The sequence below is a fragment of the Stegodyphus dumicola genome, chromosome 12, assembly GCF_044657685.1.
Source record: "Stegodyphus dumicola isolate Sdum_Otavi_A_Nest chromosome 12, ASM4465768v1".
Taxonomy (NCBI): Eukaryota; Metazoa; Arthropoda; class Arachnida; order Araneae; family Eresidae; genus Stegodyphus; species Stegodyphus dumicola.
Genome location: NC_140779.1, coordinates 16358043 through 16646400, shown reverse-complemented (window position 1 = coordinate 16646400; position 288358 = coordinate 16358043). Strand labels below are relative to the sequence as shown.

General features: G+C 35.0%; 1 protein-coding gene across 4 annotated transcripts; it reads left to right on the top strand.

Annotated features, from left to right (window-relative positions):
• The first annotated feature begins 111515 nt into the window (after positions 1-111515).
• Positions 111516-288104, top strand: LOC118200977 (uncharacterized). Of its 4 annotated transcripts, none has more exons than XM_085827497.1 (11): positions 111516-111671; positions 139436-139534; positions 141126-141328; positions 163151-163404; positions 166279-166518; positions 174011-174187; positions 186735-186956; positions 190864-191064; positions 198345-198701; positions 204668-204847; positions 206747-207159. In XM_085827497.1, exons 1-11 carry the CDS (start codon positions 111654-111656, stop codon positions 206950-206952), a joined length of 2157 nt encoding a protein of 718 aa, XP_085683623.1. In that variant the 5' UTR covers positions 111516-111653; the 3' UTR covers positions 206953-207159. The 4 variants fall into 4 exon arrangements, with proteins under 4 accessions (XP_085683623.1, XP_085683624.1, XP_085683622.1 ...); XM_085827496.1 differs by lacking the exon at positions 111516-111671 and adding an exon at positions 123621-124100 and having other exon boundaries at positions 206750-207159; XM_085827495.1 differs by lacking the exon at positions 111516-111671 and adding an exon at positions 123624-124100.
• The last annotated feature ends 254 nt before the right edge of the window (positions 288105-288358 follow it).

Here is a 288358-nt window from a genome sequence, read left to right as displayed (position 1 = left end):
ATGTAAGTACAGAGAATCTCATGACGGCGAACTCTAAAAGTGTTTCCTACAACATAAATAAACAGGCTTTTATACATTTGCCTCTCTAATGCAACCAATCTATATAAGTGGCTTAAAAATCGCTTGAAGAGGCCGTTAGTGGTCGCATTAGAAAAGTCTCATTATATTTGCATTTTTGTGGCATTTAATAATTTCAGTTACATGTCTGCCTTATAAATTATAATATTGATTTTTCAAGGTCGTGTAACAACTTTCAATATAAATTAGAATAGTAATAATCTCTTACATTCCATTCGGATTATTGTATTCGTATGAAAGCCTTGAATCAATTGTTGATCATTATTTTGTACGTATGCTATTGCAAAAATTTAAAAATTCTTAATTATGATATTTTCCAATTTTCGGGCTTTAAATGCCCAAGTTACTTAATTTTATGCCAAGATTTAAACTTTGTGCATTTACAAAGAAGATCTTAATTCTGGAACTTTTTAACATCTGAAGCTGGTTAAAGCTCGTTGAAATGTGTTGCAGTCGCAGTTCGTATGCAAACCCATTCTCGCACTGATGCGTAATTTATAGCAATTTCCGTAAGTACCCAAATTTTAGATTTATATCATTTTTTTTTAAATTGTGAAAATAAACAAAAAGAAAGGAGAACATTTTTCTTTCTTACATTATAATTATTTTCAGTTCATCTTTTATGATAAATAGTCTATTTTTCAATTTTCCTCAACTGTCAAATCTTCTTGTATTTCTAAATATCTTTAAATTATTTACAGTCCCTGCAATTTTAGAGTTTTTATGTTAAACTCTAAAATAGTTATTAGAAGAATTATTAGAAGCATTTGATGTAATTAATGACGCACGTCGCCCATAGATTCGCAAATTTTGAATTTTCAATATTGTTGCAAGCACTTGAGCAGAAAATTCGTCTTTTCTAGCAAATTGCAAATTTTAAAATTCAAAAAATTCAACTCCATCAATCCAAATTTCAGTCTCAATTAAAGGCACTGAAGTTATTTAACATTTAAGATATCTCGGTGATTTAGAACTCCCCGGAATTGGTACTCAAGAAATGATTTCAAAAATGCTCTTCTACATCTATTAATAATTGTTCTATCCCTTGAATAGCTAGTATCTACTGCATTTTCTCCTCATTTCTTCTTTGGTGGTTATTTGAATCATGGCAAAGCACGGGAACTGTATGTCTAAGAGAAGGGATGCCTTCGTGGAGGACTTAACGAAGTATGAGAAAGGAAAACTTGATTGTATTTACCTTACACATGAAGAAATAACTAAATTGTCTTGCAACCAGCTTGTTTGCTGGGATTTGAGCCCCTGTCGAACTATCAGTGTTAAGCGACCGCCAGAGTCGTAGCTAGGGTTTTCAGCGCCCAGGGACAACTGAAGATATCGCGCCCCTTACTGCTTGCCAAGGATGGAAAACATTTAATTCTACAATGTCGTAATATCAGTTTGGCGCCCCGTGGATTCTGCGCCCGGGGAGAGATGCCCCTCCTTGCCCCCTTCTAGCTACGGCCCTGGCGACCGCTGGAGCGCTAATGAGCTGCATTATGTATTCTGCTTAAGAATATAGAACACAATTTACTGTCAATTTTATTATATCATCAGTGTTTGGTAACTTTCCCTATGAAAATAATATTGTTAGAAATATGAGTGAAAAGACATGTAAATATTTTGAATTTGGATTCAATTTAATCCCCTTCATGTAACATATAATGCTGTAATTTACGTAATAGCATTTAAAATTTTTGAATATATTAACACAAAAGGATACGGCAATGCTGTTACGGCATTAGACAAAATATGTCTCGTTTACGTATATATATATACGTATATATTCTTTGCAGAAGGAAGAAAGTTATAGCCAATGCAGAAAATTTCTAAATTCAATTTCGCCAGATAAATTTTACATAAAATGAAAAAACAATTTTCAGTACACATAAATAATTAATTGAATGAATGTAAATTTTTACTGCAGAATACATAAACTTATTTTCAGCTCAATGTAAAACTGTTCCCACGCAAAATTTATATTATAAGAAAAAGTTAAATGTCTGTTATGTCGAATATTTCTTCACTTAGATTGCAGAGACATTCGATATTTTATTTAAGCAGGAGACTTGAAAAATGAGCAACCCCCTCTCCGGGAATCGAACCGCGGATCTCTAGAATATGCGCCCAGCGTGCAGACCACTACACGACGAAAGCACGTCAAGAAGGCTCAAGTCTAAAATTTATGCATATTTAGTATTAATTCTATATTTTGCATATTAACATTTAAAAAAATATCTGACTCAATTACTCCTGGACGGTTCTGTATAAGCCTATGGTTTGTTTGATCAAGTGCGACTCATTTGTAAAGTATTGAATGGTGTACTCGCTTGCAAAACCTTGTGAATTTTGTGTTTCTTGAAAAATCGGCAATACTAAGTATGATTACTAAATATTACATTCTTTTTAAGGGAACAGTATAGTATAATAAGAAGAACATTTTCTCCTGGGATATACTTTTATATATGATATGTTACTGCAGCGCAGTTATGCTAAATTCCTATAAATCAGTTCTAATTAAGACACCATAACACGCCGAATAAATACTAATTCAGAAGTCAAACAACAAAAATCAGCATTATATTTACAAAATTTTTCACAGGACTAGTTTCGATGGTTTTACCGAACCACCATCCTCAGCTGCAAAACCGCAATATTTCTTACCATTTGCGGTTTTGCAGCTGAGGATGGTGGTTCGGTAAATCCATCGAAACTAGTCCTGTGAAAAATTTTGTAAATATAACGCTGATTTTTGTTGTTTGACTTCCGAATCAGTTCTAATTATTGTAAGCTGATTTACTAAGACTTGGAATGATGTTCAAGGCCGGCGCTAGACGTTTTGCCGCACGGTGCCTGCTTTACAACTTCAATTCTGCTGCCCAGCTCTTTCCAAAGTTCTAAAAATTTTGCGTTCTCTCAATTCTGCTGCCCGGTGCGGCCGCACCGATTGCATATGCTCTGGCACCGGCTCTTATGATACTAGGAATGATTGGGAAACGATAATACTTATTATCTGAATTGTCATTTCCTCATAAACATGATGCTTATTAAAAATTACAGATGTTTTAATTAATAACAACCTTAAACACTGGTTGTTAGTAGCTTTAATTTTGACTCCATACACTTCAACAATTAAAAAAGCCAAAAGATAGGAAGTTTCCTTGTCAGCTCTTTTTGAGTCCTATTCTAATACTGCTAAAATTCTGCATGATATTTGTTTTAGAACTGCTAAGAAACTGCTAACAAAATTTTAAATACGAAAGTTATGCTGCAATTTTAAGTCTGAAAAGTAATTAATTCAGACTTGAGAGCTCTTGAAACATAGAACTTGAGCTCAAAACAATAAGAATAGAATTTTTCATTCATTTTTTTAATTATACGATTGTTGCTTCATTGATAACAATGTTATAAATAGTTCATTTAAAATTACACTACAATTGCTGAATTAGAATCCATATTTCTTACTAATTATTTAAACATGAAAAATGAGAACTATAATGTTTATATGTACTTTTTAATCTACAAAGTCATAATAAAGTTTTCTCATAAATAGGAAATTGACTGTTTTCAACAGTTTTCACCTCTTCGTCAAGAAACATTTCTTTTACGGTCCTAATTAAAAATTGCAGAACAGCAGAACATAATCTATCTCACGAAATTTGCTAAAACAAATTCTTTCGCATTAATTTTGAATTTTAGTTAACTCTAATTTATTCAATATTTCGAGTTCTGGATAATCAAATTAGCGGTATCATTCTAAAGCTGCAAAATGTAATTAAGAAGCTCAGCTTCGTTTTTAATGATTCATTTTACCACGCCACTGGGGAAAAAAAAAATATCTGAGTTTTCAGATTTTCAATTACGTTCAAAGGGCGTTTTTTTAATGTTTTGTGTGTTACGTTTATTTATTAAATATCATGTTCTTTGCACTTAAACCATAAAATTCAATTCAATAGCAATGCCGCAGCATATCTTTAGAATTTCCGATACACAATTCCGCGCGCTGGAGACAAAAAGGTTTTTCCCACCGGTAGAGTGTTGCCATTGCTCCCTTTTAAATCGCTGAGTTTCTTACTCAAAAATTCGTTAAAGTTTTGCAAAATATAAAATCGATAATAAATTAAATTCCAAAATTCAAATTTGGTCTTCCACATGCCCATATTCGTAGGAGGATTACGTCATTCAAAATTCGATGGCTCTATGTACCGTTGTTTTATCACAATGCGAGAAATATACATACATTTATGCAGATTTTTCATTATTTAAAGGAAAATCTGAAAGCTTTCATATTTCATATTGCGCCCAAAGGGATTTTTTTTAACGTTATGTGTGGTACCTTTATTTACTAAATATAATGTTCTTCGCACTTCACCATAAAATTCAATTCCACAGCAATATCACAAAATATTTAAAAATCGCAAAATTTAAGAATTTCCAATACACAGTTTCGGGCGCTGGAGATACATTTCTTTTTTTCGTACAGTTTCCCGTTGCACACTTTTAAATCGATGAGTTTGTTAATTAAAAAATTCGTTAAAGTTTTGCAAAATTGGGAATAGCTAATAAAACAAATTCCAAATTCGGAATTTCAAGTGCTCATGTTTGGTTGGAGTACTACGTTATTCAAAATTGGATGGCTCTAGGTACTATTGTTTTTTGAAAATGCGAGAAACATTCATGCATTCATGCAGAATCTTCATTATTTAGTTTCTTTAAATATAATGCATGGCAATAATATTTTTAGCAACAGTTTGAAAAGTGAATCAACGCAGAAAGTGAAACCACGCAAAATGTCGTTTTGAGACTATGTACCGTTGTTTTATCACAATGCGAGAAATATGCATATATTTATGCAGATTTTTCATTATTTAATTTCTTCGAATATAATGCAGGACTCTAACATTTGGTGGCAACAGTTTGAAAAGTGATTCGCCGTTTATAGTGATTCAACGCAAAATCGCAAAACGAAAAGAATAGTCCTCCAGGATCAAAGTCTCTTTGGAAACACCTAATGATAAACCGTTAAAGTGGGAAAAAAAAAAAAAAAAAAAAAAAAAAATGACACTATAAAATATCTGTCGTTTTATAAATTAACTGATGATAAACAATTAGTGTTTAGAAAATTATAATTCATATTACGGATAGATTAAATAATAACGGAATGCATAATATAATATTATTGCTAGATTCGTTAAACCGTAATAAAAAATAACAGACTATACTATGCCAATAGTTCTGTTTAGCAGATTTCGTGTGCCGTCTTTACTAACAATTCGTCATTTATCAACACTTTAATGTGAAAAAGCTGTTAGCTTCCAGTTAAGGATGGAAGAAATTTAGTTTAAAGACCGGCAATCATTATTTAACAGAGGAGAAACATTTGCTCCCCGTGAATTCTTTCCTTCCGGGTGAGGTGGGTCGGTTTCTTTAAGGAAACGGGTGAAGCAAATCACGGGGGAGAACATACGATTTTACCGCAGGCAAGTTGGAAAAACCTGCTATCGAAATGATGTTGCTCAGCTGCAGCCAGCTCAACGTCTTACCCTTAAAACCTCCCTCAAGAGAGCCCGCTATAACCCTGCCCGTTTGGCAGGTTTCCCCATCTCCAATCGGCGACATTATTTGGCGAGATTTTACAGTTCCTTTTTTTCCGTTCCTTGTTTTCAGAGTGACATTTTTTCCGTTCCTTATTTTCCGGGGACATTCTTTCCGTTTCCCTTTTTTCCGGGTGACATTTTTTCCGCACACCCTTTTTCCAGTCATTTCATCACACAGTTGGATATGCCGTCCGCCAATGTAACAGCAAATTAAAAATATTCAGAACTACCTTTCAAATTTGCAGAATCAGATTTATTATTATTAATGTTAATTTTTTTTTTTTTTTTTTTTTTTTTTAAGTTTTGCGAAATATTTATTTCTTGCGCTGTGTTTTACATTACGGATAAGAAAGTTTTCAGTGTGCGAATACAAGGGTGAATTTTTTTTTATATTAAATTTAAGTATTTCACTGAATTACTTGCTATTAATATAACTGAAAGTGACCTCCTAAATGTTATGGATATAGATTGTATCAAGAACTTCGCGCATATAGTGAATGAAACACACCCGATTTTGTACTGCTATATTTAGTTGTCAAAATCTATTTACAAACAATTTGCTGTAAGCACAGCATTAAAAAGTCTGACGTGTTGATCATATGACTTCCTTGCTGCATTTCATTGAAACTTATTTCCTCGAATCTCATTAGAGAGAGATTTCTTATTCAATTAATTCAGTTCTCACTTCGCGACAACACAAAAATACATAAAAACTCAAAATATCTTTATTAAAAATTGAAAAATATAGAGAAACTTAAAACACCAAATATAATTAAAACAATTTTTACAATTAAAAATTATTGTTTCTACGCAAAAACAAGCAGTTAAGCCAGTGAGCAAGAAGGCAGATTTTTCGGTGCACAAAACTGAGTTTACTTTGGATCCCACACGGCAAAAACACACTAAAGGTGCAGAAACTGACTTAATTCACTATTTTGCTAAGTTTCAAATGTAAACAAATATGGCAGCTATAGTAAAAAAAAAATTAGGCTTAGCCGCACTTAAAAAAACTTTTAAATTGCTACTAATTCTATAACTTTTGCATGCAGATTAACTAAAGGCATAAGAACTTAAACCGGAAGATAAGAACAACATAATTCATTCATTTTTAAAGCAAAACACGCAAAATTTACCAACATATAAAAATAATTAAAAAAAAAACTGAGCTCACACAGCCGAGTAACAAAGCGGGTATATCTGCATATTTATTTACTTTTGGTGCAACCAAAAAGGTAGGTGCACGTACGTTCGGTCCAGACGTCACAAAAAAAAAAAAAAAAAAAAAAAAAAAAAATCTGGCCTGAATCCTTTTTGTAACCCGTTTTGGGAAAAAGAGTCCTTTATTCTGTTCTCACCTACAGATGTCAGGCAAAAACATCGTTAATTGTATCCGATAGTAGTCAATATGGGTATTTGCATTGAAAATGGATACCCGAAAATTTTCACGATTGCAACACTTCTTACAAAAATGCAACTTACTTCGTTCGATTTACCTACAACTTACTTCGTACGTAGTTTCGATTGCAACTTAATTCGTTACAAAGAAGTAAAAAACAGAGATAAGGAATTTAAGAAAGGTAAATTAAATACTGCTGGCGATTGAGACAATAGTTAGTTCATTTGCTTCTTCTTTGTAAACGCAAACGTGAAATTTATTTGAAAGTAAATTGTTAACAAATTTTCGAAGAGAGCATTTTAAAAACTCTTGCCAAATTCATCGGAAAAATGGCATGTGAAAGAAAGGATAAGCATGAAAAAAAACAAAATAAAAAGTATGCATGGAAAAGAGGTAGCGCCATCTTCTCTTCTCTACGTATAATAAAAGAAAGAGTCTGTCTGTGTGTGTGTGTGTCTTTCGTTCGCATTGCGCGTAAGCTAATAGAACCACGGCTACGAAATTTGGCACATAGGTGCATCTAGACAAGAAACCAGTGCACCTCGAAGCGATTTTTTTCGAAATTCGAATTCGAATTTTTTTATTTTATGTTTTGTGACGAAATCGCGTCATTTTGAAACATAATGGGCTATAGGAAAGCGAGATTTTACTCTACACACTCCATTTTCACATCGTCATGAAACGTAGGCACTTAGCTGTTTTACGAACTTAAAATAAATTTCGTGTTTCAATAAATCCATTAAATACCAATTTATTTAACAAAGTGAGCTTAACACCTTTTCAACGGGATTTTTCTAAAAAGTTTATGTTTAAAAATGTACAGTTTAATTTTCTTTGATTTTTGGACACGTTAAACTTTCATCCTTGCGACTGCTTTTACAAAAAGAATTTTGGAAAAAATGATAATATTTTGTATTCAAATTTTTTTTTTAAATGAAGCTTCGGAGTACACTCTCTCACATCTTTAAAATTGTGATTTTGGCATCAATTTTCTTTCTTATTGTTGTGTGATAGATTTTGATGAAATCGCATTATTTTGAATAGTTTCATTCTTTTAGAAATATGGGTTTCAACAATTTTTCATAGTATTTTCTATGTCAGTGTTTTTAAGAGATTGGCATATTTCATTGTCATTTTTTTATATATACGTATAATACATTTTTATTGATGTTTTTTATAAAGTTGTTCTGCAGAGTCAAATTGTGCGCGGAATTTTTTTTTTTTTTTTTTTTTTTTTTTGAGTTTCTTTCATGTTATTTTTTGCTTATTTCACTGTTTGTAAGATATTGTCTATTATAAAACTAATTCACGAAATTCGATAGATTGCCAGTTGCGACAATAATAAGGAAGAAATCCCTTCCCTTAGGTAGATAGCTCTCGAGTGCTTTGCATTGATTTTAAATGATAATACTGCAGTTCTGCAACTAACTAGGGATTCTCGCAGTGTTTAAATTGCGCCGGAGCCCACCGGAGGCCGGCTTCGGGGCAAGATAAATTACAAATTTTAGCCGGAGCCCTAAATCAGATGAGCTCCGGTACTTCTTTTTTATAAAACTGAACCACAATTTAAAGCGAGAAACATCTAGATAGCTTAACAATAAGCAGACTTTGCAATACTTTATTTCCCTAGAAATACGAACTCATGAGAACATGAGGCGTTCACGTAAAGTCCCCTCACTCACTAAATTTGGGGGGAGTTTGTTTAGGAATGCGTTAATTTCCCGCGATGCCATCGTATCTATTGTATTGTTATCCATGACTACAGATAGTTATCCTCCCAGGAAGGAAAATGTGTGTTCTTAAATGAGCGTTAAGTGACAGCGAGTACAATAAGAGTGAAATATTGAGATCAACTGCTCAAGCACGTCCTATACATCCTCTTTTCCCACAGTATCCACTAATTGGGGGGGAAGGAAGCGTAACCAGCAACATTACATTCAACCTTAGGAGTTAGATTCCGAACTCATTTTACCCCTGACACACATCTGCTTGATGGCTATAATTATATCAGCAGAGTGTGGCGGTCAAAGAGGACATTCTCTCTCACCAAGATTCCCCTCATTTTTTGTTTCCACCCACTTCCCAACTAGCACAAGAACGTTCAGAGCAAGTGCTTCACAAACGTGTCGGGAACGTTCAAGCAGAACGTTCAAAATGCCGTCTACATGTTACAGTTCTAAGACGGGCAATAACACGTCAAATACTTGTGTTTGTAACACTTTCATGCAACGTGTCATTAACGTTCTAGTACAACGTTTTTGGCACGTTTTACCTGAACGTTCTGAACCACGTCTATGTCTTGCAGTTCAATAACGGACAGATGTACGTCAAAAGTGGTACTACTATCACTTTTTTATAACGTTCTATGAATGTTCTTCTATCGTTCTAACAGAACGTTCCTTTAACGTTCAGGCAGAACGTGGTGAATCACGTCAGTATGTTACAGTTCAATAACGGGTAGTAGAACGTCAAAAAATGGTGTTACTAACAATTTTATAAAACGTCCCTTGAACATTATATGAAAGCTCCGTTACCTTCTAACAGAACGTTCCTTCAACGTTCTAGCAGAACGTTTCTTTAACGTTCTAGCAGAACGTTTCTTTAACGTTCAGGCAAAACGTTCTGAATTACGTCTGTAAGATGTAGTTCATTAATGGACAATAGAACGTCAAAATGTGGTACTAGTAATAATTTTATATAACGTTCCTAGAACGTTCTTTGAAAGTTTCTATAACGTGCTAGCAGAACGTTCTCTTAACGTTTGGGCAGGCGTTCTGAATGTCGTCTATAGATTAAAGGTTTATGACGAGCAATACCACGTCAAATAGTTGTACTGTTAACACTTCTGTATAACATGCAAAGAACGTTCCGAATCACGTTTAACTAGAACGTTTTGAGTTACGTCTAACTAGAACGTTCTGAATCCGGTTTATATGTACAGACTCTGAAGGACAACAGTACATGAAATATTTGTGTTTTTAATATTTGCGTCTAATGCGAAACTTAGTTTCCAAATAGTGAATTCATATAATAATTTACATTTCTTTAACGGAAGAGAACACTGCAATTTTCTGGAAAAGACATTATCTGTTTGAAGAGTTGAGCCTGAAATGTTACATTTACAAATATATGTTATGCTTTATATGTGCATCAAAATTAAAATTCCATTTTTTTTTCTATTCTCTTAGTTCATTACATACATGCCATTTATTAATGAAACTTTACACTTTTTCTCTACATTTACATGCAATTCCTCCAATGCAATATTATCTAGACCTTATATTCCCATAGATGTTTTACACACCACTCTTATTAACTACATATAAAAACAAGATTTGTTACAATTCTAATGATAGAAATGTATTTTAAGTTTAATAAATTAACCAAGAAATTAAGTTATTGTTCTCACTGGAAGGAAAAGGAATCAGACTGCAAATCGCGATTTTTAATATATGGCCAGAATCATTGCAATTTTCAAAATTCTGAAACCTTATTCATGTGATCATATACACCAAACTATTTTAATGGGAGACTGTATTATATTCTGGACGAAATAATTATTTCTTATTAAATATAATCCTCGGTATTTTTTTGCAGTAAATTAAAAACAAATTGTTTTCTTTCAACACTAATAAGCTCTGATATGCCAGTTTAATAACTGTACTTAAACTTTATATGAGACTACTGCTGTCTAGAGTTTTTGTCATTGCAGTAGACTAAAAGCATCAGGATGATGGGAATTTAAAGTGCATGCTTGGATATTTTCTTGTCATTAAAATAAATTTAAAAGTTTGCATTTAAATATATGCAAATTTTAAAAATAATAAATATTTTTTCCTGTGTTCTGTTTACAAGCAATTTAACTGTACTAAACAGTTCTCTGTTAAAATTACTTCTGTCCATGTAATTTTTTTATAAAGTTAGAAGGCGTATTTTGAAAGTTAATAAACAAATAAAATGACATATATCTTTCACAAATTCATTATTTTGCCATAAATTTGATTTATAAAATTAGTTCAGTGGATGGTCCAGTCAATGGATAAGGTTCTTAACAAGCAATTTTCAGTTAAAATATAATTATTGTCATAATTTAAAATTTGAAGCATTTATTGCAAAAGGTTTTAATTTAATTTAGCTACTAGGAATGCATTAAATTCATAAAATCTATAAAATGATAGTTTTACATTATTTCATAAAATTTTAAAGCAAAATTAAAAGTATTAAAGGAAATGTAATGAAATTAATTTCCATATTGCATATTCATGTAATAAATTTCTCTTCTAGAATCAAACATTCAAATTCAATGAACTAATTATTTCATATTCAGTAATACAATGTATAAGATACAATATTTGCTTAAGCTAAGTATCCTCTACCAATCCAAGTCTTCATGAAAGTTAGGAAACAAAGTGAACAATTAATAACTTTAATTACAGTATTTTCGTACAAGCTAATACACAAATTTTTTATTCCATTGTTTACAAACTTCCTTCTGTTGTACATTTTCCTTTTTGTTTATGATATTTTACTCTAAATGAAACACTTTTCAACCAGTCTTTTATAATATTTTCAATAATATTGCAAGGTACCTCTCTGGTGGCCCGATTTTCTTTGAAAGCACCTAAAAGAATAAAAAAAATATATATTTTTTAAACTAAATAATCAAGAAATAATAAATTTTCTCAAACTTTAATAAAAGCGATGCTGTTTCATCCTATGTGGTCGGTTTAATGTAAAATTATGTTATCTCGAAATAGTACTATTGAATAATGCTTCAATTTGAGATTTCGCCGTTAGAGTTGATTTTAAAAAAATCAAAATTTTAGATAAATTTCAATTTTTTAAAAATTAGATAATTGCAAATTGAACTGTTATTTAGAAAACGGGAACTAAAAATGTAATGGAATTAAGAAAAAGGATTTTTTAACAGATATTTTTTGTTAAAGATTTTGAGGTTTGCAATACAAATACCTCATTTCTTGACATTCTCAGATAGCATTATAAACAATAAAAAAATGAAATTTGTTTCCTTGCCAGAAAAGAAACGAAAATGATTATTTAAATCATGAAATGCTGGTCTAGTTAAAATATTTGAAAAGAATGAAATGGTCATAAAATTATGAAATATTACAAACAAAAAATGTTGAATTGTGTTTCTTTCAAGTAGCTATTTCCCCATTTAGTTTCTCTAGTAAACAAGGGTAACATGTGCTGCAAAAGATTTTCGATTCTGGAGATTCGTTTTTCCTATTTTCCTTTTATTTCGGCACCGCACTTAAAGGTTCATATGAGTTACAGTCATGGAGTAGAAAAAATTATTTCATTGAAGGGATGGCAACATATATGTTACGAACGAAAATAAAGAGCATGGAAACTGTCACCTTGAAATGCTTATATTAATATAACAGAATACAAGGCAACTATGATAAAAAATTTAACTACATGTGCATATATGCATGAAAAGATAAATGTTTTACATATATATATATATATATATATATATATACTCTTTTAAAATAATTCTACTTTAATTAAACTTAGATAATATAATCAATTAATCAATATTGTTTAGGAAATAAATTATTATATATATATGTGTGTGTATGTATGTACACACTATGTATGTATTTTAATACGAATGTTAAGGAAATTAAATAGAACTTTAACTCACAAGCAAAAATATCTTACAATGACTCCTTAAATATTTTTTAATTTATTATACATATAATAAGTATAAATATAAAATTGAGAAATTTGATTTGAAATGTTATTTGCTATTTACATTTTGCATATATGAACATTTCAGTAATCAGAATAACTTTTTATCCTAGTGTTTCATTCAAATTAAAATTAAATTTAATATGAGAGATTTACAATTAATTTAAAATCAAATTACAATGTAAATTCAATTTAATATTAGAGATTAGTGCATTGATTAGTTAGAATTGTGTCATTATATGTTGTTAAATGTGCTTTATTTGTATTAAATTTGCGCAGGTATCTAATTAAACGTGAAATAATCTTAACAAAAAGTGAAGTAGTATTTTTAGTCATGAAAATTTGTCAACGTAAATGGAGAAATGTGTAAGTGAGAAAAACGTTTAATATGCAATTATATTCATTCCTACAAATATGTATTTAGGAATTTTGGCACCCTTGTTTTAAATTGAATAAAGCATTTTACTATAGACTTTTCTTTTTTTAGAGCAATAGACTTCAGGAAAGCCGAGTAGCGAAATTTTGGGGCAACAATTACATCTATTAATATAACAGTAGTGCTAAAGCTATTTCATGATTCATTTAATGAGTGCTTATGATTTTAAACCTGTGATGGAGAACAACTACAAGAAGCGCAACATAATACTTACTCATTAGATTCTACTAAAATAGATCTGATAAATTTTAACCACAAAAAACTTTTAATAAGCAATGCCATATATATTAATATATATATCTATATATATATAAATTGAAATAGAAATTGAAAAGCTAACAAGTAATTTGACGTAAGACGTATTTGTTCTTAAAAATTTTTTGGGACAAAATGCTGCAAAAATATGAAATAATAGGAAGAAATATTCTAGTGAGCTTGCTAAAAAGTTACCAGGAGCTGTGGCTCCATAAAATAGTTCAACGCAGTATTTTTTAAAATATTAACATGGAAGTAATTTAAAAAAAATATTAACATGGAAAGGTGAAAAAACAGCCTACACGCGAAATAAAACTGTTAGAATCAATGTTGGAAAACGTGTGAATGCACTAAAAACTAATCTTATCGATGTGATATGTGAAAAGTTAACACATATAAAAAAAACAGATCGACGGATATATATAAATCTATACATATGTATATAATTAATAAATATAAAGTAAAAAATCAATATGGGTTAATCCTAGAAATGACTGACGGTTTTTCAAAGTTTAAAAGTGAAATAGCAAACAAATTATAACACTTACTAAAATTAATTTTGTAGAAGATTATTGGTCAAGAATTGTTTTTAGCACCAAACGTCGCCAACAAATTGCGCTTCAATTTCATATATCGTCAGTTATGTCAAAATGCTCTCGAAATGGTCGCCGTTTAAAGCAATCATTTTCGAGATTGAAATAGAAAATTAACACGCTCTGTAATGTCACTATTTGAATTTAGTTAAATTCACTTTAAGAAAAATATACAATCCTTGAAAAAAGTCATTGAAATTTTTTTGAATATGATTAGAATATGGTTAGAATATGATTTTTATGTATTTCGAAATCGCGATTTAGTCTCAAAGATCATTTAAGTGAAATATTGGAAGTGAGGGTACTTTTTGATTTTAAAATTTTAATTTCCAAATGTACTTTTAAGCAATCGCTTTTGAACTTTCCTCTTCCTTGCATATATATATACATACAGAGAGACATGTGAATTCAAACAAATGGAGTTAATATAAACCTAAAATGATGAACTCTGTAACAATAAGTCACAAATCAAAAGAATGAATCAAAAACATGGAAAACAAAATTGGAGCAAAATTAAATCAATACATAAATAAAACAAAGTTCGCATGAAATTTAAAGAATTAAAAAATATCTTCGGTCTTTGTCAAAGAGCAGCCGAAAGAAAATAGAATTAGAAACAGAGAAATCAAATTATATCTGGATGAATTGTACAAGTAATCAAAGAGTCCTTTGAATTAAAAGCCCAAAACCTTAATTCAAAATTAAAATTTTTCAAAAAATTTAAAACTGTTTAAAAATTATTTAATGATTATTTAAGGATACTCGAATATAACGAAGTGTACAAGTGATATCTGCCTAAGGGAGGGAATGAATTCGTGGAGGAATTTCTAAGGAAAACTGGCTCGTATTCATGCTACTCATGGGAAAACCACGAAAACCAAATACGCAACAAAACCGTTCGTCTGGAATAGAAGCCGAGACGAACTCCCAGTCTTCGCTAGTGTTATACATCTAGCAACCGATGAGGCAAATTAAAATAATGATAAAAATTGCAAGTATCTGAAATCAGTATTTATCACGATATCACTTGCTCCGACGTGACTCAAAATCGAATACATAAATGACAAAATAGACTGGACTCGCCTTTTGAAGTATTTTTTAACGCGTCTTCTTTAGAAGATTTTGAAGAATAAGTGAAAGCATATTTATTAATTTTAAAGTAAAAAGTTTTTAAAAATTAATAACTTGGAAAATAGGAATGACATAATGTACACGAAAAAAAAAAAAAAAAGACACATGCGGAATTCAAAACCGCAGAGAAGGCAAAGCTGGCCAAATTTTGAAAATATGGACTTAGTAAACTTATGAAATTCAAAAAAAGATTCATTAATTTAGATCGTGAAAAAATAGCTAATAAGCAAAGTTAATGCTGAGGAATTAAACATAGCGCTAAGTGTCTCTGAAATGAACATTCTTGAAAAATAAAAGTAAATGACTAAATAGCTAGTTAATTTTTGACGTGATTCAAAATTAGTTACCCAATATATAAAAATATGAAAAAGTCAACACTTTTTTGAAAAGAGCAAATTTTGTTAATTTGAAAGTTAGAAACTTTTATATAAAATGTACTATAAAAGTACTACTAAAGTACAAACTTTTTATAAAAAGAACTTGACAAAGTACAGTGACATAAAGCACAAGCCACCAAGAAAAAGAAAAATGTAGAATTCAAAAATCTTATAATAGACAAACGTTCATAATGTGAAATTGTTAAAATGCAAAATTTCAAAATAAAATTTAATTTTGATAAAGGAAAAAATAATCAGCAAGCAAAATTATTATAATGGAACTAAACATATAATTTCGATTTAATTATAAAAAAAAAAAATAAAAACTGAAATAAATGATTAAAAACATCTTCTACTACTGTAATTAATATAACTAAGTAAAGAATCTTAAGAAAGTGTAGTAAAATTTAATTTACTACCGCATGAGGGAAAATTAAAAGGGATTTCTTTTTATTTAGCTATAATTTAATTTAGTAGGAGGTAATTCTGTTTTGTTTCTTTTTGTATTTAATTTATCATCCGAAGAATTAACATTCTCATATCAGAATGTTAATGGCCTCTTTCGCTTCTGTTTTGGTGTTTCAAAGTCTGAACCTGAATCTAAAATTCAATGTCTTTAAAGCCAGTTTTGGACTTAAATTCAACTGTAGCATAATTAGCTACAAAAATGCATACATTTTTCATTAGATACAGTCTCATCTTTCAACTCAACAGCATATTTATTGTTTAGAATCGTTAATCACTTTAACATTTCTTATAGAAAACTCAAATCTTATTATTAAAAATTATATTTTTATTCAGATTTGTAAATAAAATATATAGATAGGCGTTTTTTAATTAAATCTAAACACAGTGTTAACATTCTGGAGCCTGATTCATGACTTCACTCAATGGAATTGAATTTGACATTTATATGGATCCACAGGCTAAAATCTCTCGTTCAGTCTTCCTTTGAGCATCCATTATTTTATATATGGATAAGTTTTTAAAGAGGTTATATTAAAATTCACAAACTAGCAAAGTATATTAATATTAGAGTCTTACTATGAACCGTAATTAAGAATGTAGATATGATTTATTTCGGAGCGAAACTATTAAAACATAAGCTGATATAATATGAGCACAATTAATTAGAGAGAATAAGGATAAATAATATTTGTTTAGAAAAATTAAAGTAAGCTTAATACATTTTCCTACGCATCAAAACATGTTTTTAAAATTTCAATGTTTCAATTCAGAAAACAAATTATTTCAATTTTATGCTCTCGAAAAACTTCCTACCAATTAAATTAATATGGGAAAACAGACGTAAAAATCATTTGTAGAATACTTACAATATTCTCCCACGACAACAATATAAAAATTCTCTCAGGATGTATCTGGTTCTCTGTGTTCCAGAATTGCTCTTTTCATTTGACTTCTTTCTTTATACGAAGGCCAGTTACATGTCCCTTTTTATCAGCTGACACTCATTTGCTTAGACGACAGCCACTTCATCGGTCATTAGCAAATGTACAACGCTAAATGCCATTTTCTGTGAATGTAATGAAATAAATCCGTAAGTGTTCTGAGACTAAATTGAAGCAATCTTACTTTATATGTAGTTAATTATCAACATTAAAAAGCTTGTCTTATACGAACTCAAACTTCCTGACATTCTGGGAAAATTCCTCCCTGACTTTTTGAATATATTTTGTATTTTCCATGGCAGTCTAAAATTTTCTAGGTGAGGGAAACTCTGTTAGTACACCTGATTAAAAACATAATGGATAACAAACATAATAATCCCTATATGCCAGTAGCATATATATACAGTTAGCAGATTCCACTGATGTAGATTCTAAATTTATTGATAGTTCTGAAATTATAATGACACCTAAATTTAGAGAACTGAAAGGATGACTAAAATTCTTTTTGTTTATTAAATCTGTAAAAAAACAATTTCTTTTTCCGATGAATTTTCTAACAGATATTTGATTATTATAACTGATTTGTCTATAAATAAACAACAATTATCACCAGTGTCAGCAGATATCTTAAATTCTGAGAGTTGAAACGATATATTTTGCTAATTTCACTTATTGTTTCCTTTTCTTCGTCAAAACGTGTTTGTTAAGCATATCTGCGTGCAAGCTGCTGCAAAGGTTTTGAAAGAGCACAAAGCATATTTTTCAGTTCCCCCAAAAAGTTCAAATGTTTTCAACAAAAAGTGTCAAGAGGCCCGAATATTTGAACATCATTTATTAAATGAATCAAAGATAGAACATTATACATTATTAAATAAATTATTAAATAAATTATTAAATAAATATTTTCCCATGTAATCGAATACTGTGTTTAACAAAAGCTCTTAAATCATTTTCTGCAAATGCATCATTAGAGAAAGCAATATCTGAAGGCTTTATTAAAATAAAAATTTCCACATGTAGTAAAAGAAAGTTGTTGTACATAGCAGATGGTAAAATTGAATTCATAACAACAGGCCTAGTGTGTAAAAGAAATAAATGAAACTTTGTTGCCTTCCAACTCTGTATTTCTTAAAGCATTCTAGGTTTACGACTAAATTCGCTTGGTACGTAATGTCTTAGACCAATGTGAGATGAAGATATTTCATTTACATCGTTCCAGTGCAGTTCCAGTGATTTATTGAAAGTTAAAATTTTTACTTATTTATTTGTTTATTTATTTATTGCCGCTTTAGCTGGAGAACTTAAACTGCTCTAAAAGAGTTATCAAAAAGTTAAAAAAACTAGCCAAAATTTCAGTTTTTAACTCTAAATAATAAAAAATGTCTATTTTATTGCTTGTGTAAATATAAGATATCTAATTCTCTTAGTGTTTTAATTTTTCTTTACAATTTAATGAAAACAGTACGTGCATAAAATACCAGTACTACATTTGAATAGTATAAAAATTGTATTTCTAAAGCCATAAACACAATCGTATATGCATGCAGATTATAGTTTCCAGCCTTGGAAAATCTTAAAAGACGGGAGATTTTCTTTAAAGACGGGTTTGCTCTAGAAAAATGAAAGGTTTTTCACTCTGCGAGGTTATACCATTTCAAAGAAATTCCAAACTCGCTTTGATTCAGTTTATGATGCATGATGGTTCAGGTTACTATAGTACTTGTAATTCAATTTTGATGTAAGATGCATTAGCATTTTATTAGATAGTCTAAAATTTATGCTCTTTACTAATTTCATTTTTTTTTTATTTCCTCGCTTTTTTATGCTGAAGAAATCTTCAGTAGTGAAGCAAAGCTTTTATTTTTCAAAGTATTTTTAAATATACGATGCATGTGAAATTAATAATTAACATACATAATAACACTAGATAAAATTAGTAATATGCCAGGTACTAAAGTAAACAAAATTAAACACGAAAATTAACTAATTAAACATTGCCTAAATCTTCACATAAAAATCTACTGATGTCTACAGCAGATTAAAACAACTCAGATTAAACGAAATCCGATAAGAAAAATTTATTAAGGTCAATAAAATTAATAAAAAATACAGTTTTGTGAAATAAAGTTTAACAAGAAAAATTATTATGAAAATCATTACAGGTGGACGAATACAATTCGCCTAATTAAAAATTTCATTATTTTGATAAATTTCGTTTTTTTTTTTTTTTTTTTTTTTTTTTTTTTGCTGGGAAAAATTTTCTTTAGTAAAGATTTAAATTTCGAGACTTTAAAATCTCGAGATTCGGTAATTTACCTTGAGATGTGATGAAAAACTGAGACTGAGTTGAAAACTTGAGTTGGGAGCTATGATAAGTTTGAGATCAACATGATTATAGCATTTGGAAGATTTTAGATATATACAAAACAATTTTAGCAAACTTTCATTATTAAAAATACGATTAAAAATGTGAAAATATGCATACTTACACTTTTAGTAGAGCGGATAAAACAAAGACATCAATACTTCCCTTCGATCTGGAATAATTTTAGCGGTGTTCTTGATGACCTCAAATCCCGGTCTTTCGAATCCTTCTTCTTTAAGAATGACTGAGGTCAGAGTCAGCCGGACGTCAGTAATTTCAGGATTTGATTGGTTACATACGTTTTTTGGACCGCAGGGCATACTTTGAGGGAGAGTACTTTGAGGGAAAAAAAGTGATTTCGTCCTTGAGAGAAATAGTTCTGTGGGACAACATATGGAGAAGCGGAAAGAGCTCCAGCATAAAGTCTACTGTGTGCAGATCCATAAGTCAAGTCAGATGATAAAAAAGTAAACGTACAAAAAACATTTTGTTTTGATTAATCCATCGACCAAAAATTAAAAATGTTTTACTAGGCACTTTACAATTTACAACACATTCACTGCAGAGACGTTTTGGCTTTTATAGTGTTTTTATACGGTAATAGTTTAATAGTTAATCAAAAACGGAGGCGTTAATTTTACAATTTTTCATTAAGTCGAGAATTTAGCTAGCAGCTTTCCTTGCAAGTGATGTAAGTTCCACACATTGCAAAAGTTACTTTAATTTCAAAATTTAATCAGATAATTATGGCAGAAAACCAACATATTTTCGTATTCTCGTCGACATCAACAAATGTTTTTATAATTTTAGAAAAATTATCATAGAAAAATCAACGTACCATAGTACGACTATGATGAAATATTTTATATCTGATAGTAAACAAAAGTTGGTTAAAAAGTATATTCGAATATTTTGAAATTTGTCCAATATATCTGGAAATTAAGCTGATCTTCATGATTGGAAGGTAGTAGGAAATTTAAATCCATTAACACAGAAATATTAGAGTGCCCTTTTCCGAATTTAATTTAATTTATTTATTTATTGGCCATGTTCGTGTGTGTTTTTGAATTCTGCATCTGAATGCTTAACCAGAAAGCATCCTTTTTCTTAGCTTTCTTTTTAAATGCATTGTGAAATATTAAAAAGCATACATCTTTATTTATTACATCATAATGATATTTAAAGTAACACTAGTATTTCAAATAATCCATAAATGCACATACGTATTTGATTTATATATATTAAACTATTCTTAAGAGACATTTATGAATATCATACTTAAACATATAAAAAAGATACACTTCATGAACATACACTGTCCATGTGACACGTTTTAATGTGCTCTACTACGTAAACTTTTATACTTTGTTGTTGTTGTCGTGTCCATATTACATGGAACAATGGTTGCCAGAGCTTATTCCGAAGAGAGGTTGGACTTCTATTTTCCACCCCAAATTTTGAGAGAGAGCATCCCGGGGATATCCCACTCCTCTCCCCTTCCACAAATCCCCACGAAATGACTTTCGGGTCGCCGCATATTTAGAGTGCCGCCATGCCGCACCAACACTATACATTTACAAACGTTCATGTCTTCTCCGAGATTCGAACCCGGGACCTTCGGTATCGTAGTAGGCTTCCCTAACCACTTTACCGTCTATGAGGACACTTTTATACTGTCTTCACATGTAATGGAAACTGTTAATACCGGTAATTGACGTGCGATTATACGGATAAAAGGTGTAACAGATAGGCATAATTCAGAACGTTCTTGTAAAACGTTACTGACACTACCGTGAATAACGCCTGCTTTACATTTCGGAACATGATCCTGTTATTTGTGTCATTGGTTACTATTTTTGAGTCGATTATATAAGTAACAGAATAGCAGGATCAGTTACGATATCGTAGCATCATTAGGTCAAATCGATCCAAGAAACATGAAACACGTGACGAAAAGAAGTCTTATATACTTTCTCTTTTAGGGTGACTTATTAGTATGAGGTGGCTCAGTCGAAAAATCCTGGTAGTGACGAATTGTTGTCTACCATCTTTTATTTCCGGCGCCCCTTGTAAAGCTTTTTAGAACTCACGAAACAAGAAATCCGCAGTACTCTCACCAGGACGCCTATTCTATGATCACTGGATCTGTCTACAACTTGAGCGAACAATATTGACTCAAAAGAACCGGTATGGACAGCTATCACAACTTATCGGAGAAAGCCATTCTGTGGTCCTCAGTTGGAGGGCGGGTGGGTCCATTTAACTTTACTGGAAGGGGACAAGGCTTCAAGGAGCTTTAGACCAATCGCAGTACAGACGAGTGACGAAATTTATAGCGCGCGCTGGCTGAAGTTCTAAGAATATTCTCCCATTATTTCACTAACTCACACGCTGCATTTGTAGTTCGAAAAAAAAATTGCACAAAACAGTATTATGACCAACACGCAGTAGAATATGCTGCTGTGTTATGTGAAAGAAAATCTCGTTTTTTAATGGGAAAGTTAACGCAGGAATTTAGAGGTAAGAAATAAAGAGTGATATGGGATACCATGAAAGCAATGGTAAATAGATAAGAGTAAATGAATTAAGCTTACTTCAAATCCTTTTAGAAATAAACAATTTTAATTATTTAAATTTATAATATGATTAATTTGCATTACAATCTAATAGCAAACTAAGTTTTTTTTTTTCCATGTTTACATTAAAACTGTTTTCCCGTAATTTATTTTACAGTTACTATTCGAAAAATATTTCTTTAAATAAGAAATTAGAAAGAAAATATTTCTTTCTTAATATTTCTTCCCTTTTTTTATTTTCTTTTTCTATGAAAATTATTTCTTTCAGGAAAAGAAATAAAATTCATTCGCTATTACAGTATGGCCGATTGCTGCTGCATTCAATTATCACACACGCATCAAAATGCTTTATTTTAAATAATTTATTCTATAATTAACATGAAAGAAAATATTTTTTCAATATAAAATATATAACCAAAATTAAACTAATCTATCCTGTATGTGTGATTAATTCGTTTTGCAATTTTTGTCACACAATTACTAATACCTTTTTTTCAATATTACATTGCTGTTATTTTAATTTTGTATATAAGAACTGCTCAGTTTAAATATTCTTCCTTCTCAAAAGATTTTGTTCTTTGAAAATAATTAAAAGATAGTAATATTTTCACAATGGAAGTACTAAAGTAAAAATAATCAGTGTAGGTCTCCTGCAGTTCAAGTCCTTATCAAACCAGCGTTTCGACACATTTTAAATAGAAAACTAATAATAATCAATATCTCTTTTACAATATAAAAATGAGAATGCTATGAACAGTATTTTAATTTATTATTATTTTTTTTTTAAGTTTGCAAAGGAACAATGATTTTTTAATACCATAATAGGTTACAAAAGTACTATTCCATGAACAAACCCTCAGTCTTATAGCATTGTTACTTTATAGCATAATACAATAATAATACAGTATAATTCTGCTAACAAGCCCACCAGCCGCCGAGCGGTAGAGTCGCTGAACGCAGGTAGTTTGGTCCGAGATTCGAATACCGCGAACGAGCTGGACGGCGTTTTCGTGGCTTTCCCCATGTGTAACGTGTATACGAGCCAGTTTCCCTTAGAAAGTCCTCACTTAGAAACCAGTTTTAAAACGTATTAAAATTACACACACACAAAAAAAAAAAAAAAAAAAAAATCTGAAAGCTTTCAGATTTTATATTACTCCCAAAGGGCCATTTTTTTAACGTTTTGCGTGTTACCTTTATTTATTAAATATCATGCTTTTCGCACTTAAACCATAAAATTCAATTCAACAGCAATATCATATAATTTTAAAAAAACATATTTTTAGAATTTCCGATACATAGTCTCTCGCGCTAGAGATGAAAGTGTTTTTTGCCATTGCTCGCTTTGAAATCGTGGGGTTTCTTAATCAAAAACTCATAAATGCTTTACAAAATATGATATATGAAATGGATAGTAATACAAATTCCCAGTTCCAAATTTGGGCCTCCAGATGCCTATATTAGGATGGAGGATTACGTTATTCAGAATTTCATGGCTCTAGGTACCGTTGTTTTATCACAGTGCGAGAAACATTCATACATTCTGCAGATTCCTCATTATTTAATTTCTTTAAATATAATAGAGTGCGATAATACTTGGTGGCAACGATTTGAAAAGTGAAACGCCATTTATCGTGAAATGCCACAAAATGGCAAAACGAAATTAATAGCCCCTCTGGGCTAAAACTTATTTTTAAAAGTATCACACTAGTAGTAGTACAACTACTGAAAAAAATATTATAAATCTATTTTATAGTTTTATAATTATAATTATAATTATTTTTTTTTATTTTTGTTTTAGTATGAATTTCGCGTAATAATGAACGACATTTTTTGTGTTCACAGTATTATTCGTAAGGTATTCAACTGTTACATTTTAAAGTAAACGTAATTCTTGCTGTACATAAATCGAGTAGAAGCTTATCGGATGTCTATATTTGTATTAAATGAAGAAGGTTTATGTGCTTGATAAACTTATTATCTTCTACTTTTTTAAAGCAATTTATATCTATAATTAATACATATATTTATATCTATAATTAATATAATTTATATCTATAATTTATATCTAATTATTACAATTTATATCTATAATTTCAGGAATAGTATAACCTTTCTTTCAGTAGAAATAGCGTTCTTGTTTTCTGAATGTGGCTCCAAATACTCTCTCAGTTCATCCCAAATTAAAATAACTATAAATTTTGGCAATCTGAAATACGCAATGAAAACATCTTTTGGCAGAGCAAAAGCATCAACATATTTTCTATAAATTCGCCATCGATTCAGATTCGCCTCTATAACCAGAAATAATCTGCAGCTCGTCAATTTGCGCCTAATGTATTTTATACACGCTCCTCTATTATCAGAAGCATTGTACACCTCCTCAACTTGCACCTATAGTACTAGATTTGCACTCCTCTAAAACCAGAAGCATACTGCAGCTCCTCAACTTGCGCCTATTGTAAAATGTAGAGGCTCCTCTACAATCAGAAGTATTATGCAGCTCCTCAACTTGCACATTTTGAATTAGATTGACGCTCCTCTATAACTACAAATATTTTGCAGCTCCTCAAATTCCATTTATTGAATTAGATAGACGCTCATCTATAACTACAAATACTTTGCAGCTGCTCAACTTGCATTTATTGTATTAGATAGGTCCTCCTTTATAACCAGAAATATTCTGCAGCTCCTCAAAGTACGCCTATTTTAATATATAGACGCTCCTCTATAATCAGAAACATTTTGCAGCTCCTCAACTTGCACCTATTGTATAAAATTTGCGCTCCTCTATAACCACAAGCATTGTACAGCTCCTCAATTTGCACCTATTGTATTAGATAGGCGCTCCTCTATAACCAGAAATAATCTGCAGCTCGTGAATTTGCGCCTAATGTATTTTATACACGCTCCTCTATTATCAGAAGCATTGTACAGCTCCTCAACTTGCACCTATAGTACTAGATATGCACACCTCTAAAACCAGAAGCATACTGCAGCTCCTCAACTTGCGCCTATTGTATAATGTAGAGGCTCCTCTACAATCAGAAGTATTATGCAGCTCCTCAACTTGCACATTTTGAATTAGATAGACGCTCCTCTATAACTACAAATACTTTGCAGCTGCTCAACTTGCATTTATTGTATTAGATAGGTGCTCCTCTATAACCAGGAATATTTTGCAGCTCCTCAAAGTGCGGCTATTTTATTATATAGACGCTCCTCTATAATCAGAAACATTTTGCAGCTCCTCAACTTGAAAGTATTGTATAAAATTGGAGCTCCTCTATAAACCAGAAGCATTGTACAGCTCCTCAACTTGCACCTATTGTATTAGATAGGCGCTCCTCTATAACCATAAATATACTGCAGCTCCTCAATTTGCACCTATTGTATTGTATACACGCTCCTCTATTACCAGAAGCATTGTACAGCTCCTCAACTTGAACCTATTGTATTAGTTAGACGCTCTTCTATAACCAGATATTCTGCAGCTCCTCAACTTGCGCCTATTGTATTATGTAGACGCTCCTCTATAATCAGAATTATTATGCAGCTCCTCAACTTGCACCAATTGAATTAGATTGACGCTCCTCTATAACTACAAATTTTTTGCAGCTGCTCAAAGTGCATTTATTGTAATAGATAGGCGCTCCTCTATAACCAGAAATATTCTGCAGCTCTTGAACTTGTGCCTATTGTATAATATAGACGCTCCTCTATAATCAGAAGCATTGTGCAGCTCCTCAACTTGCACCTATTGTATTATATAGACGCTCCTCTATAACCAGATATTCTGCAGCTCCTCAAATTTCACCTATTGTATTATGTAGAGTCTCCTCTACAATCAGAAGTATTATGCAGCTCCTCAACTTGCTACTGTTGAATTAGATAGACGCTCCTCTATAACTACAAATATTTTGCAGCTGCTCAACTTGCATTTATTTTATTATATAGACGCTCCTCTATAATCAGAAACATTTTGTAGCTCCTCAACTTGCACCTATTGCATTAGATAACCGTTCCTTTTTAACCAGAAATATTCTCCACCTCAACTTGCGCCTATTGTATTATGTAGATGCTTCTCCATAATCAGAAGTATTATGCAGTTCTTCAACTTGCACCTATTGAATTAGATAGACGCTCATCTATAACTACAAATACTTTGCAGCTGCACAACTTGCATTTATTTTATTAGATAGGTCCTCCTTTATAACCAGAAATATTCTGCAGCTCCTCAAAGTACGCCTATTTTAATATATAGACGCTCCTGTATAATCAGAAACATTTTGCAGCTCCTCAACTTGCACCTATTGTATTAGATAGGCGCTCCTCTATAACCAGAAATAATCTGCAGCTCGTCAATTTGCGCCTAATGTATTTTATACACGCTCCTCTATTATCAGAAGCATTGTACAACTCCTCAACTTGCACCTACAGTACTAGATATGCACTCCGCTAAAACCAGAAGCATACTGCAGCTCCTCAACTTGCGCCTATTGTAAAATGTAGAGGCTCCTCTACAATCAGAAGTATTATGCAGCTCCTCAACTTGCACATTTTGAATTAGATAGACGCTCCTCTATAACTACAAAAACTTTGCAGCTGCTGAACTTGCATTTATTATATTAGATAGGTGCTCCTCTATAACCAGAAATATTTTGCAGCTCCTCAAAGTGCGGCTATTTTATTATATAGAGGCTCCTCTATAATCAGAAACATTTTGCAGCTCCTCAACTTGCAAGTATTGTATAAAATTGGAGCTCCTCTATAAACCAGAAGCATTGTACAGCTCCTCAACTTGCACCTATTGTATTAGATAGGCGCTCCTCTATAACCATAAATATACTGCAGCTCCTCAATTTGCACCTATTGTATTGTATACACGCTCCTCTATTACCAGAAGCATTGTACAGCTCCTCAACTTGAACCTATTGTATTAGTTAGACGCTCTTCTATAACCAGATATTCTGCAGCTCCTCAACTTGCGCCTATTGTATTATGTAGACGCTCCTCTATAATCAGAATTATTATGCAGCTCCTCAACTTGCACCTATTGAATTAGATTGACGCTCCTCTATAACTACAAATATTTTGCAGCTGCTCAAATTCCATTTATTGTATTAGATAGGCGCTCCTCTATAACCAGAAGCATTGTGCAGCTCCTCGACTTGCAACTATTGTATCAGATAGACGATCCTCTATAACCAGAAGTATTCTGCAGCTCCTCAAATTGTACCTATTGTATTAGATATGCACTCCCCTAAAACGAGAAGCATTCTGCAGCTCCTCAACTTGCACCTATTGTATTATGTGGAGGCTCCTGTACAATCAGAAGTATTATGCAGCTCCGCAACTTGCACCTTTTGAATTAGATAGACGCTCCTCTATAACTACAAATTTTTTGCAGCTGCTCAAAGTGCATTTATTGTATTAGATAGGCGCTCCTCTATAACCAGAAATATTCTGCAGCTCTTGAACTTGTGCCTTGTATTATATAGACGCTCCTCTATAATCAGAAGCATTGTGCAGCTCCTCAACTTGCACCTATTGTATTAGATAGACGCTCCTCTATAACCGTATATTCTGCAGCTCCTCAAATTACACCTATTGTATTATGCAGAGTCTCCTCTACAATCACAAGTATTTTGCAGCTGCTCAACTTGCATTTATTTTATTATATAGACGCTCCTCTATAATCAGAAACATTTTGTAGCTCCTCAACCTGCACCTATTGCATTAGATTACCGTTCCTTTTTAACCAGAAATATTCTCCACCTCCTCAACTTGCGCCTATTGTATTATGTAGACGCTTCTCCATAATCAGAAGTATTATGCAGTTCCTCATCTTGCACCTACTGAATTAGATAGACGCTCAACTATAACTACAAATACTTTGCAGCTGCTCAACTTGCAGTTATTGTATTAGATAGGTCCTCCTTTATAACCAGAAATATTCTGCAGCTCCTCAAAGTACGCCTATTTTAATATATAGACGCTCCTCTATAATCAGAAACATTTTGCAGCTCCTCAATTTGCACCTATTGTATTAGATAGGCGCTCCTCTATAACCAGAAATAATCTGCAGCTCGTCAATTTGCGCCTAATATATTTTATACAGGCTCCTCTATTATCAGAAGCATTGTACAGCTCCTCAACTTGCACCTATAGTACTAGATATGCACTCCTCTAAAACCAGAAGCATACTGCAGCTCCTCAACTTGCGCCTATTGTAAAATGTAGAGGCTCCTCTACAATCAGAAGTATCATGCAGCTCCGCAACTTGCACATTTTGAATTAGATAGACGCTCCTCTATAACTACAAATATTTTGCAGCTGCTCAAATTGCATTTATTGTATTAGATAGGTGCTCCTCTAAAACCAGAAACATTCTACAGCTCCTCAACCTGCACCTGTGGTATTAGAGAGACGCTCCTCTACAATCAGAAGTATTATGCAGCTCCTCAACTTGCACCTATTGATTTAGGTAGACGCTCCTCTATAACTACAAATACTCTGCAGCTCCTCAACTTGCATTTATTGTATTAGATAGGTGCTCCTCTATAACCTGAAATATTTCTCAGCTCCTCAAAGTGTGGCTATTTTATTATATAGACGCTCCTCTATAATCAAAAACATTTTGCAGCACCTCAACTTGCAAGTTTTGTATAAAATTGGAGCTCCTCTATAAACCAGAAGCAATGTACAGCTCCTCAACTTGCACCTATTGTATTAGATTGGCGCTTCTCTATAACCAGAAATATTCTGCAGCTCCTCAATTTGCGCCTATTGTATTGAATACACGCTCCTCTATTACCAGAAGCATTGCACAGCTCCTCAACTTGCACCTATTGTATTAGATAGACGCTCTTCTATAACCAGATATTCTGCAGCTCCTCAAATTGCGCCTATTGTATTATGTAGACGCTCCTCTATAATTAGAATTATTATGCAGCTCCTCAACTTGCACCTATTGAATTAGATTGACGCTCCTCTATAAGTACAAAATTTTGCAGCTGCTCAAATTGCATTTATTGTATTAGATAGGCGCTCCTCTATAACCAGAAATATTCTGCAGCTCCTCAACTTGTGCCTATTGTATTATATAGACGCACCTCTATAATCAGAAGCATTGTGCAGCTCCTCAACTTGCACCTATTGTATTAGATAGACGCTCCTCTATAACGAGATATTCTGCAGCTCCTCAAATCACACCTATTGTATTATGTAGAGGCTCCTATACAATCAGAAGTATTATGCAGCTCCTCAACTTGCTACTGTTGAATTAGATAGACGCTTCTCTATAACTACAAATATTTTGCAGCTGCCCAACTTTCATTTATTTTATTATATAGACGCTCCTCTATAATCAGAAACATTTTGTAGCTCCTCAACTTGCACCTATTGCATTAGATAACCGTTCCTTTTTAACCAGAAATATTCTCCACCTCAACTTGCGCCTATTGTATTATGTAGACGCTTCTCCATAATCAGAAGTATTATGCAGTTCCTCAACTTGCACCTATTGAATTAGATAGACGCTCATCTATAACTACAAATACTTTGCAGCTGCTCAACTTGCATTTATTGTATTAGATAGGTCCTCCTTTATAACCAGAAATATTCTGCAGCTCCTCAAAGTACGCCTATTTTAATATATAGACGCTCCTCTATAATCAGAAACATTTTGCAGCTCCTCAACTTGCACCTATTGTATAAAATTGGCAATTCTCTATAACCACAAGCATTGTACAGCTCCTCAATTTGCACCTATTGTATTAGATTGGCGCTTCTCTATAACCAGAAATATTCTGCAGCTCCTCAATTTGCGCCTATTGTATTGAATACACGCTCCTCTATTACCAGAAGCATTGCACAGCTCCTCAACTTGCACCTATTGTATTAGATAGACGCTCTTCTATAACCAGATATTCTGCAGCTCCTCAAATTGCGCCTATTGTATTATGTAGACGCTCCTCTATAATTAGAATTATTATGCAGCTCCTCAACTTGCACCTATTGAATTAGATTGACGCTCCTCTATAAGTACAAAATTTTGCAGCTGCTCAAATTGCATTTATTGTATTAGATAGGCGCTCCTCTATAACCAGAAATATTCTGCAGCTCCTCAACTTGTGCCTATTGTATTATATAGACGCACCTCTATAATCAGAAGCATTGTGCAGCTCCTCAACTTGCACCTATTGTATTAGATAGACGCTCCTCTATAACGAGATATTCTGCAGCTCCTCAAATCACACCTATTGTATTATGTAGAGGCTCCTATACAATCAGAAGTATTATGCAGCTCCTCAACTTGCTACTGTTGAATTAGATAGACGCTTCTCTATAACTACAAATATTTTGCAGCTGCCCAACTTTCATTTATTTTATTATATAGACGCTCCTCTATAATCAGAAACATTTTGTAGCTCCTCAACTTGCACCTATTGCATTAGATAACCGTTCCTTTTTAACCAGAAATATTCTCCACCTCAACTTGCGCCTATTGTATTATGTAGACGCTTCTCCATAATCAGAAGTATTATGCAGTTCCTCAACTTGCACCTATTGAATTAGATAGACGCTCATCTATAACTACAAATACTTTGCAGCTGCTCAACTTGCATTTATTGTATTAGATAGGTCCTCCTTTATAACCAGAAATATTCTGCAGCTCCTCAAAGTACGCCTATTTTAATATATAGACGCTCCTCTATAATCAGAAACATTTTGCAGCTCCTCAACTTGCACCTATTGTATAAAATTGGCGCTCCGCTATAACCACAAGCATTGTACAGCTCCTCAATTTGCACGTATTGTATTAGACAGGCGCTCCTCTATAACCAGAAATAATCTGCAGCTCGTCAATTTGCGCCTAATGTATTTTATACACGCTCCTCTATTATCAGAAGCATTGTACAGCTCCTCAACTTGCACCTATAGTACTAGATATGCACTCCTCTAAAACCAGAAGCATACTGCAGCTCCTCAACTTGCGCCTATTGTATAATGTAGAGGTTCCTCTACAATCAGAAGTATTATGCAGCTCCTCAACTTGCACCAATTGAATTAGATTGACGCTCCTCTATAACTACAAATATTTTGCAGCTGCTCAAATTGCATTTATTGTATTAGATAGGCGCTCTTCTATAACCAGAAATATTCTGCAGCTCCTCAACTTGTGCCTATTGTATTATATAGACGCTCCTCTATAATCAGAAGCATTGTGCAGCTCCTCGACTTGCAACTATTGTATCAGATAGGCGATCCTCTATAACCAGAAGTATTCTGCAGCTCCTCAAATTGTACCTATTGTATTAGATATGCACTCCTCTAAAACGAGAAGCATTCTGCAGCTCCTCATCTTGCACCTATTGTATTATGTGGAGGCTCCTCTACAATCAGAAGTGTTATGCAGCTCCTCAACTTGCACCTTTTGAATTAGATAGACGCTCCTCTATAACTACAAATTTTTTGCAGCTGCTCAAAGTGCATTTATTGTAATAGATAGGCGCTCCTCTATAACCAGAAATTTTCTGCAGCTCTTGAACTTGTGCCTATTGTATTATATAGACGCTCCTCTATAATCAGAAGCATTGTGCAGCTCCTCAACTTGCACCTATTGTATTAGATAGACGCTCCTCTATAACCAGATATTCTGCAGCTCCTCAAATTACACCTATTGTATTATGTAGAGTCTCCTCTACAATCAGAAGTATTATGCAGCTCCTCAACTTGCTACTGTTGAATTAGATAGACGCTCCTCTATAACTACAAATATTTTGCAGCTGCTCAACTTGCATTTATTTTATTATATAGACGCTCCTCTATAATCAGAAACATTTTGTAGCTCCTCAACTTGCACCTATTGCATTAGATAACCGTTCCTTTTTAACCAGAAATATTCTCCACCTCAACTTGCGCCTATTGTATTATGTAGACGCTTCTCTATGATCAGAAGTATTATGCAGCTCCTCAACTTGCACCTATTGATTTAGGTAGACGCTCCTCTATAACTACAAATACTCTGCAGCTCCTCAACTTGCATTTATTGTATTAGATAGGTGCTCCTCTATAACCTGAAATATTTCGCAGCTCCTCAAAGTGTGGCTATTTTATTATATAGACGCTCCTCTATAATCAGAAACATTTTGCAGCACCTCAACTTGCAAGTTTTGTATGAAATTGGAGCTCCTCTATAATCCAGAAGCAATGTACAGCTCCTCAACTTGCACCTATTGTATTAGATAGACGCTCTTCTATAACCAGATATTCTGCAGCTCCTCAAATTGCGCCTATTGTATTATGTAGACGCTCCTCTATAATTAGAATTATTATGCAGCTCCTCAACTTGCACCTATTGAATTAGATTGACGCTCCTCTATAAGTACAAAATTTTGCAGCTGCTCAAATTGCATTTATTGTATTAGATAGGCGCTCCTCTATAACCAGAAATATTCTGCAGCTCCTCAACTTGTGCCTATTGTATTATATAGACGCACCTGTATAATCAGAAGCATTGTGCAGCTCCTCAACTTGCACCTATTGTATTAGATAGACGCTCCTCTATAACCAGATATTCTGCAGCTCCTCAAATTACACCTATTGTATTATTTAGAGGCTCCTATACAATCAGAAGTATTATGCAGCTCCTCAACTTGCTACTGTTGAATTAGATAGACGCTCCTCTATAACTACAAATACTTTGCAGCTGCTCAACTTGAATTTATTGTATTAGATAGGTCCTCCTCTATAGCCAGAAATATTCTGCAGCTCCTCAACGTACGCCTATTTTAATATATAGACGCTCATCTATAATCAGAAACATTTTGCAGCTCCTCAACTTGCACCTATTGTATAAAATTGGCGCTCCTCTATAACCAGAAGCATTGTACAGCTCCTCAATTTGCACCTATTGGATTAGATAGGCGCTCCTCTATAACCAGAAATAATCTGCAGCTCGTCAATTTGCGCCAATTGTATATTATACACGCTCCTGTATTATCAGAAGCATTGTACAGCTCCTCAACTTGCACCTATTGTATTAGATATGCACTCCTCTAAAACCAGAAGCATTCTGCAGCTCCTCAACTTGCGCCTATTGTATAATGTAGACGCTCCTCTACAAGCAGAAATATTATGCAGCTCCTCAACTTGCACCTTTTGAATTAGATAGACGCTCCTCTATAACTACAAATACTTTGCAGCTGCTCAACTTGCATTTATTGTATTAGATAGGTGCTCCTCTATAACCAGAAATATTTTGCAGCTCCTCAAAGTGCGGCTATTTTATTATATAGACAGGTGCTCCTCTATAACAAGAAGTATACTGCAGCTCCCCAACGTGCGCCTATTTTATTATATAGACGCTCCTCTATACTCAGAAACATTTTGTAGCTCCTCAACTTGCACCTATTGTATTAGATAACCGTTCCTCTTTAACCAGAAATATTCTCCACCTCCTCAACTTGCGCCTGTTGTATTATGTAGACGCTCCTCCATAATCAGAAGCATTATGCAGCTCCTCAAATTGCACCTATTGAATTAGATAGACGCTCATCTGTAACTACAAATACTTTGCAGCTGCTCAACTTGCATTTATTGTATTAGATAGGTCCTCCTGTATAACCAGAAATATTCTGCAGTTCCTCAACGTACGCCTATTTTAATATATAGACGCTCCTGTATAATCAGAAACATTTTGCAGCTCCTCAACTTGCACCTATTGTATAAAATTGGCGCTCCCCTATAACCAGAAGCATTGTACAGCTCCTCAATTTGCACGTATTGTATTAGATAGGCGCTCCTATATAACCAGAAATAATCTGCAGCTCGTCAATTTGCCCCTATTGTATTTTATACACGCTCATCTATTACCAGAAGCATTGTGAAACTCCTCAACTTGCACGTATTGTATTAGATATGCACTCCTCTAAAACCAGAATCTTCCTGCAGCTCCTCAACTTGCGCCTATTGTATTATGTAGAGGCTCCTCCATAATCAGAAGTATAATGCAGCTCCTCAACTTGCACCTTTTGAATTAGATAGACGCTCCTCTATAACTACAAATACTTTGCAGCTGTTCAACTTGCATTTATTGTATCAGATAGGTGCTCCTCTATAACCAGAAATATTTTGAAGCTCCTCAGAGTGCGGCTATTTTATTATATAGACGCTCCTCTATAACCATAAACATTTTGTTGCTCCTCAACTTGCAAGTATTGTATAAAATTGGAGCTCCTCTATAAACCAGAAGCATTGTACAGCTCCTCAACTTGCACCTATTGTATTAGATAGGCGCTCCTCTATAACCAGATATTCTGCAGCTCCTCAACTTGCGCCTATTGTATTATGTAGACGCTCCTTTATAATCAGAATTATTATGCAGCTCCTCAACTTGCACCTATTTATTTTATTATATAGACGCTCCTCTATAATCAGAAACATTTTGTAGCTCCTCAACTTGCACCTATTGCATTAGATAACCGTTCCTTTTTAACCAGAAATATTCTCCACCTCAACTTGCGCCTATTGTATTATGTAGACGCTTCTCCATAATCAGAAGTATTATGCAGTTCTTCAACTTGCACCTATTGAATTAGATAGACGCTCATCTATAACTACAAATACTTTGCAGCTGCACAACTTGCATTTATTTTATTAGATAGGTCCTCCTTTATAACCAGAAATATTCTGCAGCTCCTCAAAGTACGCCTATTTTAATATATAGACGCTCCTGTATAATCAGAAACATTTTGCAGCTCCTCAACTTGCACCTATTGTATTAGATAGGCGCTCCTCTATAACCAGAAATAATCTGCAGCTCGTCAATTTGCGCCTAATGTATTTTATACACGCTCCTCTATTATCAGAAGCATTGTACAACTCCTCAACTTGCACCTACAGTACTAGATATGCACTCCGCTAAAACCAGAAGCATACTGCAGCTCCTCAACTTGCGCCTATTGTAAAATGTAGAGGCTCCTCTACAATCAGAAGTATTATGCAGCTCCTCAACTTGCACATTTTGAATTAGATAGACGCTCCTCTATAACTACAAAAACTTTGCAGCTGCTGAACTTGCATTTATTATATTAGATAGGTGCTCCTCTATAACCAGAAATATTTTGCAGCTCCTCAAAGTGCGGCTATTTTATTATATAGAGGCTCCTCTATAATCAGAAACATTTTGCAGCTCCTCAACTTGCAAGTATTGTATAAAATTGGAGCTCCTCTATAAACCAGAAGCATTGTACAGCTCCTCAACTTGCACCTATTGTATTAGATAGGCGCTTCTCTATAACCATAAATATACTGCAGCTCCTCAATTTGCACCTATTGTATTGTATACACGCTCCTCTATTACCAGAAGCATTGTACAGCTCCTCAACTTGAACCTATTGTATTAGTTAGACGCTCTTCTATAACCAGATATTCTGCAGCTCCTCAACTTGCGCCTATTGTATTATGTAGACGCTCCTCTATAACTACAAATACTTTGCAGCTGCTCAACTTGCATTTATTGTATTAGATAGGTGCTCCTCTATAACCAGAAATATTTTGCAGCTCCTCAAAGTGCGGCTATTTTATTATATAGACAGGTGCTCCTCTATAACAAGAAGTATACTGCAGCTCCCCAACGTGCGCCTATTTTATTATATAGACGCTCCTCTATACTCAGAAACATTTTGTAGCTCCTCAACTTGCACCTATTGTATTAGATAACCGTTCCTCTTTAACCAGAAATATTCTCCACCTCCTCAACTTGCGCCTGTTGTATTATGTAGACGCTCCTCCATAATCAGAAGCATTATGCAGCTCCTCAAATTGCACCTATTGAATTAGATAGACGCTCATCGGTAACTACAAATACTTTGCAGCTGCTCAACTTGCATTTATTGTATTAGATAGGTCCTCCTGTATAACCAGAAATATTCTGCAGCTCCTCAACGTACGCCTATTTTAATATATAGACGCTCCTCTATAATCAGAAACATTTTGCAGCTCCTCAACTTGCACCTATTGTATAAAATTGGCGCTCCCCTATAACCAGAAGCATTGTACAGCTCCTCAATTTGCACGTATTGTATTAGATAGGCGCTCCTATATAACCAGAAATAATCTGCAGCTCGTCAATTTGCCCCTATTGTATTTTATACACGCTCATCTATTACCAGAAGCATTGTGAAACTCCTCAACTTGCACGTATTGTATTATGTAGAGGCTCCTCCATAATCAGAAGTATAATGCAGCTCCTCAACTTGCACCTTTTGAATTAGATAGACGCTCCTCTATAACTACAAATACTTTGCAGCTGTTCAACTTGCATTTATTGTATCAGATAGGTGCTCCTCTATAACCAGAAATATTTTGAAGCTCCTCAGAGTGCGGCTATTTTATTATATAGACGCTCCTCTATAACCATAAACATTTTGTTGCTCCTCAACTTGCAAGTATTGTATAAAATTGGAGCTCCTCTATAAACCAGAAGCATTGTACAGCTCCTCAACTTGCACCTATTGTATTAGATAGGCGCTCTTCTATAACCAGATATTCTGCAGCTCCTCAACTTGCGCCTATTGTATTATGTAGACGCTCCTTTATAATCAGAATTATTATGCAGCTCCTCAACTTGCACCTATTCATTTTATTATATAGACGCTCCTCTATAATCAGAAACATTTTGTAGCTCCTCAACTTGCATCTATTGCATTAGATAACCGTTCCTTTTTAACCAGAAATATTCTCCACCTCAACTTGCGCCTATTGTATTATGTAGAGGCTTCTCTACAATCAGAAGTATTATGCAGCTCCTCAACTTGCACCTTTTGAATTAGATAGACGCCCCTCTATAACTACAAATAATTTGCAGCTGCTCAACTTGCATTTATTGTATTAGATAGGCGATCCTCTATAACCACAAGTATTCTGCTGCACCTCAAATTGCACCTATTGTATTAGATATGCACTCCTCTAAAACCAGAAGCATTCTGCAGCTCCTCAACTTGCGCCTATTGTATTATGTAGATGCTCCTCTACAATCAGAAGTATTATGCAGCTCCTCAACTTGCACCTTTTGAATTAGATAGACGCTCCTCTATAACTACAAATACTTTGTAGCTCCTCAACTTGCACCTATTGTATTAGATAACCGTTCCTCTTTAACCAGAAATATTCTGCACTTCCTCAACTTGCGCCTAATGTATTATGTAGACGCTCCTCCATAATCAGAAGTATTATGCAGCTCCTCAACTTGCACCTATTGTATTAGATAAGCGCTCCTCTATAACCAGAATTATTCAGCAGCTCCTCAATTTGCGCCTATTGTATTGAATACACGCTCCTCTATTACCAGAAGCATTGTACAGCTCCTCAACTTGCACCTATTGTATTAGATAGACGCTCTTCTATAACCAGATATTCTGCAGCTCCTCAAATTGCGCCTATTGTATTATGTAGACGCTCCTCTATAATTAGAATTATTATGCAGCTCCTCAACTTGCACCTATTGAATTAGATTGACGCTCCTCTATAAGTACAAAATTTTGCAGCTGCTCAAATTGCATTTATTGTATTAGATAGGCGCTCCTCTATAACCAGAAATATTCTGCAGCTCCTCAACTTGTGCCTATTGTATTATATAGACGCACCTCTATAATCAGAAGCATTGTGCAGCTCCTCAACTTGCACCTATTGTATTAGATAGACGCTCCCCTATAACGAGATATTCTGCAGCTCCTCAAATTACACCTATTGTATTATGTAGAGGCTCCTATACAATCAGAAGTATTATGCAGCTCCTCAACTTGCTACTGTTGAATTAGATAGACGCTTCTCTATAACTACAAATATTTTGCAGCTGCCCAACTTGCATTTATTTTATTATATAGACGCTCCTCTATAATCAGAAACATTTTGTAGCTCCTCAACTTGCACCTATTGCATTAGATAACCGTTCCTTTTTAACCAGAAATATTCTCCACCTCAACTTGCGCCTATTGTATTATGTAGACGCTTCTCCATAATCAGAAGTATTATGCAGTTCCTCAACTTGCACCTATTGAATTAGATAGACGCTCATCTATAACTACAAATACTTTGCAGCTGCTCAACTTGCATTTATTGTATTAGATAGGTCCTCCTTTATAACCAGAAATATTCTGCAGCTCCTCAAAGTACGCCTATTTTAATATATAGACGCTCCTCTATAATCAGAAACATTTTGCAGCTCCTCAACTTGCACCTATTGTATTTAAATTGGCGCTCCTCTATAACCACAAGCATTGTACAGCTCCTCAATTTGCACCTATTGTATTAGATAGGCGCTCCTCTATAACCAGAAATAATCTGCAGCTCGTCAATTTGCGCCTAATGTATTTTATACACGCTCCTCTATTATCAGAAGCATTGTACAGCTCCTCAACTTGCACCTATAGTACTAGATATGCACTCCTCTAAAACCAGAAGCATACTGCAGCTCCTCAACTTGCGCCTATTGTATAATGTAGAGGCTCCTCTACAATCAGAAGTATTATGCAGCTCCTCAACTTGCACCAATTGAATTAGATTGACGCTCCTCTATAACTACAAATATTTTGCAGCTGCTCAAATTGCATTTATTGTATTAGATAGGCGCTCTTCTATAACCAGAAATATTCTGCAGCTCCTCAACTTGTGCCTATTGTATTATATAGACGCTCCTCTATAATCAGAAGCATTGTGCAGCTCCTCGACTTGCAACTATTGTATCAGATAGGCGATCCTCTATAACCAGAAGTATTCTGCAGCTCCTCAAATTGTACCTATTGTATTAGATATGCACTCCTCTAAAACGAAAAGCATTCTGCAGCTCCTCAACTTGCACCTATTGTATTATGTGGAGGCTCCTCTACAATCAGAAGTATTATGCAGCTCCTCAACTTGCACCTTTTGAATTAGATAGACGCTCCTCTATAACTACAAATTTTTTGCAGCTGCTCAAAGTGCATTTATTGTAATAGATAGGCGCTCCTCTATAACCAGAAATATTCTGCAGCTCTTGAACTTGTGCCTATTGTATAATATAGACGCTCCTCTATAATCAGAAGCATTGTGCAGCTCCTCAACTTGCACCTATTGTATTAGATAGACGCTCCTCTATAACCAGATATTCTGCAGCTCCTCAAATTACACCTATTGTATTATGTAGAGTCTCCTCTACAATCAGAAGTATTATGCAGCTCCTCAACTTGCTACTGTTGAATTAGATAGACGCTCCTCTATAACTACAAATATTTTGCAGCTGCTCAACTTGCATTTATTTTATTATATAGACGCTCCTCTATAATCAGAAACATTTTGTAGCTCCTCAACTTGCACCTATTGCATTAGGTAACCGTTCCTTTTTAACCAGAAATATTCTCCACCTCAACTTGCGCCTATTGTATTATGTAGACGCTTCTCTATAATCAGAAGTATTATGCAGCTCCTCAACTTGCACCTATTGATTTAGGTAGACGCTCCTCTATAACTACAAATACTCTGCAGCTCCTCAACTTGCATTTATTGTATTAGATAGGTGCTCCTCTATAACCTGAAATATTTCGCAGCTCCTCAAAGTGTGGCTATTTTATTATATAGACGCTCCTCTATAATCAGAAACATTTTGCAGCACCTCAACTTGCAAGTTTTGTATGAAATTGGAGCTCCTCTATAAACCAGAAGCAATGTACAGCTCCTCAACTTGCACCTATTGTATTAGATAGACGCTCTTCTATAACCAGATATTCTGCAGCTCCTCAAATTGCGCCTATTGTATTATGTAGACGCTCCTCTATAATTAGAATTATTATGCAGCTCCTCAACTTGCACCTATTGAATTAGATTGACGCTCCTCTATAAGTACAAAATTTTGCAGCTGCTCAAATTGCATTTATTGTATTAGATAGGCGCTCCTCTATAACCAGAAATATTCTGCAGCTCCTCAACTTGTGCCTATTTTATTATATAGACGCACCTGTATAATCAGAAGCATTGTGCAGCTCCTCAACTTGCACCTATTGTATTGGATAGACGCTCCTCTATAACCAGATATTCTGCAGCTCCTAAATTTCACCTATTGTATTATTTAGAGGCTCCTATACAATCAGAAGTATTATGCAGCTCCTCAACTTGCACCTTTTGAATTAGATAGACGCTCCTCTATAACTACAAATACTTTGCAGCTGCTCAACTTGCATTTATTGTATTAGATAGGAGCTCCTCTATAACCAGAAATATTCTGCAGCTCTTCAAAATGCGGCTATTTTATTATATAGACGCTCCTCTATAATCAGAAACATTTTGTAGCTCCTCAACTTGCACCTATTGTATTAGATAAGCGCTCCTCTATAACCAGAATTATTCAGCATCTCCTCAATTTGCGCCTATTGTATTGAATACACGCTCCTCTATTACCAGAAGCATTGTACAGCTCTACAACTTGCACCTATTGTATTAGATAGACGCTCTTCTATAACCAGATATTCTGCAGCTCCTCAAATTGCACCTATTGTATTAGATATGCACTCCTCTAAAACCAGAAGCACTCTGCAGCTCCTCAACTTGCGCCTATTGTATTATGTAGAGGCTCCTCTACAATCAGAAGTATTATGCAGCTCCTCAACTTGCACCTTTTGAATTAGATAGACGCTCCTCTATAACTACAAATACTTTGCAGCTGCTCAACTTGCATTTATTGTATTAGATAGGTGCTCCTCTATAACCAGAAATATTCTGCAGCTCCTCAACTTGCGCCTATTGTATTATGTAGAGGCTCATCTACAATCAGAAGTATTATGCAGCTCCTCAACTTGCATTTATTGTATTAGATAGGTGCTCCTCTATAACCAGAAATATTCTGCAGCTCCTCAAAGTGCGGCTATTTTATTATATAGACGCTCCTCTATAATCAGAAACATTTTGCAGCTCCTCAACTTGCAAGTATTGTATAAAATTGGAGCTCCTCTATAAACCAGAAGCATTGTACAGCTCCTCAACTTGCACCTATTGTATTAGATAAGCGCTCCTCTATAACCAGAAATATTCTGCAGCTCCTCAACTTGCGCCTATTGTATTATGTAGAGGCTCCTCTACAATCAGAAGTATTATGCAGCTCCTCAACTTGCACCTTTTGAATTAGATAACCGTTCCTCTTTAACCAGAAATATTCTGCACCTCCTCAACTTGCGCCTATTGTATTATGTAGACGCTCCTATACAATCAGAAGTATTATGCAGCTCCTCAACTTGCACCTGTTGAATTAGATAGAAGCTCCTCTATAACTACAAATACTCTGCAGCTGCTCAACATGCATTTATTGTATTAGATAGGTGCTCCTCTATAACCAGAAATATTTTGCAGCTCCTTAAATTGCGGCTATTTTATTATATAGACGCTCCTCTATAATCAGAAACATTTTGCAGCTTCTAAACTTGCACCTATTGTATAAAATTGGCGCTCCTCTATAACCAGAAGCATTGTACAGCTCCTCAATTTGCACCTATTGTATTAGATAGGCGCTCCTCTATAACCAGAAATAAACTGCAGCTCGTCAATTTGCGCCTATTGTATTGTAAACACGCTCCTCTATTACTAGAAGCATTGTACAGCTCCTGAACTTGCACCTATTGTAATCGATGGACGCTCCTCTATAACCAGATATTCTGCAGCTACTCAATTTGCACCTATTGTATTATGTAGACGTTCCTCTATAATCAGAATTATTATGCAGCTCCTCAACATGCACCTATTGAATTAGATAGACGCTCCTCTATAACGACAAATATTTTGCAGCTGCTCAAATTGCATTTATTGTATTAGATAGGTGCTCCTCTAAAACCAGAAACATTCTACAGCTCCTCAACTTGCACCTGTGGTATTAGACAGACACACTTCTATAATCAGAAGCATTGTCCAGCTTCTCAACTTGGACCTATTGTTTTAGAGAGGCGCTTGTCTATAACAAGAATATTCTGCAGCTCCGCAACTTGCGCCTATTGCATTATATAGACGCTCCTCTACAATCAGAAGTATTATGCAGCTCCTCAACTTGCACCTATTGATTTAGATAGACGCTCCTCAATAACTACAAATATTTTGTGCTGCTAAACTTGCATCTGTTGTATTAGATAGGCGCTCCTCTATAACCAGAAATATTCTGCAGCTCCTCAACGTGCGCCTATGGTATTATATAGACGCTCCTCTATAATCAGAAACATTTTGCAGCTTCTAAACTTCACCTATTGTATAAAATTGGCGCTCCTCTATAACCAGAAGCATTGTACAGCTCCTCAATTTGCACCTATTGTTTTAGTTAGGCGCTCCTCTATAACCAGAAATAAACTGCAGCTCGACAATTTGCGCCTATTGTATTGTAAACACGCTCCTCTATTACCAGAAGCATTGTACAGCTCCTGAACTTGCACCTATTGTATTAGATGGACGCTCTTCTATAACCAGAAATATTCTCCACCTCCTCAACTTGCGCCTATTGTATTATGTAGACGCCCCTCCATAATTAGAAGTATTATGCAGCTCCTCAACTTGCACATATTGAATTAGATAGACGCTCCTCTATAACTACAAATACTTTGCAGCTGCTCAACTTGCATTTATTGTATTAGATAGGTGCTCCTCTATAACCAGAAATATTTTGCATCTCCTCAAAGTGCGGCTATTTTATTATATAGACGCTCCTCTATAATCAGAAACATTTTGCAGCTCCTCAACATGCAAGTATTGTATAAAATTGGAGCTCCTCTATAAACCAGAAGCATTGTACAGCTCCTCAACTTGCACCTATTGTATTAGATAAGCGCTCCTCTATAACCAGAAATATTCTGTAGCTCCTCAACTTGCGCCTATTGTATTATGTAGAGGCTCCTCTACAATCAGAAGTATTATGCAGCTCCTCAACTTGCATTTATTGTATTAGATAGGTGCTCCTCTACAATCAGAAGTATTATGCAGCTCCTCAACTTGCACCTATTGTATTAGATAAGCGCTCCTCTATAACCAGAATTATTCAGCATCTCCTCAATTTGCGCCTATTGTATTGAATACACGCTCCTCTATTACCAGAAGCATTGTACAGCTCTACAACTTGCACCTATTGTATTAGATAGACGCTCTTCTATAACCAGATATTCTGCAGCTCCTCAAATTGCGCCTATTGTATTATGTAGACTCTCCTTTATAATCAGAATTATTATGCAGCTCCTCAACTTGCACCTATTTATTTTATTATATAGACGCTCCTCTATAATCAGAAACATTTTGTAGCTCCTCAACTTGCATCTATTGCATTAGATAACCGTTCCTTTTTAACCAGAAATATTCTCCACCTCAACTTGCGCCTATTGTATTATGTAGAGGCTTCTCTACAATCAGAAGTATTATGCAGCTCCTCAACTTGCACCTTTTGAATTAGATAGACGCCCCTCTATAACTACAAATATTTTGCAGCTGCTCAAATTGCATTTATTGTATTAGATAGGTGCTCCTCTGAAACCAGAAACATTCTACAGCTCCTCAACTTGCACCTGTGGTATTAGACAGACACACTTCTATAATCAGAAGCATTGTCCAGCTTCTCAACTTGGACCTATTGTTTTAGAGAGGCGCTTGTCTATAACAAGAATATTCTGCAGCTCCGCAACTTGCGCCTATTGCATTATATAGACGCTCCTCTACAATCAGAAGTATTATGCAGCTCCTCAACTTGCACCTATTGATTTAGATAGACGCTCCTCAATAACTACAAATATTTTGTGCTGCTAAACTTGCATCTGTTGTATTAGATAGGCGCTCCTCTATAACCAGAAATATTCTGCAGCTCCTCAACGTGCGCCTATGGTATTATATAGACGCTCCTCTATAATCAGAAACATTTTGCAGCTTCTAAACTTCACCTATTGTATAAAATTGGCGCTCCTCTATAACCAGAAGCATTGTACAGCTCCTCAATTTGCACCTATTGTTTTAGTTAGGCGCTCCTCTATAACCAGAAATAAACTGCAGCTCGACAATTTGCGCCTATTGTATTGTAAACACGCTCCTCTATTACCAGAAGCATTGTACAGCTCCTGAACTTGCACCTATTGTATTAGATGGACGCTCTTCTATAACCAGAAATATTCTCCACCTCCTCAACTTGCGCCTATTGTATTATGTAGACGCCCCTCCATAATTAGAAGTATTATGCAGCTCCTCAACTTGCACATATTGAATTAGATAGACGCTCCTCTATAACTACAAATACTTTGCAGCTGCTCAACTTGCATTTATTGTATTAGATAGGTGCTCCTCTATAACCAGAAATATTTTGCATCTCCTCAAAGTGCGGCTATTTTATTATATAGACGCTCCTCTATAATCAGAAACATTTTGCAGCTCCTCAACATGCAAGTATTGTATAAAATTGGAGCTCCTCTATAAACCAGAAGCATTGTACAGCTCCTCAACTTGCACCTATTGTATTAGATAAGCGCTCCTCTATAACCAGAAATATTCTGTAGCTCCTCAACTTGCGCCTATTGTATTATGTAGAGGCTCCTCTACAATCAGAAGTATTATGCAGCTCCTCAACTTGCATTTATTGTATTAGATAGGTGCTCCTCTACAATCAGAAGTATTATGCAGCTCCTCAACTTGCACCTATTGTATTAGATAAGCGCTCCTCTATAACCAGAATTATTCAGCATCTCCTCAATTTGCGCCTATTGTATTGAATACACGCTCCTCTATTACCAGAAGCATTGTACAGCTCTACAACTTGCACCTATTGTATTAGATAGACGCTCTTCTATAACCAGATATTCTGCAGCTCCTCAAATTGCGCCTATTGTATTATGTAGACTCTCCTTTATAATCAGAATTATTATGCAGCTCCTCAACTTGCACCTATTTATTTTATTATATAGACGCTCCTCTATAATCAGAAACATTTTGTAGCTCCTCAACTTGCATCTATTGCATTAGATAACCGTTCCTTTTTAACCAGAAATATTCTCCACCTCAACTTGCGCCTATTGTATTATGTAGAGGCTTCTCTACAATCAGAAGTATTATGCAGCTCCTCAACTTGCACCTTTTGAATTAGATAGACGCCCCTCTATAACTACAAATAATTTGCAGCTGCTCAACTTGCATTTATTGTATTAGATAGGCGATCCTCTATAACCAGAAGTATTCTGCAGCTCCTCAAATTGCACCTATTGTATTAGATATGCACTCCTCTAAAACCAGAAGCACTCTGCAGCTCCTCAACTTGCGCCTATTGTATTATGTAGAGGCTCCTCTACAATCAGAAGTATTATGCAGCTCCTCAACTTGCACCTTTTGAATTAGATAGACGCTCCTCTATAACTACAAATACTTTGCAGCTGCTCAACTTGCATTTATTGTATTAGATAGGTGCTCCTCTATAACCAGAAATATTTTGCATCTCCTCAAAGTGCGGCTATTTTATTATATAGACGCTCCTCTATAATCAGAAACATTTTGCAGCTCCTCAACATGCAAGTATTGTATAAAATTGGAGCTCCTCTATAAACCAGAAGCATTGTACAGCTCCTCAACTTGCACCTATTGTATTAGATAAGCGCTCCTCTATAACCAGAATTATTCTGCAGCTCCTCAACTTGCGCCTATTGTATTATGTAGAGGCTCATCTACAATCAGAAGTATTATGCAGCTCCTCAACTTGCATTTATTGTATTAGATAGGTGCTCCTCTATAACCAGAAATATTCTGCAGCTCCTCAAAGTGCGGCTATTTTATTATATAGACGCTCCTCTATAATCAGAAACATTTTGCAGCTCCTCAACTTGCAAGTATTGTATAAAATTGGAGCTCCTCTATAAACCAGAAGCATTGTACAGCTCCTCAACTTGCACCTATTGTATTAGATAAGCGCTCCTCTATAACCAGAAATATTCTGCAGCTCCTCAACTTGCGCCTATTGTATTATGTAGAGGCTCCTCTACAATCAGAAGTATTATGCAGCTCCTCAACTTGCACCTTTTGAATTAGATAACCGTTCCTCTTTAACCAGAAATATTCTGCACCTCCTCAACTTGCGCCTATTGTATTATGTAGACGCTCCTATACAATCAGAAGTATTATGCAGCTCCTCAACTTGCACCTGTTGAATTAGATAGAAGCTCCTCTATAACTACAAATACTCTGCAGCTGCTCAACATGCATTTATTGTATTAGATAGGTGCTCCTCTATAACCAGAAATATTTTGCAGCTCCTTAAATTGCGGCTATTTTATTATATAGACGCTCCTCTATAATCAGAAACATTTTGCAGCTTCTAAACTTGCACCTATTGTATAAAATTGGCGCTCCTCTATAACCAGAAGCATTGTACAGCTCCTCAATTTGCACCTATTGTATTAGATAGGCGCTCCTCTATAACCAGAAATAAACTGCAGCTCGTCAATTTGCGCCTATTGTATTGTAAACACGCTCCTCTATTACTAGAAGCATTGTACAGCTCCTGAACTTGCACCTATTGTAATCGATGGACGCTCCTCTATAACCAGATATTCTGCAGCTACTCAATTTGCACCTATTGTATTATGTAGACGTTCCTCTATAATCAGAATTATTATGCAGCTCCTCAACATGCACCTATTGAATTAGATAGACGCTCCTCTATAACTAGAAATATTTTGCAGCTGCTCAAATTGCATTTATTGTATTAGATAGGTGCTCCTCTAAAACCAGAAACATTCTACAGCTCCTCAACTTGCACCTGTGGTATTAGACAGACACACTTCTATAATCAGAAGCATTGTCCAGCTTCTCAACTTGGACCTATTGTTTTAGAGAGGCGCTTGTCTATAACAAGAATATTCTGCAGCTCCGCAACTTGCGCCTATTGCATTATATAGACGCTCCTCTACAATCAGAAGTATTATGCAGCTCCTCAACTTGCACCTATTGATTTAGATAGACGCTCCTCAATAACTACAAATATTTTGTGCTGCTAAACTTGCATCTGTTGTATTAGATAGGCGCTCCTCTATAACCAGAAATATTCTGCAGCTCCTCAACGTGCGCCTATGGTATTATATAGACGCTCCTCTATAATCAGAAACATTTTGCAGCTTCTAAACTTCACCTATTGTATAAAATTGGCGCTCCTCTATAACCAGAAGCATTGTACAGCTCCTCAATTTGCACCTATTGTTTTAGTTAGGCGCTCCTCTATAACCAGAAATAAACTGCAGCTCGACAATTTGCGCCTATTGTATTGTAAACACGCTCCTCTATTACCAGAAGCATTGTACAGCTCCTGAACTTGCACCTATTGTATTAGATGGACGCTCTTCTATAACCAGAAATATTCTCCACCTCCTCAACTTGCGCCTATTGTATTATGTAGACGCCCCTCCATAATTAGAAGTATTATGCAGCTCCTCAACTTGCACATATTGAATTAGATAGACGCTCCTCTATAACTACAAATACTTTGCAGCTGCTCAACTTGCATTTATTGTATTAGATAGGTGCTCCTCTATAACCAGAAATATTTTGCATCTCCTCAAAGTGCGGCTATTTTATTATATAGACGCTCCTCTATAATCAGAAACATTTTGCAGCTCCTCAACATGCAAGTATTGTATAAAATTGGAGCTCCTCTATAAACCAGAAGCATTGTACAGCTCCTCAACTTGCACCTATTGTATTAGATAAGCGCTCCTCTATAACCAGAAATATTCTGTAGCTCCTCAACTTGCGCCTATTGTATTATGTAGAGGCTCCTCTACAATCAGAAGTATTATGCAGCTCCTCAACTTGCATTTATTGTATTAGATAGGTGCTCCTCTATAACCAGAAATATTCTGCAGCTCCTCAAAGTGCGGCTATTTTATTATATAGACGCTCCTCTATAATCAGAAACATAATGTAGCTCCTCAACTTGCACCTATTGTATTAGATAACCGTTCCTCTTTAACCAGAAATATTCTGCACTTCCTCAACTTGCGCCTAATGTATTATGTAGACGCTCCTCCATAATCAGAAGTATTATGCAGCTCCTCAACTTGCACCAATTGTATTAGATAAGCGCTCCTCTATAACTACAAATACTTTGCAGCTGCTCAACTTGCATTTATTGTATTAGATAGGTGCTCCTCTATAACCAGAAATATTTTGCATCTCCTCAAAGTGCGGCTATTTTATTATATAGACGCTCCTCTATAATCAGAAACATTTTGCAGCTCCTCAACATGCAAGTATTGTATAAAATTGGAGCTCCTCTATAAACCAGAAGCATTGTACAGCTCCTCAACTTGCACCTATTGTATTAGATAAGCGCTCCTCTATAACCAGAAATATTCTGTAGCTCCTCAACTTGCGCCTATTGTATTATGTAGAGGCTCCTCTACAATCAGAAGTATTATGCAGCTCCTCAACTTGCACCTATTGTATTAGATAAGCGCTCCTCTATAACCAGAATTATTCAGCATCTCCTCAATTTGCGCCTATTGTATTGAATACACGCTCCTCTATTACCAGAAGCATTGTACAGCTCTACAACTTGCACCTATTGTATTAGATAGACGCTCTTCTATAACCAGATATTCTGCAGCTCCTCAAATTGCGCCTATTGTATTATGTAGACTCTCCTTTATAATCAGAATTATTATGCAGCTCCTCAACTTGCACCTATTTATTTTATTATATAGACGCTCCTCTATAATCAGAAACATTTTGTAGCTCCTCAACTTGCATCTATTGCATTAGATAACCGTTCCTTTTTAACCAGAAATATTCTCCACCTCAACTTGCGCCTATTGTATTATGTAGAGGCTTCTCTACAATCAGAAGTATTATGCAGCTCCTCAACTTGCACCTTTTGAATTAGATAGACGCCCCTCTATAACTACAAATAATTTGCAGCTGCTCAACTTGCATTTATTGTATTAGATAGGCGATCCTCTATAACCAGAAGTATTCTGCAGCTCCTCAAATTGCACCTATTGTATTAGATATGCACTCCTCTAAAACCAGAAGCACTCTGCAGCTCCTCAACTTGCGCCTATTGTATTATGTAGAGGCTCCTCTACAATCAGAAGTATTATGCAGCTCCTCAACTTGCACCTTTTGAATTAGATAGACGCTCCTCTATAACTACAAATACTTTGCAGCTGCTCAACTTGCATTTATTGTATTAGATAGGTGCTCCTCTATAACCAGAAATATTTTGCATCTCCTCAAAGTGCGGCTATTTTATTATATAGACGCTCCTCTATAATCAGAAACATTTTGCAGCTCCTCAACATGCAAGTATTGTATAAAATTGGAGCTCCTCTATAAACCAGAAGCATTGTACAGCTCCTCAACTTGCACCTATTGTATTAGATAAGCGCTCCTCTATAACCAGAATTATTCTGCAGCTCCTCAACTTGCGCCTATTGTATTATGTAGAGGCTCATCTACAATCAGAAGTATTATGCAGCTCCTCAACTTGCATTTATTGTATTAGATAGGTGCTCCTCTATAACCAGAAATATTCTGCAGCTCCTCAAAGTGCGGCTATTTTATTATATAGACGCTCCTCTATAATCAGAAACATTTTGCAGCTCCTCAACTTGCAAGTATTGTATAAAATTGGAGCTCCTCTATAAACCAGAAGCATTGTACAGCTCCTCAACTTGCACCTATTGTATTAGATAAGCGCTCCTCTATAACCAGAAATATTCTGCAGCTCCTCAACTTGCGCCTATTGTATTATGTAGAGGCTCCTCTACAATCAGAAGTATTATGCAGCTCCTCAACTTGCACCTTTTGAATTAGATAACCGTTCCTCTTTAACCAGAAATATTCTGCACCTCCTCAACTTGCGCCTATTGTATTATGTAGACGCTCCTATACAATCAGAAGTATTATGCAGCTCCTCAACTTGCACCTGTTGAATTAGATAGAAGCTCCTCTATAACTACAAATACTCTGCAGCTGCTCAACATGCATTTATTGTATTAGATAGGTGCTCCTCTATAACCAGAAATATTTTGCAGCTCCTTAAATTGCGGCTATTTTATTATATAGACGCTCCTCTATAATCAGAAACATTTTGCAGCTTCTAAACTTGCACCTATTGTATAAAATTGGCGCTCCTCTATAACCAGAAGCATTGTACAGCTCCTCAATTTGCACCTATTGTATTAGATAGGCGCTCCTCTATAACCAGAAATAAACTGCAGCTCGTCAATTTGCGCCTATTGTATTGTAAACACGCTCCTCTATTACTAGAAGCATTGTACAGCTCCTGAACTTGCACCTATTGTAATCGATGGACGCTCCTCTATAACCAGATATTCTGCAGCTACTCAATTTGCACCTATTGTATTATGTAGACGTTCCTCTATAATCAGAATTATTATGCAGCTCCTCAACATGCACCTATTGAATTAGATAGACGCTCCTCTATAACTACAAATATTTTGCAGCTGCTCAAATTGCATTTATTGTATTAGATAGGTGCTCCTCTAAAACCAGAAACATTCTACAGCTCCTCAACTTGCACCTGTGGTATTAGACAGACACACTTCTATAATCAGAAGCATTGTCCAGCTTCTCAACTTGGACCTATTGTTTTAGAGAGGCGCTTGTCTATAACAAGAATATTCTGCAGCTCCGCAACTTGCGCCTATTGCATTATATAGACGCTCCTCTACAATCAGAAGTATTATGCAGCTCCTCAACTTGCACCTATTGATTTAGATAGACGCTCCTCTATAACCAGAAATAAACTGCAGCTCGTCAATTTGCGCCTATTGTATTGTAAACACGCTCCTCTATTACTAGAAGCATTGTACAGCTCCTGAACTTGCACCTATTGTATTAGATGGACGCTCTTCTATAACCAGAAATATTCTCCACCTCCTCAACTTGCGCCTATTGTATTATGTAGACGCCCCTCCATAATTAGAAGTATTATGCAGCTCCTCAACTTGCACATATTGAATTAGATAGACGCTCCTCTATAACTACAAATACTTTGCAGCTGCTCAACTTGCATTTATTGTATTAGATAGGTGCTCCTCTATAACCAGAAATATTTTGCATCTCCTCAAAGTGCGGCTATTTTATTATATAGACGCTCCTCTATAATCAGAAACATTTTGCAGCTCCTCAACATGCAAGTATTGTATAAAATTGGAGCTCCTCTATAAACCAGAAGCATTGTACAGCTCCTCAACTTGCACCTATTGTATTAGATAAGCGCTCCTCTATAACCAGAAATATTCTGTAGCTCCTCAACTTGCGCCTATTGTATTATGTAGAGGCTCCTCTACAATCAGAAGTATTATGCAGCTCCTCAACTTGCATTTATTGTATTAGATAGGTGCTCCTCTATAACCAGAAATATTCTGCAGCTCCTCAAAGTGCGGCTATTTTATTATATAGACGCTCCTCTATAATCAGAAACATAATGTAGCTCCTCAACTTGCACCTATTGTATTAGATAACCGTTCCTCTTTAACCAGAAATATTCTGCACTTCCTCAACTTGCGCCTAATGTATTATGTAGACGCTCCTCCATAATCAGAAGTATTATGCAGCTCCTCAACTTGCACCAATTGTATTACATAAGCGCTCCTCTATAACTACAAATACTTTGCAGCTGCTCAACTTGCATTTATTGTATTAGATAGGTGCTCCTCTATAACCAGAAATATTTTGCATCTCCTCAAAGTGCGGCTATTTTATTATATAGACGCTCCTCTATAATCAGAAACATTTTGCAGCTCCTCAACATGCAAGTATTGTATAAAATTGGAGCTCCTCTATAAACCAGAAGCATTGTACAGCTCCTCAACTTGCACCTATTGTATTAGATAAGCGCTCCTCTATAACCAGAAATATTCTGTAGCTCCTCAACTTGCGCCTATTGTATTATGTAGAGGCTCCTCTACAATCAGAAGTAATATGCAGCTCCTCAACTTGCATTTATTGTATTAGATAGGTGCTCCTCTATAACCAGAAATATTCTGCAGCTCCTCAAAGTGCGGCTATTTTATTATATAGACGCTCCTCTATAATCAGAAACATAATGTAGCTCCTCAACTTGCACCTATTGTATTAGATAACCGTTCCTCTTTAACCAGAAATATTCTGCACTTCCTCAACTTGCGCCTAATGTATTATGTAGACGCTCCTCCATAATCAGAAGTATTATGCAGCTCCTCAACTTGCACCAATTGTATTAGATAAGCGCTCCTCTATAATCAGAAATATTCAGCAGCTCCTCAATTTGCGCCTATTGTATTGTATACACGCTCCTCTATTACCAGAAGCATTGTACAGCTCCTCAACTTGCACCTATTGTATTAGATGGACGCTCTTCTATAACCAGATATTCTGCAGCTCCTCAACTTGCGCCTATTGTATTATGTAGACGCTCTTCTATAATCAGAATTATTATGCAGCTCCTCAACTTGCACCTATTGAATTAGATAGACGCTCCTCTATAACTACAAATACTTTGCAGCTGCTCAACTTGCATTTATTGTATTAGATAGGTGCTCCTCTATAACCAGAGATATTTTGCATCTCCTCAAAGTGCGGCTATTTTATTATATAGACGCTCCTCTATAATCAGAAACATTTTGCAGCTCCTCAACTTGCAAGTATTGTATAAAATTGGAGCTCCTCTATAAACCAGAAGCATTGTACAGCTCCTCAACTTGCACCTATTGTATTAGATAAGCGCTCCTCTTTAACCAGAAATATTCTGCAGCTCCTCAACTTGCGCCTATTGTATTATGTAGAGGCTCCTCTACAATCAGAAGTATTATGCAGCTCCTCAACTTGCACATTTTGAATTAGATAACCGTTCCTCTTTAACCAGAAATATTCTGCAACTCCTCAACTTGCGCCTATTGTATTATGTAGAGGCTCCTCTACAATCAGAAGTATTATGCAGCTCCTCAACTTGCACCTTTTGAATTAGATAGACGCTCCTCTATAACTACAAATACTTTGCAGCTGCTCAACTTGCATTTATTGTATAAGATAGGTGCTCCTCTATAACAAGAAGTATTCTGCAGCTCCTCAACGTGCGCCTATTTTATTATATAGACGCTCTTCTATAATCAGAAACATTTTGTAGCTCCTCAACTTGCACCTATTGTATTAGATAACCGTTCCTCTTTTACCAGAAATATTCTGCACCTCCTCAACTTGCGCCTATTGTATTATGTAGACGCTCCTATACAATCAGAAGTATTATGCAGCTCCTCAACTTGCACCTGTTGAATTAGATAGAAGCTCCTCTATAACTACAAATACTCTGCAGCTGCTCAACATGCATTTATTGTATTAGATAGGTGCTCCTCTATAACCAGAAATATTTCGCAGCTCCTTAAAGTGCGGCTATTTTATTATATAGACGCTCCTCTATAATCAGAAACATTTTGCAGCTTCTAAACTTGCACCTATTGTATAAAATTGGCGCTCCTCTATAACCAGAAGCATTGTACAGCTCCTCAATTTGCACCTATTGTATTAGATAGGCGCTCCTCTATAACCAGAAATAAACTGCAGCTCGTCAATTTGCGCCTATTGTATTGTAAACACGCTCCTCTATTACTAGAAGCATTGTACAGCTCCTGAACTTGCACCTATTGTATTAGATGGTCGCTCCTCTATAACCAGATATTCTGCAGCTACTCAATTTGCACCTATTGTATTATGTAGACGTTCCTCTATAATCAGAATTATTATGCAGCTCCTCAACATGCACCTATTGAATTAGATAGACGCTCCTCTATAACTACAAATATTTTGCAGCTGCTCAAATTGCATTTATTGTATTAGATAGGTGCTCCTCTAAAACCAGAAACATTCTACAGCTCCTCAACTTGCACCTGTGGTATTAGACAGACACACTTCTATAATCAGAAGCATTGTCCAGCTTCTCAACTTGGACCTATTGTTTTAGAGAGGCGCTTGTCTATAACAAGAATATTCTGCAGCTCCGCAACTTGCGCCTATTGCATTATATAGACGCTCCTCTACAATCAGAAGTATTATGCAGCTCCTCAACTTGCACCTATTGATTTAGATAGACGCTCCTCTATAACTACAAATATTTTGCAGCTGCTCAACTTGCATCTGTTGTATTAGATAGGCGCTCCTCTATAACCAGAAATATTCTGCAGCTCCTCAACGTGCGCCTATGGTATTATATAGACGCTCCTCTATAACCAGATATTCTGCAGCTCCTCAAATTGCACCTATTGTATTATGTAGAGGCTCCTCTACAATCAGAAGTATTATGCAGCTCCTCAACTTGCACTTTTTGAATAAGGTAGACGCTCCTCTATAACTACAAATACTCTGCAGCTGCTCAAAATGCATTTATTGTATTAGATAGGTGCTCCTCTATAAGCAGAAATATTTTGCAGCTCCTTAAAGTGCGGCTATTTTATTCTATAGACGCTCCTCTATAATCAGAAACATTTTGCAGCTTCTAAACTTGCACCTATTGTATAAAATTGGCGCTCCTCTATAACCAGAAGCATTGTACAGCTCCTCAATTTGCACCTATTGTTTTAGTTAGGCGCTCCTCTATAACCAGAAATAAACTGCAGCTCGACAATTTGCGCCTATTGTATTGTAAACACGCTCCTCTATTACCAGAAGCATTGTACAGCTCCTGAACTTGCACCTATTGTATTAGATGGACGCTCCTCTATAACCAGAAATATTCTCCACCTCCTCAACTTGCGCCTATTGTATTATGTAGACGCCCCTCCATAATTAGAAGTATTATGCAGCTCCTCAACTTGCACATATTGAATTAGATAGACGCTCATCTATAAGTACAAAATTTTGCAGCTGCTCAAATTGCATTTATTGTATTAGATAGGCGCTCCTCTATAACCAGAAATATTCTGCAGCTCCTCAACTTGTGCCTATTGTATTATATAGACGCACCTCTATAATCAGAAGCATTGTGCAGCTCCTCAACTTGCACCTATTGTATTAGATAGACGCTCCTCTATAACGAGATATTCTGCAGCTCCTCAAATTACACCTAATGTATTATGTAGAGGCTCCTATACAATCAGAAGTATTATGCAGCTCCTCAACTTGCTACTGTTGAATTACATAGACGCTTCTCTATAACTACAAATATTTTGCAGCTGCCCAACTTGCATTTATTTTATTATATAGACGCTCCTCTATAATCAGAAACATTTTGTAGCTCCTCAACTTGCACCTATTGCATTAGATAACCGTTCCTTTTTAACCAGAAATATTCTCCACCTCAACTTGCGCCTATTGTATTATGTAGACGCTTCTCCATAATCAGAAGTATTATGCAGTTCCTCAACTTGCACCTATTGAATTAGATAGACGCTCATCTATAACTACAAATACTTTGCAGCTGCTCAACTTGCATTTATTGTATTAGATAGGTCCTCCTTTATAACCAGAAATATTCTGCAGCTCCTCAAAGTACGCCTATTTTAATATATAGACGCTCCTCTATAATCAGAAACATTTTGCAGCTCCTCAACTTGCACCTATTGTATAAAATTGGCGCTCCTCTATAACCACAAGCATTGTACAGCTCCTCAATTTGCACCTATTGTATTAGATAGGCGCTCATCTATAACCAGAAATAATCTGCAGCTCGTCAATTTGCGCCTAATGTATTTTATACACGCTCCTCTATTATCAGAAGCATTGTACAGCTCCTCAACTTGCACCTATAGTACTAGATATGCACTCCTCTAAAACCAGAAGCATACTGCAGCTCCTCAACTTGCGCCTATTGTATAATGTAGAGGCTCCTCTTCAATCAGAAGTATTATGCAGCTCCTCAACTTGCACCAATTGAATTAGATTGACGCTCCTCTATAACTACAAATATTTTGCAGCTGCTCAAATTGCATTTATTGTATTAGATAGGCGCTCTTCTATAACCAGAAATATTCTGCAGCTCCTCAACTTGTGCCTATTGTATTATATAGACGCTCCTCTATAATCAGAAGCATTGTGCAGCTCCTCGACTTGCAACTATTGTATCAGATAGGCGATCCTCTATAACCAGAAGTATTCTGCAGCTCCTCAAATTGTACCTATTGTATTAGATATGCACTCCTCTAAAACGAGAAGCATTCTGCAGCTCCTCAACTTGCACCTATTGTATTATGTGGAGGCTCCTCTACAATCAGAAGTATTATGCAGCTCCTCAACTTGCACCTTTTGAATTAGATAGACGCTCCTCTATAACTACAAATTTTTTGCAGCTGCTCAAAGTGCATTTATTGTAATAGATAGGCGCTCCTCTAGAACCAGAAATATTCTGCAGCTCTTGAACTTGTGCCTATTGTATAATATAGACGCTCCTCTATAATCAGAAGCATTGTGCAGCTCCTCAACTTGCACCTATTGTATTAGATAGACGCTCCTCTATAACCAGATATTCTGCAGCTCCTCAAATTACACCTATTGTATTATGTAGAGTCTCCTCTACAATCAGAAGTATTATGCAGCTCCTCAACTTGCTACTGTTGAATTAGATAGACGCTCCTCTATAACTACAAATATTTTGCAGCTGCTCAACTTGCATTTATTTTATTATATAGACGCTCCTCTATAATCAGAAACATTTTGTAGCTCCTCAACTTGCACCTATTGCATTAGATAACCGTTCCTTTTTAACCAGAAATATTCTCCACCTCAACTTGCGCCTATTGTATTATGTAGACGCTTCTCTATAATCAGAAGTATTATGCAGCTCCTCAACTTGCACCTATTTATTTAGGTAGACGCTCCTCTATAACTACAAATACTGTGCAGCTCCTCAACTTGCATTTATTGTATTAGATAGGTGCTCCTCTATAACCTGAAATATTTCGCAGCTCCTCAAAGTGTGGCTATTTTATTATATAGACGCTCCTCTATAATCAGAAACATTTTGCAGCTTCTAAACTTCACCTATTGTATAAAATTGGCGCTCCTCTATAACCAGAAGCATTGTACAGCTCCTCAATTTGCACCTATTGTTTTAGTTAGGCGCTCCTCTATAACCAGAAATAAACTGCAGCTCGACAATTTGCGCCTATTGTATTGTAAACACGCTCCTCTATTACCAGAAGCATTGTACAGCTCCTGAACTTGCACCTATTGTATTAGATGGACGCTCTTCTATAACCAGAAATATTCTCCACCTCCTCAACTTGCGCCTATTGTATTATGTAGACGCCCCTCCATAATTAGAAGTATTATGCAGCTCCTCAACTTGCACATATTGAATTAGATAGACGCTCCTCTATAACTACAAATACTTTGCAGCTGCTCAACTTGCATTTATTGTATTAGATAGGTGCTCCTCGATAACCAGAAATATTTTGCATCTCCTCAAAGTGCGGCTATTTTATTATATAGACGCTCCTCTATAATCAGAAACATTTTGCAGCTCCTCAACATGCAAGTATTGTATAAAATTGGAGCTCCTCTATAAACCAGAAGCATTGTACAGCTCCTCAACTTGCACCTATTGTATTAGATAAGCGCTCCTCTATAACCAGAAATATTCTGCAGCTCCTCAACTTGCGCCTATTGTATTATGTAGAGGCTCCTCTACAATCAGAAGTATTATGCAGCTCCTCAACTTGCATTTATTGTATTAGATAGGTGCTCCTCTATAACCAGAAATATTCTGCAGCTCCTCAAAGTGCGGCTATTTTATTATATAGACGCTCCTCTATAATCAGAAACATTTTGTAGCTCCTCAACTTGCACCTATTGTATTAGATAACCGTTCCTCTTTAACCAGAAATATTCTGCACTTCCTCAACTTGCGCCTAATGTATTATGTAGACGCTCCTCCATAATCAGAAGTATTATGCAGCTCCTCAACTTGCACCAATTGTATTAGATAAGCGCTCCTCTATAATCAGAATTATTCAGCAGCTCCTCAATTTGCGCCTATTGTATTGTATACACGCTCCTCTATTACCAGAAGCATTGTACAGCTCCTCAACTTGCACCTATTGTATTAGATGGACGCTCTTCTATAACCAGATATTCTGCAGCTCCTCAACTTGCGCCTATTGTATTATGTAGACGCTCTTCTATAATCAGAATAATTATGCAGCTCCTCAACTTGCACCTATTGAATTAGATAGACGCTCCTCTATAACTACAAATACTTTGCAGCTGCTCAACTTGCATTTATTCTATTAGATAGGTGCTCCTCTATAACCAGAGATATTTTGCATCTCCTCAAAGTGCGGCTATTTTATTATATAGACGCTCCTCTATAATCAGAAACATTTTGCAGCTCCTCAACTTGCAAGTATTGTATAAAATTGGAACTCCTCTATAAACCAGAAGCATTGTACAGCTCCTCAACTTGCACCTATTGTATTAGATAAGCGCTCCTCTTTAACCAGAAATATTCTGCAGCTCCTCAACTTGCGCCTATTGTATTATGTAGAGGCTCCTCTACAATCAGAAGTATTATGCAGCTCCTCAACTTGCACATTTTGAATTAGATAACCGTTCCTCTTTAACCAGAAATATTCTGCAACTCCTCAACTTGCGCCTATTGTATTATGTAGAGGCTCCTCTACAATCAGAAGTATTATGCAGCTCCTCAACTTGCACCTTTTGAATTAGATAGACGCTCCTCTATAACTACAAATACTTTGCAGCTGCTCAACTTGCATTTATTGTATAAGATAGGTGCTCCTCTATAACAAGAAGTATTCTGCAGCTCCTCAACGTGCGCCTATTTTATTATATAGACGCTCTTCTATAATCAGAAACATTTTGTAGCTCCTCAACTTGCACCTATTGTATTAGATAACCGTTCCTCTTTTACCAGAAATATTCTGCACCTCCTCAACTTGCGCCTATTGTATTATGTAGACGCTCCTATACAATCAGAAGTATTATGCAGCTCCTCAACTTGCACCTGTTGAATTAGATAGAAGCTCCTCTATAACTACAAATACTCTGCAGCTGCTCAACATGCATTTATTGTATTAGATAGGTGCTCCTCTATAACCAGAAATATTTCGCAGCTCCTTAAAGTGCGGCTATTTTATTATATAGACGCTCCTCTATAATCAGAAACATTTTGCAGCTTCTAAACTTGCACCTATTGTATAAAATTGGCGCTCCTCTATAACCAGAAGCATTGTACAGCTCCTCAATTTGCACCTATTGTATTAGATAGGCGCTCCTCTATAACCAGAAATAAACTGCAGCTCGTCAATTTGCGCCTATTGTATTGTAAACACGCTCCTCTATTACTAGAAGCATTGTACAGCTCCTGAACTTGCACCTATTGTATTAGATGGACGCTCCTCTATAACCAGATATTCTGCAGCTACTCAATTTGCACCTATTGTATTATGTAGACGTTCCTCTATAATCAGAGTTATTATGCAGCTCCTCAACATGCACCTATTGAATTAGATAGACGCTCCTCTATAACTACAAATATTTTGCAGCTGCTCAAATTGCATTTATTGTATTAGATAGGTGCTCCTCTAAAACCAGAAACATTCTACAGCTCCTCAACTTGCACCTGTGGTATTAGACAGACACACTTCTATAATCAGAAGCATTGTCCAGCTTCTCAACTTGGACCTATTGTTTTAGAGAGGCGCTTGTCTATAACAAGAATATTCTGCAGCTCCGCAACTTGCGCCTATTGCATTATATAGACGCTCCTCTACAATCAGAAGTATTATGCAGCTCCTCAACTTGCACCTATTGATTTAGATAGACGCTCCTCTATAACTACAAATATTTTGCAGCTGCTCAACTTGCATCTGTTGTATTAGATAGGCGCTCCTCTATAACCAGAAATATTCTGCAGCTCCTCAACGTGCGCCTATGGTATTATATAGACGCTCCTCTATAACCAGATATTCTGCAGCTCCTCAAATTGCACCTATTGTATTATGTAGAGGCTCCTCTACAATCAGAAGTATTATGCAGCTCCTCAACTTGCACTTTTTGAATAAGGTAGACGCTCCTCTATAACTACAAATACTCTGCAGCTGCTCAACATGCATTTATTGTATTAGATAGGTGCTCATCTATAAGCAGAAATATTTTGCAGCTCCTTAAAGTGCGGCTATTTTATTCTATAGACGCTCCTCTATAATCAGAAACATTTTGCAGCTTCTAAACTTGCACCTATTGTATAAAATTGGCGCTCCTCTATAACCAGAAATAAACTGCAGCTCGACAATTTGCGCCTATTGTATTGTAAACACGCTCCTCTATTACCAGAAGCATTGTACAGCTCCTGAACTTGCACCTATTGTATTAGATGGACGCTCCTCTATAACCAGAAATATTCTCCACCTCCTCAACTTGCGCCTATTGTATTATGTAGACGCCCCTCCATAATTAGAAGTATTATGCAGCTCCTCAACTTGCACATATTGAATTAGATAGACGCTCATCTATAAGTACAAAATTTTGCAGCTGCTCAAATTGCATTTATTGTATTAGATAGGCGCTCCTCTATAACCAGAAATATTCTGCAGCTCCTCAACTTGTGCCTATTGTATTAGATAGACGCTCCTCTATAACGAGATATTCTGCAGCTCCTCAAATTACACCTATTGTATTATGTAGAGGCTCCTATACAATCAGAAGTATTATGCAGCTCCTCAACTTGCTACTGTTGAATTAGATAGACGCTTCTCTATAACTACAAATATTTTGCAGCTGCCCAACTTGCATTTATTTTATTATATAGACGCTCCTCTATAATCAGAAACATTTTGTAGCTCCTCAACTTGCACCTATTGCATTAGATAACCGTTCCTTTTTAACCAGAAATATTCTCCACCTCAACTTGCGCCTATTGTATTATGTAGACGCTTCTCCATAATCAGAAGTATTATGCAGTTCCTCAACTTGCACCTATTGAATTAGATAGACGCTCATCTATAACTACAAATACTTTGCAGCTGCTCAACTTGCATTTATTGTATTAGATAGGTCCTCCTTTATAACCAGAAATATTCTGCAGCTCCTCAAAGTACGCCTATTTTAATATTTGGACGCTCCTCTATAATCAGAAACATTTTGCAGCTCCTCAACTTGCACCTATTGTATAAAATTGGCGCTCCTCTATAACCACAAGCATTGTACAGCTCCTCAATTTGCACCTATTGTATTAGATAGGCGCTCATCTATAACCAGAAATAATCTGCAGCTCGTCAATTTGCGCCTAATGTATTTTATACACGCTCCTCTATAATCAGAAGCATTGTACAGCTCCTCAACTTGCACCTATAGTACTAGATATGCACTCCTCTAAAACCAGAAGCATACTGCAGCTCCTCAACTTGCGCCTATTGTATAATGTAGAGGCTCCTCTTCAATCAGAAGTATTATGCAGCTCCTCAACTTGCACCAATTGAATTAGATTGACGCTCCTCTATAACTACAAATATTTTGCAGCTGCTCAAATTGCATTTATTGTATTAGATAGGCGCTCTTCTATAACCAGAAATATTCTGCAGCTCCTCAACTTGTGCCTATTGTATTATATAGACGCTCCTCTATAATCAGAAGCATTGTGCAGCTCCTCGACTTGCAACTATTGTATCAGAAAGGCGATCCTCTATAACCAGAAGTATTCTGCAGCTCCTCAAATTGTACCTATTGTATTAGATATGCACTCCTCTAAAACGAGAAGCATTCTGCAGCTCCTCAACTTGCACCTATTGTATTATGTGGAGGCTCCTCTACAATCAGAAGTATTATGCAGCTCCTCAACTTGCACCTTTTGAATTAGATAGACGCTCCTCTATAACTACAAATTTTTTGCAGCTGCTCAAAGTGCATTTATTGTAATAGATAGGCGCTCCTCTATAACCAGAAATATTCTGCAGCTCTTGAACTTGTGCCTATTGTATAATATAGACGCTCCTCTATAATCAGAAGCATTGTGCAGCTCCTCAACTTGCACCTATTGTATTAGATAGACGCTCCTCTATAACCAGATATTCTGCAGCTCCTCAAATTACACCTATTGTATTATGTAGAGTCTCCTCTACAATCAGAAGTATTATGCAGCTCCTCAACTTGCTACTGTTGAATTGGATAGACGCTCCTCTATAACTACAAATATTTTGCAGCTGCTCAACTTGCATTTATTTTATTATATAGACACTCCTCTATAATCAGAAACATTTTGTAGCTCCTCAACTTGCACCTATTGCATTAGATAACCGTTCCTTTTTAACCAGAAATATTCTCCACCTCAACTTGCGCCTATTGTATTATGTAGACGCTTCTCTATAATCAGAAGTATTATGCAGCTCCTCAACTTGCACCTATTTATTTAGGTAGACGCTCCTCTATAACTACAAATACTCTGCAGCTCCTCAACTTGCATTTATTGTATTAGATAGGTGCTCCTCTATAACCTGAAATATTTCGCAGCTCCTCAAAGTGTGGCTATTTTATTATATAGACGCTCCTCTATAATCAGAAACATTTTGCAGCACCTCAACTTGCAAGTTTTGTATGAAATTGGAGCTCCTCTATAATCCAGAAGCAATGTACAGCTCCTCAACTTGCACCTATTGTATTAGATAGACGCTCTTCTATAACCAGATATTCTGCAGCTCCTCAAATTGCGCCTATTGTATTATGTAGACGCTCCTTTATAATTAGAATTATTATGCAGCTCCTCAACTTGCACCTATTGAATTAGATTGACGCTCCTCTATAAGTACAAAATTTTGCAGCTGCTCAAATTGCATTTATTGTATTAGATAGGCGATCCTCTATAACCAGAAATATTCTGCAGCTCCTCAACTTGTGCCTATTTTATTATATAGACGCACCTGTATAATCAGAAGCATTGTGCAGCTCCTCAACTTGCACCTATTGTATTGGATAGACGCTCCTCTATAACCAGATATTCTGCAGCTCCTCAAATTACACCTATTGTATTATTTAGAGGCTCCTATACAATCAGAAGTATTATGCAGCTCCTCAACTTGCTACTGTTGAATTAGATAGACGCTCCTCTATAACTACAAATACTTTGCAGCTGCTCAACTTGCATTTATTGTATTAGATAGGTGCTCCTCTATAACAAGAAGTATTCTGCAGCTCCACAACGTGCGCCTATTTTATTATATAGACGCTCCTCTATAATCAGAAACATTTTGTAGCTCCTCAACTTGCACATATTGTATTAGATAACCGTTCCTCTTTAACCAGAAATACTCTCCACCTCCTCAACTTGCGCCTATTGTATTATGTAGACGCTCCTCCATAATCAGAAGTATAATGCAGATCCTCAACTTGCTACTGTTGAATTAGATAGACGCTCCTCTATAACTACAAATACTTTGCAGCTGCTCAACTTGCATTTATTGTATTAGATAGGTCCTCCTCTATAGCCAGAAATATTCTGTAGCTCCTCAACGTACGCCTATTTTAATATATAGACGCTCATCTATAATCAGAAACATTTTGCAGCTCCTCAACTTGCACCTATTGTATAAAATTGGCGCTCCTCTATAACCAGAAGCATTGTACAGCTCCTCAATTTGCACCTATTGGATTAGATAGGCGCTCGTCTATAACCAGAAATAATCTGCAGCTCGTCAATTTGCGCCAATTGTATATTATACACGCTCCTGTATTATCAGAAGCATTGTACAGCTCCTCAACTTGCACCTATTGTATTAGATATGCACTCCTCTAAAACCAGAAGCATTCTGCAGCTCCTCAACTTGCGCCTATTGTATTATGTAGACGCTCCTCTACAAGCAGAAATATTATGCAGCTCCTCAACTTGCACCTTTTGAATTAGATAGACGCTCCTCTATAGCTACAAATACTTTGCAGCTGCTCAACTTGCATTTATTGTATTAGATAGGTGCTCCTCTATAACCAGAAATATTTTGCAGCTCCTCAAAGTGCGGCTATTTTATTATATAGACAGGTGCTCCTTTATAACAAGAAGTATTCTGCAGCTCCCCAACGTGCGCCTAATTTATTATATAGACGCTCCTCTATACTCAGAAACATTTTGTAGCTCCTCAACTTGCACCTATTGTATTAGATAACCGTTCCTCTTTAACCAGAAGTATTCTCCACCTCCTCAACTTGCGCCTGTTGTATTATGTAGACACTCCTCCATAATCAGAAGCATTATGCAGCTCCTCAAATTGCACCTATTGAATTAGATAGACGCTCATCTGTAACTACAAATACTTTGCAGCTGCTCAACTTGCATTTATTGTATTAGATAGGTCCTCCTGTATAACCAGAAATATTCTGCAACTCCTCAACGTACGCCTATTTTAATATATAGACGCTCCTCTATAATCAGAAACATTTTGCAGCTCCTCAACTTGCACCTATTGTATAAAATTGGCGCTCCCCTATAACCAGAAGCATTGTACAGCTCCTCAATTTGCACGTATTGTATTAGATAGGCGCTCCTATATAACCAGAAATAATCTGCAGCTCGTCAATTTGCCCCTATTGTATTTTATACACGCTCATCTATTACCAGAAGCATTGTGAAACTCCTCAACTTGCACGTATTGTATTAGATATGCACTCCTCTAAAACCAGAATCTTCCTGCAGCTCCTCAACTTGCGCCTATTGTATTATGTAGAGGCTCCTCCATAATCAGAAGTATAATGCAGCTCCTCAACTTGCACCTTTTGAATTAGATAGACGCTCCTCTATAACTACAAATACTTTGCAGCTGTTCAACTTGCATTTATTGTATCAGATAGGTGCTCCTCTATAACCAGAAATATTTTGAAGCTCCTCAGAGTGCGGCTATTTTATTATATAGACGCTCCTCTATAACCATAAACATTTTGTTGCTCCTCAACTTCCAAGTATTGTATAAAATTGGAGCTCCTCTATAAACCAGAAGCATTGTACAGCTCCTCAACTTGCACCTATTGTATTAGATAGGCGCTCCTCTATAACCAGATATTCTGCAGGTCCTCAACTTGCGCCTATTGTATTATGTAGACGCTCCTTTATAATCAGAATTATTATGCAGCTCCTCAACTTGCACCTATTTATTTTATTATATAGACGCTCCTCTATAATCAGAAACATTTTGTAGCTCCTCAACTTGCATCTATTGCATTAGATAACCGTTCCTTTTTAACCAGAAATATTCTCCACCTCAACTTGCGCCTATTGTATTATGTAGATGTTCCTCTACAATCAGAAGTATTATGCAGCTCCTCAACTTGCACCTTTTGAATTAGATAGACGCTCCTCTATAACTACAAATACTTTGCAGCTGCTCAACTTGCATTTATTGTATTAGATAGGTGCTCCTCTATAACCAGAAATATTCTGCAGCTCTTCAAAATGCGGCTATTTTATTATATAGACGCTCCTCTATAATCAGAAACATTTTGTAGTTCCTCAACTTGCACCTATTGTATTAGATAAGCGCTCCTCTATAACCAGAATTATTCAGCAGCTCCTCAATTTGCGCCTATTGTATTCTATACACGCTCCTCTATTACCAGAAGCATTGTACAGCTCCTCAACTTGCACCTATTGTATTAGATGGACGCTCTTCTATAACCAGATATTCTGCAGCTCCTCAACTTGCGCCTATTGTATTATGTAGACGCTCTTCTATAATCAGAATTATTATGCAGCTCCTCAACTTGCACCTATTGAATTAGATAGACGCTCCTCTATAACTACAAATACTTTGCAGCTGCTCAACTTGCATTTATTGTATTAGATAGGTGCTCCTCTATAACCAGAGATATTTTGCATCTCCTCAAAGTGCGACTATTTTATTATATAGACGCTCCTCTATAATCAGAAACATTTTGCAGCTCCTCAACTTGCAAGTATTGTTAAAAATTGGAGCTCCTCTATAAACCAGAAGCATTGTACAGCTCCTCAACTTGCACCTATTGTATTAGATAAGCGCTCCTCTATAACCAGAAATATTCTGCAGCTCCTCAACTTGCGCCTATTGTATTATGTAGAGGCTCCTCTACAATCAGAAGTATTATGCAGCTCCTCAACTTGCACCTTTTGAATTAGATAACCGTTCCTCTTTAACCAGAAATATTCTGCAGCTCCTCAACTTGCGCCTATTGTATTATGTAGAGGCTCCTCTACAATCAGAAGTATTATGCAGCTCCTCAACTTGCAACTTTTGAATTAGATAGACGCTCCTCTATAACTACAAATACTTTGCAGCTGTTCAACTTGCATTTATTGTATCAGATAGGTGCTCCTCTATAACCAGAAATATTTTGATGCTCCTCAGAGTGCGGCTATTTTATTATATAGACGCTCCTCTATAACCATAAACATTTTGTTGCTCCTCAACTTGCAAGTATTGTATAAAATTGGAGCTCCTCTATAAACCAGAAGCATTGTACAGCTCCTCAACTTGCACCTATTGTATTAGATAGGCGCTCCTCTATAACCAGTTATTCTGCAGCTCCTCAACTTGCGCCTATTGTATTATGTAGAGTCTCCTTTATAATCAGAATTATTATGCAGCTCCTCAACTTGCACCTATTTATTTTATTATATAGACGCTCCTCTATAATCAGAAACATTTTGTAGCTCCTCAACTTGCATCTATTGCATTAGATAACCGTTCCTTTTTAACCAGAAATATTCTCCACCTCAACTTGCGCCTATTGTATTATGTAGAGGCTTCTCTACAATCAGAAGTATTATGCAGCTCCTCAACTTGCACCTATTGATTTAGATAGACGCTCCTCTATAACTACAAATATTTTGCAGCTGCTCAACTTGCATCTGTTGTATTAGATAGGCGCTCCACTATAACCAGAAATATTCTGCAGCTCCTCAACGTGCGCCTATGGTATTATATAGACGCTCCTCTATAACCAGATATTCTGCAGCTCCTCAAATTGCACCTATTGTATTATGTAGAGGCTCCTCTACAATCAGAAACATTTTGCAGCTCCTCAATATGCAAGTATTGTATAAAATTGGAGCTCCTCTATAAACCAGAAGCATTGTACAGCTCCTCAACTTGCACCTATTGTATTAGATAAGCGCTCCTCTATAACCAGAAATATTCTGCAGCTCCTCAACTTGCGCCTATTGTATTATGTAGAGGCTCATCTACAATCAGAAGTATTATGCAGCTCCTCAACTTGCATTTATTGTATTAGATAGGTGCTCCTCTATAACCAGAAATATTCTGCAGCTCCTCAAAGTGCGGCTATTTTATTATATAGACGCTCCTCTATAATCAGAAACATTTTGCAGCTCCTCAACTTGCAAGTATTGTATAAAATTGGAGCTCCTCTATAAACCAGAAGCATTCTACAGCTCCTCAACTTGCACCTATTGTATTAGATAAGCGCTCCTCTATAACCAGAAATATTCTGCAGCTCCTCAACTTGCGCCTATTGTATTATGTAGAGGTTCCTCTACAATCAGAAGTATTATGCAGCTCCTCAACTTGCACCTTTTGAATTACATAACCGTTCCTCTTTAACCAGAAATATTCTGCACCTCCTCAACTTGCGCCTATTGTATTATGTAGACGCTCCTATACAATCAGAAGTATTATGCAGCTCCTCAACTTGCACCTGTTGAATTAGATAGAAGCTCCTCTATAACTACAAATACTCTGCAGCTGCTCAACATGCATTTATTGTATTAGATAGGTGCTCCTCTATAACCAGAAATATTTTGCAGCTCCTTAAAGTGCGGCTATTTTATTATATAGACGCTCCTCTATAATCAGAAACATTTTGCAGCTTCTAAACTTGCACCTATTGTATAAAATGGGCGCTCCTCTATAACCAGAAGCATTGTACAGCTCCTCAATTTGCACCTATTGTATTAGATAGGCGCTCCTCTATAACCAGAAATAAACTGCAGCTCGTCAATTTGCGCCTATTGTATTGTAAACACGCTCCTCTATTACTAGAAGCATTGTGCAGCTCCTGAACTTGCACCTATTGTATTAGATGGACGCTCATCTATAACCAGATATTCTGCAGCTACTCAATTTGCACCTATTGTATTATGTAGACGTTCCTCTATAATCAGAATTATTATGCTGCTCCTCAACATGCACCTATTGAATTAGATAGACGCTCCTCTATAACTACAAATATTTTGCAGCTGCTCAAATTGCATTTATTGTATTAGATAGGTGCTCCTCTAAAACCAGAAACATTCTACAGCTCCTCAACTTGCACCTGTGGTATTAGACAGACACACTTCTATAATCAGAAGCATTGTCCAGCTTCTCAACTTGGACCTATTGGTTTAGAGAGGCGCTTGTCTATAACAAGAATATTCTGCAGCTCCGCAACTTGCGCCTATTGCATTATATAGACGCTCCTCTACAATCAGAAGTATTATGCAGCTCCTCAACTTGCACCTATTGATTTAGATAGACGCTCCTCTATAACTACAAATATTTTGCAGCTGCTCAACTTGCATCTGTTGTATTAGATAGGCGCTCCACTATAACCAGAAATATTCTGCAGCTCCTCAACGTGCGCCTATGGTATTATATAGACGCTCCTCTATAACCAGATATTCTGCAGCTCCTCAAATTGCACCTATTGTATTATGTAGAGGCTCCTCTACAATCAGAAGTATTATGCAGCCCCTCAACTTGCACTTTTTGAATAAGGTAGACGCTCCTCTATAACTACAAATACTCTGCAGCTCCTCAACATGCATTTATTGTATTAGATAGGTGCTCCTCTATAAGCAGAAATATTTTGCAGCTCCTTAAAGTGCGGCTATTTTATTCTATAGACGCTCCTCTATAATCAGAAACATTTTGCAGCTTCTAAACTTGCACCTATTGTATAAAATTGGCGCTCCTCTATAACCAGAAGCATTGTACAGCTCCTCAATTTGCACCTATTGTTTTAGTTAGGCGCTCCTCTATAACCAGAAATAAACTGCAGCTCGACAATTTGCGCCTGTTGTATTGTAAACACGCTCCTCTATTACCAGAAGCATTGTACAGCTCCTGAACTTGCACCTATTGTATTAGATGGACGCTCCTCTATAACCAGAAATATTCTCCACCTCCTCAACTTGCGCCTATTGTATTATGTAGACGCCCCTCCATAATTAGAAGTATTATGCAGCTCCTCAACTTGCACATATTGAATTAGATAGACGCTCCTCTATAACTACAAATACTTTGCAGCTGCTCAACTTGCATTTATTGTATTAGATAGGTGCTCCTCTATAACCAGAAATATTTTGCATCTCCTCAAATTGCGGCTATTTTATTATATAGACGCTCCTCTATAATCAGAAACATTTTGCAGCTCCTCAACATGCAAGTATTGTATAAAATTGGAGCTCCTCTATAAACCAGAAGCATTGTACAGCTCCTCAACTTGCACCTATTGTATTAGATAGGCGCTCCTCTATAACCAGATATTCTGCAGCTCCTCAACTTGCGCCTATTGTATTATGTAGACTCTCCTTTATAATCAGAATTATTATGCAGCTCCTCAACTTGCACCTATTTATTTTATTATATAGACGCTCCTCTATAATCAGAAACATTTTGTAGCTCCTCAACTTGCATCTATTGCATTAGATAACAGTTCCTTTTTAACCAGAAATATTCTCCACCTCAACTTGCGCCTATTGTATTATGTAGAGGCTTCTCTACAATCAGAAGTATTATGCAGCTCCTCAACTTGCACCTTTTGAATTAGATAGACGCCCCTCTATAACTACAAATAATTTGCAGCTGCTCAACTTGCATTTATTGTATTAGATAGGCGATCCTCTATAACCAGAAATATTTTGCATCTCCTCAAAGTGCGGCTATTTTATTATATAGACGCTCCTCTATAATCAGAAACATTTTGCAGATCCTCAACATGCAAGTATTGTATAAAATTGGAGCTCCTCTATAAACCAGAAGCATTGTACAGCTCCTCAACTTGCACCTATTGTATTAGATAAGCGCTCCTCTATAACCAGAAATATTCTGCAGCTCCTCAACTTGCGCCTATTGTATTATGTAGAGGCTCATCTACAATCAGACGTATTATGCAGCTCCTCAACTTGCACCTTTTGAATTAGATAGACGCTCCTCTATAACTACAAATACTTTGCAGCTGCTCAACTTGCATTTATTGTATTAGATAGGTGCTCCTCTATAACCAGAAATATTTTGCATCTCCTCAAAGTGCGGCTATTTTATTATATAGACGCTCCTCTATAATCAGAAACATTTTGCAGCTCCTCAACATGCAAGTATTGTATAAAATTGGAGCTCCTCTATAAACCAGAAGCATTGTACAGCTCCTCAACTTGCACCTATTGTATTAGATAAGCGCTCCTCTATAACCAGAAATATTCTGCAGCTCCTCAACTTGCGCCTATTGTATTATGTAGAGGCTCATCTACAATCAGAAGTATTATGCAGCTCCTCAACTTGCATTTATTGTATTAGATAGGTGCTCCTCTATAACCAGAAATATTCTGCAGCTCCTCAAAGTGCGGCTATTTTATTATATAGACGCTCCTCTATAATCAGAAACATTTTGCAGCTCCTCAACTTGCAAGTATTGTATAAAATTGGAGCTCCTCTATAAACCAGAAGCATTGTACAGCTCCTCAACTTGCACCTATTGTATTAGATAAGCGCTCCTCTATAACCAGAAATATTCTGCAGCTCCTCAACTTGCGCCTATTGTATTATGTAGAGGCTCCTCTACAATCAGAAGTATTATGCAGCTCCTCAACTTGCACCTTTTGAATTAGATAACCGTTCCTCTTTAACCAGAAATATTCTGCACCTCCTCAACTTGCGCCTATTGTATTATGTAGACGCTCCTATACAATCAGAAGTATTATGCAGCTCCTCAACTTGCACCTGTTGAATTAGATAGAAGCTCCTCTATAACTACAAATACTCTGCAGCTGCTCAACATGCATTTATTGTATTAGATAGGTGCTCCTCTATAACCAGAAATATTTTGCAGCTCCTTAAATTGCGGCTATTTTATTATATAGACGCTCCTCTATAATCAGAAACATTTTGCAGCTTCTAAACTTGCACCTATTGTATAAAATTGGCGCTCCTCTATAACCAGAAGCATTGTACAGCTCCTCAATTTGCACCTATTGTATTAGATAGGCGCTCCTCTATAACCAGAAATAAACTGCAGCTCGTCAATTTGCGCCTATTGTATTGTAAACACGCTCCTCTATTACTAGAAGCATTGTACAGCTCCTGAACTTGCACCTATTGTATTAGATGGACGCTCCTCTATAACCAGATATTCTGCAGCTACTCAATTTGCACCTATTGTATTATGTAGACGTTCCTCTATAATCAGAATTATTATGCAGCTCCTCAACATGCACCTATTGAATTAGATAGACGCTCCTCTATAACTACAAATATTTTGCAGCTGCTCAAATTGCATTTATTGTATTAGATAGGTGCTCCTCTAAAACCAGAAACATTCTACAGCTCCTCAACTTGCACCTGTGGTATTAGACAGACACACTTCTATAATCAGAAGCATTGTCCAGCTTCTCAACTTGGACCTATTGTTTTAGAGAGGCGCTTGTCTATAACAAGAATATTCTGCAGGTCCGCAACTTGCGCCTATTGCATTATATAGACGCTCCTCTACAATCAGAAGTATTATCCAGCTCCTCAACTTACACCTATTGATTTAGATAGACGCTCCTCTATAACTACAAATATTTTGTGCTGCTCAACTTGCATCTGTTGTATTAGATAGGCGCTCCTCTATAACCAGAAATATTCTGCAGCTCCTCAACGTGCGCCTATGGTATTATATAGACGCTCCTCTATAATCAGAAACATTTTGCAGCTTCTAAACTTCACCTATTGTATAAAATTGGCGCTCCTCTATAACCAGAAGCATTGTACAGCTCCTCAATTTGCACCTATTGTTTTAGTTAGGCGCTCCTCTATAACCAGAAATAAACTGCAGCTCGACAATTTGCGCCTATTGTATTGTAAACACGCTCCTCTATTACCAGAAGCATTGTACAGCTCCTGAACTTGCACCTATTGTATTAGATGGACGCTCCTCTATAACCAGAAATATTCTCCACCTCCTCAACTTGCGCCTATTGTATTATGTAGACGCCCCTCCATAATTAGAAGTATTATGCAGCTCCTCAACTTGCACATATTGAATTAGATAGACGCTCCTCTATAACTACAAATACTTTGCAGCTGCTCAACTTGCATTTATTGTATTAGATAGGTGCTCCTCTATAACCAGAAATATTTTGCATCTTCTCAAAGTGCGGCTATTTTATTATATAGAAGCTCCTCTATAATCAGAAACATTTTGCAGCTCCTCAACATGCAAGTATTGTATAAAATTGGAGCTCCTCTATAAACCAGAAGCATTGTACAGCTCCTCAACTTGCACCTATTGTATTAGATAAGCGCTCCTCTATAACCAGAAATATTCTGCAGCTCCTCAACGTGCGCCTATTGTATTATGTAGAGGCTCCTCTACAATCAGAAGTATTATGCAGCTCCTCAACTTGCATTTATTGTATTAGATAGGTGCTCCTCTATAACCAGAAATATTCTGCAGCTCCTCAAAGTGCGGCTATTTTATTATATAGACGCTCCTCTATAATCAGAAACATTTTGTAGCTCCTCAACTTGCACCTATTGTATTAGATAACCGTTCCTCTTTAACCAGAAATATTCTGCACTTCCTCAACTTGCGCCTAATGTATTATGTAGACGCTCCTCCATAATCAGAAGTATTATGCAGCTCCTCAACTTGCACCTATTGTATTAGATAAGCGCTCCTCTATAATCAGAATTATTCAGCAGCTCCTCAATTTGCGCCTATTGTATTGTATACACGCTCCTCTATTACCAGAAGCATTGTACAGCTCCTCAACTTGCACCTATTGTATTAGATGGACGCTCTTCTATAACCAGATATTCTGCAGCTCCTCAACTTGCGCCTATTGTATTATGTAGACGCTCTTCTATAATCAGAATTATTATGCAGCTCCTCAACTTGCACCTATTGAATTAGATAGACGCTCCTCTATAACTACAAATACTTTGCAGCTGCTCAACTTGCATTTATTGTATTAGATAGGTGCTCCTCTATAACCAGAGATATTTTGCATCTCCTCAAAGTGCGGCTATTTTATTATATAGACGCTCCTCTATAATCAGAAACATTTTGCAGCTCCTCAACTTGCAAGTATTGTATAAAATTGGAGCTCCTCTATAAACCAGAAGCATTGTACAGCTCCTCAACTTGCACCTATTGTATTAGATAAGCGCTCCTCTTTAACCAGAAATATTCTGCAGCTCCTCAACTTGCGCCTATTGTATTATGTAGAGGCTCCTCTACAATCAGAAGTATTATGCAGCTCCTCAACTTGCACATTTTGAATTAGATAACCGTTCCTCTTTAACCAGAAATATTCTGCAACTCCTCAACTTGCGCCTATTGTATTATGTAGAGGCTCCTCTACAATCAGAAGTATTATGCAGCTCCTCAACTTGCACCTTTTGAATTAGATAGACGCTCCTCTATAACTACAAATACTTTGCAGCTGCTCAACTTGCATTTATTGTATAAGATAGGTGCTCCTCTATAACAAGAAGTATTCTGCAGCTCCTCAACGTGCGCCTATTTTATTATATAGACGCTCTTCTATAATCAGAAACATTTTGTAGCTCCTCAACTTGCACCTATTGTATTAGATAACCGTTCCTCTTTTACCAGAAATATTCTGCACCTGCTCAACTTGCGCCTATTGTATTATGTAGACGCTCCTATACAATCAGAAGTATTATGCAGCTCCTCAACTTGCACCTGTTGAATTAGATAGAAGCTCCTCTATAACTACAAATACTCTGCAGCTGCTCAACATGCATTTATTGTATTAGATAGGTGCTCCTCTATAACCAGAAATATTTCGCAGCTCCTTAAAGTGCGGCTATTTTATTATATAGACGCTCCTCTATAATCAGAAACATTTTGCAGCTTCTAAACTTGCACCTATTGTATAAAATTGGCGCTCCTCTATAACCAGAAGCATTGTACAGCTCCTCAATTTGCACCTATTGTATTAGATAGGCGCTCCTCTATAACCAGAAATAAACTGCAGCTCGTCAATTTGCGCCTATTGTATTGTAAACACGCTCCTCTATTACTAGAAGCATTGTACAGCTCCTGAACTTGCACCTATTGTATTAGATGGACGCTCCTCTATAACCAGATATTCTGCAGCTACTCAATTTGCACCTATTGTATTATGTAGACGTTCCTCTATAATCAGAATTATTATGCAGCTCCTCAACATGCACCTATTGAATTAGATAGACGCTCCTCTATAACTACAAATATTTTGCAGCTGCTCAAATTGCATTTATTGTATTAGATAGTTGCTCCTCTAAAACCAGAAACATTCTACAGCTCCTCAACTTGCACCTGTGGTATTAGACAGACACACTTCTATAATCAGAAGCATTGTCCAGCTTCTCAACTTGGACCTATTGTTTTAGAGAGGCGCTTGTCTATAACAAGAATATTCTGCAGCTCCGCAACTTGCGCCTATTGCATTATATAGACGCTCCTCTACAATCAGAAGTATTATGCAGCTCCTCAACTTGCACCTATTGATTTAGATAGACGCTCCTCTATAACTACAAATATTTTGCAGCTGCTCAACTTGCATCTGTTGTATTAGATAGGCGCTCCTCTATAACCAGAAATATTCTGCAGCTCCTCAACGTGCGCCTATGGTATTATATAGACGCTCCTCTATAACCAGATATTCTGCAGCTCCTCAAATTCCACCTATTGTATTATGTAGAGGCTCCTCTACAATCAGAAGTATTATGCAGCTCCTCAACTTGCACTTTTTGAATAAGGTAGACGCTCCTCTATAACTACAAATACTCTGCAGCTGCTCAACATGCATTTATTGTATTAGATAGGTGCTCCTCTATAAGGAGAAATATTTTGCAGCTCCTTAAAGTGCGGCTATTTTATTCTATAGACGCTCCTCTATAATCAGAAACATTTTGCAGCTTCTAAACTTGCACCTATTGTATAAAATTGGCGCTCCTCTATAACCAGAAGCATTGTACAGCTCCTCAATTTGCACCTATTGTTTTAGTTAGGCGCTCCTCTATAACCAGAAATAAACTGCAGCTCGACAATTTGCGCCTATTGTATTGTAAACACGCTCCTCTATTACCAGAAGCATTGTACAGCTCCTGAACTTGCACCTATTGTATTAGATGGACGCTCCTCTATAACCAGAAATATTCTCCACCTCCTCAACTTGCGCCTATTGTATTATGTAGACGCCCCTCCATAATTAGAAGTATTATGCAGCTCCTCAACTTGCACATATTGAATTAGATAGACGCTCATCTATAACTACAAATATTTTGCAGCTGCTCAAATTGCATTTATTGTATTAGATAGGTGCTCCTCTAAAACCAGAAACATTCTGGAGCTCCTCAACCTGCACCTGTGGTATTAGACAGACACTCTTGTATAATCAGAAGCATTGTCCAGCTCCTCAACTTGGACCTATTGTTTTAGAGAGGCGCTTATCTATAACCAGAATTATTCTGCAACTCATCAACTTACGCCTATTGCATTATATAGACGCTGTTCTATAATCAGAAGCATTGTGCAGCTCCTCAACTTGCACCTATGGTATTAGATATGCACTCCTCTAAAACTAGAAATATTGTGCAGCTTCTCAACCTGCACCTGTTGTATTAGACAGACACTCGTCTATAACCAGAAATATTCTGCAGCTATTTAACTTGCGCCTATTGTATTATATAGACGCTCCTCAATAATCAGAAACTTTGTGCAGCTCCTCAACTTCCACCTATTGTATTAGATAGACGCTCCTCTATAACCAGATATTTTGCACCTCCTCAAATTGCACCTATTGTATTAGATATGCACTCCTCTAAAACCAGAAACATTGTGCAACTCCTCAACCTGCACCTGTCGTATTAGACAGACTCTATAACCAGAAACGTTGTGCAGGTCCTCAACTTCCAACTATTGTATCAGATAGGCGCTCCTCTATAACTACAAATATTTTGCAGCTGCTCAAATTGCATTTATTGTATTAGATAGGCGCTCCTATATAACCAGAAATATTCTGCAGCTCCTCAACTGTGCCTATTGTATTATATAGACGCTCCTCTATAATCAGAAGTATTATGCAGCTCCTCAACTTGCTACTGTTGAATTAGATAGCCGCTCCTCTATAACTACAAATACTTTGCAGCTGCTCAACTTGCATTTACTGTATTAGATAGGTGCTCCTCTATAACAAGAAGTATTCTGCAGCTCCTCAACGTGCGCCTATTTTATTATATAGACGCTCCTCTATAATCAGAAACATTTTGTAGCTCCTCAACTTGCACCTATTGTACTAGATAACCGTTCTTCTTTAACCAGAAATATTCTCCACCTCCTCAACTTGCGCCTATTGTATTATGTAGACGCTCCTCCATAATCAGAAGTATTATGCAGCTCCTCAACTTGCACCTATTGAATTAGATAGACGCTCATCTATAACTACAAATACTTTGCAGCTGCTCAACTTGCATTTATTGCATTAGATAGGTCCTCATCTATAACCAGAAATATTCTGCAGCTCCTCAACGTACGCCTATTTTAATATATAGACGCTCCATTATTATCAGAAACATTTTGCAGCTCCTCAACTTGCACCTATTTTATAAAATTGGCGCTCCTCTATAACCAGAAGCATTGTACAGCTCCTCAATTTGCACCTACTGTAATAGATAGGCGCTCCTCTATAACCAGAAATAATCTGCAGCTCGTCAATTTGCGCCTATTGTATTTTATACACGCTCCTCTATTACCAGAAGCATTGTACAGCTCCTCAACTTGCACCTATTGTATTAGATATGCACTCATCTAAAACCAGAAGCATTCTGCAGCTCCTCCACTTGCGCCTATTGTATTATGTAGAGGCTTCTCTACAATCAGAAGTATTATGCAGCTCCTCAACTTGCACCTTTTGAATTAGATTGACGCTCCTCTATAACTACAAATAATTTGCAGCTGCTCAACTTGCATTTATTGTATTAGATAGGCGATCCTCTATAACCAGAAGTATTCTGCAGCTCCTCAAATTGCACCTATTGTGTTAGATATATACTCCTCTAAAACCAGAAGCATTCTGCAGCTCCTCAACTTGCGCCTATTGTATTATGTAGAGGCTCCTCTACAATCAGAAGTATTATACAGCTCCTCAACTTGCACCTTTTGAATTAGATAGACGCTCCTCTATAACTACAAATACTTTGCAGCTGCTCAACTTGCATTTATTGTATTAGATAGGCGCTCCTCTATAACCAGAAATAATCTGCAGCTCGTCAATTTGCGCCTATTGTATTGTATACACGCTCCTCTATTACCAGAAGCATTGTACAGCTGCTCAAATTGCATTTATTGTATTAGATAGGCGCTCCTCTATAACCAGAAATATTCTGCAGCTCCTCAAAGTGCGGCTATTTTATTATATAGACGCTCCTCTATAATCAGAAACATTTTGTAGCTCCTCAACTATACCTATTGTATTAGATAACCGTTCCTCTTTAACCAGAAATATTCTCCACCTCCTCAACTTGCGCCTATTGTATTATGTAGACGCCCCTCCATAATCAGAAGTATTATGCAGCTCCTCAACTTGCTACTGTTGAATTAGTTAGACGCTCCTCTATAACTACAAATACTTTGCAGCTGCTCAACTTGCATTAATTGTATTAGATAGGTGCTCCTCTATAACCAGAAATATTTTGCATCTCCTCAAAGTGCGGCTATTTTATTATATAGACGCTCCTCTATAATCAGAAACATTTTGCAGCTCCTCAACTTGCAAGTATTGTATAAAATTGGAGCTCCTCTATAAACCAGAAGCATTGTACAGCTCCTCAACTTGCACCTATTGTATTAGATAAGCGCTCCTCTATAAACAGAATTATTCTGCAGCTCCTCAATTTGCGCCTATTGTATTGTATACACGCTCCTCTATTACCAGAAGCATTGTACAGCTGCTCAAATTGCATTTATTGTATTAGATAGGCGCTCCTCTATAACCAGAAATATTCTGCAGCTCCTCAACTTGTGCCTATTGTATTATATAGATGCTCCTCTATAATCAGAAGCATTGTGCAGCTCCTCAACGTGCACCTATATTACACCTATTGTATTATGGAGAGGCTCCTCTACAATCAGAAATATTATGCAGCTCCTCAACTTGCTACTGTTGAATTAGTTAGACGCTCCTCTATAACTACAAATACTTTGCAGCTGCTCAACTTGCATTTATTGTATTAGATAGGTGCTCCTCTATAACGCGTATTTCCAAACCCTACCCCTCTTTTCGAATTTTTGACGTCATGAACAAATCGACTAGTTTCGCCTGAATGGTAATTCTTGAGCATGAGCTGAAGGGCGAGAAGTAACATAAACAGAACTTCTAAAACTGTTTACAAGTCTTGCACTTGTAAACAGTTTTAGACAAATATATTGTCTAAAAGTGTATTCGTTTATGTAATTGCATAATTTTACTGTTTCTGTAATAAGAAAACTTCATTCAGATAAAATTTATTTTAATATTATTATTATTGTTATCTGGTTATAGGATTATACGAAATGCTGAATACTCTAGGTACTGTCGTAATCTTCGCATAACCTTTCACATTGGATTTTGCCTTATCATTTTAAAATATATTGTATTATAAAGATTAAATCAAAGCAAATTACTTTGTTAGAGATGTGAATGTTCTAACTGCATTTTCTTTTTATCACTTATTATTTATTTCCTCTTTGAAAACACATTAATACTTGACAAATAATTATCTCCGCTGAAAATTTTTTGATTGTTTAAAAACTATATTTGTCAATAATGTAATAAAAACTCACTAATCTAGTGCTTCATAGATGAATATGACAACGAATTTAAAATGTTTTAAAAACAGTTCTTTAATCTTAATTTTGTAGTAGATGCAACTAATGTCACAGAGAAAAAATATTTCAATAAAAAAGTTCTCCATGTTAATTCAATAGCAAAATTATTTCTATTTCAGTGAGATATCCACTTTCAATGCTTATATAACAGAAAAATGTAACATAAGCATGTTAGAAGTTTTAAATAGAAGCTAAAGGTTTACTGTGCAATTTTATGTAAGAAACATAATAATTTACTTTCATTCCTTTTAAATCGGCATATTATTTTCCAATCAACTAAAATTTTTGGCAAGTTAGAGACTTAACACACAGTATTCCGTCACTTAAGATATCAATTAATTGTTCTTTTTCATTTAGAGATACATTGGAATTGAAAATACCAAAGGCAAAATGAGTCACAGATCCAACCTAATTCCGTTATTTGGAAATTTTTCAAAAAAATTTCTGTCAATTTTATCATTTATAAAATTGACAGAATTTTGACATTAATTGACATGAATTTTGAATTAATTGACAGAATGTTCAAATTTAATTTGAACAGTATGTCGTTTTAAACAAGAAATCTGTATTATTTTCTTTAGTAAATTGTGAAAAAGCATGTTGCATGTTTCTGTTTTTTTTTTTTTTTTTTTTTTTTTTTGATTCAATTCTCCTTGCCAAAGTATTGGTTTAGTTTTAAAAGCTTACATTAGTACAAACTGTGACACAGTGTGTCTAGGTAAGATTGTTTCAAAATGTCTGATAATAATTTCAAATATTTTCTCTCCAGTTGCTTTTCCTTCCCAAATATTACAACATAAAAAATATTCTACTGCGTCGTTTTCAAAAACATATCTCACATAAACGATAAATTGAAATATTTTAGTACTGTCGGTAGTTTCATCAAGTTTTATAGTAAAGACTGGATTTTGTATTCTATAGTGTCTGATATGACAAAAATTTGGTGAGAAACAGTATCTTTTTTTAATGCTATTGTTTTTAAATCACTATTATATTTTTTTGCATGCATAAATGATGTCATTTTAATTGCTGAAGGAAGAATGAGCGATTCTCCAATTGTATGAGGTTTTAAATTTTTTGGAATTAAATATGAAACTTTTAAGGATGCCTGTAAATCCTTCTCAGGAATTGTTGTATATTTTTCAAAAACACATTTTAATTTTAAATGCTCTCAGCTCATTCTTTAAAAAAATTCTTCAGATTTATTTACTTAATCTTTATGTTTAGTTTCTGAGGTACTTTTCAGTTTCACTGGCGCAAATCTCGCCAAGCAGACTTTGTTGACGACAACATACAATATACAAATAAAAAATGTTAACAGACGTTAGTTCTAAGAATTTTTTATTTTGAAGGCACAAACATTTTAATATCTTTTAAAATTTTGTAAAAAGCCAATAAATAGAGATAATAAATTTGTTAAAAGACATTAAGAATTTACTATGTTTTCATGGTTCAACATCCTGATTCGCCGGTTCGTATCACGTAACACCACGCGATCTCCTCTCGCGTAAACTACGCTACAAAAATCTAATTCTCTCAGTAATTATCTACATTAATTTCAAGTTAAATCTTAATTTGGAACATAAGTTTAAATGCAAGAATTATTTCAATTTGTACAAATAGCTTACTCAGAAATTATGTAAAACCGCAGTGCTTTACTTCGCTACTGCATTCTCATTAGAATTGATGAATTTAACCCTTGATTTTGCCTTCGGGAGGGTGGAGTGATTGCAGTCTAATTGTCTTAATTACCACGAATGGTCTTGGGGCATAAATTTTAATTATCTTGTAAAAATTCTATGTAGTTGTATTCCAGTATTGAAAGAAACAATCTGATAAGAAATGGCTGCGACTTGTTTCGAAAATGAGGTTGTTTTCGAAAAAAAATTACAACTTACTCTTGTATAATATTTGTATAATATTACTCTTGTATAATACTTGTATAATACATCTTGTATAATACTTACTCTTGTATAATATTACTCTTGTATAATACTTACAAGGAATGAGTTAGGTTATTTAACTAAAGTGCAGTCAATTTTATTTCTTATTTACATGAATAATGTATTACACAATGCTGTGTAGGCTAGTGACCTAGCGATGATGACTCAAAATGCATTCAGGCATACACTCTTTATAAGAATATAACCATGCACTGGAGTCCTAGCTTCAGCAGGTACATTTTGTTATGCTATACAATCTCTGTGAGTCCTAAATTCTAAAAACTTTTCCACTCCTAAATTCCAAAAATTTTGCTACTCGATATTTCTGTAAATTCCAAAATTTTGCACACCTGCCATAACTGCCCTAGCTGTGACGTCAGTTATCCAATGTTCCAACAAAATCAAATATTGTAACGTTATTTTAGACCAGACTTTCTTAAACTGTAGATCGCAACCCCCATCTACAGCTGGGGGTCGGAAAAAATTTTAGTAGTTTTGGTATTTCTTAAACTTAATATAATAATTTTACAATTACCCAATATTTTTACACAATGTATCTGAAAATAGATAAAGATATAACAATACAGACAAAGAGAAAAACAAAAATGTTTCAACGCATTCTGTTTATAATATAAATGTTCACTTTACTTGCTTTGCACATGACGCTGTCATTTTGTCTGTTAATTAATTAAAATTTTAACATTGTTCTGTGTCTTAAAATGAGAAATTAAAGATATGACCTAAAACTGCAATACTATTTTACAATACAAGTGAAAAAATTGACAGTTTCACTCGCGCGTGTGTCAGATTTTCACAATGCTTATGGGGTCCCACAAAATTTTCATAAATATTTTGGGGTCGTGAAAAAAATCTATGATAAAAAAGGGTCACGACTATGATAAAAAAGGGTCACGACTATGATAAAAAAGGGTCACGACTGAAAAAAAGTTTAAGAAGCACTGTTTTAGAACAATCAGTTTCCTGACACCAAACCATTTTTTTAGTTTCTAAGCCGAATTATGTTCCTGTGGGATTTTTTCTATATTTTTACTGTTTCAGCTGAATGGAAAAACACGCTAAAATGTTTCAAATGACTATTAGGGGAAGAAAATCGAATATCCCACATTATTATTATCTCTATTTATCTCCTGTTTTGATTCTGAGTTATGTAGTAGTATAAAAGAACAAGAAAGGTGAGGAATAAAACCAACTTTAACATAATATCGTCAAGAGGAGGTATGTTGAATTTAATTACATTTCCCCTTCTAAAACAAAATCCTTGCTTCTCTGTATCCAGAATCAGCTGATGAACCATTTCAATATATTTTTTATCTTAATAGTTCACCAAAAAATTCTAGTCCTCCTCAAAGCGAAGGAAAATCATTGAAAATATCTTCTGATTTAAAAATATTTTTCTAATCTAAAAAAAAAAAAAGAAAAAGAAAGAAGAAAGAAAACATGCCCTCCTGCAGTCGAAAATCTTTGAAAGTTCAAAATAATTTTAACACAAAACTTTACTAGAACCTCTTATCAAACAGCAGTAGCAAAGGAAAATGGGGGGGAGGGAAGTAAAATCATTAAAAATATCTTCCAATTTAAAAAGATTTTACAGTCAAAAGTCTTTAATCCGGACTCGTCGGGACTTCGGTGATTCCGGATTATAGATCATCAGTTTAAATCTGGTAAGATGGCATGCAGAAATTATAAAATTAAAAATATGAAACCGTTATTTATAAAATAATGAGCAATTATGATCTAAAGGGTATCAAAATTTACAAAAAAGCTTAATATTTATTTGTTTACTTTATTAAACATTTCTTTCAACGCGCGCATGCGTAAAGCATACATTATGCATAGCCGAAATTAGAAAATTGCAACCAGAAAACTATTTGATTTGTATTCGTGATATTTATAATGACAAGGAATTTGATTTAAATCATATCAAAGACGAAGTACATCGAGATGAAATACTACATTTAATAAGGAATTATAAGCCGAATAAAATAAAAACATCTGCCCTGAAGATAACGATAGTTTTAACAGATAAACTTCCAGTTCATTGCGCGCCGCCACGTCCCCCCCCCCGCGCAGAGCAGCGTGAAATTGATAAACAGATATCGGAACGGTTAGATAAACAAAGGATATGCCTTTATCCATTTTTTGGAGCAATTCCACTTTTTTTTGTTGGACATCGAAACATACTTACGTTTTCGTAGATCCTTTGGGAGCTCCAGCATCGGAAATTCTATTTGACATAATCGAAAGTTCAAGCTTACTTTTATAAAATTGCTCTTACAGTCTGCAAAAAATAATAAGCCGGATCCAATTCGAAGATTAAGGAACAACGCAATCATCAACATTAACTGAAATAGACAATTAGATAATTTTAGCTTATACCGTCCGTTATACATTAAACGTGCAGCGTAAACGTATTCTGCGCTTGTGCGCACGCAAATGCGCAGTCGTAAAGGTCTTACGCGCACGCTTAAACGCCTATGCGCATGCGCAGAAAGTTTTTAGCTTTGGGGTCCGGATTATAGATCATTCCGGATTATGGGTATCCGAATTAACGACTTTTGACTGTACTAGTCTAAACAGGATTTTATCAAGTTAATTTGAATTTCAATTTTTATTCTTTCTGAAAAATTGGTTCTAAATTTCTTTCTTTATATATTTACTGATCAATTTTTAGCAGCATAATGCACAAAAATTTTTGGAAAGATTCTAAATTTTCCTTTTAAAAAATTATTTGTATATACATAGTCCAAACACATCTGTATATAGTGGAATACGTTTAACGCGAAATATCGGTTAACACGAAATAATGCAACGGTCCCGACAAACTACAGTCAAAAGTCGTTAATCCGGACTCGTCGGGACTTCGGCGATTTTGGATTATAGATCAACAGTTTAAATCTCGTAAGATGGCATGCAAAAATTCTAAAATTAAAAATATGGAACCATAATTTATGAAATAAAGAACAATTACGATCTAAAGGGTATCAAAATTTACAAAAAAAAGCTTAATATTTATTTGTTTACTTTATTAAACATTTCTTTCAATGTAAGTTGTTTAAGTTGCTTCGTTTCATTTGATAATACTTTCTCTTTAATTCTATAAACAGACATAATTTCTTGTTCAGTTACAAAGTTCCAAGTCCTATAATTGCTGTGCCGAGAATACCGACTAATTTGTCAATCAAAATTTTTTTGTTTTCACTAACCTCTCTGTCACCTTCATGTCTTTATCCATTTTTTGCAGCAATTCCACTTTTTGTTTGATGGACATCAAAACATACTTTCGTTTTGTACGATCCTTTGGGAGCTCCAGAATCGGAAATTCTATTTGATATAATCGAAAGTTCAAGTTTACTTTTATAAAATTGCTCTTACAGTCTGTAAAAAATAATAAGCCAGATCCAATTCGAAGATTAAGGAACAACGCAATCATCACCATTAACTGAAATAGATAATTAGATAGTTTTAGCTTATACCGTCCGTTATACGTAAAACGCGCACGCGAAAATGTATTCTGCGCTTGCGCAGTCATAAAAGATCTTACGCGCATGTGTCAATGCGGCGCATGCGCAGAAAGTTTTTAGCTTTGAGGTTCGGATTATAGATCATTCCGGATTATGGGTGTCCGAATTAACGACTTTTGACTGTACTATGTAATTTCATGCATTTTGTTTCTCTTAACACGAAACAAAAATCGCTTAACACGAAAAGATATCCTTTCTGGAAATGAACAAAATACAGAAAACACTGGCATCACTGGCGAGATTTAAGCGGGATGTGAAATGAAAGAGAGGTGGTTTCACATGTTTCGTAGAAAAGAGGCTAATTTGACTTTGAAATACCCTCGGAATAGCCTGTGACACGAGCCAGTTTTGTTTATCTACGGACTTTCGCCTTCCACGTCTACAAACGCCACACAAACATCTCATCTCTCATCAGTTAGCTTTGGAATTCAGTGATGAGTGTATGGCAGTGTGAGTAAAAATTAGTGAGTGTGGCTCATATGTTGCACTGCATAGAATTCAGCGACTCCAAGGTTGAATGAAAATTATTTTCATTACACACGATTCTCAAAAGTATCAGATTTTTTGGCTCCGAAAGAAATGGAGAAGTAGGATATTGAAACTGAGCTGACACTTAATGAAATGTTTGAGAATGTTTCTGTATTAATGAACTGTCTTACTGTACTATCGAAGAATTCGTTGCAGTAGTTTATGATAATGTGTGTACAGCCCCAATTTTGGAAGACAAAGTTATTTTGGAGTTTGTTCAAAGCTAAAAAGATATCACTGATGCAGAGACGAAAATAAAATGAATGCAGTTCCTGTTCCCATGTCATCCGAAATGAGGAATATCATAAAAAGTATGGACAGTTATTTAGACGCACATTTCCAATGGTAAAATGAATAACAAAATGTTTGACATTGAACAATTTGATGCTAAAAAAGACAATGCAAAGAAAAATATCAGATTATTTTCCCAACACTCTATAAATGCTTTGTTTTTCAAAAACTTAAAAATTTTGTATTAAATTCCATTAAGTTCTTGTGGATGTTTCTGTTTCATTGGTTTTTATTAAATACATGCATATATACATATCTATCTATATATGTAAATAAAATGTACTCTAATAAGCTTAATTTTGTTAAATATATATGCTTTTTTTTCTTTTAAATATTCTTTAACACGAAAAAATATTTCAGTCCCCTCAGTTTTGTGTTAAATGATTTTCACTGTATATCTGTTGCACATAAATCCCTTTCTTACATAAAATATAAATGTACTAGCGGGCAAGCCCGCCAGCTGAGCGGGCTGAAGCCCACTTATCATTGTTCGTTTTTAAAAGATATCCTATGTTAAATTTGGCCGGTATTGAAAAGTTGAACCGTACTACCATTTTTTAGCGGCATTCCGCGGGCTTCCCCCGCTTTTTTCACCTATGCATCCAGAAGTTACCGCATACACTATACATATGCGGAAAATCACGAAAACACCCATGCTTCCAGCCCTTTCGCGGGTATTCGAAATTTGGACCGAAATACCAGTGTTCAGCGCTTTTGGGCGGGAGCCCGCCCAAAACAGTGTTCACGTGTGCATGCAAAAGATACTGCGTACACCGTACACATGCGTAAAATCACGAAAACACCCCTCCAGCCAGCCCGCTGCCGATTCGAAATTTGGACCGAAATACAATTTTTCAGCGATTTTGCGCGTGCTGTGCCCGCTTTATTCACGTATGCATGCTGAAGATGGTGCATAAACGATACACATGCGTAAAATCACGAAAACAAACATGGAGCCTGCCTGTTCGCCGGTATTCGAAAGTTGGACCGAATTACCAGTGTTATGTGGCTTTGCGCGGGCTCTGCCCGCTTTATTCACATATACACCCAGAAGATACTCCATACACTATACACATGCGTAAAATAACGAAAACACCCATGGAGCCAGCCAGTTCGTCGGGATTCGAAATTACCGCATTACCAGTATTCTGTGCCCGCTTTTATTCACGTATGCATCCATGAGATACTTTATAAACGATACACATGCGAACAATCACGAAAAAAAACCCATGCAGCCAGCCCGCTCGCCGAGATTCGAAAGTTTGAGCGAACTACCAGTGTTCAGCGGTTTTACCCGGTATCCGCGCGCTGTATTCACGTATGCATCCAAATTTTATATACAGTATCCCGGAATTCGAAAGTAGGACCGAAATACCAGTGTTCAGCGATTTTGTGGAGCGGGCTGCGCCCGCTTTATACACATAAGCATGGAGAGGATACTGCATAAACGATACACATGAGTTAAAGCAAGAAAACACCCGGGGAGCCAGCTCGTTCGCCGACACCGAAAGTTGGATCGAACTACCAGCGTTAAGAGGTTTTTAGCAGGCTGCGCCCACTTTTATCACATATGCATCCAGAAATCACTTTATACACTATACACATGCGGAAAATCAGGAAAACACCCATGCAGCCAGCCCGCTCGCAGAGATTCGAATGTTTGACCGAACTACCAGTGTTCAGCGGTTTTACCCGGTATCCGCGCGCTGTATTCACGTATGCGACCAAATTTTATGTACAGTACCCCGGAATTCGAAAGTTGGACCGAACTACCAGTGTTCTGTAGTTTTGCGCGGGCTGCTCCCGCTTTATTCAAGTATGCATGCAGAAGATACCGCATACACGTTACACATGCGAAAAATCCCGAAAACACACATTGAGCCAACACGGTCGCTTGGATTCGAAAGTTGGACCGAACTACCAGTAATCAGAGGTTTTGAGCGAATTTCGGCCGCTTTATTCACTTATGCATCCAGAAGATGCTGCGTACACGAGGCACATGCGTAAAATCACGCAAACACCTATGGACCCAGCCCGTTCGCCGGGATTCGAAATTAGGCCCGAACTACCAGAGTTCAGCTTTATTCATTTATGCATCCAGAAGACACTGCATACACAACAGATATGCGTAAAATCACAAAAAACATGAGTGTAGCCTGCCTGCTCACCGGGATTCGAAAGTTACCGTATACCATCTCAAAGGAGCAAAGAAAAATCTTTAATCTAAAAAAAAAAAAAAGTGTGAATTTAATTTTTATTGGTGCGAACTTATTTAAAATATCATTTGCATTAAAAGATAATATCTAAATTAAGTGCACGTATCTAATAACATAAAAAAATATATTATTCCAAAAAATCAAATTTATTATTAAAAAAATAACAACATATTTTTAAAAAATAGCTTTTTCAGATTTTTTAATTAATATCCCAGCTGATTAAAGTTGTACAACTTCAAGAACGTCATCATTTAAATTTAATGTAATATAATAACTTTTATTCAATATCAATAAAAGAATTAACGTGACAATCATCCTAACCTGAAATTAAAAAAAAATTGTGAAAAGCAGCTGTTTATTTAAAATGCCTACATTAACGAAATATTTTTAAAATACAGTTAGGTAACATGCAATCGCGTGCTTTATTCAACTTTAGAATATAACCTTGATTTGTATCTGCGGCGATTCAAGAAACTGTTGCAATCGGAAAAATGAGCCCGAAAATTAGCGTTTTCACAGTTTTTAATTAATATCTCAGCTGATTAACGTCCTACGAAGATGAGAATGGTATCATTGGATTCGTAGAATTTTTTGGAATCCGCAGACACCTGCCTCGAATTCCAACTCAGCGCCGTTCCATAGATATTTAAGAAAAAAGAAATTGACACGTGACCTTTCGCCAGCACAAATCTCGAGCGGAAGCAATTGTCATTCCCCCGGCGCTTTCGTAAAAGCAATTTTATCTCAGCTAATTCCGAGACGGTTGCCACTCCGAAAAATGAAATAACGTTTTCGCAGTTTTTAATTAATAACTCCGCCGATTATTGTCGTACGAAGATAGGACCGGTATCGATGGATTCGTTGATTTTTTCGAATACGGGGATATGCGTTTCGAATCGCAACTCCGAGCCGTTCCGCAGATATTCGAGAAAAACGAATTTGGCACTCGGCCAAATCCTTAAATAGGGGAAACCCGTGAAAGAAAGTGCTAAACGTAGGGAAATGTAGAGAGAAAATCAGTTTTTAATTAATATCTCGGCTAATTAAAGTCGCACGAAGATGCCGATGGTCAATCCGGCGAGCCACGGGCATTCTGAATCCAACGGTACCTTCCGCTAAGCTCTACACCCAGCCGTTCCCGAGGAGATGATGTTACAAACACACAAACAGACAGAGGCACACAGATTTTAATAGTATAGACTAGCGGGCAAGCCCGCCAGCTGAGCGGGCTGAAGCCCGCTTATTATTGTTCGTTTTTAAAAGATATCCTATGTTAAATTTGGCCGGTATTGAAAAGTTGAACCGAACTACCATTTTTAGCGGCATTCCGCGGGCTTCCCCCGCTTTTTTCACCTATGCATCCAGAAGTTACCGCATACACTATACATATGCGGAAAATCACGAAAACACCCATGCTTCCAGCCCTTTCGCGGGTATTCGAAATTTGGACCGAAATACCAGTGTTCAGCGCTTTTGGGCGGGAGCCCGCCCAAAACAGTGTTCACGTGTGCATGCAAAAGATACTGCGTACACCGTACACATGCGTAAAATCACGAAAACACCCCTCCAGCCAGCCCGCTGCCGATTCGAAAGTTGGACCGAAATACAATTTTTCAGCGATTTTGCGCGTGCTGTGCCCGCTTTATTCACGTATGCATACTGAAGATGGTGCATAAACGATACACATGCGTAAAATCACGAAAACAAACATGGAGCCTGCCTGTTCGCCGGTATTCGAAAGTTGGACCGAATTACCAGTGTTATGTGGCTTTGCGCGGGCTCTGCCCGCTTTATTCACATATACACCCAGAAGATACTCCATACACTATACACATGCGTAAAATCACGAAAACACCCATGGAGCCAGCCAGTTCGTCGGGATTCGAAATTACCGCATTACCAGTATTCTGTGCCCGCTTTTATTCACGTATGCATCCATGAGATACTTTATAAACGATACACATGCGAACAATCACGAAAACACCCATGCAGCCAGCCCGCTCGCCGAGATTCGAAAGTTTGAGCGAACTACCAGTGTTCAGCGGTTTTACCCGGTATCCGCGCGCTGTATTCACGTATGCATCCAAATTTTATATACAGTATCCCGGAATTCGAAAGTAGGACCGAAATACCAGTGTTCAGCGATTTTGTGGAGCGGGCTGCGCCCGCTTTATACACATAAGCATGGAGAGGATACTGCATAAACGATACACATGAGTTAAAGCAAGAAAACACCCGGGGAGCCAGCTCGTTCGCCGACACCGAAAGTTGGATCGAACTACGAGCGTTAAGAGGTTTTGAGCAGGCTGCGCCCACTTTTATCACATATGCATCCAGAAATCACTTTATACACTACACACATGCGGAAAATCAGGAAAACACCCATGCAGCCAGCCCGCTCGCAGAGATTCGAATGTTTGACCGAACTACCAGTGTTCAGCGGTTTTACCCGGTATCCGCGCGCTGTATTCACGTATGCGACCAAATTTTATGTACAGTACCCCGGAATTCGAAAGTTGGACCGAACTACCAGTGTTCTGTAGTTTTGCGCGGGCTGCTCCCGCTTTATTCAAGTATGCATGCAGAAGATACCGCATACACGTTACACATGCGAAAAATCCCGAAAACACACATTGAGCCAACACGGTCGCTTGGATTCGAAAGTTGGACCGAACTACCAGTAATCAGAGGTTTTGAGCGAATTTCGGCCGCTTTATTTACTTATGCATCCAGAAGATGCTGCGTACACGAGGCACATGCGTAAAATCACGCAAACACCTATGGACCCAGCCCGTTCGCCGGGATTCGAAATTAGGACCGAACAACCAGAGTTCAGCTTTATTCATTTATGCATCCAGAAGACACTGCATACACAACAGATATGCGTAAAATCACAAAAAACATGAGTGTAGCCTGCCTGCTCACCGGGATTCGAAAGTTACCGTATACCATCTCAAAGGAGCAAAGAAAAATCTTTAATCTAAAAAAAAAAAAAAAAGTGTGAATTTAATTTTTATTGGTGCGAACTTATTTAAAATATCATTTGCATTAAAAGATAATATCTAAATTAAGTGCACGTATCTAATAACATAAAAAAATATATTATTCCAAAAAATCAAATTTATTATTAAAAAAATAACAACATATTTTTAAAAAATAGCTTTTTCAGATTTTTTAATTAATATCCCAGCTGATTAAAGTTGTACAACTTCAAGAACGTCATCATTTAAATTTAATGTAATATAATAACTTTTATTCAATATCAATAAAAGAATTAACGTGACAATCATCCTAACCTGAAATTAAAAAAAAATTGTGAAAAGCAGCTGTTTATTTAAAATGCCTACATTAACGAAATATTTTTAAAATACAGTTAGGTAACATGCAATCGCGTGCTTTATTCAACTTTAGAATATAACCTTGATTTGTATCTGCGGCGATTCAAGAAACTGTTGCAATCGGAAAAATGAGCCCGAAAATTAGCGTTTTCACAGTTTTTAATTAATATCTCAGCTGATTAACGTCCTACGAAGATGAGAATGGTATCATTGGATTCGTAGAATTTTTTGGAATCCGCAGACACCTGCCTCGAATTCCAACTCAGCGCCGTTCCATAGATATTTAAGAAAAAAGAAATTGACACGTGACCTTTCGCCAGCACAAATCTCGAGCGGAAGCAATTGTCATTCCCCCGGCGCTTTCGTAAAAGCAATTTTATCTCAGCTAATTCCGAGACGGTTGCCACTCCGAAAAATGAAATAACGTTTTCGCAGTTTTTAATTAATAACTCCGCCGATTATTGTCGTACGAAGATAGGACCGGTATCGATGGATTCGTTGATTTTTTCGAATACGGGGATATGCGTTTCGAATCGCAACTCCGAGCCGTTCCGCAGATATTCGAGAAAAACGAATTTGGCACTCGGCCAAATCCTTAAATAGGGGAAACCCGTGAAAGAAAGTGCTAAACGTAGGGAAATGTAGAGAGAAAATCAGTTTTTAATTAATATCTCGGCTAATTAAAGTCGCACGAAGATGCCGATGGTCAATCCGGCGAGCCACGGGCATTCTGAATCCAACGGTACCTTCCGCTAAGCTCTACACCCAGCCGTTCCCGAGGAGATGATGTTACAAACACACAAACAGACAGAGGCACACAGATTTTAATAGTATAGACTAGCGGGCAAGCCCGCCAGCTGAGCGGGCTGAAGCCCGCTTATTATTGTTCGTTTTTAAAAGATATCCTATGTTAAATTTGGCCGGTATTGAAAAGTTGAACCGAACTACCATTTTTAGCGGCATTCCGCGGGCTTCCCCCGCTTTTTTCACCTATGCATCCAGAAGTTACCGCATACACTATACATATGCGGAAAATCACGAAAACACCCATGCTTCCAGCCCTTTCGCGGGTATTCGAAATTTGGACCGAAATACCAGTGTTCAGCGCTTTTGGGCGGGAGCCCGCCCAAAACAGTGTTCACGTGTGCATGCAAAAGATACTGCGTACACCGTACACATGCGTAAAATCACGAAAACACCCCTCCAGCCAGCCCGCTGCCGATTCGAAAGTTGGACCGAAATACAATTTTTCAGCGATTTTGCGCGTGCTGTGCCCGCTTTATTCACGTATGCATACTGAAGATGGTGCATAAACGATACACATGCGTAAAATCACGAAAACAAACATGGAGCCTGCCTGTTCGCCGGTATTCGAAAGTTGGACCGAATTACCAGTGTTATGTGGCTTTGCGCGGGCTCTGCCCGCTTTATTCACATATACACCCAGAAGATACTCCATACACTATACACATGCGTAAAATCACGAAAACACCCATGGAGCCAGCCAGTTCGTCGGGATTCGAAATTACCGCATTACCAGTATTCTGTGCCCGCTTTTATTCACGTATGCATCCATGAGATACTTTATAAACGATACACATGCGAACAATCACGAAAACACCCATGCAGCCAGCCCGCTCGCCGAGATTCGAAAGTTTGAGCGAACTACCAGTGTTCAGCGGTTTTACCCGGTATCCGCGCGCTGTATTCACGTATGCATCCAAATTTTATATACAGTATCCCGGAATTCGAAAGTAGGACCGAAATACCAGTGTTCAGCGATTTTGTGGAGCGGGCTGCGCCCGCTTTATACACATAAGCATGGAGAGGATACTGCATAAACGATACACATGAGTTAAAGCAAGAAAACACCCGGGGAGCCAGCTCGTTCGCCGACACCGAAAGTTGGATCGAACTACGAGCGTTAAGAGGTTTTGAGCAGGCTGCGCCCACTTTTATCACATATGCATCCAGAAATCACTTTATACACTACACACATGCGGAAAATCAGGAAAACACCCATGCAGCCAGCCCGCTCGCAGAGATTCGAATGTTTGACCGAACTACCAGTGTTCAGCGGTTTTACCCGGTATCCGCGCGCTGTATTCACGTATGCGACCAAATTTTATGTACAGTACCCCGGAATTCGAAAGTTGGACCGAACTACCAGTGTTCTGTAGTTTTGCGCGGGCTGCTCCCGCTTTATTCAAGTATGCATGCAGAAGATACCGCATACACGTTACACATGCGAAAAATCCCGAAAACACACATTGAGCCAACACGGTCGCTTGGATTCGAAAGTTGGACCGAACTACCAGTAATCAGAGGTTTTGAGCGAATTTCGGCCGCTTTATTTACTTATGCATCCAGAAGATGCTGCGTACACGAGGCACATGCGTAAAATCACGCAAACACCTATGGACCCAGCCCGTTCGCCGGGATTCGAAATTAGGACCGAACAACCAGAGTTCAGCTTTATTCATTTATGCATCCAGAAGACACTGCATACACAACAGATATGCGTAAAATCACAAAAAACATGAGTGTAGCCTGCCTGCTCACCGGGATTCGAAAGTTACCGTATACCATCTCAAAGGAGCAAAGAAAAATCTTTAATCTAAAAAAAAAAAAAAAAGTGTGAATTTAATTTTTATTGGTGCGAACTTATTTAAAATATCATTTGCATTAAAAGATAATATCTAAATTAAGTGCACGTATCTAATAACATAAAAAAATATATTATTCCAAAAAATCAAATTTATTATTAAAAAAATAACAACATATTTTTAAAAAATAGCTTTTTCAGATTTTTTAATTAATATCCCAGCTGATTAAAGTTGTACAACTTCAAGAACGTCATCATTTAAATTTAATGTAATATAATAACTTTTATTCAATATCAATAAAAGAATTAACGTGACAATCATCCTAACCTGAAATTAAAAAAAATTGTGAAAAGCAGCTGTTTATTTAAAATGCCTACATTAACGAAATATTTTTAAAATACAGTTAGGTAACATGCAATCGCGTGCTTTATTCAACTTTAGAATATAACCTTGATTTGTATCTGCGGCGATTCAAGAAACTGTTGCGATCGGAAAAACTAGCCCGAAAATTAGCGTTTTCACAGTTTTTAATTAATATCTCAGCTGATTAACGTCCTACGAAGATGAGAATGGTATCATTGGATTCGTAGAATTTTTTGGAATCCGCAGACACCTGCCTCGAATTCCAACTCAGCGCCGTTCCATAGATATTTAAGAAAAAAGAAATTGATTCGTGACCTTTTGCCAGCACAAATCTCGAGCGGAAGCAATTGTCATTCCCCCGACGCTTTCGTAAAAGCAATTTTATCTCAGCTAATTCCGAGACGGTTGCCACTCCGAAAAATGAAATAACGTTTTCGCAGTTTTTAATTAATAACTCCGCCGATTATTGTCGTACGAAGATGGGACCGGTATCGATGGATTCGTTGATTTTTTTCGAATACGGGGATATGCGTTTCGAATCGCAACTCGGAGCCGTTCCGCAGATATTCGAGAAAAACGAATTTGGCACTCGGCCAAATCCCTAAAGTAGGGGAAACCCGTGAAAGAAAGTGCAAAACGTAGGGAAATGTAGGGAGAAAATCAGTTTTTAATTAATATCTCGGCTAATTAAAGTCGCACGAAGATGCCCATGGTCAATCCGGCGAGCCACGGGCATTCTGAATCAAACGGTACCTTCCGCTAAGCTCTACACCCAGCCGTTCCCGAGGAGATGATGTTACAAACACACAAACAGACAGAGGCACACAGATTTTAATAGTATAGACTAGCGGGCAAGCCCGCCAGCTGAGCGGGCTGAAGCCCGCTTATCATTGTTCGTTTTTAAAAGATATCCTATGTTAAATTTGGCCGGTTTTGAAAAGTTGAACCGAACTACCATTTTTAGCGGCATTCCGCGGGCTTCCCCCGCTTTTTTCACCTATGCATCCAGAAGTTACCGCATACGCTATACATATGCGGAAAATCACGAAAACACCCATGCTTCCAGCCCTTTCGCGGATATTCGAAATTTGGATTGAAATACCAGTGTTCAGCGCTTTTGGGCGGGAGCCCGCCCAAAACAGTGTTCACGTGTGCATGCAAAAGATACTGCGTACACCGTACACATGCGTAAAATCACGAAAACACCCCTCCAGCCAGCCCGCTGCCGATTCGAAAGTTGGACCGAAATACAATTTTTCAGCGATTTTGCGCGTGCTGTGCCCGCTTTATTCACGTATGCATGCTGAAGATGGTGCATAAACGATACACATGCGTAAAATCACGAAAACAAACATGGAGCCTGCCTGTTCGCCGGTATTCGAAAGTTGGACCGAATTACCAGAACAGCATTAGCAGTATTCTGTGCCCGCTTTATTCACGTATGCATCCATGAGATACTTTATAAACGATACACATGCGAACAATCACGAAAACACCCATGCAGCCAGCCCGCTCGCCGAGATTCGAAAGTTTGAGCGAACTACCAGCGTTCAGCGGTTTTACCGGGTATCCGCGCGCTGTATTCACGTATGCATCCAAATTTTATATACAGTACCCCGGAATTCGAAAGTAGGACCGAAATACCAGTGTTCAGCGATTTTGTGGACCGGGCTGCGCCCGCTTTATACACATAAGCATGGAGAGGATACTGCATAAACGATACACATGAGTTAAAGCAAGAAAACACCCGGGGAGCCAGCTCGTTCGCCGACACCGAAAGTTGGATCGAACTACCAGCGTTAAGAGGTTTTGAGCAGGCTGCGCCCACTTTTATCACATATGCATCCAGAAATCACTTTATACACTATACACATGCGGAAAATCAGGAAAACACCCATGCAGCCAGCCCGCTCGCAGAGATTCGAATGTTTGACCGAACTACCAGTGTTCAGCGGTTTTACCCGGTATCCGCGCGCTGTATTCACGTATGCGACCAAATTTTATGTACAGTACCCCGGAATTCGAAAGTTGGACCGAACTACCAGTGTTCTGTAGTTTTGCGCGGGCTGCTCCCGCTTTATTCAAGTATGCATGCAGAAGATACCGCATACACGTTACACATGCGAAAAATCCCGAAAACACACATTGAGCCAACACGGTCGCTTGGATTCGAAAGTTGGACCGAACTACCAGTAATCAGAGGTTTTCAGCGAATTTCGGCCGCTTTATTCACTTATGCATCCAGAAGATGCTGCGTACACGAGGCACATGCGTAAAATCACGCAAACACCCATGGACCCAGCCCGTTCGCCGGGATTCGAAATTAGGACCGAACTACCAGAGTTCAGCTTTATTCATTTATGCATCCAGAAGACACTGCATACACAACAGATATGCGTAAAATCACAAAAAACATGAGTGTAGCCTGCCTGCTCACCGGGATTCGAAAGTTACCGTATACCATCTCAAAGGAGGAAAGAAAAATCTTTAATCTAAAAAAAAAAAAAAAAAAGTATGAATTTAATTTTTATTGGTGCGAACTTATTTAAAATATCATTTGCATTAAAAGATAATATCTAAATTAAGTGCACGTATCTAATAACATAAAAAAATATATTATTCCAAAAAATCAAATTTATTATTAAAAAAATAACAACATATTTTTAAAAAATAGCTTTTTCAGATTTTTTAATTAATATCCCAGCTGATTAAAGTTGTACAACTTCAAGAACGTCATCATTTAAATTTAATGTAATATAATAACTTTTATTCAATATCAATAAAAGAATTAACGTGACAATCATCCTAACCTGAAATTTAAAAAAAATTGTGAAAAGCAGCTGTTTATTTAAAATGCCTACATTAACGAAATATTTTTAAAATACAGTTAGGTAACATGCAATCGCGTGCTTTATTCAACTTTAGAATATAACCTTGATTTGTATCTGCGGCGAATCAAGAAACTGTTGCAATCGGAAAAATGAGCCCGAAAATTAGCGTTTTCACAGTTTTTAATTAATATCTCAGCTGATTAACGTCCTACGAAGATGTGAATGGTATCATTGGATTCGTAGAATTTTTTGGAATCCGCAGACACCTGCCTCGAATTCCAACTCAGCGCCGTTCCATAGATATTTAAGAAAAAAGAAATTGACACGTGACCTTTCGCCAGCACAAATCTCGAGCGGAAGCAATTGTAATCCCCCCGGAGCTTTCGAAAAAGCAATTTTATCTCAGCTAATTCCGAGACGGTTGCCACTCCGAAAAATGAAATAACGTTTTCGCAGTTTTTAATTAATAACTCCGCCGATTATTGTCGTACGAAGATGGGACCGGTATCGATGGATTCGTTGATTTTTTTCGAATACGGGGATATGGGTTTCGAATCGCAACTCGGAGCCGTTCCGCAGATATTCGAGAAAAACGAATTTGGCACTCGGCCAAATCCCTAAAATAGGGGAAACCCGTGAAAGAAAGTGCAAAACGTAGGGAAACGTAGGGGAAAAAGCAGTTTTTAATTAATATCTCGGCTAATTAAAGTCGCACGAAGATGCCGATGGTTAATCTGGCGAGCCACGGGCATTCTGAATCCAACGGTACCTTCCGCTAAGCTCTACACCCAGCCGTTCTTGAGAAGATGATGTTACAAACACACAAACAGACAGAGGCACACAGATTTTAATAGTATAGACTAGCGGGCAAGCCCGCCAGCTGAGCGGGCTGAAGCCCGCTTATCATTGTTCGTTTTTAAAAGATATCCTATGTTAAATTTGGCCGGTTTTGAAAAGTTGAACCGAACTACCATTTTTAGCGGCATTCCGCGGGCTTCCCCCGCTTTTTTCACCTATGCATCCAGAAGTTACCGCATACGCTATACATATGCGGAAAATCACGAAAACACCCATGCTTCCAGCCCTTTCGCGGATATTCGAAATTTGGATTGAAATACCAGTGTTCAGCGCTTTTGGGCGGGAGCCCGCCCAAAACAGTGTTCACGTGTGCATGCAAAAGATACTGCGTACACCGTACACATGCGTAAAATCACGAAAACACCCCTCCAGCCAGCCCGCTGCCGATTCGAAAGTTGGACCGAAATACAATTTTTCAGCGATTTTGCGCGTGCTGTGCCCGCTTTATTCACGTATGCATGCTGAAGATGGTGCATAAACGATACACATGCGTAAAATCACGAAAACAAACATGGAGCCTGCCTGTTCGCCGGTATTCGAAAGTTGGACCGAATTACCAGAACAGCATTAGCAGTATTCTGTGCCCGCTTTATTCACGTATGCATCCATGAGATACTTTATAAACGATACACATGCGAACAATCACGAAAACACCCATGCAGCCAGCCCGCTCGCCGAGATTCGAAAGTTTGAGCGAACTACCAGCGTTCAGCGGTTTTACCGGGTATCCGCGCGCTGTATTCACGTATGCATCCAAATTTTATATACAGTACCCCGGAATTCGAAAGTAGGACCGAAATACCAGTGTTCAGCGATTTTGTGGACCGGGCTGCGCCCGCTTTATACACATAAGCATGGAGAGGATACTGCATAAACGATACACATGAGTTAAAGCAAGAAAACACCCGGGGAGCCAGCTCGTTCGCCGACACCGAAAGTTGGATCGAACTACCAGCGTTAAGAGGTTTTGAGCAGGCTGCGCCCACTTTTATCACATATGCATCCAGAAATCACTTTATACACTATACACATGCGGAAAATCAGGAAAACACCCATGCAGCCAGCCCGCTCGCAGAGATTCGAATGTTTGACCGAACTACCAGTGTTCAGCGGTTTTACCCGGTATCCGCGCGCTGTATTCACGTATGCGACCAAATTTTATGTACAGTACCCCGGAATTCGAAAGTTGGACCGAACTACCAGTGTTCTGTAGTTTTGCGCGGGCTGCTCCCGCTTTATTCAAGTATGCATGCAGAAGATACCGCATACACGTTACACATGCGAAAAATCCCGAAAACACACATTGAGCCAACACGGTCGCTTGGATTCGAAAGTTGGACCGAACTACCAGTAATCAGAGGTTTTCAGCGAATTTCGGCCGCTTTATTCACTTATGCATCCAGAAGATGCTGCGTACACGAGGCACATGCGTAAAATCACGCAAACACCCATGGACCCAGCCCGTTCGCCGGGATTCGAAATTAGGACCGAACTACCAGAGTTCAGCTTTATTCATTTATGCAACCAGAAGACACTGCATACACAACAGATATGCGTAAAATCACAAAAAACATGAGTGTAGCCTGCCTGCTCACCGGGATTCGAAAGTTACCGTATACCATCTCAAAGGAGGAAAGAAAAATCTTTAATCTAAAAAAAAAAAAAAAAAAGTATGAATTTAATTTTTATTGGTGCGAACTTATTTAAAATATCATTTGCATTAAAAGATAATATCTAAATTAAGTGCACGTATCTAATAACATAAAAAAATATATTATTCCAAAAAATCAAATTTATTATTAAAAAAATAACAACATATTTTTAAAAAATAGCTTTTTCAGATTTTTTAATTAATATCCCAGCTGATTAAAGTTGTACAACTTCAAGAACGTCATCATTTAAATTTAATGTAATATAATAACTTTTATTCAATATCAATAAAAGAATTAACGTGACAATCATCCTAACCTGAAATTTAAAAAAAATTGTGAAAAGCAGCTGTTTATTTAAAATGCCTACATTAACGAAATATTTTTAAAATACAGTTAGGTAACATGCAATCGCGTGCTTTATTCAACTTTAGAATATAACCTTGATTTGTATCTGCGGCGAATCAAGAAACTGTTGCAATCGGAAAAATGAGCCCGAAAATTAGCGTTTTCACAGTTTTTAATTAATATCTCAGCTGATTAACGTCCTACGAAGATGTGAATGGTATCATTGGATTCGTAGAATTTTTTGGAATCCGCAGACACCTGCCTCGAATTCCAACTCAGCGCCGTTCCATAGATATTTAAGAAAAAAGAAATTGACACGTGACCTTTCGCCAGCACAAATCTCGAGCGGAAGCAATTGTAATCCCCCCGGAGCTTTCGAAAAAGCAATTTTATCTCAGCTAATTCCGAGACGGTTGCCACTCCGAAAAATGAAATAACGTTTTCGCAGTTTTTAATTAATAACTCCGCCGATTATTGTCGTACGAAGATGGGACCGGTATCGATGGATTCGTTGATTTTTTTCGAATACGGGGATATGGGTTTCGAATCGCAACTCGGAGCCGTTCCGCAGATATTCGAGAAAAACGAATTTGGCACTCGGCCAAATCCCTAAAATAGGGGAAACCCGTGAAAGAAAGTGCAAAACGTAGGGAAACGTAGGGGAAAAAGCAGTTTTTAATTAATATCTCGGCTAATTAAAGTCGCACGAAGATGCCGATGGTTAATCTGGCGAGCCACGGGCATTCTGAATCCAACGGTACCTTCCGCTAAGCTCTACACCCAGCCGTTCTTGAGAAGATGATGTTACAAACACACAAACAGACAGAGGCACACAGATTTTAATAGTATAGATGTATAGAATAACTAAATAAATTGTAAAGGAAGTTTAATTAGCAACACTATGAAATCTTAAAAAATTACATAGTATGAAATTTATAATGGCAAACATTAAAAATAGATGAAAGTAAATAAAATTTAAATTAAAGAATGTACTTTATAAAATTAATAATAAGTGGTTAAAAATATCTTTTTTAATTACTTAAAACATGGAAGTTATTTGGCAGAGATTATTGGATATAAAATTACTACTTCAAATTTTCAGATTACTATTGTTCATATTTAAAGTCTCAACTTGCAATCTTAATCCACATAACAACCATTGTAAAAATCACCCATTATCATATTCCAAAGATCAGCAGCATACATTTTTTTCAAAATCGTGCATAATATTAAATATTGGCTTTTGATAGTCAAGTTGATACAAATAAGATGAACTGTTTTTATGATTTTAGACTAGTAGTTTATTCTTCCATTCACTTATTACAATATTTCATTTTTTATATGCTCGGCTATCCAAAATTTCAAGAGCTTTCCGGATATTTTTTTTTGTCGAGTTTTTACTATACATACATTTCAGCATTTACATTGTCAAAATTGCACATACACATACTTGAAGTGAATTTACTTTTACAGCTAAACACAGGAACTGGAAAACAAAAAAGTACTTATTCGGAGATTGTATTTCTTTTTCGTTCATGAAAATCAAAGTTCATTACACAAACATGCATTCACACTGCACAAGCATGTATTGAAATTCTTAATACATTTAGTAAATAAATCAGAAAATAATTTAATGTATAACAAATGAATAGTAAGTAGCTAAGCTTTTAGTTAGTAGTTAGCTTTTAGAAGTAGTTAACCCTTTGCGACACGCATATTTAAAATATATTTTAATCTTTAAAAAAATGCCTTAGAATAAGTCAGATGGACTTACTTAAGTGTCTTTAAGGCTTCAAAAAAATTCTGCGCTTTTATTTTTTACGGGGGAAGGTGGGATACCGTTTGTCCCACCATGCAACTAGCACATGTCTTATAGCATATTGGTGTATAGCAGGAAAAAAAAATCATATGTGGAATGAATAAACAAAATAAAGCATGCATTCTAAAACATTCATAATAAACACACTAAAATGCATTTTGTACATATTGCATATATGCATGACTTGTAAAATTTTGCATATGCACATTTTGCATATATATATATTTAATATTTTTAAATTTTAGGAACAAAAGAAAATATTTTCTTGAATATTATTTTAAGATTAAAATTTGATACACATACATATGATACTAAATAAAATATTGAAATTGGAACTTGATTCACAAACATTTATATATGATTAAAACTGAAAAAAAGTCATATTTCATGAAACTTTGAAAAACATGTTTCATTCTTTTGTAAGCATAGAAGCACTTCACATGTTTCACACATCCAAAATGTTCGTCGTTCTTCTTTCAATGTGCTGCAATATGCACATCTTCTCCTGCTCGTTCTTTGGCGTGTGACTTATATTTTTTAGTCTCTTTTCTGGTTGTACGAACACGTTTTTAGTTTTTATTTGAACTGGGGATTTTAGTTTTCTTTTCTGCTTTTTCTTGCTTGACTTTCTATCACTGAGAGAAGAAAATCTTTCATTGTGTTTACATCATGATCGGGTTCACGAACAAATGTAAAAAAAAAAAAAAATCATGTGCCACCATTTCTTGCTTTTGCGGTCTATTTCATGTAGTCCTTTCAGTTGATCAATCAGTCAACATATCCCATGTTCTTATTGTATGAAATAGTGCTGTTTGGGCATAGTACTTTTTTTGTCTTTCCATCTCGTTCTTTTCTATTAATTTCTTTCATTTCAGTTGCCTTTTCCAAGCAAGACAGGATAGAAACAGATCTTTTATCCTTCCATTTTATGCAATAAATTGAATCATCGCTAACTGAAAAGTCTATATATTCTCTTGACATAAATTTGTGAGTAGATACTTCCGATTCATATTAACAGTGCCACATGCATAGATGGGTCTGTGTCTTTAAAAAGCGAAACAAATTATAGTTACTTCCCTTTCTTCTTCAGCAATAAATTCAACCTCAGTTATTCTCTCCTGGATTTCAATTTCATCTGAATCAGAACTGACATCTGAAGCATTTGAGTCGCAATCGGATGGCAATTCAGCAAAAAGATCCAAAGCTTACTGAGTTGTTAATTTTTTTCTAGACATTTTAGCACATCAGAGCATACAACGGATGTAAAAACGAGCGCAATCACGAAAAAAATAGATGCAAAAAAGAAAAGAAAAAAAATCGTGAGTGCTGCCATCTATTGAACGGAAATTCTAGTGTGTGGTGGGACAAATTTTAACCCACTTATTTCAACTGCAAAATTAATGTTATAAAATATTGAATCCAATTAAGATTTTAGAAAATAAAATACCTTTGAATATTAAAAATAATCATACATATCCATACCAAAAGTTTTAAAATATTGAAAAATGCGAGATACATGGATATCACTCTTGTGATCCTATTTTGAATATTTTTTGCTTATAAACTGAAGCCCTGATATAGTAGTGACATCTACTGATAAAAATAATAACTAAAATAGATTTTTTTTAAAAGATTAGAAAATTTCTAACGGAAATTGCTAACTGAGAAATTAAATATTAATTAGGTGGGACATATATTGACCCACCATGCCGCAAAGGGTTAAGCTTTTATAAAACAGAGCATAATAACACAGTTACAAAGATATTTAATGTTATAAAGTTAAGTAATTTAGTAAATTTCAGTTGTTCAACAAAGCAATGAATTATGAAGTTCTTTGTATATCTTTATAAATGAACTTTATTGCTGTTTTAAGCAATTAAACAACTGTTCAAGTTATTTTAATAATTTTGAAATATATACACTAAAAGAAACAATAAAATGTATTAATCTATTTGTCAAACTTGGTTTTGGCACGAAACTCTGCAGAATGCTTCGTAGTTTTTAAGCACATAGAGGCACTGCAATTCTTATTCCTTGATCTGAAGTTTTCTGCGATTTTTTTTTTATTTAAATTCATGTATAGGCACACATAAAATTTTTGTATAGTGGCTTCAGATGTGGATAAGTTTTTCGAACACTTTCGTTTATTTTACTGGCGTCGCTGAATTTTGCGATGAAATGCAGCACATTTATTGCCGAGTATAACCTTCCAGATTTTTCATACTGTTAATGTATACATCAGCAGTGAATTATTCTCCTCTTTCCTCAAATACACTACGGCGTTAAAGAATAACCATTCACTAAAGATTTTGCGTAAATTCCCACTCATAATAATTTAAATTGCGAAAATCTCACAATTAGCACCTAAACACGCTATTCAGCAGCACAATTCTTTCGAAAGCGCGCCGTAGTAGTCAAACGTGGGGTAGGCGTCTTGCCAGGTGAAACTAGTCGATATTTCCGTGACGTCAAAAATTTGAAAAGTGGGGTAGGGTTTGGAAATACGCCCTCTATAACAAGACGTATTCTGCAGCTCCTCAACGTGCGCCTATTTTATTATATAGACGCTCATCTATAACTACAAATACTTTGCAGCTGCTCAACTTATTGTATTAGATAGGCTATCCTCTATAACCAGAAGTATTCTGCAGCTCCTCAAATTGCACCTATTGTATTCGATATGCACTCCTCTAAAACCAGAAGCATTCTGCAGCTCCTCAACTTACGCCTATTGTATTATGTAGAGGCTCCTCTACAATCAGAAGTATTATGCAGCTCCTCAACTTGCACCTTTTGAATTAGATAGACGCTCCTCTATAACTACAAATACTTTGCAGCTGCTCAACTTGCATTTATTGTATTAGATAGGTCCTCCTCTATAACCAGAAACATTTTGCAGCTTCTCAAAGTGCGGCTATTTTATTATATAGACGCTCCTCTATAATCAGAAACATTTTGCAGCTCCTCAACTTGCAAGTATTGTATAAAATTGGAGCTCCTCTATAAACCAGAAGCATTGTACAGCTCCTCAACTTGCACCTATTGTATTAGATAAGCGCTCCTCTATAACCAGAAATATTCTGCACCTCCTCAATTTGCAGCTATTGTATTGTATACACGCTCCTCTATTACCAGAACCATTGTACAGCTCCTCAACTTGCACCTATTGTATTAGATAGACGCTCTTATATAACCAGATATTCTGCAGCTCCTCAACTTGCGCCTATTGTATTATGTAGACGCTCGTCTATAATCAGAATTATTATGCAGCTCCTCAACTTGCACGTATTGAATTAAATTGACGCTCCTCTATAACTGCAAATATTTTGCAGCTGCTCAAATTGCATTTATTGTATTAGATAGTCGCTCCTATATAACCAGAAATATTCTGCAGCTCCTCAACTTGTGCCTATTGTATTATATAGACTCTCCTCTATAATCAGAAGCATTGTGCAGCTCCTCAACTTGCACCTATTGTATTAGATAGACGCTCCTCTATAACCAGATAAACTGCAGCTCCTCAAATTACACCTACTGTATTATGTAGAGGCTACTCTACAATCAGAAGTATTATGCAGCTCCTCAACTTGCAACTGTTGAATTAGATAGACGCTCCTCAATAACTACAAATACTTTGCAGCTGCTCAACTTGCATTTATTGTATTAGATATGTGCTCCACTATAACAAGAAGTATTCTGCAGCTCCTCAACGCGCGCCTATTTTATTATATAGACGCTCCTCTATAATCAGAAACATTTTGTAGCTCCTCAACTTGCACCTATTGTATTAGATAACCGTTCCTCTTTAACCAGAAATATTCTGCACCTCCTCAACTTGCGCCTAGTGTATTATGTAGACGCTCCTCCATAATCAGAAGTATTATGCAGCTCCTCAACTTGCACTTATTGAATTAGAGAGACGCTCATCTATAACTACAAATACTTTGCAGCTGTTCAAGTTGCATTTATTGTATTAGATAGGTCCTCCTCTATAACCAGAAATATTTTGCAGCTTCTCAAAGTGCGGCTATTTTATTATATAGACGCTCCTCTATAATCAGAAACATTTTGCAGCTCCTCAACTTGCAAGTATTGTATAAAATTGGAGCTCCTCTATAAACCAGAAGCATTGGACAGCTCCTCAACTTGCACCTATTGTATTAGATAAGCGCTCCTCTATAACCAGAAATATTCTGCACCTCCTCAATTTGCACCTATTGTATTGTATACACGCTCCTCTATTACCAGAAGCATTGTACAGCTCCTCAACTTGCACCTATTGTATTAGATAGACGCTCTTACATAACCAGATATTCTGCAGCTCCTCAACTTGCGCCTATTGTATTATGTAGACGCTCCTCTATAATCAGAAACATTTTGCAGCTCCTCAACTTGCAAGTATTGTATAAAAATGGAGCTCCTCTATAACCAGAAACGTTGTGCAGCTCCTCAACTTGCAACTATTGTATCAGATATGCGCTCCTCTATAACCAGAAATATTCTGCAGCTCCTCAACTTGCGCCTATTGTATTATGTAGACGCTCCTCTATAATCAGAAACATTTTGTAGCTCCTCAACTTGCACCTATTGAATTAGATAGACGCTCCTCTATAACTACAAATATTTTGCAGCTGCTCAAATTGCATTTATTGTATTAGATAGGTGCTCCTCTAAAACCAGAAACATTCTGCAGCTCCTCAACCTGCAAGTATTGTATAAAATTGGAGCTCTTCTATCAACCAGAAACATTGTACAGCTCCTCAACTTGCACCTATTGTATTAGCTAAGCGCTCCTCTATAACCAGAATTATTCTGCAGCTCCTCAATTTGCGCCTATTGTATTATGTAGACGCTCCTCTATATTCAGAAACATTGTGCTGCTCCTCAACTTGAAACTATTGTATTAGATAAAGGCTCCTCCATAACCAGAAAAATTCTGCAGCTCCTCAACGTGCGCCTATTTTATTATATAGACGCTCATCTAGAACCGGAAATATTCTGCAGCTCCTCAACTTGGGCCTATTGTATTATATAGACCCTCCTCTATTACCAGAAGCATTGTACATCTCCTCAACTTGCAGCTATTGTATTATATAGACGCTTCTCTATAATCAGAAGCTTTGTGCAGCTCAACTTCCACCTATCGTATTAGATAGACGCTCCTCTATAACCATAGATAATACAATATGTTGCCTCTGCTTATAGAGGAGCGTCTATATAATGCAATAGGTGCAAGTTCAGGAGCTGCAGAATATTTCTGGTTATAGAGGAGCGCCTATCTAATACAATAAATGCAAGTTGAGCAGCTGCAAAATATCTCTAGTTATAGAGGAGCGTCAATCTAATTTAATAGGTGGAAGTTGAGGAACTGCAGATTAATCATGCAGGTCTATCTAATACAATAGGTTCAAGTTGAGGAGCTGCACAATTGTTCTGGTTATAGAGGAGCGTCTATATAATGCAATAGGCGAAACTTGAGGAAATGCAGTATATTTCTTAGTACAGAGGAGCGTCTATCTAATTCAATATGTGCAAGTTGAGGAGCTGCACAATGCTTCTGGTTATACAGGAGCATTTATATAATACGATAGGCGCCAGTTTAGAAGCTGCAGTATATTCCTGGTTATAGAAGTGCGCCTATCTATTGCAACAGTTGCAAGTTGATTAGCTGCACAATGTTTCTGGTTATAGAGATGCGTCTGTCCAATACAACAGGTGCAAGAATAGGAGCTGCACAATGATTGTGGTTATAAAGAAGCGCCTATCTAATACAATATGTGCAAGTTGAGGAGCTGCACGATGCTTCTTGTTATAGAGCAGCGTCTACATAATACAACAGGCGCAAGTTGAGGAGCTGCAGAAAATTTCTGCTTATAGATGAGCGTGTATCTAATACAATAGGTGCAAGTTAATGAGCTGCACAATGATTCTGTTTACAGAGGAGAGTCTGTAGAATACAATAGGTGCAAGTTGAGTAGCTGCACAATGCTTATGGTTATAGATGAGCGTCTATCTTATAAAAGAGGTGCAATTTGAGGAGCTGCACAATGCTTCTGGTTATAGAGGAGCGTCTATATAATGAAATGGGGGCAAATTGAAGAGCTGCATTATATTTCTAGTTATAGAGGAGCGCCTATCTAATGCAATAGGTGCAAGTTGAGAAACGGCACAATGTTTCCGGTTATAGACGAGCGTCTGTCTAATACAACAGGTGCAAGTCCAGGAGCTGCACAATGATTCTGGTTATAAAGGAGCGCCTATCTAATACAATAGGTGCAAGTTGAGGAGCTGCACGTTGCTTCTGGTTATAGAGGAGCGTCTATATAATACATTAGGCGCAAGTTGAGGAGCTGTAGAATATTTCTGGTTATAGAGGAGCGGCTATCTAATACAATGGATGCAAGTTAAGCAGCTGCAAAATATTTCTAGTTATAGAGAATCATCTATCTAATTCAATAGGTGCAATTTGAGGAACTGCGAAATACTTCTGGTTATACAGGAATGTATATCTAATACAATAGGTACAAGTTGAGGAGCTGCACAATGTTTCTGGTTACAGATGAGAGTCTATATAATACGATAGGTGAAAGTTGAGCTGTACAATGCTTCTGGTTATAGAGGGGCGTCTATATAATACAATAGGCGCAAGTTGAGGAGCTGCATCATATTTCTTGTTACAGAGGAGCGTCTTATTCAACACGTGCAAGTTGAGGAACTGCACAATGCTTTTGGTTATACAAGAGCATCTATATAATACGATAGGCGCAAGTTGAGAAGCTGCATTTCTAGTTATAGAGGAGCACCTATCTAATGCAATAGGTGCAATTTGAGGATCTGCACAATGTTTCTGGTTATAGACGAGAATCTGTCTAATACAACAGGTGCAATTCGAGGAGCTGCACAATGATTCTGGTTATAAAGGAGTGCCTATCTAATAGAATAGGTGCAAGTTGAGTAGCTGCACGTTGCTTCTGGTTATAGAGGAGCGCCTATCTATTACAACAGGTGTACTTTAAAGAGCTGCACAATGTTTCTGGTTACAGAGTTGAGCAGCTGCAAAATATTTCTAGTTATAGAGGAGCGTCTATCTAATTCAATAGGTGCAAGTTGAGGAATTGCAGAATATTTCTGGTTATAGATGAGCGTGTATCTAATACAATAGGTGCATGTTGAGGAGCTGCACAATGCTTCTGGTTACAGAGGAGTGTCTCTAGAATACAATAAGTGCAATTTGAGGAGCTGCACAATGCTACTGGTTATACAGGAGCGTCTATATTATACGATAGGCGCAAGTTGAGGAGCTGCATTATATTTCCTGTTACAGAGGAGCGTCTATCTAATTCAATATGTGCAAGTTGAGGAGATGCACAATGCTTCTGGTTATACAGGGGCATCTATATAATACGCTAGGTGCAAGTTGAGGAGCTGCAGTATATTTCTGATTATAGAAGAGCGCCTATCTAATGCCATAGTTGCAAGTTGAGGAGCTGCACAATGTTTGTGATTATATAGATGCGTCTGTCTAATACAACAGGTGGAAGACGAGGAGCTGCACAATGATTCTGGTTATAAATAAGCGCCTATCTAATACAATATGTGCAAGTTGAGGAGCTGCACGATGCTTCTGGTGTAGGATTAGCGTCTATATAATACAACAGGCGCAAGTTGAGGAGCTGCAGAATATTTCTGGTTATAGAGGAGCGCCTATTTTATACAATAAATGCAAGTTACGCAGCTGCAAAATATTTCTTGTTATAGAGGAGCGTCTATCTAATTCAATAGGTGCAGGTTGAGGAATTAAGAATATTTCTGGTTATAGCTGAGCTTGTATCTAGTACAATAGGTGCAAGTTGAGGAGCTGCACAATGCTTCTGGTTACAGAGGAGAGTCTCTAGAATACAATAGGTGCAAGTTGAGGAGCTCCACAATGCTTCTGGTTATACAGGAGCGTCTATATAATACAATAGGCGCAAGTTGAGGAGCTGCAGTATATTTCTGGTTATAGAGGAGCGCCTATCTAATACAATATTTGCACTTTGAGGAGCTGCATAATGTTTCTGGTTATAGAGGAGCGTCTGTCTAATACAACAGGTGCAAGTCGAGGAGCTGCACAATGATTTTGGTTATAAAGGAACGCCTATCTAATACAATAGGTGCACGTTGAGGAGCTGCACAATGCTTCTGGTTATAGAGGAGCGTCTATCTAATACAATAGGTGCAAGTTGAGAAGATTCACAATGCTTCTGGTTATAGAGCAGCGTCTATATAATGCAATAGGCGCAAGTTGAGGAGCTGCATTATATTTCTGGTTATAGAGGAGCTCCTATCTAATACAACATGTGCAAGTTGCATTGTATTTTTTATTAACATAAAACGAATTTAATTTACTCATTAATAGCATTAACCTTTTCTTCAGAGTTCACCTACAGTCTTATATTTAGTAACAGGCGTGTGGTTGCCTTTTTATTCACACAAACTTGCGAAATCTAGCTCTATTGATGTTATGTGCAATCGCTTGTTATTTTCTGCATGTAATTTGTTTCCACGTTTTTTTTTTTGCTACGTACGTTGAGAAAAGTACTTAAATACTTTGTTATGAAGGGAATTAAAATGTCTATTAAAATTGAATACGTTGTTCTGAATGGAATTAAAATGTCTGACACAGATGTGTGAGAAATTTCCAGATACTTTACAGGTACGTACAACTAACAATTCAGCTATTACTGCAATTATTGCTTTAAATATAGACTTTTAACGTCGAAGCTATTGAGATGTAGATAAGTTTTGTCCACCAGTAAGCCAGAATTTATAGTAATACTCGAAGGGATGTTTTTTGTCCAGTCCTACTCCATCTTATCCTTTAAACCCTCGGCCCACCAGCGGCCGAGCGGTAAAGTCGCTGAACACTGGTAGTTCGATCCGAGTGTCGAATCCCGCGAACGGGCTGTCTGCATGAGTGTTTTCGTGGTTTTCCCCATGCGTAACGTGTATTCCTCAGAAATTCCAGTATTGCAGTTTCTTTGAGAAAGTCCTCCACGAAAGGCATCCCTCCCCTTAGGCAGATAGCCCTAGTGTGCTTTGCCATAATTAAATACACCACACCCCACCTTTAAATCCTCGTACCCTTATATTCTCACATCTTCGCAGACACACACATCTACGTTTACGTATTCGTATATTTGCATGATTCATTGTCGGTATAATTAGTACCTTTTGTTAAATAGTTTTCGTAAAAATAGGCATAATTAACGATTTCTTTCAATTTTGCTCATGAGTGTATGTAGGATGTATCAGTACAGGCGTGACAAACTTTCAGGAGAGTTGCGGTACACCTAGACGATCGGAAATCACATAGCAATTGCATGGTCGCAAAAGCTTTCCTGGCGCGGTAGTGATGACACAAAACGCAAAAAAGGAAGGACGCAAACAGTGAGACAAAACATGTACGGCTTAGTACGACGGAAACCTACAAATAAAAACAAAATCAAACAACGATCGTCATTAAAGAAGGTGTTCGAAGGTAAGATCCCAGATCGTGATGCAGGACTCACTTCTCTGGCTCATGGAAGATCTGCATCACGAATGGAAGATCGCATGGAAAATACGAAGTAAAGGAAATATTGTAATCACGAAAAATTCCGGCTATTATATTTCAACGAAAATATCCATTTTCACAGCTATCGAATGCAATTTAACGATGTTTTGACGTGATATCTGTACGTGAGGACATTGTTTGGAGGACACTGACAAAGGATTGTCTTTCTCAAAATGCATTGATAAAATAGATTCAGAAGAGATTTTTTTCGTCACGTCTGTACGTAAGTACATATGTATCTCGCATTCGACTCCGAAAGACATTATGTACCTCGCATTATTCGCGGGTATGTATCTCGCATTCGACTCCAAAAATGAGTACCCTCAGAACGTAGGAATTTTGTATATAAGACTGCTATAACATGTAGATGTGCACTTCCTTTTTTGGTTGCAATCTGCCGCATCTAAAGTACATATGTTATCGTGAAAGACCGAAATTGGAGAATGTCGACTTTGACCGGAGAATGTCAACATTCACCAAATACGTCGGTGAAAGATCGAATATTTCTTTACATTCTTTTACATTCAGACCCTCACCGGTGTATGTCGACAAACACAGATATGCTCTGGTGTAGGTCGAAAAGAGAGGAGCATATGTGCACGCTGCCATTCCAAAAGGAAGTGTTCCACAAATAAATGCAGTTGTAAAAGCAAGGGCCTCTTGTGCAAATCAAAGTGTCATAATAGTTTAAGTTGTTGCAATAAATAAGATTTGAATCACATAACTTGGAGAATGTCGAGTTATAACTTGGTAAGTTTATAACTTCTATTATTTTCCTTTCTCATTTTGAATGTACTGTGTGTTTTAAGTTCTTATTCTGAGTCTCAAGTGCGTTTTTTCGCGAATGAATTACGGAGAAGGAAATATAATATTGTTAAATGTTCAACATTCACCATTAATACATGGTGAATGTCGACATTCACCGGTGTAAGTCAAATAAGAGTATTTGGAAAATATTTCGGACATACACCAAGTGACTATGTGAATGTTGACATTCACCGGTGAAAATCGACATTCTCCAGATTTCGGTGTTTCACCGTAACATATATATATATATACCTACTCTATTACTCGGCTCGGTGAGCTCAGTTTTTTTATTATTATTATTCTTACATGTTGGTAAATGTGCATTTTTGCTTTAAAAATCATTGAATTATGTTGCTAGTATGTTCCGCTTACGGATTTTATGCCTTTAGTTAATCTGTATGCAATAATTGTAGAATTATCAACAATTTAAGTGTTGTTTAAGTGCGGCTAAGACTAATTTTTTCCCATAGTAGCCAAATTGGTTAATATTTGAAACTGAGGAGAATAGTGAATGAAGTCAGATTCTGCACCTTCAGTGTCTTTCTGCCGAGGGGGACGAAAAGAAAATTTTCAGTTTTGCGCACCGAAAAATCTGCCTTCTTGCCTGCTGGCGGAACTGTTTGCTTTTGCGTAGAAGCTCTAATTTTTTAATTGTAAAAATATTTCTTTAATTGTAAAAAAAATGTTTTAATGGTGTTTTTTCTATATTTTTCAATTTTTAATGAAGGTATTTTGAGGTGTTATGTATTTTTGTTTTGCCGCGAAGTGAGAACTGAATTAATTGAATATGTTTCTGAATATATTTAATTTAATCTTACTTAAATAAAAGTTGTTAATTATACGCTTGCCATTTTGCATGTTTTATATTTTCTAAGCAATAAAATGAGATTTAATTTCAATTTTAATTTTATATTTTAATTTTATTTTATTTTTGTTTTCTGCGGGTTGTTTTCGTTTGTGTAAAACAAAACTTGAATGCCGATATGAACAATAAAAACATTTTCCGTGTGGATTTCGCGCTACAAAACGGAACTGTGGTACTTAAAAATCTAAGAATTTGTAACATGTAACAAGAGGAATTGGGAATGTTTTTATCGTCATATATTTATTCTTCATGTGATGAGAAGCTGTTGCACCTCAACGTCGTTGATTAGTTTTTTTTTTTTTTTTTCAATGATAATATACATACATTTTTTAAATGTGGCAACCAAAAGTCGTCATTCAAAATTATTATGGTATTCTCAAATATATTTTCATCACTCTAAGGGCACATGTAGTTTGCTATTTTTTCTTTGTTTTGTGTGTTTAATTAGCATTTTTTCTTGGTGTTTTTGTATGTAGTAAGACTACTAAGCCATCGGCTCGCTCGACCTTCTCAAGCGCGTGTCATTACTGAAAAACTTTAGTGAGGTAAACATGTACGGGGGCGCCTACATGTACTACAGAGTCTACATGCACAGGGGCGCGTACCCTTGAACTAATAAGGCATACCCTTATTTTTAATCATATACGTAGTCGTTGCTCATAAAGTGCGTGCACTCTGTGAATTGCTTCGCAAGCAAAGTACTCTGATTAATTGTTTTCAAATCGTTTATTTGTTTATAATTGCTCTAAAATATAGGATTACTATTTAGAGATAAGTTAACAACTAAATATATTATTAGTATTATTTTCATAGTAATAAAGATTCATAAAAAGAAACAATTCATTAAGATAAGCTTTTATCTTTTTAAATTAACAGAATAATACAAAAAGCAACTTTTTATTTACCTCTATAAAACCTAGATAACTCTTACCCTTAACCCGCGGAAAAGCGCGTGGGGTGTATCATACCCCAACCCTACATAAAAGTGGAATATTCCTAACTTGTGAAACTGAAATTCTGTGCTGCTTTCAGTAGCTAAGTTTCTAGTTGTGGTTGACTTTCAGAACCGCTTTTTCCTTGCCTGTGTGTTTCAGAAAAAGATTTATCGGTATTTTGTTGGAACTGGGGTATGACACACCCCGCACGCCTATCCGCGTAAGTGTTTTTCTGACTGAATATTTAGTTCAGAAATTTATTTCTACAGTGTAACAGTAAATATTTCTACTCGCAAGTGACTTTAAAGTACTTGACATTAAATTCTTAAAAATTTCTAACTGCATTATGGTAAATATGGTAAAAAGAATGACTCCCTATGAACTGGAGATGCAACGCCTGTGAGATTTATTAGAAATATTTGAAAGCGATGAAGATTGCATTTCGGAAACTGAAGATGAAACTAGGAATATTTTCTACACTGTTTTGGTTTCGAAAAAGATAAAACGTTAATTCCTGATGTTTCTAAAAAAGGAAACACTGTTCTTATGCTTTCAACATTATATAACGATCATACTATAGATGATACTATTGGAGAAAATAAAACGTCAGGAATTATATGTTTTTATAATATGACTAAAGAAGCAGTGGATATGGGGGATGAAATTTCAGCCAATTATTCAATTGCCAGAATAACATGGAGGTGGCCAATGGTAATTTTCTTTCCTGCACTGAATGTTGCTGTAATAAATACTTGAATTATATTACATTCAACTGCTAATCCACCAACCAAAAACAGAAGTCTATTTTTAAAGGACTTAGCATTAAAATTAATGATAAAAAGTATTGAACAAAGATCAGATATTAATACTTTACCAAGAAACTGACGAACTGCATGCAAAACAAAAGCAGAAGTTTCGACGAAGAATTAAAACGAATACATGAAATTCGAAACAACTAAGTATGAAAGATGGGATACATTTTTTGCCTTCGCGCCAAGGACAGAAGAACGTGAATGCAATGCTTAAAATGTGAAAACATTATGTGCTAAGAACACATGAATGTATTTCGTTCAAAGTGTGAAGAAATAAAATAAGCATTGCGTATTAGAGATGCAATGAAACTTAGAGGCATGATTTTTATTTATTTTTTTTTTTAGTTATTTTCATTTAACTCTAAGATTATTTTGGAAATTAATTTTTTGAAACCCAATAATTATTCACGTATTTATAATAGACGAGAACAAGAAAAACAGCTTTAAAACTAAATAACACTATTTTTATCGTATTTTAAATATTGGGGTATGTTATACCCCACGCGCCCACTCTAGTAACTTTTCTTGGTGCGACTTCCGCCGGGTTAATTGTGCGAAATTCGATTTATCTGTTTCTGATATACAACTACAATTTCCGGTACTTTTCCGTTTCGCCGGCGCAAATCTCGCAAAGCAGACTTTATTGGCGACAACATACAATATACATATAAAAAATGTTAACAAATGTTAGTTCTAAAAATTGTTATTTTAAACGCATAAACATTTTAATATCGTTTAAAATTTTGTAAAAAGCCAGTAAATGAAGACGATACATTTGTAAAAAGACATTAATTTAAGAATTTACCATGCTTTTATGTTTCAACATCCTGATTCGCAGGTTTATATCACGTGACCCCAAGTGATCTCATGTCACGTAAACTACGCAATAAAAATCTAATTCTCTCAGTAATTATCTACATTAATTTCAAGTTACATCTTAATTTGGAATAAAAGTTTAAATGCAAGAATTATTTCAATTCGTACGAATAGCTTACTCAGAAATTATGCAAAACCGCAGTGCTCTACTTCGCCAGTGCATTCTCATTAGAATGGATGAATTTAACCCTTGACTTTGCCTTTTCTGTATTTGATTGCATTCTAATTGACTTAATTATCGCGAATGGCCTTAGGGCATAAAATTGAACTATCTGGTTAAAATTCTACGGAATTATATGCCAGTATTGAAAGAAACAATCAATCTGATAAGAAATGGCTGCGAATTGTTTTGAAAACGAGGCGTAAAAGGTTACCAGCGAGGATATTACGTTTGGCGTCAGTTATACCATTATTGGCGAATTTATCGCCTGCGCCGACAAAACGGAAAAGTACCCAATTTCCAAATAATCGTAAAAAAATTCTAAAAAAAATTACTAATGATTATAGCTCTTTTTCATTAATAGTTTATAATTATTATGTACCTGAGATGTTTTGAATATTTCAATTGCTTGTAACAAATGCTTTTTAGTCATTTGTCTTAATATTAGTTTAATTTGCTTAAATATTTTGAATCAGCAGAAAGAAGAAAAAATTTCACATTAAATTCTTAGACATAAATTTTTCGAAAAAAAAAAAAAAAGTTTCTAAATTTTCAATAAATTACTTTCTTAATCTGAATATCTTTATTTAGTAGCAAATGACATAAATGGGCTTTCGATTTTCAAATAGTATATTGAGAGAAAATCATATAATGCATTTTGTATATGAAATGAAAATTAATTATTTTTTTTTAGCGCAATAAATATTTTTTAGAAACATGTTCTCAAAAAAAAAAAAAAAAGTCTGGAGCACAAAATAGGAAATAGGAAAAGGAAAATTGTAACGAGAGGAAGCTAATCAGAAACTGGCGGGATCACTAAATAAACAATAGGATTAGAAACACAATATGATTAGACCAGTTGTGTAGCTAGGGTGGGGCAAGGGGGGACATCCGTTCCCGGGCGCAGCATCCAGGGGCGCCAAATGGATGATACACGTTTCAGAATGAAATGCTTTCCATTCTTGGAATACAAAAAGGGGCGCAAAATTTTTAGGTGTCTCCGGGCGCTCAGAACCTTAGCTACTCCCCTGGATTAGACGGACAAGCAATTGAACTAGAACAGTCAACATCAACATCTGCTTTGGAATTTCATATTGGAAAGTTATCTCAAAATGTAAATTCATGAGAATATGATCAAGAAGAAGCCACGATTTGTACCAAGTCAAAACTTAAATGTTGATATAGAAAATTCGCCGGGTAATAACGTAATATCTCAAAACGAAGATTTTGACTTTCAATTAAACGATCCAGCTACTTGGCCTGATCCAATTTCTATAAAAAATTAGAGATTATTAAATTAAAAATAGTCCTCCCCGCTTGATAACCAAACATTTTTCCGGGAGATAATTCTGGAAGAAGCTATGGATAATTCTGTCATAAAGCTTTCGATGGAGAAAGCTATGGATGCAGTAAAGTTTTCAGAATCGTTCTATTATAGAACATTACCGAATGGAGAAAAAGTATTTAGAAATTATTTAGTATATTCAAATTCCCGAAATGCAGTTTTTAGCTTCCCATGTAAACTATTCAGTAAGAAGGATTCACAGCTTATTAAGTATGGATTTAATGATCGGGCACATTTAACCCACATTTTGAAAATACATGAAAGCAGCGCATCTTCTCACCTTAAACATAGTTAAAAATGCACTGAACTCAAAATGTCTTTGCAGTAACTTATGTACTATTGATGCAGCTCAACAAAGACTTTATGATGCAGAAAATGTTTTCTGGAAATCTGTTATTTATTTAATTCAATTTTAGCATGGCAATGTCTTGCATTTAGAGGTTCTTCGAAAGAGTTGTATCATACATATAATGGAAATTTTTTGGAGTTGGTTGAAACCATAGCAAAATTTCATCCAGTAATCGCTGAACATCATCACAAAATTCAAACATCTCAAAAGAAGAAGGATTATTACTTAGGGGATCAAATTCAGAATAAAATAATAAGTATTATTTTAGAAGGAATAAAAAAGCATTTATTACACATGATTAAATCGTCAAAATATTACTTACTAATTCGGGATAGTACACCTGATGTCAGTCATACCGAACAATTGACTGTTGTAATTCGATTTGTTTATAAGAACGAGGGAACCAATAAAGCCCAAATTGAAGAACGATTTTTAGGATTTCAAGCTGTCGACGTTACTATTGGATAAGGTCTGTTTGAATTCATAAATGGACATTTAAAATCGTTAGAACTAAATGTATTAGATTTAGGAGACCAACCGGTACTTTTCCGTTCTGCCGGCGCAAGCGATAAAGTCGCCAATAATGGTACAACCGATGCCAAACGGAATATTTTCGCTGGTAACCTTTTACGCCTCATTTTGAAAACAAGTCGCAGCTTTTTCTTATCAGATTGATTGTTTCTTTCAATACTGGCATATAATTACATAGAATTTTTATCAGATAGTTCAGTTTTATGTCTAAGGCCATTTTCGGTAATTAAGTCAATTAGGATGCAATCACAGCGCTTACACGAAGCCGAAAATATAGAAAAGGTAAAGTCAAGGGTTAAATTCATCAATTCTAATGAGAATGCATTAGCGAAGTAAAACACTGCAGTTTTACATAATTTCTGAGTAAGCTATTCGTACGAATTGAAATATTTCTTGCATTTAAACTTGTTTTCCAAATTTATATTTAACTTGAAATTAATGTAGATAATTGCTGAGAGCATTAGATCTTTGTAGAGTAGTTTACGTAAGATGAGATCGCTTGGGGTCACCTGATATGAACGGGCGAATCAGAATGTTGAACCATGAAGGCATAGTAAATTCTTAAATTGATGTCTTTTTACAAATTTATTGTCTTTATTTATTGGCTTTTTATAAAATTTTAAGCGATATTAAAATGTTTATGCCTTCAAAAAAAGAATTCTTAGAACTAACATTTTTTTAATATTTTTTATGTGTATACTGTATGTTGTCGCCAATAAATTCTGCTTGGCGAGATTTGCGCCGGCGAAACGGAAAAGTACCAACCAACCTTATGATAATGGTGCTAATATGAGAGAAAAGCACAAAGGATTTCAACAAAAAATTATTGAAAATAATTCGAGGGCACTCTATATCCCCTGCTCTGCCATTCTCTAAATTTAATTGTAAATGATGCAGCTAAAATTTCCTTCGAAACAGTTAATTTCTTCGTAGTACTGCAGGAGCTTTACAACTACTTTTCTTCATTCTTTAAACGTTGCTCAATTTTGCAACAGTATTTTGAAAATATCACTTTAAAGACACTCTCCGACACCAGATGGAAAAGTAGAATTCAGGCTTTAAGACCGTTGGAAAACGATTTGAAGGGAAATTTGAGAGAGTTAATAATTATTCAAGAAGATCAAACAAGAGAGACATGGAATCAAAACCTCAAGCAAAAATGTTGAATCAGATGGTTTCGTCGTTTAAATTCATTTGTTCCATTAACATCTGACACGATATTTTAAATTTAGTAAATGTGGCAAATGAAATAATGCAAAATTCTAAATGTGATTTACAAATCGTGAGTGGCAGTTTACAAAATCTTACATCAGAACTCAATAATCGTAGGTGGCCCAGCAGCGGCCGAGCGGTAAAGACGCTGAACACTGGTAGTTCGGTCTGAGGTTCGAATCCCGCGAACGGGCTGGCTGCATGGGCGTTTTCGTGGTTTTCCCCATGTGCAACGTATATACGAGCCAGTTTCCCTTAGAAAGTCCTCCACGAAAGGCATCCCTCCCTTTAGGCAGATAGCCCTCGTGTGCTTTGCCATAATTAAATACACCACCACACCAATAATCGTAGATCAGATGAAGCGTATGAACATGCAATTACCAATGCAAGTATCATTGCTGATGATTTGGGGGTGGATAATTTTCCACAAAGTCGAAACAAGTTTAAAAAGAAACTATTTGAAGATGAACAAACCAATCAACAATCCGAGACAAAAATTTAAGGTTGAATTTTACAATATAATATTAGACACTACTATTTCTTCAATTACTGAAATATTCAGTCAATTAAAAGGTCATTACAATTACTTCACTATATACCTAATTTAAAAAACTGGAGGGACTATGAAATTTTAAGACATTGTAAAGAATTAAAACAAAAATTAATGGATGCTAAAAATGTTAATGAAAAGGATATTGATGGATTAAATTTATTCGAAGAAATAAAATCCTTACGATGTTTTACCAAAGAGGATATGTCACCTATTGATGTTTTAAATTATATTTATGAAAACAATCTTACCGATACATTTCCAAATATTGCAATAGCTTTATGGATTTCTTTAACCTTGTCAGTTTCGGTGGCTACCGGAGAATGAAGTTTTCCAAAACTTAAAATTATAAAAACTAAATGCGATCTACTATGGCGCAGGAGATATTATCGGACTTGTCAATTATATCCATAGAAAGAGAAATTTTGGATAAATTAAATATAAAGGAATTGATACGCGCGTTTGTAGCTGCTAAAGCTAGGAGAACCAATATTTGAATGTATGTATTTTCTAATTTTTATATTTTTCTTAAAAAATTTTTTATCATTGTTTTGTTTTAAAATTTATGAAATAATAAAAAACAATAAGACAGAAAGGTGTTTTAATATTATAATTTTAAAGCTTTTCAGTTCGAAAGTCACATTTTGAATATTATAAAAGAGTATTTCGCATATAATTTGTAGAGTGCAACAGAACCCCATAAAGGGGCGCCGAATTCCAATTTGAACAAGGACGCCTAATACCCACGCGGAGGCCCTGAGGAGAAGGATCTTAAAAACTTAAAAGAAGACGGATTCTATTTTTTATATATAAGTCTTGTTTTAAGCTTACACATATTAATATAGTGCGTCCATGGCTTCCTACGCTTTCGCGTCCCTGTGCCAAAGCGTGCGGCCTTATTTACGCCACTTATTTACCTTTATTTACGCCACTGGCCATATACATCATAGGCAGGATAACAGTCTGAAATAAACACGGAAATATGCAATTACTAATGCCACCCAGGGAGGTATGGTAATTAGGGGAGTTTACTTCCATACCGAAGGACCCGGGTTCGAATCCCTTAGAAAGCATGGCTGTAATTGTCTGTCCCTTCATATGAGGTAACGAGGCCCACCAGCGGCCGAGCCGTAAAACCGCTGAACACTGGTAGTTCGGTTCGAGGTTCGAATCCCGCGAACGGGCTGGCTGCATGGGCGTTTTCGTGGTTTTCCCCATGTCTAACGTGTATACTAGCCAGTTTCCCTTAGAAAGTCCTCCACGAAGGCATCCCTTCCTTAGGCAGATAGCCCTAGTGTGCTTTGCCGTATTCTCAATACAACAATACACCATATGAGGTAACGGTGGCCCACCTATTAGGTGCTTCCTTAATAAAGTATTCACTGCTTCCGGCCTTACTAGTGGTCAAGCCTAGGTCGACTAAGTGCCCACCAATGAGAAAAAACAAAGTAATTATTGATTAACATTTTTGGAATAAATTATTTCATTGCAAATATTTTGATGATATTCATTTTGTAACATGCAAGTCTTAAAATAGGGATAAAAATTATACATAAGGCAAAAACTTGAAATCTGTTTTTAATATTTAGAACAACATCTATGCTAATAAACTTTAAAAATACAGGCGTCTGAAAAAAATGTGAGCCACTGTATATTATCTCGTGTGATTTATGAAGAAATGCATTTAATTCATGTGTACTGTGAAGTCGCAGCTTATGAATTTAATTCACTTGTTGAAGGGCGTTCGTCAACGAGAAGTTTCGTAAACTGAAACACTCAAATCCCCCCTCCCATAAGAATAATGTAAAATGGATCAGATCATTTCTGCATCATAGATGATTTCTTATTTAAACTTTCCAACAGTATCTGTGCATAAGTTTTGCAATACAAAATCATAATCAAATATAAATGGACAATAGAAATCATAGATAGAAATTATCTATTATAAAAATAGAACTTGAATAAAAATAGAAAATACTTTTATAATTGATGATTTCTATTTTTGGATTTCAAATCCCAAAATAGAAATCATCAATTATAAAACAAAAAAGATAAACACAGTATGAAACATATAAGGTAGACGAAAACATAATTTAATTTCGCTGTGCCTGTACGAAGAAGAGTAAACGGCATAACTGGAAAAGATGCTATTTATTATTTAAATGCAAAATTTCCTACCGTAAAATCACCCAGATTACTGTCTGGGTGATTTTAAAGATGCGCCTTCTACCTTTTCTTTAAGCGCCACTCTGCTTTAGACTCAATGGGCCTCTGTTTTATTCAAAATTTTTCCATTGTGATTTATTGTTCCTACAACGTTTAAAATCATTTCTAAAGTGAGGCGTGGTACTGTGATTGACAATGCTTATGCTGTAGCTTGCTGCTACTTTATCAGGAGGATATCAATACTTCATCAGGAGGTTATCGTTGCGTTATAAATCTTATCCCATTTCGCACAAATTTCTCAGATCAGAAAACTGGAATAATTTTTCTTTCTTCTTCTGCTTTTGAAGAATTTCTCATCCACAATTATCTTTTGTTGCTGCTTCTGAAGCTCTAGTTCTTTCTTACTTCTCCAAACCTTCATTGTTGAACAGCTAGCCCAGGTTTTGTTTAGGGACATTATAAGATATTTTCCCCCTCCTTTCAGTATGTCTTCGTGGTGTAACGGTAGCACACTCGTCGCGTATTCGAGAGGTCCAAGTTCGAATCCCGGCGAGGGCACTGCGAATTGTTCATGCCTCCTGCTTCAAAATATCCTAATGACTCTACAACACAATGTCACAGATGACCAAAATGTTCACCTGTCAAAGCGCTCAGAGACCCTCTTCAAGCTAATCAACCCAATACGGCCATAATTTCTTTGAAGCCCAATTCATTCAGCTGTCAGTCAGTTGCTGCCAAGCTCTATAAATGTTGATTAAGCACCGGATAAATACCATAATGATGTTACCAGGAATCCCCGAGGGTTAATTATGTGGCATAGGTACCTCAAAACACTTTACAAAATCATATTTTGATCACTTCAGTGTTCGTAACTTAAGATACTATTCGTCATCCAAGCCGTTTTGTGTTGACGTAATTTGTTCGTGAAGTAAGACGTTCGTGATCCAAGCATACACTATATTCAAGTAAGGATTCTAAATTTTAACAATCGTAGTAAAGTATACATTTTCTGGAAACGTTGTTGTTAAAATTTATGAAATATAATTACTTTTAAGATAATTGATAAAATAAGATATGATATAAGGAATATTAAAAAAACTATTTACTCAGCATTTTTTGTATTATTGTTGAAATTAAAGTTTTTCTTAAAAAGCCCACTGATATTAATATTAACACATATGTCGAAAGAGATTTTCTTAACTGCCATTTAGTATCAACGTGTTATGCATAGTATGAATAACTTTGATGTATTGCATACCTGGTTGACGCATTGCATCGTTAATGTATTTCATACCTGGCAAACGGAAGTAATTTAATTTTCGGTCTAAAATAACCATTTCTTTTTCCGATTTTAAATTTCATATTCGAAATTATGACAAAACGTCAGAAGACTTTTGGAAATCTGTAATATTTTCCGCTAAAGAAAATTTTCAAAATAAGCAAAAATAGAACTCAGTGTTTATGGCTTTTAGAATGCACAGTACTGAAAAAGGTCAGCCAGATATTTGAAGATAAAAATGGAAAAAATTCATCTCTTTAAAAAAATCTTTTAACCTTGATAATTCTAATAACTGGATTTTATTCCTGTATGAAGGTAAAGTAATATATATCATAGAAGAAATTTACCATATATTTTCTATTTTAGTTGAAAGAAAAATGACTGCATATTTCGCGCCATAACACTTGAAGTGGAAAGTGTCCCCAAATGCAAATAACGCGCCTGACTACTGAAATCCTTCTAAATAAACTGAATAAAAAAACTGAATTAACCAAAAAAAAAAAAAAAAACCCTTACTCATTACCATACCAAGTTGTTGATAATTATTCTCCTCATTTGGCTTCGGATTTCTACGAAATTACTGGGCGAAAGGTCAGAATCTTGTTGACCGCTGGAAGGATAAAGTTTCTCTTTGAGGTTTTTGATAAATAGCGAGAATGAATTCGAAACTTCCGTCTGCTGATAGCCGCTATCACAAGAAAAAAAAAAAAAAAAAAAAAGAGTATGTTATGAAATTGTTATCATGCAATTAACTTCCAGATGAAAGAAGATCTAACCAAAAATGGAAAGAAATGGCGACCCTCCCGCCAGTCTTCGAGAAGAGGATGATAGGAATTCAGTAGCGACGCTTCCGACGTGCAGTGTAAAAACACAATATTTGCGGTCGGATACAAACAAGACAGTTTCTGGAAATAATATTACGCGCTTTCTAGAACGTACTTATTGAGCTGTATACTGTTCTGTGTGGTGTATTTTAGCTTGGATATAAGAACATGCTCGCGGTGCTGCTTTTGTGCGAAATGTTGGTGGTGGTCGCATCGAAATCCACCCAAAGCTTGGAAGAGGATTGCTTTTGCCCGAAGATACAAAAGAAACTGACAGAGATAGAAGAGAAGTTATTAGTTGTATTAGGGAAAGCAGAAGAATGGATGCCGTATATTCCTGTCGTTCACGAATTACGTCAAACTGTGGAGCTTCAAGAGAATGCCATTAGAGAACTAAAAGAAAAAATTCAGTCGCCTGCACTTCCTGTGCCAGAAGCCTTAATCATGAAACCGGAGGTTAATGAACAGGTAAGTCAAATTCGAAAATATTTCAGGTATCATGAATTATGTGGCTTTATTTTCGTTTTATATTTTATATTTATAATTTCGTTGGTCGCTTAGTAAAGGTAAATAAAAAATATTCTATTTTTCATTTACCTTTACTAAGCAGCCAACGAAAAGCCAATTATTTAACAGTCCACATGTTAAGTGTACTAACAGATTATGTTTAAAACTGTTTAAAATTGATTTAAAATTCAAGCAATAACACAACAATTTTCAGTTGTTTTACTATATCCTTGATGCTACACGTCCATTAATTTGACCGATGGGCATTTTTAGTTTTGACTTTGGCAATACTGGTTGAGCAAAGGAACTGAGGGAGTTTATGACCTTTACATTTCACTAGTATATACTGCTACGTTTTTCTTTTCTCTTCTGACACCAGTTGTTCAGTTATTTTCTTCCTTCACGTTCGTACGGGGTTCGTATGGATTTGGAGTGAATAATGACGACACTACTTGATGAAGTATCGAAACAACATTAACCAGTGTAATCAGGACACACTAACTGATACGCAGTCGCATGGACCTCCGAGCTAAGGTTCTACACCAATCAGAGTTATATGTCCATGCGATGGAAAAGAATCTACAATCCACCGCCAGCGGCATTCACTGAATCAATGATAGTAATATTACAATGCTAAATTGACAGTGTCATCTATACAATAATTGTTACATAATAATCCGTATGAAAATACATATACGATCAATTAATAATTACATTGTCATGGATAGGATCTATGTTGTGGAGAGTGGAACTTATATATCAACCAGTTTTTAAACCTATGTCTTCTTCAATACATCATAACTTCATATTCTTATCAGTTACACACCTAATGATGTGTGTCCGTATTTAGTTTTGCAGTTATCCACAGAGTAAGCAAGTCAGATCAGTTCAGGCAATTGATAGTTCCATAGCCCAAGGTATATGATGTTGTGTAGGCTATTCTATGTTCACTTTTGTTAAATTCATCGTTCAAGTAAATACTACTTGTCCACTTTGATACATCATAACTTCGCGTCCTTAACAGTGAGCACACCTCATTATGTGCGTCCACAGCAATTTGCAAACTGTGTCGCAATTATCCACAAGACAAACATGAAATTGCAATTGGGAATTTCATTGTAATATGTACACTATTTTACTATTATCCACAGAAGCAAATGTTTTGTAAATAATGACTTCGCTCCCAGATGATAAAAAAAAAAGGAAACTAATTCTTAAATTTTTCAATACAATTCTAAATTGTGCAAAACTACAGATTTGTTAAACAGTTCCAGTCAATACAAATTGACCGGTATTCCAACAATATAAAGCACATATTCTAAGACTGCGGACCAGCAGGGTTTATATAGCTTTCGGCTTGTGTTCGAGAACATTCTGGGCTAAACCGGGAAGAATTCGTTCCAGAAGGTTCTCCATCCGTCCATGGTATAACGCCAATTTTTTCGCCAAATGGGCGGTTTCTCTCCAAATGTTGCAACCCTGCCTTCCCTTGCCATTTTTATGGCAACCTTAAAACTGCTTTGCGGGGAAGCCATCTTACCGCGCCTGTACATTTCGTAACAATACTACATCAATATTTGGTAACCACAAGTTTTCTGCTTTTGTAAAAGTTTCAAAATTGTAATACGTTCATGATCAGTTATGTTTAATAATCTTTGTTTGTTAATTTAAACGTTCTTTAATTTTTTTATTGCCTTACGATGTTTTTTTTAAATAATAAAATAGGTAAAAAAAACATTAAAAGTGCATACACGGTTCATGTGTTCTTAAATGTGTTGAATATATCTTACACGTAAATCGTGGTACTTATAATAAAATGAAAAAAAAAAAAAAAAAGATCTGAAAGGTTTGAGCATTTAATGATGTCCCAAAAAGATTTGTTATGAAATTTTGTTCTCACGCTGCTGTTACACTCACTTCTACTAACCTTTTCTTTGTCTTTTTAGTTTTATTGTTAAGCATAATTTTCTTCGCAGTTATGCCATACACAGTTAAACAGCAAAATTACAAAAATTTTAAAAGCAGCATAGCAGTGCACGTTTAAAATTTCCGATGAAGCTTTAAGTGTTGGCATATATTTTCTCAGCTCATCATATCAACGTTCAGTTTTCTTACTAAGATGGCTTTACAAAACCTTTTTTTTAAATAAAGTTTACTTATTCTTTTTTTTTTTAAATCGCACGTTCTTGGTGCTTACACCACATAAAATTCGACTCAGCCGCAGAATCACAAAATATTTAAAAACAGTATATCCTTAGAAAGTCTCACGCGCTGGAGGTAAAAATGTTATTTTTCGTATAGTGCTGCCATCGCTCGCTTTGAAATCGTTGACATTTGTTAACCAAAAATTCGTTTTAAAAGTTTTAAAAGATATGAAATAGATAAAAAAACAGGTTCGAAATTCAAAATTCGGACTTCCAGGTGACCGTATTCGGGTGGAGGACTACGTTATGCAAAATTTGATGACTCTAAGTGCGGTTGTGTTTTAACAATGCGAAAAACATGGATAAATTCATGCAGATTCTTCCTTGTTTAATTTCTTTAATTTAATGCAAGGCGATAATATTTGGTGGCAGCAATTTAAAAAAGTGAAGCGGACGTTTATAGTGAACCGACGCAAAATGCCGTTTTTAAACTAATAGCCCTTCTGCGCTAAAAAAAGGTACATAAAATATATCAGTAAACACAGCTGAAATGTTAATCCCTTTATTAATATTATATATCGCGAAGATTCTAAGGTCAGCATGTTATATTGATATCCATTTTATAGTGAAGTTGAAAGCTTTTGTAATGACAAAAGTTAAATGTTTACATCGCAAAGGAAAAAAATGCAACAAGCTGTAAAGCTATTTTTATGGTTTTCAGTCGACAAATAGCGTAAGCAACAAATAAAGTAAAAAGTACAAAATGCAATACATTAGTGGAGGCCCTCTGCCATCCAATGAGCTTAACCCTTTGCGGCACAATGTGTCCGGTCTGGACACACCTAAAAATTTCCTTCTGTACGCACAGAAAAATTGAATGAAAAAGGATTTATAGGTCACTCTGAACCTTCTTTATTTATAGTAGATGGCAGCTCAACACAAAACAGTCCATATATTTTAGCCATGTTTAGTTTTTTAAGACCCTTATTTTTCAAAGAAATCTTATCTTTGAAAAATCCTCAAATTTCTTTTAGGGTATAAAAGAAATTGTTTGAAAGGAAATTTCTATGTTATTTTTTTGCCTGTATGCTAATCTCCTTATTCTATATTAGTTTTAAATTTTTACCTTGAAATCTTGCCTAAAATCAAACGACGATCCCTAGGTGTGCTCAGAGCGGGCTCACCGATAATCTGGGACAACTCAGAGTCTGTATTCTTTGTTTCTTCGTATCTCATCGGTCAGTTCATTGACAACAATGCTCGTTTCAGCACTCTTTTCGAAGTTCTATTCAATCAGTGGGCCTTTTTCGGGCACACCGACAGAAATAAACGATAAGTGCTATCTTCACAAAATTTTATTTGTGTATTCCTCTAGGCCTAATTAGACTGTCTACCTTTTTTTTTTTTTTTTAATCAAAACTCCGACTTTAAAAGGTAGCGTGCCGGAAAGGGTTAAGGCACTGAGATCCTTTTTGATGGCCCGAGCCATGTTAGTAAAATATATTATTATTATGGGTTATTATTACAGACTGAGTTGGTATATGTTTATACGTTTTCTGATATTAGATTTTTATTAATATATAGCTGAAAAATTTACTTTGATGAATTTGTTACATTTCCTGAGAGCTACAGTTTTCAGATTAACTTGTATTGAATTAGAGTATGGTTTAAGAGTTTCACTGAAATTTAGTGTTAGACTTTATGTTACGTTAGAATAAAATTTAAAGACTTAAAAAATTTTTTTGAAAATTTAAAATAAGGACAATATAATGCGAGTATTGTGCATAATACTGATACCGTCTTCTGGTTTTATATCTCTGACACTAATTTAATTTGATTGATTGGAATTTTTGTGATAATTTGTAACTAAATTCATTGTGTTCTGTAATACAGACCATTTCTGTATTATTTTGGTATTTTAACTGTATATATTTTTATTTTATAATTGTAAATATGTTTAACTGAAAGAATTTTTATATACGACCCCATCACAGTGTTAGAAGAATATTTCTAATTGATTGTTTGAAATACTTGAACTGTACTGTATGATGAGTCAATTACAGGCTGATGGAGAAAGAGAATTTGCTGAGGCGGATGAAGAAATTTTTGATGGTTCTGATATGATAAAAGAAAATTGTTTAAAATTGTCTGATATGGGTTCTAAAAAAAAAACCCACAGGAAGAAAGCTCACAGGAATAATGCTCATAGGTATAAATGCTCACAGGAAAAAAGCACACACTTAATGAATCAATAATTAATCGATTTGAACATCGTTCACCCACTTGAATTTTCTAAAGAAAAGTTATTTAAATTACCAAAACATCTATGGTATATATTTCAAAAACTGTATAACTTATGTGTAGATTCAGTTGTTACACAAGATTAACAAATGGGCCGTTTTGAATTAAGAAAAGAAGTGGAGAAAGGAAGTAAACAATGAAACAGAATTTACAGTGAAAAATTATTACAATTTTAATTGTTAAAAAAATAAACTAATAATAAATATAAGTTACGCATTTTATAATATAAACATTTAGAAGAATAATGAATAACGAATGAGAATTCAGAATGATAATTTTATTTAAATTACTTAAAATATTTAATTTTATCATCGATTTCATCATATTTTTTCATCATATTTTCTGACATGGTTCACGATTACCAAATGTAAGTTTTCATGTTTTTTTTTTTTTTTTTTTTTACTTCAGTACATCCTGTATTTACATTAGCTAAGAACAAACGTTGAGAGGCTAAATCTTTTTTCAACCGGTCAAATAAAAACCACATATTGGGATGGCTACAATTAAATAATGAATTTAGTGCGTTATGAGAACCTTCGCAACAATTTGTAGGTTTAGGAGACTTTTCGAAGCTGCTTCATAATGTTCAACTGAGAGGCATCATCAAAGGGCCTAAAATGTTAATTTTACTTCTAAAATTTTAAATTTCTGCAGAAATATTACAACTTTTTTGGCTCCATAACTACATTCAAACACCAATTTCTATCGAGACACATCAAAAGTATGCAAAAATAGAGTAAAGAAACAAAAATTAATTATTGGCAGTTACAAGGAAAAAAATGTCGTACAGGGGCAGTGGTATAAAATATTGGTTTGGTTTATTTAATTATGGCAAAGCACACTACGGCTATCTGCCTAGGGGGAGGGATGCCTTCGTGGAGGACTTTCTAAGGGAAACTGGCTCGTATACACGTTACACATGGGGAAAACCACGAAAACGCCCATGCAGCCAGCCCGTTCGCGGGATTCGAACCTCGGACCGAACTACCAGTGTTCAGCGACTTTACCGCTCGGCCGCTAGTGGGCGGTATAAAATATTACAGTACATGCAAAATTTTACTACAGTTTTCATGCTTTTATTTACCGCCGCTGAAAAGGTTAACGTGAGCATTTGTCCATGTGAACATATTTCATGTGAGTATATTTCTAAGTGAGCATTTTTCCATGTGAGCTTTTTTCTATGCGGTCATATTTCCTTGTGGGCTTTTTTCCTGTGAGCTTTTATACATGTGAGCATTATTCTGTGAGCATTTTTCCTGTGAGCTTTTTTTACCTGTGGGCATTTTTCCGGTCACCGTCTGGGATATGATAAAAGAAGATTGTAATGATGCAAAATCTAGTAATGAATGACGATCTGGAGGTGTCTTTCCTGCTTTTAGATTGCTTTATGAATTTATGGATAAGTTGAAAGTGAGAGGGGTTTCACGAGAAATTACAAAAGGCCTGGCAAAGAGCATTGATAATGTAGTTGAGTTGCTTGTTGAACAGAATCTAAAAAATCATTGAAGAAGATCATTTATACACTAGAACAGGGTTACAGCCGAAAACATCGCGGACGAAAACGTCGCAGAGAAAACAACGCAAGGCGAAAACGTCGTGCTACGAAATATCGCAAAGAGAAAACATCGCAAAGAGAAAGCATCGCAGTTCTAAAACATCGTGGTACAAAACATCGTTGTCGAAAATAAAGCGGTTCAGAAACTTCGCTGTTTGAAAACATCGTCGTCGAAAATATCGTGGTAAAAAATAAAGTATCTACAAATCATCGCATGACGATAACATCGCAGACATGCTTTTGTCAGGCTTTAATAACTGTGAATAGATATTCCCATAATAATTTGTGAGCTCAAGATGTAAAGAAGGATAATTTTTACTTTCACATTTTTTTATTAACTAATAAATTTTTGCTGAAAAAGTAAGAAAAAAACATAAGCATAGCAAATTAATGCAACTTATAGCTTTTCCTGAAAAGTTACCAGTAAAAACTTTATAAAAAATGATTTATTAATGGTCTTTGTTAGTTAACTATGTCGGTTTAAAATTCTATTAAGTGCTGTAAGTAGCATTAATTTTCTATGCTTAAGTTTCCTTCTTATTTTCTCAGCAAAAATTTATTAGTTAATATAAAATATGAAAAACAAATTATCCTTATTTCTATCTTGCGCTCACAAACTATTATGGGAATATCTATTTACAATTATTAAAGTCTGAAAAAAGCATGTCTGCGATGTTATCGTCACGCGATGATTTGTAGATACTTTATTTTTTACCACGATATTTTCGACGACGATGTTCTTAAACTGCGAAGTTTTTGAACCGCTTTATTTTCGACGACGATGTTTTGTACCACGATGTTTTAGAACTGCGATATTTTCTCTTTGCGATGTTTTCTCCCACGATGTTTTGTAGCGCGACGTTTTCGCCTTGCATTGTTTTCTCTGCGACGTTTTCGTCCGCGATGTTTCTGCCGCGATGTTATCGGCGGACACCCTAGAACAGATGTGCTGTGCCAGATTAAACAAAACATCAATGAGATTAAAGATATCTTACAGAACGGACAATATGAACAAGTTGGGAGGAGCGGAAAGACTGGATTTACAGATAATAAACATTGGAAAGAAAATGAATTAGTTGGGAAGCCTGCCGCTCCTGGAATTATGACGAATTGATAGCTAATGTGAAACCGGAGGATGCGGATGTGAGAGTGATGAGTTTTCATGTGAGAAGAAATGGGGAATTAGTTGTTAGGTTTAAATAAAGTAAGCAGGTGGGTAAGGTACATAATTTGATAGATTCTAAGAAGAATTTGAAAGATAAACTACACACACAGAGAAAGAGGTTTATCTAACGTAAAATTATTGTATATAAAGTCTGTGATTTAGCAGAAGATGAGGAGATTGTTAACAAAATGAAGGAGGAAGAATGCTGTTGTTTTGGTGAATACGTGCGCCCTTTGTTTAGATTGAAATGCAGAGATTCAAACGAGGTGGCTCAGCGAGTTTACCGTGTTAGTCCTCAGTGTCAATCCACAGTAGCCCGCGAGCACACGCGGCGGGTATGTCATACCCATGTGCATTTTTCTTTTTGTATATTTCTCGCTCATTATTTCATAAAAGGACGAAACTTGTTGTAGCTGAGTTCAAGGTCACATATTTAAATGGGGGAAATTCCTGAGGTGGTAAGTGCAACGGTTTTTTAGGAACAGCATTGTTCGGGCATGTCATACCAGTGCGTGTACTCGCGTTTCTCAGTATTTCTCGTACTTCGTACTTCTCGTTTTCAAGCTTTTAGAATAGGTTTTTCTTGAGTTGTAAGCATGACGCCGTATATTCCTTAAGATGAAGAGATGAAAAGATTGAGAAATTTCCTTGAAACAGTTTCTTCTGATGAGGATTCCTTTAGTGAAGAAGAGGAAGATGTTGATAACGAACAATATATAATAGTAATCATGATTCACCCATAGATAGTAGTGATTCAGGTACAGAAACAGAAAATGTAGCAATGAGTTTTTATGTTGGAAAAAATGGAACAAAAATAAATTCCGGACTAATATTAGAATTGGCGCCAAAAGTATTATAACTAAACTCCCTGGAAATACAAAGTATTCTAAAGACTTCTCAACACCTTTAAATTCCTTGTCATTGCTTATCGATGAAGGTATGTTAAAACATGTAGTTTACAATACAAATATTTATATTTATTCAATACGAGAAAATTTCACTCGTGAACGCGATGAGTACTTTTCGCAAAGCCTTAGGGATGCAGCTAATAGAAAATGTTCAAAATGAACGACGGCGAGGATCTGTGGTTCCTGATTCTGGACAAACGCTGACCACCGATGAACATGTTAACAATGAACTGTCCCCAAGAAAACCTAAAATGACTTACAAGAGGTGTACAGAGTGCCCCAAGAAAAAAGATAGAAAGACTAGATTCATTTGTGAAAATTGTAGCAAAAGTATATGTATGGAACATATGACCTCATTTTGTAAACAGTGTTAAAAAAATTGTAAGTAAATAATTCTTCCTCTCCTTATTGTTTCCTATTTTGTCTAAAATGTATTAACTTTGTTTTACATTTAATTTCTTTAAAAAAAAACGATTAATTTTTTGGCAAATTTTTAATTACAATTTTTTTATTCGGGTATGACATACCCGGCGCGTGTTCTCGTGTTCGTGGGATCGGTGCGTGTGCTCGCGGGTTAGAGAATAATAGAGTACGCGTCGGTTGGAAAGCAAACACAGCGAAGATTTATCTCAGACCTAGGAGGTGTCTGCGTTGCTTTAAGTTTCGTCATACAACTAGAAACTGTAAGAGCGATATTGACTGCATGAAATTAGGTCATGCAGACTATGCCGCTGCTCAGAGGCGCATTAAATTAGAAATTGCACAAAAAATACTGAAGTGTGTGTTAATTGTAGGACTTACAATTCCAGATATGGTACTCGCCTAGATATACATCACTATGTTTTATCCAAGGACTGAGAAATTTATAAATGGGAAATGAAGTATATATCAGAACATTTATGTATATAGGAATGATTTTAATGATTAGTTTTTTTAACTGCGATTGGGCTGTTATTTTTTACATTTAATTTAGCTGTTTTATGGAAACTGTATTTGTGTTTTAATTATAATTTGCTTTATTTTTCCCTTCAATATGAAGATTTTGAATATTAATCTGGACCATTGTGCGGTGGCAGCGTGTCAGTTGGCGGCTGTTGAAGATATTTTGAGCCAGGAGTTTGACCTTATTACAGTCCAGGAACCATTATACTAAGATACCATATCTAAAAATTCTGATGTGTGCACCACATGGCTTCCTTGTGCATAAAATTAAATTATACCCATTTTTTCTTGCATTTCATTTAAACTTAATACATTAAATTAAATCTACTTTGTTGATAGAGCATAAAACACAATAGAATAAATGCACTCTATAAATTTGACTATATTTGTTTACCATAGCGACACTCTGGCTCTAGGTTCACTTAACAGAGTTACATTTCATTCATTTTTTAACTCATAATGCACAAAACTTATATCATCTTAATAATTATCTAATCGTTGCCACATGTTCTATGCAAATACTATAATAAATCTAAAACGATGTATAGAAGTAATTAAGCAAAGAACAACAACAAAAAAAAAAAAAAAAAAAGAAACAGTTTTTCACGGACGATTCAGAATTTCTCATTCAATTAATTCAGTTCTTACTTCGCGACAAGGCAAAAATACATAAAAACTCAAGATGTCTGTATTGAAAATTATGAAGTAAATCTTAAACACTTATTTCCTCGAATAAATTCCAGAAAGGATTAAGCATGATTTAATTCGCGATAATAAAAGAAGGCGTTATCTCTGTGACTGCGAAGCTTACTTTCTATAGATTGGCAACAAATCTACTATTCTGCTATTTCAAATGTAAACAAGCAATGGCAGCCATGGAAAAAATTATTAGGCTTAGCGGCACTTAAACAACTTCTAAATTGATAATTCTAAAAATATTGCATGCAGATTTACTAAGGGCATAAAAACCTTAACCGAAAGATAAGAACAACATAATTGAATAATTTTTAAAGCAAAAAATGCACAATTCACAAACATAAAAGAATAAAAAAAACTGACATTACTGGAGCCGAGTAACAGAGTGGATCTTCTCAATAAATTCAATGCACTACATAAAAGACTTAAAATACATCCCCGGAAATATAATAACAGGTTTGCAAATCTCTATGCACTACCAAAATTTCATAAGTCTCCGATCAAATTCTGGTTCATTGCCAATAGTACCAAAAGTTATCTTAAAGAAATAGATTATCTATTTGCACAAAAAACTTTGCTTAATACGTGACCTCATTAATAACTATGATTTTAAGGATCTGCATTGCAACTGGATGATTTCAAGTAACGAACAAGTTTTAAAAACTGTAAATACACTTAAAATAAAACATATCCAATGCTACGACTTTGAAAACCTCTATACTACTTTACCACTTGAAGAAATTTATATAAGTTTACTTGCTCTTCCAGATTTATATCCGCAAATTTCTACAATAATAAATACCGAAAAATGGCAACTTTTTCTCTCAAGCGTGCTTTTCAATAATTTTATTCAATTTAACAATAGCATCTTTAAACAAATACAGGGAATTCCAATGGGAGGTAATTTTTCAAGTCCTGTCTGTGAATTATTCCTTTTTACAAAAGAATTTACCTTTATCCGTTCACTCAGTAAAGAAGAACATAAATTGTACCAATACATCTATCGATATATTGATAATGTCATTGCCTTTAACAACTACAACAAAATAGAAGTTGCTAATATCTACCCTACATGCTTAAAACTAAATAATACAAATACGGTGCAACATAATGTAGTCTACCTTGATTTACATATTATTGATTACAATGTATTAAAAGTTTACGACAAAAGAAGAGAATTCAATTTTTCAACACTAAAATTAACCAACTGGAATTCAAATATTTCCAAAAGAGTCATCCTAAACACAATCTATTCACAGCTACTTAGAATAAAAAGAATCTGCAATACAGCAAAACACCTTCAAGAAGAAATACTATACTTCGTGACAATCTTGAAAAATAACCTAATTCCTCAAAAAATAATTAAAAATACCTTAAAAAAAGGATGGCATTAGCCTTACCAATTTTTAGATTTTTTGAGTTAGATAATGATATTTTATACTTAAAGCCCAATGGGACGGTATAAAGTGGATGGCTGATTCTGAGAATCTAATGTATAAATGTACAGATAATTCTTGTCACTACGTTTTCTTGCCTCCAAAAAATGTTGGCACCATACTTTTAATACTATTGTTTAAATAGTTTGAAATTACTTTGATGGCCAATTCTACTCCTGTTATTAACAAACGAGCCTTTTCGTTTCTTGAAGCTTGATCGCCCTCTAGTTGAAGAATTACGACTTTTATTAACAAATGACTGTTTTTTCCATTTTTCTCTTACTTTTGTGGTCATGTTAAGTAATTTTAGCTGAATTAGCCATTTTCACTTTTTGCAGCAGTTATTCTTCTTAAAACAACTTGACTGACGCCATTTTCCACGTCTTTCGACCCCGTTTAGCTTTTGGGCGGGTTCCCGCCAACGGACAGTCTTTTGACATAGGCTGTTGCCCAGTGACTTTGTTTCCACCTTCTTACGTCACACGACAAGTTGGAGAGCGTTGAAAAGCACGAAGGGGAATTACAACGTTTTTTGTTTTTGCTCCACGATAGACAAGACAGCATAGCCACAGGCCTGTTTTTGTATTTTTCTTTCACAAAAATTTTTTCTTGGTCTTAGCAAGACCCACGCTGTTAGTCTTCCTTTAAATTTAATTTCAGATTCATTTATAAAGTTTTAATTATTTAAGCTTGCAGGTCCAGGCCGTATGTTATTGTATATTTTGACTAATAGCAGACCGCTATTTATTTTTATTTTTATTTTTATTTTTATTATTGCTGTACATCGGAGTTGCATTTACATTGTTTTACACCTTAATGTGTCAATTTGTGCGGACGCGTCGGGAAATTGGAACAGAGAATTGAGACTAAAAAAAGTTTTTAAGACAGTTTATCTAATTAATTAAAAAATTTCGTAACGCAAAGTTTCAATTGTCTGTTTCGGCGAAATGCGTAATGGAGTTAGCTTGGTTCGACGTTCAACCAGAAATTTCCCTTGAAAAGCCAGGGTGGACCTCGAATTCAGCTAATTTACCATTTTCCGCTTTTTAATTTTATATGTTTTAACTTTTTTATGTTGTTTTAACTTGTTCCATCGATTGGTTTTTACTATGTTTTATTTTTTGCCTTTAACTTGTTTCCAACGATTAGTATTTTACTGTGTTTTTTAATTTACATTTTATTTCGCATGTAGCCTAAAATTTCACCTCATTCAATGTCATTGTTTTTTAAAAAAACTGTGTTGAACTTTTTCTTGGAGCCACAGCTCCTGGTAACTTTTTGGCGAGCTAACTACAATTTCTCTTCTCATTTCCTTAATTTTGCAGCATATTGCGCAAATGATTTTGACCAAAATTAGTCTTTTTAGTACTGTACTTACAACCTAGCTTATAATATATACATATATTTATATACTTTTGGTGCGGCCGATTACAACCAAAATACGAGGTGCACATCTACATGTTATAGCAGTCCTATATACAAAATTTCAAATACTTTATTAAATATTTCTAAGCCACAAAACGAAAATTCGTCTTCAGTTCTCTGAAAAAAGCTATTCCTGTGTTCACAATCGTTGGTAATGACGATAATGATAAGCAGAAAACTGTAGCATGCATTATAGAACAACTTTCAAGTCTTATTGGTAAAAATGAAGGTATTCATTATTCATCACATATTTATATTTCTTCGCAATTTTATATTCTATTTGTCCCTATGTATATAAAATTTTAGAAGCAATACAAATTGTGCATGGTTCTGAAAAACCAAAAAATTTTGAAAGCAATTTTGCAGTACTTATTTTCATGTATGACTAGGTGTTATTCGTGACTGACCTACTTATGTTATAGTGTTTAAGTTAATACTCAAAGTTCAAAACTGCATAAAATGTATTACATTTACTAAGCCTATTTACTAAAGCTGTTTCAATAAACCTTTTTTACGAATCATGTAATATTTGTTATGCAATAGATCTGCTTATCAAGTGCAGGTTTTGCAACAAAATGTGAATTATTCAAAAGCGACCTAATATTTAAGAAGGAATTTATAGTAATTCATTGGAAAAAATCTTCAGTAAATGTCTTAAATTCGATAATTTAAAAGGAAACACCCTCAATTAATAGACTCATCATGTCAATATTGGAGGGGAGGGGGAATTTTAACAAGTGAAGCAGTCTCATTTCTAACTCCTCCTGCTGTCTCAACGGCTGGCGACGAAGGCGGATTGCCCACTCAATTACTCTGACTGAAAATAAAGAATCCAAACACCAAGAACGAGTTTGCTAGATAAACGAAATATGTTCGGCGTTGTTTGTACATCTGAAAGATGAACTCTATTCAAATGTCGCACAAAATGGACGCTAGTATGAGCATGCAAATCAGGTTTGCCTTATTTAAGGCAATCTCAACGATAACTAACTTAATCTCAACGATAACTAACTTTACAGAATGTATTTACATTCTGTAAAGTTAGTTATCGTTGAGATTTGATGTAGTGATACGATGTTAGTCAAGAATGACTTTAAGAACACGAAGGAGCCATTATCAACAGATCAGTGAGTTTGTGCGAGGTCGTGTATAAGGCTATGAGAAGGTAGATTTTTGTTCCACGATATTGCAGAAAGATTTGATAGGAATGTATTCACTGTACATGATTGTTGACAGCAGTGATCAAGGAAAGGTACTGGCTCAAGAAGACTGGGTTCTGGGTGGCCGCGTGGCACTACTGAGAAGGAGGATCGCTATGTTCAGTGTATGGCTGTGCTGCATCGTCCTGGATCTGCAACAGAAATTCGAGCTGCAGTTGGCACTACAATGACACAACAAATTGTAGCAAATCGGTTACTTGAAAGACAGCTTCGAGTCTGACACACTGTAGCGTGCATTCCACTGACTCCAAAACATTGCCATTCGGAACGTCAATGGTGCTAAGCTAGAGCTCATTGGACGACGGACTGGAGAACTGTTGTGTTGTTTTCTGAGAAAAGCCAATTCTGCCTTGGTGCCAATGATGGTCGTGTGTTTGTTAGAATGAGGCCAAGTGAGCACCTGCAACCAACTTGTCTGCGGCCTAGACATATTGGACCTACACCTGGAGTTATGCTCTGCAGACCAATTGCCTATGACAGCAGGAGCACTCTTGTGGTTATCCCGCGCACTCCAAATTTATACGTCAGTCTGGTGATTAAACTCGTTCTGCTGCCATTCATGAACACAGCATTCAAGGGGGTGTTTCCAACAAAATAACGGTCTCCCTCATACCACTGTTGTAACCCAACATTCTCTACAGAGTATCGACATGTTGGCTTGGCCTTTCCAGATCTTTCTCTGATCAAGCACGTATAGGGTATCATAGGACGACAAACCAGCGTCATCTACGACCAGCATTTAGCTTCACTGTGTCGACCGACCAAGTGCAACAGGCGAGGAAATCCATCCCACAAACTGACATCCGGTACCTGCATGACACAATGCATTCACATTTGCACGCTTTCATTCAAAACTCTGTCGGTTACACCGGTTATTAATGTACCAGCATTTTACATTTGAAATGACTCTTCTCAATCTTGCATTAATCTGTGATCTTGAAAATTTAATCAATTAGATATGTTACCTAGACAAATGTATTACCGAAAGTCATTACTGTACAATATTTTTTCTTGGTGGAATTTTTTTCCGTCAGTGTTCTGATAAATATCATTAACTTTGAATCCATAAAATATCGTGGGAATGGAATTTCATTGCCTGGCTTTGCATTTTATTTGTATAATAGCAGGCTGTCAATGTATTTCCGAGTTTATTTCTTTAATAATAAGGTACCATGTATACAGCCTGGATATGATATACCTATACTAAAGAAGGTTGCTGCACCTTGAGATTGCAAAATTAGCGACTGTAGTGTGTTAAATTTCACCTTCTGTAACAAAGTTGTCAAAATATTGCAACTAAGTCTAACAAAAAGTGTAAGCATTTTTTATCAATAACACTTTCCTTTCCCTCTAGAAAGCATTTAAAAGTACCTTTAAAGTTAATTATTGTTATCTTCGAAGCTTAAGGCAGTTCTAAAATTTTAAAGCTTAAGTAAAATATTTACAGCAAATTCTACCATACCCAACTGCAGTTTGCTACAGTGTAAATCCCTTTTGTTTCCAGGAGATAAATCTTTTAAAGAAAGTGGAAATGATGGAGAATTTGACAATGGAAGTTCAAGAAGAACTGGAGAGTGAAAGGCGAGTTAGGCGACATCTTGAGGTAAATGCAACATTCTGGATTTTAGAAGTTTCCTAATTTCTTAAAACGTTGTGAGTGAGTTAAAATGTGCTTTTCTTCCTTCTTACAATAATAATTTCTAGGAACATTGAACGGAATATTACATGATGCATCAGTAGAAACAGTGATTTATAGTTTGCAGTTAACATTTTCAGAGAATAAATTGTGCTTCTGCGAAACGAAAGTAACCGTTTCTGTTATGAATTGATTACTCCTGCCGTTATGTGACGCTCCGAGCGTCCTGTCTCTGATGTTATTCGATTACTTTACTTTCATGGAAGAATGAAGGTGTTAAGCCTGATACCGAAGGCGCTGTTATGAATTTATAGCTCCCGCCGTTAGGTGGCACTCGGAGCGTCTTGTCTCTGATGTTATTCGAGAACTTAACTTTAGTTTCATGGAAGACTGAAGGTATTACGTTATCGAATAACATCAGAAGAAGGACGCTCGGAGCGTCACCTAAAAGCGGAGCTATCGATTCATAACAGTTTCCTCCCTCTCTGTAATATTCTCTCTGAAATTACAGCCCTTACGTTGTCCTCTCTCTAAAACATTTTTAAATGATACAAGTACCAAAACATTTTTGTACTTTTCCAGTTATTATAATCAGAGCAAATTAATTCGATTATATTTTCACCAACATCTTCTTACATCCTTTGTTAATAGCCTTATGAATTGATTTTCACACGTTCTGATCTTGATGAACTGAATATAGAAAGAGAATTTATACTGTTTGTAGGATGCAAGATTTTTTATTAATCGCCTATTTATTTTCAAATTTGAATTTCAGTCAAATATTCAACTGAAACATTTAATCAAAAATTTGGCATCTAGACAAGTGCCAGTGCACCTCGAAGCGACTTTTTCAAAATTCGAATCAGATTTTTTTTTTTTTAAATTTTATCTTTTCGATTTTATTGCATCATTTTTAATAGTTTAATTCTTTTAGAAATGTGGTTTTGGCAACAGTTTTTCATTCAGTTGTATACTGGACTGCTGACTGTTGAAAATCAGCACCGTTGCCACTTGGAAAAATGAGGGAGATAATTCTGCGCAGTTTTTAAATTTAATGTTTCTCTTGGCTACTGGACGTTTGTCGAGAGAAGGCAACCGGAAGTTGGTTAATTTATTTATTAGGATAATTAATATTTATATTAAGGGATACTACTTATTTCATTGTAATTTTGTTATATTTAATACACTTTTTTAAAAATTTGTGGTGTAAGTTCTGCAGAGAAAAATTTTGCGCAATTTTTAAATTTAACCTTTGGTGTTCCCTTCAGGTACTTTTTCCATTACATTTAAAAGCCAGACGAAGGCTGGCAGCGTCGCTGCTAGTTTTTAATAAACACAAATATTCTTCATACATTTAATTTTGTGATCAGTCAAAATTTGAAACATTTTGAAATCAGTTTGTGGTTAATGATTCAGACCTTAATTGCAGAAACTTTTTCTTTGAAGGTCGAACATCTACAAACATAAAATGAAGAGAGAAATTATTTCAATCTGTCCCAAGCCAGTAAGTTGTTTAATACTTATGATCTAAAACTTTTACTTCTCTAATGTTTTTCAGGAAGATCTCAACGAAACTCGTTATTCAATCAAAACTCTTGGAGATCGACTTCAGAACGTGACCCTTCCAGTCGAAGCACAGACAGATTACGTAGAATTAGTTGTACTTTCTACCCTCGATACCATGAACATGACTTCTTTAGGAGATAATTTGCAGAAATTATACTACAAGGTGGACGGAGTAGCATACAAAAACGAAACGAGGTATTAAAATCTGAAGCTTTCTGTTTTTAAGTAGTAATGTAATAAGAATATGCAGTACTCGTAACATACTAAGAATATATAGCGTTTACAAACGATATAAAGCGCTTAGGTGCACATTTACGTGGAACTGAATTAATTAAGAATAAAATAATTGCTCCTTAGATGTTCAGTACACATTACTGATATACTGAAGCTTAAATTCAGCTGAGGCCCCGATCCAATATTTTTTAATTTTTCAGATAAATCGTAATTCGGTACTATTCGGTTTCGAGGGCCGTAAAAAATCGCCAAACTATTGTTGATGCCAATGCTGCCACAAATAATTGCGGCAACCCTAATAATTGCGCCAAGAAAGAAAGTATAATATTAGTAAATAACTATCTAAGATTGATGTTTTAATTTAGATGAAAGGTTAATTTCATATAATACTTTTTTATTATTATAATTTATATGAAAAAGGCTAAACTTGACTGAATGAAAGCATAAGAGTAAACTATTTCAGATCATTATTATAATTTATATAAAAACTGCTAAACATAACTGAATGGATACCTCATCGCTTTAATGAATCTGTCATAATTTCTTTAATTTTTCCTACCTTATGAAGTGAATTAATAGCAGTTTATTTACTATCGGAATTAGGAGTAAATCAGTGACAGAAATTACGAGCTTTTTTTTAAAGAAACTGAGTGGATGAAGCGTTTCCAGAAATTTACAAACTTTACAGTCTTATATTAACGATATCACTCATCACATTCACAATAGAGCGAATGATTTCATGTATAAAACACATAAAATCTTCTATACGTAATACGGAGTGTGATGACAGGCTCACTCACTAGTAACCACTGAAAAAGGTTTTTTGGGACTATTCGGTTTCGACGGCCGTCAAAAATCGCCAAACTATTGTTGTTGCCAATGCTGCCAAAAATAATTGCGCCAACCCTAATAATTGCGGCAAGAAAGGAAGTATAATAGTAAATAACTATTTAAGATTGATGTTTTAATTTAGATGAAAGGTTAATTTCGTATAATACTTTTTTATTATTATATTTTATATGAAAAAGGCTAAACATGACTGAATGGAAGAGTAATAGTAAGTAACTATTTCAGATCATTATTATAATTTATATAAAAATTGCTAAACATAACTGAATGGATGCCTGAATCGCTATTTCGCTACCGACTTATCGCTAAAAGCATAATTTCATCTCTTTGGTTGTTCAAACGTAATTTTCTATAATGAATGATGCCTTTTCTTTGAAAATATTCTCGGTAAAGTGCAGAAATTTCTCACTTATTTGTTTGCCGCATTTACAAGGGTAAAAACAACTGGATTTTTGTCAATTTTCTTTTACTTTTTAAGTGAAAATAGGTCGATGTGTACATAGATAAAGCCAAGGGTGTGCGCAGTGCCATTTTTGTACAATTCCGGTTTTTTTTTTTTTTTAAGTGAAAATAGGTTGATGTGCACATGGATACCGAGTATGTGCAATTTTTAAAAACGCGTCAAACAGTGGGTGATTCTGCACTTTACCCAAAATTCTATTCCAGACTTTTCCTCATGGGCAATTCCCAAATTGTTAAATCCATAGGATATTAAAAAAGGGTTTAAAATAAAAAAAAAAGGATTTAAAAATTAAACTGGTATTTCAATGGCGTCTTAAGAAATATAGAACTATATAAACTTACGCAATCTGAAATCAGCGCGTAGATTTGGCACGCTGTTTAAATGGGCGCGTTTGCTAGATTTGGCGCTTTTGCGCATACATTTTCGCTGCAATTTTTTACAGTCCTCAAAACGGAATAGCACCCGTAATTCTAACTCTCCGGCGTTCTTTTATTTACGTAAACCACAAATTCAGCAGAAATTGTTTTGATCTAGAAAACTGCATTTTAATAATAAAATGAAATTAAAAATTGATTCTAACTTAATGCATGCTTTTCTTTCCTCAGGAAATAAACCCTTGTAGGGAGGGTGATATTTCTAAGGGAAGAAAAGGCGCTCCACATGTCTTATTCTCCAGGAACTGCAATAAGTTTATGATAAGCGGGTAAATTTTTCTTTCCAACCCTGTCTTCCCGCGGATTCTCCATTTCTCGATCTGGCTCGACTCGGGAAATCCCCTCATCAAATCACATAGTGTTCTTTGATCTAGGTATTTGTGTACTTATGAGTTAATTGTTTTTTACTTTTAATGTGTAAAAAATTATTACTTCTCAACGCCTCTGCAAAGAAAGAGAAGGAAGCTTTAATATCACAATAACTTAGCCAAGATAATAATGTTTAATGTTTTTCCATTCATTTCTTTTTGTTTATTTGTGTACATACGAGTATATTTATATTTATAATTTCACCATCAACTGTAATGTATGGTATTGTATTTGTAATGTCATTGTCATCAGCAACTGTATCTCCCGTACCACAAGTTCTCTATGCCCTAATGATTAACGTTTCATTTAACACCGATGCCTGGCGTAAGTACGCCCTGTGGAGGTGTTCATCTCAAGACGGTTAGTCTGAAGGAGCGACACCAGTTCTGCCAATGGCGATGTGTTGGTGCTTCCCACACTTAGTCCTGTCCTGTCCTATCCTGCCGTTGAAATTAAGAAAGAAATCATAGATAAACATAAGCGTGGTGTAAGAGTGACGGAACTTTCGAAGACTTACAGCCGTTCGACATCGATGATCGGCATTATTCTGAAGAAGAAGGAAAAAAATAAGAAACTTGATGCTGCGAAGGGAGTTACCACTATATCTAAGCACTGTTCAAAACTACTAAAAGATGCAGAGAAGATGTTTTTGGTGTGGATTAACGAGAAGCAGTTACAAGGCAATTCGGTGTTGGAAGCTATCATTCGAGCTTAGGCTGAGCATCCGTGCTGGGATCTTCTCCGTAAAGCACCTGGTCCGCCGACTGAAGATGAGATTTTTAGGAATGCGGAACGGATTAACTGGATTTCCATTATTTTCAATGGGGAAGTTTGCTTCTAGATACGAGAAATTCGCTATACGAGCACAATGCTGGAACAAATGAAACTCTTATTTCGTGGTTCTACTGTAAGCTATTTAATGATTAATTATCAAACTGAAAATTTTATACTTAGCTATTTACATGTTTCAAAGTTATTTCAGTAACAAATTATACTCAGCAAAAGTGTCTTGCAGGTACCAAACTTGCAAGATTTCAAGTAAAAAATAAATGTAAACTTGAATTTTTTTTTTCCTTTGCGATGTTTATTCTTGGTTATAAATTTAATAAGCAATATTTTAAATTTGTTTAAAGTTTATTTTAATTAAAAATATATCATTTAAAAAAATCTGGCCTATTATCAGCTATTTTTAGGTCGTGCATTCTGCCTGTATGCAATTTGAGTATGAGAGCACTGGTGTATACAGATTACAAATTATTAAAATACAAATTACTGCTAATAACAAATTATTAAATTGCAGAGATGGTTAACGAATTAACTGTAAATTTTCAGCTGGGCTGTAAGGGCTTTATTTCAAGATGGGGCGATAATTTTTCATGTGATAATTTTTCAAAATCACTCAGTTAACTATCGTCAGTGAATTCCGACGCACAGCAGTGTAGCATGGTATAAAAAAAATGTAAGAATTTATTACTTTCAATTTTTATTACAAATGATGTGCAGTAAGAGCTCAGTTTTATAGTGAAAATATTTATGTTAAACAGATTTTGTACAACTACACTTTTTCTATTTTATTTTTTTAAAAAAATTATTTATCTGTAGACTCCAAATTATTAATGAAAATTGAAATGAGAACGTCGATTAGAGCCTCTTTTTAGATGGTGCCCGCCTGCAGTGCAAGCCCAGCAGGCTCGCTTACCCTGGCAAATTATGCGGATTTTATATTACGCCCAAGATGGGCGTTTTCTTCATTTGCTCATAGATACACGTTTCGAGAGCATTTGGGCTAAAAATATTTAAAGACAGCATACCTTCAGAATTTCCGATACAGTCTCGCGCGTTGGAGATAAAAATGTTTTATTCCGCGCAGTGTGTTGCCACTGCTCGATTCGAAATCGTTGAATCTGTTAAATCAAAAATTCGTAAAAGTTAAAAAAAAGTGACATAGATAATAAACAATTTCGAAATTAAATATTCGGGCTTCCAGATCCCCATATTCGGGTGTAGGACTGCGTTATTCAAAATTTGATAAATCTTAGGTATTATTGTTGTTTCACAATGCGAGAAGCATATATATATATATATTCATGCAGATTCTTCATTGTTTAATTTCTTTAAATATGTAATATAGGGCGATAATATTTGGTGGCAACGATATGAAAAATGATACGTCGTTTATAGTGACTCAACGAAAAATGCTGTTTCGAGACTAAGTCCTTCTGGGTTAACGCCCCTTTGAGCTTTAAAGAAAAAGAAAGGGGGAAGAGAGAAGGAAGAGTAGAAATGTGTAAAAAAATTCTTCAGTTAAAAAAAAAAAAAAAAAAAAAAAAAAAAAAACCTTTTCTGCGATTCCACATTATGACATCAAGCATGTGCTTATATTGTTTATCAGTTATTGGAATCTCCACAAAAGCTATGATTATTAAAAAAAAGTCGATATTTAGGATCCCTGTCCTCCCATACTCTCTCAAAGGGTAGTATAGTGAATGTCAGGAAAGATAATTTGGCAAAGGGGTCTAAGAATTTTAGTAACGCTATTATTACTGATAGCTAACTGTTTCATTGAGAATACTATACCATAATTGTCGATCTGAAATATATATATATATATAAATTTGTTATTTTATATCTACAGAATGTAAATACGCCCAAGGAGTTTGAAGCCCATAAGAAATATACGTTAGCTGTAAACAGACAATGACTTTTTGCCCGAAAATTCCTCTTTTCTAGATATTATGAATTAGGTGATAAGTAGCGGTAGTAATTAGTATAAGGCCAACCTTTGCTAATTATGCTTTGGGAAGAAGAGAGATTATCAACTCTATTTTGAAAGTAAAGATAATTTGCCGGAATGAAGTATTAATGTGTCTCTCTCGCATCGATCCAATGTCCACAATGCATTATATGCATTGTTATCACCAGAGATAATATGGGGAAAATTATAGATTTAGAATACTTTATCTACTAAGAGATTGTTATGATCCCCTACTTGGCATGGATATGCATTGCTAAAAGAGAAAAAAAAATCATTAAAATTATTCACTATTTTTACCATAATTATGAAGTAAAAATTCTTGAAATCCATAATTAGATATTGATAGTTGCAGGACTGCAACTCATCAATACTCCTGCATTTTTAATTTAAAGCGATGAAAAAATTCCTTTTATCAGTGCTGCCATCTGGCGAGCAATGAGAGAAAGTATACCAGCAAAGAAACATAATTTAGCATCGCGTTTCAAGTTCGGCAGTTTGAAAAAGCTAAATGAGTAGTTCATGGTTAGGAGTGCTGATGATTTCTTGATTTTGTAAGAGACAGACCGCGGTCTTAGAGATCTTAATTAAAACATTCGTCATGAAATAAATAAATAAATAAATAAAAGAAATAAACCAAACAAGCTATATCTAGGTTATAAAAGCATGATATTAGTTTAAAGTGACCACATTTTCCATTGAGACAAAGCGGGACAAATGGAATGAAATGAGCATTATAATTTAGTTATGAAAGCAGACCATTAATTCAAAAAATATATTATAAATTAAAATATATTAAATATACTCGTATTATATACATTCATATACTTGTTTATAAATAAACAAAAATATATTTATTATTAACAATTGGTAACTATAAAATATTTGTAAAATATAATAATTTGAATATTTTTTTTAATTAATTTAATATTTTATTAAAAAAATTATGATTTTCTTTCACGGTTAAATTTTTTATCCGAGTGAATACTTTGCAATAGATTCGGATCATTTATTAAAATGTCGTGAAATTTCTCACATGAATTTATCAAATTATATTTTAGGCTTAACACAGATTTTAAAGTTTTAATGTTCAATTGCGGTTTTTTCAATTATCCATATTTTATTGATACTAGAAAAAACACGTTCTGTTGCTGCATTTGTTCCTGGAAGGGAGAGCGTGTGTTCTACTATTTTCAAAATATTTTCATAAGGAACATTATTCTGTTTAAAATAATCTGAATAACTCCGTCCATTTTTTGTCTATTTCCACATTTGCAGACAACCAACATTTAATTTTTTCATCAGTAACGCATCTTTTTACCAATGACACCTCATCAAAAAGAACATTTTCGCAAATATTATTTTTCGGAAAATGGTTACTAATATATTAAAAAGATTTTTCCACATATTCACATAAAAATCTCCTTTTTTAATGTCACCCAATGAAAGTTTTTAATATCCTCGAATTGAATTGTCCGTTCTTCAAGATATTCCAAGTAGTTATTATAAAAACTTCTGTCTTCTTTCAGAAAATCAGGTCGTTTAATATGGAACCTTGTTCTTCCAACCTAGTAATGTCCTTTCGAATAACTAAAGGAACGTAACGTTATCAATTCTTTCTCGCAATTTTGTTTTTAAATTATTGATTTCATTTGACAGATCCGTAATTGAAATTTTGTCCCCTTCAATAATTTTCACAACATTGTGAAATAATGTAGCTTGATTCTGAATGAACTGAAGACAAATTTGTGATAAAATGTGCATTTAATCTAATTCTTTCTGAAGCGCGAAAACGAATATGGTGAAAAAACATTACAAATAATTGCTTCGGTTTTTGTCCTTTGCACGCGCAAATTTTTTGTCGTACTACGTTTTAATCATTTGCGACGTACAATCAATTGATCTGAAACTTTGATTGTGATTTATGGTGTGGAAAGCAAACAGCCCTTCAGCTAATGCTAGCTGTTCCTCCATTAACACTACATATTCCTTGACGAGGCGTGTAACGACCATGGAGGTAGGAAAGGGAGGAGGGGCCATTCCGCGCTAGAAGTGAAGTACTGCTTTGAAGCTTGGGTCACCAGACGGGGTGTTCTTTGTTTACATTCAGAAGCTCGCTTGACAAGATTCTGATAGTATTTCGACACACGACAGTTCCATAGAAATCGAAAAAGGGACACTCTCGCATGAAAGAAACATTCATAGTGTGATGGATAATAGCAATTTGTATAGTTTACTGACATTTACGCAAAAATCACATCTTGGTTATTTTTCGATAACTAACAATAGCGATTTTGATTATGAATTTGTTTTATAAAATTCTAAGCTGTTGCACTACAAAAATATAGATTTTAAGAAAATTGCTAAAAGAGATCTGCCAAAATTTATTTTCTAGAAGATTTGAAAAGTTTGAAACTTGATGGCTAAATGTAAATATAAAATTATGTACGTTAAAATATTTGTAATTAGGCACATAGGTCAGATTAAGTTTTTATTCAATAGAGTAACGCATGCAAAGGCTATCTGCCTAAAGAGAGATGCCATCGTGGAGGAATTTTGATGAAAAACTGACCTTTGAGTGGGTTTTAAAAATAATACTTATAATTTTCATTCAAATTATATTCATATATATTTTTTATGTAAAACTTTCGGGTGTATGCTAAATTAGTGTAAATTACTTTACACGAAAAATATAGTGAATGCACAGAAATTAAAGATTTGCACATGCCGGAAATGATAAATAGGAAATATGTATGGGTATTTATGCATGAGCTTGCAAAAAGCATGTATCTGCCTTTAACAAAATACTTAAATATTCATTAAATTATTTATAAATGTATTTGAAATGAAGAATTTATTCACTTATAAACAACTGTGAAAGTACTGTGAAGAAATCTAATGATTAAATGTATCTAATTTATAATGATTATAAATGTTATCTAAATATATAATAACCTTAATATTGAATTGTAAACATAAACTTAAATTCTGCTGACAAATACGTTATAAAACTATTTAAGCAAGAATTGTTCGTATTGGAAAGCAATCTGTTAAAATGTATTGTAAAGCAAATGCTATGAGATGCGCACTTAAGAACGTAATAAAGAGTTTTGGAATATGTATTGTTGAAATGAAGGGTAAAAAAAAAATCTGATAAGTATAATTAAAAGAATTATTCCCTTTACATTTTATAATAACTCAGTTACAAGTTTTAAATAATACTTTAAAAAAAAAAAAAAAAAAAAAAAAAAAAAACTTATTTTATTCCCTTTCAGAAATGTTCAGAGAAAGTCAAATACTATTTAATACCTATTTAATTACTAGGAATTAGCGAAATACTTATTTGAAGTATTTCGCTAATTCCTATTAATTCTCTAATTTAAAATGAACCGAATAGAGCATTAATTATAAATTGACTTACATTTTTCGATTTAAAAGAAGCCAAAAAATCATGTCATTTTTAAGAAAGTATTTTAGGAAAAGCTCTATAAATAGAAAAGAAATAATGCATAATTTTAATATTAATAATACAATAAACTTTGATCTTAATTTTTGTACCTTAACCGAATAAAATCGAATTACCTTAATTTTTTTTCTAATGTAATTAACGAAAACTTATGAAAATATTTCATTCAAATTAAACCATTCTGAGAAAACTGTCCTGTGAAAAGTATAGCATTTAATTCCGTTCAGAATGAAATGTTGTTTAAAAATATGTTGTTTTCACGTACTTAGGACTCTGAAGTGTTGTAGAAAAAGAAAATATATACATTTATATGTATATTTACGACGTAATTACAAAATATTTACATCCGAACGCGTCAAATCCCATAGAACTCAATGGTAAATGACCCAATGTTTTGGTCACCACGTAGGGATCGCCGGTGCTTCAGAGCAGGGTACGGAGAAACTTGTTTAGGGCGACTCCATCTTACTTCCTACCTCCATGGTAACGACAGTGTTCGAACACCACCGAGTAAATCTAACTCGTTACATCGCCTAATTCAGTTTACTCTGCATGCATTTTATGTGTTCTTTTTGTTTCTTTATATTCACTATAATAACTAATAAATAATAGGTAATATATTTTTACAGTACATTTAAAATAAGAAATGCAGATGTTTTCTAAAAAGCGGGACATTTTTAAAAATCGGCGGGACGCGGGACAGTCCTCCAGAAAGCGGGACTGTCCCGCCAAAATCGGGACGTGTAGTCACTTTATATTGGTAGCATACATAATGATAGAAATACTACAGATGTTGGTAATTTTGTAAATTAAATATATGTTAATTTATATCAGTTAGATGCATTAATTTAAATTATGAAAATGTAATTAAATTACTGAGCTCGTTAAGCAATACATTAAAATTTGAATATTAAATTGATGAATTTAGTAGTCAAATCGGAAGTCAATATTTTTTCAAATTCTTATTTTTTGCCATGTGGAAAACAAATATTTCATATCTCGTATCGCGTCAGTTGTGGTTTTGAAATGCATCTACGTATATTCCCATCGATGATAAATGGCATGGTAACGTTACGTAGCATAATGGTAAAAAAAATTTGCAATGAAGACGATGCTAATGTCAAATAGTAATAATAATAACAATAATAATAATAATAATGCATTTTTAAGACATCAGTATATTTAACAGTTAATAAATAAAAGTTGTACCACCAGTTGATACTACACAGTGTTTACCAATAAATAAAATTAAAACTCTATATCTTAACATTGATAAAGAATTTCAGTTTTGAAAGTTCTGGCGTTCGTTTTCGGCTTATCTTCATTACTTAAACAAAGCGTGCATATAAATAAATACATTTTGGAATTCATTATTGTTTGAGAAAATCGACATTGAAATTTAAAAGAAAAAAAGAAAAAATAATGAAATATAGACAGAGGATTATAATCTGTTTGTTACTTTCATAACTTCATTTCTTTGTCATTTTATTTTAGTGACTGTCGATAATTTGTGAATTCAAGTTGGAAATTTTGCTGTAGACACATCACACGGTATGACATACACTGTACGCGGTATAAAATAACGTTTGTGTAGTAAAATATTGTTAAAAAGGAAAGATGAATTTACATTTATAAATTGTTGATTTTGCTACGTTGATCGACAAAATAGTTTAATAATATGGAAGGGAAATGAAAGATTGTAGAACATATGAATTACTAGAAACAACGTGTGATCTTTATTTGTCACGGACAAAAACCGCTAAATGAACACATTTATAAATTTCAGAGGTGTTAAAAAAATCTGGTTACGTGGAAACAGTTTGCTCGAAGTGTAAAAAAAGGATTTTGCTGAAGATCAGTAGAGAAAAATAGAGAATGCCGCAGAGAAAGACGACGAATATTATCGACTATTTAAGATTCAAATCAGCATTAATGACTTTGTTTACAGTTGACAGTGAGCATTTTAATGATTTTACCAATGATAAGGTATTTTTCCCGCCTTCTTAGCTTGCCTTCGTGGTGTAGTGGTCTGCACGCTGGGCGCGTATTACAGAGGTCCGCGGTTGGATTCCCGGTGAAGGCGTTGCTCATTTTTCACTTCTCTTGCTTCCAAAAAAAATCCTAATGTCTCTCCCTCTACAGTGGCGCCCGAACTAAAAGGGTGGTGGATGATGATTCTCTACACCTAGGATTTGGCAACTGGGTCCCCTAAAACCCCAGTCGCCCTTTACAAGTAGGAGTATGTAAGGTATTTCTCACACCTTCTTAGCGTGCCTTCGTGGTGTAGTGGTCATTACGCTTGGCGCATATTCGAGAGGTCCGTGGTGTTCAGTCATAACTTTTAAAAGTCTTTTTCTTTTATTTATTTTTTCCCTAAATGACGCGTAGCTGACGATCACATACTGTATTGTTGCTTGCATACGAGTTCGTAGTACATTGAATGCACACAGGTCCGATGATAGATTAATTAAATTAATTTTATTAAAAGAAGCATTTCAGATTTCTGGAACTTTCCACAGAAATACTCGTACAGGTAATCACAGAGTGCAATCAGTAGTTACATTTCATACTGCTAAGAGCGTTAAACATAACGCAACGCAAAACCGCATCTAAAAGGCGAAGCTTTTTTAAAGATATCTCAATATTCAAAGTCGCTGTGAACTAACAACTCAGAACTACTGAGACACCGATCCTCTCTCCGGTCCTAGGTAGTTTTCAATGGGCCGCCGATATATTTCCAGTACTTTCTGTTGCTCAAAATTATTGGAAGGCATATGAAGGTCAAATACGGTAACAGTTACACAGAGCATTAATTGCAGATATTAAATTACAATATCCATTGCAGTTATACAGGCACCGGACCAAAATGTAGCCAAATGGTCGTTTAGTTTGGCGACTTTTGGCAATTTAGCGACAAAAATTAATCCGCCAGCTTGGCGATATTTCGCCAAATTAGCGAGATAGCCATTTACTTAATGTTAAATAGATTTGAGCTTGTATTCTTATTTTTCCGAGAGAGCATTGTTTTTGTCAGCTTTTCATGTTATATTATACAGAAAAGTGCGACAATTTCACATATGCTTTTAGTAAAATTTCTATGTATGTACAAAATTCGTAACAATATTAATTTACATTACGAATTACATGTGCAAGTTTTTTTTCCCGGCAGTATTTTGAAGCAAAAATTCTGGTTTCATTTACATCTGTGACTTTATTCACTTCAGTGAGAACGAAAAATGAAAATTTCACAGAAACACGTAATTTGATATTTAAATATCACAGTCTCGGCATACGAAAGTTAGCAACCTCGTGTGCGGATATTATTTTAAGGCAGAGCACTAAATTACGAGACAAAATCTGTTGTTTTCAAAATTGCTTTAAAGATAGCAGATCATGAAAAATCATTTACGCCTGATATGAATGAATATGCATAAAAAAGGATACTTATGGCAGCATAGGACTCAAAGTACTCACTCAGATATTTTAAATTGTCATAAAAATAGTCAGAACTTCAATCTTCAACAGTACAATAATTCAAGAACACTTAAGGTCTAAATAAGAAACCCCTAACGAACTGAGAGGTTTAATGTAGTTATGCACCGAAGAAACGAAACTCAAAAAGGACAGAGATTTAACTGCTGGCTATGGGTACTGAGAACAGAGAATCATTGAGCCTCTTCAATTGAAAAATATCTTACGATTATGCGAGAAAAATCGAATGATAACCTTATATAAAACTTAAAAATGTGGGTTTGGGAGTCGTAGTTTCTGAAATCAATATAGATTTTATACGTGCAATCATTTTTGTATATATGCCTCTTTTATGAAACAAATCAAATCTTATAAAAACATTAGGCATTTATAATTAAGCCCAAATACCTATAATGCGAAATTTGAAAGAAATAAGTGTGAAAAAATTTTTAGCTAACTGAATAATTTAAAGTCCCATTTTGTAGAGTCATTAGGTTATTTTTAAAGCAGAAGTGATGAAAATTGAGCAATCCTTTCGCCGGGATTCGAACCACGGACCTCTGGAATACGCGCCCAGCGTGCTGACCACTACACTACGAAGGCCCGCTAAGAAGGTGGGAGAAATACCTTATATACTTCCCCTCTTACAGGGCGGCTGGGGTTTAGGGGACCCAATCGCCAAATCCTGGGTGTGGAGAATCATCCTCTCCCGTTTTAGTTCCGGCGCCACTGTAGAGACATTAGGTATTTTTATGGAAGCAAGAGAAGTAAAAATGAGCAAAGCTTTCACCGGGAATCAAACCACAGACCTTTGGAATATGAATTCAGCGTACTGACCACTACACTAAGGAGGCGGGAGAAGTACCTTATATTAATGATTCGCAAAGTTATAGTTTTCGTTATAAAGTGTGCCTTACTTATTAAAAATAATATTTAAAATTTTATATGTAAAATTAAGGAAGGTCTGAATATATTTGCGTAAAGGAACTTTGAATTTAAGCTAAATTATTTGTATTCTAAATTCAGAAAATTTTGAATATGTTTGTTCAAAATCAATTATTGCCCTACTATTTAAAGAACAATTACAGATTTTGCTGCTATATTTCGAAACTATAGAACATAATTTTAATGGTTGAAATGTTAATATTAATATGTCTCTTTTACTTTAATAATAATAATCAACCATTAGATGGAATGTTCGTAGTAGTAGTAGTAGTAGTGTAGAGTCATTAGGTTATTTTTAAAGCAGGAATTATGAAAAATGAGCAACGCCCTCGCCGGGAATCGAACCAAGGACCTCTGGAATACGCGCCCGGCGTACTGACCGCTACACTACGAAGGCATGCTAAGAAGGCGGGAGAAATACTTTGTAGTAGTATACGTCATAGCAAGTAATGTAATACCAATGTTATCTCGCTACGCACGGTGAAGGGATTTTTCAACAAGGAGACGCAATTTTATTTCCTCCAGGGCCAGCTTAACGCATGGACCAGCTGAACATTTGCTTTGAGGCCCCACGAGCATAGAGGCTCCATGATAATCCATTTACTTTACATTTCTATGACTGGTTGTCGTATTAGGGGCTCTTATACACTGCTTTGCCTAGGGTCCCAGTATGCTGTTGAGCTGGTTCTAATTCCACCCTATATTTATCTATTTGCATCCAAAGTGCAAATTAATAACACAATTCATTCTTTTAATTTCTTAAAGACAGCTGTTGTTTCACTTTCAAATATTAATTATGTGCTCCGGTTATGCTCTGTCATACAGACCAGTTTCATCTATGTCATGAATTTCATGTGGCTTTGTATTCTTTTAGAACCCCGAGTAAAATATCTTTTATCCAGTTCTCAGCTGAATGATGATCTGTCCTTTGTTTCTTCCGATAAACGATGCTGTTCTCGTTTCCCAATGAATTAAAACCACCAGTTTCCATAAAGTTCCATAAAATTAAATAAAATTTCTGGTTCACAAGTAAATGTGAACCAGTTTCCATAAAATTTTCTCCTTGCATTTTTATCCAATTCTGCAGCTGGTCAAAGGAGCTCTAGATATTGGAATAGTGTCATAGCCTGAAGCCATTTTAGAAGAGCAGTTTCAACTAATCTCAATTTTCCTTCCATTTTAGGCTTCCTTGAGACATTTGCATTTCTTATTCGTTCTTTATTTAAGTAATTATATTTCTTTGTGTGCACAATGCTGTTTGGGAAACTCCGATTTTTATACGCTGCATCTCTTTGGCTACATTTACCAAACGTGCCATAATCTTTCAGCAGTTTTCCTTTTGTTTCAGGCTTAAATCATTCCCTTCAGGCATTTTTGACACTTCACATGTCACGCACACAGCGAATAAAAAAAATTTCTTACTATGAGTTATTCAAATCTAAAATTCCCGTTTCTGGCCAGCCGGAAGATTGCTCTTTTTCTATGAAGTTGACCTGTCACTTCAAGATTATTATGTGTCTAATCAGTGCTTTCTTTTCTTTTTTTCTTCAGCCTACAACGATCACTCCCTTTTTCCAATCAAAGATTGGAAATCAAAGATTACTTACATTTTCCAATCAAAGATTGGTAAAATGTAAGTAAGTATTTCATGATCTTTTCCGAGAACACTCCGCAAATTTAATATGTGTATGTACTTCCATCCCCTGCAGCTGGTGTTCGGGAAAGGAAATCAGTGCTCTCTTAACCACCATCTTTTTTTTTTTATTTCTAGGAAATATTCACCTGTACATAATCAAAGAAATTGTTTGAATGCCTGTAGGGAACTGTTTTAATTAATAATAAGGTAAAGGTACTGTGTCACTCTCATCTCTAGAACGGAAAAAGAGATTTATAAACATTGTCTGACCAGGAGTAGGAACAACATCCCTCAGGAGGTTTTGATTCTAACTACACTGACCGAAATTCCTGCTAAAATCGTTTTATTAAAGTGCTACATAACTGAAAAATAAGTGAATAAACTAGAAAGAGCTTTTTTCCGAATTAAATAATTTATTCTAGATCTGAAAAATTCGTTTTTCACCGTTTGAGTTGGCATTGAAAAGAAAGTTTTATTTTCATACCAAATTAAACTTGGAAATTATTTTCAGTTAAGAAAGTTTATAAGTATATCCATTTAATCGAATGACTTTTAGAATGTTTATTAATCTTCGTTTCTAATGATTCTCTTGAATTTTATAAGTAATTAATTATCCCATGTGTATAGCGTCTATTCGAAAAACGTAATTATAGGCTTTATTTCCTTAAATATTGATATGAGAATCCTGCTACAAATTAAGAATTTTCTTAAAGTTAGTAAAGAAGTTTAGGAATTTTTGGTTTCAATACACATAAAAATCTAACTTTTTATGTGGTCTCCGTTCTGCAAAAAAGCCATTTGATAAACTCCTTATTATGCTTCACTGAATTCTAAATTTAAGTGCGAAATTCACAGAGATTCGTCTAATTAACATATTCATGGATTAAGCTGCAAACTTAAGACGTGAATATTATTTTAACCAATAGGGGAGATTTAATTGACAAGAGGAACAAACTTTGCTTTTAAAGTTGATAGACGTATCTACAATTTCGATGACAACAGTTATCGAAAAGTTATTTAGAGGATGTTGGCATGATTTTTAGACGATTTTCCTCGCATCTACAGCAATATTTAAAAATTTTTATGTTTAAAATGTATTGTTTGATAATCCTTATTCTTCTCTATTTTTCTACTTCGTAATTTTGAAAATAATAGAGATTTTTGTAATGTCGGTAGAGGTATTTTGCCCCATTCCTCTTGAGCAGCTTTCCAAAGTCCAAGTAGGATTGTAGGTCGATGTCCGGATAGCCCCTCTTAAACAGCTTTCCAAAGTCCAAGGAGGGTTGTAGATCGATGTCCGGATAACCCCTCTTGAACAGCTTTCCAAAGTCCAAGGGGGGTTGTAGGTCGATGTCCGGATAATCCTTCTTGAACAGCTTTCCAACGTCCAAGGGGAGTTGTAGGTCGATGTCCGGATAATCCTTCTTGAACAGCTTTCCAAAGTCCAAGGAGGGTTGTAAGTGGATGTCCACGTAATCCCTCTTGAACAGCTTTCCAAAGTTTAAGGAGGGTTGTAGGTCGATGTTCGAATAATTCGCTTTTTAAAAGTCCAAAAGAGCAAAAATTCATGGGTTGCATCAGAATTTTTAAATGCGATATGAATGAATGGTAGGGGCTTGAATCCCATTTCTCGTTCCATTTTCTCCAGGAAATTAGCAATGGATTTTGATACGTGGCTCTTGCTTTGTCTTAACGCAGTTCTATTGATTGATGGCACTGTGACAAAAGAGAAGGCATTTAATATTTAAAAACTGGGTATCAGATATATTGGAATTGACCTTAACATTTTTATCCAGTCTTTTTATTTTTAATTTGCCGTTAGTAACCAGCAACAATGCTAAATTCCTTGGAAAAGCTTTGTTCAGATTCGTTGAACCATGTTTTAAGATATTTTTGATGGTAATAAATAGATCTTGTTTTGTTGCAATCATTTAAATGCAAAATTGATCTATTGTGACAACATTTTCCCATTTTTACCCGCATAATGTTTCTTTTTAAGAATTCTGCAGGGCGTTCTGTGTAGGCGATGTCGTAGAGAAAGACGACGCGCATTACCACCTTTTTAAGTTTCAAATCAGCATTAATCACTTCGTTTACAGTTGACAGTGAGCATTTTAATGATTTTGCCACTATCCTTTAACTTGCGGAGTTTCTTTCAGCATTAAAGATCTTACCTTTGCAAATTCGAAACATCCTGCCTTTTCCTTGGGTAGGTACTTAGAAAATGTTTCCACTAGAAGCCAAACTTCGACAAATTTTCATTTCTTGTTGACAATATTACCTGTCGTAGCTTTAGATATCGAAAAACCATGGCTTTTACGATATTTTGTAATAACTAGCTAGGAATAATTTTTTTTCAAAAGAGCACGAACATAGCCTTCTGTCTATTGTTTCTTCAACACCACCATTTTACATGACACGGAAACTGTCTAGCAAATGATAATCAATACATTTAAAAATATAGCTGCAGTTAAAAAAATTTCCAAGGAAACGCATATTTTTTTAGCAAAGCAAAATCATCTAAAAATGTGCAGATAGCATCTGTAATCCTCAAATATCTTCCCGTTTTACAAAAGAATGTAGCCTTGCATATTTAACAGTTGAGTAATGAGTCATGAGCATTTTGTTATCTGGTTCCTTTTTGCTGTATATGGGTCCACATATATGGTCCCATATATACAGCACATATCGGACCATGCACATGCACTCTTTTGCAAAAACATCGAAGCTCCAAGAAGGACGTTTGCGATTGTGACGAAATTTGGTATCAAAAACATCTTGGTCGACCATGCAAATGATCAAAGTTTCAAGGCAAATGAACAGGAATTGATATCATAGCGAGCATTTATAGTGCGCATTTCGCAAAGTATAAAAACAGTAACAGAAACTGAATGTTTATCTTTTTTTGTTGCTGCCATTGTAATTCCGTAAAGAAGCAACTAAAGATGCCATTACGACGATATAGAAAACCTTACAGACAACTAAACGAACAACAACTAAACGGCAACGTTCGAAGACAACGACTTCGAACGTTGTCGCATTTTAGGGCTGCGTGAAGCTGAGTGGTCATACCGAGCAATAGGCAGCCACCTGCAGCGAACAAACACTGCTGTCCAAAGACGTTGGCAGCAACAGTTGCTACAAGAAAATTGCCGACGAAATGAAGGCTCTGGAAGGCCAAGGAATGCAAATGCGAGGTAAGATAGGAAGATTGTTCGCTAGGCCCGAACCGGCCCAACGGTATCATTGACGACTATTCAACGCACTGCAGTCATGTCTATACCTCCCATGGTGCCGTCCGTCAACTCACGATGCTTGTCTGAGGCGGGGTTACGCTCACAGAGGCCTTTGACCTTTCCTTTGCCTTTGATCCCACAAAATCGGCGGAGTCGTCTGGAGGGGTGTCGCAGCCGAACACAATGGCTGCCATAAGACTGACATCGTATAGTGTTCAGCGATGTATCCCGCTTCACTATTCAAGCAGATGACTACCGTGTTCGTGTCTGGAGAGGACGGGGCCAGCGGTTCCAATCAGCCTTTGTTTTACAAAGGCATATAGCCATAACCCCTGGTGTGATGGTGTGGGGCACTATTTCTTATGAGAGCAGGCCATCTTTAGTCATCCTCCGTTTACCTTTAACAGCTCAAAGACATATTAATACCATCCTGCGGCTGGTTGCATTACCCTTCATGGCACGTCATCCTGGGGCCATTTTCCAACAAGATAATGCCAGGCCACATACCGCTCGCATATCTCTGGACTGTCTCCGTGTGGTTGATACTCTTCCTTGGCCAGCAATGTCACCAGACTTTTCACCAATCGAACATGTCTGGGACATGGTAGACCGCCAAATTTGGGCACCACAAAATATCGCAGATCTGGAGCGGCAACTGTTGAATGCTTGGCAGAATGTGTCGCAGGATGATATTAGGAACCTCTACCACTCCTTTCCTCGACGAATTCAAGCATGCATTGCCGCCAGGGGCGGTTCGACCAACTCCTAATTTGAACAATGGGTGATTGCGATCCGCGAACAGGTACTACGACCTTGATTTTTTAATCATTTTATTATCTGTGTATGAGCTATGCACATATTCAATTTAATCAAAAACAACCACTTCCATGGTGCTTCGATTTTTTTGCAATATATAGCATTGGTCCCATATGTGCCCCATTGGCCCATTAACCCGGACGGGGTATTAGTCTCGAAACGGGATCTGGCGGCGTATCACTTTAAATGTCAGAATCACTTTTCAAATTATTGCGACGAAATACTATAGCCCTTTATTGCTTTTAAAGAAATTAAATAATGAAGAATCTGCATGAAAGTACGTATGTTTCTCGCAGTGTGAAAAAACGATGGTACCTAGGGGGCCATCAAATTCTAAATAACGTAGTCCTCCAGCCGAATATGTATGCCTGGAAGATCGAATTTTGAATTCCGAATTTTATATTTCATAATTTGTATAACTTTAAGCAATTTTAAACAAACTCAGCGATTTGAAAGCGAGTGCCACTACTTGGTACGAACTCGCCAATACTCTACGGGTTAAAATATTGTTATATCCAGCGCACCAGACTGTATATCGGAAATTCTACTAAAGGCATGCTGTTTTTAAGTATTTTATAATTTTGCTATTCAGCTGAATTTTATGTGACGTAAGAGCGAATAACATGATATTTAATTAATGAATTTAACACACAAAACGTTAATAATAAAAAGAAAAATAAATCAAGCCGTCTTGCAAAGAAGACTGTACATTGATATGATCAATTGAAAAAAGACTAAATAGAAAAAAGCATGCCAACACTTAATACTTCATCGGGAATTCTAAACATATGATGCTTTTGAATTTTTTGTAATTTTGCTGTTGAATTGTATACAGCGTAAGTGCGAAGAAAATAATGCTTTAAATTAAAGCTAAAAAGACAAAAAGAAATGGGTTAGTATGGGTGAGTGCTACAGCAGACTGGTTAGATTGCGAACTGAGCGAGAGCGTAGAAAACCCTTAACAAACCCATTTAGGGGACCATTAAAACCTGATTTTTTTTTTTTTTTCCTTTTTTTTTTTTTTTTTTTTTAGAAATTTATTTATTGAGTTCTCCATTTTATTGAAATCGAAATTGTTTGAATGCATGACACGTGCTGAGCTGCATCAATACATAAAGTTGTTTCGTATTGTAGTACTCCATAAGGAATTGCGGTAATTGGAAATTTAAGTGATGAACACCGTTGAACACCGTGGGCTGTAAAAGTCAATCCACCCACTGGGTTAATGGGCCTGGATGCACACATGGGGTGGATTGACCACATTTGGGCTAATATGCATAGAATTTTCACCAATGGCTGCATTCGTTAAATGCAAATTAATGAAACTTTATACATATTACGCCATAAACATTATTCATAACAAAACAAAATAATTTTGTATAATCCTCTGTTTAACGCTTCAAACAGAACTTGTCAAGGGAGACGTGTTTTGAAGCCTTAAACCATTTTGATTAATGAGTTAAAAATACACTTTTAGTTTCTCTGAATCATTTGAGATTGAAAATCGCTTTTAAGTATCAAACTTTCATTTTTAAAGCAAAAATCTAAAAGCTCTCGAATATTCAGGTCTTTTCCCTACATGCATTCGTATCCCAATTAAACCAATAATTTTATACAAATGCTAAAAAATAGTAAACGAACCTAAAAAAGGCCTAAAAATACTCCATTGGTCAGATACGCCATTGGGTGAGATCGTCAATAAGCGGCGAAAATTCGTTGCTTTATTTCGAGAAATTTTTATACGTTATTTAAAAGTGCATGTCTAGGATCAATATTTGAGGAAATAAATTATGTAATCATTTTTTAAAAATATCCCACGTAAAATCAAACAAAAGAATTAATTGTAACAAAGATTCAGAAATAAATTTTTAATAATAATTTCTGCTATCAAAGAATGCTTCTAAGTTTGGTAATATTGAATGGAACTTCGTGCATATTGAATTTATGACCTACTAACTTTACGCTTGGCTTCATTCGCGTTAACGTCCTTAAATAAGTTTCAACTCCGCGTGAATTTTAAAAATACACTCCGCGTAAAATTTCAAAATAAAGAACATTCGAGCGCCTTAAAATCTGGTGTGTGGTGTGGTGTATTTAATTATGGTAAAGCACACTAGGGCTATCTGCCTAAGGGAAGGGATGCCTTCGTAGAGGACTTTCTGAGGGAAGCTGGCTTGTATACACGTTACACACGGGGAAAACCACGAAAACACCCATGCAGAGCCCGTCCGCGGGATTCGAATCTCGGACCGAACTACCAGTGTTCAGCGACTTTACAGCTCGGCCGCTGGTGGGCGAACGCCTTAAAATGATAAAACAATTTTTTTTTATCGCACACAGTAAAATGTAAAGAATATAAAATGAAAATGCAATTTTTCAAGCAACAATAACAGAAATATGTAACTCTAATAAATAGATCTTAAAAAATACGAAACAAAACATTAGATATATCACAAAAGTTGAAATGTTGATAATAGTTTCAAGTCGGTAAGTTAATTAAAAGTTATTAATTTTAAAATGATTTTCCACGTGTAAATCAGTGAGCTTTGACCTTTTCGCCAACCTAATGGTCGACCGGATACCAGCTCCCCCTCTCTCCTTCTCTTTCGATTCGCAACCTGTCAACAAAGAGTTAACAATAGCAAGCGGAGTATTGTTTCCTCTGCGATTAAGCTGGAAATACTTAAGCGACAAAAACTGTTACACTACCATCGTTCATATCATTCAGAAAGCGACACAAGTTACTAAATTTCTAGAAATTTGGATAATTAGATCAAAAGTTGTAATTTTTATCACCAATTTCTTGATCCCGCACGGGAAGCCTCAAGAAAAAATCCCTAATGTCGCTAATGAGTCGCATTCAAATTAGCGGTTTCAGAGTTTTTAATTAGTATATCAGCTGATTAAACTCGTACGAAGATAAGAATGGTATCGATGGATTCCGACTAATTTTCGGAATCAACGAATATGTGTCTCGAAATTCAACTAACCGCCATTCCATAGATATTTGTGAAAATATAAATTGGCGTGTAGACAAATCCCTTTAATAGGGAAAAACCCAACAAAGTAAGTGAAAAATGTAGGGGAAAAGTAGTTTTTAATTAATATGTCGGCTAATTAAAGTCGTACGAGGACATTTTATAGCCTATAACCTTTCATAATATATCAAAAATATTTCTTGAAAATTTCATGATGATCGGTTGAGTAATTAAGGCGTGAAAGCGTAACAAACACACAAACTCACATTCGCATTTATAATATTAGTAAGGATTCTTTGTAGTTTTATTATTTTCCCACGAAACACTATAATATATTATTCTTACCTCATGTTCATCGTATATTTCAGACATCTAGACGAAAGACTGGATGTTGTTGAAGGAGAGCTGCAAGGTGTGAGCAATTCTAGTGCCATTTTGAGGTTAGAGCAAGAGGTCGAGGCACTTTCAAATAAACTGCACTTCTTGAATTCCTCTCTTGAAGATATGTGGCGCCTTAAGGAAGCTCAGCTTCATGAAACGGTGAGAGCAAACAGAAGAGAAGACTTGCAGGAGTTAGAAAATGGCCTTAACTACCTGCGGAAGGAGGTTCTGGTACTTCAGAGTAATTATTATCATAACTATTAAAATTAACCTTTCTTTTAAAATTAGGTTAAGTATTATAGTAATTAAAATTACTTATTTTTATTTATCGCTTAAAATACTAATAGATTCTTCGGATGTATAACCGCCGTAGTATAACCGATGTATAACCGCCTGTAGCTTTGCTACAGGAAAATATAATGATATGATGGAAAGTTATTAAGTATTTAAAATATAATGATATGAAAAGTTATTAAGTATTTAAAATATAATGATATGGAAAGTTATTAAGTATTTAAATTATTATAAAATGATATCTATTACTGCCAGATAGTATTACCTGAAAAATGAAAATCAAGAAGTGTCTTAAAGGCATATGCTCCCTTCGTGATGGAAAGAATATCTATTCTGTAATTTAACTTCTACCATAATCTTTGAGATACGTAATTGCTGCAATCGTCAGCTCCGATACATCATCGGAAAAGGCAACTTTAATCTTTTGTTCATGATGTAATTCTGTAACATGTAATCGTTCGCATGAGGTTGTTGTGCTGCTGTTGTGACTTATCTAACTTGTCTGACAGTAACATCAGAGCAAGCCCACGAAATTCATCGTGGCAAGTAGTACAAGATTGGGCCTGTCGTTCGCAAGAGCCTTGAGCACAGTACAGGTGACAGTACGACTCTGATAAGTTTGCCTCCCGTTTTGATGAAGAGCACCCTGGGAGGGGGGAGGAGACGGGTCCGAAGGTCCCACCCCTCTTACCCTACCACCAACTTCTCAAGAGGACTTTCGGATCTCCGCATATTTAGTGTGCCCCATGCCGCATAGACACTATACATTTACAAACATCCATGCCTTTTCTGGGATTCGAATCCGGACCCTTCGGTACGGCAGTCAGTGTTCCTAACCACTCTGCCGCTTTGGCTTGAAAGCGAATGGTAACTGTGAATCTTCATACCTCTGCCGCTTTGGCTTGAGAGAGAATGGTAACTGTGAGTGTGGGGCGGAGGGTCATCCAGACTATTTTGTGTTCTCCTGCCCACACACACAGCACTTAGCAGCCTTAAGCAACCAGGAGGGAGATTCTGTCCAAATTGGTTCTAGAGTCTAACAAAGTAACAGAGTTGCCCAGCGGAAACTGAAAACAATAATTGACTACTGTACTAGCAATTACTCTTCTGACGCTGGAAGATAGTAGCCATAAAAGTCTATATAAGCTAGTTAAATATGTCAGCAACATAGTATGTGATATGTATGTTCAATGTGTCATTTTGTATTTATGCTATGCCAGGTTTTCATACACAAAGTTCGCGTACCTCATTGGCATGCTTCATGTAAACTTTAACTATCACGATAACGTATATGTATAGATGTATATATTAATATGAGTATGTATACTTTTATTTGTTTCGGAATATATATGTAAGTATGTGTGTATATATCTGTATCTGAGTTGGTATTTATATGTATATACATACATTTTGATTGTACACTTCTTGAAGTGCCTTGTATGCACATGTATATTTCTTTGTACATTGTTTTCTTCAAGTGCCTTGTATACACATGTATATTTCTTTTTTTGCATTTTATAAATGTCGTATGCTCAGCCTGGGCTGCCCAGGGCTGCAGCCTGGTAGCTAGTGGTTGACTCCCACCGAGTTGGTAACCAATTCTGCATGGATATATCTATACCTGGGTCGGAAGTCAACTCAGCGGTCTACTCTCTAGTCACTATCCCGATTTGGCGGCCTATGACCCTGTTACACTGATAAACAAATCATGGCTCTGTTTCAAATAGCTGGTGCATAAAAATGAACTCCAAAAGTTGCGGGTATTTAAGATAAAAAATTTAAGGTATCAAATTTAAGGAAATTTCAAATTGAAGGTATCATAGTAGGAGACTATATAAATAGCCTTACGTAAAGTGACTCATTACTTTAAATGTCGCGTATTAACATCAGCTAAGAGAATGGCTAAGGCCGGAATAGTCATTGGCAGAGCTGAACGTAAACTTCAGGCATCGCTGCCAAGAATTCTACATCTAAAACATTCAAGACCCTCGACTTAACACTTTTTAATCTAGCTTGTATTCTGGTGAGGTACGGAATGGAGAAGTAAAGCCTTAAATCATAATAATTGGTAAGATAACTTAAAATATTCTATAACTTCTGAAAGATTTTGCGCTTTGCAGTGAAATAGGATGGCTTATCACATTTTTCCAGTTCCTCCTCAATTTTGACAGAAAGCACCCCGAGGAATGGGTCCGAGGGTCTCCCCCCTCTCCCCCCCAAAAAAAACCACACGAGAATCATCCTTTAAGCTTCGTCATATATTTAGAGTGATCCCAATTTGCAAAGAAGATCCAAATTGCCCACTATTCCAGTTGGGCAGTTTCGAACGGTCGTAAAGACATTATACACTGAATCTTCATTTCAATCATTTAATAAAAAGCTGTTTTAAATTGAGTGAATATGATCCAAAAATGAGAGATGTATTTGTTATCCTGAAAAAGATCCTTGCCGTTTTATCATGTCCTGTAGATAACCATCTCTTAATAATAACGAGGTAATTACCCCTATTCATATTGTGTCCTTGCCCAAGAAAAACAACTGTGCATGTTCCCGTTAGGTGTTGTACAGAATGCCGGGAAGAAAAAATGCTAAAGCTTAGTTTAGCATTTTTTAGTTTAGCTCAGCCTTTCAAAGGGCATTTATAGTTCTTTTGCAGCACATATTATTTAAAAAACATTGTAAAAAGAGAATGGATAGCTTTTCGTATTATATAAGCTGTTAGTAACTGTGTGTTTAATATACCATTGAAATGCTTTTAGAATTTTTTTAATTTTATGTAAAAGTAAATCTCAAGGCATTTTCTTACACATTTTATTTTCAGACAAATCAGTTTTCTTAGACACGGCCATCCTAGCTGAAAAGGATCGAGAATTCGAGCAATCGTCATTGCTCAAGAACCTTAGTGTCGAAACGGATGCCCTGAAATCTGAAATGGACAGGCTTCTTAGCGTTACGTCCAAGTTGCAGACTTACCTGCAAATATTGTCAGCAGACCTGGCTTCTATTGAAAATCGTTTCGAAAACCTCAATGAAGCAGTGTCTTCCGGACTGTATCTCCAAGGTTTGAGATATAACTTTTCTTAATTTTGGAATTATATTTAATATCATATATGTGTTGTTTCTGTAATATATGATTACATTTTTATATGTGATTTATCTCACTTCTCTGACAGCAACATCAGAAGAAGCCCACGCGATTCATCGTGGCAAGGATTGCATGAATACCCTTGCCGTTGGCACCAGCCTTAAGCACCATAGAGGTGGCAGTACGACTTCTCCTAATTCCGCCCCCAATTTTGATGAAGAGCACCCCGTAGGGGACGTGTCCGAGCGTCTCCTACCTTCAACTTATCGAGAGGATTTTCAGCTCGCCGCATATTTAGAGTGCCTCCATGTCGCACAGAGTGGCTAGCGCGTCGCGCAGCTGCACCACAGGACGGGGCTTGATTCCCAGGCTGTGCAAGGTTGTCTCAGGCTTTCATCCCTTCAATTCAATAAATTGCCTTACGTAAAGTGACTCAATACTTTAAATGTCGCGTATTAACATCAGCTAAGAGAATGGCTAAGGCCGGAATAGTCATTGGTCATCGTCCGTCGCTGCCAAGAATTCTACATCTAAAACATTCAAGACCTTCAATGGGTCGATGGGTCGATCAATGGGTCGATGAGTTCCAAGTTCGCTTGTGGACTAATCACCGGCGGTCCTGCGACACTCTGACCACTTACCCAAGGCATATGCTGATGCACTCCGGAGCCCAAGGTCAAGAAAGCAGATTTCGGGGCACTGCAGCTCACTAGAGCTGTTGCGCCACTGAATTTAGTTGTCCATGCCGCACAGACACTACGCATTTACAAACACTCATGCCTTTTTTGGGATTCGAGCCCGGGCCTTCCGGTACGGCAGTCAGGGTCAATAATCATATTGGAACGAAAATATCCATTTTGACCGCCCTAATATAATGCCAGCCCAAACCATTACACTTCCAGCACCTTAAGATCATTTTATCCTGATGAGGGAGGTTGGTATCGAGTTCCAGGCTCTTTCCAAATACAGCTACGCCGAGAATAAATGTCCAGGCTGAATCACGAATAATCTGTCAAAAGCAAGGTGCTTCACTGAAGTCTGGTCCAAGGCGCATGTCATCTGCACCATTCTTAACTTTCTCTCTTATATTCTGCATTGAGCGGGACGCACACAGTGGATCTCCAGGCATACAGCACTATCTCATGAAACCTTCAGACAACTGTAGAACGTGATACTTGTATTCCAGTAGCAGCAGAGAGCTCATGTTAAGAGCTGTGAAGCTATAGCAATCAAGTGTGGACTCGCTGAAAGTGCCAAATAGCGATCCTCATTTGTCGTTGTGGATTTTGGTCGACCTTGCTCAGACCTTTGTGATATGGGTCCAGTGTCCTGAAACTGTTTCCAGAAATTGCAGCTGACACTGGGCTTAGCCGTATGAGCTTTTGATAGGCCTGCCTCCAGTCTGTAATTTGATAGGCCTGCCATCAGTCTGTCGACAAGTCTTCCTCTCATTCCGTCATCAACAAGTTCGAAGCTAATTATTTTTCTTACACATTATAAGGGTTATTTTAGTTTTCTAACAGTTATTTTAAATTTTGAAACCCTGTCCTTCAAATTTTTGTTTTCCACTTACAATTCCGTACCAAAATGAGCTTTTAATGTTGCGTTACATGTAAATGAGGTAGAAAGAGTACGTAAAGGAAGTTTGGCTTACTTCAGTAGAAGAGCTTAGGAGTCCTTAGTGGTGCGTGTTTTCCGTCAGGTTGTTTCGTTGTTAAGCTCACTACGCTTGGACGTATGTGCTATTGCACGTACGTACGTGCCTACTGATATTTGCTGGTTAATTTAGTCAAGAGCCAACTCTGTTAGGTAATTGTGTATAGCTTCGGCCAAGTCAGTTTAATTTATCATTATATTATATTAGATTCTTATTTTCTTACCTTGAGTTTAAGGCCCAAGTGGAGGCTTTCCTGTAAGCCTAAAAAGGGGCCGACAGTCATTTTTTTGTGTGAATAAAAGGGTATATTAATCCTTGTCCTGACTTTGTCGTTTAGAGACTTGGACTCAGCGATAAGGCGCTGAATATTTCAGTAAGTTCCATTACATTCAGCATACACAAAGTAATTAGGAACATTACAACCTTATAACATTTACATAACCCTTGTAAGAAACATGGCGAATGTCGTAAAGGAGAACGGACACACAATTCACCGAAAGGCCCTCGTGTGCTTATATCATCTCCGTAATGACCGCTCCGCAGGCATGCACATGTACGCTTACATGCATATTTGCATAATTCGTTGGCGTAATTCGTATCTTTCCTTCAATTCTTTTCTTTCTATTAGATATAATTTGAAAGTTCTCTCCATTTTGCACACGATTACATGCAATTGATTGTATTCCACCTAAAATATAATATTTACGAACATTGCATATGCATATACTACATGGCTGTTCATTTTAAAGAAGTTGAGAGTAATGAAAATTTATAATTTACTAGAACATGCAATTTTCTGTTTTGTTATTTTGAAGCAGAAAGCAGGAAAATGATAAAACATCCTAGTATCTAATTCAGAAGTCAAACAACAAAAATCAGCGTTATATTTTCAAATTTTCACAGGACTAGTTTCGATGGTTTTATCGAACCACCATCGTCAGCTGCAAAAGCGCAAATGAACGAGATAGGATATAATGATCAGATAAGATAAGAAAGCCTGGACAGAAAATAAGCTAGTGGTGCCATCGGTTGATGAAAACAGAACTAAAACATAATTTCTTTAAAGGCCGAAGGCAAAGATGGATTGGAATTAGGATCGTTAACTAGAACAGAAAGATTTTTTGAATGTGAAATGCCTCTAGAAAATCCAGTTCTCCAATGGAAGATGTTTTTTGAATAATTTTGGCAGCAGAAAAATTGAAAGTGTGATTTTCGGACCAACAATGTTGGGCAACAGAAGACTTCTGTGTTTCCTTTTTCCTAACATATGCCTCATGTTCCTTGACGCGAAATTTTAAGGCTTTCTTAGTTTCGCCAATGTAAATTAAATCACACTGGCAAGGAATCCTATAAATACGCCAGGAACTCAAATCCGGAATGGGGTCCTTGAGTATGGAACTCGGAATTTTACTGATGGGAGAATAAACGACCCGAAAGATTTTCTTTTCATCAATTAGCTATAAAGTTGCACATATTTTGCAGAAATTTAACTTTCGGGTCGTTTATTCTCCCATCAATAAAATTCAATTTTTCTGCCAAAATTATTCAAAAAACATCTTCCATTGGAGAACTGGATTTTCTAGAGGCATTTCACATTCAAAAAAATCTTTCTGTTCTAGTTAACGATCCTAATTCCAATCCATCTTTGCCTTCGGCCTTTAAAGAAATTATTTTTAGTTCTGGTTTCATCAACAGATGGCGCCATTAGCTTATTTTCTGACCAGGCTTTCTTATCTTATCTGATCATTATATCCTATATCGTTTATTTGCGCTTATGCAGCTGGCGATGGTGATTCGGTAAAACCATGGAAACTAGTCCTGTGAAAATTTGAAAATATAACGCTGATTTCTGTTGTTTGACTTCTGAATTAGTATTTGTTCGGTGTGTTATTGTGTCTTAATCCTAGTATCTATTACAAGAATATAGAGATAGAATATAAAAACTACTTTTTCTCGTTATCCGATTTTCCATTTCCTTGTACAAAGTAAAGGAAGTATTGTAATCACGAAAATTTTCGGCTATCAGATTTGAACGGAAATATCAAATTTATCGTTCCCGGATCCATTTTGACATTTGTTTTGTGATTTTTGTAACTATGGAATTAATTTAGGTAAGGATTTCTTTGTAATTATGTATCAGCATTATGTGTTTAAGTGTTTGGAATCAGATATCAGTTTTACTGAGTAAGGTGCTGTACTTTTCTGTTTATGTTCATTTTAAGTCCGTATTTATTACTTCTCTACATGTATTATGAAAGTCAGTTCGTACTTGGCTAAGATTTAGACTACATAACATTACTTAATGATCAGTTTTATGTATTATGTTTATCAGTTTTAATTTTCATGTATTACCTATGCACTTGTAAGTGCTATGTATTCAGGTATTAGAGATCAGCTTTCTGTATTTCTGCACTCAGTATCATGTTAATTTTTCACTTTAATATTCAGTTTTGTGTGTATGTATTATCCTCTCTGCAAGTACTACGAAAGAAAATGTAGATGCATGGTTCAATTTGTAAAATAACTCCAGTTTAAGTTTGTGCAAAGAACTAAATTATGGAGGAATTTGGTTATTTGGTGATAACAGGTACACAATCTTTTACATGTTCTTACAGTTTACTATGTGCAATAATTTAATAGGTTACGTCTTTACAAAAGCCCAATAAATATCTGACAATTGTGTCAGGATTAGCATCCGCATGCAGACATTTAGCAAGTCCAGAAAACCCACGGCAGTTAATTTTTCAGGCAGACTCCTCCTTTCTTTACTTTATCTAACACAAGTTTCTGTCTATTCTAACAGCATTCTCCACAGTCTTTTGATTGCTTCTTTGCTTACTTTTAAGTAGTCCCTAACAGCATACTCTTTCCTGGAATAACAATATTCAAGCTTACATGTAGACTTTATGAGGCTCTTAGCCGTCTATTCGGCTTCGTTCCCGGAGCAGGGTGGAACAAAGAGTAGATGGTTTCTGCTAGGAATATAACACACTGTGAGGCTAAGGCCAGCTCAGTGGTCTTCCTTGGTGGCGCTCACTCACGGACAGGATAAAGGGCTCTTAATTCCAAACGGACCATGAAATGGATTCAATATGGAATTTTCTGTAACGTCTGTACGTATGTCCTACCGTACGTACGTCTCGCATAACTCAGAAACGATTAGTAGCATAATGTTGAAATTCTGTATATGGGACTGCTATAACACCTCCCTCTTCAGACTATTTTTATACTATGCTATAAAATCTCCTTGTGCATCTCTGTATCTCTGTTTTTTTTTTTTTTTTTTTTTTTTTTTTTTTTTTTTTCCTAGTGGAAACTGTTCAAGCCAGTTTCCATTAGAAAGTCCTCCTGGAAGGCATCCCTTTCTTCTGTGTAGTGCCTTAGGGTGGAACACTTGAACAATAATAATCTATCGTGGACGGTTTTAATGTATTAGTTGGCGGCTTGTATATTACTTAGCTCATCGTTTGGCTCCAGGTTAGCAAACTTGGATAATTCATTGCTGATTTTAACATTTTGGATGGTTTTTTACATATCGAATCCTACATTACAGTAAATTAAAGTAAAATCCTGCCCTGTTGCTGCAAAGATAATATTGATTTAGTAAAGTAATAGAGAATGTAAAGGAAATTATCTCCTAAGAAATTCGAAATGTAATTTAGAAAGAAAATCTGCACAATTGTGGTAATAATTAATTGTAATTTGTAAATAAATAGACTGGAATTTTCAATTAAAATGTATCAGAAAAGAATAAAAAAAAAAGAATTATTCCTGATTTGGTAGAAAGATCCTGACATATCAGTGAGAATTGGAACCATACAACCATTAAGAATTAAAAAAAAGCGTGTTCCATCATCTCGCGTACTTGAACAAATTCCTTTTCAAATTTACATTTCTAGTTCAGTTTTAGAATATTCGAATTACACCTTATGTTTTCAGATACGTGAGATAATTCCCCGACGGACGGACAAACTAATAATTACAACTGTATTCAAAAATAAACATAACAGTCATACAGAACAATGCCTAAAACAAAAATAAGACTAATTTCATTTGATTTCAATTTTTATTATTTTTAGTACGCATTCTCTATTACTTTATTATAAACATGTACATGTACATAATAATCAAATAAATAAAATGGGAATACTCCTATCAAAAATGCCAATTAAGTAAAAACTAGGAATTACAATTTGAAGTTAACATTAATTTCAATCAACTAAGTCTTTTAAGTACCAATTCCTAAAAGTACAAAATTAGAAAATTAAAAAATTAAAAAAAAAAAAAAAAAAAAAAAAAGATAAAAAAAGATAAAAAACAAACTACCTTGTTGCAATCATATAAGATTTCTTTTATTAATAATGCCTCTAACAAAAGTGCCTATAGCCTATCTTGTTTATATTATTTTTGATTGGAAGAGTTTAAATATAATTAAATGAGCCGACGAAAAAAGCAAAACAAAACAGACAAAAAAAATCTGAAAGCTTTCAGATTTTATATTACGCCCAAAGAGGAGTTTTTGACGGGGGTACAAAACGGGATTTGATAAAAACATTCAAAGTCATTTGACGCAAAATACCGTTAGACATTGTAACGTCTTTTCGTTCTATGTTACCAACATAATACCATTAAGAAATGTAAAGAAATCCCGTGCATAAAATATCCGTGCTTGAAGATGATCGCGCTGTTAATGTTATGGAATATTTCGAAATCGTTGAGTTAGTTAATAAAACATTCGCTAACGTTTTACAAAATATGAAATAGATAATGAAACAAATTCCAAATTTATGCTTACATGTGCTCTTATTCAAGTAGAGGACAATGTTATTCAGAATTTGGTGCCTCTAGGTGCCGTTGATTTTTCACAATGCAAGAAATATACATATATTCATGCAGGTTCTTCATTATTTAATTTCTTTAAATGTAATGCAGGGCTGTAATATTCGGCGGCAACAATTTGAAAAGTAATTCAGACTTGTATAGTGATCCAATACAAAATGCCAAAACGAAATTAATAACCCTTCTGGGTTAACGCCCATTTGGGCTAATAAAAAAAATTTTAAATATAAATTTTTTGTACACCAGAATGTAAAAGAAAATCGTCCTACTTTCCTTTTCTTTATATATATATATTATCGTTTGTCATTTTTACTTTAATTAGTTTTATATATATACATATATATGTATGAGACGTACCAGCTTTAGTCCGGAATAAATAGATTGGTGAAGAAGTATAGCCGTAGTTTAAATTATCAGACGATAAGTTTAAAAAACAGGATCCATTTATTATTGGTCGGGAGAAATAGCAGTTACAAAAATCCTATTTCCGGAGTAAATAAAAAAGAATTACTAATAACTTTTTGTATGAAGTTTACTGCATCGTTACATTAAAGAAAAGACACCGATATTCCTTTGAGAGTCCTTTTATAGCCTCTGGAAAGGCGGAGCTTCCAAGAAATAACGTCAGCCATTCCAAGTCGCTTTAAATATCTCCAGAACATTCTATAACTGTACGTGTAGAAAAGGCGGGAAAAACAACTTGACTTCGGGGCTGTGGATTTAATTCCACGTACTTTCAAATAAGAGACCGTCGCCATTAAAAAATGAAAAGAACATACAGTTAGAATTTTAAGTGTATTTTTGACTATGGAATTTTATTATTACATATATATATATATATATATATATTATTTACTTAATACTGCAAGAGCAGTTTACAGCACTTTAATAACTTTTTAAATTCATTCTTTTGCTCTAAGTAGAAACAATATCATAGAACGTAACATTTTAAACAATATTTTCTATCTATAGATACGGAATCAAAGATCCAAAATTTAACAGAAGAATGGCGAAATGCACTAGCCTTCTTAGCCGCAGAAATAGAAGAGCTAAAGCAGCAAACAGCTCAATCTCATGACACGACACTTTGGAAGAAGGAAGATGGAGAAGAAGACATTGATTTAGATATATCTAGGCTGAGAATTGGAGGTAAATATGCTCATATTTAAGCAATGCATGATTCATATTCCAAACAATCTAACAAAATTCCCTTTTCATTCAAAATTTTAAATAACGCCAGACATTTCTAGCTTAATGATATAAGTGAAGGTAATATTATTATAATAATTTTTTACTAACCGAATTTAAAATGTAACATAACTATTTAAAATTTTATCTTTAGCTCCTTCTCAAAATATGTAAAATCTCATACTTGTATTTAAGGAAACATTAACTATTTAAATTATTATTAAAGTTAAGTTAAATATTTTACTATTCTAAAACTAAGCGTTTTAAGCAGGAATATACTTCTCTAGTTCCTATTCAAAATATATGAAATCTTTCAAGACAGGCGAAGGATAGAGTTTGAAAGTTTAATGAATATGACTTCTAAATTACGAAATTTTAATGAATATTTAATTATGTTAATTTAGAAAGGAATGTTTTATAAAGCATACATTTAAAATGGGGAATGGACTAAGTTTCAGTATTTTATTATAGGTGTCGCTTGGGAAAGTGTTAAAATTTCCTTTTAATATTCAGCGTCGTATAAGAATTTGCATATATAATTTACGACTCCTTAAATTTTGAAAATCGGTTCATTATTTTCCGAGTTATAAGCTAAAATGTGCGAAATCGTCTTATTTTGCAAACATAAATATACATATTTTATGAACCTCATTCAGTCTAATTAAAAAAAATTAAAAATTCATTTCCATGGAATGTTTTCTGCCAAACCTGAAGTGAAGACGACACCCGTGTGCTTTGCCTTACGTTAAATAATCAAATGCGATCCAAAACTTTCATTCCAAAAGAACTTCAAAACATAGACTATCATTTTAAACTATCAAGGACTATCATTTAAATTTAGTTTTTATTTTTCGTCTTCATAGAAGTATTTGCATATTATAATTTGTGGCGATTTAATTTTGTTCTGTCTTCACATAGTATATAAATATACTTTTTTTTTGCCGGATTGCAAAGTACCCCTGAGACTCTGATGCCTTGCATTAATAAGCATTGTATATTTAGGCTTTATTGATTCTTTTTTATTTGGTAATTTTTTTCTTACAATATCAAGCTTAATTTTTACAATAAATTATCATATTTTTTTCATTTTATTTTTCATTCATACGTTTTGTATTTACATTTTCGACTAATATTTTCACTTTTTTTCTGTTCACTGAACTTTTCGAGTATCTAACATCTGTTGTAATAAGTGCATGTGACACAGTAATAAGCAATCGTAAAGATTTGCTGTTTCTGGTCCAAGATGGTGCTGTTTCTGGTCCAAGACTTTGAAAAGTGGAAATTTTTGACTTCAGTGTTGCAGATTAAGGGATTTCGGATGGAGAGACAGTCTATCTTCATTCTTTCTGTCAAATTGCCATCGAATCAAGACATGAACCGTTCCAAGACCTCAAAAGGACGATGCCAACTCGATGTCATAGCTCTTGTAGTATTGAGGGACTACGATAATCTCATGGTGGTGTTGACAAGAGTGATATGTTGAAATCTTTGTACAACAGAAATAGGAAAAAAAAAGTGGCACCACCCCTCTTTTTTAATTCAGTTTTGGAAATCACTCTTTTTATTCACATAGTGTGTATTGTGACTGGTAGAGAAACCAAAGAGTACAGGAAGAAGGCAAGCTTTCGTAGACATAATGTAAACCAGCCTCGTTCGCTTCAGGCGACTTTCGAATCGAAGTCAGTATGCATTGAAGCAAACGCGCAGGATGCTGGCGAAATTCATTCTACTTGAAATGCTAGTTAAGTATGAAGCATAAATCTGCTATTTGAAAATTAGTTTTTGCTCTTATTTATATACGATTCTTTTTTTATTTAACAGACTAATTTTTTGAATTTTTTCTAATTTTTCTAATTTTTTGAAATATTCTCATTTTTTTCTGTTAACTGAACTTTCCGAGTATCTAACATCTGTTGGAATAAGTGCATGTGACACAGTAAGAAGCAATCGTAAAGATTTGCTGTTTCTGGTCCAAGATGGTGCTGTTTCTGGTCCAAGTTGGTGCTGTTTCTGGTCCAAGACTTTGAAAAGTGGAGATTTTGACTTCAGTGTTGCAGATTAAGGGATTTTGGATGGAGAGACAGTCAATCTTCATTCCTTCTGTCAAATTGCCATCGAATCAAGACATGAACCGTTCAAAGACCTCAAAAGGACGATTCCAACTCGATGTTATTGCTCTTGCAGTATTGAGGGACTACAATAATCACATGGTGGTGTTGACAAGAGTGATATGTTGCAATCTTTGTGCGACAGAAATAGGAAAAAAAGTGGCACCATCCCTCTTTTTTTCTTCAGTTTCGGAAATCACTCTTGTAATGTGAGAACATAAAATTCTCACGCCGTTCAGTTTATCTTCATCGCTACTGCAATCATAATTGCTGGACTGCCACGTGCGCCGCATGCATAAAAACTGGACAGACTGGTTTTTCGATCTTTGTTTCTGCTGACGACGTTTCAACCGAGTGTGTGGGGCCTTTCGGCCTCACACATCTCGTCCTCGTATTACGGAGCATCACTCACGTCTCTCTGCTATTTTATTTTTCCCTGAGTGTGATGGGAAGATATGTTCCATTTTCTAAAAAGTGCACGATTTAGTGATAAGTATTTTGGATGGAAATTAATCTGTCGTGATGCGAGACCAAAGGTAAACCTACATCGAATGTCTGAACTGTGCAGTTCCCAATATGTGTAGACCTGTTTCGTCAACCTCGAGAGAAGCCGACCGTATGCTCAAAGAATAGAAATGTATGATAAAGAAGGGTCCTTTCGTTTAGAATACAACCACTTCACATAAAATAGTGAAATTAGAAATCAGTATTGAGCACTGTACCACCGATGTTCTTAGATTAATAAGTCGGATTCTCTATTTGCAAAATAGACGGTACTCGTGACACGCATGTTTCACATATCAGTTTTGTGTTTCTAAGATCTTCATGATGATTTTCGTATTATGTGTTATATATTAATATTCAAGAGAAGCTTTTTTTAATGAAATAAATGTGTGATTAAATGATTCTACAAGTCTCATGCATGGGGGTTATTGGGTAAGTCAACCATTTTTGTATTCCTATTATTAAATTGGCAACGCAATGTACTCCACTAATTTTCAGGCTAGCAAATTTTATGCAGACATGATTTATATTTGATACTCTTAGTATCACACCAGATTAGGAAGTCACATTTTCAACACCACATTCACATAGAGTGTATTGTGACTGGTAGAGAAACCAAAAGGTACGGGAAGAAGGTAAGCTTTCGTAGACATAATGTAAACCAGCCTCGCTCGCTTCAGGCGACTTTCGAATCGAAGTCAGTATGCACTGAAGCAAACGCGCAGGATGCTGGCGACATTCATTCTACTTGAAATGCTAGTGAAGTACGAAGCATAAATCTGCTATTTGAAAATTAGTTTTTGCTCTTATTTATATACGATTCTTTTTTTTATTTAACAGACGAATTTTTTTAACTATTTGATAAATGATTCCTATTTCTTTAATATTTCTAATATTTAATCTTTAATAATTTTCTGTATTAAATTATGCTTTCAATTCTAAATACCTGTGGTAATATATTTCCATAAATAAATTCCCAGATGTAATATTTATTGCTATTAAAAAAGTAAAAAACATCGTGAAGTGTAGCGGAAGGCAAAGAGAGCAGTAAGCCTTCGCAGTGGTCACTCTCCCACATACAGACTGCGTCCTTGACTGCTAGGTTTTGAGTGACCTCTCAGCTGGCGAAGCGTCAGAAATGCAATCAAAATTAAGACATAGGGAAAAATCACCGCAAGTTCTTATTAATAAAAGTGCAACTTAGGATTAATTTAGTGCTTCCGAAAATATTTTCGAGCTCCTCATTGTGCAAAGGAATTCGATAAAATTTTTATTCGAATTAGTGTTTTTAACTGTTTCGGAATAAGATTTAGGTTTTAAGATAGGAGCATATTTGGAACTGCTTCTAGACGTTATTTTGTTGTTATCAGGAGGAGGTTTGTCCGTTTTGTGCCTAACAATATTAGTATGATGAAAACTGATGGATTTGATGAAGTTTGATTTTTAGAAATTTTGAGCAGCCTTTCTTAAAAGTAAGACATAGAATCTGCATTGCATAAGAAAACTCAATACTGAGATACTTTCAAATGTTTCTGATTTCTTGAATAGTCTGGGTTATAATTTTAAAATAAAATGTTCCAATTCATTTTCTATTTAGTCTTTCAATGCATGCGATTATTTTATTACCTTCTCATGTCTCATGTCATGGGTTATTAACGAAATTAAAGCCTCTTAACCCTCTCGAACTTAACCCTCTCGCTGCATACTTTTTTTTCATCAAAATAGGTTCAAAAATTGCGTATTTTTTTATTACATATTTCAAATCTACATATATTTCAGAGTTAAAATATACAAAATTTCTTTTATAAAAGAAGTTTTTTTTTTTTCTGCATACTTTTTTTTTATCAAAATAGGTTTAAAAATTGCGTATTTTTTTATTACATATTTCAAATCTACATATATTTCAGAGTTAATATATACAAAATTTTTTTTGTAAAAGAGGTTTTTTTTTTTTCAATATAGAATTAGATCACAGAAAAAGGTTGTCAGAATACTGAAATTGAAGCATAATGATATAAAAAGAAAATTTTGAAAATTAATATTGCTTAAATTATGATTTATTTTATAAAATACAAAGGTAAAACATGTATGCTAATGAAAATATTTGCATAATGTAATATTTTGCATATCAATTTTGCACTACTGTGGAACGTTTTCAATAGAAACTGAATTTTCAGATTTATCACTATCTTCAGAGGAATCCGAGAAATTCTCATCAGTTTCACTATAACTATCTTCAATATACTTGACAGTCAGAATCAGAGTCAGAACTACTATCAGTGTCGGAAATATAGGTTATATCATTCGCGAAACGCTTCGTGCCATACATTTCTGAGCTCTGAAAAGCGCGCGCAAAATGCTATATTACGTATTCTTGTATATTTGGCAGAAATGTGGGCAACTAACGGCATCTGTTAGTCCACATCTAAATAAACAATTAAACATCACAGAAAAGCCGAAAGGAAACCTTGAACGAGGAAAGAACGGGTTGCACAGTTAAATAGACGGCGAAAATTCATCCCCGTGGAAATCGCGAGTTACGCAAATTTTGCTACTTTTACGTTGCCCGTGGAAATCACGGGTTGCGCAAATTTTGATACTTTTACGTTGCCCGTGGAAATCACGGGTTGCGCAAATTTTGATACTTTTACGTTGCCCGTGGAAATCACGGGTTGCGCAAATTTTGATACTTTTACGTTGCCCGTGGAAATCGCGGGTTGCGCAAATTTTGCTACTTTTACGTTGACTGTGGAAATCGCAGGATGCGCAGCGAGAGGGTTAAAGCTATTTCTAGCATTAAAGAAGTAGGAATTAAAAGTTTTGTGTACAGAATTCACGTTTCTAAATCATTCATTATAGCGCTCTAGCACTTCTCCGATGTTGCTGGCGCGTTTGGTTCGAATTCACAGATGAATTTCAAGGCCTGTCTTGACGCCCGTAAAGTTTGTCCATGTCTTACACATTTTCGACTCAATTTTTCTCCGTGGCGTTGCTATGTCGTTGAATCTTTGCTTCTTCTCCCAATTCAAATTCTATGGAGAAGTTGCCATTGCTTCAGTGCAAAAGGCGAGTGACGCAAGGACTCACTATAGTGTCATCTCACACATTACATCTATCCTTAAAAAGTTTCGAATAAGTCAACATACATTCTACCCCTTAATATCTCTAAACAGTGTCTTTTCTGTAGATAACAGGTTACTCGTTTATAAATCCATGTTGCGACCCATACTTTGTTATGCCTGCCCGGTATGGACCTACTCAAACAAATCTGCTAGGAAAGGACTTCAAATGGCACGAAATTTTGTGCTAAGAAGTATCACGAATTCTCCATGATATGTGAGAAACTAGAAAATTCATGAAGAACTTCGTATTGAACAACTTAAACAACTCTAGTGCCATATTGCCCGAAAATTTCATAATAATCTAAAAAATATCAAAAACCCGGTATGAGGGTTTAATGACTACGATATCGATGATCCGTGCCACAGCAAACGGCCTATGGCCATTCTAAGCAACCAACTCGACTAAAGTTTGTATAAACTATGTATTTTACCTAATAATCTGCTTATTTTCTCTGTAACTTAATGCACTAAGTTTACATGTATACTACAACCAAATTTCCTTCATAGCGCACCTGGGATTCACACTTTATGTTCTCTATATATATGTCTTATGTTCTTTTTAACAGGTTGACACCACCTCTACAGCTCCTTTTTCAGCTTTCCAGATGGCATTTTTAAGTCTTTATGAGCTTTCGTACGCTTCAGCCTTCTTAATTCTCACATAGTCCCCTCCTTATTTGCTTACTATAATCCAGGGGTTCCCAACCGTATGCCCGCGTGCACTATAGCGCCCACAGATCGTTTTAGGTGTGCCCGCCTCTGTGCGATCACAATAAAAATGTTTTAGTTTTAAATAAAATTCTATTTGAAGGTTTTCTCATTGCGTCCAACACAGATACCAGCACAAAGCAAAATGTGACCGATCTCTTTTTTTATGTTCATGTAGTTATTGACTTTATCCAACTATATATTCTCCTTGAAAAAGTAAATGGTGCCCGCCTTCGAACAGATATTCTATAATGTGCTCTAGGGACAAAAAGCTAGGGAACCCCTGCTATAATCAATCTTATAAACCACTTAAAAAAATCTTTCGAAAAAAGTTTATGTACATATATGCGCGTAGATTCCCAGGACTACTGTTCCTTCTAATATGTTTGGCGAACATGACGTGTCCTGACTAGACAGTGAGTTTGACTACAAACTATGTCCTATGGAATGTAGCAAGGATGACAAGATGAGAAGGGCTAAATTACCCTTTATTTTCTGCAATATTACAGACGCTTCCACACTTCGGGTACAAAGACCAACCACTTGCAGTCTCAACGTAAAAATTATAAGAACTACTGACTAACTAAAATTTAAATAAGAGCTAACTTTGAACACTTTACACAAATGATTAACACTAAGACTGGCCTTTTAAATTAACTACGTATGTAGTACGCAAACTGCGGAAAGCTACAATACGTCTTCTTTAGCTTTCGAGAGGAATAAAACCTCTGGCCTTAAAGGCAGACAGCAACTGATGGCAAGCTCGTGTGAAATGCAGTGGCAAGGCGGCTCACTTTCTCTCCATCTAACTCTGCTCTTGGCAAAAAGTCACAACTTAAATACTTAAGCGTTAGCAAGTACAATTTGCATAAACAAGGTAACGCGTTTATCGTGGGCGGAAGTGGAATATAGTAGATAATAGTAGATGATAGTAAAGTTTTAAAATAGAATAAACGTTAGTAAAACTTAAGATCCTTACAAGATTTACTATCTTTATAGTAATTATCTTTTGTTGTTTAATTCTAAAAATACTTATTCTTCGATAAGGGGTAGGCTCTTTGCCCCAAGCCCCCTAGTGCTACACTGCCACTCTCTTGTGTCCAGTGTCATCTATTTTTCTCAAGAAACGAGGAAGACGAGGCTTCTCCACTGAACTCTTTGAGATACCTACACCGAAACGCAAGATTACCGAATTTTCGGTATCTGACGATATTATAAAACAAAATAAACGAGCACCCTGGCCCGTTTTTATTAAATCCGGAGGACTTTGTGAATTATGTTCATCGAAACAAATTAAATCAAAGTCACCATCTCAATGCTCCTTATGCAAAATTTCCTCAACGTAAACGAAAGGAAGAATTTATTTTTCATGATTTCCACAATGAATGATATTTTTATATATTAAAAAAGAATTATCCTGCTCCAACGGATAATTTGATTCTAATTAAAATGATTAAGTAGGTTAAAAATTGATTTTCTTCCTTTTCATCAAGCCTATTCATTGCTTGTATCACTTTATATGGATAAAATTATGTCAAAAGTCCCAGTTTAAAATTTTTAAAAAATGAAAAAAATTAAAACATTTTTGTAAATTTAATGTAAGATGTTTAATCATGCATAAAGAAATCTAACAAAACGTTCCAAACTCTTTTCCCAAAATATAAAATAATTTTTGAAATAAACGGTTAAATAATCAAATGCGATTCAAAATGTTCATTCCAAAAGAACTTCAAAACATAGATTATAATTTTAAACGTAATTCAGTTTTCTAATTTTTTATTCTGCAAAATTATGATTAAGGATCATTATGAGACTACAAATACAGTTTTCCTTTCTTTTAAAACTTGTAGCTAAGTAATAAAAAGGCCAGTAATTCGTAAATTATAAACGGCAGACAAAAATTCTTCATGAATACTTTAAAACATTGGTTTACAAATAGTTTTTATTTAGAGAAACTCTGGGAATAAGCAGAAAGCTTTTCTATTCTTGAAGGGAGTGCTGTAAGTCAGTTAATTTTGAAACATAATTAAAGTAATAGTGATATAAAAGTAAATGTTTAATTTCAATCGTAATTAAAAAAGTTTAAGAATACGTTATTGCGATGAAAACCTTTTCGGTTAATTAATTAAGAATAAATTTAATCTCTCTAAAGGAACTATTTTCAGTTTAATATATATAGAACATTTTGCGTTGGCTTACCAATTGTTACGTTTAAGACTTTACTATAACTTCAGAAATAGAAATTTAAGCATTAAAACTGTTATTCTTCTCTTATATCTTATTTTTTCGTGCAAATCATTTCATTGTTCAAATTTAAAGGAAACTAGAAAATTTGTTACTCATTGTACGATTTAGTGTTAATTGGTGAAATCACGTTTCGGTATCTTAAACCCCAAACCTGTTGCAAATGTAGTTTTCTCATTTCTTCGACTATTGCACTTCTGCATATACTCCTAGTCATCATCAATATGCTTAATTGGCTGTTTGTGTATTAAAGTTGAATAACTATTTACTTAATGATGAATAATTTCGCTTGATATATAGTTTCTATGTTTTGCTGATGATGCGTGTAATGTTTGGTTACCTCGGTATTCAGGACACTAGCGGCAACTGAAGTTGTTCAGACACTAGCTGTTACCGAAGCTGTTAAACACTAGCGGTAGCTGAAGTTGTTGAGACACTAGTGGTAACTGAAGTTGTTAAGACACTAGCGGTAACTGAAGTTGTTAAGACACTAGCCGGTAACTGAAGTTGGTCAGACACTAGCGGTAACTGAAGTTGGTCAGACACTAGCGGTAACTGAAGTTGTTCAGACACTAGCGGTAACAGAAGTTGTTAAGATACTAGCGGTAACTGAAGTTGTTGAGACACTAGCGGCAACTCAAGTTGTTGAGACACTAGCTGTTACCGAAGTTTTTAAGACACTAGCGGTAACTGAAGTTGTTGAGACACTAGCGGCAATTGAAGTTGTTCAGACACTAGCTGTTACCGAAGTTGTTAGACACTAGCGGTAACTGAAGTTGTTGAGACACTAGTGGTAACTGAAGTTGTTAAGATACTAGCGGTAACTGAAGTTGTTAAGACACTAGGTGGTAACTAAAGTTGTTAAGACACTAGGCGGTAACTGAAGTTTTTAGGCACTAGCGGTAACTGAAGTTGTTAAGACATTAGCGGTAAATGAAGTTGTTAAGACACTAGCGGTAAACGAATTTGTTGAGAAACTAGCGGTAACTGATGTTGTTAAGACACTAGCTCTGCTGAAGTTGTTATGACAATAGAGGTAACTGAAGTTGATCAAGAACTGCCGGGGTGTGTGAATAAATAATATTTTTATCTTATAATCTGAAATAAACTGCCAGTTGACCAATATCTTCGCGGTGGCTCATCGTAGGCTTAGTACCTTTTCAGCAATTTTGCTTTCCGTGATTGCCAAGTGGCCTAGTTTTTATGCCCGGGAGATTTGCAGTGCCGTTGTTGGAGATATTGTGTACGCTTTAATAAACAGTCAATTAAAACGCTATTAGAGGTAGGCGCGAATGCTTCTATCTTCGAAATATTACTGTTACTATCAATCTAAATACATCATTAAACCACATCAAAACAAACAAAACAAAAACAAAAATGTTTAAAAAAAAAGAAAGAAAAGTAACAATAAAAAACAACCCCCCTCAAAAAAAATCTGATAGGCTTCAGATTTTAAATTACGTCCAAAGGGGCGTTTTTTTAACGTTTTGTGTGCTACTTTTATTTATTAAATGTCATGTTCTTTGCACTTAAATCATAAAATTTAGTTCAATAGCAATGTCGCAAAATAATTTTAAAATGACCATATCTTTAGAATTTCCGATACACAGTTCGACGCGCTGGAGATAAAAAGGTTTTTTTACCCCGTAGAGTGTTGCCATTGCTCGCTTTTAAATCGTTCAGTTTGTTACTCAAAAATTCGTTAAAGTTTTACAAAATATGAAAATTTATAATAATAAAACAAATTAATAAATAAACAAAATAATCGATAATAAAACAAATTCTAGATTTCAAATTTGGGATTTCAGATGCCCATATTCGCAGTAGGATTACGTCATTCAAAATTGGATGGCTCTAGATACCGTTGTTTTATCACAATGCGAGAAATATACATACATTTATGCAGATTTTTCATTATTTAATTCCTTCAAATATAATGCAGGACTCTTAACATTTTGTGGCAACAGTTTGAAAATTGAACCGACATTTATAGGAGTCCGATGCAAAATGCCAAAACGAAAGTAATAGTCCTTCGGGACTCAAATCCTTTTTGACTAATAAAAAATAAAATAAAATATATACGGGATGTCCATAATTAAACTTGAAATTTGGAGCGGTCTGTAGCAAAAATTATGCAGCAGAATTGTATGAAAATTATCTAATGGCAGAATGAAATGATGGGAATTTTATCGAGGGAAAACATTAATTTCAAAAGCCACCACTAGATGGCGTTGTGCAATGTAAATTATTGGCGTATGCAAATAGCGTAACCATAATAATCCTAGGCGCGCACAGCAACCCTATGCGAGAGGCGAACCACAGTCATACTCGTTATCATACTCGTCAAGTGTGATGTAGCGGCGCCGCAAGTGGAGGAAGACAAATCCCAAACCATCGGGAGCACTAGTGTTCGGCGTACTGCAACATATGTTGACCAACTTCGTTCCACGGTTCATAAGATTCTTCAAAAGGTGTTACGCTACTATCCCTATAAACTGTCACTAGTGCAGCAGCAGCTGTTACTAGCTGATCTGGATAGTCGACAAACTTTTGCATTGCGGTTTCTTGCGCGAGTTGAGCTCCAGGATCAATGGCCATGGGACATTTTGTGGACCGACGAGGCCCACTTTCATATGGAAGGTGCGGTTAACACGCACAGTTGCCGTATTTGGGCTTCTACAAACCCACATTAATTCCTTTCTATTACACCCTTCGCATGTAACAGTTTGGTGCGGCTTTCATGTAATTCGAACAGCACAACGCCGCAGGGCCTGTGACATGCACCGCCACCTGTCAACGATACGTTTCATTATTAGAGCAATCCGTTATTCCGGCTCTTCAGGCAAGGCGATGGGATACAACCACAGTGTTTATGCAGGATGGTGCTCTTCGACACATCGCCCGTTGTGTGAAGCAAGTCCTCCGCCGCCATTTCGGTGACGACAGAATTATCAGCTGGCAATTTCCTACAGCTTGACCGTCTAGAATCCCCGACTCGAGTCTTCGAGACTGTGGAGATAGATACCTCAAGGCCATTTTCTACTGAGATCCCATCACATCTCTATCCGTCCTTAAAGAAAGCATAGAACGCCATATGTGTAAAATTCCCCAGTTCATGCTGCTTTCAACAGTCGAACATGGCGATTTTACGCTTCCAGATGGTAGCAGACAATGGTGGACATCACATCGAGCATGTTTTGTAAAATTTTGTAGATTATTTATATGTTCTCAATAAAGCTATGATACGTCACCTAGGGGTGGTTTTTGAAACTCATTGTTTCCCCTCCCCTCGATAAAATTCGCATCATTTCATTCTGTCATTGCCCAATTTTCATGCAATTCCGCTGTATAGTTTTTGCTACAGACTGCTCGCAAATTTCAAGTTTAATTATGGACACCCTGTATGTATGTAAAGTCTTTTATTTGTACTATGACTTCCTCACACGTCCTTTAGCAATCTTACGCATTAAACATCAGCGACTCTGATGTAGTCTCTCTTTTCAAGTAAAAGAGAAAGCATATGTCAATTTAAAAAAATATTTTCTAAAATTTTGGACTACATCCATGTGAGGAAATCGAAACGATGATTAGTTATATCAAATGGCATGCCTCCACAGTCTAATTGCTGCAAACCTTTACGATCTGCAAGCTTTTTTGTATATATTTTGAAGTAAACAAGAGGCATGATATAACTCTTTGCTGAAAGTTTCTTCATTTGTTTCAAATATTCAAGCCATCTTTCACAATTTTTTTATATTTAGCAAGTCGATTAGAAATAAATCAAAGTGTCTTAATCTAAATATAAGGATTTTGCTTTTTCAGGTTTAAAAAATACGCCCTGCAGATTGCCAAATATCACAGACTCTCACATTCAAGTGACAAGTAAATTTGACGATGAAGGGCAGGAATATTTAGTCTTCTCATGTCGTCCCATTGGGATGTATGCCCTCATTCAACCACCCGTGCCTTGGCGTTGTGTTGAAGGTACGTGGCGAGGCTCATTTCCTACGTGTCGCCGCCTGTTGAATGAGGTTGAAGTAAATGGTGAGTATAAATTTTACTGCACTTTAGGAAAGCAGCGGTATTATTTCCGAAATGATTTAGCTCATTCACTGGAATGAAAATCATAATATTTTCATTAAAAATATTATCCCTTTATTTAAGTAATTTTCATTAAAATTTGTAGATTCACTTGTGTGAAAACTGGAATAGTAGCAACTGCACTAGAGAAAGGTTAAAAGTACCCTTTATTAACTCTTTAAAATTTACAATGTGTCAACTCGACGCTAACAAACTACTCCTCTTCTGGAGTGGTAACTGAAAATTAGATAACGAAACTAAAAGTTTGAAGATATGAACAAGTGATAGAACTAAACTACAGAGCTCAGCTAGATCCCGTTTCTAAAACACCCCCGTCGAAACTAGTGGCAGCAAGTAAATGTAATTAAGCCACGTGAACCAGCAGTAAGCAAACATTTAAACAGCAGAGGTGCCGGCTTTAGCCTAACCCTCTTTTTTCCTACCGAAACTCGGTTTCTAAACTCTTTCTCTTGTTTTTCTCAGCAGTAAGCAAACATTTAAACAGCAGAGGTGGCGGTTTAGCCTAACCCTCTTTTTTTCCTAGCGAAACTCGTTTTCTAAACTCTTTCAAGTAGAATTTGCATTTCTTCACGCGGGCCACCAGATTGAAACATTCTGGCACTGATAATTAGAAAGGAAAGATTAGCAACTTAAATAAAATTGGTTACTTAAAAAAAATACAAATCCCTACAAATTATAATAAAACATTCTGACTGTGGCTAATGTAATAGGAAATAAAAACTATGCAATTTAAAAGGCAAAAGAAAAACCTGGCGATACTTTTAGAACAAGAAAAGAGGCAATGTAGAGATAATCTTATTTGAATCAGTATAAATACATATTTTAAGTTATTAATATGAAATGTGAGATAACGCAGAAACTTTACCTTCCTTCAAGCAACTCTTGCCTCCCAAGGATTCCAGGGCTTATATTTACGTTAAATTTTCGTAGAACAATAATCTGTAAATACCTTGATGGTAGTAAATCCAACAATTAACATTGACCATAATATTATTGTGCACAATAAGGCTTCTATTAAAAAGGATGAAAATAAAGAAATTGACACTTATCAAAATCAATAACAGTTTATACAGCAAAGGAAACAGTTATAAATAGCTCAAGAAAGAAAACAGATAAGGCAAATTATTATTATTACATTGTTACGAAATGTACAGGCGCGATAAGATGGCTTCCCCGCAAAGCAGTTTTAGGGTTGCCATAAAATAGAAAGGTAGGCAGGGTTGCCACATTTGGCGAGAAATCGCCCATTTGGCGACAAAATTGGCGATATGCCATGGACGGGTGGAGAACCTTCTGGAACGAATTCTTACCGGTTTAGCCCAGAATGTTCTCTAATACAAGCCAAAAGCTATATAAATCCTGCCGGTCCTCAGTCAGTTGCCTCGCATAGAGTCCGAGTTAGTTAGTATCGAGTTGATGTCTCGTCTAGCGAGTCAATTTCTGCGGAGTCGATCGTGTTGACAGCCGGGCAGCAAGAGCCGAGTAAGTCGTCGAGTTCACCGAAGGAGTCTCTTAGTGTATCGCGATTAGTGCATCGTCGAGAGAGAGTGTTGAGCTCCGGGAACGACTGAACCGAAGAGTCGGGAGCCGTACTCTGTGTGTCGTCGATTGCATCGCGAGTTGTAGCGTGGAGAGTCTCGAGAGTACATGCAGCAGACCGAATAGAGTCGGGAGCTGTATTCTGGTGTTTTGCAGTGAAGCTGTTTCCACCGTGATAGCCTGATAACCTGAAGGGTGTGTCACTGGTTGTTCCAGCGTGTTTAGAGTAGATCTTCGACTACTGCAAAAAGTGCTATTGGAGCTGTCCTGATTAATATTTGCTAAATAAAGTGTGTTTCGAGACTTCATCAAGTATCGTCGTTATTCACTCCAAATCTACAAACCCCGTACGAACGTGAAGGAAGAAAATAACGTAACAATATGATGAATATCATTGACCACCAAAACCATTCACAAGGCAAAGCACCAATCATCGCAAAGGCGCTCAACGAGTCGCTCGAGTTTGAACTGTGTAGCTGGACTGGGCTGATTCCAGCTTCAACGTAACGGATATTTATAGGCCTTGTCAAGCGCTTCAGGAGGCTTCGAGAAAAATCCCTTCTGTGCGTTTTCCTGAAACTTCAATAATGTCAGTTGTTTGAGTTCTGAATTAGTATTTGTTCGGCGTGTTATTGTGTCTTAATAATATAACATGTAGTTAACTTTTGATTACATGATATTACAAGCATATTCTTTAGATTTGTCCTACAAGTGGTTAAAACGACTAAACACATAATGCCCACAACAATAAAAACGATTTAGAGTTGCAAGTTCTACATTGTAATTTTCGAAATGGATGCTTGCAAGCATAATTAGTAGCAACAGATTTGATTAAACCAAAGTACAGAATAAAAGTTTACGTAAAATGCATTGCGTAAATAAATAAGTAAAAAAAAATTGAAATATCTGAAAGGTTTCAAATTTTATATTACATTCAAAGGGGCGTTTCTTTAACATTTTATCTGTTACCTTTATTTATTAAATATCACATTCTTCGCACTTAAACCATAAAATTCAGTTTAAGAGCAATAGCGCAAAATAATTTTAAAATGAGGCAATCTTTAGAATTTCCGATACAGAGTCTCGCGCGCTGGAGATATGTTTCTTCTGTACAACGTTGCCATTGCTCGCTTTGAAATCATCGAGTTTGTCAACCAAAAATTTGTTAAAGTTTTACAAAATATAAAATCGATAATAAAACAAATTTCAAATTTGGGCTTTCACATGCCCATATTCGCAGTAGGCTTACGTCATTCAAAATTCGATGGCTCTATGTACCGTTGTTTTATCACAGTGCCAGGAATATACATACATTTACGCAGATTTTTCATTATTTAATTTCTTCAAACATAATGCAGGACTCTAACATTGGTGACAACAGTTTGAAAAGTGAAAAGGACATTTATAGTTAACCAACACAAAATCCCAAAACGAAAACAATAGTTCTTCAGGGACAAAGGCCCTTTAGACTAATAATAAATAATGCGCTAAAGAAATGCATACTTCCGGGGGCTACAGAAATTGATGGAAGTACTTCAACAAGTACTTAGTTTCCATGCACCATTAACAGAACAGCGGATCCACTGGGTTAGGTGCTCTTCAGCATGTCGGATCCTGTCGATGATTTTATATTACACCCAAACGTTCTCCCATTTAAGGCACATACACGTCTCCAGAGAATTTGGGCTAAAAATCATTAGAAACAGCATATCTTTAGAACTTCCGATAGACAGTCCCGCCCACTGAAAATATTTTTTTTTTTTTTTTTTCTGAAAAGTGTTGAATGTGCTCGCTGTGAAATCGTTTAGTTGATTAATAAGAGTTCGCTAACGTTTTACAGAATATGATAAAGATGATAAAACAAAGTCAAAATTCTGGTATTCTAGGTGCCCATGTTCGCGTGGAGGATTACGTTATTCAAAATTGGATGGCTCTAGGTACCGTCGTTTTTTCACAGCGCAAGGAGCATTCACACTTTTATGCAGATTCTTCATTATTTAATTTCTTTAAATATAATACACGACAATAACATTTGGTAGCAATTAATTTGAAAAATGATACAACGCTTTAAGAGACTGCTGTTTTGGAGACTAATAGTCCTTCTGAACTAAGGCTTCTTTGGGCCAAAGAAAACAGAACACAGTTTAAATTAAACTTAATCGCCACTTAACCATAAACTAACCGTTAAATGTCTTAGTTAGAGATGTGAAGAATCCAGACTTTTTTTCAATTTTAAATTTTAAGGAAAAGTGCAGTTAAACTTTTATTTGTATTTCCTATTAATATATAAGGTGTTGTCTTATTTTTAAAGAACTAGCGAATCAAGTGAACAAAGAATTTCGCTGTTCGGACACGGAAGTTCCCGATCCCACTGACTGTGCGTTCTTTTTCAAATGTTCGCATGGAAAGGTTGACCGCATGAAGTGTCCCTCTAATTTACACTTTGATAGCAACAAAAGAAGATGCGAATATCAAATCAATGCACGATGCTCCTCTGTGCTACCTTCTGGAGGTAAATACTATACTGCTTCAGTTTTATGTACATTATTTATACCTATGTATAGTATAGTTGTTTTGTATGCTTCATATTTTTATACATTTCTTTTGATTAATTTACATTTTGCTTTGCCCTTTGTTTTTACTGTAATTTTTCTGTATTATGCTTTTTTTTTTCATGTATAGTTATGTATTTAGGTTGCTTGATTAAGTTTTCATTGAAGTTAGGCATTTGTATGTTGTTGTTGTTGTTACTTACTCTCTGACACTTGTCTGACAGTAGCATCAGCCTAAGCCCACGAAATTCCTCGTGGCAAGGGGTATGTCGCTGGCAACAGGCCATGAACACCTTACAGGTGACAGTTGGGATTTAGCTCATTTCCGCTCCCAATTTTTGTACTGTCTGATAGTAACATAAGCCCAAGCCCACGAAATTCCTCGTGGCAAGGGGTCTGTCGCTGGCAACAGGCTATGAACACCTTACAGGTGACAGTTCGGATTTAGCTCATTTCCGCTCCCAATTTTTTTACTGTCTGACAGTAACATAAGCCCAAGCCCACGAAATTCCTCGTGGCAAGGAGTCTGTCGCTGGCAACAGGCCATGAACACCTTACAAGTGAAATTTCGGATTTAGCTCATTTCCGCTCCCAATTTCTTATTGTCTGACACTTGTCTGAGAGTAGCATCAGCCTAAGCCCACGAAATTCCTCGTGGCAAGGGGTCTGTCTCTGGCAACAGGCCATGAACACCTTACAGGTGACAGTTGGGATTTAGCTCATTTCCGCTCCCAATTTTTTTACTGTCTGACAGTAACATAAGCCCAAGCCCACGAAATTCCTCGTGGCAAGGGGTCTGTGGCTGGCAACAGGCTATGAACACCTTACAGGTGACAGTTGGGATTTAGCTCATTTCCGCTCCCAATTTTTTTGCTGTCTGACAGTAACATAAGCCCAAGCCCACGAAATTCCTCGTGGCAAGGGGTCTGTCGCTGGCAACAGGCCATGAACACCTTACAGGTGACAGTTGGGATTTAGCTTATTTCCGCTCCCATTTTTTTACTGTCTGACACTTGTCTGACAGTAACATCAGCCCAAGCCCACGAAATTTCTTGTGGCAAGGCGTCTGTCGTTGGCAGCATGCCATGAACACCTTACAGGTGACAGTTGGAATTTAGCTCATTTCCGCTCCCAATTTCTTACTGTCTGACACTTGTCTGTCAGTAACATCAGCCTAAGGCCACGAAATTCCTCGTGGCAAGGAGTTTGTCGCTGGCAACGGGCCATGAACACCTTACAGGTGACAGTTCGGATTTAGCTCATTTCCGCTCCCAATTTCTTACTGTCTGACACTTGTCTGACAGTAACATCAGCCCAAGCCCACGAAATTCCTCTTGGCAAGGAGTCTGTAGCTGGCAACAGGCCATGAACACCTTACAGGTGACAGTTCGGATTTAGCTCATTTCCGCTCCCGATTTTAATGGAGAGCAACCCAGCCCACCCTTCTCCTCTTCCACCAAATCACACGAGGGGACTTTCGGCTCGCTGCATATTTAAAGTGCCATCATGCCGCACCGACACTACAAACATCCATGCTTTCTTCGTTACGTGTCAAATCATGCACTGCATTACAGACATTCACGCCTTATTCGGGATTCGAGCCCTTTGGCACGGCAGTCAGCGACGCTAACCACTATACCGTTTGGGCGGCCGCTTTTATATGTTTAATTATTTATTATGTAATGTATAAATAACCGTTAAAATTTTAGGAATAACGAGTAAAAAACTCAAAACGTAACTTGTAAAAATCTACCTAGCTTTGTGAAAAATTTTGTCACTATGTTGGCGACATTTTGTAAAATCTCATCAGATTTAGCAACGTTTTTTAAAAGCATGGAAAACACGATTTCATAAGCATAGAAGTTGGAATTATTTGATCAGAAAATTTGAGCTCACTTTTCGTCTGTCGGAAAAGTAAGTACAAAACTAAGACCGGCTGATATCTCAATTTCTTTTCAATTCTGAACTAAGTAGTGTATTCTAGTATTCAGTGCTTTATTGCACTTCATCTCAATGTGAAAATCTGCAATCCTATTGAAATTTTTGAGCTCAAACGTTGTGAATTTCCGACAAGAGATGATCATGTAACTTTGAATCTGCAATATATATTCTTGCTTCTAGAAGATATTTTAGCAATATCCTTGTATTCTCGAAGAAACATTTTGTTGTTTTCTTTTCTTTCATTAATTTGTTATTGCTTATGCTCTAAAAGGCAAGTTTTTCTTTATGTTACGTATTTTGTTTTCCGGAGATTGAGGGTTAATAGTTTTTTTTTTTTTTTTTTGCTTTTTTGTACCACGTAAAGGAAGTATTGTAATCGCGAAAAATTCGGGTACCATATTTCAACGGAAATATCAATTTTAACCGATCTCCAATCCATTTGCACGATTTTGTTTGCGTGACGTGTATACTTACTCACAGAAAAAGGATTCCTTCTTCTAAAACGGTTTATAAAAATGCATTAAAAAGGGATGTTTTTCGTGCCCTCTGTATGTACTTATGTATGCATTTCGCCTAACTCAAACTGAATATCCGTAGAGGGTATACATTTTGTATATAAAACTGATATAACAACGAGTTGTGTATATACCTGTTTTATTGTAATCGGCATTACCAAACGCACAAACATACAAACAAATATATCGGCATTACCAAACGTATATACATACAAACGTATATACGTACATACATACAAACGTATATACGTACATACATACACATACACACACACACACATATATATATATATATATATACATATATACATATACAAAGAGAGAAAGAAGTTCATAACCAACTTTTCATGAAGACCAGAAATTGAAATTCAAATAAATAAATTACCAAAAAACCTATAAACGTAGAATTAGCATTCTGAAAAAAATTATAGAAAGATTAAAATAAACTATTACAAGAAAAGCCAAAAATAAATAATGAAAAAAAAGAACATGAAAGAAGAGGAATCCAATAAACACCTACATAACGTCGTTAGGATGAAGATCTAGCGAAATTAATTACAATTATATATATATATATATATATATATATATATATATAAACAGTAAGAAATTTAGAACCAAATCCCCAAAGACATAAAAGAAATGAAATTCAAAACCAATAAAATCTAAAATCACTCCAAAATATGTAAAAAAAAATCAACCAATAGTCATCACACCGGTGGAGTAAATAGAAGGGAAATACAAAAATAACAAAAAATATTTAGGAAGATGAATGCACTCAATATCTGATACAACGTTATGAAGAGGAAGTATATCAGATTTAGTTGAACCTCCCCCAGTGCTTAAATTGCGCCGGAGCCCACCGGAGCCGGAGCCCGGAATTTGAGAAGCACCGGAGCCCAGCTCCGGTGCTTCTCAAATTTTAAGATAAATTACAATTTTAGCCGGAGCGCACCGGAGCCCTAAATAAGATGAGCTCCGATACTTCTTTTTGTAAAACTGATCCACAATTTAAAGGGAACAAAATTTAGAATTCCTAACGTTTTAGATTAACAATAAGCAGACTTTGCAATACTCTATTTCCGTAGAAATACGAATTCGTGAGAACATGAGACGTTCAAGTAAAGTCCTCTCACTCACATGCGGAAACCTTTTCCTTTAAGAAAAGCAATAAATTTGAGGGAGTTTGTTTAGGAACGCCTAAATTTCTTGCCATGGCATCGTGTCTAGTGTATTGTTATCGATGCTTACAGTTAGTTATCCTCGCAGGAAGGAAAATTTGTGTTCTGAAATGTGCGTTAAGTGACAACAAGTACACTAAGACCCCGCTTAACGCGGGGAATACGTTCCATTAAAGTAGAGCGTAATGCGAAACAGCGCTAAACGAGGCTATCTTAACATGTAAATAATGGGGTTAGGGGAAGATAGGTAGAAAATTGGTTAATTATTAAATTTAATAATGTTTTTTAATAAAAATAAAACCAAACATTCATTTCTTACAAAAATAAAACAATATAAACGAATATACTTATAAAAACAAATAAAATTCTAAGTCAGTCAGATCGTTCAGTCTATTCTGGGTTTCCAATTTTCTGATTTTTTGTCAAGAAGGCATTATGATAGATTGGCTTAATGGCATATTGCGCTCAATTTCGTCGTCAATCCATACAGACAGTCGTTTTCCCATTTCCTCTATAATGTTATTTCTAGAAGGGGTAATTCTAGTTGCAGAGCTTGTTAACGTAGTTGCAGTTGCCGATGACAGTATTTTTTCTTTATATTCTTAAGAATTGTCCTTATTGTTGAAGTTGCCAAAATCAATGCAGCACTCATTTGAGATTGACGTTCACCAGAATCTAATCTTCTAATCGCTTGCATTTGAGTTTCCAGTGAAATGCTTTTTCTGGTTGCTTTCTTTTCTTGTGTTTTACTCGTATTATCACCCACGATAAAAACTAAAGATCATACATACTATTTGTCACTGTATTATTAATCGTTATAGTATTATATATCAAATTTAAACTTACAATAATGTCAACAAATGTTGTTTCAAATGATAAAAAGCAAGAAACACAACTACACTGTTTCGGATATGTTATTTGGAAACCTAGCGCTGCGCACAATTTCGAGGAATCCCCGGGTTGAAAAAAAAAGAGCGCTAAACTGAAACAGCGCTAAACAAAACAGCGTTAAGCGGGGTCTTACTGTACAATAAAAGTGAAATACTGAGATAAACTGCTCAAGCACGTCCTATACATCGTCTTCCCACAGGATCCACTAATTTGGGGGGGGGGAAGCGTAACCAGAAACTTTACATTTAGGAGTCCGATTCAGGACTCATTTACCCCTGACACCCATCTGCTTGATGGCTATAATTATGTCAACAGAGAGCCGCGGTCAAAGAGAAAGTTCTTTCTCATCAAGATTCCTCTCATTTTTTGTTTCCACCCACTCATACCCTCATTCTGTTTCGCCCTGGAATTTTCATCAGCTATACTTTAAGTATATTTAATTTTTGTGATGATAAAAGAACTCCCCCCCCCTACGATCAGAACTTAAATTGGGCCGAAACACACCGGATCTCGGCTTCGGTGCTTCTTAGTTTTTGTAATAAATCATAATTCTAGCCGGAACGCACCGGAGCCCCGAGTAATATGGCTGCTGCACTTCTTTTATGTAGTTGAATAACAATTCCAGTAGAAATTTTATCTCGAAAATTTTATTTTAACAATAAAATTATATTAAATCGCATATTAAATTTCAATTTATCTCTTTACATTTTATTTATTTTAATTAGTTAATTACTTCAATCTTTAATTATTTCAATAAATAATAATTAATTACCCAATAATTATCAATTGAATTATAATTAATTAATCATATAATAATTATTGATTCATTAACAATTTATAAACATTAATTAAATAGCTATTAATTAATTTGATAATAACTAACTATTTAATTTTAAAAGTATTAGAGAGTTTAATAGTCATTTTATTTATTTATTTACTCTTGTTCCTCTCTGCTGACGGTCTTCCATAGGGCTCCGGCACTTCTAATCTTAGAAATTAAGCCCTGACCTCCCCTCTTGGAAAACTACTGCGTTTCTATTAATCCAAAATTACCTGATGAACCATTCTAAATTATTTAATTGTAACAGTTCACCCGAAAATTCTGAATCCCTCCTTTATATTGGACGGAAAAATACTGGGATTATTTTGTTTTAAAATAAAAATGTTTGATACTGTGTATATGCATACACATACTTCCTCTTAACCGATTTAAAAGTCCTTGCCCGGCCTTAATTTTCAAATTCTTAGACAGTTATTTTAAATGTCAAAAGTATTCAGGTTTTGCCAAGTAACGAAATCTAACATTTAATGCGATCGCCTGGTTCCTATGCTTAGATTTTCGAAAGTTTTTACTCTCGGCCTTTTGTCATTTTAATAACCTGAATCTTGCCGAGAAAACAGAATTTTCGCCAATTGCCACCCCTTTTCCGTAGAATTAAGATTTTTCTTGGTCAACAAAAAATTGAAATCTTCTGTCTTGAATTTTCTCGCCAGTTTATAATCTGCTAATAGTGAAACAGTAATTTGACTTTTCCCAACTTCCTAATGTTGTAACCCTAGGCGTCCTTAGCCTGGTGCTGCATACACTCCTCCATTTTTAATAGGTTAAGTTAGGTTATTTAATTACGGCAAAGCCTCGAGGGCTATCTGTCTAAGGGAAGGGATGCCTTCGTGGAGGACTTTCTAAGCGAAACTGGCTCGTATACACGTTACACATAGGGAAAACCACGAAAACACCCATGCAGCCAGCCCTTTCGTGGGATTCGAACCTCGGACCGAACTACCAGTGTTACCGCTCGGCCGCTGGTGGGGTTATTTGGAATAGAAAAATGGCTGCAATATTTAGGAGGAGTAACTGTAATTAAAGATTAAGGTTAATTTTGGATAATATAAAAACCAAAATATTGATAGGACATTTTGAAATGTATGTTAGATATCTGTTTCTATTCGGTAACTTTTATTTAGGTTTGTAACCGTTGATTCTTATTTTATGTCTCATATACTGATCCGTAGTATGCTACATTTATTGTCTTATATCGCGTCGGGGAATTTCTTTCGCATATTTTGAAAATCAAGAATTTAAATTAAAATATTATATAAATTTGCATTTTGGCGCAGGAGTATTTTTCTAAAGCGTAATAGAGACAAAACGCGATCGAATTGAACTGTTGGTAGTTTTAGGGAAAGAGACAAATTCTCCTTGAAATGTTAAGATCTTTCTATGGAATTGGAAATTTTTCTTATAAAATATTTTTATTATTAATATTTGTACTTTTTTCATTAAACTTATCACATATTACTCCTTTTGTTTTTAGCAATTTATACAACCTTTACGATGTTTTAAACTTTAAAAAAACTCCCATTGTGTTAAGATTTTTTTTATCATTTTAGAGGAGATAATCAAGTTAATATTAATTATTAAATATATACTATATATACATAATAGAACATACGACGAAAAGTTGTTTTTTTTTTATTTTTATTCCTCCACTGCCAGTTTTCAATCTTAAAGTTTTTCTACCACTAGTGACTCAAGTTACATTTTTCTCAGAATGTTATTGTTTGTTGAAGGATTAGATGTATTTACTGATTAAGGCTTTTAAAATGAAATTATTTAGCATTATTATCCATTTTTCCAATAGTGCTCATTCATATTTTTCTTCCGAAATTATTACGTCCATTTTCTTAGAATACCTTCGGTTTTAAATTTAGCAATAGAGACTCTGCAAACAATTACTCCAGCGATCTGGATAGGACGACCCAACATTTCACAGAACCATACCGTCGACGAACAATTCTCCCTGATGGGTACGGGCTCTGCTGGAGAATTAGTAGTCTACCCAAGGACTACCTTCACTCTGCAGTGCCTCTTTCCTGAGAGTGTTTGGGGAACTGCCAGTTGGTATGTACGCTACAGTGATTCTGATTCTTCTGTCATGATGTCGAATGTCCAGACGAGAAAGAGTCACGTTGCTGTGACTGTAACTGCCGCCAAAGAAGAACACAGTGGGACATATACTTGTCGCACCCCTTTTGGTGTTGAACATAGTATAGTAGTGAATATCACAGGTAAGAATTTATAAAAGCCTTCGTTGATATTTCAGAAATTAATGACAGAACAAGTTTTCAGGGCGAGAATAAGATGCAAACTGTACTGAATAAGTTAAATTATTTAGAATTCGTGAGTTAGGTAAACAGTAGTTGGTGTATTTAATTATGGCAAAGCACACGAGGGCTATCTGCCAAAGGGGAGGGATGCCTTCGTGGAGGACTTTCTAAGAAAAATTGGTTCGTATATACGCTACACATGGGAAAAATCACGAAAACGCCTATGCACCCAGCCCGTTCGCGGGATTCGAACCTCGAACAGAACGACCAGTGTTTAGCGACTTTACCGCTCGGCCGCTAGTGGGCCTAGGTAAACAGCAATCGGATCCAAAATACCGTACCTCCAGTTTATTTTCAGACATTTATATTTTTCAATTTCGCTTGCAAATATCATTAACTAAATATTAATGAAATTATTTTATTTTCGGACTTTAATATTATTCAATTTTTTTTTTTTTTTTTTTTTTTTTTTTTTTTCAAATATCATTTACTAAACAGTAAGGAAATTATTTTGTTTTCGGACTTTAATATTGTTCAGTTTTGTTTGAAAATATCATTTAGTAAATATCAATGAAATTACTTTATTTTTTCACGTATACTATCGATCATTTTTTAATAACTTGTAGGATTCCTCATGGTGTAATTCTAAGTTACTGTTGAAAGTGAAGAATTTTAAGAACTAGCAAGTGAATAATCGCTTGAGTTCGTGTGACAGGAAACAACAAGATGAAAGGGTGAAATAACCCTTTATTATTCAAAACAAAATTTGACAGAACTCCGTCTTGGAGTGTACAATAAAGCCGACACTTGGGCTTGAACATAAGAAACTAAGTATTAAACTAAACTAATCTTAACTAAAGAGGTATAGCCGAAGCTATTAAAATTCTAAGAGAGTTGGCCACTTAACGTTAATAGACTGTGAAACTATCAAGGGCATAAAGTACGGCCGAGCGTGATAATAGCTTACGAGAGAGTAGCCTAAAAAGGCGGACGCGTGCAGCCAGAATACCTGGTATCTCTCTCACTAAGACCGAAGAAATAACAAGCAAGGCTTTAAAAAAGCATGCAAGTTTTCAGATTTTAACAGTCGCCCAAAATGGCTTGTTAAGGTTTTTTTAATGCTCTCGCTGAACTCGCAATCTACTAGTCTCTAGTTCCACTCACTACTGCTTATTATCTTTTTTATCTTTTTATCATTTTATATCATTTTAGCTTTTTTATCTTTTTTATCTTTTATATCCGTTTTTATCTTTTTTATCATTTTATCTTTTTTAACTTTTATATCCGTTTTTTATCTCTCTCTCTCTCTCTCTCTCTCTCTCTCTCTTTTTTTTTTTTTTTTTTTTTTTTTTTATCATTTTACCTTTTTTATATTTTTTTTAATTCGCATTTACGTCATTTAAAATTCAACAGGAAAATCACAAAAATTTCAAAAGCAGTATAACAGTATATGTTTAGAATTCTTGATGCATTGTTAACTGTTGGCATGCATTTTCTACTTTTTTAGTATTTTCTCAGTTCATCTTATCTATGTTCAGTTTTATTAGTAAGGTAGCTTAAGAAACATTTTACTTTTCTTTATCCCAGAAAGGCGTTACCGCAGAAGGGCTATTACTCTCTCTCGGAACGGCATTTTGCGTCGAATTGCTATAAACCTCCATATCCCTGTTAAAATGTTGCACCAAATATTATTGTTCTGTACCATATTTAAATAAATTAAATAATGAAACATATGCATGAATGTATGAATGTTTCTGATATTGTGAAAAAAGTAACGAAACGTATAGTCATAAAATTTTGAATAACGTAATCATCCACCCGAATATTATCTTGAATTTATAATTTGTTTTATTATCTATTTCATACTTTTTAAACTTTAACGAATTTTTTATTAACAAAATCAACGCTTTCAAAGCGAGCAGTGGCAATGCTCTGTGCATAATCAAATATTTTTTTTTTTATCTCTAGTGAGTGAGATTGTTTGTCGGAAACTCTAAAAATATGCAGTTTTTCAATAGGTTTTGCCCAAAGGTGCGTTAGCTCAAATGCTCTCAAAATGTTTATGTATATGTAATTGAGGGGAAAAAAGCCTCCCCTTTAGTCGCAATATAAAATCTGAAACCTTTCAGATTTTTCTTTTTTGGGGTGGAGGGTTTTTTTTTTTTTTTTTTTTTCTGTTTTTAACGTTTTGCGTGTTAGCTTTATTTGCTAAATATTAGGCTTTTCGTAAAAATTCAGTTCAACAGCAAAATCACAACGTATTTAAAAATAGCATAACTTTGAAATTTCCGATAGATAGTCACGCGAGGTGGAGTCAAATGTTCTCAAATCGTTAAGTTTGTTAATCAAAAGTTAAATAAAAATTTACAAAATGTGAAATAGATAATAAAAAATAACATAGTTATATCAAAATGCTAAATATTTTTAATTAGATAGATGATGAATTAAAAGCATTTTTATTATTTAAATGAATCCGATTTAAAAGTAAGAAACGAATATTCCTAACCCTTTCCGGCATGCTACTTTTTAAAGTCGGAGTTTTGATAAAAAAAAAAAAAAGGTAACTAGTCCTAGAGGAGTACACAAGTAAAATTTTGTGAAGATAGCACTTATTGTTTTATTATTCTGTGAGTTATTCTGTGAGTGTGCCCAAAGTGGCACACTGATTGAATAGAGCTTCGAAAAGAGTGCTGAAACGAGCATTGTTGGCAGTGAACTGACCGATGAGATGCGAAGAAATAAAGAATACAGACTCTCAGTGGTCCTAGATTATCGGTGAGCCCACTCTGGGCACACCTAGAGTTCGCCGTTTGATTTTAGGCAAGATTTCAAGGTAAAAACTTGAAACTAATATAGAATAAGGAGATTAGAATACAGCCAAAAAAATAACATAGAAATTTCTTTTCAAACAATTCCTTTTATACCGTAAAAACCATCTGGAAGATTTCTTTGGAGAATGAGGGTCTTAAAAAACTAAACATGGCTAAAATATATGGACTGGTTTGTGTTGAGCTGCCATCTACTATAAATAAAGAAGGTTCAGTGTATCCTATAGTAACCTATAAATTCTTTTTCATTCAATTTTTCTATGCGTACAGAAGGAAATTTTTAGGTGTGTCCAGACCGGACACACTGTGCCGCAAAGGGTTAAGAACTGCATCTACCGCTTTTAGGTAGCTTAGTTTGTTAATTCACAAGAGACAGCTTCAATTTGAAAGATAACTATCTTACATTTTTCCAAACGGCAACAGACTCGAATCTAAAGTTAAACGTCGCATTTACAGTGATTCAAGACTAAATCTTATTTCGAGACTAATAACCCTTTTTTGGTCTAAAAAACAGAAAGATTAACCATAACGGTTTTCCTGCGACAAAATTAGGTTAAATAACTATTCAGTATACATATAGCGCTCTAAGCCTTAGAGGCCTCAGAGCACTATATGGCTCTAAGGCCTCCCAGACTTAGAGCGCTATATGGATCAAACTGTGAACTTGAAATATATTACTTCGGAAAGTGTAAAGTTAATGTTAAAAACGGAGAATAACTTTATATGTATACATTACCTTTGAAACAGCCATTGCTATACTTAGGATAAGTATGAAATTTCAAACTAACTTAAAATCTAAACTCCAGTGCACATGCAGTGTTTAAGAATTCAGTGCAGTGGGTTCTAGAAATGAATGTAGACAATTTGTTTAACATGCACAGCTATGTATTTTGAGTTAAATGGGAGTGATTTCACCTGAAAATATCTCTTTTCCAACTATAGTAAGATCATAAAGGTATATTTGCTTATTCTGATGATGATTCATAAGTGCACCTCCCACAGAAAAGAAACGGGACAGTTCTATATCACCTGTTATATACTGGAACGACTGCCGAAACTGCTGCTGAGACTGCTGAAAAACTTGACTATATAGCATTGTTTTAACATGGGTATTTTGACAAAAAATCGGACTTTTTCTGAAATAACATACCAATGTTTTTCCATATTTCGATTCTACGACTCAAATTATGCTTAGATGTTAAATTTTTTAAATTTTAGTGAGATATTTTTGGAGGAATTAAAAAATTTACCTTGGCGCATTTTTTCAGTTTGCGTCAAGAATAATTCATTTGGCTAACATCTTAATTTATAGCAATCAATTTTCCTTTCCATTTTTCTTCATTGTACACGAGCAGAAGAAAGGTCATCGTTCATACTTTCAAATAATATTAACAAAGTGAGTAAACCACATTTGGCGTTATTATTGCTTATAACTAATATGCTAAATTTCAAAACGCGCCAGTATCTAAATTCACGTATATCTCAGGAAATTTTGAATAAAAAACTCGAATTTTTTGCCGGTATGCCTAGAAATACATCTACTTTAAGCTGATGGTAAAAATTTTAGAAGTTAGAATCCAAAAATTCTTTTTTGTAAAATTTATTAAAATGACTTAAAAATACAAATTAAAATATAAATCATAAAAAATGGGTTAATTTTATTTGCAATGAACCTAAATTTCGAAATGCGAAAGGAAGAATCAAATAAGCTTAATAAAAAACAGATATTAATCCATATATACCAAATTCAATTAACACCTAAGAACTAAAATTTTGAGAGCCAGTTTTTTAAAAACTACTCGTGTGAGTTTTACTAAAATTGGCACTTTGGTATAATTTGAGTCCTAGAATCGAAATATGGAAGGAAAAAACTGGAATATTATTTCAGAAAAAGTCCGATTCCGTGTCAAATGGTGTCCGCCGATAACATCGCGGCAAAAACATCGCGGACGAAAACGTCTTGGAGAAAACAACGCAAGACAAAAACGTCGTGCTACAAAATATCGTGGGAGAAAACATCGCAAAGAGAAAACATCGCAGTTCTAAAACATCGTGTTACAAAACATCGTCGTCGAAAATAATGCGGTTCAAAAACTTCGCAGTTTAAAACATCGTCGTCGAAAATATCGTGGTAAAAAATAAAGTATCTACAAATCATCGCATGACGATAACTTCGCAGACATGCTTTTTTCAGGTTTTAATAATTGTAAAAGGATGTTCCCATAATGATTTGGGAGCGCAAGATGTAAAGAAGGATAATTTTTACTTTCACATTTTTTATTAACTAATAAATTTTTGCTGAAAAAGTAAGAAGGAAACTTAAGCATAAAAAATTAAATGCAAATTATAGGTTATACTTTTCATGAAAAATTACCAGTAAAAACTTCATAAAAATGATTTATTAATGTTAACTTTGTTAGTTAACTATGTCGGTTTAAAATTCTATTAAGTGCTATACGTTGCATTAATTTTCTATGCTTAAGTTTTATTCTTATTTTTCAACAAAAATTTATTAGTTAATAAAAAGTATGAAAGTAAAAATTATCCTTTTTTCCATCTTGCGACCACAAATCAATATGGGAATATCCATTTACAGTTATAAAAGCCTGAAAGAATCATGTCTACGATGTTATCGTCATGCGATGATTTGTAGGTACTTTATTTTTTACCACGATATTTTCGACGACGATGTTTTTGAACTGCGAAGTTTTTGAACCGCATTTTTTTCGACGACGATGTTTTGTACCACGATGTTTTAGAACTGTGATGTTTTCTCTTTGCGATGTTTTCTCCCACGATATTTTGTAGCACGACGTTTTTGCCTTGCGTGGTTTTCTCCGCGACGTTTTCGTCCGCGATGTTTTTGCCGCGATGTTTTCGGCTGTAACCGTGTCAAATACCTATGCTAGAATAATGCTATATATAAATCTTATATATATCATTAGTCGCGCTTTCGAAGCATGGAAAACGCAGGTTAAATTGCGACAATCGGTCTAGTACAACGGGAGATATAGAACTGTCTCTTTTTTTTGGTACAAATTTTATCTAGCATTGCCAAATGTATGATTTAATGATGTTAAAACTCTCGCTATGTTGCAGCCGTTCAATGTCCTGAGATAAGTTACAATGATGTCAAATATATACGCTTTCCTGATGCAGAAGATAGAATTCTAAGTACAGTAGCTCGGTTTCCATGTAAGAAAGAACTCTCAGCTATATGTCTTTCCAATGGAAGCTGGTCAAGAGGTCCCCCAACCTCAGAGGAATGTGCACATGAAAGTAAGTATAGCTAATTTTAATACTTCCTCTGTCTCATAATAATAGTAGCAAGTGGATATTTAAACAGGAATTATTGGCGAATGAGCTGTAAGTTATGTTGTAGCACAAAATTGCAAAGCCTTCAACAATCAAAATCAATGTTTCTTGACCTCTGTCATTTGTTTTGACACATCTTTCAATTTTTAGGTTAACCTAACTATTACGAAGTTTAACTATTTTTTTAATATCATCCGCTGATAGAAATCAGTTGCTTCATTTCAGTTGAATATCAACCCATTGTAAAAGTAAGACAAAAAAAAGAGAGTTTTCAAGCAAAGTTTGAGCTGCGATTGTCTAGTTCAGCGGTTCTTATCCTTTTGACTAAGATCCTTTGATCCATTTAAACAAAAGCGAAAACCTTTATTAGTACCACCACTACATTTTACAATGATTATGTTTCAATTGCTCAATATAAATATTAAAAAGAAAATATATTTGCCATTTGCACAACCTGCTGGCTATATTAAATTGAAAATTGGTTACCATTTTAATTATCAAAATTTAAGCTATAATATTTTAATTCTAAAATTTAGTGTGAAATTTTGGCCTGTTTAAGAGAGATCCATTTCTTTATGTCTGATTTCATTTCACTTAAATTTAATCCTAAATTAGGATCCAATTTTAATTTTGTTCGGTATTTCTTTTTCAAATAAAACCTGGAAGAAAACACTTGTTCACACAAATAGGTTGTGCAAATAGGTAATAATAATTTAACAGCTTTATTTGAAACGCCTTTTAATTCCTTCTTTGGGTTTAACCAAAGTTATCAAGTGTGTTATTTTTGAAATCTCCAGTTAGAGCTTGACCACAGGAAGTTTCCATCAATTATTCTTTTCCTTCGCGAGATCTTTGAATTTAATAGTCAAAAGTACTTCACTTCTTTGCGTACCACCGGTTAAGAATCGCTGGTCTAGTTCTTGATGCGTTAAAAGAAACACCAAAAGTTGAAAAAGGCAAAACAATTTAAGCGTAACGGAATGATCATATCAAGAATTTGGAAACATGCTTCCAAAAATAATTGTCAAGTTAAATCTTATGCTAATCTTGATTCTTTGAAAAGACAAAACTGTGGACGTAACGGCAACGACTTGGAGAAAAACCTGAAACATTTAAGCATTTTTTTCTCTTAGTAGAAAAGGCACCATAGAAGCAGTAAACATAGCCTTCGACAATATTTCTCACGATATACCAGAAAATATGTTTCTTTCACTTCAACTAGTTATGCTGAAAGGAATAAAGGACGATGGCTGCAATAATTTTTAAAGCTCACGGGTATAGTTAGCAAAGACTTGCAGACGAGAGATCTTACCTACATGTTGAAAATGCAATAACAACATTATTAAAAAAATGCAGAAACTATATGAACATTCAAAATAAAAGTTAATAGCAGTTTTAGTTTATTGTATAAGGTAATCTAGTTGTTATAAAGTGATAGTTTGCGCCGTTAGGTGACGCTCTGAACGTCTTATCTCTATTGATATTCTGTAGCTTACTTTGATGGGAGATCGAAGGTGTTAAGCCTAATGATGATGAAGGCGTTTGTCTAATAATAATGCGTGTAAGCAAAGTATTATATTGTAAATAAAATGTATGTGCATTAATAACGTAACGAAGAGGATTATCTCTGAAATTAATGCTCTCTGATGGTAATGGAATTAGTTACTATATCTAGTTGTTTGATAATAAATGTTGAGTTCTATATTTATTTTCTTTTGCTACTATTGTTAGGCGACAAATTAAATTCACAAACTGCTACTATTATTGTGGGTCAAATGGGGCTAATAACTATATTGTGATAAAGCAAAGTTCTTCTTTAGTAATGACTACATTAAAATCAAACAAATTTCTTTTTTGATTTAGCAGAAAAAATCGATGACGAAACTAAATGGAGATGTTCACCTATCGATACGAAGCATCGTCCAGGCCTCATATTAGACGAAGATATGAAACAAAATATAGTTAAATTCAAGTGTAGCAGCAATTTGATACTCGATGGGGAAGCCATAACACGTTGCGTGGATGGAGAATGGACTTATAGTGAATTGCCCAGATGCATGGATAAATAGAATCTGAAATAATGGTTTTGAGATAGATAACGTGAGATAGATAACCATAACGTTTCATAACGTAGTTATGAAAACCGTAGACTGAAGAAAATATTCGTTTTCATATTGGTGTACGTTTCTATAAGAATGCCCTGATTATGCTGAAGATAACTTAGATTATATATTTAGTTTCAATAAAACAGTCTTCTTCATTTAAATGTAACATAACTCTATAATTTTACTGGCTCTATAGACTGAGAACAAGACCATTGTTTTGAATTTAAGAGTACACTACGGGGAAAAAAAAGAAAAGGGCAGTTCTATATCTCCCGTTTTACTGGGCCGATTGACGAAATTCAACTTACGTTTTTCATGTCTGGAAAGCGCAACTTAAGGATATCTGTTAGATTTATATATAGCAGTGTTCTAATATAGGTATTCTGATACAAAAGCGGACTTCATCTGAAATAACATACCAATGTTTTTCCATATTTCAATTTCTACGACTGAAATTACGCCAAGTTTTGTAAAAATCGCATGAGTAGTTTTTAAAAAATTAGTTCCTCAATATTAATTGAGTTTGGTATGTATTTATTAATCTCTCTTTTTTATTATACTTATTTGATTCTTCCTTTGACATTTCGAAATTAGGGTTCATTTCGAATAAAATTCACCCATCTTTTATTAAAATGTGTATTTTTAAATACATTTTTATAAATTTTTCAAAAAAGAATTTAAATTATAATCTATAAAATTTTTACCATCATCTTAAAGCAGATGTATTTCTAAGCATATCTGCAAAAAATAGCAGTTTATTATTCAAAATTTTCGAAGATGTACGCTAATTTATATATTGGCGCCTTTTGAAATTTGGCATATTTGTTGAAAGCGATAAAACGTATAACGTGGTTTAGGCACTTTGCTGAAATTATTTGAAAGTAAGAACGTTGGGACTTTTCTTCCGCTCATGCAAAATGTAAAAAGGTTGAACGAGGTGCCTTTTTTTCGCCGCGGTATAATGGAAGGAAAAGGAAAATTGGTTGCCATTAAGAAGTACGCCAAGTATTCTTGGCGCAAACTGAAAAAATTGCGCTAAGATAAATTTTTGAATTTCTCCGTCAATTTCGCACAAAATTTTACAAAATTTAATATCTAGGCATAATTTGAATCGTAAAATCGAAATATGGGGGGGGGGGAATGGTATGTTATTTCAGAAAAAGTCCGATTTTGTGGCAGAATACTTATGTTACCAGAATGCTATATATAAATCTAATATATATCCTAAGTCGCGCTTTCGAGACAGGAAAAACGCAATTTGAATTTCTTCAATCGGCCCAGTAGAACGGGAGATCTATCGACGAAGTAGATTTAATTCAATCCAATAAATTTAAATGGAATGAAAAAAAAAATGCGTATAATTTAATATTCCGTAGAAGGAAGTCGTTACCATTTTCACACATTTTTTTTTTTTTTTTTTTTTTTTTACTAAGTTTATACTTAATTTATGTTCCAACATTTTTTCACGTTGAAAATATATATATATATGTATATAGGTTTTATAATTTGAATGAAATAAAATACGATACATAAACAATTAAAAATTCTTCTGTTTCTTGCCGTGTAGCAAAAGAATGTCTTCATTAAATATCTTCATTTAAATATCTTCTAAGAAGATTAAGCATTCAAAGAAATAAGATTTAATTAATGGAAAAGTTTTTAAGATTTTTTTCGAATTTTTAAAATGATTTCAAAATGTTCTATGCAAGATGATTTTTACTGTGAATTCATATTATATTTCATAGTTTGCAACACACAATGCCAAAGATTACATTTTAAACACACATATTTAATCAAAATATTTTTAAAGCCTATTTAAATTTAAAAAAATCTGAAATAATTCTTGCATTTCTTGAGTAGATAATCAATTTCTATAATTTACTGTCTCTCCACTAGGTATTTTAGAAGCATGAAAAACTTGGATTCAATCAAATATTTAAAACTATGGCGTACATGTTTCAATACATAAAGAATTATTAACTTTTCTGTCAACGTCAAGCATTTAAAATGTATAAAAATGTAACGTGTAAATATGTTTATATTCAATAATAAAAATCTTAATCTTATTTAAAGTCGTATACACGGCTGTGAATTTATATATGAATAATCGAATTCCGTTTTAAATAAAAGAAAACTTTTAATTAAATGACAATATCTTTAATGCATTTCGGTGAAAAATAAATAAAGTTTTCTTTCATTTTATTAAAATTTTCAGATTTAACTCTTCATAAAAAATTTTCCACCGATGAAAAATAAGTGAAATATCTTTTCTAAGGCATCTATTCTATGCATGTATGCATACATGTTTTAATAAACAGTTACATGTATGTCATAACACAGTAAAAAGTATACCGAAACCAAAGTAACTTCACTTTTTAATTAGAAAACTTTACAGAAAGAAGTATCACTGATTTTCTTTTATGACATACGAAAGTGGATTATTTAACCGTGCTCTTGAAAGAATATAATTATTTCCTTTTGATATTTCCAGTTTTTTCCTAAAAATAAAAAATATTTCTTCTTTGATATCGTATCCGTTTGTTCTAATAAAAAATAATAACAGCAATAAATTTAATTAAATTCCTTATAAATGTGCAATATGTATAGCAATGGAAACACTTTTTTCTATCTATACAAATAAAACGAACGTTTATCTGTTAGTTTGTTTGTCTTGCCGAGTTGTGCCGAGCGGTAAAGTCGCTGAATACTGGTAGCTCGGTCCGAGGTTCGAATCCTGCAAACGGGTTAGCTGCATGGGTGTTTTCGTGGTTTTCCCCATGTGTAACGTGTATACGAGTCAGTTACCCTTAGAAAATCCTCCACGAAGGCATTCCTCCCCTTAGGCAGATAGCCGTAGTGTGCTTTGCCATAATTAAATACACCAATATATAAATATACAGTTTAATTCTTATATACTTTTGAAACTTACCACACTCCGACCTTCAAAGCAAAAGGAAGGTCACTGTCTTATTGCTTCGCCCGCATTTCTTTGCTTTTTGAAAGTGAATTTGTAATAGCCATCACAAAGCATTACTTTCCCTGTGAAATCAATCATGCCACCAAAATGAAAATTTATTGCTCGATCTCCACCTCAAGCAAGAAAGAAAAATGCATCACGAGCTTCAGAAAAAAAAAAAAAAAAACTAGCAACGGGGAAGGAAGATTAGAAAACGTTCGAGTATGCGTTGCTCAAGCCCGTTCTTCTGAAACAAACGAGCAACGAGAAGCAAGACTTGTAAACGTTCGAGTACACACTTCTCGATCCAGACGATCGCTACACGCTGATTTAAATCTTGACGAATTCCATTATGATGCTAATTATGATTACAGTCTTCATCCAAGTGTGGTCGTCGGAAAAATGGATAAATTTTGCATGTACTGCAGAGCCCTCAAATTTGAGAATGAAGCCCCAGGAATCAATGTGGTGTGCGAGTGGAAGAGTCAAATTGCCAGAGATACGAAACGAACCATTATCAACCTTGGTATCAAGTGACACAAGCGTTAAAGATACGCCAAAATAAGAGAAAATTTCATAACAGAATTAAAAACGCAAACACTTTCTGTCCTTTAAGTAGCACTGCAAAGTGCGCTGGGTAACAGCTAGTTCGCTAAATTCTTTATAATAATGCTGCAATTATTCACACTTACCAACTGATTTCATTAGAAAGTACAGTAATCCCTTCGACTCGGTACGTGTCTTAACGGACTACATTCCTAGTCTTATAAGTGCACAAAAACCATGACATTCAAACTAAAAATTACAAGTAAGGGTTCCGTGTCGTCCAACCGGTATAGTGGTTAGCGCCACTGACTGCCGTAACGATAGTGATAGTGACGGAGGACGAGGCCACCAGCCCTTTACTATTAAGTTAATTAGCATATAGGGCCACGTCCGCCCTTATCCAGAGTAAAGACAGAGAGGCCACGTGGGAGGCTTGCACAAGGCGCCCAAACCCAACGCCTGAACCATCCGGTTGGCAGTTCCGCGAACCAAATGCCACCGGGTTAGACTCCCGTCCAAAGTGCCCGGGTCCAGTGTTTATTGAATCTTCAAAAATAGCATTTTACATGGCTAAACAAGGACAGATATACAATAGCAGTTATTTACATGCTTCTGTTAATACATATTTGCTGACATACAATCCAGTTCTGTTACATACATATATTTTCTAAATACCTACATGACATTACCTTAATTTGCTTTGGAATAATAAGACAGACTAGTAGATACACCTACCACAATAAAAAAAAAATTGAACATACATTAGAACACGCTTGCTTACACTATGTACACACATCGCAGACATATCTAGATTACTTATGCTTGAATGATACTGATTCACATTGAAATTAGCTGACATACTGACCAGTTCTGTTACATACATATGTACATATATTTTATAAACCTGTTCTATTTCATACATATTCCTTTGTAAATACTTACGATGCTATATATAAACTGAAGATATACCTTATAAACCAGTACTGGTGCATATACCTTAATTAAATATTCACAATACTATACTCTGTCTACGCTCCTGGAGCAGACCAAACTACTTACCATATGTAGAAAAAATTGTAGAGTGTGCGTATATTACAATGCCTGCGCGTTTTAAATGAATTGCATTTGACTAATTATAGCATACACACGTATAAGCCTATCTTCAAGAATTGCTTGGCACAAAAGGGTATTACTGGTGCATTAAATCATTGGGGGCATGATTGAAACATAAAAAGATTTACATTCATACAGTGGTACATTTCTTGTACATGCACATATAATACCTTCACATGACTGGAAATTACACTTGGCATCTGTTTTCATTTGTACATATGGACGTTGTACCTACGTACACGTAACTTATATATTTTACGTTATATATTTACACATGGCATAAGTCTGGACCTATGTCTATTAGCTTATCTACTAACTGCCGTAACGAAGGGCGCGGTTTCGAATCCTGAAGAAGGCATGGATGTTTGTAAATGTATAGTGTCAGTGCGGCATGGCGACACTCTAAGTATGCGGCGAGCCGAAAGTCTTCTCGTGTGCTTTGGTGGAAGGGGAAGGAGACCCTCAGACCCGTCCCTGCTGGGCGCTGTCCATTAAAATTGGAGGCAGAGCTGAGCTATACCGCACTGCCACCTGTAAAGTACTGAAGGCTGTTGCCAACGACAAACGTATCATGCGTTCCTTGCCAGGAAGAATTTCGTGGGCTTTTGTTGTTGCTGTCAGACAAGTCAGCGTAAGTAACAGCAACAACAACGACTCCATAAACATTTTCTCTTTTCTTCAACCAATACGTTTTGCTTTCAAAAAAAAATATTCGCGCAATTAATAAATTAATAGCATGTAAATAATATACACATAAAATAATGAAACATATTTCAGTTTCTTAGAAGTTACACTTTCATTTCCGGTTAAACACAACACCCATTTATACTACTCCTTTTAAAAATGTCATTTACGACAAATTTTTTATGTCTATGTCTAAACGAATATTTGTGAAAACAAAAATGGATTATTTTGCTAACGTCTATGAGCGGCTGGAACAAAGCTCAGATCGCATAAAATTAGGAGTATTAGAGAAAACAAAATTAAACAGGATCTTGCGGTATTACGTGTTCTAATTTTAATAGTTAAAATACTTTGTTTCTTTTTGTACCACCTATTTTTCTCTTACGTACCAGTGGTACGCATACCACCGGTTGAGAATCGCTGGGTTAGAGGACAATATGAGAACAGGCGCAAATTACTATATTTCACTCCACCACCACTTAGCGAAAATGCTAAAAATATACATACAGATAACTTAAAGATGTACATGTTTTGAATAAAAGACAGGTGGTAATTCACTAGTGAATGGATATATCAAGCAAAATGTATTGCCCAAGTAAGCTTTACATTTTAAAATTGAAAAAATGAAACTACGCTCAACGGACTTACAAAATAAGACATTTGAAAAACAACCACATTGCAGGTCTATTATTAAGCAGCTTATCACAAACTACGAAAAATCTTATAACAGCTTTAAAAAGCTCCTCAAAAGAAGAAGTCAGGGAAACGTAAAAACGAAACTGATCGATTAATGGAAGAGAAGTAAAAGATGCGTCGGAGAGGATGAAGAAACCGCAGCTTTCAAGAAGAAATCTTTATGTAAAATTCAGAAGCTCTATTTTGAAATTCGAAATGCAGAAGTATAACTACAGCAGAAAAACAGAGCATGTGGAAAAAGAGACACTTGGGAATTAAAAGAAAAACATAACAATAAAGGAAGGAAATTTCTCAAAGGAAAAGATATCAATGTAGGAAACTGTAAAAACGAGCAGAAAATACGACATGCGGTAAATAAAAAATATCCGAAAAGAGAAATCAGGAATCGGAGAACTATGCAAATTACCATTTTAAATTCTCGATAGAAAGGAAACTTTAAAGCACTGGCATTGGGTATTGATTTAAGAGTTACTTGCTAATGTAAAGGAGGAAATTTTTTACGCGAGATTTTTTTATCCAGATTCTACAATATGCACAAGTTATAAAATTTATTATTATATATACCTTTGGTTATTTTTTATCAACATTTGTAGTAGTATTGCACTTAATAATAGATGTTCCTTTTAAAGAATAATTTTTATTATGTGTACTCAAACAAGAAAAACTCATTTATAAAATTTATTTTTATTTTTATGTTATTATTAGTCCAAAGGGACTTAAGTCGAAAAGGACTATTGCTTTCGTTTTGGCATTTTGCGTCGGACTCATAAATGTCGGTTCACTTTTCAAACTGTTGCCACAAAATGTTAGAGTCCTGCATTATATTTGAAGAAATTAAATAATGAAAAATCTGCATAAATGTATGTATATTTCTCGTATTGTGATAAAACAACGGTACATAGAGTCATCGAATTTTGAATAACGTAATCCTCCAACGAATATGAGCATGTGGAAGACCAAATTTGAAATTTGAAATTTGTTTTATGATCGATTTCCTATTTTTTAAAACTTTGACGAATTTTTGATTAACAAACTCAAGGATTTCAAAGCGAGCAATGGCAACGTTGTGCAGAAAAAACATTTTTATCTCCAGCGCGTGAGTCTCTGTATCGGAAATTCTAAAGATATGTTCGTTTTAAAACTATTTTGCGATATTGCTGTTGCACTGGATCTTATGGTTTAAGTGCGAGGAACATGATATTTAATAAAGAAAGGTAACACACAAAATATTAAAAAAACGCCCCTTTGGACGTAATTTAAAATCTGAAACATTTCAGATTTTTTTTTTTTTTATGTTATTTATTTATTTATTTTTCATCGAAAACAGCGTTTTAATATGCAGTAACTACCAAAGATGTTGAATAATATAATATAAATATTCAAGATCCCATATGGAAAAAAAATGTCTTCAATTTCAGTTGTTGCGTCTCATCAAATATTCATTTTTATAGTTTACGCTAAAAGAATGAAATAAAATTTAACATTTTATGTTTTTCATATATTAACATTTCACCGTAACTCATGGTAATCCGATTGCTGTACTAACGATATGATATTCTATATTTCAATATAAAACAATATGATATTCTTTAATTCTAAGAAATTATTCTAAGGAAAATCTATGCTTCTCAGTCCACTTCGGTAAGCTTTCGTAAACTGTGTGGAAGATAATATTCCTCGAAATAAAAATTATATTTTCAAATGCGTAGGAAGTTTTCATTAAAAAACATTCTTAATGCATTCATGTCTACGAAGATGGTGTCTCATTTTGCTGAGTACATTCACTAAGTCTTCCGAACAATACGATGGCTAGCGTTGCTAGCTGCCTGCTGGGATCGGTTTCTTATCAAGGAAAAGACTTGGATGCTTGTACGTATACAATTTCTTTGTGGATTGGGACACTTCAAATACGCAAAGATCCGAAAGTCCTCTACAGTGGGTTGGTGGTAGTGTGTGGCCCTGGAGATTCTGCTTCAAATTTGATATGGAACAGTGCAAAGTTGAACTAGGCCCATTCTAAAAACAAACATAATCCTGTGCTTCTAGCCACGATATATTTTATGGATAAGCTCTAAACGAATTTGTGCTAGATACATGATATAAATCACAGCAACATATTCGCTGAGCTCCAGCAACGAGAAATCTCGTCTAACGCATAATTTGCTTGCATATTATTATTGCATGCTATTAGAAGTGTGTTTCAATGGCCATCCGCCCCAAAAGAGTTGAAAAGGCGAATCTAAGTCCAAGCAAAACTGCATATTCTAAATTGCAAATAAATAATGTACACCTTGAACTTTAAAAAAAAAAAAAAAAAAAAAGGAGCAGTTTTATACTTTTTATTCTACTGGACTGATTGTCGAAATTTAATCTGCGCTTTTCATGTCTCGAAAGCGAGACTTAGGATACATGTTGAATTTATATATAGCATTGCTTTAACATGGGTATTTTGACACAAAATCGAACCTTTTTCGAAATAATATACCTATGTTTTTCCATATTTCAATTCTGCAATTAAGATTATACCTAGATATTAAATTTTGTAAGTTTTGGTGAGAAATTTAAAAATTTATCTTGGCACATTTTTTCCAGTTTGCGCCAAGAATAATTCGCTTGGCGAAAGTCTTAATTTATAGTAACCTACTTAGTTTCCTTTTTTTCATTGATGTACGAGCGGAAAAAAGGTCCATCGTTCATTCTTTCAAATAATTTTAACAAAGTGCGTAAATGCGTAAATCACATATTCGTTATTACCACTTAAAATAAATACGCCAAATTTCAAAACGCAGCAAAATTTAAAATCACGTATATCTTACGAAATTTTCAATAAAAAAATCTAATTTTTTTGAGGGTATGCTTAGAAATACATCTATTTTAAGATGAGGGCAAAAGTTTATAGAATGTAATTTAAAATTTCTTTCGAAAAATCTATAAAAATTATTTAAAAATACAAATTTTAAAAATAAATCATACAAAGTGGGAGAATTGTATTTGAAATGATTCTAAATTTCGAAATGTAAAAGGAAGAATCAAATATGATTAATAAAAAAGAAATATTAATAAATATATATAATTCAATTAACATGGAGGAGCTAAAATTTAGAGAGCTAATTTTTCAGAAACTACTCTTGCGATTTTTACAAAACTTCGCACTTGCAATTTAATATTTATTCTGCATAATTTGAGCCGTATAATCGAAATATGAAAAACAATTGGCATATTATTTCAGAAAAAGTCCGATTTTGTGTCAAAATACCTATGTCAGAAAAATGCTAGTCATAAATCTAATATATGTCCTAAGTCGCGCTTTCGAGACATGGAAAGCGCAAGTTAAATTTCGACAATCGGTCCAGTAGAACGGGAGATATAAAACTGCGCCATTTTTTTTTTTTTTTTTCAAGGTGTACGTGTGTAGCTTTGACAGAGTGGATGAGCTGCTTTCATACAAATTGTCATTAACAAAACACTATACAGAAAAGTGTGCTTGAGCAGTTCGATTAGATAAATTTTAATGCCTAATGTGCACTAAAATCTGTGGCTATAAGCTATGAAATTATTCATTCATTGCAAACTCGAGTGAATGTTAGAGTGAACCAGTTTCACAAACAAAGTAAATCATCAGAAACATTAATGTCTGGAAATAGTCGCCAAGTTTGGAGAATTTTCGCGTTTACTCTCCAAATTTGGTTTTAAAAATTAGTCGCCAGAACCGTCGCTGGTTTGGCGAATTTTTGCGTTTTCTATCCAAATTTGGTTGTAAAAATTAGTCGCCAAAATCGTCACAAGTTTGGCGATTGTAGTCAACTAAGCTCGATAGCCATTTACTAAGTGTTATCTACACTTGCCTGTGTATATTTACTTTTACCGCAAAATCTTCGCTTTTTTTAGATTTTCATGTTACAAAAATACTACAATTTCACTAAAAGTAATGACATGTATACAAAATTCATAACAATATGCATAGTTATGCAGTAATATGAATAGCACTTTCAAATGCCAATTCCGAGTTAAGTTCTCCTACCCATTAATTTTGCACAGCTTTATATATTTCTTCTAAATGGACTACTTTCGATTCGTAAAATATTTATATTTTGCAATCTTTTTTCTGAAAATATTCGATTATTCATATTCCATAATTTCATTGATGCTAGCATGTAGGCTATAGATTTGAAAATGATCGTCTTGAATTCCTTTTTTGTAGGGAATGTGAAACATCGGCTTGATCAGCAACGTATGCAAGTAAGAGCCCTCCCTCACCCCCCCAAAAAAGCTTCATGAATTCCATTGACACAGCGATAATAATTCTTATGGTAAACCGTATGAGTTTCTAAAGTAGTCGAAAAGAAGTTAAGTTGTAACTGAAAACTGTTTTGCCGGAATTTTGCATGTTTAGTCACACATTGTTAGTAGAAAAATTTTCCGCTTTCGAAAATGTTACAGTTGCATTTTATTTCTTTTCTTATTCGTTTTCGAAAGAAATCGAAAATATACACTTGAATATATTGTTTGATAAGATTTCTGTTAGAAAATTTTGCCTAACTTTCGAGCACATTTCTTTGCTTTTGAAAAATCTTACATATGGATACTGTTAATCAATTGTTACATTACTTACTTTTCCAGTTTTTAGATTTGCAAGATTTTGTCCTCCATTCTTAGTAGTAAAGTATTCTTTAGTTACTGGCATTTCTCTGATCACAAATCCTAGACTTTTTAGATTTGCAAGATTTTGTCCTCCATTCTTAGTAGTAAAGTATTCTTTAGTTACTGGCATTTCCTGATCACAAATCCTAGACTTTCTTAACATCCTTGCCTTTCTTAACATTTTGGGACGCACCACTTCTGAAAAAAAAAATCATTTATCAGTGAACCTCTTAAAGCAAGTAATAATTAAACTTAGTGCAAGTGCGATAAGTTTGTTTGCATAATTTATAATGCAAAGGGCTAGAATTAAAAGAATACAAGCTGTTTTCTTAATTACAGAATATTTCTGTATGAACGTGTTTGGGCAATTTTAAAAAAATATTTTGGGGATTGTTTCTTCTCTTGTCAGAAGACATTTATAGGTGGGGGAACTCAGTAGTGGAGGTAAAGAAAACTTCTATTTAGTTTTCCTTTGAGCAATTTAACTTTACCAAACATCCTTACATATTTTATGACCCATTTCTGCTTCATTATATGTCAGCAAAGCATGGAATAAGAAATAATGTTTTTATCTTAATAAATATTAAATAGTTCCGTTTACTTACAGAGGCAACGTAAACAAAACAAGCGCATCTTTTGCGTTAAATATGTCTTCCTTTGCCTTGCTAAATTTAAAAACGCTTACGAGGCACACCCAACCTGTTTCTGTTAAGTTTCTTAAAATGAGTTTAGTTTTCAGTAAAAATAGTCTCACTTAAATTTAAGTTTTCAGTTACAGTTGTAGAGTCATTAAGTTATTTTGAAGCGGGAGATGTGAAAAATTTGCAGTGCCCTCGCCAAGACTCGAATACGCGCCGAGTGTGCAACCGTTACACCACGAAGGCACGCAGAAAGAAGGGAGAAAATACCTTACCCTCTTCTTAAAGGCGACTGGGGATTAGGGGAACCAACCGCCAAATCCTGATGGTGAAGAATTATCATCCACCACCCTTTTAGTTCGGGCGCCACAGTAGATTCAATAGGATTTTATGAGGCGAGAGGCGTGAAAAATTACCAATGCCTTCACCGGAACTCGACCTGGACCTCTCGAATACGCGCCGAGTGTGCTACCGTTACACTACGAAGTCATGTAGAAAGGAGGGAGAAAATACTTTATGCAGTACTGAATGTATTCGTGGATAATATGTTCCAGAACTTCCTGAAACCGCAGATAATACCCGACTCTATACACAATGAATCATGTAACAAACTTGCATATGTCAAAACGTAATTAAAATTGCTTACATTAAAACATCATTAGCATGAAGATACTGTAAGTTATATTTATATACAAATGTATAACGTAATATCTCTTTCGTGTGTATGAAAACAAGGTACCAAACCTTTTAGCATAATCTTTTGAAGTATCCATTTAAAATACTTATTAAAATGCTGTACCTGTATATGTAACTACCTATATAATGTCATGCAAATTCTAGGAAAAGAAGACGGATAGAAAACTTTTGTTTCCCTCATAGCACTGCTCAGTCAATGAAATATCAATTCATATTGCTTAGCATATTTATGCTCAGGATCTCGATTGCTGTTAAAATATAGTATCAAGCATGCTTGACTTGTTGTATTACATTATGTTCAGTATCGTATACTCTGTTACTGTTACTCTTGCTAGATAAAGAGATTTTCGTGTTGAAAGCAAACTTGGGATATAATTTCTGCAGTGGGAAGTTAAACTGAATATTCAAATTAATGGCTCACTCGTGGATTTAGAGAGAGTGTTCATATGTCCATCCAATGATTTGGGATGCCGCTATTAAACAGCATCTTTTAAAAGTCCAGATGCACAGTAATCCATAGGAAACACATTAGGGAATGTGGTTGGGATGTATTTAAAGGGAATAGCTTCAATTCCGGTTTCATTTCTCATTTTTTCAAAAAATAGAGTAGTAGATTTAGAGGTATGGCTTGGAGCCTTATCCTGATGGAACTTAACACAATGAAGATCGTTGAGATAAAGCCATAAAATTTCTTCTTTAAAAATAGGTGTTAAAACAATCTGATAGTAATCCGAATTAATTTTGACATTTTTTCCTACTTTCCTCATTTTAAGATTTCGCCCACCAGCGGCCGAGGGGTAAAGTCGCTGAACACTGGTAGTTCGGTCCGAGGTTTGAATCCCGCGAACGGGCTGGCTGCATGGGCGTTTTCGTGTTTTTCCCCATGTGTAACGTGGATACGAGCCAGTTTCCCTTAGAAAGTCCTCCACGAAGGCATCCCTCCCCTTAGGCAGATAATCCTCGAGGCTTTGCCATAATTACACACACACACATTTTAAGATTTCCGTTATAAGAGAATGCAGTTATAACCATAAAACCTTTAGAAAAACTTTCTTTGTTTTCTTTGAACCAAGATATTAAACCTTTTTCTCTTTTTTTTTTTTTTTTTTTTTTTTTTTTTTTTTTTTTTTTGTAGTAAATCAATTCTTTTTCTATTGCAGTCACATAAATACGATGCCTGACTGCACACGACATTCGTCAAATAAATCTTCATCTTCTAGAAAAGGTGCTCATGAAAGCAGTGACATTGATGATAGAAAGAATTTGCAGTTTGCACTTGATGCAAGTGTTACCAGTAAACCAATTTATGATAAAAAATGTTTTCACACATTTTCAGTTTCTACTCCGCATAAAACAAAAGAAAATTCTCAGTACTCGAGCAATTGTTTTCATAGACGTTAAAGTCCTGTAATCCAAAGATACTTCCCCACCAACTGCCACGATAAGGGCAACATGATTCTCGGCATTTCTAAGGGTAGTTTCGAATACATATGTCTTAATTACTCCCAGAGGAAGCAGTAAATTTAAGTGAGGCCTGACGATCTTGCTAGCCAGTACACCGAACCACCCCTGCCGATCCCACGTTAAAAATATGCTTCGAACGTAATTTCGAAAAAACTTCTTTGATGACGATCGTCTGTTTTGTTCTTATTTTTTTTTGGTTTCCTTTGGACTAAGCATAATAAATATATATTCTCCACATGTTCGTGTGCTTCCTTTTTTGCGTGTGCCGTCCCTGTCGCCCCAGGAAAGCGTTTACCACCATGCATTGCTATGTGTTCTTCCATCGACTAGGTGTACTCTATCTCTGCTAGAAGTTTGTAACCGATTTGCTGAAAACGTTGTATATTTTCTTCACTATTTCATGTTATGTTTGTCTCTATGCTAATAAATTGTTTAGAAATGTAAGTAACACAAATTCTGTATCTTTCAGGAACACCTAAAAATGTTTTAGGTAATTTTGCAGTCCTTTTTCTAATATATCACTAGGTGTTGTTCTTGATCGATTTAATTATCTGAAGATTCTGAAGTTAGTACACAAAGTTCATAACTGCGTAAATTATATTATCTTTTATTACTGCTTAATACCTTGAAAACTGTAGTATCTCGAATAAAAAAAAATTTTTAATGGTAACAAATGTTTAAGTATGCTTCAATAAACTTTTTTTTACTAATCATGTAATATTTGCTATCATATAGATTTGTTCATCAAGTGCATGCGTTCCAGCAAATGTGAATTATTTACAGAGTTGAGTGGAGACTCTGTTTGAAACAAACACATTTTGTTTTCCAAAATAAATATTACAAACAAACTGAGGGATTAGCCATGGGAAGCCCCCTCAGTCCCATCCTGGCTGATATCTACATGCATTATTATGAATCAAAATTGTTTGAAACTTTAAACTTTCCGGCATGGTTCCGCTACGTAGACGATACTTTTACCCTGTTTGAAGGTAATAAAGATGATTTAAATAAAGTTCTTTCAACAATGAATTCTATTGATCCTGCTATTCAGTTCACTTTTGAACTTGAGACTTGCAATTCTCTTCCGTTTCTCGACATTCTGGTCACACGTAACACATCCAACTTCAGTACTACAGTTTACCGTAAACCTTCATCGGTTTGCCTTCCACCACACTTTAAATCATGTCATCCGACTAAACAAAAGTTAGCTTCATTTTATTCCTATGTTTTCCGTGCTCTTCAAGTTTGCTCCTCCAAATTCGCCCTTGATGAAGAACTAAATTATTTAAAAGCAATAGCTATTGACAGGGGCTTTTCACCCAACATTATTAATCAAGCAGTTAAAAAATTCTCATCTCAACACACTAAAAGCCACACTCTTATTTTAGGAGATTATAAAAATTCTGTTGTCATTCCCTTCTTTCCATCAATTAGCTATAAAGTTGCACATATTTTGCAGAAATTTAACTTTCGGGTTGTTTATTCTCCCATCAATAAAATTCCAACTTCTATACTCAAGGACCCCATTCCGGATATGAATTCCTGGGGTATTTATAGGATTCCTTGCCAGTGTGGTTTAATTTACATTGGCCAAACTAAGAGAGCCTTAAAATTTCGCGTCAAAGAACATGAGGCATATGTTAGAAAAAAGGAAACACAGAAGTCTTCTGTTGCTCAACATTGTTGGTCCGAAAATCACACTTTCAATTTTTCTGCTGCCAAAATTATTCAAAAAACATCTTCCATTGGAGAACTGGATTTTCTAGAGGCATTTCACATTCATAAAAATCTTTCTGTTCTAGTTAACGATCCTAATTCCAATCCAAATTTGCCTTCGGCTTTTAGAGAAATTATGTTTTAGTTCTGGTTTCGCCAACAGATGGCGCCACTTGCTTATTCTTGTCCAGGCTTTCTTATCTTATCTAATCATTATTTCCTATCTTGTTCATTTGCGGTTTTGCAGCTGAAGATGATGGTTCGGTAAAACCATCGAAACTAGTCCTGTGAAAATTTTGTAGGTATAACGCTGATTTTTGTTGTTTGACTTCTGAATTAGTATTTATTCGGCGTGTTATTGTGTCTTAATTTCAGTAAATATCTTAAATACGATAATGTAAATAAGAAACACTATGAATTAATAGACTATTCGTGTCGATGTGGAGGGATTTTTAATCAGCGAAACATCCTAATTTCTAACTTGTACAGCATCAAGTAGATGCGAGCGCTTTTTTTCGTTTACCCGCTACTTGTGACGTCACGATTCCAGTGCCAAGGCCTTTTCCTTTCGGTGGTGACGGCTGTAGACAGTATTTCTTAATATTAAGTGATATGATTTAATGTGTCGGCGATTCCCCTAAGGGATCCATTTTCTCGAGCGGTGGTGTGTGGAGGTCGTTCTGAGTTTGCATGCCAATCCTAAACCCATTTGCTCTGTATTCTCATGACTATAATCGGATTTGGATTAAAGGGAACAACAACTGGACAATATGAAAATCCGCAACCATTGAACTTTATCATTCTTTTGCAATGAAATTCGGACACATAATATTGCACATTCCAGCTTGTAGAGTCATTAGGAGTTTTTGAAATAGGACACATTAAAAATGAGCAATTCCCTCGCCGGGACTCGACCTGGACTTGTCGAATACAAGTTGACCAATTACACCCCGAAGGCATGCAGAAAGGAGGAATAAAATGACTTATATAGGAATATATATCCTCCTTATATAAAATACCTTATATAAGAATGAAAGAATTTTACGCGAATAAATGGAAAACACAGTGGTCCTCTTCACCTAAAAACAAAGGATTTATGGAACTAATTAAAATCACGAATAAGATGAAATGTATGAACAATATTGACTTTAATCAGGTTTGTAATTGGACATGGTAGGTTTCCGTTCTATTTCACCCGATTTAATCTGCCGGAAAAAAATTAGGTAACAGTTGTCAGATTGATGGTGATGCTAGGCATTTTGTGGTTGATTGTGTTTTAACAGCGCCTATTAGACAGTTTTTTTAAATTACTGATTTTAATGTAAGTACAATTAATTTTAAAGCTTTTAAATCATATACCATTGCTCTAATGAATTTTATTAATGAATATAGGCCGCTTCTAGGAATCTTCTGTTAAAATTGAATTTTGTATTTATATGGGTTTTACGTTGGGATTTTCTGTTAGATGTGCTTACTTATTTTTAATTTAGTTTTTTTTGTTTGTTGTTTGTGGGCGGCTGGGCTGCTGGCTGCCCTCGCTTGTGGAAAGACGGGGGCCCTTCATTTAAGCTATGGGGACACTCGTATCCAGATGGGCTGAAGGGAGCCTCCAATTCTTACCTAATATAATCCCCCTTTTAAAGTGCGACTGGGGATTAGGGACCCGATCGCCAAATCCTGGTGATGAAGAATCATCATTCACCACCTTTTAGTTCGGGCGCTCATTGTAGGTTCATTAGGTTTTTTTTTTTAAGCAGGAGTACATGAAAAATGAGCAATGTCCTCGTCGGGACTCGAATCTGGACCTTTGGAATACGTACCGAATATGCTACCGTTACACTACGAAGACATGCAGAAAGGAGGGAGAAAATTCCTTATAAACTTGTAGTGTTGCGTGGATCCAACTTGTCAGCAATTGTGGTAGTGACTGCTATGAACTGTAATTTACATAAACACGTAAGAAGGGTTTTAAAGCTCTTTTATTCCACTTTAGAAATAACAGCTGCGTTCACTTGACGCTCACAAACTACGCCGACCCGGCGGTATAACAAAAACAGAAATGTGAAACTAAAAATTAATGACAGGATGAATAAACAACTAGATCACTGCCTACGAGGCTCTAAAATCGTAACTAACTTAACCGCGTTCTAAAATACAGCTGAGATTCAGCAAGCTTACTGATTAAGCAGTTGAAAGATTCAACGAACTGCCGAGATAGGCACACAGGCCGAAACGCGCGGTTCTTAAATTTCTACCTAGCAACCTTCACGTTAGCGATTCAAGAAGCACACATACAATCTCGTTTCCCTTCTATTTAAACTCAACTTACTTCTGCTAAAATTTTAATATACTGCGCGTTCTACTACAATTTACACACTCTGGCATTGGCAATTCTAGGGGAAAGTAAAGGCTTGACAGGAAAGATAGCTTAAACTTAAAATAAATGTTAGTTAAAATAAATATAAACCCTACAAACTACATGTTCGGATCATAGTGTGCATTATCATGATTCCTACTTACTGTAAAGGCCCTTATTTTCGCGCAAATGAATATATCGGTGATTTCGCGAGTTGAAAATTTCACGAATTTTATACGAACAAAACCGAAAGTTGAAAAATTTCAGAAGCTCCTAAGTAAAGTTGAGAAAGCTGAAAAAAAAAGTATTTCGCGATGCTTAAATTTTCGCGATTACGACGGGCTCGCGAAAATCGCGAAAATTAAAGCCTCGAGAAAATAAGGGCCTTTACAGTATTCATTCTAGTCGAATAAAAAAATTCTTGCATGGAAAACCCATTATCTCATCTTCTGGTTTTATACTGATTATAAGTAGCTTTCATTACGCATATACAATGCATTTATAATCGTTTTTATGTCTTACACGTCACATAATCAGGACAATTTATTACATAAATTCATTGCTGATTGACAATCTCTTTCACGGTGACGCAAATTTAATGACTAGAAGTATGTATAAACCAATATGTTAATAGGCTTTTACCTCCAGCAATTTTAGTAATCTTTCTTCTTTTGTCTCTTCTGGAGCACTTTTCTGTTTAAAATTCTTGTTCTAGCGAAGCAAAAGTAAGTTCCTCCTGTTGTTTGGTTTAAGAACGTATTTAGAAAAGTTTTCTTTTACCCTTCTGAGTAACCGCTTAGGTAATTTATCGACAGATCCTTCTTTTTGTTTCCCGCGTGTATTTTCGTTTTTCTCTCTCACGACCGATCTCTAATTTGATTTGTTTTAATTTTCTTTTACTTTTCTAACTTCTACAATAGTATTGTTGAGCGCGTACGGGTTCATTACGAAATGAATGCGCAAGTCCGATGAAAAATGTACAAAATTTTTATTATTATCACAATAAAAATGATTAAATATCCTCAAATAATCGTGTAGTATCACAATATACAACAGTAGTTATCTTCTAACTACTCAAACGTTCAATAGAACTTAATTCAAAACAGCTAAAGAAGCTAATCCGCGAATTCGCTACAATCAACGAGAGCAGTTTTCTAAACAACAACAAACTGAGCAACTACCACGAACTGAGATGTTTTCCTCCTTTTATAAGATTTTAAAATCACGCGCTAGAATTTTCTAGTACTTTCTGGAAATCAAAAAGAGATATTTATTTATTTAATGCACGCGCTCTTGTATTTTCAATTTTCCAGCTTAGCTTTCTTTTAATGTTCGTCACGCGCTGCACTGCGCGAGAAATAAAACCATTTAATTTATAATTGAACTAACATTAGCTTTTCAAAATACCAAATTCGTAACAGTATTTTACCTTCAACTGCATTAGCGCTGTTATAAAAAGATGCACGACTATGAAAAATAATTAAAAAAGATATATGAAATAAGCTAAGATTAATTGTGCTTCTCCACATTAGACATGTTCTTGCATATTTTAACGCCTAAGGGAAATCTCTAAACTGCGGCCACAAAAAATATGTTTCTCTTCTAATTATCCTTAATATTTAATTGATTTTATTTCCATTTCACTCCGCTTGTTATTCTACCCGAGGCAAATGTATTACTCGATTGATCCTTAGCATATGCAATAATATAAGCAAATGTAATTAAAACTTGAGATTCTTAATTTCAGATAATGGTTAACTGTTCTTGCATATTTTATACTTCATTATCAACGTAATGATGTATGAGAACTCAGGCAGCGCTGTTAATTATAACAGCTAAATCCACATGCATTTACATTTAAGTCTTAATAACGAGCAACAAAATTTACAAATACTTTCCAAGTAAAGGAAGTATAATTAAGTGTAATTAAATAACGTTGCGTGCGTACAAATTCGTAATAGATTGAATGCACAAGTTCGATAATAGGTTAATAAAATTTACTTTTATCAAAAGAAATATTTCAGAACTCTGGAATTTTCCACAGAAATATTCGCAGAAGTGTTCACAGTATCACACAGTATAATCAATACTTATACTTCAAATTACTATGAGCGTCTAAACATACACAGCGCAAAGCACGTCTAAAGAGAAAGTTAACTCAGCTATCTCAGTTCACATAGAACTAAATAACTCGCAACAACAGTAACTAAGCAACTGAACTCAGATACTCTCGCTCCAGGATTTTATAGTTTTCGACCGGCAGCCGAGATAGTTTTAGTACTTTCTGCTTCACGATATTACTGGAAAGCAATAAGAGTGCAGGATTATGGTTACTGCTAACATAGCGGTCAATTACATTTATTCAATTTCAATAAACATTAAGGTGATACAGGGACCTTACCAAAATGTCGCAAAGTGGTAGCCGAATATAGCGACTTTTGGCGATTTCTCGCAAAATTTGGAGGCAAAATAGGTCGTCGAAACCGTTGTTCGGCTTGGCGATATTACCGAGATACCCATTTACTCAATGTTAAATGCACGTACCCTTGTATTCTTACTTTTCCGGCATAGCTTTCTCTTAAAATTTGCCTCGAGCTACATTACACCGAAAAATACGACAATTTTACTTATAGTTCTACTAAAATTAGCCATCTAAGTACAAAATTCGTAACAATAATAACACCTGATAAATTTTCTGATCACGTAAACTAAGATATTGTTGCGTGCATACAGGTACGTAATATACTGAATGCACAAGTCCGATAAAAAGTTAATAAAATTTATTCTTAACACAAGAATAAATAAAATAAACGCTGGATTTTTCATTAAAGATATTCTTACAAATCACACAGTAGTTATATTCTAAACTACTAAAACGTTAAATACGAGTAGAACGAAATGAAAACTCAGAGAAAGCTAATCCGATCTCAGACATACAGCAGCTAAATAAACAACAACAACTTCGTAAACAACTGAGCTGAGATGTTCTCTCTCTGGCTTTTATAGCTTTTAAATCGGCTGCACGAGAAAGTTCTAGTAATTTTTGGAAAGCAAACAGCGTAGAATTACGGTTAGAGTTAACATTGTAGTCAATTACATTTCTCAAATTAAATAGCATTTATGGAGGTAAACTTTTAATAAATGTTAAATGCACGTGCTTTTGCATTTTTACTTTTCCGGCGTAGCTTTCTCTTAAAATTCGTCCCGCGCTACATTGCACGGAGAAATAAAACAATTTTAATTACAGTTCTAATAAAAATAGCCAACTAAATACAAATCCGTAACAATATAATTAGTTAGGGTGCTACTTTGGGTAGACGGTTGCACGGATTTGTGGCGATTTACGTTGGCGCAATTGTTGGCGCTGTTCTTACAATCGTCAGCCATCTTGAAAAAAGCTGTTTTAACGTATTTTACGCAGAGTAAAGTATTCGAAACTTTAAAAAAATAAATATCTTTAAAAATAATGGATTAATTTTTTGTTCAAAATGTCGTTTTTTAAGATGGCAGGCAAATGTAAATAAATACATTAACTATGAGTATAAAATACTAAAGTAAGGTTAAATTATTACTTTCATATAGCAAAGAAATAGAATAAAAATACCGCTATAAAACACTGCGCCAATGTTTAATTAGATAAAAATATTATTTAAATTGAATATCGAATTAAAAACATCATACTAACTTTTAAAAGAATTAAAATATTACTTAAATTGAATATCGAATTAAAAACATCACGCCAACGTTTAAAAGAATTAAAATATTGCTTAAATTCAAATCCTTTAAAATACATTTTATAGGATATAATTATTTAACATTAAAACATATGTGGTAATAAATATCTAGGCAGTTTTTGAAAACAGTGTATTAATTTTTTAATAAAAATTGAAGTATGCAATTATAAAGTAAAAGAAAATATGTACTTACATTTTTTTGAGAATTTAACCTGTCTTATATTGACAAGTACCACAAAAAGAAGGAATCATAATTTAGATATCAATGGGAAAAATTTGAAAAATGTAATATAATTAATTTAACGTAATCTAAGTGAAAATATTTGTAAAAAAAGTTGAAAAATGTAATCTAAGGAATTCGAAGAGATGAAAAATAAAATTTTAAAATGGCGCGGTAATGCACAAATATTCAGTAACCAATCAGAGAGCTGATTACATCACGAATAGAATTAAAATTTTTTAAGGGGACTCATACATTTTAAAACCCATAAGATGTTCGAATAGGTGACTGTTGCAAGAATTGGATAACTTATTTATTTTAAAAGCAGTTATTACCAACTTTTTACAGCTGACTACATAATATAGCTGCTTTCTGAAATAGTGATCAGAAAGATTGTGTTGCCACAAATAGTTTTATAATTTAATCCACTTTGTGACAACATTTTTCGTCATGTTTCCAACTTGCGCGCACAGTTTAAAGCATTCTGTTTCATAATTTAATTCCATATTTAATATATAGCTTTTATAACATTTGGAAACTACTGTGAACCTAAAATTCTAAAAATTTCATGTCAAATTTTTATTTGATTTTGAGTTGAGTTTATAAAATGTATTTTACTAACAAAATTTGTAATATTTTCGTCCATAAAATTTTTCAATATTAAAATATTCATCAGATTGTTGGTTCAGTTAGAAAATAGTGCCCATATAAAGAATTCCATCCAATTTCAAGTATGTACCATTACCCATTTTTAAAATATGCGCGCAAGGTTGAAACATGGCGAAATATTTTGTCACAAAGAGGATTGAATTACAAAAATATTTGTGGCAACACAAACTTTCTGCTTACCAGTTTCCAAAGCAGCTATGTTATGTAGTCACCTGTAAAAGGTTGGAAGTAATTGCTTTTAAAATAAATAAAATATCCCAATTCTTGCAACAGTCACATATTCGAAGATCATGAGGGGTTTAAGGTGTATGAGTCCCCTTAAATAACCATACATAATAAAATCATTTATAAAATGTAATTAAATTGTATTTCGATATTCAACAGCCATAAATAATGTTTAAAACATTTGATTAAATTTATAGATATTAAAAGCAATTACTTTTAAAGTAATGTGACGTCATTCATTACATCATCCGCAACATAAAATTCCATAAATATCATAAACAATAAAATTTTTATTTCAAATAAAAATGCAAAATTAAATTGATCTTTAATATTTAGAAGCTATAAATAATATTTAATATTTAGAAGCTATAAATAATATTTAATATTTAGAAGCTATAAATAATATTTAAAACACGGAATTTATGCATAATAAAAAGCATTATTTTTTTGATAAAATGACAACAAAGTATCGGTTACCATAAATAACTTGTCTAGCAGTGGGTTTACCATAAGTCGTATTGCTCGCCAAAAAAAATCGCCAAAATCCGTGAAACCGTTTACCAAAGTAGCACCTTAGTTAGATAGGCGGGACTAACTAAATTGGCTACTAATTCATCTCTCCAACTCAACCAAGATGAGTTATATTAACTATACAGCTTTGAGCAAATAACCGAAAAAAAAAATCAAACTGAGGATTTTAGAAAGCTTGGTCGCCTTTATATCAGCAAGTGTGACGTAAAAGTGAAGACAGTCTATTTATCTTATGCTCTTGCTGTCACTTCTTATCCCCCAAAATGAATTCAAAGCTCAAGTAAATTAAATAATGAGTTTGAAGAAGCTAAAACGGTATGTAACTACAAACCTTCTTTTGTGAATGTATGATCTTAAATCTAACCTAAAAATCGAATTTGGCATTCTTGAAGTTCTAAGAAATAACATAAAAAAACCACAAAATATTACTCAAAGAATATCCGTTTTCGGAAAGACCTTAATTTGACCTCAAATTTAAATTCGAAGCGCGTACACCTAGTAAATGATTCACCTAATAAATGAAATACGTTTGAAAAATGAAACGTAGGAATATCATTCCTTTTGTGCATACGCAGGGTGATTCTAAATTACTTTTACAAATTAAGGGGATGATAGTGCTCATCCAGATGAGCAATAAATTATTATAGAACATAGGGTCGCATTCCACTCTGAGAGGCAGATAAGAAGAGTATTAGAATTCCAATCTGAACTTACAACAGTGTTGAGAAAGCGAATGAACGAGACCAAATCTTGTGCAATAAGTTTAGTGACAAACTCACAAAACGGATAAAACCGAAAACTTCACCTTCGAGTGTTAATTAGAGCTGAGACTTGATGGCGAATACTCAAATGCACATCTTTGGTGGGCATGGTCTCAACCTCGCAAATGATTGCAACAAGTTAATTATCTAAATTGTTAGGGGTAAATTATCTATTAGGGGGAAAATCTACCTTGATATCAAGTATCAAGGTAGCAGTTGTTTTTCTCTTAAACATCTTCTATCCTGTTTTCCTGGACCTTACTCTGCTGATCTCATTCTACTTGAAGCGCCCTTCTATGCGATACGAAGTTCTGACAGCCGGAACGCAGCATGAGCTTTTCATGCTAATCTCGGCATGCAGCGGACGTTGGAGTTAGTTGATAATATTCAGCCCTTGATTACATAATTAACTTGTTGCAATCGTTTGCGAGGTTGGGACCTTGCCAACCAAAGATGTGCATTTGAGTGTTCGCCATCAAAGTCTCAGCTCTAATTAACACTCGAACATCAAATTTTTGGTTTTATCCGTTTTGCGCACTCTCTGTGAGTTTGTCAGTAAACAGATTATGCAACATTTGGTCTCGTTCATTCGCTCTCCCAACACTGTTGTAAGTTCAGTTTCGAATTCTAATATTCTTGTATTCTCCCTCTCAGAGTGGAATGCGACCCTATGTTCTATGGTAATTATTGCTCATCTTAATTTGTAAAAGTAATTTAGAATTACCCTGTATACCTATCGAATTTGGGCTTATATATAAGCTAATCGATCACTCACATTCAGAGCTATTGAAAATTTAAAAAGTGCTCCTGTCATTAATATAAGACATTAATATAAGACACACAACAAAAAACTTTCTCATCACAATCGCAACATTAAATATAGTCTTAAATATGAAAATTGTTTTAAAATAACTGATAAAATAGAACGCCAAACTGCTGAAATTTGAGTAAATGAGTAATGTTTCTTAATTTTTATTTCCTTTTGAGTCTATACTTTTACATAGACGGTTTCGTCGGTCACTGTAGCGTTATAATAATGCGTGACTTCTGTAACGTTTTTCGTAGCGTAGCATATTTTAGTTAGGATTTTGTTAAACAGGATAAGCTTGATTAACGGTGCATGCCTTTGCAAAGGGCAATATAAAGTGGTAAATTTAGCCGAAATTACCAAATTAAGAAAATTAGAATATTATTGTCACGAAGCGGTAAGATAGCTTCCTGCCAGAAAGTGGCAGAGGAAAGCATAGTTGGCACATTTGGCGCGAAATTGCCCATTTGGCGACAAAATTGGCGTAGCTGGAGCGAGAACATTCTAGAAGGCATTTTTGCCGATTTCCTCGAGAATGTTCTCGAAGGTAGGTCAAAAACTATATATACTTTGCCTGTACACGGAGAGAGAGAGTGTCTCGAATTCAGTAGTACGTTGAGTTCAGTAGTAGTACCTTGAGTTCAGAGTGTCTGGAGAGCGAATCGACTGAATAGGAAGCTGTGCCGTGAGCTGAGAGTACTTTACCGTGAAGCTGACTTCACCGTTATAGCCTGATGGTTTGAAGACTTTGTTTGCTGATAGTTTCAGCGTGTTTGTAGTAGTTTTTTGACGACTACAACGCGTCTTTGGAACTGTCCTGTGTAATACTGACGAATACACTTGACTTGATTTTGATGATGATGAGTTTTCATTCTTCATCAAGTGTTGTCATCAATCACTCCAAATCCACGAACACGTAGAATGCAACATTATATTGCACGAGGAAGCAATATTTCTAAATTCAATCCAGTGTCGACTCCTTGTCGACTTTTTTTACATTGAAAGTTTTTATTTCCTTGTACGATGTAAAAAAGAAGTATTGTAATCGCGAAAAGTTTCAGGCAGCATATTTCAACAAAAATATCCATATTGACCGCTATCGAATGCAATTTAACGATGTTTTTGTAATTTAATGTAATTTGGATTACAGGATAAGTATTTAAACTAATCAAGTTACCCCAAATCACGAAATTTAGTCCTTTAAGTATTTAATGAGATATGAAAAGTGTTTATGGGAGCTTTGCATAAAAATTGTTGCGAAATTCCCAGACTGGCGTGAAAGCGATCATTTGCCTGTGAGGGAGCGGGAGCGGTAGATGGTTAGAGAAGCCATAAATCAAGCCCCTCGTGGTACGTCACGAAGCCAACTACTGAGTTATTGTCATTTTATTTTATGGTCGGCATGAAGCAATCGCGGCGCTTCTGAGTATCGCATTTTCGTTAACGGTTTTATTGGAAGATGTTTATGGACATAGTTTATGAAATAAATGTCCATATGCATTGGAATTTTACGCAATAGAAATTGTAAAGCACTTATCTGTTACCTTCCATCTATCTGCATCATACACAGAGGAGTTATGCAGATTTAAAAAATTGTATTTTATTAAAAAAAAGTGTATTATGATGGAGTGGGTGGGAAAAAACGAAGGTATATAAAATACCGAGATTGCAAGGATATTGAAAATCTTACATTTATGTATATAAATACATTTTGCAGACAGGTATCCGACAGAAAACACGACAGATTGGGATTCCGGTATTATTGTAGTAAAATAGCATAACTATGACTCAATCTTTCGATATTCTGAAATTCACAAAAGTATTTACAGTAAATGAAATTCTGTTCACCGAAAGGGAGAACAAATTTCTTTCATTCTTTATTGTGAATTCAGTTTCAAATGCTATTTGAATAAGTTAATCTAGTTTTATTCTTTTGTCTGAGTAATGTAATATAATTAATTTCAAGTGCTACATGAGTAAAGTAATCTAGTTTGGGTTTGAAATGCTGTATGAGCAAAATAATTTTGTTTCCGTTTCAAATGCTATATGAGTATACTAATTTAATGAGTTCCTAAGCAAATGCAATTACAAACGCTATATAAGTAATCTAGTTTGGTTTTCAAATGCTATATGAGCATAGTAATTTAATTTAATGAGAAACTTACTAAAAACAGTTTCAAGTAATGAGTAAAGTAATTTAGTTTGGTTTCCAACTGCTACATGAGTATAGTAATTTAAATTAATGAATTCCTTAATAAATGCAATTTCCAATGCTATATGAGTAAAATAATCTAGCATGGGTTTCAAATGCTATACGAGTATAGTAATTTAATTTAATGAGTTAATAAATAACAATAAAAATTCAATTCAAATAAATTCAATTTCAAATACTGTATAAGTAAAATAGAATAAAATTTCAATGAAAACACACATTGTATCTATTTGAATAGAGTAATCTAGTTTCATTCTTCTCTGTGTGAGTAAAGTAATATAGTTAATTTCAAATGCTATATGAATAATCTGGTTAGGGCTTCAAATGCTATATGAATAACATAATCTAGTTTGGAGCCCACCAGCGGCCGAGCGGTAAAGTCGCTAAACACTGGTAGTTCGGTCCGAAGTTCGAATCCCGCGAACGGGCTGGCTGCATGGGCGTTTTCGGTGTTTTCCCCATGTGTAACGTGTATATGAGCCAGTTTTCCTTAGAAAGTCCTCCACGAAGGCATCCCTCCCCTTAGGCAGATAGCCCTCGAGGCTTTGCCATAATCACACACACACACACACACATAATCTAGTTCGGATTTGAAATGCTATATAAGTAGAGTAATTTAGTAGAGTTTCTTAAAATACACAATTTCAAATGCTGTATGAGTAAAGTAATCTAGTTTGAATTTCAAATGCTTACATGAGCATAGTAATTTAATTTAATGAGATCCTTAGCAAATGCAATTTCAAGTATTGAGTAATGAGTATGAGTAAAGTAATCTAGTTTGGTTTTCAACTGCTACATGAGTATAGTAATTTAAATTAATAACTTTCTTAGTAAATTCAATTTTCAGTGCTATGTGAGTAAAATAATCCAGCTTGGGTTTCAACTGCTATATGAGTATATTAATTTAATTTAATGAGTTTCTTAGTAAATGCAATTTCAAATGCTAAGTAAATTAATCTAGTTTGAGTTTCAAATGCTATACAGTGGAACCTCGAGTTACGAGTTCAATTCTTTCCAGCAGTGAGCTCGTATAGTCAATTTCTCGTATCTAGAAACAAACTTTCCCATTGAAAATAATGGAAATCCAGTTAATCCGTTTCGTACCCCCAAAAATATCAACACAAAAAATTAATTTTTCTAATAAATAACACTGGTAAATAATATAGCCCGTAGTTTACCTTTATGATAGCTTCCGACACCGACCTTTTAACTGCTTGTTGTTAATTCACACCAACAGCTTGTAGGAGTTTTGGACGGTGCTTGAAAGTAGCGGTCACTCCTTTGGCTCTACCAAGCTTCTTAATTTCTTCTTCTTTAGAACAGATCCACAGATCGTCGATGTCGAAATGCCGTACGTCTTTGCGAATTCCGTCACTCTTAGACAACGCTTATGCTTATCTATGATTTCTTTCTTAATTTCAACAGGCCATGGCTTCCTTCGTTTTCTTTGCAGCACTATCTGACGCAACAATCTTCTTGGGAGGCTTCGTGAAATTATTATTTTCCCGTTGAATGTAATAAACAATTAACTCACATGCACACAAACACGTAGATCAAAGAGCACTGAGTGATCTGCCGAGGGGATTTCCCGAGGGCATATTTCACAAGTGCACATCAGGGTAGCTACTGAATGAGGGGTTTGAAAATGAACCAATGAGCTGCTTGTGACGCTAAATATTCGTGCATGTGAGCGTATATTGGTTACGTTTTAATTTGCGTTTGTTTCGCAGTTATAAATATATGGCGTAATAGTAGAAAATCTCGTAGTGCTTTCGTTTTCTGAGCTTGATTAATCGCTTAAATTTCACTTTCGAGATTTTTATTACGCATTAATATTAGGATTGATTTTCACAGCATATTATGTGGATTAAGAGAATTCAAGTGTATACGTTTTTAATTCAGCTAAGAGTGACTGAAAGTGTTACAATGAATCCAGTGTTTTCTTATTTCAGTGCTTGCATTCTTTTGATTTTTAAAGTGTAAGATTCAGAATACATATAATCTGATTATATCTGATGTTAACATTAAAAATTATATGTGAATAAATTGAATATATTCGTTGTGAATACTATAAATTCACTCTGTTAGGTGAGTATTTCTTGTGTAGACAGTACATATAAGAGTGAGCAGTTATTAAATGTGAAATTTAACACACTAAATGTATACAAATGAAAACTATTAAAGTTCACTTTCAATAAAATTCTGCATTGGTTATTATTATATAGAACATCTTTTCATATAGACTGCAATAAAAAATGCTCACTTCTATTTACACATAATCGGTGTAAATATTTTTCTCATACGCCTAGTTTTATGTAAAGATTGCATTTGGGCTCAGATGTTTATCACATATTTCTTTCTGTTTGTATTTATTTCAACTAGATAATGAAACCTTCATAATTTCGTATATTTGATCTAACTTCGCAATGAAAAGTTTCAGAAGCATTCGACGATGCTTTAATTATTTGGTACAGAAAATAACGTAGCAAAATATTTTCAACCATCTTGCTTAAATCTTAAGGAACGCGAAAGGTCATGTGACATGACAGAAATATTACTGGATGCTCATTGGTCTATCCTAGAAACCACTCCCTTGGTGGCTACACAGATGTGCACTTGTGAAATATGCTTCCCGAGACGGATCGGAAAACGCGCCACGCATACCAACAGCCCGGCTCACTGCTCGTTACTCGAGTCAGTGCTCGTATTTAGAGACAAGTGTTTCGCTAATACTTTATTCGTATCTCGAATTTCTCGTATATAGAGGTTCCACTGTCTGAGTAATTTAGTTTAGTGAGTACTGCAATTTCAAATGCTATATAAGTAAAATAGTAGTACAAAAATTAAATATGAAAACATAATGCATTTAACTTGGCAGACTTCCTGAAAGAATAAGTTACAACTTAACACAATCTATGTAGACAAATTATTTGTGATTTACAGCGTGCCATAACACGTAAAAATACAGCTTTGTTAACAAACAGTAGAAAATACATCTTACCGAACTCATGTCTACTGCATCGGAGCGCTCGGTCCATATTATTAAAAGCTTTCTGCAATGAATCACACCAATAATTCGGATTTCTTCACTAATACCGATATCTAAGTAAATGAGAATTATTTCTAAAAAGGCGACATTTTAAGTATCTATATACGAATAAGTCAGGAAAAGCCAGATTAGTTAAATGAGGACTGGTTCCTGTGCAGAAATTTCATTTACAGACAAAACGGTCTGCTTTTTCGGCAAAACACCAGTCGTAATTTCAAATTTCTTTGCAAATCAGGTGATGTAGCATTTATCAAGATATTTCCTCCTTAATAATCAACAGAATATCCCACTGCATGCTCTTTATTTATGGTATTATTCAACACTAGCCGCTACAGGACCAGCCTTAATATGGATTTTAAATGTACCGTAAAAATGCGTAAAGGGAACACCAAACATTAAATTTTAAAACTGCACATTTTTACCCAGCAGAGCAGCTTTATCAAAAAACAAACAAACAACAACAAACAATAATAACAAAAATTTCAATCAAAATATATTGTCGCGTTTTTCTCTTCCTGACACCAATTGTTGCGTTATTTTCTTCGTTCACGTTCGTACGGGGTTTGTAGATTTGGAGTGAATAACGGCGACACTTGATGAAGTATCGAAACACACTTTATTTAGACAATATTGCTAGAACAGCTCTAAAACACGATTTACAGTGTCGATGAACTACTATAAACACGTTGACACGATCAGCGACGTAGCCTTCAGGTTATCAGGCTATCACGGTGGAGACAGCTTCCTGCAAAGCACCCGACTCTGCCTGGTCGTTCTCGGAACTCCACGTACTCTCGGGACTCTCTACGCTACAACTCGCGATACACTCGACGACACACGAGCACAGCTCCCGACTTTTCGGTTCAGTCGTTCCCGGAGCTCAACACGCTGTCTCGACGATGCACTAACAGCGATACGCTAAGAGATTCCTTCAGTGCACTCGACGACCCACTCGGCACTCGTTGCCCGGCTGTCAACTCGATCGACTCCGCACGGCTCGCTAGACAAGGCACACTCTCTGAGAACGCAGTAACTGACTGCGGACCATCAGGGTTTATATAGCTTTCGGCTTCTGTTCGGGAACATTCTAGGCTAAACCGGTAAGAATTCGCTCAAAAAGGTTCTGCAACCGTCTATGGTATATCACCAATTTTATCGCGAAATGTCGCCAAACGGTGGCAACCCTACCTTCGCTTGCCATTTTATGGCAACCCTAAAACTGCTTTGCGGGGAAGCTATCTTACCACACCTGTTTATTTCGTAACAATATTATATATAAAAAATTACGATGAATAAGCAATATACTTTAATAAAAATATTAATTATTCTAATAAATAAATTAACCAACTTCCCGACGCAATATTTTAATCAAGTGGTATAAAGGAAAATATCTTTGTTTCCTAAAAAAAATCATGCAAAACTTTTTCTATCTTAAAAACAGTGAAATAAGCAATAGATAACATGAAAGAAACACCCACAGAAAAAAAAAAAAAAAAAATTCCGAAAAGAAAAGTATAAATAATAATAATATTTTTAAGAGAAAACAGTCAGCAGATCAGTATAGAAATCATAGCAGGAAAGTCTGTGTGCTTGTTCGCTAATAACTCAGTCACTACTGTAGATATCGTCACCAAACTTCCTACAATTTTTTCTGGGTCCTGGAAAAGGTCTACGTCCACTGTTGTTTTAAAATAGCTAAATTAAGAGATATTAATAAAAAAAACTCTGAAAACGCTAAATTTCGCCCTCATTTTTCCGAGTGGCAACAGTAATGATATCAGCAACAATGGCTGCTTGCCGTTGCTGCTGGTATGCCAATTATGTCTGATGCGACTTGATCAAAAAGCATAAAATAAAATAAAAAAAAAAAAAAAAAAAAAAAAAAAAAAACAAGTAATTCAAAATTAAAAAAAAAAAAAAATCTGAAAGATTTTAAATTTTAAATAACGTCCAAAAAGGCGCTTTTTTTAACATTTTGTGTGTTAGCTTTATTTATTAAATAGCATATTCTTCACACTTAAACCATAAAATTCAGTTCAACAACAATATGGCAAAATAATTTTAAAATGAGCGTATCTTTAGAATTTCCGATACACAGTTGCGCGCGCTAAGGATAAAAACGTTTTTCATTTTTCTGTACAACGTTGCCATTGCTCGCTGTGAAATCGTTGAGTTTGTTAATCAAAAATTCGTTAAAGTTTTACAAAATATGAAATTGATAATAAAACAAATTCCAAATTCCATATTAGGGCTACCAGATACCAAATTCGGTGAGAGATTACGTTATTCACATTTTGATGGCTCTAGGTACCATTGTTTTATCACAAATGAGAGAAACATACATACATTTATGCAGATTCTTCCTTATTTAATGTCTTTAAATATAGTACAGGGCGATAATATTTGGTGACAACAATTTGAAAATTGAAACAACTCAGAAAGTGAATCGACGTAAAATGCTAAAACGAAATTAATAGTCCTTCTGGGCAAAGTGTCTCCCTTTTGACTAAAAAAACAATCTCATTCGAATTTTGAAAAACTCGCTTCGAGGTGCACTGGCTCTTGTCTAGATGCACCTATATACCAAATTTCCCAGCTATGGGTCAATTACGGACGAAAGACACACACACAGAGACCCTTCCTTTTATTATATGTAGAGATTTTTTTTGCAATAAACATCTGCTTAACAATAGTATAAAACCTTTAACATTTTGAACGATGTGCAGCGTATGAACGTAAAGTGAAAACTCCAGGGTTCAGCGACCCAGTGTCACACACACGCAAAATGCCACTTTATCGTGAACATGACTACTTCACATATTGCAATATTTAGAGTCTTTTGAAAGCAAAACGTCATATTTAAAGCAAAACGGAGGAGAAAATTCTCCTGGTTCTTTGAAGTATTATTCAGAGGAAGATCTTGTAGCTTTGCACAAAAATATTAAATATACCAATTTATTGTGTCAGATATTTACTAATAAGAAATTAATAACTTAAAGTTATCGCATGTACACTCTGCACACACACTAACATATCATTAAAGTTTTACAAAATAGATAATCAAACAAATTCAAAATTCAAAATTTGGGCTTCCAGATGCCCAAATTTTGGCATCTGGGGGAGAACTACGTAATTCAGTGGTGGAGGACTACTTAATTCAGAATATGATGTCTCCAGGTACCGTTGCTTTATCACAATGAGAGAAACACACATACGCTCATGCATGTTCTCCATCATGTAATTTCTTTAAATATAATACAGGGCGATAATATTTGGTGGCAACAATTTGAAAAGTGAAATGGACATTTAAAGTTTTCGACTCAAAATGGCAGAACGAAATTAATAGCCCTTCTAGGCTAACACTCTTTTGGCTAAAAAAGAAAAGAAAAAGGGGGACAGCACTATATTTCCCGTTCTACAAAACCGAATTAGGAAATTTAACTTGTGTTTTTCAAGCTTCGAAAGCTTGAATTAAGATATATATATTAGATTTATATATACCATTTTTCAAACATAGATATTCTGGCACAAAATCAGACCTTTTTCTGAAGTAACATACCGATTTCTTCTATGTTTCAATTCTACCACTCAAATTATGCTAAAGCGCTAAATTTTATAAAAATCGCGCAAGAAGTTTTATGCTGTCCATGCGGGATACAACGCAGGTTGTATCAATCCGGGATCAACGTTGGTGACTCTGACTAACATACCAAAGGTTCGAGTTCAAATCCCAGATAAGGCATGGATGTTTGTAAATGTATAGTGTCTATGCGACACGGGGCCACTCTAAATATGCGGCGAGCAGGAAGTTCTCTCGAGAATTGGACACCTGCAAATTGGACAAGGTTTTTACCAACGACAGGCGCAACCTTGTCACGATGAATTGGTTGGCTTGCTCCGATATAAGGCAAGCGAGATTAATCACAACTACAACGAGAGTTTTGATGTGATATAAAAATTTATTCGAAATATTTAAAAATAGCATTAAAAATCATTTATAATCACCGGTTCATTTAGAAACATCGAATGACTTTTGTAAAAACGCAAAGCATTGTATTCTGCGCTGACGACACGGCGATTGTTGTCAAGTCTGCCTGACCAAACCTTGCCGTCACTAAACTACAAAAACTCATGCCTCAACTTGAGCACTAGTGCACCAAGTGAAGAATTGCTATAAATGCAGATTATTCAAATCTATTAATTATCAAAAAAGGCACTCTCAAACGCCACTTACCACACAGTTCAACTTATTTGACACTGTGGTGCCAGTCGTAAATAAGGCTACCAACTTGGGCATCAAATATACATCTAATTTCAAGCGGAAGAAGCGCATAAATTATGTTCGATCCAAGATGATAAAAGTGATATCCTGCTTATCTCGGATTCTAAGATTGATCACCCTCGAAAGCGATATATTTATTTTTCCATCATCAGGCCTATATCTGCATATGCGTCACCTGCCTGGGCTTCAGCCCGAAACAGGGATTTCTCCAAACTTCAAGTCACACAATATAAGTTGATTAGAATCATGACACCTCGACATTATTTAGTCTCAAACAGCACTTTGCATAATGATTTACACATTCAGACTGTCGACAAGTTTCTTCACAAGATGAGCGAAAATTTCTTCCAGAAAGCTAGAATCTGCAACCATTTAAACCGATTAAACGTCTTCGAAGAAGAAGACTCCAATTTGAAACCTCTCGTGGCCCACCTCACCTGTGACTTAGATTTTCCTACTGTGTTTTGTATATACCCTTGTAGAGACATTGGATTATTTCGAAGCAGAAAAGATCAAAATGAGCAACGCCCTCGCCGGGACTCGAACCTCGGACCTCTCGATACTCGCCGAGTGTGCTGACCATTATACCACGAAGGCATGCTAAGAAGGTGGGAGAAATACCGTATATACCCGCGTATAAGTGGAGATATTTTGGACAAAAAAAAAAGACTTCAAAGTGGGGGGGTCGACTTATACGCGGGGCCATAAAAAATTAAAAGAATCGGAAGTTCAAAAATTTCTTTATATAATGCAGTTGTTTTCTTCCCGCACTCAAATTGGACGACTTATCAAATAAGTCACTTACTTGAAGTAATTTCATGACTTAAATTATGTGACGAACTAATCACAGAGTTTCATACTTTAACTAGAGTAAGTTTCTATAAAACGTACGTATAAGTCTTTATAATAGTTATTGTTCATTCATGAAATACTTTTGTTAACAGGCGTACACGTCAAAATTTAAAAAAATAGCCCACGCAATAACTGAACAGTTTTGAATATTTTTTTAACTTTTAAAAAGGGGAAAGGCAGATAGATTTTACGTACTCGAATCTTTTCCGGAACAAATTCTAGAATTTTAATTCTAGAAGAAGGATTTTGATTTTTTTTTATTTACCAAGGTATTTTTTACCGTATATTTACTTTTTTTCCTCAAATGATTTTGAATAAATGTAGTACTTTAAAAAAATTTTTCGAAGTTTCTCGATCGATTTCGGAATTTGGGGGTCGACTTATACGCGGGTTTCTCATTTTCTACGAATCTTTTATGTCGAAGTGGGGGTCGACTTATACGCGGGTATATACGGTACCTTATATACCCCCCTTTTAAAGGGCGACTGGGGATTAGGGAACCCAATTGCTAAATCTTGGTGGTGAAGAATGATCATCACCACCTTTTAGTTCGGGCGCCACTGTAGATACATTTAGAATTTTTCAATGTCAGGAAACCTCATAAATGAACAGTGCCCTCGCAAGGACTCGAACCTCGGACCTCTCGAATACGCGCCGAGTGTGCTGAACACTACACCACGAAGATATGCTAAGTAGGCAGGATAAATACCCTTTAGTAATATGATTTTTGCTATTATTTCTTATGCACATTATAATTAGCTATTCTTTCATGTTCTATGTAACTTTTGTATATTTACATATTTCTGTATTTGGAATGTATCATGTCATTTGTTTTCTTACTTATATTATTAAGTTACACTGTGTCATGACTGGTCACTGTTCTTTATGTACAACACAAACATGCATCAGTTAAGTTTCTTCATTGTTCCGTAGGGTCGTTTTTGCGTTTCTGATTTCGCCTTCTCAGGACTTGTGACTCCTGGTCACTCCCCTTTTACAAAACTTTGACCTCCCTGTTCACTACGTCCAGCAATTCCCAACGTCATGTGTCCACTGGCTTTAAATCAAGAGACGGACGCGTCGCACTTTGCGCGATATTTCGACCATACCATTGCGGATGCGGATATCTTCTGCGCATGTAGATAGCTACACTAAGCTGTTTAGAGATAGTTGTTTTATTACTGCTTATTGCAAATAAAAGATAATTTTGGAATTTCAGTTTTGCTATTTTTAGGTACTCTGCGGGAAAAAAATTGAATAATTTTATATCACCCGTCGTATTGCAGGCCGACTGAGGAAATACAACTTCCGTTTTTCATGTCTCAAAAGAGCGACTTAGGATATGTATTAGATTTATATCTAGCATTGTTCTAATATAGGTATTTTGACACAAAATCGGACTATTTATAAAAATGACATGCCAATTTGTTTCTCTCTACGACTCAAATTATGCCAGGTTTTGTAAAAATCGCGCGAATAGTAGAAAACTTTAGCTCCTCAACACTAACTGAATTTGTTATATATTTATTAATATCTCTTTTTTTTCTAACTTACTTGATTCATTCTTCTAGAATTTGAACTTTAAGCTTAATTCAAATGTAATTCGCACATTTTTATGATTTATTTTTAAAATTTATATTTTTGAATATTTTTTATAAATTTTTCGAAACTTTTTTTGTGTTATATAACCTATGAAAGTTTAACATCACCTTAAAATAGCTGCATTTCTAGGCACACCTGCAAAAAATTACAGCTTTTTATTCAAAATTTGATAAGATATACATGAATTTACATACTGATGCGTTTTAAAATTTGACATATTTGTTATGAGCGATACTAACGCCAAATTTGATTTACGCACTTTGTTAAAATTATTTGAAAGAATGAATGATGCATCTTTTTTCCACGCTCGTGCACAGTGAAAGAGAAAGGAAAATAGGCTACCACAACTTAAGAAGTTTGCCAAGTGAATAAATACTTGGCGGAAACTGAAAAAAATGCGCCAAGATAATTTTTTTAATTTCTCCGTAAATTTTGCACTAACGTTTACAAACTTTAATGTTTAGGCATAATTTAAGTCGGAGAATTGAAATATGGAAAAGAAAATGGCATGTTATTTCAGAAAAAGTCCAATTTTGTGTCAAAATACCTATGTTAGAACAATGATATATATATATATATATATATATATATATATATATAAATCTAATATATATTCTATGTCGCGCTTTCGAGAAATGAAAAACGCAATTTGAATTTCGTCAATTGGCCCAGTAGAGCGGGAGATAGAGAACTGTATTTTCTTTTTCTTTCCCTCTGTGTACATATTTTTGCGATGTTGCACAAGCAAAAGCAAGTCATTTATGAAAAAATCGACAAATTTAATTTCTTCAACTGAAATGTTTCTTAGAGACCTGAGTTATTATTACACTGATATGCAACTACATGCACAGTTACTCTTTTCCTAATTTTATTTTTAAATTCCCTGTTTCCTAAAATTTTTCTTACACTATAGTTAAGCGATTATTCTCTAAATATGCCAGACATAATCCGATTATTATCTGAGTATCAGATAAATTCTTATTATTAAAAATGACACCAAACGCTACTTGAATGTGCTCATATTTAACCACTTAGTTTTTTCATTAATTTAGAACACATATGATTTGTTCCAGAAACTATAATATAATCTTCATTAATAACTCTGGATTGGGATCGCAAACTTTTACAGAGATTGCACAAAGCACTCCTCGATTACCAATATTTAGTTTTCTGATGATAAATTTTGAAAAGGAATATGGCCACTCAGTTTGTAAGCAAGCATTGTTTCTGTTTCATTGAAGCTCTGCTGGAATAAAATTTTTGAATCATTTATATTTCGTTTCTAATTACGCGCAGCAAAAATGTTATAATGTTAAAACATTTTGTACATAATTAAAAGCGAAGAATAGACTTATTATTTTTAAACTTGCCCAACAAACATGTAAAAAAAAAAAAAAAAAGAAAAAAAAAAAAAAACCCTGAAAGCTTTCAAATTTTATATTACGCTCAAAAGGAGCGTTTTTTAAAGGAGCGTTGTGTGTGCCTTTAAATATCATGTTCTTCTTCCTTAAACCCCATAAAATTCATTTCAACAGCAATATCATTAAGTACTAAAAAAGAGCATATCTTGTAGAGGCATTAGGTACTTTTTGGAAGCAGGTAAGATGAAAAATGAGCAACCGTCTTCGCCGGGAATCGAACCAGGGGCCTCTGGATACCAGTCCAAAGTGCAGAAATAATACACCACGAAGGCACGTTAGGAAGGCGGGAGAAATACATTATATACTTCCTCTTTTAAAGGGCGACTGGGGTTTTTTAGGGATCCAATCGCCAAATCCTGGGTGTGGAGAGCCATTATCCACAACCCTTTTAGTTCGGGCGCCACTGTAGAGTCATTAGAATTTTTTTTTTTTTCTTTTTGGAAGCAGGAGAAATGAAAAATTATCAATCGTCTTCACCGGGAATCGAACCACGGACCTCTGGAGTACCGGCCAAGTGTGCAGAGCCAATACACCACGAAGACACGCTAGGAAATCGATAGAAATATCTTATAATCTTCAGAATTTCCAATAGATAGTCTCACGCGCTGGAAATAATTTTTTTTCCTTACGACAAATTTACAGTGTTGTTACTCGTGTTACAGTTTCCGTTGCTCGCTTTGAAATCGTTGAGTTGGTTAATCAAAAATTCGTTAAAGTTTTACATAATATGAAATAGGTTATAAAGCAAACTCGAAATTCAAAATTCGAACATCCAGGTGTCCATGTTCAGGTGGAGAATTATGTTATTACAAACTGGAAAGCTCTAGGTACCGTCGTTTTTTCACAATTCCAAAAATATACATAGTACATTTATGCAGAGTTTTCATTATTTAATTTCTTTAAATATAATGCAGGGCCTTAATACTTGGCGGCAACAATTTATAAAGTCATTCGCCGTTTTGAGACTAATAGCCCTTTTTGGGCTACCATTCCTTTGGGCTAAATAACAAAATTTGCTGATATATATGTTACCGTGAAAGACCGAAATTGGAGAATGTCGACTTTCACCGGAGAATGTCAACATTCACCAAATACGTCGGTGAAAGATCGAATATTGCATTACATTCTTGTACATTCGGACACTCACCGGTGTATGTCGACAATCACAAATATGCTCTGGTGTAGGTCGAAAAGAGAGGTCATAAAGTGTCATAATAGTTTAAGTTGTTGCAATAAATAAGATTTGAATCACATAATTTAGTACGTTTTTTATAACTATTATTTTATTTTCTCATTTAGAACGTACTGTATAATTAAGTAAGTTTTTAACTTCTATTATTTTCCTTTCTCATTTTGAATGTATTGTGTGTTTTAGATTCTCATGTTCTTAATTCAAGTTTCAAGTGCTTTTTTTCGTGACTGAATTACGGAGAAGAAAATATAATATTGTTATATGTTCAACATTCACCATTAGTACATGATGAATGTCGACATTGACCGGTGTAAGTCAGAAATAAGAGTATTTGGAAAGTATTTCGGACATACACCAAGCGACTATGTGAATGTTGACATTCACCGGTGAAAGTCGACATTCTCCAGATTTCGGTGTTTCACCGTAACATATATACTAAAACTAAATTGGATGTCATCATAGGGGAATTCAACCATATAAAATTTAAGGAATTCAAAATTGTGCTGTTCCTATGCTGAATCTTTTTGATGAACGCGCTCGAGAATCAAGAATATTGTTCTTCCCATCTTGGAAAACTATAAAAAATGAATTAAGCACGTTTATTTTTTAAAACTGTTTCCTATTGTATCACTTAATATCAGAGTAAAACATACTTTTTTAACAATTATGCAGATAAATACGCTGAAAGGCGGTATTGAAAACTCTCTGGTGCAGTCTGGCAAAGCACTAGAGGGCTACCTGCCTAGGAGGAGGGTTACCTTCGTGGGAACACTTTTTAAGGAAACCTGATTCATATACATGCTACACATGGAGAAAAACACAAAAGCGCTCATGCGAGCCAGCTTGTTCTCCTCGGATCAAACTACCAGTGTTCAACGACTTTGCCACTCTGTCGTAGTGAAAACGTTCAGAATTTATGGCTTCAATAAATGATTTTTCAGTTTTCTTTTCCAATTATGGCAAATTTTATAAAATAACACTTATTTTTAAAAATATATGCCATTTTCGAAAGTATGTATATTTTGAGCATATTTATTTTTTTAAAAATTTGTTCAAATAATACATTTGAATTTCTATTTTTTGTGTGATGATGCTTCTATGCAAGGAATATTTTTTTCATAAAAATTGTTTTCTTCTGGCAAATTATTTTGTTTCGAAGAGAATCAATGCAACATGGAATTTTAATTCAGTCTAAAAATTCCTTAATGTTTTTGAGTTTTAATTTTTTTGACAGCGTAATAATATTTTTTGAAAGTGGCTAATTAGGGACTACATGTGGGATCTGACAGGGTAACACAAAATTTCAATTAATTCTAAAAATATCACTTTTTTCCCCTTTTTTCTCACGGGATGTTTTCTATTTTTATTTTGACACAGTTACTTAACTATTCTCGATAAAGTTTGGATGCATTAGTTCTAATTAATGTCACCATTAGTGTTTTTTTTCAGTACTTTTGTCTTAGCATAGCCACCGGGAAACTAAATTTTAAACTAAGGTAATTTTTATGACTACTTCTTTTATTTCCCACACACAGTCGGGCTAGATTTCAACATTAAGACTGAACACTCTTACTTAACGTATGTATGTATAAACCATAAAATGAAACATTACATCTTAAGGCATTTTACATTATCCAAAAAGTTCTTAAATTGGAATAACATTTACCCTAAATGCACAAGTTAAAAGATGTTAAAGTTTTTATTACAGTATAAAGCTAAGTATAAAGCAGTATAAAGCGTTTTTCGTGAGTACATTTCTGTCATTTATTAGTTAATGGTAAACTATGAATGCGGTAATACATAGTATGCTAGGATCAAAATATTCTTTTTGCAATACCAAACATGCTGTTGTTGTTGTTGTTGTTGTTACTTATCTCACTTGTCTGACAGCAACACCAGATTAAGCTCACGAAATTCATCGTGTATAATCGCCTGTCGTTAGAAAAAGCCTTGAGCACTATACAGGTGACAGTACGGCTGACAGGAGTTTCAGCTCGTCACATATTTGGAGTGGCCCCATGCCGCACAGACACTATACCCAAACCCTTCTTTCGGCAAACAGCGTCGCTAACTGCTATCCTGCTTAGGTGGCAGAGTAGCAAACATTAAAAAGTTATTATAATTCTTACGTTTAACCTTCTTCGCTGATATACTGTAATATCCCAGCTAATTGATTAGTCCTTGAGAGCTAGAATATCGAAGAATTGTGTAGCAACTTATTGCAGAGTTCTGTTCAAGAAATATTCCATGGAAAGGGTAAATTCACCGTTTATTCCAACTTAAATAATTGACTCGTGGCCCATTCTGGTGCTTACAATAAGCCTCCACTTGGGCTTTAACTCAAGATAGAAAATAATAAACTAATCTGATAAGGAAGTAATAAGTACAAGGAAGTAATAAGTGCGAACTAACAGAGTTCGCACTTATTACTTCCTTGTACTAAGTAAAAAGGAAGTATTGTAATCGCGAAAAGTTTCAGGTAGCATATTTCAACGAAAATATACAATTTGACCGGTATCGAATGCAATTTAACGATGTTTTTGCGTGACATCCGTACGTAAGGACAGAATAAAAGACTCTTTTTCTTCCAAACAAAATTATAAAACTGCTTTAAAATGAGTTCTGAAGAGAAATTTTTCGTGGTGTTTGTACGTACGTACGTATGTATCTCGCATAACTCAAAAATGTGTAGCCTCAGAAAGTTGAAATTTTGTATATAGGACTGCTATAACATGTAGATGTGCACCTCGTATTTTCGCCTCAAACCGGCCGCCTCAAACGTATATAAATATATATATATATATATATATATATATATATATCCACTTTGTTACCCGAATCAGTGATCTCAGTTTCTTTACTCTTATATGTTTGTAAATTGTGCATTGTTTGCTTTAAAAATGATTGAACTGTGTTGTTCTTATCTTCCGGTTAAGGGTTTTGTGCCTTTAGGAAATCTGCAAGCAATATTTGTAGAATTATCAACACTTTAAAAGCTGTTTAAGTGCGGTTAAGCTAATTTTTAAATAACATGGCGGACATGTTTGTTTACATTACAAACTTGGCAAAATAGCGGATTTGTTGCCAGTCTAGAGAAAGTAAGCTTCACAACAAAAGATAACGCCTTCTTTTATTATTGCGAATTAAATCATGCTTATTCCATTCTGGAATTTATTCGGGGAAATAAATGTTTCAGATTTACTTCGTAATTTTTAATATAAATATTTTGAGTTTTTGTGTATTTTTGCCTTGTCGGGAAGTGAGAACTGAATTAATTGAATGAGAAATACTGAATCGTCTGTGAAAAACTGTTTCTTTTTTGTTGTTGTTGTTTAATTTCTTTTATACATCGTTTTAGATTTATTATAGTATTTGAATAGAACATATGGCAACGATTAGATAATTCTCCAAATGATATAAATTTATATGCATTCTGAATTATAATATGGTCGAAATGTAACGCTGTTAAGTGAACGTAGCGCTAGAGTGTCGCTCTGGTAAACCAATATAGTGAATTTTAAAAAGTGAATTTATTCTGCTGTCGTTTATGCGGTATCGAGGATGTAGATTTAATTCAATCCAGTAAGTTTAAATGAAATGCAGGAAAAAATACGTATAAGTATAATTTAATATTCCGTACAAGGAAGTCATGTGGTGTTCACTTCAGATTTTTTAAGATTACCGGCGAATACTAGGAGGCACGTAACAATACGGCCGAATTTAGCAACAACGTGGCAGGAAGGCAGGACATTCTCTGCTAACGCTCGAGGCTCTTCTTGTAAAGTGACTGGAACTTCAACTTAAATACTTGTTTCTACCTCATTTACATAGAACGTAATCCTAAAAACTCATTCGGATAGGGAGATGTAGGTGGAAAATGAGAAAGTAAAGATAATGAGAAAATAAAGAAAATAAAAATAACTATTAGAAAATTAAAATAAACACTACAATAAAATGTAGGAATCGTCTTTAGAGACTGCAAAGGTAATTATAACTATGCCTTGTAAGTATCACAAGACAGGAAAGGGTGTAAAGGATTTTTTGAGTTAAATAAATTTTAAAAGACGGCACCACTAAAGCTTACAAAAGCCAACAATTATGGCTTAAATCAAAGATAATGGATTGCCTATGACTAAGAAAAGTAAGTTAGCCTAACAGCTGCACAATTAGAATAAGGAGCAAGCTGGCTCTGACCTAAGGTCGGCGAGAGTAACACAATGCCGCAGAATACTAGCAAGAGAATCAAATTATCAACGTGGCCTTCAGCAGGCAAAACACGCGCTAATTCTACCCTTTAAAACATTCCTTTAAATAGTACTTTCTTCTTCCTACCACATTTGAATATCACGCTAGGTAGAAATTTACATTCTGGCAGAAAAATTGAAATGAGAATACGAAAGCGGTTTAACATAAAATAATTGGTTAGAATTTTAAACATAATATTGATCCCACATAATATTGCCCACATAATATTGATCAACGGTTATACTTGCTCATTATCTTAATATGCATGTCTACTGAATTTTCACGTATAAGAACAATCTCCTTTTCAAATATTTTGATATATAACATTTTTTTCTTAAATCTCTGAAACTCATTTCATTCCAACTTTTTGTTTAGCAATTCCTTGCCTAAATATTTTCTTGCTCCCATTTTTCCAAACTTATCATCAGCAAAAAAAATTTTTTTTCAGCTGACTGAAAACATTTAAGAAACCTGAGAACTGAATGGCAGACACCTGAACGAAATTTAGTCACCCGCTGGCGGTTCAAATCCCGACTTTACATCTGCCCTCCCCGTCTTAGATTTTAATTTGTCAAATTAGGTAAAATCAAAATTGCTACTATTACAAGTTAGCTATTGAATTAATTTCATTTGAAGCAAAATTTTGTATTGTACATTAAACCCTTGATTTAATTGATTTCGTGTCAACAGACTTCAGATTTAAGGGACAGCAAATGTAGCTGAGAGGAAGAACTGCTAAGGCAAAACTTCGACCAGACTTTTAAAAGATCTGGCGATGGATGCAATTACCTATATAACATGGCAAATACAGCTACAGGTATAAGTATGCGAGAGATGAGAATTTCATCATTGCTTGTGCAGGTATACTTACACTCCAATAACTTTACTCCTCTCCTCCAATTTGTAACAAAGCTATAAGAACGGCATCAACTAAAGAAGCTATAAGAATGGCATCAGCTAAAGAAGCTATATGAATGACATCAGCTATAGAAGCTAAACGGCATTATCTAAAGAAGCTACGTAAACGGCATCAGCTAAAGAAGCTATAAGAACGGCCTCAGCTAAAGAAGCTATAAGAACTGCCTCGGCTAAAGAAGCTATAAGAACGGCATAAGCTAAAGAAGCTGTAAGAACGGCATCAGCTAAAGAAGCTACGTAAACGGCATCAGCTAAAGAAGCTATAAGAACGGCCTGGGCTAAAGAAGCTATAAGAACGGCATAAGCTAAAGAAGCTGTAAGAACGGCATCAGGTAAAGAAGCTACGTAAACGGCATCAGCTAAAGAAGCTATAAGAACGTCCTCGGCTAAAGAAGCTATAAGAACGGCATAAGCTAAAGAAGCTGTAGGAACGGCATCAGCTAAAGAAGCTACGTAAACGGCATCAGCTAAAGAAGCTATAAGAACGGCCTCGGCTAAAGAAGCTATAAGAACGGCATAAGCTAATGAAGCTGTAAGAATGGCATTCAGCTGAATCATTTCTGAAGATTTAATCTACGTGATGTTAATGTTTTCAATTGCGTGATATGGCCGGTTATATCTTTTTGTTTAGGGTATAACGTGTCCTGGTCTCCACTGCAACAGACTGAACCTCATTTAAAGATTTATCTTTTCTGCTCAGTTAAGCGTCATTTACCCAGTGAGATAACGAGACCGACTGTGTTTTTATTGGATTGAAACCTAAGTAATGGCCTTTTATGTTGTGTTTAAAATTACGCGGTAAAAATAAAATGTATTGGCATAATGTTTTGGGTTATTCAAAAGAGAATCTTTCCCTTTGCAAGATGGCGTATTGACGTTTTTGTCTGAGCTAATTTTTGTTATTTTCCCTATCATTAAAATGTAGTGTCAAGTCGACAAAAATAAACATTTTCGACACCTTCTTCTTTTTGCGTTTAATCGAGGCGCCAATGCTGCAGAAGTTGCGCGAGAGATTTGTGAAGTGTATGGAGAAGTGTATTTGTGAAGTGTATGGAGAAGATGCAGTGCTTGAACGAATTGCAAGAAATTGGTTTACCAAATTCAAACATGGAAATTTCGACCTCGAAGACGCTGCTCGTTCCGGACGACCAAGAGTTTGATGAATAGTGTTTGAATTCACTTCTGCACGAAGACGCGCGTCAAACCACTCGAGAATTAGACGAAAGAATGGTTTTAGCCAAATGGACTATAGTTCGACATCTTATGTGTAATGGGAAAGTCCAAAAACTCGGATATATTTATTTATTTATTTATTTTGTTAAAATAAAAATTTTTTAAATAAAAAAAGGGCCATTACTTATTTTTCATCCCAATAATTGTCGGATTGGACTTAATTGTCGTTATTTGACCTTTATAAAATAATCTGATTGATTAACAACTGCAAGATGTAAATATCACCTGTAAGTCCGAAGACTTACAGTTAATCTTAAATTTATTTTAAGTTGTGCATCCCAGAGACAGTGGCAAATAAAATTATAGATATATTATTTACTATGTTAGTTTCGTAAATCGTCTGTCTGTTGATGATGATTATTCTTTAAAAAGCTGAGACATAATTTTCGTGTAATCAATGCCAATTTTATTTATATTCTCATCTGAATTTTCAAACTTATGTAAAATTAATACCGATTAAAATGAAAGTGCAAAGTATACACTGAGACAACTATAATATCATTTTACCGATAATTATTAACCAATCTTAAAGTCACAGAAAAGCTGTAATAATACAATTATTTTCCAAACTTTGTTGAGGGACGACCTTCTGTAGAGACCGATGATAACACTAACATAATCATCTTTGGAATTGTAATTACAATAAATTTCATCTTCGAAGTCGTGTAATTTAATTAATTAATGTATTATATGAATTTGTTTAGTGCAATGCATTTTTTCATTATATTTCCCTGCATTTTATAAAAGTGCATTTTTCTAATTTGATAAAAACAAATTGTTGCAAATATTTTGTCGATAACAAATATTCTATAGTAGCTGTAATAATCATACTAACTTGCTGGGTAATTATTAAAATTAAATTAATCGAAAAAATACAAACACGCACAGACACAAAGGAGTTGTAAGTAAAGAAAAAGTAAAATCAATAATTTTGTTTATAAGGCTTTTGGCTCGTGTCGCAGAAGCTTTATTAAAGCTTTAGCAACTCTGATAATCATTATTTCCAGAATTCATGAAATTTTCTTATAAATCGCCTCTTTAAAGTCACTTCTTTTATTTCGCTTTAGGGAACAAATGTGGATCAGATGTCAAATCTGAAAAATCAGAGGCGTAGGGTTGTAGATTCTAGCCCTTTTTAATAGCATATACTAAGTCAAGACTCTTGAATAGACGTAAGCGAATGAAAGTAGTTGAACAGAAGGCACTACTGGTGCTTACGTAACCAGCCAACTTTTACGGCGTAAATTCAAATATAAAGAATTCAAATTTAAACTAAAGCTGTATTAAGTTAGCCAAAGACAACGCAGAAATAGTTAACGCGTAAGTTGGCTCTAAGGCGTGACAACTCTCATTTATGTTTTTGACAATACTCATTTATTATTATTAATATTATTATTAGTTTATTTTTGGCAACATTCATTTATTTTTGACAACACTCATTTATTTTTGACAACACTCATTTATCGTTATTTTATTTTGACAACACTCTTATTTTTTGTCAACACTCATTTATTTTGTTGTTACTGTTATTTATTTTTGACAACGCTCATTTTCTTTTGACAACACCCAATTATTACTCAACTACATTTTATTTTTTCTTGGCGCGATTAAAGCAACGCCGTACACAGAAATGTTATCGTAGAATTGCAGCTAGTAACGTTGCCTTTAACTGGCAGAACACGCTCTATCTAAACAGTATAAAACATCTCTTATCTCTTTCTATCTCATTTATATATGAGGGAGCTAAAATGTGCATTCTTGCAGGAAAACGAAAAGGGAGGGGCGACAGTATAGATTCTGAACATAAAATAACTGGCTAACTTAAGTACTTTACAGAGTTAAGAACAGTTACATTTTTAATTTTGCAAGTTACTTGATGGTAGCTGTATTGTCAGAAGAATGCTTGCTTGTCGCTTATTATTCGGTCACAAAGTCCACAATGGCTGTATAAAATTATAATGTCTCTGAGGAAGCATACACTATATATTTTAAAAGGACTACTGAGAGAAATTATCATCTAGCCTTGTTAAAATAAAATAAAAAAAAATAAATAAAAATCAGAAGAAGAGTGTATAAGACCCTTTTATTCAAACAAAACTTCATAAATACCCAACTTCCCTGCTAAAAATGACCCATAGAAACCAGTAAAACTTTTTATGGATACCCATAAGATTTTATGGGTTTTTATTGACTTTTACTGGTTTCTGTTGGTCTCTGTGGTTTTTTTTTACTGGTTTCAAAATTACCCATAGAAACCAGTAAAACTTTTTACTGGTACCTATAGAATTTTTGATGGTCTCTACCGACTTTTACTGGTTTCTATTGATCTCTGTGGGTTTTTCTTACTGGTATCACTTGACACCTATACAACCAACATCAATGGCAGAACTTTGTAATGGTTTGTATAGGTTTATATTGACTTTTACTGGTTTTCTTACTGGTATCAATATAATAATAAATCTTCTGTTGGTTTATATGGGTTTATGCTATTTTTTATCTGACGTTAATAGACTTCTTGTAAACAATAAAATTAACAGAATGAAAATATGATCTCTTTAAGACCATCAGAGTAACCTGGAAACGCAGGTGGTCGTTTTAGAGAGGGTTTTTACTAAATATGCTTATTTATTTGATTTAAAAATTGTTTTTCAGAAACAATAAACAGTAATCATATACACCACACACAACGAGGTTTCTCTAAGGCGACCAGCCGCAAATTAAAAATTCATCTTTGAAAGTGGTCGCCTTAGAGAGGTGATGCTCAATACCAATATATACTCACGTTCTCAGAGATACGGTTATCTTTTAGAGGTGGTCGTCTTAGGGAGATTGCATCTACGGAAAGAATTTCTCTAAGGCGACCAACCACACTAGCAGAATTTTCTTTGTGAATGGTAGCCTTACAGAGGGAATATTCAATGCCAAAGTATACTTATGTTTTCAGAAATACTGGTTTCTTTCAGAGGCGGTCGTCTTAGGGAGGTGGTTTTTGCTACGAGTTGGTTCTCTGAATACACACACATAAGCACTTACATTTCTGATATTACAAATAAACACCGGTATCAACCAACATGTCTTTAACGCAAACAAGTTCATTCACAATCGCAAAACTTTTCTCTCTGTTAACGCTGACGTGAAGAAAAATAATTCCCCCACTCTCTCCCACTCTCAGAAGTTTCCCAAACAAGCAATATGGCGCCGCCCTAGTTATTGTTGTTGATGGTGGTGTTATTTTCTTCGTGGTTGTAGTAATGCAATATATTATTTACTATTCTTTACTGTATTACAAATTTTACTATTTTTTACTGTTTAGAAATTAATAATAAATAATAAAATACCAGCACTGACTATGAATATACCACTGAAGCCATGCACGTGTAATCGTGTCTAATGTTTGAGAGAACGTTGCTGATAACTGACTAGTTGTGAAATGGAGTTTCTGAGCGTGAAATTGATTTTCCATCTTTACTTTTATCCTGAAAAACAATGTGCTTAAAGACTGAAAAGTGATAATTTCAGACTTGATAATTTGGTTCAGTGATCAGATGCAGAAATATAGTTTTTGCATTCTACTGAAATTGTATTTTGGAAAATTTATTTTTTTTATTACAGTTTAGAAATACTTTTTTAAAGCTTGTTCATGTAGATGCTTTATCATTTGAATATTATGTACTAATAAATTTGAGCATACCTTACTTAAAAATGATCTTGCATGATTCAATTTTCAATTTTTCGACTAATGTGATGTGGCCGAGCAAAAAGAATACTTTTTTACGTTTTAAAAAATGTACTAATTATATTTCGCGAGCAAAAAAGGTAAGTTTTATTAATGAAATAAACATTGAAATATTTAATGTGTTTATTACTTATTGAATGGGGTAGACAAGATATACAAGCTTAAGGAATCTTTTTTCCACTACTAAAATTATGTGAAAATTTAGATGATCATAGTAGCTTACATTGTTTTTTCTTTTTGGTCTATTTTTCTTTACAAGTATGAGACTAGAACCACATTTTTACATTAAATATTTTGTGCTATTTTGTTAAAACACATATAATCATTTTTATGCATACTTTAATTTTCATTATTATTTGTTTGATGAAGAAAATTTCAAATGTGTTTTTCATAAATTGCTTTTGAAATAGAAATAGATTTGTGAATAAGATTTATGTAATATTAAATGTACTAGTTTTGGGAGTATAAAAAGTGAATTATTTATTTGAAAAAAATTACATTAAGTTGAAACCTCATATAGTGGTTATTTTCTTAAATGACCACCTCTGGTAATGGCACATTTGTCAGGAAAATAATTAAATAACAGGACTTAAAAAATCACTCATAGTTTTGTCAGGCTACAGGAAACTGCCATTATCTTGAATTGTGGAGTTGATTGTTTTCGGAACGTTTTGCTGTATAATCAATTGACTTCGGTGTAGTAATTTTTACGTGGGTATGAATTTTGCAGAGGTAATTGAAAGTTTTTACGAGACAATTAAAACCAAAGCTTTTCGGATCATGAGTCTTATAAGGGCACTCTTATAGCATTGCTTTCAAGTATAGTTAGAGTAATATTTAAACATTATTTTCGGAAGCACTTTCACAGAGAATCCGGTTGCTTTCTGCGGATGAAAACCCATATAAATAAATCTTCTGTACAGCCTTATACAAATGCAGTTAAAATTACTGTCATTACAATTAAGCGAATATAGTTACATTTGTTTACAAAAAGTTATTATTGCTAAATACTGCACTATATAAATTTCATTTGGCATTGTAATTTCAGAAAATGCTCAGCATGAGGTATTTTTATATTATATAATCTTCTGTCAAAAACATTAGCTACCTTTTCAGTACTTTAAATTTTACTCTTTAGAATTTTTATGGTTCAAAATAATATTTCTATACATTTTCTAAAGTATTCTTTCTACAATAAAAAACTAAATAAATGTCACCTAAAACACTGACTAAATTTATTCCAATAATGCATCGCTTTAATTAAATTTATGTTCCTTTGAGATGATATATGAAAAACCTTGTGTAATAATAAATTATTAATATATATAGGTAAATGGTATTTTTATATATTTTTTCGGGTAAAGTGCATAATCGCCTACTTATTTATTTGGTACTTTTTACTAAAGTAAAAAGAATTAGATTTTTGTCAATTTTCCTTTGACTTTTTAAGTGAAAATAGGTCGATGTGTTCCTGGATAAAGTCAAAGGAGTGCGCAATGACATTTTTGTGCAATTCTGGGATGTTTTTTAAGTGAAAATACATCGATGTGTACATGGATATCGAGTATGTGCAATTCTTAAAAACACTCCAAGCAGTGGGCGATTCTACACTTTCCCCATTTTTCTATAGGAATTTAGTTTCATTAAATTAGGTATTTAGTATAATTATGTGTATATGAGTATATTCATACTTATTCACATAGATGGAATTTTTACAGTACGAAAGTTGATCTTTTTTACATCAAGAACTACATATAGTATAAATACCCATTATATTATACATTTTATTTATATAAAATCTGCAGAAGATTATGTAGGACTAAAAGTGAGATACGGAATAAAACATTATACGCTATGAGATATTTCCTTAATTCCCGAACTGTGCGTTGAGAATTGGTATTTGTTGAGACTTGTAAAATTTTTAAATTTCGTTTTGTTACAATATAATTTATTGTATTTTGGGTATTATTAAGTTTATTATATGTTATCTTCATGTTTCATTTATCTTTTGAGAGATACAGGTAACATTCAAAGTATTGTAATAAGGGGTCGACACAGTGTTTGTATATTATTATAGTTAATCTTTGGATTATGGTAACTTGGCGATTTTTTGGCGAAAATTTGGCGACCAACCCTGCTACAGCAACCTGCTAGTTTTGTTTTGGACGCCATTTTGTTTTCACGAAGTAAAGGCATTTTTTTTTTTTAAACTCAACATTTTTTCCAACAATCTGCTAGCCAAATTACTCTTATACTAGAACTTTCATGGAACTAGAAATGCTAATCATGACGAAGATTAGGTGCGAAATTCGGAGACAGCCCCGAATCGCAAACTGCTTGCCGCGTTTTTAAGAATTGCACATACACGGTATCTCCATGTACACGTCGACCTATTTTCACTTAAAAAAACATCCCAGAATTGCACAAAAATGGCATTGCGCACATTCTTGACTTTATCCATGTACACTGCTAAAGTCCTAGCTAGTAACCTTTATCGCCTTACCAAAATGTCGCCAAACTACCTGTTACCATATTCCAAAGATTAGCCATTATTATTTCTTCACTACATTATATTCTAGGATTCATCCTTTCTTCCACGCAAAACATCTATGTGTATGCGTGTCATAATAAACTGTAGGGTGTTACTATCAGTGGTAAGCGAGCCTTAAGGGGATAGCAAGTATGCTAAATTTGAACTCTATGTTAAGTTTCTAATTTGCAAGTCCCGTATTCTTTTTGCTTGCTTGTTAATAATGTTTCTTTTCCTGAAAATTTGGGTTTCTTCTAATTTTGTTTTTTAATTTGGTTTAATGCATTGTAGGTAACTTAAAATTTAAGCAGACGCTAGAAAGTATCATCCTTTGGCAATACATTTCTCATTAGGTATCAAATTGTTAAACAAGTTGATGTGATTAAATACAATTGTTTAATTTCCCAATTAAAGAACTGAAATACAAATATATGCAGTGAGATACTATATGTATATATTTATAATGAAATCAATAATATATATACAGTCAAAGTAATGATTCGCAACCATCAAATGAAATGATATGTATATATATATATATATATATATGTAATAGATTCTGTAGTCGAATACAAGCAGCTGAATCCGTAATGAACAGCAAGAATTTTGACGGCTTAGAGATGTTGAAACTCCAATCCACAATGAATAAGAAATTTGGCAGTTGAGGTAGATTTAATTCAACTTTTCTTTCAGCGAATATGTTGCAACCACAAACAAGTTGGCACATTATTTATGCCTATTTTAAAAATTAACATTTTTGATAAATGTGTAGTAAGAAACAAGGAGCAGACAGACTGCAAACCAGCTAGGCCAAAGCGTAAAAAGCAAATACGTTATGTTAAGGGTGAAATCTTAATTCAGACCGAGTTAATTTTGATTCTCGATGCATTTTTACTCGTATTTGATAGTTAATACTGCTATAAAATTACTATTGGCTGTTTGAGTTTTAGTTCCTTTTACAACATCAAATTATGTAAGAGTCATATGACATGAATTAATCTCGAAGTGATGCAGTGCAGAAAGATTACTGTTTTTAGAATAGAGAAGGAAAATTAATTTTATGCTGCTAATTTAATCTTTTGCTTATTCCTTATTTTTCTTACATATATATATATGTACATATATCATTCGATGGTTGTGAATTATGACTTTGGTTATTATCTTTCTCTTCATTTTATTTTCAAAATTTGGTTATTATCTTTCTCTTCATTTTATTTTCAAAATTATATAAAGGTAGTTTAAAATTTTGTAAGAGAATTTATACAAATATTTTGTAATATGTTTATAGATATTGACGTGCATTAAGGACAGGGGCTCGTAGGCTTCTAGATATTTAAAAATTTTTATTTACATTGAATTTTATTTAAAATTACTGTACATGCGTTTTCAGCCATTTAGTTCTGTACATTTCAGTGCTAATTATGTACTTCTGCTGGTTTATATTTTTATGGAAATTTGATTTACAGTTCTATTTTTGTGTATTGTTTTTTTATAGGGATTCTGTATATGAATACCCGTGGAAATTTGGCCAATGGATATGCATATAAAGTTCTGATTTTTGGCTATGGGTTTTTACTGGGATTTTGTTTATAGTGCCTACAGTTCTACAGGTTTCTACAGAGATTTGGCCTACTCGTATCCGTACAATTGTACAGGTTTCTGTTTACAGGTATTTGACCTACAGGTACCCGTACAGCCATGCAGATTTCTTTCTATGGGTTTTTACGAGTATTTGGCCTACGGGTACCCGTACAACCGTACGGGTTTCTTTTTATGGGGATTTGGCCTACGGGTACCCGTACAAACGTACGGGTTTCTTTCTATGGGTTTTTACGGGGATTTGGCCTATGGGTACCCGTACAGTTGTACGGGTTTCTGTCTATGGGTTTTTACGGGGATTTGGCCTACGGGTACCCGCAGAGCTGTACGGGTATCCGTAGGCCAATTCCCCGTAAAAAGATTTTATGGGTTTCTACGGGGCATTTTTAGCAGGGTTGGGTTTACACAAGTCAAGCACTTCTGGCTTAACAGAAATACGTAATGCTGAACAAATTCAAAATGTGGCAGATTAGCTTAACGGCTCACAGGATAATTAAACACGCAGGCAAGGCTCTGGTTCGTAGAAAATCGGCTAGGCAAAGTCAAATGGCTAGAAGCACTCTTCTAGCCTTGTAAAACAACAAAAAAAGTAGCACTAAATCAAGTCGCTAATAATCACAGCACAACGTGGCCTGGAATAGGCAGACGCACTCTAAAACTAACTTCCGAAATTCTTGCTTTAAATAGCATTTCTTTCTACTTTAATTTGAATAAAATCTCGCTAACTCATTTACATTTTGGCATGAAAAACGTGGGTGAAGAGAAAGTAATAGGAAAGTGCAACAACTTAAAATGAACTACACTGCTGGCCACCGCAAATGCAACACCCTGAAGGAAGCATGCAAATAACATGAAATTTACAACATGCATTAGCGGAAATATGCAAATGATTAAAATTTCAGCGCAGACGCACATCACGCGCACCTGTGGTGCCACTTCAAAGCGCTATTTAAGGCTTGGAGTTTTCGACGATTTCAAGTTCGGCAATTGTGGTTTTCTTGTGCTTTTTTACAAAAAACGATCAATTATGCCTTGTAGTAAACAGCGATCATCGTTTGATCAAGTATCCGAGTTCGACAGAGGAAGGATAGTGGACTACCGAGAGTGCGGATTATTTTTCAGGGAAATCGACAGCCGGGTTGGACGAAACCAAACAACTGTAATGTGGATATGTGACCGTTGAATGCAGGAGGGGACGAAGGACCGACGTGTTCGACATCCACCTCAGTGCACCACTTAACATGATGACAGGAACATTGTGCGCATGGCAGTGACGGATCGCTCAGTCACATTACGAACCATAGCACAACACATTGAGTCTGTAACGCATCATCCAGTGTCTGTGCGTACCATTCGACGCCGTTTACGGCAGAATGGTTTGTCCGCAAGACGTCCATTGCTTCGTCTACCCTTGCTACAGAATCACAGACTTCTCCGCCGCCAATGGTGCAATGAAGAAAGATGTGGACGGCAGAATGGAAAGAAATTGTCGTTATTGACAAGTCACGCTTCTGTCTGCAACACCATGATGGTCGGATTCGAGTCTGGAGACACCGTGGAGAGAGGATGCTGAACAGCTGCGTTATGCACTGTCACACTGGTTCTGCATCGGGAATTATGCTATGGAGCGGTTCTCACTCCTCTCCCTGTACTTTAAACAGCCAGCGCTACATCTCCGAGGTGTTGGAACCAGTTGTTCTTCCTTACCTTCAGGACTTGCCCACAGCCATATTTCAACAGGATAATGCGCGACCACACGTGGCACGCACTGTCCAAGGATTCTTCGTCAATTGCCAGATTGAATTGCTTCCCTGACCAGCTCGCTCTCCGGATCTTTCGCCAATAGAAAACATATGGTCCATGGTTGCTGAACGATTGACCCAGATTACATCCCAAGCTGCCAGACGAGATTAAACTTTGGCAACTTGTGGAAGCTGCTTGGTCTGCTGTACCCCAAGAACACATCCAAAGTCTCTTCGAATCAAAGCCGAGGTGTGTGGCAAGGTGATCTCCAACGACGGCGGCTACTCTGGCTACTGATTCTGGAAGGAAACACACTTCACAGAAGTCTATGAATTTCATCATTTGATACTTGGTCAACATGTTATCTACTAAATAAATTTTGTTGTGATATCTCTTGTTTTTCTTGGTGTTGCAATTTGGGTGGCCAGCAGTGTATTATTTAAAAATAAATAGATAAACCTCACAAAGTAAAGAATTCCGTTCATAAGCAGATGTTATTTCAATGACCGCATGTGAAGATGTGCTAGCAATCACTGGTAATAATTATTGTTTGGTATCTTCTTCATTCCTTTGGGGAAAAAAATCAGTTCTAAACATTATCAGGTACACTCTACACATATTTACGTTTAAACGTATTCTCATTTTGTTAAATGTCACGACAAGAACAACATCTTTTCAAAAGTTAATATCTTTAGGAACGTGATCCAAATTTTGAGGACCAAGTATTGGAGTTTATATTAAAAAGAATTTTTAGTCTGCTTGATAACATTTTAAAATTATTGAAATAATTAAAAACTTTACCATCTACAATAAATCAGAAGGAAAGAAATTTTGTATTCAGTATAAATCCACAATCCTAAATCCACAATATCCTAAATCCTAAATTTAATAATAAAGGATGCAACTAAATATAACGTACAGAAAACAGTTTCATTTTTGGATGTAGGTGCAACACTTAAACAACATTTTATAAATTAACACATGAAAGAAATTTTTCCAAAGATGATTTACCAGTTTTATCATTAAAATATATTTCAGACCTATCACTAAAACTTCGTACTGAAGAAATAACACAGATTATATACGGGTGCAAGGAGATATACGAAATTTAAAAAGCCTTAATTGACATTAAAAATAACAACCATTTGAAAGAAGAATATTGTTCACTGAGACGAAACTGAATTGCTACATACATAGAATTAAAACCTCATTAATTTTATAATGTTCTGTGTAATATGAAAGCGCCGCTAGTCCTGTTAATAAAAATTTTCAGTTGGTAAAGGGTCACATAAATTTTTCAGAGAATGTATATTCTGGAGAAATTATTAAAACTAGTGAATACTTCTGAGAACAGAAAAGGGAAAGCAAAAAAACATGCTAAAAATTTTGAAATACTTTTGATCTTTTGATCTTCTGAGAATTTTAAAGAAAAGAAACTCGACTTCAGTACACAAACTCAGACAATCTGATAGTTTAATTCTAGGAAAACTTTTGATACAGAATTCTGTAACTTATTATAATAGACACAGAAATGACTTTATTGAGTAAATTTGAAAAATTAAAATGCTTAGCGACGTTTTAATTTCATACAATTTAGATTTATTAAAATATCTTACTTTTCAAATATGTACAATTATTATAAAAGTTTTATATAATCTTGCTGTGTAATAGTGCACATGAATTAATCATAAATCTACATGCATAGAATGTTTCCAAGGTTCTAAGAATTGAGCTCTAGACATTATTAAATCATTTATAGTTTTGCGAGGTAAGGTTAGTTGATATCGCTTTCTTTTCTTTTCTCTGCCACAAAGGCAGCTGGTACACATGGAAAATGTGCTTGCCAGCTATTTATGCCACATTGACTGTTTTCTAATCATGGAGTTCTAATTTACTTTCCTTGTCAAGAACATGTCCCTAGGAAATGTTAATGTTACATTATTGTTACTATATTGCTAAACTGCTCACCTGGTGTCGTCGCAGATGCGGTCTAGAAGGGGAAAATGACGTTAATCATGAAGAGGAAAGTAAATGGTTCTGTTTAGAGGTCATAAGGGGAGATATATTCTAAAAGAAAGTTGATTTTAGGTCTCGTTCAATATCAATATATCAGGAATAAAAATTAGAATAGAATTACAGACATAGCTATCATCTGTTCTTTGTTGTCAATTCGTGGCTATCAAACTGTGTACGACGATGTACATGGTACCGAAATAGAAACAAATTATACGGGCCGTGAATAAGTTTTGAAGTATTCTTTTTCTTTTATGTACTATTAAAAAATTTAATGAGTATGAAATTTTTGATTATTAATAATAAAAAAGTATCTATATCAGATAAGAAACATTAGATCAATTATAAGTAGATCATGTATCTACTTATAATTGCAAATTTAATTATAATTATTATATGATTTTATTGATTATACCGCCCACCAGCGGCCGAGCAGTAACGTCGCTGAACACTGGTAGTTCGGTCCGAGATTCGAATCCCGCGAAAGGGCTGGCTGCATGGGTGTTTTCGTGGTTTTCCTCATGTGTAACGTGTATGCGAGCCAGTTTCCTTTAAAAGTCCTCCACGAAGGCATCCCTCCCTTAAGGTAGATAGCTCTCGAGTGATTTGCCGTAATATAATAAACCAACCAATAACCCAATGTTGATTATATCTGTTCGTTTACTAACATTAAATTATTTTCGTCTAGGAATTTCCTTTTTCTTTTTTTGAGTAATATATATATATAGTAAAGTAAGAAATTTATAACCAATATTACACAAAAGCCAAAAACTTATATTCGTAAGTAATAAATTAAAAAACAAAATCCTAGAAATAGATAAAGGAATTTCATAAAAGTTGAAACTAAAAGACTTCAAACAAGTAAAACCATAACTTAAAAACTTAATGAACAAAAATAAATTAAAAGAAGAGGAATTCAAACAACTTCACTGGCACTTTATCAGGAGGAGGAGCATTGAAACTAGTTAAAATCTCTTTTCCATAAATTTCTTTGCTTTTCTGTATCTATAATTAGTGCATAAACCATTCCAATGTATTTTAGTTCTAATAGTTTGTAAGGTATTTCTTCCACCTTCTTAGCAGGCCTTCGTAGTGTAGTGGTCAGCACGCTGGGTGCGTATTCCAGAGGTCAGTGGTTCGATTCCCGGCGGAGGCGTTGCTCATTTTTCACTTCCTTCTGCTTCGAAATAACCTAATGTCTCTACAAGTTCACCGGAAAATTCTAGTCTCTCGCCAAAACAAGGATAAAGCAAAGTAAATTCATATCAAAACTTTACCTTGAAACAATGAGAACTCTATTCAAGGAATTGAAAACGTAAGTTAAAAGAAATATATATTTTGTAATTATATATATATGCGTGTTTGTATGTGTGTTTGTATGTAGGTCACGAAACTGAAAAAAATTGGAAGCTGGAAGCACTGCTAAAAATAAATAATCCTAACGAATTCCAGTTGAACAGCACTAAATAGCATTGTAATGTTTTGTGAAAAGATCTTAGTCTTTAAAAGACTACGTATCATCTAATACGAAATCAGTTACTTAATCACGTTAAGAATATTTTGTTTGTTTACTTAATTTTTAATTGAATAGTGCAAAGAATATGAGAGCTGGCTGAAAAAGAATGCTTTCCTGGAGAATTTTTAAGGCAAAAATAGGCTCTATTTACATTACACTTAAGGAAAACCACGAAAATGCTTAAATACAGTCGTAAGCTATAGGGGGCACGAGCAATCTATTTGTTAAATTTGCATCGAATCTGCCGGTCCTAAACATGGATAAAGTGTAAAGGGTATCTTTCGAAAGTCTTTCACTCTCAGAAATATTTTACAGTAATTTCTCACCGTCATAAATTTTATCCGATTGCGAAAATCAGCTTTGACTTTTAGAGATGTCAATAACACCTGCTGTTTCGTTTCACATTATATTGTGTCAAGGCACTATGGCATTAACCATTCATCTATATTGTAAAATGCGAGTTCGGTTTAAAACAAGTATACATACTCTTCTTGTATATTGGCTGATGAAATTTTCCCAAATATTAGCAAATAATAAAGTTGATTTCTTTTATACTTTCATACCATAACAGTTTACTAGCGGGCTTCTACCAAAGCAAAATTTAGAAGTTCTACATCCTTTGTCAGAAAAGTTGGTGCTACTTTGGTAGACGGTTGCACGAATTTTTGGCGATTTACGTTGGCGCAATTGTTGGCGCGATTTTTACAGTCGTCAGCCATCTTGAAAAATGCTCGTTTTACGTATTTCACGCTTAGTAAAGTATTCGAAACTTTAAAAAAATAAATATCGCTATAAATAATGGATTAATTTTTTGTTGAAAACGTTGTTTAAGATGGTTGGCAAACGTAAATAAATACATTTACTAAGAGTATAAAATGCTAAAGTAAGGTTAAATTATTACTTTCATATAATAGAATAAAAACAGCGCTATAAAAACATTGCGCCAACATTTCAAATTCAAATCCTTTAAAATAAGTTTTATAGAATATAATTATTTAACATTAAAACATATGTGGCAATAAATATCTCAGGAATTTTTGAAAACAGTGTATTAATTTTTTAATAAAAATTGAAGTATACAATTTTAAAGTAAAAAAAAAAATATGTACTTACATTTTTTAAAGTATTTTACCTGTCGTATATTGATAAGTACCAGAAAAGAAAACGATCTTCATATGTTATCCACATCTCTCGCACTTCATTGAAGAAGCAATTAGCGAGGTTTCCTCCAAAAATTTAAAATACATTTCCTCTGACGCTTGTAACAATAAATAAATCTTTGATTGGGAAAGCCAGGTTGGCCAAAATAAAGTCTCAAAGGGCAATTCTTTTATTCCGATACCAATAATTCTTGGGTAATTACCAATAACAACACTCATCTTCGAAACGGACATATCCATTCTATTCGAAATCTGAGGAATTCGAAGAGATGAATAATAAAATTTTAAAATGCCGCGGTAATACACAAATATTCGGTAACCAATCAGGAGCTGATTACATCACGCATAGAAGTAAAATTATTTAAATAATCATTCATAATAAAATCGTATTTAAAAAATACAAGATTAAATTGTATTTTAATATTTAACAGCCATAAATAATGTTTAAAACATTAGATTAAATTTATAGACATTAAAGCAATTACTTTTAAAATAATGTGACGTCATTCCATCATTCCCAACACAAAATTCCATAAACTATCATAAACAATAAAATTTTTATTTAAAAAAAATGCAAAATTAAATTCATTTTTATAATTTAGAATTCATAAATAATATTTAAAACACGGAATTTATGCATAATAAAAGGCATTATTTTTTAAATAAAATGACAACAAAGTATCGGTTACCATAAATAACTTGTCCAGCAATGGGTTTACCATAAGTCGTATCGCTCGCCAAAATCCGTGCAACCGTCTACCAAAGTAGCACCTCTGTTTTTTATGACTTTTGTCCTGGTACTTTTCTGACGAAGGATGTATGTACCTCTGAAAAGCAAATGTATAGAAACATTTCAGTGTGAATTAAATCAGTTCATTCTTTCCAAGCAACAACCAATTCATAAATAATTCTTTTGTTGCCAAACCAGGAAACAAAAACTTTTGACACTTCAGGTTAATACGAATGACATCATTTTCCCAATATCAATAAAAGAATTAAGCGGCAATATGGTGTCAATTATACTATCCCGAAACAAAAAAAAAAAAAAAAAAAAGTTGTCAACAGCAGCTGTTTATTTAAAAGGCTAACATTAACGAAACATTTTCGACTTACAATGACGTCATATGCAATCGCGTGCTTTCTTCAACGTCAGAATATGACATTATATAATAATAACATATTTAATATTTGGCACTGTTATTTTTATTTCGTATTTCGTAAATTTTAAAACTTTTTTATGATGAAATTCTACGATTTGAAAGCAACCAGTGGCAACACTTTTCGAAATAAAGCATTTTTGTCTCCAATACGGGATACTCTTGGCACATGGGAAAAAGAGGGAGAAAATTAGTGTTTTCAGAGTTTTTAATTAATATCTCGTTTGATTAAAGTCACACAAAGATAAGAATAGTTGAAATGACTACCCTCCAATTTTTAGAATCCGGAATAATATATTAAAGGTTTGGTACTGCTATTTTTATTTCACATCTTGTAAAACTTATAATAAATTTTTTACTAACGAACTCTGAGATTTGAAAGCGAGCAATGGCAACACTCTTCGAAATACTAAAGCAGATTTTTATCTCCAGCGTACGAGACTGTTGCCGCTCGGAAAAGAGAGGTTGAAAATTGGCGTTTACAGAGTTTTTAATTAACATTGCGGTTTAAAGTCGTACAAAGATGAGAAGATCGAAGCGGCTTCCCACGTATTTTCGGAATCTGGGGGTATCCCTCTCCAAGCTCAACCTCCCACCATTACGGAGAACATAATGTCATAAATAAACAAACAGACAGACAGACGGACAGACACAAATGTTATTAGTGCAGATTACATATCAATATAAAAACTAAGGTAATAAAAAATAACCGTTTTAATAATATAGTGCATAAGCCCCCAATAATAAAGCATTTATAACTATTTTTACTAATTAGTTTCTAGAGATATTCCTATCATTAACGTAATTCATCAAAACCATTTGAAACCAAAGTAAAATTTTCATTAGTTACAGTTAAGAAAAATTTTCCATTGGTTTGGATAGTGTTGGAATAATTTAAAGATTAAATTCGATAATTTCTTGAGATAGTTTCGCAGTCGGGAAAACGAAAATATAACTCATTTTGTTTGTTTGTCTGCCATACACTTTATAAAATACTGAATAAACATTTCATCCATGTGATAATATTAAAGAATTGACTAACATTTCTTATAGCGTTTTTTAATTAACACTTCTCAACAGCAACCCCCTTAATTTTGATTTTCAGCTTTTATACTTAAGCTAGATTATGAGCATAATGTTAATTTATCTTTAAACAATGGGATGGATTTTTTTAAGTATTATGACATGACAATGCTTAATAATAATAATCTTAATATTACTAGAAATCATTTTCTTGGATCCCATATTTATTTTTCTCAGACATATTAAAAGTTGCAAGTGACGAGTATGTGTAATACATATATATATATATATATAACTAGTATGTGTAATACATATATATAGATAACTAGTATGTGTAATACATATATATATATATAACTAGTATGTGTAATACATATATATATATAAATAGTATGTGTAATACAAATATATATATATAACTAGTATGTGTAATACATATATATATAACTAGTATGTGTAATACATATATATATATATATATATATATAAATAACTAGTATGCGTAATACAAATATATATATATATAACTAGTATGTGATATATATATATATATATATATAACTAGGATGTGGAATACATATATAGAGAGAGCTAGTATGTGTAATACAAATATATTGTTGCGTGCGTACGGGTTCGTTACGAAATGATAAAAAAAATGAAGAAAATTTATTATTATCACAACAAAAATGCTTAAATTTCCTCAAATTATCATGCAGTATTACAATATCTCACAGTAGTTATATTCTAAGTACTCAAATGTTCAATAGAACGTAATTCAAAACAGCTAAAGAAAGCTAATCCGCGAATTCGCTACAATCAACAAGAGCAGTTTTCTAAACAACAAACTAAGTAACTCACTCGAACTGAGAGGTTTTCTTGAACTAACATTAGCTTTTTAAATACTAAATTCGTAACAATATATATATAACTAGTATGTGTAATACATATATACATAAGTGTACTATAAAGAAAAATAAACCTCCAAAAATGCTGAACAACTGCTATTGAACTCCCAAGGGGGTATCAGAGAAAAATGTCAATTAATATTGTATTTTCAGGTTATTAATACAATTATAATGGATTGGAACATTTGAATATGAATTATTTGAATATTTAATAAAAATATGAGTGCAAAAATAGAAAGAAGTTTTCTTTTAAGAATGCTTCCTTTCTTACAGAATGCAGATGCATTTATTTTTCCTTTAGTTCAGTGATCTGTATTAAGGTGCCAATTATTTTTTAATGTAAATGCTTTACGAATAATTAGAAAAGGAACTAAACTTCTTTTTCGCCTCTTCATTTATAAAACGGCATTTTCAGCTATAATCATGCAAAATAATTTTATAAACTTAATTCAAAACCGAAAAATAAGATACAGAAAACGACTTGCAAATGAAATCAGCACTGAGATTCTCTTTAAGGAATGATGATGAAGCTCATCAAAATCTAGGAAGCGAAGTAATTTCGTAGAATATTTTTGATAATTCTTTATCATTGAATTACGTATTATCAAAGGCATGTAAATATAATTTAATGTATATATACTACATACGTATATGCATACATGCATACATATATACACACATTTATTCGTAAGTTCAGAGTTAAATTCGGAAATTAAGCAAAAAGCATCGACTCGCAATGCATTTACAATTTGAAAAAAGGGTTCTTAGACGTGAAAAATTTGAAGCCAACCATTTCTTAGATACTTCGTATTCATGTGACGTAGCATTCGAAATAAAAAATCAATATTTTTATTATAAATTCATTGATATGACAAATATGTGCCGATAAGAAAAGATGCATTTGACTTTTAATAATCAGTTTTCATAGTACAGTTAGATGTATTTAACTTCCAATAACCCGTTTTCATAGTAAATATTTGCATAATATGATAAATACAATCAAAGAATTCAGTTTTTCGACATCTTCCTCCTTACAAAATTCAACGCATAGAAATTAGATGTTTAAATGCCCCCCCCATATTTTTCCACAACTTCGAAGCGCGCAGGCCCCCTTTCTTTTCCACTGCCCCTTGTATCTCCTTCATACACTGACTACCAATAAGTATTTGGACACCTATACAAATGACGATATCTGCGGTCCTAAGGTACGTCACGGACTCCCCCGGTATATATCGACGTCACGGACTGCCCCGGTATATATCGTGTAGGAAACAGCATTGGCTATAGTCGCATGCAAGATGCCTCGCAGTTCGGAGCTCTCTGATTTCGAGAAAGGTATAATTATCGAGTATCACAATTGTGGCCGGTCCTTAAGAGATATATCTAGAAATCTGAAGTACCCAAAATCGACAGTGGCCTATGTGATTAAGAAGTGGAAGATGAGCGGTGATTGTCGGAATGAGCCCCGAGTCGGCAGACCAACGAAACTGGGAGATAGAGACCGACGAGTGCTGTCCAGAGAAATTCGGAAGAACCGCACCCAACCGATGGCCCTCATCCGCGAGGAGTTTCAACAGGCATCCATCCGTAAGGATGAATACCATCCGTAAGGAAGCACATCTGCTTGGTTTTCATGGTCGTGCTGCTGCCCATAAGCTTCTGATCACAAACTCCAATCGCGCTGCTCGGTTAATGTGGTGCAAAGCACATCGAAATTGGACCGTAGATCAGTGGAAACCGGTTCTTTGGAGTGACGAATCAAGGTTCACCCTTTATCGTTCGGATGGTAGGGTGTGAGTCTGGCGTCTACCTGGAGAACGTCTCCTGCCAGAATGCATTGTGCCAACAGTCAAGTTCGACGGAGGTGGAGTTATGGTCTGGGGGTGTTTCTCCTGGTATGGGCTGGGACCCTTGGTCCCCATTCATGGTAAGCTCAACTCCGATGCCTACTGCACTATTTTGGATGACAATGTGCTTCCTACGTTGTGGCAGTTTTACGGGTTGGACCCCTGTTACTTTCAGGACGACAATGTCAGTTGTCATGTTTCGACGTAAACCAAGGCTTGGTATGGTGCCAATGGAGTTCATCGAATGGACTGGCCTGCCCAGAGTTCAGACCTGAACCCTATCGAGAACCTCTGGGACGAGTTGCATCGCCAAATTCAGGGATGCACTACCCGCGCAAAATCGGTGAAGGAACTTCTATGTCTTCTCCAAGCCGAGTGGAAGAAAATACCACTAGCTGTCATACAAAGACTTGTGGAAAGTATGCCCCGGAGGGTCCATGCTGTAATTACCTCTTGTGGAGGTTCTGCCAATTATTGATTTTGAATAAAGTTAGTTTTTCTTTTCTATCATAGGTGTCCAAATACTTATTGGTAGTCAGTGTATAATTTATCACTAGACCGCAACTGAGGAGTATTCGTTCACCTTTGCAGTCAGTAGCTATTGAGCTAAGAGAGAGTTGTATGAAATAATCACTTCAGTTAAACAGGAAGAAAGAAATAATGTATCATAAATTTTCACAAAACACAACGGAATAAAAAGCCATAAGTAGTTAAGGAAGAAAGAAGATGTCAAACAGTTCCTCCTTAGCACACGCAAAATATCGCCAGTTATCAAAATGACTAGTATAGAAAACTCCAAATCGTGATTTAGCTAACTATCCTTACACGCTGATTCTCACAGCAGAACAACTAAATCACTCGTCCGATGAAATAGTACTTTTGAAGGCATGGTGCTGAGAGCTTAATAGCGATTAAATATTTACCCACTCTACTGGGAATTTAGCTCTAAAGCATTGACATTTTTTAGAATAAAGCTGCCGAACAACCGGTAGAGTGTTAGTGTAGCTGACTGCCGTAGCAAAGAGCATGGATTCGAATCCCGGAATAGGTATGGTTGTTTGTAATTCGGCGGTAGGGGAAGACGAGGCGGCAGATCCTTGGACGCTTCTCTGGGATACTGTCCATCAAAATTGGGGGCGGAACTCAGCTAAATCGCATTGTCACCTGTAAGATGCTCAAGGCTATTGTTAACGACAGTCGTAAACTTGCGCTCCTTGCCACGAGGAATTTCGAGGGCTTGGCCTGACTTATAGGTCACACAACTCAGCATTAGCAAGAACAGAATGAAGCTAATCAGCCTTTCCGATATCGCGAGAGTAAAACTGCCGATGTCTTTAGTACATGTGGCGCCATCTGAGGAGAGCTTGCTGAGTAAACTAAAAACATTTCTTGAAAAACAGTAAAAATTCAATGGGAAATGAATTGCAAGGAGTACCAATATGTAGCAACCATATTGCAGAATAAGGTGCAAAAACCTGTACAGCATATTCTTTAGATAAACACATGAGAACTGGATACAAACGAACTTACGAATTCAGTTGATAACCAATACACATCAGTATTTAGAATTCAAATCACTGAACTTGCGAGCGCGATTCAAGCACTCAAATACAACTAGTATTTTGAAGTAATATAATATTTGCAAAATTATATTACAAATGCAAACGAGTTTCGGTGAGGCTCAGTACACCTACTTTAATTCTAGACATAAGAGACCAATTTTTCTCTTATAATAGTCTACACAGTTAAGCGGAGTTACTAAGTTTGTGCATTCACCAATTTGAAATGTGGTATATAGTTCGCGACCTTTTAACCATATAATTAATGATTGGATAGTAGTAAACTCGGTGTATTAAGTATCATTCAGAGTCTTATTATGGAAAACATCCATTTGTTTCGTCTGGTCTTATCCACCAGTGTCCTACGTGGGCTTACATACGTTAGGATTGGTCCTATAAGTGTGAGATAAAGTTTTCGTTTACTCCACAGCTAAGTTTAGATTTTCGTCCAATTAAAGAATAAATAGCCATGGAAGCTGCATTTATTTAAGCTTAGTATAGAAGAATTACTTGAAACTTCAGCTCAATTAAATTTGATATCTTTATGCACAGGAAATTTTTTCTTGTAGCGCCTAAAGAGGATGACGCTGCTTTAGAAGGGTTTGCTTAGCTTACTGACATTTTAAGGGAATCCAAAGGTTTGTGTAGACTCCTTGATTTGGTAAGAATAACTTTATCATCTGCATATTTTGAATTTTTTTACGCTAAGCGGCTCCGGCATATCATTTATGTAAATGTTGAAGAATGTGGGTCCAAGAATCGACCACTGGGGCACTCCAGCTTTTATCCTTTGCTAATCGAGGAACTATTTCCAACACGAATCTGATGTCTTCTATTTTTAATGTATGAGGAAATGATTTTGTTTTAATAATAAGCAGATCGGCTCGTTTCAGTTTTGCAATAGACTCGGCATGTCATGTACGGTTGCATGAAAAAATATCAAGTTTCTTTTGGGGAAATACATGTACTTTGCAACAGCACACGCAAAACGTAGTTTATGAAAAAACTACTTATCGCTTAATACGTATCTACGAGCGGCATTCAAAAATTAAATTAATCTACTTGATTATTGTAGGTTAAGAATATTTTGAGCGTCTCATTACAACTGAGCATGACAAGATTACGTTATACGAGTACTACATTTTAACATCATCACTCAGTCTTTGTAAACATTTGGTCTTTTTATTATTATGTATTTCGCGGTTTCAAATTTTGTTATTTACTTTACCTGCTAGTTAACTTAATCACTTGAGATCACTTGTCATTGATCAAGAATTTTCTCCCGTAGTCATTAATAAAGCCTTTGAAAACTTTTCAGCTTACCATCAAGGCAGACATTCCGCTATTAGAAATAACATTAATAACCTTGTCACGCTTTCTTTTCGTTCTTCTTTCAGTTATAAAATCGCATGGATTCTCCAGATTTTAATTAATTTTCAAGTCATTTTTCTCGCCTATCAATAAAAGTTTTCAATTCAAAAAGATTACATTTCTGACTTTATAAGGTATTTCTCCAGCCATCTTGGGATGCCTTCGTAGTGTGATGGTCTGCACGCTGAGCGCGAATTCTTGAGGTCCGCGGTTCGATTCCTGGGGAAGGCGTTGCTAATTTCTTATCCGATGAAATAGTACTTTTGAAGGCATGGTGCTGAGAGCTTAATAGTGATTAAATATTTACTCACTCTATGGGGGATTTAGCTCTAAATCTTTGACATTTTTCTTATCTCTCCTGCTTCCAAAAAATACCTAATGTTTCTAAACTGGCGCCCGAACTAAAAGGGTTGTGGATGATGATTCTCCTCACCCAGGATTTGGCGATTGGGTCCCCTAAAGAAAACCCAGTCGCCGTTTAAAAGGGGAGTATTTAAGGCATGCCTCTCTCCTTCTTGGCATTAATGCCATCTTAGTGTGGTGGTCTGCACGTTGGGTGCGTATTTCAGAGGTCCGACGAAGGCGGATAGGTCGATTCCCGGCGAAGACGTTGCATATTTTTCCTCCTTCCTGCTTCCAAAATACCTAATGTCTCTACATCTTTAATTCTTGAGAAATTTATCGCATATCGTGCCACTGTGATTTGAGATACACCGGTCAAACTAAACGAGCAAGTTTCTCATCAAGGAACATGAACTTTGCGTCCGAAAAGGCGCAATTGTTAAGTCTTCGATAGCTGATCATAGTTAGAAATTATGATTAGCTTATGGTTGGAAATTATGATTATGAAAAGACCGGAATAGTGGATTCACCCAACCGGGATAGTGATTAGCGTCGCTGATTGCCGTACCGAAGGACCCTGGTTCGAATCCCGGAGAAGGCATGAATGCTTGTAAATGTATAGGTAACGAGTATAGGTAACGACATAATAAAAATGAGTATAGGTAACGACAATACCTTCTGGTGGCTTTCTTTCATAGCTGATAAGCGTCAATCAAGTCAGTGTAATCGTACTCGATTTGTCGGTACCATTTGACTGCAGATAATATTAATTTTGCTCCTTCCAAGCCCGCAATTTCATTACGAAGTTTAGTATAATTGATATGTTTTGTCTACAAAAATCATGCTATTAAAAGGCATGAAGCGTTGACAAAAAGAAAAGGGGTATGTTCTGCTCACCTTTCCTTGATACCCGACTATTGTTCGCAGTTATTCCACTAGACTAATCGTTGGTTTTCTGAAAGCATAGCCCCCACCCCCGAGAAAAGGAAACTTCAATGGATGCTGAGTACTCAACAGCTGCATTATATTACCACCCGTATGTAGTAATGTAAACCTTACCAACGAGCGCGAAAACAAGATTAAGTCTTCAAAAACAGTAGAGAGTGACAGTCGCAGCATGGCAAGAGTCCGTAGAGGTTTTCCACAAACATAATCTTTATTTGCATATTTCTTACTCTCATCTTTTCTTGAATGTGATTCTTACTAGTAATGAAATATGTTGGATTTTATTTACAGTTTGAATCACAAGTTATCTCCCTTAAATTTCTCCATGGCTTTCGAATAACAATAAAATTCATTTTGAAAAGTATTTTTTCCCCTTAATCAGCAGTCCTTAAATTTAAGATCAGTGATAAATATTTTTTTTTTCTGTGCTCCATCTTATAATAAGGACTTTTGTTCAGAAATAAATCGGAAATTCTTAGCAGCGACCTGCACTGAAAATTTACTCATAGCGTTTTCTTTGGATATGCATTGTAAGAATTATGTTAATTTTATTTACAGTTAAATTTTAAGTTAAAGCTCCTTTCCTATCAAATTCTTAACTTCAACTTACTACTTCCGGCCAGAACGTAGTTTTGGAATCTTTCTGAATACTTAATGACGTGGAGCGGTATTTAAACCGCGGAGTTACTTACAGAGTTAGAGAGAATCAGAGATTCTGATTTACGCCTTTTGGCTACTCTCTCTCTCAAAGCTGTTATTACGCTCAGCCGTACTCAGGCCCTTGATAAGCTTCGTAGTCAAATAAAGTTAAGGGGCCAACTCGATTAGAATCTTGATAGCTTCGGCTATATTTCTTTAGTTAAACTTAGTTTTAGTTTAATTTTTAGTGTCTTAATTTCAAGCCCAAGTGTCGGCTGTGATTGTACACTCCAAGACGGAGTTTTGTTAAATCTTATTGGAATAATAGAGGGTTAGTTACCCTTCCGTCTTGTTGTTTCTTGTTGTACGAACTTAAGCGATTATTCGCTAACTAGTTCTTAAGATTCGTCACTTTCTACAGTAACTGAGAAATACACCAGTGAGAATCTTACAGCATAACCACTGTATAGGTCGTTATAATATATATAAAGAAATATAAAAAAATATAAAAATAGGCTAAAAATTATAATTAAAAAAATTAAATTACTATATATATATGTATATATATATATATACATATATGTATAGTGTATAGTAATTTTATAATAATACATGAATATTTTCCGTAAAAGAGAAATTATCAATCCATAAAAATAACAAGGTACTATTCCATTTTGAGGACCGCAAAAAAATTGCAGTGAAAATGTATGCGCAAAAGTGCCAAATCTAGCAAACTCGTCCATTAAACAGCCCGCCAAATTTAGCTTGCGCGCTGATTTCAGATTGCGTAAGTTTATATAGTTCTATATTTCTTAAGACGCCATTGAAATACTAGTTTAATTTTTAAATCCTTTTTTGATATCCTATGGGTTTAACAATTTGGGAATTGCCCATGACGAAAAATCTGCAATAGAATTTTGGGTAAAGTGCAGAATCATCCACTGCTTGGTGCATTTTTAAGAATTGCATTTCCTCGCTATCCATGTACACAACGACCCATTTTCACTTAAAAAAAAATCCCAGAATTGCACAAAAATGGCACTGCGCACACCCTTGACGTTATCATACATTATAGAAAATTAAGTTTGAACAACCAATGAGATGAAATTATGCTTTAGCTATAACCCGGTAGCGAAATAGCGATGCAGGCATCCATTCAGTTATGTTTAGCAAATTGTACATAAATTATAATAATGATCTGAAATAGTTATTTACTCTTATGCTTCCATTCAGTCGTGTTTAGCCTTTTTATATAAATTATAATAATAAAAACATATTATATGAAATTAACCTTTCATCTAAATTAAAACATCAATCTTAGGTAGTTATTTACTATTATACTTCCTTTCTTGCATTAGGGTTGCCGCAATTATTTTTGGCAGCACTGGCATCAACAATAGTTTGGCGATTTTTTACGGCCCTCAAAACCGAATAGTACCAATAAAAAATACGTAAACAGTTTAATGTTCATAAGCCAATTTATTTATTTAGCGTTATCAAGCATCACAATAGCAATCAATTATTTTCATACGGTTAATCAATTAATCAATTATTTTCATACGGTTATTTCTTATTTCATTCAGCAAATTTCTGGAATACTGCCAAAGAATTGAAAAGAATTTCTGACAATTCAGTAGCTAGGTTAGGTTGGTGTGATTATGGCAATGCCTCAAGAGCTACCTCCTTAAGAGAAGGAATGCCTTTTTAAGAGAAATTGGATCGTATACAAGTTACACGTGCGAAAACCAAGAAAACACCCATGCTGCCAGCCCATACGCGGGATTCGAAATTGCAAAATTAACATCGGTAAAGTTCCCCAAAATTGTTTATAAAAACAAAAAAAACATTCAATACCTGTAAAAATTAACAGCGTTAAAAATTCATTTAAAACCTTTACTGATGATAATAAATATATTCCCTTATAGAGATGAGAGTTAAGAGTGAATAAGTGAATAATAGTGACATAAAATTCTCTTCAGATATTTAGTATTTCGTTTTCTATAATACTTGAAATCCCCCATTTAGATGCATTCAGAGTGTATACTTACAACTGCTGAAACCTTTTTTTAATTAACATTTGATACTCATCCCATTCATACACATTTATTATTTATGTGTCTAAGAGAACTATATTTTGCGCAATGAAATCTATAGCATCTGAAAATAAATGCATTTAAGCCTATGGAATTTATGTTTTCATGCGTTCATTACAGCTTAATGATATAAACTGTCTAACTATTAATAACAGCTTTTATTTTGAAGTTGAATATTAAACTTTCCTTTAATTTAATTTAATGAGCAGAGTTTATTACAAGATTTTCCGCAGAAATATGGTAAGCTGAAATTTAAATGTAAACTAAGAAAAATATAAAAAATAAAATCAATTTACGAAGTTACTAAATTCTGTGTAGCAAAATTGAAATTTTTTGTACAATTAAAGTATACCTATCTGACTATACTGAAATGAGCTCTTGAAACATTTTGAATTTTAGAGTAATTTACAGAATATTTTGTTAGGCATAGTAAAATTTAGATCTTTTCGCACACAAAAACATTTTTTATTTTTTTTTTCCTTAGTTTATCACAAAAATCTCATTTAAGTAAATATTATGAAACCTAATAAATAAGCTATAAAAATTTTAGATACCTGTGAACAAAAATTTTAGATACCTGTGTGTTACCTGAGGAAAGGTACATCGAGTATAAAAAATTCCGTTTGGAGAAAAACGCGTTTTTATGTAAAAATCCTCATTTATCAAAGCATTCTATGACAAATTAAAACTAGATTTTTTACAGTTCTAATTTTCATAGAGATTAAAGAATGATATTTTTAGAAAGATAAAAGTGTAGAGAATTTGAAAATGGAAAAATCCGAAATCACCATTTTTGAAGAGTTTTGGGTTTTAACACCGCTTAAGGGGGCTCATACACCTTAAACCCCTTAACACCCTTGAATATGTGACTGTTGCAAGAATTGGGATATTTTATTTATTTTAAAATCAATTACTTCCAACTTTTTACAGCTGACTACATAATATAGCTGCTTTGGAAATTAGTTACCAGAAAGTTTGTGTTGCCACAAATAATTTTGTTATTTAATCGGCTTTGTGACAAAACTTTTCATCACGTTTCCACCTTGCGCGCACGATATTTTAAAAATAGCTAATGGTACATACTTGAAATTTGATTGAATTCTTTATATGAGCCCTATTTTTTAACTGAACCAAAAAAATCTGTTGAATATTTAGTATTAAAAAATTTTATGGACGAAAACATTACAGAATATTTTAATAAAATACATTTTATAAACTCGACTCCAAATAAAATAAAAATTTAACATGAAATTCTTAGAATTTTTGGTTCACAGTAGTTTCCAAATGTTATAAAAGCTATATATTAAATATGGAATTAAATTATGCAGCAGAATGTTTTAAACTGTGCGCGCAAGGTGGAAACATGACGAAAATTTTTGTCAAAAAGCGGATTAAATTATAAAAATATTTGTGGCAACACAAACTTTCTGATCACTATTTCAGAAAGCAGCTATATTATGTAGTCAGCTGTAAAAAGTTGGAAGTAATTGCTTTTAAAATAAATAAGTTATCCCAATTCTTGCAACAGTCACATATTCGAAGATCTTATGGGTTTTAAGGTGTACGAGTCCCCTTAAATAACTCGTGTTCAAAAGTAAAAGAAAGGATTATTCTTCGCAAATTCCTTAAAAACCACAGGAGAGAATTCAACAATTAGTACAATACAACAATAAAAGTACCCATTAATGATCGTGAGTCCGTAGAGTCATTAGGTTATTTTCAAGCAGAACACATGAAAAATGAGCAATGCCCTTGCCGGGACTCGAACCTGGACCTCCCGAATACGCTCCAAATGCGCTACCGTTAGCATATTTCACAAGTGCACATCAGCGGAGCCACTGAGGGAGGGGTTTCGAAAATGGACCAATGAGCTTCTATTGCTCTTGTGACGCTAAATGTGAGCGAATGTTGTTTACTTTTTAATTTGCATTTGTTTTGCAGTTATAAATGTATAGGGTATATATTATATTATAATATATACCCTATATATTTGTAATTGCAAAATTGCAGTTATAAATGTATAGGGTAGGCAGTTATAAATGTATAGCAGAAAATCTCATAGTGCTTTCGTTTAATGAGCTTAATTAATCGCTGACATTTTATTTTCGTGATTTTTATCACGCATTGATATTTGGATTGATAGTTACGGCATATTATTGCTCTTGACATCGAAAAAATGACTCAAGCTACAATTAGCCTCGGATATTATGTATTTCCTAACACCTGTGGATTAAGAAAATTCAAGTGTGTAGTTATTATTATTATTGAGCTGAAAAGAAATGGAAGTGTTACAATGAATCCAGTGTTTTCTTATTTCAGTACTTGCATTACACTGACTACCAATAAGTATTTGGACACCTATGCAAATGACGATATCTGCGGTCCTAAGGTACGTCACGGACTCCGCGGTATGTATCGTGTAGGAAAAAGTATCGACTTTAGTCGCATGCAAGATGCCTCGTAGTTCGGAGCTCTGATTTCGAGAAAGGTATAATTATCGGGTATCACAAATGTGGCCGATCCTTAAGGGAAATATCTAGCGATTTGAAGTACCCAAAATCGACAGTGGCCTATGTGATTAAAAAGTGGAAGGTGAGCGGTGATTGTCGGAATGTGCCCCGAGTCGGCAGACCAACGAAACTGGGAGATAGAGACCGACGAGTGCCGTCCAGAGAAATTCGGAAGAACCGCACCCAACCGATAGCCCTCATCCGCGAGGAGATTCAACAGGCATGCGGGAGTATTGTTTGAATGAATATCATCCGTAAGAAAGCACATCTGCTTGGTTTTCATGGTCGTGCTGCTGCCCATAAGCATTTGATCACAAAGTCCAACCGCGCTGCTCGGTTAATGTGGTGCAAAGCACATCGAAATTGGACCGTAGATCAGTGGAAACGGGTTCTTTGGAGTGACGAATCAAGGTTCACCCTTTACATTTCGGATGGCAGGGTCTGGGTTTGGCGTCTATCTGGAGAACATCTCCTGCCAGAATGCATTGTGCCAACAGTCAAGTTCGGCGGAGGTGGAATTATGGTCTGGGGGTGTTTCTCCTGGTATGGGCTGGGACCCTTGGTCCCCATTCATGGTAAGCTCGACTCCGATGCCTACTGCACTATTTTGGATGACAATGTGCTTCCTACGTTGTGATAGTTTTACGGGTTGGACCTCTGTTACTTTCAGGACGACAATGCCAGTTGTCATGTTTCGACGTTAACCAAGGCTTGGTATGGTGCCAATGGAGTTCATCGAATGGACTGGCCTGCCCAGAGCCCAGACCTCAACCCTATCGAGAACCTCTGGGACGAGTTGCATCGCCGAATTCAGGGGTGCACTCCCCGTGCAAAATCGGTGAAGGAACTTCTATGTCTTCTCCAAGCCGAGTGGAAGAAAATACCACTAGCTGTCATACAAAGACTTGTGGAAAGTATGCCTCGGAGGCTCCACGCTGTAATTACCTCTTGAAGGGGCTCTATCAACTATTGATTTTGAATAAAGTTAGTTTTTCTTTTCTATCACAGGTGTCCAAATACTTATTGGTAGTCAGTGTATTTTGATTTTGAAAGTGTAAGATTCCGAATACATATTGTGTATGGTCTGATTATATCCATTGTTAACATTAAAATTTATATGTGAATAAATAGAACATATACGTTGTGAATAAGATAAATTCATTCTGTTTGATGAGTATTTCCTGTGTAGACAGTACATTTAAGAGCGAGCAGTTAGTAAATATGAAATTTAACACACTAAATCCGTACGAATGCAAAGTTCACTTTGAATAACATTCTGCATTGGCTATTATTACAGAACATTTTTACATATAGACTGCAATAAAAAGTGCTGACTTCTATTTGCATATATAATTGGTGTAAATATTTTTCTCATATGCATAATTTTATTTAAAGATAGAATTTGGGCTCAGATTTTTATCACATATTTCTTTGTTCATCTTATTTATCGCTTATTAAGTAATATTTCACATGGATATTTTTGCGGAGTATCCAACATGTGTTTGTATTTATTTTAAATTCTTTCAACCCTGAAGTGAAATATTCACAATTGCTTATATTTGATCTAACTTCGCAATGAAAATGTCGCGAAAAAATCGACGATGCTTTAGTTATTTTACAGAGAAAATTGCGTGGCAAAATATTTTCAACCATCTTTCTTAAATCTGAAAGCGTGAGAAAGGTCATGTCACGTGACAGAAATATTACTAGACACCCATTGGTCCAACTTAGAAGCCACTCCCTTGGTGGCTACACAAATGTGCGTTTGTGAAATATGCCTACCGTTACACCACGAGGTCATGCAGAAAGGATGGGAAAATGCTTTATATACTTCCCCTTTTAAAGGAGACTGAGAATCAGGTGGCCTAATTGCCAAATCCTGGTGGTGAAGAATCAACAACCACCACCTTTATAGTTCGGGCGCCAGTGTAGAGTTCATTAGGTTATTTTGAAGCAAGAGGGTTAAAAATGAGCAATGCCCTCCCCGGTATTGCAGCATTCATCGCATGCCAAGCATTCATTGCAGATCTCATTGCATTGATTGCAGCATATAAATGAAGTACGTTTAGGGGAACAGAACTTGGACTGAATGACCATTCTCATTCTGAGCTGCTTCATTAGCAAATTCGACAGTTGTTTAGTTGCCAGTTCAGCCAGCTGGAACTGAATTTAACTTAATTTAATGTAAGATGTAGCTCTGTTTTGAAGTAACTGATGTTTTTTAATAATTAGTAAGAAGTGATTCCGAGTTTGAAAGTACAGAGAGCAGTTAGGGTATGTGATTTAAAGAAATAATATCGTGGGTTATCTGTAATTGTAATTTTTATTCATTTTTTTTTTACAACAAAGAATTTAGCTCAAGAAACATTGTAATTTCTAGGAGTTGGCTTTTTCATTACATAATCATAAAGCTTAATTTCTCTAACTAAAAGTGCCAGGAATCTATGAAAGAACTTCAGAAAAAATTTATTATAAAAAAGACCTGAAAGGTTTCAGATTTTAATGATAGCGCAAAAGGATTTGTTGAGGTTATTTACGCTCTCGCTGAATTTGCTGTGTACCAGTCTGATGTTACACTCACTCCTGCTAACCCATTTTTTTGCCTTTTTAGTTTTATTATTAAGTATCATTTTCTTCGCACTTACGCCATATACTATTCAACTGCAAAATCATAAAATTTTAGAAGCAGCATAGCAGTATACTCTTGATGCAACGCTAAGTGTTGGCATTCATTTTTTCTCTTTTTTTTTCAGTATTTTCTCAGTTCATCACATCAATGTTCAGTCTTCTTACTAAGATGGCTTTACAAAACCTTTCTGAAGTATCTTTTTATTATTATTGTTTTATGTATTTTCTTTATATTTTAAATATCACCTTCTCGACGCTTATGCCACATTAAATTCGATTCAACAACAAAATCACAAAATATTTGAAAACGGCATATCCTTAGAATTTCCAATAAATAGTCTTGTTCGCTGGAGACAAAAATGTATTCCGTACAGTGTTGCAAATGCTCGCGAAGACGAGCCCGAAACCGCATGTATTATGAAATCAGTTTAATGCCTTTACTAGAATGCTTTTCGGTTCATGCGGAGCTTTTACAACATTTCAAATAACCATGGACATAATGTTAAAACCTGTCCTTGGAAAACCAGCATTTATTTTTCTAGATGACATAATAGTGACTAGCGAGAGAATTGATGAATGCATTCTGGATTTACATAAAGGTTTTTCGCTTCTAAAAGAAACAGGTTTAAAAGTCAATGCATGGAAATGTAAATTCGCAACCAAAGAACTCCAATATATGGGTCATAAAATACCTTAAAGGGGAATAGAAACGCAGGATTCCAAAATTGCAGCTATAAAAATTATACTCTTCCTGCACACGGAGAAAAATTTTGTATAATTTTTGGGCTTCTGCTCCTTTTATAGAACTTTAATCACAGCAGAACCCTTATTAAATATGAAAAGGAAAAAGGCTAGATTTACTTTGTCGGCGGAAGCAAGTACGGCTTTTTAAAACTTTAAGGCGGAATTAATCCAAGCTCCCGTCTAGAAATTTTCTGAAACGGATGGTAAATTAGAAATCGCTGCAAATACACCCGATTTCGCATTTCGCGATAAAAGCAGTACTTATGCAGGACAGACAGTCGTTAGCATACTTCAGCAAAATACTAAGTTTAACACAAAGAAATCACACAGCTACCGAGATAGAAGAATCAGCAGTCCTGTTAGCAGTACAAAAATTTCGAGCTTATTTTGGCAACGACGCATTTATCATATATACGGACTAGCGGCTATTCTACGCTTGTATTCGGGGAAGAATTTTCCTCCAAACTAATAAGATAAGCTTTAATTACAAAAATGTAGTTTAATATTTCAATTTATTCCCTGGAAAGATAATGTTATAGCGCATGCCGTACGACGAATTAAACTAGATGATGAGCGAAGGGAAGTAAAATGTACCATGTTAACCTCTAAAAGTGTAGATTCATGAGAAACAATTTTTTTCAAAACTACAAGTAGACTCGGAATTTAAAAATATCTATGCTTTTTTGAAAGTCTCCGATGACTCTGGTCTCATGACATAACAGTAACAGGTTTGCAAATTACAAAATTATGGATAATATTTTGTCTTATACCAAGACAACAAGTAACAAGACCGATTATCCCAGCGAGCTTAAAATTTAGTAATTGACATGAATTGCAAAATGCGCCAATATTAGGCCATCTCAAGAAAAAACAGTCCAGAGAGTAAGGGAAGCTGTTTATTTTTCGCAGCTATAAAGATTTATAACGCAATATCTCCAAGTTCTGTAGGTTTTGCCAGTTAATTAACATAATCAATTATAGCTCGTCGGGGCACTTAAATAGCATAAAAGCTACATACCCTAATGAAATAGTAGAAATTAACCTATAGGTCCCTAAATTTGAGAAAAATATATAAAAAATATATTCTCGAGATCACTGATAATTTTTGAAGTGGGTAGGAAAACTTCGCCTCAGAAAAGAGTCTGCGAAATTTGGAGATTCATTTTTAAATAAGTTTATATCAAAGAACGCAGCTGCAGTTAAAGTAATTTCAGACAATGATAAGCAATTCGTATAATATATCTTTGAGGAAATGTGTACAAATCTTGACATAAAATCTTTTAAAGTGGTCCATTTTCGACTACAATGAAATATTGCAGTGCGAGTGAATAGAAATAGGGTTAAACTATTACTAAGAAATTACTTCCAACACTTAGCCTATTCATTAAAATCGACCAAACACTGTAGCACGGATCAGACACCTGGTGAATTATTTCTTGGCAGGAACCTGATTGCGCCTCTCGATAAACATTTGTTGAAGAAAATGTCTGTAGAATTTAAGATGGAAGAACATTCAGAAATTAGTGGATGAGGCAATTAGAAATTCACGGCCCGAGCGAAACAAAAGTTTTATTATGATAAGAAAAGACCGAAACTTGATTTTAAAGGTGGAAGCTAAGGATTTGAAGAATTCCCTTTCTTGTGCACCAGAAGGAAATATGAGAAAAATTTTGTAATACATTTGAAGGCCTTTTGTAATTGAGAGAAACAGGGACACAGTGATGTATTCAAAATGACAAAAGGTTGAATCGGTAACAGCAAATGTGGATCAGGTTAAGCGATATTATGAGGAAATTGATAGGCCACTGATACAAGAGATGTTGCAGGAATCACCTGGCTTGAGAAATAAAGGATCATCAAAGAATGCGATGGATCCAGCGCCGGCGTCAGCGTTACAAGATCATCAAGATTAAGAAGATGATTCGGAGAAATGGGAAAAAAAGAAAAAAAGGCCTAGGTTCGATGATGCGTCAAAAAGAAAAGCTGCAGATTTTGGTGTGTGAAGAAGAAAGAAGAGAGCAAACAATAGTTCCAAGAGTCAAGGAAAGGTTCAAAGATCCCATAGATGCGGCGACTGCCCGAGTTCTGAACAACAGCAGTAGGAAAGACGGCGAGAAGGAAGTTCTGGCCGACAGAAAGCTTATAGTAACATAAAAATGTCTGATCAGCTAAGTCAAAATCTAGGCTACAAAAGACCGACAGAAGAGGAGCCAATTTAACGCTAAAAATTCAACAGACTAAGTGGTAGGAAATCAGAGATGGTAGATCGCGTACCGGGAAGGAACCCACTAGAGAAACGGCCAACTCCAGCTGAATCTTCGGAAGACCAATAAAAGTTCGCAAGGATGAGAATTCGTGTCCTGAAGAGGAACCGGCCACGAGGAAGAAAGCTACCAGCAGCGCAGAAAAATTCGAATTCACCTCACTGTTGCTTTCCTCATCTGGTCGGAATTCATCAAGAAGCGCATGGCAGTATTTCACAGAAATAAATAATAAGTGAAAAATTACTTTATTTCCTTCAATTTATTTTATGTAATTGTGCAAAATTGCTACTATATGTTTAGTTCTTGCATCAAGAGAGGATATCTTACTTTGATTCAACAAAGAAGGTTTTCTGTTTAAATTCTGTATCTACGTTTAAGGATTTTATTATTTGTGCGTTAAAGACTATTTTTTTAATTTAGTCCACAGGACTGTCTTAAGTAGAATCTGCTCGTACAATTGCAAAACAAATAATAGAAACTCATGTAATGTGATGTAAAGTTTTAAGTAAAGTAATCTCTTGAACTGTAGTATGTTGAAAAGAATTTTAATATTTAAAACCATAAATAATGCTTAAGTATTACGTAAAAGTTGAATGTGTTCTGATAATGTATGTTGTAAACGAAAATGAAAATTAAAGGCTAGCGGTTGGTATTCAATAGATTTAAGGTAGAAGCTAGCATAGTGTGAATGAGATTGGTTAAAAGTTATAGGCTATCCCCCAAACACTCATAAAGTTAAATGATATTTAAACTTAGAAAGCCAGATATGGAATTTTAAATAAGGTACCGTAGAGGTCTAGTGTATTTAAACTATTAACCATGATCGGAATTCAGTTGGTAGTTTACCTGTTAAAACAGCGTACGTCTTTATACACTCGTTCTCCCAGTACAAATCTTCAAATTCAGATGTCATATTTTACTTAAATAAAGCCTAGAACGTTTCATGTCTAAGTTCAGATTGTTAGCATGCATTTTAAATGTAATTTTAAGCATTATTTTAGCCATACTAACACAGTTCACTCTTCATGATAGGTTTGACTGTTTATATGTTCACGTGAAAGACCGAAATTGAAGAATGTCGACTTTCACCGGAGTATGTCAACATTCGCCAGATACGTCGGTGGAAGATCGAATATTGCGTTCAATTCTTGTACATTCGGACCCTCACCGGTGCATGTCGACAATCACAGATATGCTCTGGTGAAGGTCGAAAGGAGAGGAGTATATGTACACGCTGGACATTGCAAAAGGAAGTGTTCCACAAATAAATGCAGTTGTAAAAGTAAGGACCTCTAGTGCAATTCAAAGTGTCATAATAGTGTAAGTTGTTGCAATAAATAAGATTTGAATCACATAATTTAGTAAGTTTCTAACTTCTATTATTTTCCTTTCTCAGTTTGAATGTACTGTGTGTTTTAAGTTCTTATATTCTTAAGTTCTTATTTTAAATCTCAAGTGCGGTTTTTTTCGCTACCGAATTACGGAGAAGAAAATATAATATTCTTTATATGTTCAACATTCCCATTAATACATGGTGAATGTCGACATTTACCGGTGGAAATCAGAAATAAGTGGATTTGTAAATA

What these genes read in the sequence shown, in the direction of transcription:
- LOC118200977 (XM_085827495.1), top strand. Translation starts at nt 123,801, where the DNA reads ATGCTCGCGGTGCTGCTTTTGTGCGAAATGTTGGTGGTGGTCGCATCG. An exon ending in GCATACAAAAACGAAACGAG is followed by an intron (nt 141,329 to 163,150) that starts GTATTAAAATCT and finishes CGTATATTTCAG; the next exon opens with ACATCTAGACGAAAGACTGG. An exon ending in GAATGAGGTTGAAGTAAATG is followed by an intron (nt 186,957 to 190,863) that starts GTGAGTATAAAT and finishes TTATTTTTAAAG; the next exon opens with AACTAGCGAATCAAGTGAAC.